This window comes from Cygnus atratus, chromosome 2 (genome assembly GCF_013377495.2).
Source record: "Cygnus atratus isolate AKBS03 ecotype Queensland, Australia chromosome 2, CAtr_DNAZoo_HiC_assembly, whole genome shotgun sequence".
In the NCBI taxonomy this organism is placed as follows: Eukaryota; Metazoa; Chordata; class Aves; order Anseriformes; family Anatidae; genus Cygnus; species Cygnus atratus.
The window spans coordinates 126,716,433-127,004,790 of record NC_066363.1 but is presented as its reverse complement, the minus strand read 5'-3'; the positions used below and the strand labels follow the sequence as shown (position 1 = coordinate 127,004,790).

The following is a 288,358-nucleotide window of genomic DNA, read 5'->3' as shown; positions in this document are numbered from 1 at the left end:
GTAGTATGCTTTTTCTCAACTTTTAGAAAAGTGTTAAACAGCTTTCCACAGAAGACAAATGTTTGGTACTTGGCAGAATTTCTAGATGCTTGAAAAGTTTGAAATTTCTGGTGAACGTGGCAGCCTTCCATGCGATCAAGGTTCTAATATCAATGTCACATGAAGAATATAATTCCTGTTTTATGTCCTGTGATAGTCCATCATCCGTTTAAATGCTAATAAGACATATGTGTCTGGGTTTACAACTTGTTCATGTTAATCTATTAACACACAGCAGCTAAAATTAAGATTTCAGTATCTGCTTATTACTGAAATCAGTGGGCAGAAACAGGACACTGATGATATAAACAAGGATTGGTACATGCATGAGAAAATCAAACACTAAGTTCTAGACATCACAAGAATTTTGCAGGCTGAAGCGTGTTGAAAATTTGACCACATGGCTACCCTGGTTATTCTGTTCCACTGTACATTTTCTTTTCTTTTCTTTTTTATTTCTTCCAAAGGCAAGTGTCACATTCAAGGCTCAACTGAGTCAGAGCCAATGCCAGAGTTTTCTTACAGTGGTATGGGTTTCCAGAACAACACTGGGAGCTGGCATGGTTGTGGGGAGTCAGTTATGGGTGGAAGCCATTCACACCTATGGACAATACAAGGTACTACCAAAGTCAGTGTAGTATAGGAAATATGTAAGGAAAGGGTGAAAACAGAGCAATGGAATAGGCCAGCCTCTCTTCTGCTCCTCATTGCTTTGTTGCCTAGAGAAGCTGTGGATGCCCCATCCCTGGAAGCGTTCAAGGCCAGGCTGGATGGGGCTTTGGGCAACCTGGTCTGGTGGGAGGTGTCCCTGCCCATGGCAGGGGGTTGGAACTGGGTTATCTTTAAGGTCCCTTCCAACACAAACCATTCTGTGATTCTGTGATTCTACATCTACCAAGAGGGAGGGCAACCACAGTGTCTCCACTGCTATTGCTTACAGAAGGAGATACTCACATGTTCCTTTTCAGTTTTCTTTTAGTTTTCAGTAGTTCAGTTAATGCAAATTATCAACTAAAGAGCCAGATATATGAAATGAAACAAGCTGACTGTGGAAGAAATTCAACTTCTTATGCTAACTAAGGATGTAGCCAACATTATTCAGTGTCAGGATATGTAGGTTGTAACACATTAGGTCAGATTTCTGGCACAATTTTTATGCATGGGTGGTTTCAGACATCAAAGGGAATTGCAGTAGATTTATTTCCACAGAAAGCAGGGCAGTTTCTCTTGCCAGTTCCACATTGGCCTGAGTTATTGACATGTGCTACCCAATTGTTAGTCACATATGCTGTAGACATGCCTGAGCTACGCAACACCTGAGGAAAAAGTTGCATATTCTTCAAAAAAAAAACAAACCTTAAAAACTAAAAACGTAGTGTCTTGAATAAATGGCAGCAAGATTTGACATAAGAATCTGTAGTGTACACAAAGTATTGAAGAATCACAGACTCATTTTCATGTTTGTCAGCAGTTACGCACTTTTCATTGACTGCAATGAAAATGCTTTGATATGTAGCAGCCTGCCAGTGGGAGTAAAGCGTTTGCAGTGTTATGTACGTTAATTATTAATTGCAAATAAAGACTGAGCTAGCACTTTTTTGTTAACTCCTCTATAGTTCTCTGTCATGATGATATATTCCCAGGCTTAATTTGTTTAGATCTACATAGATCTTGATAAACAGTAGATAGATGCTGTCACATGAAAAAGATAAGATGCCCATGAGCAGCAAGCACTTAATAAACTTCAGGTGTTTTACAAACAATGTCCACAGATCAGAGTTCAGGAATCAGAAGGAGCATAAATCCTGATGTACTTGAACTTCTCCTTGGAAGACTGCAGTGGAATTATCCACATGAACATTTAACTGAGAATGAAATAAGTGTAGCAGTCATGCTCCAGAGAGCATAAAGCATCAGTAATAACCCCACCAGTTTCAACACGCCAGTCTGTCAATCTAATGGTAGTTTTTAAACTCTGATATATCTTTCAAGGGAAGGACAAACCTCGAAGGAAACTAAAATGTGTCGCTTTGGAATGACATAGAGAAAAACTTGGTCTTAATTTTTGTTTTTGTTTACTATGGTACAAAAAACATATCTCAAGTTACTTAGTGATCTCTGATGAACACTGAAAAAAATGTTACAGATCTCAGTCCAAGCCCTAGTTGCTTTAATGATTCCTGTAACCACACTGAACACAAAAAAAATGAGAGATTCCTTGCTTAGTATTTACATTTGGTTTGGATCAACCCTCTAGAATTCTTCAGAAAACTTATCAGTCTGATAACGTGCCCATCATTCAACATGCTAGCAGAAAACAATGAGAAAAAAACAGTAATTCTGCTTCTCTCTTGGGGAATAGAGGCAAGGGAAAAAAAAAAAAAAAAGCTACTTATTCTCTCCCAACCAGCTCTTTTTTTTTTTTTTTTTTTTTTTTTTTTTTTTTTTTTTGTAAGGGCCAAGAAAGTATAAATAGAATGGTACAAAGATGCCAAATTTCCATTTAACAGTGCAGAAAGTGCATAGGTTGGTTGTTGGCTTCCCCATGATGAAGTCAATAGCCCCTGCTACTGCCATTATGTGGCCTGAAATTTCTTTAGGTATCCCACTTGCTCTGGTTCCTGCAGGAATTATCTTTGTGTCTTATTTATACTCTGAGCCTTTCTCACACTGGATAGGCATAGTCTCTATGTTCATGCTGTGAGGTCTATTTAACTCTCAGTTTATTCACTGCACAGATGATGTGATACTGCTGCGGCTCCCTCATGTTTTTGGCACTTGCCTGGACTGATGCAGTGAATTCAGCTGCATTTTAAGGGTGAAATCGCACTTCATCAATACCCATTTTAAGGTTTGCTCATTTTACACACCATATGTAAAACCAGTGTGGTCCAACTGCCAGTGCACAAGTCAGGTCTGGGTAGCTGGATCCTTCCCTTTGGTGCACTGCCTCTTCCTCAGAGCACCCAGAGAAGGGTTTTTGGTTCTCTGACACTAACAAGAAGATGCTTCTTGCCATGCTTGTGAGCAGCCTTGTGAGCAGCCCAGCCACTTTTGCTGCATGAGTGAAGAAGGGGATCGGCTCCAAAATGCTCCTCCTGCTGTATGTGTGCATGTGGAGACAGTTCTGGTTTCAGAGCCAGGAGCTACCAACATTGCACCAGAGGGGCTCACAAAAGTGCCCTTGTCCCAGGATGTTCCCTACTTTACAGCAACAGTGCTCTGAGTTCAGAGCTCTTAAGCCTAGAAACGCTCTGCCACTTCAGGCACTGATTCAGGAAATTTTCTTTTCTTTCTCCGAAACAAATACTCTCCAGTCACTGATACAGAGACAAACAAGCCCCTAAAATGTGACAAATCTGAGCTGATACTTGCTGTTATAATGGCAGTTCTCTGACAAAGGAGAATTTCATAACCTCTGGTCTCCATTTCAGTAAATCAATCAATCAGTTATTTTCTATCAATTGTACTGTTAACAGTTATGAATTGTATCTACCTCACAACAGAGATGGCTTAACTTCTACTGATCATGCCAAGTTTCTGCTGATCAATATCTAGATAATGCCTAAAGAGCCAGATATTTTAAACCTTATTTTATCAAAATACATCTTTTATCCAGTCATAGATTTTAAAGCTTTCATGTTTTTTTTTTCTTTTTTTTCCCCCACTTTTTTGTTTTTCTTTTCAATTCCATTTTTACTCGGCCTATTTCACAATTTGGAAGTTGATAGGTTCATAATTTCCCAAATTTAATATGTTATTTATGCTTTTAATTCCTCATATTTCCTAATAAATAAATAAACAGGGTACAAATTTGTGAATGTGATTTTACTTATTAAACACAATCCTAATCTTCTTTCCTCGGGGACAATTTCCTCTTTAGTCTATTTTACTAATTATTGTTTCTTTTCCCCTTCGTAATTTCCTTCCAGGAGATCCTTCCTGCCAGTCTCCTAATTTGACTAAATGCTACCTTTTGAAGTCCAAGGTCCTTAATGAATTTAACTGTTTGTGACCATTTTCAGCAGTTGACCTTCCATCTTTAATTCTGTCACTTACTCAATATCTGGTCCCCATCTAATATCTTCCACTTTACCAAAAAGGGTGTTCTCACCTGTCACGTGACCTACTCTATTTCCTTCCCCAAATGCATTTCCTTTCCTAGGTAGGACTAGATCCAGTGAACCTGATGTGAGGTTCCCACACTTCTCACTGGGTGAGCTGAACACCACTGCTGCCTGCTCTGTCTGTTCAAAGACAGAAAGCCAAAGGCTTTTTCCCATCTTGCTCACAACCCTTTATTAGTACCGCTGGGTTTTTTTGTTTTTTTTTTTGTTTTTCTTTCTCTTGCCCCTCAGCAAAGACAGTCGGTCAAATCTGCCTCTTCCTTCTCCTTGAACATAAGTATATGGAAAGTTCTGAAATTTAGTATGTGCATTCTGTCCATATAACAGATAACTTACTACCTTTTTTATCTTTTTCTTCTCCATCCTTCCATACTGGTATCCTAGCCTTGTGTCTGGTGCTGGTATTTGTCAGAGACAGCCAAGCAGACTAGATTAATCACGTCTGATCCCTGGCTGAAGCAATTCCACCTTCCTTTTGAACATTTTTTTTTTTAATTTATGGGAGCCTACTTTTTTTTTTTCTTTTTTTTTTTTTCTCCCCTAGTGGAGGTGCTCCTATATAGTGAATTTGGATTTACTGAAAATAGCTTTGCTATTCATAGCTGTAGACAGCTTAGAAGAAGCTCCAGAATTGAGAAAGTTTGCATGAAAGTTGAAAACAAAAAGCACAAAGAGTATATTTGTTTTTGGGCCCAATCTTAGAGAAAATTCCCATTAAACTCACCTGCACAAGGAATGGAAGATTATCCCCCATCAAGTTTTGTAGGAAATCTAACCCCACCCAGAAAAAGAAAGTGTTTCCAGTCTTTGTTTCATATAATGATTTCTATCTGTCCTCTAGAACATGTGTGTTTCTTATGACCACAGTATATTCAGTCTTAGTTTAAACAGTGATAAGTATATTTATAGATCTGTGTAAAACAAAATATTACTAGCATGTCAGCATTTGGTTGATCTTCACATTCTTGGCTTAAAAATAGTTTAAAATAAAACATACACACAAAGCAGGGTTGTTTTTTTGGCTCCGGTTTCCTCATTTTTGCCCACAACAGACCTGGCAGATGTGGGATAGTTGGAATGTGCATATCTAACAATTCTCTTCTGTGCCATCATTTGAAGCTGTAGGAGTGCAGCTATTTGGCTGTAGCACGGAACAGAGTGATGAATGTGATGAAATACAGATTTCATTTATGAACAGGGGATAAACGCTATTCAGGTCACGAAAACAGATTAGTGCATGGGGACAAAAAGTTCATGAAGAATTCAGTTTTGGAGGTAGAGGGAAGGGTACTAAAGAACTGCAGCGATTAAACTGAAATGACTTGGTAGTTACTGGGAATATATAAAAATAAATACGAACCAGGAACCATGAAAGGATGCAAGCTTCTTAATTGCTGTGGCCTTGGGATGGCCTTGCTGGAGAGCCACAGTCTGATTAATCATGATAACAGAGAAATTGGATTGCTTCATGGAAGATTTTACATTCATAGTTTTGTGGAAAAGTTTAAAATTGTTTCAGGGGCCTCATACCCAAGATAAACCCAAAACAAATGAAAAGAAATCAGATAGCTGTAAAAATGAGTTATGAACCAAGACCTTCTCAGACGACTATTAAGCCTTGATCAGTTTATAACAGATCAAAGAAAGTCCTTCCCAGCTTAGGCAAGACTGTTACAGCCGAAATTGTGCTCTTATCAGAGCCAAACCCTTATCCTGAATTCAGATGTAGATGCAAGCTTGATAAATGAATCTGTTTTTAAAGTTGTCCACTCACAAACCTAAATGTGAGCAAAGGTGTTTTAAAGATGGATTCATGGCATATAATGCCCTGCATCTGTGTGCTGGATCAACTTAAAAATAAGGCTAAAAAGACATGAGTCTTTATAAGGTTCAGAAAAAGAAAAGAAAAAAAAAATTGAACTTGAAAAACAGTTGTTGCTATTTTAGGAATAGTGGTCCATTCTGCATTTTTCATGAAAGTGAGTTCAGGGAGAGTTTTTCTTAGGTAAGAATTTCAGTACTAAGTAGAGAGATATTGGGTATATCAGATAAAAACACCGCTAAGATCTTAATTTAAAATCAAACCTGTTTTCCAGTGTATGTATCAACTTTTTCACCTGCTTAAATGTTTCTTCCAGCAGGCTGTTTTCCATACAGCATTTTCCATAGACCAGGGCTCAGTGGCTGGCAAGGCAAAGAAATTACAACTTTCCAAGTCAGAAGCAGAGAAAAGGGAAATACTTTCTGAAAAAAACTCTATTGTAACCCACATAGTTCCAAAAGGGTGTGTCGTACTGGAAAATCTTTCATGTGAGAGAGCAACCTGATTGTGTGAGGTCCTTCTCACAGATGTCCAGGTGGGGAAAAGGCTTGGCAGCTAATACTGGAATGATATGACCCAGCGAAAGCCAGGAGATAGAGATTTTCCTTCCACACTGGAAAGTTTAAATATTGTTTTGCCTCTTGTCAAAAATGTAATGGATCTGGGAGTGAATAAGGGCAAGCCTTGACTCACTGTGGGAAGGTGGATGTGGGTGTGCAGAAGAGGGCAGAGGACAATGAGAAATAGAAGACTTTCAGCCTGTTCTGAATGCTGAAAAAAAGCTCAACATGAGCCAGCAGTGCAAGTTTGCAGCCCAGAAGGCCAACTGCATCCCAGGCTGCATCAACAGAGGAATGACCAGCAGGGCGAGAGAAGTGATTGTCCCCCCTCTGCTCTGCCCTTGTGAGGCACCACCTGGAGTGCTGCATCGAGGTCTGGGGCCCCTTGCATAAGAAGGATGTGAAGCTCTTAGAGTGGGTCCAGAGGAGGGCCACGATCAGAGGGCTGGAGCAGCTCTCCTACAAAAAAAGGCTGAAAGAGCTGGGGATGTTCAACCTGAAGAAGAGAAGGCTCTGGGGTGACTCATTGCAGCTTTTAATCATTTATGAGAAAGAGGGAGAGCAGATAATGATAGGACAAGGGGGAATGATTTTAAACTAAAAGAGGAGATTTAGATGAGATGTTAGGAGGAAATTCTTCACTCAGAGGGTGGTGAGGCACTGGAACAGGTTGCCCACAGTAACTGTGGATGCCCCATGCCTGGGGGTGTTCAAGGTTGGATGAAGTCCTAGGCAACCTGATCTAGTGGGTGTCATTCCTGCACATGGCAGGGAGGTTGGAACTAGGTGATCTTTAAAGTCCCTTCCAACCCAAGCCACTCTATGATTCTATGATTCTATGATGATTCTGTGACACCAGTCATTGGCCACCCTTCTGAGAGCTCTGCCTTTTACATGGGGAATATTTTCTAGGGTCAGGTCCCACTAGGTTTGTGGCCCATTTCCACATCTCCAGAGACTATCAGGGAGTGCACAAATGACTCTATAGTCATAAAAAGAAAGTTTTCCAAAACATCAAGACATGGTATCTTGCTATGTCAATATAACATAAAGCACAGGAGGGACATGACTCTGGGCTGTAGGAACTCTGTTAGCTCCTAATTTCTCCGCTGGCTTTGGTGGAGTTAGTCCAGTTTTTTACTGAGCAACATTCAGCATCTGGCAGGGTTTGCAGAACTTGTCTAATTAGATCCATTTTGATTTGCTGTTTTCAGCAGCTGAGACATTAAACCATTTCACCGCAGTCACCAGCTCCAGGATTCATAAGCAGAGAGTGAAGACATGACTCGTTCTATAATGTCATGCATTCCCATGGGAAAATATGTCTTTTTGTGTGTGTATGTGTGTTCCCCCTCCCCCCCTTGCACAATATTTCTTAAGCTATTCCTTGACCTGTGCTCTACAGTCGGGTAGTTCAACATGCATTTGTTACACTACTTCTGAGCCTAAATTTTTTAATCATCTAATGATGATGGCTGTCCTCCTCCAAAAACACTTAAATACAATCAGATCCAATTGGTCAGCTTCATTAGAGTGCTGAGCCAGCACGTTGTTTGAGTGCCAAGAATCAATGAAGCCAAAAATCAGGGTCAAAAGTTGCTATTAGTTGGCACATGCCTCTGGCAGGCTTTATAGAATATCCTGATTAAAGCACTTGTTAAGCCTTGACTGAATTCTTTTTCCTCTTATAAATACAGTTTTGTCAGATTTCATTTTTTACTCTCCATATGCCTTTGTGAAGAGGCCGGTGATCGGGATGATGGAGTAGCAACCTGAAGCAAAAGGCAGGATTTCTGTCATACCAAAGGGATTTGTGTCACTCTAGATTATTAACTACTCTGGTGACAGGTGCTATCTTCTCCATTATCCCATGACCATTTCCATGGTGCGCCTCAACCACCATTCTGCAATTGCAACATCAAGAGAGGCAACTTTGGGAACTGCTGTTGCACTTTGTCCATAAAACCACCAGATGGTGCAAAGAAATAAATCACCATCAGATGAAAATTTCACATCCGAGCCTCTTCCAGCCTGAGCCATAGCTTAGTGAAGCTTCACCTGAATCCCAGCAGAGATAAAGTGAGCTCTGACTGAGAGAAACCAGATGTGATTTTGCGGGCTTTTATGGCAACCCAGGTAGATTGGTGGTTAAGTTTAGTTTTGCTTTTGAGTATTTAGATGCAAAATTCAAAGACAACCAGTCAGGGAGAAAGAAGAGCAACTGTCTCAATTTTTTGCAGATCATAACGGAGTTCAATGAATGTTGAAATGTGGAAGGTAGGAAAAGGCAAGTATTCAGTCACATTCAGTTGTATTTCAAAGTTCAAATTCATGCAAATCTGGGATTAATTGATGGATGAAATTTCTGCCCCCAAATGGTGAATATCCTGCTGGTTCTTCAGTTCTTGTGCAGTTTGCACAACTGGAGTTGGATCCTGAAAAAAGAAATGGCAAATTTAGCTTTTCTAGTCTGTGCTTGGCTCAGGCTCAACAGTTTGAAGTCCAGATCCTTAGGTGTGAACCAAACCTCTCATCCAGGCATTTGGCTTTTGGGTGCTATTTGGACCCGTAACTGATCTAAATATGACACAGTACAACGGAGCATGTGCTGTTCTGTCACCAAAGGAGGTAATCCAAAGGTATGTGTCTTCAGAGCTTTCCCACTGAACCAGAACACCATTAAAAGTATCATTGATAGAGCCTGTCTCTTCAAAATGAGTCTTATACATTGTAGTATTTGCCTGGTGTGTTTTACATTTGTGTTTTTCACCCATACGACAAACAAGGACTGCAGTTCATTATACCTCCTTTGCTTAACAGTGTTTTCTTTGATCAGAGGGACGCTGGAGTACAATATGCTTGTTACTGCAGGAGAGGGAAGTAAATGGAATCTACTCATTGCCTGCGATTAAATTTAAGCATTATAAGCTCATCACACATCATTTTTTTAATCAAAATTCTTAGAATTTGTAAGGTTCTACTGCATAAACCTTTGTATAAAGAAAGAGGAATTCCTGTACAGATTATGCTCATTATTTTATACAGTTTGTGTAGTGTTTGTCCTGCTGTGGGTGCTCTTTTATTCTGCATTATGGTATAGTTATAGCAGATGTAATAGCAGCAGCATTAGTAGTAATAATATTATGTTTCTGTATCACAGGATGCAGAAACCAGAGGTGTAGCCTGCCAAATCTGCCAAGGATCATATTTGTCCACCCCACTAAAACAAATATCTCAGGAATGGAACAGCAACACAACTAAACTGTAGTGAGGGTTAGACTAGCTATGGAAAGCTAGTGTTATCCTAAAACAGGCTTTCATGGGGCAAGGTCCAGCTCTGATAAATGACCATCACTCTTGAATAAATGAGCAGCCTAGGTAGCATGTGCCTACCAACCTTAGGCAGCAAATTACACTGCTTCTTCACCCAGCGAACAAAGACAAGGCTTACAGGGACTGAGGTTGCTTAAGCTAGACCCTTGTGCAGGATGGCTCCCCACAAGGTCTGTACCTCTTTGTGGCTCTATAGGAAGTTAAAGACACCTAAACACCTCCCATGATGCACATTTTCTACCAATTACTTGAACTTTTCAATTTTTAGTGGGATTTAGTGAAAGGGAAGACAAGCATTTTTTTTCTCTCTCTTTTTTTTTAAATTTATTTTTATTTTTTCCTTCTGGGTACAGCTTTCCTTAATAGCTACTTTAGAATGGAGAAATGTTGAATTATGTTTATTTGGGATCTTTTTTTTCTAAGAATTTTGAAGGCAAGCATTCAGGTAGTAACCATCTATCAATGCACAGCTCCCTCTTAAAGAGGAGTTCATTCTGGAAGCATTGGACAAGAGAAATTTTTGTTTTCCATCTTTTCTTTGATGATTTGTTCAAATACAAACTTACCTGCCTCCTTTGGAAGAACCACAGGGCAAGCAGAAGCCATTACAGAACAGCCTGGCCTTTCCAGCAGCAGTTGCATTTTCCTGCTGATTTATACCTCCCAAGAATTAACCTCGCTTTCCATGAACATTGACTGCAGAAGCAGTCTTAAAAACTACACTCACAAACTGATAAGTCTCAGCAGTACCTGGACATTTATCTGGCTAGTGACATTTAAAGGACACAATTCAAATGTCATCATTTCTATAGCAAATGATACCTATAAAAGTCCCTGCATAATTCACAGAATGAGAAAATTAGCTAGCTGCTTACACAAGCTTCACATTTAGAAAGAAGAGAATAAATCTGTGGAATAAATTATTTCCCTCAAAACAATCTCTTTAGCCCCAGTCTTCAGAAAGTTTGTCTCCATTTAGATCTCTGAGTAGAAAATTCAGCTATCCTGAATGTAAAACTTATCTTTGATTTATTTTCTGGAAAGAATTACTTCTTCAACAGTGTTGCTGAAGAGGAGAGAACTGGATTCTGAATGTCATGAAGAAATCACAAAATCTTTACTGAATAATGTTTCAGTTCTCTCTAAACACCTTTATCAAGTATGTTTTATTGTAGCAGGGAAAAGAATAAGTAAGCACTTTGAATCAAGAACATCTCTGAATGTTATTGAACCTGATTCTGAAATCCAGAGCAATAGTGATGCTTACAAATAAGAATATGAAATATGTATGATGATAGGTGATGTCATTTTTGACATAGTTGAATGATGTGAAATACAAATAGGTAGCATTCACTTAAATATGACTCAAGCATATGATGGAAGAGGAAGAGGGGATGATTAAATTGTGTATGATGCTACTGTAGAGCAGTTATTCTTGCAAATAACATTGACCTATTTCTGTCACTGATGTCAGGGTTGGGGAAGTTTATTCCTCAACAGAAGAGAACTTCAAAATAGTGCTTGGAGCTCAGGCTGAAAACTTGGAAACTTCTTGTGCATGTAAGTGTTAGGAAGCAATGAAAATATTTCAGGACATATTATTAGAAGCTTACTATTTTTCAAAGGAAAATGAAAGGAAAATATGTGATGGGGTCACTCAGATTTTCTTTCTAGGTTGAACAATTTTCCCAAAGGCTCTTTATTCCACCACACACCAGTCAGTTAAAGACTTGAAGTCCTAGTATTTGGCTTATATCCACATGACAAAAAAACTCAGAAAGAAAGACTTCAATTTTTGCACTAGAACTATATTCAAAAGGAGGAGATGAAAGGCTCTTGAAAAAATTTTTTAAAATTCTTTCTCTCTTTCTCTCATTCTTTCTCTCTTTCTTTCTTAAGTGCAGACAGCATGTCTGAACTGAGGGAGCGCTCCGATGGACTGCTGCATATCCTGCATGGATATTAAGCTCACTGCATAAAATGATGAGCAACAAAGGATTAACCACCCTAAAATGCCAATGCCATCATTTATTTTTCACTGTCAAAGAGCAAATGCTCCCCTGCAAAAGAAAGGCCAAAGGACCTGCATTATCATAAAGTAATCACTCTCTCAGAGACCAGAGCTTGTTGGCTGAAGTTCATGCCTCCCAGTGCTCAAGGGCTGTGATGATCTCATGATATCTGAACTTTTATGTTTACTGCTTCTTCTGCATTGGTTACTAAGTGGCAGAGATACATTAGGGTACAAGATTTTTTATATTCCGAATTTATGCACATGAACTACACTTGAAAACTGAAAGAAAGGTTCTCAGCTGGTATACTGCCTCACAGACTGCTGTGGCACCATGTTGATTTACATTTCCTGACAATAGAGACTGCTTACTGGAAATGCTTTGGAGGAAGAAGGCTTATTTTCCTAAGCTTTTCAGGAACTGGGGAACCACTGCCAGTATCTACCAAACCTGCAGATGACGTAATTGAAGAAAAAGAACTGGTGAAATTGTGAAGGGAATTGACTTCAAACCAACTGTCTGCAGAGAAATGTTCAAAACTGCAGATGCCCCTAGTACTGGCTTACAGCCAAGCCCAGATCCTTTGGTGAACGTAGCAAAACTCATACAAAGATATCAGGATTGGGTTCATATATTTTTGGCTTTTAAATAAGCCATTCCCTCTCTGCAGTGTATATAACATACATCTGAACACGCCATATAACATGATTTAATGAAGCTGTGACTACCCTTGTTTATTAAGGAAAAACTCCAGACAGATTCTTGTTGGAGAAATAGCATGCTATCAAAGGAACTTCCCTGACTGCTCAATCCTTATTTCTTGCCCATGTGATACTGCAAGTCTCTATAAATTGTTTGGCCTGTTAGGACCACTGTATGGCTAATAAGAATGTATGTGTGCTGTGCTTGCTGAAGGCGTGGGGGATATTTGTGTCTGGTATTAAAGAGCTACAATCTGTGGGATAGGGCTGAAGAACAATGGTCTTGTGAAGGTCCAGCTGGCCCAACTGTCAGCAAAAGATAAGAGGAAGAGCTTCAGGAGACAGCTGGGCTCACACAGGATTGATGTTGTTAATAGGATTAAGAAAAAGTGATGCCATTGATAAGACCAAGAAAGAGTAATGCCACTGAATTAAAAGATGGGTCAAGATGCTCTTCAAAGACCACAGACTGTAACCTGAAAGATAAAGGACACTTGTGGTTGTTCCTCAGATGAACATCTAAGGAACATCCAAGTGCTCTGGGCAGAAATCTGGCTCCACTCCCCAGTGACTCGGTTAGACATCAGATAGAAAGGTGTGCAACTGAGACCAGTGAACTGCAGAAACTAAGTGAGCATATGTTTGTTCCTGTAAGCAGTTTTATCTAATAAGAATGTAAGAGGCTCTTCTCCTTGTAATGGTATTGCTTATTTAAGATACGATGACTCTAATGTTAAGAACTGTTGGCACTCGTTATTGTATTCAAAGGTGACTGAGTAACTTAACATTCTGCATACATCTCTTTTCTTCTTGGCCAAACTCCTTTCATTACAGTTACTGTAAGACTTTTTGCCAATGGAACTGCAACATTTACAACCTGTTTTATGTTTGCTAAATGGTAACTACAGTTTTGTCAAAAGATAATGTGCAACATTTGGCACATTTTCCAGTGCCCAAAATAATAATAATAATAACAAAACCAATAATAATAATAATAACAATAATAATAATAATAAACAGATATGAGGCTATAATAATGGAAGTGTGGTCTGGGGAAAGCGTACCAAAACTGATGGTTTTGTGCCAATGCCTATAGAGTTGTTTTTTTTTTCTTTTCAAATACACATGAACTTTTTCTCCCTGGACTCTCACTGGGTGTGAATCTCATTGCTATGTTATGGTTCTGAACCCCAGCTAACAGATGGCATTTTAGCATTGGCCGAGGGATGTGTTTAGCATAGCCATGTAGTTCTCAGTCAGTAGGCAGTGTGAGCTCATTCTTGTCCTCATATGATTGTGCAGACATGCTGTCTGTTGCATTTCTGTAAGACTGAAAAAATTATCACTAATTACCACATAAACAATCTCTGAGATCTTAGGGGCTAATTTCATCCTTCCTGGTATCTTCAGCTTTCAGCCCAATCCTTTTTAAGCGCAACATTTGCTTACAAAGCATGCTAAACTTACAGGTTGCTCATCTTATGTGACTTAGTCAAGTCATATGTTTTCTTTTCATCCTTTTTATGTTCCAAATATATATATGTTTTAATGCATTCAAAAAGTTTATGTGAGCAATAACATAAGTAAAAATCCAAACACATTTCAATACCTTCTGTATCTAACAGTTGGTTGTTTTTGTTTGTTTGTTTATTTTCCAATTCAGTCCCCAATTCAAACCGCTTTGTCTCAACCACCTCTCAATAATTCTGTTTTTGGCCTATCAGTACTATTAGTTAGCTACTCTTTTTGAACACTAAATGTTGTATTTCAGGATAACTTTCAAGCAAAGCTATACTGGATTATAGCTAAACCTTGGTCTTTGCTGACCCATCCTCCACCTGAAAACAACTGTGTGGTCCTTTTCACATAAGCATTTTGGCACTTAATGATGGATTGTGGTATTTTACTAGCACTGAATGAATCCTTTAACACACTTCAACAAGAAAATTAAAAAGAAGACCTTAAACGCATCTGTGCAATTAAACACTCTAAAATATTGCAAGAAATAATTATTTCATGAATAGCTAAGCAAATGAAATCTAGTTTCCTATGTACTTGTGTGCTACATTCCTTCTTGCACGCAGTATAATCAGTTCCTTCGATATCTGCTTTATGTTTGAATGAACAAGAAGTAGAAGGGTGCACTGGTCAAATGGATGCTGCATCACAGAGCAGAAACACAGCTGTGTTAATACTACCTTTTCTTCATAGGGGAACTACTTCAGACTTTCTAGACACTTTCTAGTTTTCCTAAAGCTTACAGGAACTAAACGCATTCAAGGTTTCTCTTTCTGTGTCAAACATACTTAATTTCTCTCTTTTTTATTTTTCCCCCAAATAGATGTAAAATCTCCATGCCTTTGTCAAATGAATTAAAGAAATAAAAGAGAGAGACAGGCAAGCAGGGTGTGTGTCTTGCTTCCTTGCAAAACCTGGTTAAAACATCCACTCTCTCAGCAGACTTCATGAATAAATCTCCTAAGTTTGCATGCTACATTTTAAAACTGCCTTACCAAAATATAATTGGAGGTGTCAGAAATGTTGTCCTGTTACTTGTGCTAACTGTATAATGCTGGTCAAACACATTGCAACATTTAATACCCCTATTTGAAACATTTGGGAAATTTAAGCCCACTTCTTATTTCCAAACCAAAACTGGCATAAATGTTTGACTACTGTTCAATGTAAAAAAAAAATAAATAAAAAAAATCAGTGTCAATGAAAGATATTCAAGAATTTATGACAATAAAAATATTTGCTAACGTCTTTGGCCATACTCTTGTAATTATGCCAGCTCCACCTGGCCAAAGTCCTGTAGGGCTGCCCCTTGTCCAGAACTCCAGAGCTGCAGCTGGAAAACCCTCAGTGATTCCCTGTCGTTTTCAAACATTAAATTAAGAAGTTTCCTCTGACAGTTTTCTAGCAAACTTGGAAAACTGATTTTCCAGATATTAGGGCAAACCTTCTGCTTCTGGTAGCACAAAATAGAAATGGACATCTTTTGAGGAGAAAGAAGATATCTGCCCCCTATGTTGCTCTGGGAATCAGCAGACCTGTGGAAAACCTGACAGGCAACTGGTAAGAAAGTGGGCTAATGCTACATCCTCACAGAGCTGGACTGAGCACTTTCCAAAGGTCTGCTGTGCTGCTTGAATCAAATGCAATGGGGATATTTTGCCCATTTCTAATCCTTGCTGGAACCATTCACAGTTTCTAGAAGGTATTTGCCTCTGGGCTAAGAGCTTTCATGCGTATCAGCTGTGTCCAGGACACTTTGGCACAAAATACATGCCAGAATAATGTTGAAGAAAGGTTGTTAATTGCTATCCCACAGAGAAAAAATAACATTATTGGCATGGGAAAGCATACTCCAAGAGGTGGTCTGGCATTTCCTTTGCAGTCATTTGAATGCCATTTCTTTTTTTTTATGATCAGGTATCATGTTGGATGTTTTTCTTCTTATGGAGGGCATATGTTAAATACAACATGAACTCTCTGCTCCAAATTCCTATGTAGTAATGGAAGTCTAGAGTTAACTCCACAGTTTTCTGAATCTAGTTTATAGAGCTTAATCAAAAGAGCTGCATAGTTCTTCTCATGTATTTAAGAGGATTGTAATATAAATGAAGCAAAGGAAAAAGTGGGTCACAACTTTGGCAACCCTTTTTTCTTCCCTCTATTTTTGGTCTCAGAGTTAAAGCCTTCAACATTTCCTTGTACGGACAAAACAATTAACAAAAAAAAAAAAAACAACAAACCTTGCAGTGGAGGCAACCATACAACTAAAATTACTTTACTTTACCAGTGAGGAAAATACATAAAAATGGGCAACAGCCTGTAAAAGCCTCAATATCATACCACATATGGTGTGAACTGATAAAATTAGTGTAGGTGATCTGCAGATAATGTCTGGGAAATGTTAACAGTAAAACTGTATGTGCTGAAGGCCTCCAAAGTTTAAATAAATACTCCAAGTAAATGTTATGAAAACCTCTACTCCTTTCACGAGAACCTGTTCCAAGAAGGCTAAATGAGATATAGTTTATTTACATGAATCCCATTTCGACCTTCAATAAAAATAAAGTACAGGCTGTGTTGGACAGGATGGTATTGCACACTGAGCAGGAGAGGGGACAAATCCTGTTCATTTCAGAGATATGCCCAGCCTGGAAACTGAAGGTATTACCTTCCTAGGAAGGCAAGCAAAATTTTGTTTTATGTGTGCTCCAGTTTTGCAGCTTCCAGAGTGCTTAAAAATGCAGGTTCAATTGATCCTCCTGTAGGAGGGAATCCAATTTAACATATTCCCTTTATAAAAACTATAAAAAGCAAAAGGGAAGTGAACCTGTTCTGAAATGCTGTGTTCACACTGAAGGCTGAAAATACCCGCTGGTCAGCAGGGAGAGGGTTCCTCTGATCATGGCTCAGCAGGACACTGCTCTGTGCTCTGCAGACCTTATGTTTGCCATAGTCTGGCTTGGAAGTAAGAGTAGAGGAGCTTTAGTGAGCTCATGCAAAGGAGCTGGGACATGGAAGCGGGTCCGTGGTGTTTCTTGTGCTGGTGGACCTAGCAAATATTTAGGTTGGGATAGACAAGAAGAAGGTTCAGATGCAGCAAATTGAAATTTTTTTGAGTAACTACAGGAACAAGGTCTCCGATCTTCCCAAGAACTCTTTCCCTCACAGAAAATGCCCAGCCACCCTCCTGCATCTCCACATTTGTGCAGCATGTGTGGCCAACAGATGAGGAAGCAGGAAGGAAAAGGGCAGTGTCTACGGACGTTTTTCCGTGGTGGACTGCAGTGCAAAACCAGCTGGAAGAGGGAGAGGCAGGGGGGAGGCCTGTTGCCAGCCGGGGGTGGGTTGGCCAGGGGCCAGGGTGGCAGGGCCTCAGGGAACAGGGAGCCACCGCCAGCCTCGCCGCTTGAGGCCTCCCTGCAGGACTTCAGCTCCTGGCCACGAGAAGGCCCCAGTGGCATGAACACAAAGTCTGGCTCAAGCCAGCTTTCCTCTCCACCCCCTGCTTCTCCAGACCTCATTTACACTCGACTGAAAGTCCCATTGTGTTTTATTTACAAATGAACATGTTCCTCTCAGGTTCTGGGTCAAAGTTTCCATAACCCTTGAGTTTCAAGTGATCCATTTAACATGGTAGGTCACCAGTGTGCACCATAGGTTGTTCTCTGTGCTCTTGGGGAGTGGGATCAGGCCTTGATACTGTAATTGCAAGACATTTTGAGCTGGCATAGAGGTGGGGACAATGCAGAGAGAGAAGCAGATGCTGGGGCCAGAGGGAGGGCAGAGTTACCTCGTTCAGGACCAGTTGGTGCCATTTTCTGTCTGAGAGAATTAGGCCATTTGATTCACCCTACAATCATTTTTTTAAGGATTCAAGCTATGACATGACCAAGCAGTTAAAATCATACCCTAGTGATCCACATGTTCAATTCATGGTTTTTAAAAGCTAAAAATCTGAAATCTCAACAAAGTAACATTTGTCAGTCTCTAATTTAAATTAACATCTTCAGTTTCATAAACAAGTTTTCTTTTGGGCTGATGCAATGTGTGCCAGGTCTCATATTTATGACTGAGTTACAGACCCTGAATTAAATAATACTGAACCATGAACATGTTTCACTTTTGTAGTAGTTTTTACATAAATAAATATTTGCATTTGATTAGTTTTAGCTTGGTTACATGACTGCGCCATTAGCTTTTCTTGGTGTTCATTTAGTATGAAATAAACAACAGAGAAAAATTATGAAACATGACTGCCATATAAATTGTTCCAATAACGGAGCTGGATAACCAAATTGCTCTTTGGATTTTTATGCTATCTAACTTAGGCAGAATACCTAAAGACAGGAAATAAACTTTTGTTCTTTGCCAGGCAGTGTGTCTATCTATAAACAGGTCACACTGTGGGGGGAAATAACAGTGAAGAATGTTTGAAATACCAGTTTTTCCCTTCTGGCTTGTGTTCATACCTGTTTTTTTGCATGATCCAGTTTTTAAAATCTCGATGCTAAAGACAATGTGAACTGTACATTGTGTCTACTATCATCAGAGTTTGATAAAATCGCTTTTGAGAATTTTTTTCCTATATTAACAATTCTATTGCTATATTTTACATAAGTAAGGTAAGGTTTTATTTTTATATTTTTATATTTTATTTATTTATTTTTATCTACATTGGCACACTTGTTATTCCCAGATTATTCACCCAATATTGAAATTTTTCTATCAGGTTAAGTATCTTTGACAGATAAACTTCTGAAAAACTGACAGTTTCAAAAGAGTCCTTTGTCCTCACAGACTGCCAACCTTGATGACCTAGAGTTAAAAAAATATTACGTTGAAATAAACTAAAAATATCAACAACTTGAGTATTACTTAAACATCATGGTTCCATTGACACAAAATCAATTTCACTCACATGCAGCATTTCCTTTCATTTTTATTAGCTGTCCAAATCTTGGAGGCAGCTTTGCAAATCCCAGTCTTGCTTTTTTTTTTTTTTTTTTTTTTTTTTTTCAATTTGATAGGTCACACTGAAAACAGATAATAGATGCTAGGTTTTTCCTGCTACATTTGCAGTGTTGCCAACCACAAACACAGAGAAAACAGGAATATAATCCTCATAGCCTTGAAATGGTGAAAAAATCATGAAGAAGAAGAAGAAAAAGAAAAAGTGGGTTATTCATATATGACTTGGGACTTTTCAGCTCTGAGATTGTACTTGTCTCCCTCTTTTCCTTCTTTGTCCACAAGTAAAAAGACAAAGCTTTGCTTTTAATGCAAAGAGACATTCTTGTGAAATAGTTTTAGCTTCCAGACAGAATTGTGAGGCTTTAAAAAAAAACACATTAGAAGTAGTAAGGCCTGTGATGAAATTGTGAGAACTGGCAACACCTCAGGCAGGTTTGTTGTACATTTCTATTGAACCTAAAATGAAAAATGCCAAAACTATGCTTCTGGTGCAAAAAGTGATAAACCAGCAGAAAACAGTCTTACCCAGTCAGCTGTTTTCCAGAAATGAAAGACAAGTAGCTTGTAAAAGATCTGCTCACAGTTCCAATGAAGTTAAACTGCAAGATCAGCTCTCACTGACTCCGGCATTAAAATAGTGTGCTCACTTAAGGGGTTGTTCAGGGGAAGAGAGAGTACTCTAGTACCAGATTTAATTTTGGATATTCTTGGGCTTGAGAAGCCTCTATCTCTTTAGAAGCATGCTGACATAGATAAATATTTTTCTTACTGCTTCCTTATCAAGATGAACTTCTTCTATTGGCTTTGTTGTAGAATATTCAAAAGTTTCACTGAATATTGTGCTTCCATTTATGTTTAAGAGAAACTGATTTTAGCAAGTTAAATGATTAGCAATTGTTTAGCAAGACAAATTAAATGTTTCAGAGAAATTGAATTTAGCAAACTAAATTATTTTTTTGAAAATTGTTCAAGAAAGTGAGTTTGTTGGGCAAGGGGTCTTAAGCCAATGTAAGGTCATGCTGTCATCAAAAATGCCAGTGCTGTCATCTGCTCTAGCTTGTACATGCCCACCATGTCTTTCTCATTAGCACTGGCAATTATGCAGTCTCAGAGCTAATGGATCTTCTTGTACAGCTGCCTGACAATCAAATCAACCCTCAAAAAATAAATACATACATAAAATATTAGCATTTAGTTGACTAATTAAGCTGACCTCATTCTCTGTCTCAAACATTAGACACAGTTAGTAGCAGAAATGTGCATGCAGTGATTGTGGAAAGGAAGGGCTACCCTCTCAGTAGAAACTTAAACTAATCCTGAAATTTAAGCAAATCCTGAAACTGGACCCTGACACTATAAATTTATCCAGGATAGGAAGGCCTGAGTGGTTCAAACTGTGCTGCCTTTCCACTACTTTGACCTTTAGGAAACCCTTCCAACCTGTGCAAACTGGCCTTAAGAAACAGAGCAGATGACCTGACAGTTCTCATCTGGTGGTGTTTTACTTCCTGCAGGCACAAATTACTCTACCAGGTGCTGGAATCATCTTCCTTCCTTAAGTCTGCTTTGTACTACAGTAGTAAAAGTGAATGTGATCACAGTAAAGAACAGTTTAGAAGTCATGACAGCATCTAGCTCAGCATTAGCTTCTTCATTCTATCATAGTGAAAAACTTTAAATTTACATTTATGTTCACACATGTTTAGGGTGTTTGTTTGATCTTTACTGTATTTTATTTTCACCTGCCTAAAATAAAATTTAGTTTAATAGTAAAGACAGGGTTTCCACTAACATTCAAATGAGCAAGCTGAGATAGCTACCAATACAAGGTTTGTAACTTACAGTAGCAGAGAGTTTTGTGTACTTTAATGAAAATTCTAAGCCATTGATTTAAAAATTTCTGTATCACAAAGCAAATTCCTCACTACCTTCCTTGACAGGAAGTAAAAATTAGTGCTTGAAAAATTAAGAAAGAAGGTTTTCTATAATGTATCCTGAAACTCTTCTGTGGAACAGAAGATGGATCTATTTGTGTGGCACTGATCAATTAATTTTGGCAAATACCTGATGAATACTGCTGTGTCTTTTACTTTGCTGCTGTAAGTGGGGGCAGTGAAGTCAAAGTTAACTGTGTTTATTGCATGTAAGTGATATGTAAGTCCAAATACAACAACAGCCTTTTAATATGCACAGTTGAATACACAGCAGTTAGAACACTTTGACACGATGTTGCCAAGAAAACACCTATTTTTTTTTCTCATTGGCACTAGTTATATACTTGATAAATAATGAACAATTAAAATGCATTCTAAGACAAATCCTTTGGTAAGCTCAAACTTACAGTATTTCCTTCCCACGTGCACTAGACATCTGCAGTCTCTATCCTTTTTCATTGTATAGCAGGCTCCTGTCACACTTTTTTGCCTGTTTTTCTTCATACAGTACACAGTCCAAAGAAACGATATGGACAGAGTGATGTTCATCATCTCCATTTACTCACTGTAAATACGCTGTGCAGAGCGTAGTTCAAGTAACATATAAAGTCCAAGTAACATATAAACACGGATGCTTTCACAGAGTGCTGGTCGCTCTAAAACAGAGAATACCGTCAAGGTCACTAGATGTTTGACAGGCTGTGAAAGGAATACTTCTCACTTCCTATCACTGCAGACATATTGCATTAATTTGAATACAAGGAGAGCTGCATTTAAAATTGTAAAGTAATACTGGTCTAATGGGACCTCTGATCATCATCTAGCCCAAGGCACAGCCAAGTTTCAGTTTACATCCAGTTGCTTGAGGTCTTGTCCAGTCTAATTATGAGTATCTCAAAAGATGACAGTGGTCCTTCAGATGAGAGCATGAACAGTAGGGTAATGCAGTGCTTGTAGTTTTTGCTTCTGTCCTTTTGAAACTGAAGGTCTCTTTCTATTTCAGTTCACTTCATCTTGAGGTTAAGATGGTACTCAAACACTTCTGCAGCTCAGGCTGTAGTACAGTGATGAGGGCTGTGCAAAAGGCTTGCGTAGCCATGTGCAACCATTTAAAAACACCTTGTTAACCTGGACTGTCTGACAGAAAAAGGCCATTTGTATTGTTATCCCTACCCTGGGAGAGATTACTGGGAATTAGTGAACCTGCAGTACCACCCAAAGTGTTATGTGGCTTGCCAGATTGCTCTGGGGAGCTGTATTATTTGCTTATAGTCAGACTTCAAGTTCTCCAACACAGCACTAGTCAATACAGATGTCCATTTCTGAGACTGTGTTGCAGCAGTGTTACAGGGATGTGTCTGTTAGCTTGCGGGTGGTTTGGTTTTTACCACCAATAATTCAGTCTGTTTACAAACACGCCACCTTTTGTCTTAGGATGCTACCAGAAACTGGGAATGCCTTGTGCTGCGTTGTCTCTGTGTATGTCACGAATCCATATGCTACTTGTTCAGGGATCAGTTTTAGTCCCACTGCTTTAAATAAGCTCTGCTGGGAAGTACTTGTCTTCTATTTTAAATTTGGTGACTTATAAAGCAGTAGGACCCCATTTTTATCTTATTTATTTATTTATTTATTTATTTATTTATTTGATCCAATTCCTACCCAAGAGGGCCCGTTGTTTTTGCTGGAGTTGTACAAGTGATTGTTCTGCTTTTTGTGAGCAGCAAGTCCTGTTCTGCAGACAATGAAAACCTTTTAAAGTGAAGTGTCCATTTCCTTAACCATTTCCTTACCAAGACAATTCCAGAGGGAATGGGAGCTGATTCGTAAGGAGGTCAAGAAACCTAATAACACAGAAAGGAAACTATTTTTTTTTTCTTGTAAATGTTTGCAGTAAAGAAGATGGAGGCTCTTTTAAGCATGGCAGGCTGGAAACTTCCATTTCAGGAACCTGTTTTTTATTTTTTTTTTGGCATAAACTGTAGGAAAACCTGCTTAATTAATGTTTTGTAGCATGATCTGCTGCTGCCTGTGGTATCACTTCCAAACCTGTTTTCTTTTCCTCATAGATAATGAAGTTCACTTTGAATTATTTTACATCCTGTGCTATGGGCACTCGTTTCATGCACACATTTAAGCGTGTACACGTGGGAGCACTCTGGGAGAACTTTTTCTCCGAGGCCAAGACAAGGAAATGGTGGAAGCCAAGTCTGAAGTCTCCTGCTGTCAGTTATCAAGATTCAAATATTACTTGGGTAAGCTCTGAGCCTTTGTGTGAACATCGTATATCAACTGAGGATATGTCAAAGCCTATAATATTACATAGAAGCTTCAATATCTCTATGCATTAGGAAAATCATTCTCATGACTTTGCCTCTTGGGCAAATGTTGTCACCTCAAAATGGGATAACTTATGGGACATTGCAAGTCTAGAGGCTGTTGGCTATTTCTTTCTCACGGTGCAGTTTGGTCCCTGTGGGATATCAGATGATTATTTTGATTTCATTCCTAGATTCGCCCTCATCACCAGTCTTTTCAAAATAAGAAAATGTGATGAATCAGTTTTGTTATTCTTATCTGTCGATGCCCCTGTAATTCTAGAAGATAGAGGTATTCTTGGCAGAATAGATACTGTCTTCCAGCAATTGTACTCCAGAGCAGAAATAAATGAGGAAAAAAAAATCTGCCTTTTTTTTTTTCCTCACCCAGTAGTTTGGAGCATGGGAGAAACAGAAATGGGAATGGACAATCCTGACGTAATAATGACTGCAAACATATCCCAGCACTGAACTTCAGGTCAAGTAGGATTACAGAGATGAAGAAAAAACAAGTAGGCTAAGAAATAGAACAAAATACATCAACTAAAATTATACCAAAGTTGGAAAAATCTTTTGTGCATGAGCTTGTTTGTAAAACTGATACACTACCCATCTCAGGCAAACTACTGATTATTTTTTTCCAAATTCTATCATCACTTACCCTGGGAGAAAATGTTTGCTGGAACTTGCTGTATTTCTACCAGACTTTTAATTATCCTACTGGGATGCTATTTACAGCCAGCATTTTAAGGCGAGTCTTGGAGGTGCAGTTCCCATTAGCATTAATGATGTGTGCATACTGTGAAGATAACTATAATCCCTTTGCAGATTAAACACTTGGTGCTGTCAAAACTTTTCCTAATGTTGTAAATCTGAAGTCATTCCTTCAAAATGGGTGTATATATATTTTTCTTCTATATGAGTGATTGCAGTATTTTTGACTGCCTTGGGTGAACAGAAAGATCTCTCTAAGATTGATGTTGTCTGAAAGAAAACATAGTTATGAATGGGTGGCATGGTTAGTGTAGGTGTTCAGGATCTCTGAATGTCACAACAAAGAGTCTCTGCAATATGTTATTCTTGGAGATAATGCAGTTAAAGTGTATTAAAAAATTTTTAAAAATATTCTTCATACTGATAGAAAGCTAGATTGCTAGATTAAAAAAAAAAAAAAAAAGGAAAGAAAAGAAAAAGAATGCCCATTCTGTGTGTTTATACATTCAGTGCATCAGGAGGACAGTTTTGTGAGTTTCATGAATTGTGGATAAACACAGAATATGATCCCATGAGAAAAGTTCTTGCTGTCCTCTCTGAAATATAAACCTCTATTTGCACTAAGTGTGGTACATCTAGTTTTGCTTTCAGTGGATATCTTGTATCTCTAGCTGAACACAAAACCAATGTAAAGAATTTCAACATCAAACTTGAAGAAATGTTGTACTGGTGTAAACAAAATCACGTTCATGTGCAGATAATTGCATGTGGAATAAACATGATAAACATGTTTCAGACATAGAGACAAAACTGCGGGTATCCTCTACCCTGGAGACCTCTGCTTTGCTCCTAAACCAGAAGAGAAAGATATACAGCCAAAGTACTGACATCTTCAAGGTAGATAACAAAACAAGGCATTTAAGAGAAAGAGATAAACAAATCAAGACACAATGTAGGCCTAAAATATTTTTTCTCTTTAATATTATGCAGCTATATATATATATAATACATACATTTAAACACAGAGGTATTGAAATAAATTCATGCCCATGGATAAGTGGGTTTTCTGGGTGGGAAAAGCCTGCACTCGTATTGGCACTGACTGATGAGATGTCTGTGCTGCTTCATCTGCTGCAGGCAAAGCTGAACCGCCTCCTGTCCAGTGTGCGGCTGTGTCTGCCTTTGAGATCCACCCCCCCACACCCCAACAGGGTATAAATCCTAGCCACATTATTACCTGTGTAAAACACTGCATCTTTCTTCTTCCAACCATGCAGTGATAGTAAATTATAAAATAATTTTTAAGGGTCATACATACAAAGATTTAGCTTTTTCAAAGCATCTTAATAACCTCTGCTATTGCGTTATCACGTTTTTAAAGTGTAGTTTCTTCCTTTTTTCCAAAGTGTGTGGTTTCAACAGAAATTCAGTGTTTGCAGGATACTTACCTTCTTTCAAGTCCACCTTTTATCAGTTGGTTCCGACAAAGGTGGAAGGAGCAGTAAGTAAGTTTTAAGTTCAGCAGAACACATAAACATACACTGAATTTGAAGCATATGATTATTTGATTAAGGTCAATGGGGTAGTTCACATTTACACACAAGCTGAGCAAAGGCTTTGTTTAAAAACTGAAATTCTGTTTTGATGTGACCAATCTGACAACAGGTACACACAGAAGGTGGAAGATGGCACCTCCAACCCTCTTTCATAATATTTGAAAATAACTTTTGAAAAAGAGAGAGGAAATACTGGTATTACACACCAAGAAGGACACCAGGAAGAAACCTAAATTAATTCAGGGCCATTTTATGAAGCACAAAGCATCCAGAGAATTTCTTAGTATATGAACCAGTCAAAACATTGGGTGGCAGATCTCAGCGCAAAATAGCATATTTCCATGGAAGTCACATGGAGTCATGCCAACCGAAGCAGGGGATTGACCTCTTCTTTAAAGATCATATTATTTATCTTTAAACAATACTCAGGTTGTGTAAGTGGAACTGCAAAGCACTCAAAAATATTTATACTTCAGCAAGGGGGCCTTTTTGACTCCGTGATCGCCACTTCTGCCCGCCCTTTCAGTCAGTGCTTCAAATAAGGAAGTATCTGTTACAAGTAGCCCAAAAAAGGAAGCACAAAATAGTCCTGACGGTGGGGTGAGTGCTAGGAAAACATAAACTCTCTCTCAGGTCCCTCACGTGCACTCCTCTGCCAGTCTGTGAGGGGCCTCTTAACTCCCTAAGGAAAGCATTCAAAACTGGAGATCGAGGTAGCTTGCCAGGCAATAAGTCATTCAAGGTCTCTGCTGAAACCTTCCTCAAATCCAGCTGGCTGCCGTCCGCCCACGTACCACAAACCCGGTACAAGGAGCGCACGGGGCTGTCGGGCAGCGCCTGGCCACGCCAGGGGCACAGGGAGCTGAGGAGTCTCCTGAGAGAGGCCTTGAGGGTTATGGTGGGAACGGATGGGTCATCCTACTGTCATGGACAGTAAATCCATTGAACTGGATCTTTCACTGAAGTAAATCTGTAGCTATCAAACTGGTTTTCCTGCTTTATAAGACAAGTTTCTGCCACATGTATGTATTGTAGTTCTGTGGTGTCTTAGCGTATATTGCTATCAGGACAGCTTTGAACACAAGAAGAGAGTAGTAGTGACTGGGTTAACCCCATACTTATGAGCTTCCCTTGCCTACAGTACCCACACATCCCTTGTGGATCTCCAGGTCCTGACTCTGAGGCCACTCAGGCTCTGACTCCACTCAGATCCTGCGGTGTTGAAAGGCCATGAGTGGGCCATGGTGCAAAGATTGAAGCAGAACCTCTAATCAAGCCAAGCACCAGGGCTCATCCCCACTGCATTTCATTCTCTTTGCAACTCAGCCCCATCCCTTTCCAGCTGGTGGTCACTGGTGCATTGCATCGGGTTTGTAGTTGTGCTGCTGGCAGGATCCAGGGGTGAGAGGCTGAAGCTACGTGTACCACAACACGTCTATTTGGATTGCCATAGAATCAGGTGACTTCGCCATTATTTCAAGCCTCTAAGCCAATACTTGATTTCTACTTAAAAAGGCTTCTCTGCTTCAGTGGTTATCAGCTTGTGACCTCTGTTGTTTTTCTATGGACTACTTATAAGATGATTAAAGGTATGTTTTTGTATGCTAGATATAGTGGGATTTCTGCAGAGGCCTGTGCATCTGTGGGAATATTTTAGGGACCTATAACTTGAGAAAGGTTGAAAATGCTTGCTACTTTAAATGTAAGTCATCTGCCTCTGCATGGGAATTATTTTGTGAAGTGTTAAAAGCCTGCATTGCACAGATGACAGATGACTGGAAGTAACCTTTTTTTAAACCTCTTTCTGAAACACTTGGGTTCTTCTACTGAGAAGAGTATCAGGAGCCATTTTGTATATGCACCTAGAACTGATCCTGCACTTGACATGTCTTGCTTTTCTGAACAGCTGCTTCTGCTGTACTTGTCACCACAGTATTAGATGAACTTCCACAGCTGTGTTTAACAACATGGATAATATTTGTCTTTTTTTAACAGGGAAGCGTGCATATTGGAAGGATATTTTTTCATAAGTTTTTGGGGTCTCTTTTGGTAAACCTATATGCTTGTTTTTATTTAGGCAAGATCAAAGAATGAGGCAGTAGCTAGAGTATAGAAGGCACTCGGTTCTTTGGGAGAGCCCTTCATTTCTGGTGGATTCCTCCCATTTTCAATATAACTTCCACACAGAGAAGCTCTCCCCTTGTAACAGAGCTTTCATCACCTCAGAGGAGTTGAATGGTTGACTAGAGCAGAGGCGTAGTGTGGGACTGGCCTTTGGACAAACATGAAGAAAAGCATCAAGACTGTGAGCTTGTTTAAGCTCTGAGAGGTGCCTTATCAAACATCAAATTTGACCAAGACTCAAAAGCTTTGTTCATCATTCATCTCTTCAACAAGAGGTATTTGGATGGATTAAATAATTCAGAATATTCTAAATGCTGCACAGGGAAGGTGTGTGTGGGTCAGAATAATTCTCTGCAGCTTGAGAGCCAAAATTGTCCCTTCTACACCGACAACGGTTCCCCTGACTTAGGTGAAGTGACATAGCTGTAACTAATTGGGCTGAGCATGCAGACTTTCACTGCACATAGCCAAAGAATAACTCTGGCTCCAAATGTTTTTCCCTGAGTACATTTTCATGGTACCTGGCCCCATTTTATCTCGAACAATACATTTTTTGTCTAGAGACACTAAAAATAGTTCATGTACTAATTAAAAAAGAAGGAAAGAAAAGAAGAACTGTGACAGAAAACAATAAAGGCAAGGAAATGTGAAAGCATTTTAACATAGCCAGCAGCTTCCCTGGCACCACTTCTAGCTATGAAGAGGGTTATTAGCAAGCCCAGAATTACATAAACAACTTCCTCTGCCAGCCCCTGTACACCAGAATCATCATTTACTTTCAAATTATTCAAGTCAGCAAAATCCACCTTTGCATTAGACCAGTAGAAAGATTGGCAGAGCTTTCTAAAAGTAGGATTATGATCAGAAAAATGACTCTCTTTCTCAACAGTTCAGCGCCCTAATTTTATAAACTCATTGTTATTCTTGCTTTCCTTGTTGACAGAAAAGGGTGTTTATCCCTGCTAGCACAGCACACTCATCAGTAGCAGGACAGGCAGCTGCATTCTTCCCTGCAAAATGCACCATCATCAAAATCATCCACTGTCTCCAAGATGCTGAATCTTTGCTGCTGGAGGTGATAATGGAGAAAGAAATAAACAGATTGAGCTTTGGGCTATGCTAAGTGTGGTTAGAATTTAAACCTGTGAGCGGTGCAAATGTGATCTGGAGTTACTGAGAAATTTTGCATGATTTTAAATAATGAATTCCAGGAGAAGTTATGCATCTCTTCAGCTTTCTAACTGGAAAAGGAGCCAAAAGGGCTCCTACATCAAGGCTCCTATTTGCTGTAGGTGTGACAGAGCAGAGTGCACGGTCCCAGGCTGTGAGGGAAGGAGAGGCTGGGAGTGTGGGAAGCTGCAGTGCTGGGAGTCCTCAGGCAAAGCAGGAGGCCCAGGTTCAGTAAATTGCGCAACTTGGAAGGAGCGTACAGTCCTACAGAGGGGTATTATGTGCCTCGGGTTATGCAAGTGCTTAAGTGTTTTGCTGGATACAGGCCCTAATCTCTCACTATCGTCTCCTATCTTTAAAATGGTAATAATGATACCTCCATCAAGGCAGGAAGCAATTGATTTAGTCACAGTTACTGAAAAGAAGGGGTCTATGACTACCCAAAATAACAAAATAGCAGGAGAAACAGGGAAGTATGTGGAATAATATCCTGCAATACCAATTTTTCTAAGAAGCAGTTCTGTTTTGGAGAGTGATTAAGTTAAACTGCTACCTTCTTTTGCTGTAGCTGATGATGTGCATTTGAAAAAGAAAACTACCTACTGAAATCTGCAGTTAAGAAATGGGAGCAAAGTGTATCTGTTCCTTGCACGTCATGAATAGATGCCTTCACACCTGAGCAAAGCCTCTGAAAGCACAAGTGTCCTATTTGGCCTGAAGAACCAGGATAGGCTGTCTGAATAGCAGCCTGACTTTACAGGAGCAGGAGTTAGCAAAATCATCATTTTATGCATCGCTGCTTTTGCTGCAAACACTCTTTGTCAAACACAGCCAGGTACTTAGTGTGCTCTCTTTGAGAGTGGTCCCTGGGGAATATTGTTCTCAACATAACTGGGACAAACAAAACCTGGAATGACATCATGATGGCATTTCTAGATTACGGTTGCACCTAGAATTAAGATAAAATAAGAACTAACATGTGGAAGTGTGCTAAGCGTGAACTGCTGCTGGTGGAGGCAGTCCTTCTTCCTGCTGCCTCACTGCCCTGGGCTACCTCCCCTTCCTCGTGCTGGCTCAGGTACTTCAGTTCACTTCCGCTCCCCGAACCTGTAAAAAACAAACTCCAATAAAAGCCAGAAAACTGATGTTTTTCAGCCCTGATCTGCTTAGGCTGGGCATACAGAGTTGCCTGACATTTTCTGCTCAACAGCAGCTCTGTGTTCATCGCAATATTTAGACATTTCTTCAGTAACTTGCAAGGAGGGTGGAAGGCCTTTAGAAATCAGCTAAAAATATCCTGACAGATAGCTCTGCTCTGTTCCCACTATCCTCTAGAATTCAAGCAATTTCATGCATTGTTACCAACACCAACCAAAATCAATGGTTGTAATTGAGATGTAGCGAGCAAATGTAGCTCCCGTGGCAGGGCTCCATCTGTCAGGGCTTCCAGGACAAAGTGGATGCAAGGTAAAGGCTGTTTTTACAGCAAATTACTTTTCTCTGATACAGCCAAGTACTTAGCATGCTCTCCTATGAGCAATTCAGTGTGTAACAGTATGGCCTATAAAACTATAAAAAGCCCTCTTATGCATCATCTACAGTGTTCTTACAATGACTGATTATTAGTGAAGACAAATTGGTCCTCATTTTTCTCACATATGAAGTGTTGCTATTGCTTTAAGCCACACTAGCAAACACCATGGTTTGATTACTCACCTTAGTGGGGATTAATCCTTATCAGGAGAAAGTCTGCTTTTTGAGAACAATGGGAACAAAAGCTTCTGAAGACCAAAGCAGGTTGTGGCTGACTGTGGTATTCCTAGGAAGCACAAGCCTGTAGCAGAATGGAGACAGCCCGCAGCCTTTGTAGTCACATCATTTACTGCGTCGTTTCAATTTAAAATTTAAGCAAGTTGCTTTTGGAAGGGCATTTCTGTAAAATAAATAAAGAGCTGTGCGCAAACACAAGTCTAAAAGGAAAAGAAATGCCCTGCAGGATCTTTGAAGTCTTCTCATTTTGTTGCCATCAGATTAACCTCCCAGCAGCAAACAAAAATGAGCTCCATTTGTGCAAGTTAGGACCTTCTGGAGAGTTTGCTGCTGAAGAGGTGTGGGCATGTGGAATGCTATGGACTGACAGATAATATATCTGAAAAGGACTTTGAAGTTGAGCTGAATAGTCCTTATATCAGGCCTTCAAAGGCACTGCGGCTGTAAGTTAAACTTGAAAAATAAAAGAAAGGTATTTTACTATCAAACATATATTTTGTTCCCAGACTCAAACTTCTCCCAGTTGCAGGTGTTTTCAGTCTTCTGCCGGATGTCATGGGTAGAGGTGCTCCAAGGGAATGGACAGAGAGTGAGGGAGTTCGGCTCTGCTTTATGTTCTTTACAGAGAGCATAAATAACCATGGTAAATAAGAGAGCTGGTAAGCATGGTAAATAATGGAGACTAGTTGTCTTTCTAATTTACTGTTGGAACATATTTGGCTCAGTTTTGTCTTTGTGGTATGAAAACCAAGGCAAACTCCATTTAAGGTAATGAGGACACTTTGGTTGGAAATTAAAAAAAAACAATGGAAAGAGACTCACTGGAACCATCTACATGTTGGAGAAATTAGCTGAAAAACATATTTCACAGCCTTGGTTTCTTTTCCTTTCTTAACCATAAAATGCTGCTGTTATGCTTTAGTTTGGGAACTTTGCTTTTGAGCAGCAAATGCTAAAATAGGACAGAAGTCATAGAAAACTACAAAAATGGCTGGCAACTGGAGCTAGACTGTGGTTTTAAAAATCTCATAGTGAGCAGCAACACCTAGTTTTGAGAGAATTACAGTACAGTCCTGAGATTCCTCCTTACCTCTGGGATTAAAAAGAATTATTTTGGCACCAAGGGCATGTGTGGAACAGATGACTGACTGCCTCCGCTTCTTACAATGCTCCTTCGTGGTTTATGAGGAGGACAGAGCAATTTCATGCATCACTTAGCTTACATCCCTTTTTACACCAGCCTTGCCAGAAACTGCTTTTCCTCATAATTAAACATATCTCCAAGACAAACAGGTAAATAGCAGAGCATGGGCAACACCTACTTTTTGTGGACCATCTCATGTCAAACTAGAAAGAAATCTCTGCCAGTTTTGCCCAAATTGCCTGTAGGGGTTTCAGTGCTCCTTCAATGCCCAAGAAAGTATTGCTGAGTTTCTTTGTCCCTCATACTCACAAATGAGCCAGCACTACTCCTAATAGTGAGGAACTAAACTGGAAAAGGGAAAAAGCAAGGTATTTGCTGGAACAAAGAGTGAGCTTGTTCTCTCCTTTAATTAAGATTCTTCTTTCCGGTTACTTTGAAAAAATTGCTTTATTGCACCTAGTAGAAATTTTAACACTTTTCACTTATATTCTGTATTGTTCAGCTAGGCTATTGCAGATGTAGTTTCTTAGTGCTTTTTTTTTTTTTTCCTTCTGTAAACATATCCACTAAGAGAAAGTTGTTCTTTATTTTGTTCCAATCTCATCCAAATTTTAATGAATCATCCCTTTAGCATAAGTCATCTGCACGCAATTTATCTGCTCATAAAGTCAGTTTCCACATCAATTTGTTAATATTCTGCCTTTTAGGTGAGAATCCAGTAATAGAAGGGAAAAAAATAAAGAGGCCTTCCTGATCACACACTGCCTTTTATGAAGGCAGGCTGCAAGTCTTGTTCTCCTCTCACCCACCGCAGGAACTCCCCTTGACTTACTCTGTTCGTTGGGTCAACTTTGGGCTGGCAAGATTCCAGTGACTTCATTAGTGGCACACTGGCTAACAGCACAGACCCAGTCCTCTGGGCTTTAAATAACATTTTAACATCACTGTTGTGATGGGTAGAAGAAATTAAATTCTGGCTGTCCCGAGCTGTCTCAGGGTGTCCAAGTACCCACCACATGTAGCAGATAATACAATAGACTGTTACCTGCTGTCTTTATGCAGCTTTGGCAGACCAGATGCCTTTAGCTTTAGTAGCTGAGTATCTGCAAATGGAAGTGTGCAAAGCTAACGTAATTTTGCAGTCACCTCACCACTTGCTTTGGGGATTTGATTTTTAGCTAAAACTATCAGGTCCTGTTAATCCTGAAAAGCTCTTAGGGCTGGATATAACTGAAAGCCAGAATAAGAATCTTCATGTTTTAAGAGATTGTTTGGGACCCACCCTGCAGTCTTGTGTACCTGCCAGTACAGCTTCTTTTGTTTGTTCTAGAAACAGAGCTTAAAAAGAAAGAAAGAAGAGAGAGAAGAAGAAAGAGAAGAAACAAGAGAAGGAGAAGAAGGAGAAGAAGGAGGAGAAGGAGAAGGAGAAGGAGAAGGAGAAGGAGAAGGAGAAGGAGAAGGAGAAGGAGAAGGAGAAGAAGGAAGAAATAACAGAAGCAAATGCTTCTTGTTCTCCTGGCTGTGTGGGATGTCCCCTGACATGAGTAAGCACCTGTACCAATAAAGCATGTCCAGAGGACAGGACATCACTGTATGAGACATAGCTGTGCAGCTGTTGCACTGGACATGGTTCTGTGGCACACCACTGTGTGGGACACTGATGCACAGGACACAGCTTTATGGGACATCACTGTGTGGGACATCGCTATGTTGCTCTGAGAGGCATCTTGGTATGGGACATTGCAGTGGGAGTCAGCACCGCGTGGGACATTGCTATGAGGGACGTCACTGTGGGGGTCCCCGTTGTGTGTGTCACTGCAGTGCGGACATGGCTGTGAATGAGACAGCTGTGTAGGACATTGTTGCACGAGACATATCTGTGTGGGACATTGCAGTACATATCAGTCCTGTCAAGGTCATCACTGTGTAGGACATTGTCGTGTGTGTCATCACCATGCAGGACGTTGCTGTGAGGGACATCACTTGGCAGAGATGACATAATTTTGTTGGGTAACTTGCTCTAGGTCACCCTGCTTGAGCAGGGGGTTTGGAACAAATGACCTCCAGAGGTCCCTTCCAGCCTCAGCCGTTCTGTGATCTTGACATGCTGGAGGGAAGGCAGGGGGACCTTGACAAGATTGAGGTGGGTCCATGCAATCAATATGCAGTACAACAAGGGCAAGTGCAATGTCCTGCATCTGGGCCAGGGCAATCTCAAACATGAATAGAGGCTGGATGATAGAGAGTGACTCTGTGGAGAAGGACTTGGGGGTACTGGTGGATGAAAAGATCGACATCAGCTATCAGTGTGTGCTTGCAGCCCAGAAAGCCAACTGTATCCGGGGCTTCATTAAAATTTATGGAACTTGATGGAACTTATGGAACTTTTTGGAACTTGTACATCTTGAGTGTAGTCACACAACATGTGCAAGACAACCAGGATATCAGACCCAGTCAGCATGGGTTCATGAAAGGCAAATCCTGACTGACCAACCTCATTTCCTTCTATGATCAGGTAACCCGCCTGGTGGATGAGGGAAAGCCTGTTGACATAGTCTACCTAAACTTCAGCAAGGCCTTTGACACAGTCTCCCACAGTATTCTCCTGGAGAAGCTGGCAGCCCATGGCTTGGACAGGTACTCACTTTGCTGGGTTAAAAATTGGCTGGATGTCTGGGCCCTGAGAGTGGTGGTGAATGGAGTGAAATCCAGCTGGTGACTGGTCACCAGTGGTGTTCCCCAGGGGTTGGTGTTGGGGCTCATCCTCTTTAATATCTTTATTGATGATTTGGATAAGGGACTTGAGTGTACCCTCAGCAGGTTTGCAGATGACACTGAGTTGGGGGGGAAGGCCCTGCAGAGGGACCTGGACAGGATGGGTCGATAGGCAGAGGCCAGTGGGATGAGGTTCAACATGGCCAAGTGCTGGGTCCTGCACTTTGGTCACAACAATCCCATGTAGCAGTACAGGCTTGGGGGAGAGTGACTGGAAAGCTGTGCAGAGGAAAAGGATCTGAGGGTGTTGGTCAATGCTCGCCTGAACATGAGCCGGCAGTGTGCCCAGGTGGCCAAGAAGGCCAATGGCATCAGGACCACCTATCAGGAATGGTGTAGCCAGCAGGACCAGGGAAGTGATTGTTCCCCTATACTCAGCTTTGGTGAGGCGGCACCTCGAGTACTGTGTTCAGTTTTGGGCCCCTCACTACAAGAAGGACATCGAGGCCCTGGAGCGTGTCCAGAGAAGGGCTACAAAGCTGGTGAAGGGCCTGGAACACACGTCCTGTGAGGAGTGGCTGAGGGAACTGGGGTTGTTTAGTCTGGGGAAGAGGAGGCTCAGGGGAGACCTCATTGCTCTCTACAAATACCTGAAAGGAAGCTGTGGGGAGCTGGAAGTCGGCTTCTTCTCTCAGATAACCACTGATAGGACTAGAGGGAATGGCCTCAAGTTATGCCAGGGTAGGTTTAGGTTGGAAATTAGGAGACATTTCTTCTCAGAAAGAGTAGTCAGGCATTGGAACGAGTTGCCCAGGCAGGTGGTGGAGTCACTGTCCCTGGAAGGGAATTTAAGGAAAGGTTGGACATGACGCTTAGGGACATGGTTTAGTGGGTCATATTAGTGGTAGGGAGATGGTTGGACCAGATCGTCTTGAAGGTCTTTTCCAACTTTAATGATTATATGACTCTGTGATTCTATGAAAAGAAACATGACCAGCAGATCAAATGAGGTGATTCTCCCCCTCTCTCTGCTCTGCTCTTGTGAAACTCCACCTGGAGCACTGTGTTCAGCCCTGGGGGCCCCAGCACAAGAAGGCTATGGAACTGTTAGAGCGAGTCCAGAGGAGGGCCATGAGGATGATCAGAGGGCTGGAGCACCTCTCTTATGAAGACAGGCTGATGGAGTTGGGGTTGTTCAGCCTGGGGAAGGCTCCAGGGAGACCTTACAGCGGCCTTCCAGTACCTAAAGGGGGCCTACAGGAAAGCTGGGGAGGGACTCTTTGTCAGGGGGTGTATTAATAGGGCAAAGGGGGAATGGCTTTAAACTGAAAGAGGGGAGATTTAGATTAGATGTTAGGAGGAAATTCGTTATTGTGAGGATGGTGAGGCACTGGCACAGGCTGCCCAGAAACTGTGGATGCCCCATCTCTGGAGGTGTTCAAGGCCACGCTGGGTGGGGCTTTGGGCAACCTGGTCTGGTGGGAGGTGTCCCTGCCCATGGCAGGGCGTTGGAACCGGGTGGTCGTTCAGGTCCCTTCCAACCCAAGCCATTCTGCGATTCTGTGACTGTGTGAGGTTAGTGCTGTACAGGGTACCGCTGTCTGGGCTACCTCAGCACAGGACACCAGTGCGTGGATCACCACCGCACAGCTCCCGCGTGGGGACATCTCCGTGGGGGCCACCTCCGTGTGTGGCACCTGCGGGGACACCCCCAGCCCTCTGCGCGCCTTCCCCGTCGGGGCAGGCAGCGGGGGCGGGGGGCCAGGAGAGGAGGGCCGGGCAGGGCCAGGCCGGGCCGCGCCGGGTGGGGAAGCTCCAGGCATGGCAAGGCAGGGCAGGGCAGGGCCGGGCCGGGCCGGGCCGGGCAGGGCCGTACCACCGCCCCCCGCCCCCGCTGCCTGCCCGCCGAGCCCGCCCCGCGCCGCCGGGAGCCGGGAGCCGGGGCGGGGGTGCCGGTGGCGGCCGTCGGGGCGGCGCGGCGATGGGCGGCGCGGCGCTGAGCGGGGCGCTGTGGCTGGGCCTGCTCTGGGCCGGGGCCGGGGCCGGGACCGGGGCCGGGGGGGGCTGCTCGGAGCGGTGCTGCGAGGGCCGGGACGCCGCCTGTGTCAGCAGCGGTTGGAGGGAGGACGGCGGCTACGGCAGCTGCTACTGCGACGGAGGCTGCCGGCGCGCCGGGGACTGCTGCCACGACCACGGCCAGGCGTGCCCCGGTAGGTGCGGTCCCCAGGAGCAGGCTCGGGGCAGGACCGGGGTGGCTGGGGGGTGGCCGGGGGGAGCAGGCTCCGAGGGCTGGAGGGCTGCCGGCGGCGTGTGACGGCGGGCTGGGCTGTCAAGGGTCTCGTCATGAGGCATGGAGCTAAGGGCTGGCACCAGCAGCAGGCAGAGGGGCGAGGAGAGGGGCTTGTGGCGGGGTCTGACAGCTTTCGGGGTCTGCTGTGCCTGGGGTTTGCAGGTTGCAAGTTGTTTTCCCTCTAAAACTCAGCGCTCCTTACTTTTTGCTCATGCTCATCCCAAATATACATCTATTACAGTGAGTAGCAAGGTGGTCCGCTTCCAGCCCCGCACCGAGCAGCCCCGTAGGGTTTACACCCCCTCATCCCATGATGTCTCAGCCCTACACGGTTTGTCCACCCTCCCTGTGCTTTACCGGTGTAGGGTGAGGAATTGGGCAGCCCAGCAGCTCTTCCCTGCTGGCTGGGTGCACGCCAGCCCGCATCCCAAAAGTCATCAGCCTGGGCTGCGCAGTCCTGCTAATTAGGGTGTCTTAGCGGGCTCGGCGCCGTGCTGGCAGAGCTGTGGAGCGGTGGGACCCAAGTTCTGTGTCGCCCTGTGAGATGCACTAGGGCAGAGCTCTGAGCCTGGGTGCCCAGAGGGAGCACGGTCCCCTCGCCGACCCCTGTGCCATCCGTGTGCCAGAATAACAGGAGGGGAAGGAGAGCACCACGTCAGAGAGAAGGTGCCCGGTGGCATCTTGTAAAACTGGCAGTTTTTTACTTACTGATCTCTTGGTCAGGAAAAGCAATAGGGGGAGAACTGACCAGGTGCTTTCTCGTCCTAGTCATGGCATACTGTGTCTTTTCAGTAAACCAAATGATACTAATTGAAATTCAAATGTGACAGGAGAAAGCTAATAAAGATGCGCAGTGCTAGCATTAAGATGGAGCTGTAATCTGATTAAAAATTCCGTGCTCTTCGAAAAGAAGCTCAAACTTGTGGGTGAAAAGTGCTAGTTCAGACAGTTTTCTTTCCATGACTTCAAACAGGTGCTTTGTTGTTACTGAAGCTGCTGTATTTGTTGTCTTGGGCTCAATGGTGGTGGCCTTGAAACGTGCGATGTGTTTGCACTGTCCTTTTGCTGTGCCCTGTGGGGGCGACAGGTGCTCCGGGTCCAGGCAGGGAGCTGCAGTCACAGTGAGAGAGGCTGTCTGTCTGTCCCTCTGCCACCAGCGCTGGAATCGCCGGCTGGCCCCTCTGGGGAGCTAAACCAGCAGGAAGCTGTTGCTGTTTTCTGCTTTGTCCATGTCTGGCTGGTTTGAACCCCTCCCTGCCCAGCCCCGTGAGCACCTGCATTAGTGCAAGCAAGGACAGCAGGACGTTTTGTGTGAGGGTAGCACAGCAGGACAGGATTTTGGCAGCCCAGACGGGTGGTCCTCTAACTCATACATCTCTAAACCACAAAACTGACCACAGGAAGGCACATGATCAGGTACTTTTTATTGCAAACAGCCAGTAAGTTCTCTCTCATATAACCAAAAATTCTAAAGTGCAGTGGGATTCTTCATCAACGTAGACAAAGATGGTGTCCAGTTTTAAAGTAGTTTTTGTTCCTTTTGGGTTCTGAAGTTTCACCATGACATGTTCCTAAGTGTTACGTCCGTGTGTGGAATGAAAGCAAGGGTGTTCATGGCATAGTTTGCTCTGTTTCAAATGCAGAGGTTAAAAAAAAAATAAAACAGGAATGTGCAGAAAGGCAACTGATTGCTCTTGTGCTACAGCTTTTTTTGTCATCCTGTTCCCCACTCACGATTTCAGCACAAGCAGAAATGACATGAAATCCTCTTGCAAATACTTGTACAGAACAAAGTATTTGGGGAAAGTGTCTACATCTTCAAATACGTATATGATCAAGAAGTGTTCTTGGAATCATACAAAAACAATGCACCAAAATAATAGAAACCAACGTGAGTATTTAGGTATTCTAAACCTGCCAACACTATGGTTAAATTCTGTCATTCCTAAAAGTCATGGGATGCCTGGTACTTTATAAATAGATGGCTCGGCAGAAGTCTGTGGGCTGCCGAACCTGTGTCCAAGGGTTTTTAAGTAAATTTCCTTACAGTTCTTTAAAAATAACTTCCTTATAGCTCTAGCAATAAAGAATGGGTATTTTTGTGCATTGAGAGCATTTTAAACAGAAAGTACTGTACAATGAGAAAGCCTGGTAAAAGAATGACCTCGTCATTTGAGTGGAAATGGTTATTCCGAGAAAATCCGCAGACCTTTACACATTACAACATATGTTGTGCAGTGATTCAGTGAAGATACTGTAATCCTTTTTGTTCCGGAGATGGGAAAAAAATAAATATGGTGTAACTCAGAAAAAAATCTATGATTCGCACTGCTTTAAATAAAATAAAAAAAATCCTGACCACTCAAGGTGTATTTCATAGGGAAGCAATGCAATTTTTCTGTGTACCTTTGAAATTGCAAGCGTCTCATTAGCTTCTACATTTTGGTAGGTCCCTGAGCACAAATCCCATCCTTCAGCTTCTTTTGACTTGTATTCTTCTCTTCCAAATCAATGCTCATTATTTTAGTGGACGATCACCTACCAGCATTGCGTTAACTAAGCCGGACCGATGGAAACCTAGACAGAGACCATAGAGATGTGGGTATGAGGCCCTGACACTTTTTGTGTGTGTGTGTTTGAGACGGCACCATTACTTTTACGTCAGCTCTGGGACTCATTCTTTGTCACGCTGGAGAATTTGACATCTTTCCAATGAGGCACAAAACGATGTACTGTCCCTTAATAATTGCTGGGTACTGAGTTCATGAGCGACATCACTGTCCCTCTGGCTGAATTCCATTCTAGCAACCCAATATTCTTATTATTCCACATGACTAAGGCAATTCATACGTCTTCTTCTCAATCTTTATGATCATAAAATTGCCATATTTTGCTGCAGATGACCAGTAGTTCACTGTCAGCTTGGTTTAGTTCCAGTAAAACGTGAAGTCATCCCTATATCTGTTATGCAGCTGCTCAATCCCCTTGGGAGTTTCCTGTGTAGAAAATGTGATGTAGACCTGATGTTACCAACATATCAACCTGCTACCATGGGATTAAAATTACATGGAAGTTCTTGCTTCTGCAGAGCATTCATACAGCCAACGTGGAACAGAGTCAACAGATAAGGAAGCCAGCTAGATGACAGTCCTCTGGGTAGAATTAAGCTGTGTGGTGAGACATTGACATTAACGCTTGTAAAATTAAATAAAATGCGGCCACGGACTGTTTTCTAGCCCTATGGCCAGGTGGCAGCAGTCTGTTATGTCTGTAATATACATAGCACTTGTCCTGGATATCCCATGGGGAGGTCTAAGGCATTTTTACTATCACTGTTTTTTTTTTTTTTTTTTTTTTTTTAGTTCAAAGTGTCCTTGACTGCTTGTATGCCTGTTGCTGTTGAGCCACCCAGAAAGCGGGCAGTTTGGTCAGAACAGGTGCAAAGTGAGAGGGAAGGAGGGGAGTTGCAATAGTGTGGTATGGACATCTGCCAGGTAGCCTCTGCGGAGGTTTTATCTGCTTTATGATGTCTGTAGAGCTCTAGGAAATTAGAGATTTAGTGACAGGGCAAACCCGGGACTTACTGTCTCTTATGAAAACAGTCACGAACACCAACGTTCCTTCTTCCCCCCTTCTCATACTGGCAGAGTCCCAGAGGGCATGCAGTATTTTTCTGAATGACTAGCTTGGTCACATCAGTTTCCTGCCACACTGATAAAAGAACATAACTAGTGGTTAAGCTGTAAAGCTTCCTGAGGATTTAAATTGTAATCAGGAAATATAGAAAAAAAATACGATCCAAAACATGTGATATGTTCCAATTGCAAGCTGATGGGAAACAGCATGCATGGGAAAGGCAAAAGCTTCATTTAACTAGATAACGAGAGGTACAATTCAAAACAATTCAGAAACAATTGGATACCCCAACCATTGATTATAACAGACATTTCGTACCATTCCCTAAGTACCATGTTGAAAGCCTGCCTTTAAAGGAGTGGGAGAGCACAGTAAAATACGATTCATGCTGCACAGAGAATAATTTTAAGCCTATTTGCAATGTGCAATGAAAACAAATATTTCAAGAACTAGGGAATTCCCACATCAATAAGAAACTGTAGTATTAGCACAGGCACATTTAGGTTTTTTTTTTAAGACCGTCTGTGACAGTATTTAATTTACATGCCAATAATTAGAATTTTATTGAAAAGAAACCTACCAAAAAGGCAGCTAATATTAGGGAAAGTGGCATGGACTAGTACGCAGTGCTGCAGTGTTTAGAGGGCTTGTTTTATTCTATGGTTGGGGTAAGCAGGAGACACAACCTTACCTGCTCACCAAGTACCATAGTCTGCAGGCCCTGGACAGGTAGAGAGATGGCCCAGAGGAACACACCTGCTCAGCCTGGACCCCCACACCAGATGGCCTCCAGCAAAAGTGGCTACTGGGAATGGGCTGCTGCTCAGATTGAATGTCCCGGGAGGCCGCAGGTAAGTACTCGTCACGTAGAGAAACAACTGCTTGGCCTCGGAGGATTCTTGATGGATGCCCCTGCGCAAGCCATTTTTCTTACCTGTCCTTTCACTGCTCAGCCTGCCCAGGCTGCACAGACCTGAAGTTCCTTCTTGGAGGGATTGTATTTGTTCCTTTAGTAAGCACCCAGAGATTGTCCTCACCCAGGTTTTGAAGAGCTTCTTTTTGCCTACTAAAAATGAAATTGTTAGGCCACAGAGCTTTCAAAACCTGGGGCTTGGTGTTCTGTACTGCGAGGTTAATGGACAAATACAGTGAAGACTTGAGTGTTACATAGCTTCTTACTCAGGAATAACGTGTCCATTACTTTTTTGGGAATCCGGCTGCAAAACCTTTTCTTCAAGAGAAGATTATTTGTATCTGCCTGGAAGATAGCTGACATGCTGTCCATGCTTGCGTTGGCTAGGCTAAGACAGAGCTCCCATTTTGTCAGAATATAAATGGAAAATTCAAGGGAAGGGGTAAGTCTAGACTGGAGAAATACTTACCATGCTTAATGTAAATTAGAGCTACAGAGAGCATGCCATTATTAGTAGATGCACTACAGAGAATACAGTAAGGAAGGAGTTGGCTAGTGGGTAACAGATAGGGTAGATCTGAACATTTTTGAGATTCAAGACAGTATCAAAACTAGCAGATGCTTAGTCTGACATTTATACCTCTCCTGGAAAGGCAATGAAAAGTGACAAGCATGAAAAAGGGGCTCATTCTCTACATGGTGTGATGATTATTTTTTTTTCTTAAGAACTTGAATGTTCATTAATCAAAAAAGGTGCCAAAATCCATTAAGTGGGCTACAGGTTTCAACAGTTGCAGGAGAAATACTACAGAATACAACAGAAAGCATTTTTCTTTTTTTCATCTGAAAACTTCAGTGAGCTCACCTAATACATGCCAGTTTAACAGATAAAGAGTGAAGTTGTCCATACCTCTGATCATTAAGCAGGTTTAGGAGAGACCAAGGATACAAGCATACGTCACCTGTGTTCTTGATGCTCTGCACAAGGGAACTGCAGTTTCTTAAGATTCAAAGTTCACTTTCAAAATAATGGCAGTTTCCCCATAATGTTTTGGAATACATTTGGGTCAAGTTCAGAGGAAGTTTGAGATCCACGAGAACTAAAATTCGAATATCCACTGGACTATTCTGTATTTGGGAATGAGCAAAAAAGGCCTTGAGATTACACTTTTAAACGCTTTATTTAGTACATTTAAATATCTACAACTGTATCTGTACAAACACACAAATGCAACCCTACAAACAGCCCCGCATTGCTTTGAGACTAAACAAAATCAAAATTGCAAGTAAAAAAGAAAAAAAAAAGAAAACAGGCATGGTCTTATTACTTAAGCTTTTGAGAGCACTTAGGATAAAACAGAAGTCTTTTTACTCGTAATGTTTCAATACTGCTTTTCAGCTCTTCCATGCGTTGTCGGGGAGTGGAGTCACTGGAGTGGCTGTGCAGAGCAGTGCAAACCCAACCTACGACTACGTAGGCGCTACATACAACAGGAACCTAAAAACGGTGGGGAACCTTGTCCTACTCTGGAGGAGAAGGCTGGCTGCCTGGAATACCTGACTCACCAGGGACAGGACTGCGGACACGAACATGGTATTCTCTCTTTGTTTTTTTTTCTGTACATTCACTTCAGTGAATGCCATGAAGGCTCTGAGGGGGAGGTGTCCAGATAAAGCAATCTGCAGCTATTTGGTTAGAAATAAAATTTAAAACCGTATTTTCTACTGTCATTGGCTGCTCATTCTTGATTCATTTCTGTTAAGTAAACAACTAAGCTGTACACATTCCTTCAGTTTCTTAAGCCCCGCAGTAAGTATCAATTTATCTCTGTGTAAAGTTAGAACATAAATTTGGTACAAAACAGGAAACAGTCATTGTAGGGTTCCAGCCCATCCTATTTCCTCATGGACTAGATGGTAGTCATTACTAGATTTATTTCTTCTTAATATGGAGAGAATTTAGCAGTAGGGAAGGAGGTCGAAGCCTGATGTTGCCAACACTTTATCACTTTTTCAATAAAGCCAGACAGCATCACCATCCACAAGCTCTGATTCATTTACCCACTGTTACAGTAGTTGAAATATGACTCAGCTGTGTCTTGCTGCCTTACTGTTTTCTTCCTCAGTCCCTGCTTTCATAACTACCTCTGAATATGGTAAAGAAAGAAAACGACAAGCAGCATCTTCTGCCTGGTCCTCAGACAAAGAAGAAACTGGGTAATCTATTTATCATATATGCATGTGGGTCATCTTGTTCCATAGACAAAGAAAAATAGCTGGCTACAAAGAAAAATATAATTAAATTTGCCATAATTCAACAAGCTACAGCTTGTACTGTTTTTCTCTCCTGCAGTTCATTTGCATTTTCTGGATGTTTTTTGTTACTTGTTAATTGTCCTGAATTAGGTATTGGGGTCATGGCAAATTTGAGGATGGATGCTTTTGAAAGGAAATGGTAAATAAGGCTAAATCCAAACTCACTATATCCATAAGTGTAAGCCTGAGAAATTAGACTTAGATCTCTGAACAAACAAAACAGGCTGGATGCAATCGGTCTCAAGAGCTTGTTTTTAACATTGACATGAAAAGCAATAAAAATCTCTCTTGGTTACCAGTAGAGATGGTTATCACTGGTTCTGTAATGCTCATAATGCTTTGTCCCATGCTGCTCTCCCCAGAACAATAAAGCTTATAGGTATTCTTAAACCTTCTCTCCCATTTTCTCTTTTAGCATTCATAGGAGAAAAAAATACGGGTTATTAAGATCTGTTTTTCAACATAATTTAAGAATACAGAATACAACCAGAAAGTGAGATAATACATAAAGCACTGGACTGTGGCATGGAATGTGAGAAACAATTTGCTTAATGTTTTAAAGATTCCATTACTTAGGTTAGGGTCAGAAACAGACTTTTTTTTTTTTTTTTTTTTTTTTTACCAATGAGGATGTCTAACCTGCACTTCACAAATACCACCTGTATGATACATAAGTACATTTAAAGTTTCTATCTAGCTTGTGCTTTAGCTATCGCAGCTAATTTAATCCCTTTCTTTCTGAGCAGTTACTGTGTGGAATTTAAAACTGAATCACTTTCACACTACTGTGCTTTGGAGAATCGGCCGTATGCTCGATGGATGCAGTACCTGCGAGAAGGTCATACTGTATGCGTAGCTTGCCAGCCTCCAGCTATGAACACTGACACTCATCGTTGTTCTGGAGATGGCCATAATGCAGATGGGTAGAGACAACCTTTTATTTTTTTCCTGTCTCTTCTGTACCAAAACCCAGTACAGAACTTGAGATATCTTAAGATCTCATTAAAAGTTGTGTTTGTTATACCTAAAAAATTGAAACAGCTCATATCACTTGCAGAGCTCAGAAGATTCCAGTTTTCACAAAAATTGCTGTGTAAAACTTTACAAAATTTTTAAATACTAATGTTTTAACCACTAGTACTACATCCAGATAAAATTGGTAAATAACTGCAATATAAAGTTCAGCGTGAATGCTTTATTTACTATTGTAAAGGGACAATGAAACTTCTGTAGTGCAAGAAGTCTTTTTACAGCTATGGGCGCTGGTACTTAAAAAGTCTGCTTTCTGCCATAATCCAAATCTGATTTCAGGTTTGAACTATACATCTTGTTTCTAGAACGCTAGTATTGAAAGAAGACATTTAATATTTGTAACATTTTTACTTAGTCTATATATTTAATACATATCTCCATATATCTATACACTTATTAAGACGCATGCTATGTAATACCTATGCGACCGTTTACTCAACCCATTATCCTGTGTACTCTATGTAGGAACATAGCATTTGCTCTAGAATGCCTGCAAGTATAATAAACAAAAGCATTTTAAGACTAAGACGAGCTAATTAAAGTATTACATTGTTAAGCAAATCTAATCTTCTCTCCAATGACATTATAGAACACAACCTACTAACATGAAATATACATTTTTTTTGTGTTTGTAAACACATTAATTTTTAATTTCTCACTTATCACATTTCAGAGGTAAAATCTTACGCTGGGAAGCAGTTGGCAACTCTCGGTGCCAAGGAACCTGGAAGAAGATTCGGCAACTGGAACAGTGTTCATGTCCCCTTGTGCATAGCTTTATTTTTACGTAAAAGTTTAGAAGACCTTTAAAACAGCAACAACAAAAAATGAGAAAATTAACACCAATGCCAGGAAACCTGCATCTTTCTGCTGTATTTTGTGGAGCCTAAATGAACTTTAAAGGAGTCAAACTTTTGGAAGAAGTATTTTGGGCAAATCTCTTTGCCTGAATACAAAATGTTAAGACTGATCTTTGTACTAGAATGCTATAAGCAAATTCCTATGTTTCTGTTTGTAATTAAAGAGCTAATGTTTGTAACCATAGTAGCTTCTTTTTCTAAGGTTCTCATTCTTTACAGGCTATAGTTCTGTTCACGGGCACTGATCCTACTCAGTAGTGAGCCAGCCAAATGTTCTCAACTCTGGGAATGGTTACTATCATCATTAAATTGTAAGGGTGAATAAAAATGAAAGTTTGAGAGCTAAAACCAGACTTCAGTTTAGATCCTTTGTTCCTTCCCAATATCATCTAGACAGCTGTTTATACTACAAGTGGGTAAGTATTTTTTGTCTACATTGCAGTTTCCATGTTCAGCCACCCTCATAGAAATATCACTAATATACAAAGTGAATTTTACGGCAGACAAATGTAAACAAGACTTCTGCAAAGAAACAAACAGTCTTGAAAAGACCCATTTCCTTAATGAATGGTAATTTATTTAAGCTGCCTTGACTAGGATTTTGCTACAGTAATTAGCTTGCTGCAACTAAAAAAAAATTAATCTTGCATCTAGGAATAAGCAGTCATGACTAAAGCCTTGGCTAAAAGCCAAAAAATCACTTATTAGTAGTTAAACTTGCTCATGTACAGTGATCAACACAGAAACCTACAATATTAGAACATAGGCAAGGATGCTACGCACATAGCTCAAATCCTTGTTTTGATACCTATTATTTGTGTTGAATTATTGTTAGAGCCATTGAAGAGACTGCATACTGCAGGTCTCACTTGTCACACACCTGCTATGTTTGTTTTTGTTTTGAGTTGTTGGCTTACAGCTGCTCTAGCATTCCTTGCTGAAGTGCATAATCTTTATTTTATCAAGCTTCTGAAATTCACCATGTGTCCTAAAAAGAAACGATGCCTTAAGGTTCAGAAATTTACTGTTAAGGCACGCAGTATCTCTGTGGAACCTAAAGGCAATTGCGTGCCACAGCTGCAAAAAGAAACCTGAGCATCTGTTGGCAAGAATTAGGAAGGTGATCTGTCTGAGGTCCTGTCCACATTCAAGAGTAGGACACAAACCTTTCTAATGATACTTAACCATTTAATCTTAATGCAAACAGGCCTCCAAGACAGAAAGCGCAGAGATGATCTGAATACTTCATAAACATTTCTGCCCTGAAGAATATATTTCTTCTTTTGTAACCAGGAAGAATACCTCTGAGAATTTTATTTCATTATGACCAGTTTAGATGGATGCTTTTCCTTGAAAGGTTCTTGTAAAATAAAAATAAAAAACTTCTCCAAGGACAACATCCCAGAAAACACCTGAATTTAAGAGATTCCACTTTTAAAAGAATGCTGTGATATGTAAGTTATAGATTCACACTAGTATGACAGTGGAAAGTGTGTGTTTGTGTATTTTCTGAGGTCCTGGAATTCTTTTCCATACAATCTGAAGCAAGAGAGGCAGCGTAGCACCACCACCCATCTCTTACAGTCTCTTATGAGCAGGACAATTACAGTAACCAACTGACACCCTGATGCAGGCAGCTACCCATCAGAAGGTATCTGTGCCTGCTAGCACTGCAGAGTGTAGATGAAACCTGTTTCATGGGCTGTGCTCAGTACCAGAACAGAGTCCCGCTTTGGCTTTCCAGGAAAGGAGCTTCCCCTTTTCCGCTGGTCCAGAAGAATGCCGCTTCTCAAGACAGTGTAGGTAGCACAAGATAGTCAAGAGAAGTTAAGAGCTAGTATCGTGCTGTTACTTCCCTATCTTTTCCATTCTCTTCTGCAAGATAGTAACTGCTATTATGCCAACATAAATAATTTCAAAATAATCTTCCTCCTAGAACTTAAGCTTAATTCTTAAAAAAAAAATACCCTAGTGTGCCCTCTGATTCATACAGAGCACCTTTAATATTTATAAACATAAACTTACATGGGGTACTATATTTTTAACCAGAAAAATTAGCAATAACAATACATACGTATTTTTTGGTATGACTTACTGACAGAGATGACAAGTCTGACCAAAATTTCAAAGTGAGGTGAAATCAGATTGGAACGACTATAGTAGAAACTAAAATGATAAAGAGCTCCATCTGATTACAGATACAACCCTTTAAAAACTACAGAACACTTGACTCTTTATTAAAAGCCTCTATCAAGCTAATACGTTGCCAGTTACTTAAGACTCCTGTGTATGTAATTAACCTTTCATAATCACTGTAAGCATTTTCACATTGCAGAAATTAATCACCTCCCTCATGTAGATAGAAGACCAGGCTTTATATATATAAGTCATCATTACATCTGTTTCATGTTTTAGGGCAGCAACATTGCTGGAGACTCGGATTAGTCTCAAATAAGTTATTCTGAAAAGCTGAACTAGATCTTTATGTAGGGAAAGCTCAAGAAGAGTTGATTCCTGTTACCCAAATTAGTATTATTTGATCTTGGACAGTGTTCTCCACCGGTCTTTTAACATGACGCTAGTTCGGTTGTTGAAGTCACCGTGGACCAGAATTTTAGCCCAATTGCCCACTCCAAACTCCCTTACTCCTGATTTCAGTTTCTTGTCTTCTTCAAGAGTCCATGGCTAGGGGAAGAACAGAGAAAATATAGGATATTTGAACAGAGAAAGATATTCACGTAAGAACAAAGCTTCTAGCAAATATAAAAGCAAGTATTTATATAGCTGCCTAGTTACTACACAACACAGATGTTTTAGCTGTCAGTAGGGTCATTTTGATTTCTTTTGAGCTACATAACTTGACACTAAATAGAACAAGAAAGGTTATGACTCAAGTGTTAAAACGCAGTAGCAGGCATCACTTAGAACTAAAACTCATGCTTCAAATTTCACAAGTTACATGACAAAAAAAACCCGAAAACCAGAAAGGCAGCATGCAAAGTCTGGCTTCAACCCAAACGTGCTTTCCAAAATTTTACTTTATAAGCTAATTGAGCCAAGACAGACTTTGATTGATCCTAGCATGTGTCACAAAAGAGGAACCATTTTGTGACACGTTAACTTGGGAACTATGAATCTTGACACCATTCACCAACAACAATGGAATTGTAGTGTGCTGAGAAAAAACAAATCCCAACAGTTAAAATGCTGATAGAAGCAAAATCATACACACAGATTTGCAAGTGAGATCAGCCATACTCTCGGATAACAGGGTATCTATACCTATATACTTATTTTTGCTCATTTATTGAGCCTACTACTGAAGTCTCACTGTCACGACTCACGGGATTTTTGATCTCTAAGGGATGCCATTTCTCTCATAAAAGGAGAGAAAATTACCTGCAGTTATACATCTGCAAGCACTTCCTTACGTTTAGTTCTCCAGCGTACCAGTTCTTCCTTAGTTGTTTCTCAATACAAGCATCTCAATACAATTTTAAAAGTACACACAGAAAAAAAAAGAAAGCTGGAGTCTAATACTTGACTAAAAAAATACCTTTTTTTTTTTTTAATATTGCAGCTTTGTAGGAAAACGTACATAGGTAACAAAAGATTAAAGATCCTATACATGTTACATTATTTTTAACCAGTGCATTTTTAATATAGTCATATGTAGCCATTATTTCACTCTGGAATAGCAATTCACAACTTTAAAGAAACTATTTAAAAACAACTTATTGTGCCAGAATATGATCTTTTACGTCTTCAAATCCTTCTTTGTTTAATACACAAGCAATCATACCGATGCACTGTAAGTACACCTCCTCAGACAAACTGACTGCACATCTATACAAATAAAGAACAGAATCCCTATTTGGAGCAACTGTTTAGGAAAAATGTACCTAAAAAGTAAAGATCAATTTCTATTTCAAATTGGAGTTTGATAATGTGTTCTGTCCAGATTTATTCCCCAAAATCTGAAATGCAAAGACTCCACTTACAGAAAAAATGTTAGCTCAAAATTTTAATGAGCTTGAGCTGAGAAGTACAGAAAATTGTGCTCTGTAGGTGTTCCATTTAACTTATCTGTGTTCATTTCTGCATCTTGCGCTGGAGGAATCCTGCTGCTCCTGATGGTCTCACGGACCACAGTAAGTCATGACAAATATAAATGGTCAGTTTTCACTGGGCTCTTGCTGGCATTGAGTACAAGCACCTTCAACACTAAAAATCTAAATCTAATTCTAGTTGCTGGACTTCTACATACACAAATACGCATGCACATTGTGTATATGTCATGAGAACATGACTGCTAAAACTATAGCCAAGAAGCTCTCTTTTGCATTTCACCAGTGCCTGTGCTTTACTTATTTTGGAATTGGACTGCGATAACAAAAAAGTCAGTGTTTTTGTTCATAGCAGCAAATTTACACATGCAAGTGACCAAAAGCACTGCAATTATTTAGTCATGTTCAGTCATGTAGAAGCAAAATAGTTAATTTATCATAGGCCTTTGCAGGTCTCACTAGTTAAGAAGCATTTGCAACTAATTGTCTCACCAGTAAGCACAATTTAATTAGCAAAGGAGTGAATTATTTCTAAAAGCACGTCCTTTCTAGAGCCTCATTATTTGAAAAATTAAAATTGCTGTTCCTATTTAATGTATCTTGTTTTTCTGACAATTTTGGTGAAGAATGGGTTGTATAACTGTACTGATTTTGACTGGGATAGAGTTAATTTTCTTCACAGTTGCTGGTATGGTGCTATGTTTTGGATTTGTGACAAAAACAGTATTAATAACACACCAACGTTTTAGTAGTTGCTGAGTAGCGCTTACACTGTCAAGGTCTTTTCCACTTCTCATGCTGCCCTCCAGTGAGCAGACTGGGGGAATGCGCAAGAAGATGGGAGGGGACCCAGCCAGGAGAGGTGACTCAAAGTGACCAGAGGGATATTCCATACCTTATGACATCATGCTCAGGAATAAAGGCTGGGGGAAAGACAGAGGAAGAGGGATGGGGATGTTGTCTTCCTAAGTAACTGTTAGACATGATGGAGCTCTGCTTTCCTAGAAATAGCTAACATCTGCCTGCTGACAGGAAGGAGTGAATGAATTCCTGATTTTGCTTTGCTTGTGTGCAGTCCTGAGGACCTAAGGCACCCCGTTTTCAGTGGGATGTATTTTTGATCTTCTACTGTTTGAACCTTCAAATGGGAAAGCCGCAGTCATGTCCCTCAGCCACACGGTACAGACACTCCACAGCCCTAGGTGCACTGAGCTGGGCTCCTGTAGGTGGGCAGGAACTGCTGGAGGAAGCAGCTGCTCCTAACATCCTTTAACAAATTGGAAATAAGAAGGATCTGGCCAAGTTGTGAGTATTCCCAATACCACACACACATACTCCTTATATGATAGGGGACTGATCCTTTGCTAATGTGCTTACAGCAGTAAGTTTGTAACCAAACTTCTAAAGCACTACGTGAGGGAGGATGTGCTAGTAAAATCCCTGGGCTAATTGGAAAAAAATGAAGAAAAAAGATGTTTACACGACATAAGAACAATAAGAGGTGTAGATGGCTCAAGCTGAAGGTCTAGTGACTACAACGTGTCATTTGGGGTATGAAGAGAGAAGTATACTAAAATATGTACAAGACCTCCTCATAAATAATATATCACTTCTAGCTATCAAATGGATAAGTGGTACTGCCTATCAGGCAGGAAGACCCAAGATATTCAGGCTGAGCTCTCTGCAATTTGAGCTTTCCCATCTATGAAGAATCAGTAACAGAAATGCACAGCTGTAAATGAATAGCCTCAACTTACAGAGATTTGAGCTTGATAAAGCCAAATCTTAGAACTATTATAGAGGAAATCAGTGAATTATGAGGGAACAAATCACTTCACTCAGCAAATAATGTTACCTAGTGGAAATGTAAATCTCTTGTGACTCCTGTCATCTGAAAAATGCATCCCCGTCCTGTTTGTAAACAAGAGGTGGCTGGGCAGGGCTGCCCAGAGTAAGTCAGTATGATTGTCAGTGCCACAAGAGGTCCATGTGTCTAAGGATGCTCTGGTAAGTCCTTGATCCAAGGAGATACTTTTTTTTTTTTTTTTTTAATTTTAAATTGTCTCCTTCCCTAAGGACCAAGAACCCATCTACAAATCCTTAAAAGATTCTGCCCTAAGAACAACCACAATTCGTGCACAGGGGATGACCAGGTAACAGTTCCAGTGCTGTCCTGTATAGCTTTTTCTTTAGCTGCACCCCCACTCCCCTGAATTTGTCCTGATGAAGGTGGCAGCAGCCGTAGTGAAGGGGGTCACTGCAGGGGAAGGGGATGACATAACATTCAGCCTGATCAAAGTTGTATTCTGGTTCTTCTGCAACAAGTGAAAATTTGGAATCTACACAGAGTTCAAGCTGAGGTACATGAATACCAACAAGCTTCATGTCTCAAAGTTGTTCTAACTTAATGTAATTAACAGTGCCTTTTCAAGAAGCTATGATCACTGATATAGGCCTCACTGACTAGCCAGTGAAAGAATTGAGTAGCAGTAGTTCAGCTGTCTTTGTAAACAGAAACCTAGCACTTCCCTAAAATTGTCTACCCTTTATCAAAAATGCTTCCTTTACCCAACGCTTCCTGTTCCACAAATCTTTTGCAACATCAGCAGTGAACAGTGTTGTGTTAAACAAACAAACCAAAACTATTATTAAAAGGCCAGAGATCCCATTGGAATCATCTAGATCATCTCATTTCACAGCATGCCAGAAAACTTTCCTAAGTAAAATCTTTATAAAAGTACCACAGTTATGCTTGACCTACTGCACCAGTTAATTCAAACACTTCCAGCACAGAGACAATCACAACTGTTGTTACTTGTTGTAGTGATTAATTACATTTGCTGTTAACAGTCTTTTTTTGGTTTTCTGCTTTTAAAATTGGTTACAGCAGGCTTTCTTTACAGACAAGTTTCTTCACTTTAACACATAAATGAGCAGCCTGCTGTACAGGTAGATCAGAGACTGACCCGTTTTTCCCCTTCACAAGGAACTATATTGATTAGTAAGTTGTCTCCCCACACATGCCAACAAACTGCCTGTGCTCTGGGATGGCACTTGTGTGGACTCCAGCACTGCTCTGTTACAAGCTACCAAGACTGGTTGAGAGACCAGACATAAAGCAGCGCTGTGCTTGAGCTAACATAATCACAGTGCCTGGCCCAGAGCAATCTGACCTTTGGCTAGCTCAGAACACTGGCAGAGCAAACTTCAGTTCGCCAGACAGCCTGCGTAAATGCACCATCCCTTATCAAAAGATCTTGTTATGCCTTAGAGTCAGTTTTGTTCTAACAATCTGCTTTCCCTTGTGCATGCTGGGACTCTTTGCTCTGAAATTTTCTTCAAGGTCCAATATGTGGATTTTTTCTATACAAGTCTGACTAAATTCTGAAAACTCAGATTTTTTCAGACATTTAAGAAAATTGTCAGACTGATTTTAGACAACTCAAAGGACTGACCATACACATACAGAGAACAGGTTGAGTACAAACAGCTCCCTGATGTCTCTGTGACGCTTGCATCCCATAAGAGTTTAATTTAGGAACCAGAAAATCACGTACATTTCCTTTCAATAGCACTCCAGACTGCTGTACGCAGTTAACTGAAAAACACAGCAATGAAAGGCTGTAAACGGGCACTGAACCACTGCAGTGAAATGCCATTTACAAAACAAGAGCAAACAATGCCAACATTGAAAGAGGGACTGGATGGAAAAGGAAGTTCTAGAACTCAACAGCTCTGACATTCACAGCATTCCTTCATGAATGTGAACTATCTTATATAACCCAGATAATTAAGTAGAGGTGCGGATTTATTGTCTGAAAGGCCAATTATCATGGCTTTCTATGCAATATTTATGAGATCTTGCTAGTATGGCATAAATATCAGACAGAGCAAATGCATAGTTTTCTAAATGTTCAGATTAAGTTTTAATTTCTTTCAAGCTTTTATAATTTTTTCAGAGTTTTCACTACTATCAGATGCCCTTTTCTGTAGCTTTCTATACATCCCATAAATTTTCATTTCAAATAAGGCTGAATTTATAATAACAGAATTAAGCATAGAGCATTTCTTTTTCTAGTGAGATCTGTGCACAAGCCCTAGGTCTCAACTCAGTGTTTGTAGCTGTCTCCATCCATACTTCCTGAATAAATAGATAGGTGAATATAAAGCTGTCATTAATTCTGTGTCAATTGTGGTCCAATTAGTTTCAAACTTCACGTTGTAAGCAAGACTGACTGAAGTGTGCAAGCCTGTCAGCAACTGGCTGACAAGATATCTGTCCAAGTATGAAGTAGAAAAAAACATTTACTATGCTTGTGAATGCAACAGGCAAATCCTGTGAGCACTGATTTTTTTTTTTTTTTTAGGCCACTGACTGTATTTACAACTGCTAAAAGAGGCTCTCAGTGATGTAAATATTCCTAAGATTTGTGAGAAAGTAAAGAACTGTGTGTTTATATGTCGCCAGGGGCTCAACCTCCAATATATCACCATATCTTAACAACATTAGGACTCTCATTAGGACCTCAATCAATTTGAGGAAAGAATACAAATGAAGATTTAACCAATTCTTCAACTTCACTAAAAATTCTTAAAAAGATAGGAATAATTACAACTCTCCTCGAGGAGTGTCTGGAAAAAAAACACATAAGCCTTCTGTATTACATGAAAATTAAGTATCAAAATGAACACCAGAAGAATGAAACAGCCTGCACCAAAATGAACACATTTAGTTAATGGCAGAAACTGTCAACAGAAAGACTCTATATTACTTCTAAAGAGATTCTCTTAAGAGGAATAAATTTATTTAACATTAATTTTGTTCAGAAGTGCTTTATCATTTTCTCATAAATGAAGAAAATGAGGTATATTCAAGATCAGTTTGTAACAGTTAGTCCCTAACATCAGATCAGCTTCAAACTCACTTTTATTACGGAATACACTTCTGCACTTTCCACCTGTAGGAATTATACCATTGCTGAACATAATGGAGTAGGTTTAATCATGAAGAGAGTTCAAATGACTATTTGAAATGTAGTGTTATAAAAAGCTACTATTTTTTGTTTATAAAAATCAAAACGGTTTCTCGAGTAAATATGTTTTTACCTCAGATAAACAAAGTTTTGAATTATTAAGTTATTAAATCTCTATTCAGCTTCCAAGTTGGAGAAATCTTTGATGTCTCATGGGCAAATGACATACTGAATTCTTTAACCCACGGTTTTACTACTTTTATTTTTTATTTTTAAATAAAAACTTGCACATTTACAACTTCACAAAAACATCTAAAAAGACTCAGGCTAAGCTTTAGCAATAGTAATATTTGAACAAATTCAAATCTCATGAGCATTAGCAACAATACTTGAGATAGTATCAGAAATACTATTTTTTCCTGAGACAGAAATTAGAACTTAAACAGTCCCAAGAGCTATATAGCACAGCTTGAATAACATAAAGAATCTTAAACCCAAGAATTTTGAATGCTGAGTCTAATACAGCTGGAAAAAAAATCTACTGCAGGTCAGATTCATTTTATCTCTACTTAGAATAGAAATCAAATACAAACCTGTCTTCTTCGGCCACAAGTCCGAGTATCTCCAAGTTCTTCCACATTTTGCAAGCTGTTCAGACCTAGAAAACAATTAACATACATCCAGATCAATAAGGAGTCAAAATTAAAGCAGTACATTCTAGCCATTCTACAGTTCTATTTTACACGCTAACAATTATGTGAGACTACAATGTACTGTTTTGATATGCTTGGACAGAGTGGGAAAATTTCAGTGTTCATATATGAATACACTTTTATACATGTATACACATAATCTCACCTTAGACCAAGGACTAAGTACGCTATGCAAGAAAGCGACTATTTTGTATGAGACAGAGCTCACAGAAGAGTTATTTTAAGCAATTAAGTAAAAATTGCTATGTACCAATGAAAAACTTATTTTACACTTGAAAAAATATTCTTACTATATGCATCTCTCTCAGTTTAGGTAGAGAGAATGGAAATTAACCAGTGATCAGAAATATTATACTTTATATATAGGTTCTATCTTTTCCATAGAACATGTGTGAGGTTCTAACTGAGGCAAGTAACCATGCTATCCTAAGAGTTCACCCTTCCAAGCACAACAGAAGCAACAAATAACTGTGGGTAGATACGTAGGTATGTCAGACAGCAGCTAGCCACGTGTGGCTATAACATCATCTCTTTGTGGTAATAGGGTGCTAATGATTTTCAGAACCTACTTATAAGTGTGACAAAATCACACTTTTAAGAAAATAGTACCAGGATGATGCACGAACAGCCTAACCCCCTGCATTTTACACAACTTGTTTTTTTCAGTCAGACAGTCTCTTTCCTTCCTTCACCCCAACGTTATCTAGGTTGGATGCCCAAAAGAGCCAAGTCTTATTACTACTCTGTCAACTTTCTTCTGTACAGAATACCATAAAACTCTAGTAAAACAAACAAACAAAAAACACAGCATAACAGAAAACAGTGAGTGATTTTGCAACATTAATTGCCAGGAAACTTCAAAACATTTTGTAAATGCAGCAACACTCCACACATGCAGAAACAAATTAGGAGTTTTCTTCTCACCATAATCATGTTTATAGGAATCCAATCATATTGGAGAGCAGTTATCAAACCACCAACCCATTTGGAAAAACAATGTCTAACATGACTTTATTTTGAAAGTGTAAAAAATAAGCTAACACTCACTCTGAAGAACATTACTTGCTCTGCATTTCCTCTTTGAAGGAAGCCTGCAAAAATACAGAACTGAAGTAAAAATACAAAAAAAAAAATCATGAAGCATGTATGACCAAAAGCCACCCAAAAAATCATTTTTACCTTATAATGGATTTTGTTGCATCTTCAGGTAACTGATTTGTAGTACTCGGTTGCTCTTCTGTAAATCTTAAAAAAAAAAAAAAAAATTATTTCCTAGACAGCAACTTGCCACTGATGTGAATCAACAGTATTTACATTAAATAAAATCCCAAGATTTCTCTACAGAAACAGAGGCATACAAACACTAACTGCATCAATCCACTTACTCATAATGCTACCATTAACCAGTACTGAAAGCCTTGAAAAACGTGGAACTTGTTCATGTGAAGTAATTGCTTCCACAAATTTACAAAATTATGGAACTACAGAATTCCTTAAACTTTTCCACAACATTACACACATTTATTTGAAGACATGATGCATTTATTTTACTTAGCTTACTTTTTATTTATTTATTTGCACACTCTACGTCAGTCAGTTTTCTTAACTAAATCATGCTAAGCATTGTAGGTATAAAACTGCAGAAAAACAAACTCTATCCTGACCAAAGACCACAAAAACAAGTGGAAAAGCAAATGGCGATAAACCTAGAATATTAGCATTATTTAAAATACAGTCAAAGGGGTAAAAAGGGAACCATGTTTCAAGTTCCCCCAGCATTTCTTTTAAAAGTATGTATTTATTTTGAGGTTTCACATTGCCAGAGTCATACCCTATGTTCTGTCTATGAAGCTACATATTTATTTATCATAATAGCAGTATCACTAAGCAAGTAGATCCTGCGTCTAGCTGTAAGGAAAAAAGTAACACACTGATTCCCTTTCCTTGTTCTCTCTCTTCTTCAGATGACTTATAGCCTGAAATTAAAGACTAAAACGAGCTCAATCAAGTGTAAAGGAAAACTTCTAAGAAGCATTTCAATGTTTTTATTGTTATACAAGACTGACAGCTGTTTAAACTGAAAATCGTGCATCTTCAGCAAGTATTTAAACTTAATGCCAAGCTATTTGATGTAAATGCCAAGAATAACAACTACAGAAAGGCTAATACTTAAAAATAGAGAATAAATTAGTAGTTCACTTTCTGTTAGAGAGTGATTTGGAATACAATGTCCTTCCTTCTACCTACTCTTAATTCTACAGGTTTCAAGTTACTATCAAAACATGTTCCTGCCATGGTTTTGGCTGGGACAGAGTTAATTTTCTTTGCAGAGGCTCAGACAATGCTGTGCTTTGTATTTTTGATGAAAACAGTGGTGCTGACACACAGATGTTTTTAGTTGTTGCAGAGCAGCATTTAGAGACAAGGACTTTTTCTTGTTTCTTACGCTGTCCTGCCAGCTGGAGGTACACAAGATGCTGGGAGGGGACACAGCCAGGACAGTTGACCCAGACTGACCAAAGGGATGTCCCACACCATGTGGCATTGTGCTCAGCAACAAAAACTGGGGTAAAGAAGGGGGGAGGGGGAGCGTTGGGAGTGATGGCGTTTGTCTTCCCACAAAGCCGTTGTGTGTGTTGAGCCCAGCTTTCCCAGAAGTGGCTGAACACCTACCTGCCTGCCAATGGGAAGCAGCGAATGGATTCCTTGGTTTGCTTTGCTTGTGTGTGCAGCTTTATCTTTGCTTAGTGAACTGTCCTTATCTCAATCCACGAGTTCTTGCACTTTTACCTTTCCGATTCTCGGCCCCATCCCACCCAGGGAGAGTAAGCGAGCAGCTGAGTGGCAATGAGCTGCCTGACAGGGTTATATCTCAACAGTCCCTCAGTAATAAAATGTTAAATGCATACCTTTGTGTTGTTTCCAAATTATTTTCTTCCTCTTCATTGGCATTCACAGTTATGTTCTGCAGCACTACTGCTTTTAGTCCTTTAGACTCTACCTGCTCCATGGCTGCCTGTGAGAAATGAAACTGATGCTTCAAAATTATAGCATCCAGTACATTAATCTTAGTATAAGCTGCTATTTATGTAAGTGTACTCTGCCTCAGCTCTACTAATGGTACTTATTCCACAGACCCTTCAAAGGGTATTATCATTAAAATAATTTGTTTCAGAACAATTGTAATGAGGTAGGTTGAAATCCATCAAAATCTTTACCAGCCAGTAATTCAGAGAAATTTCAGTCAAAGCCACAAGTAATATTTATATGAACTGAACATACAGATGATGTGTGAAATACATTGCAGAGATCAAGACTGCAAATACTACTGAAGTACTCTAAAGTCTTTTTTAAGACTAGAGTACAAATTGAAAACGGACAGTCCTCACAAGTTCATCTAGCTACACTGACTTTAGAGCGCGGCAAGATCAAGAATACTTACAACACCTTCAAAGGTATGTCCAATCAAACTTTAAGGTTGCAAAACAACTTTTCCTGTATTCACAAAAAATAGTTTAACATCCTATCCTGCCTAAATTATTGTAGCCACAAACCAAGATGATTCCTCCTCCTTTCCCAAGAAGAGAAGGATAGTTCATTACTCTATAAAATTTCTAGAGTATTATGAGATTAGTACTTTTCCCCAAAGTTCCTCTTATCTACTTGATATAATAACACCTTAAAAAAAAAAAACAACTTAGCCTATATGATGTCATTCATGCCATTCTGCCACTAACGTTCTTCTCTACTATCTTAAGGCCCACTTACCACTCAAGTGATATAAAAACTAGCTGTGCACCATCATTATTACTAAGCAGAGCCAACCACTTTCCATCTAACACTGTCTATACAACCCAAAAGAACATCTGTTTAGCAATCTCAAAGATGACTAAAAATCATAGCAATTCAGAGTTGACAAGTTCACTGCAGGCCCAACATTAATTCTTTTTCTGCTTAGCCAGTTGCTCCCATTTTTCATCCATTTCTTCTTTCAGGGCTTGCTTTTGCCTCCTGTTAGTTTTTTGTCATCTGTCCAATTTTCAGTCTTCTTGAAATCTTAACTTGTTCTTCACAGTAACTTGCAGAATCTCTCAACATTTGAAAGAGCCAGATAACATAAAAGCAGTCTCTCTCTATTTCATTAATTCAAACATGAAAATACTGAAAGTTTTTTTCTGGTTACAGAATACTTCCACTCCCAGAAGAATATATTTCACTGTCAGAAATTCCATAACTACCCAACTTACCACATCTTTCAGCTGTTAATTTTCAAAATTCTGCCTTTACAGTCGTTGATGGTACCAAAAGATGAGTGGAAGTGGGAATGTTTCCATATAAATAATTAGTAGAAAGGATTTAATAAAAAAAGAATTGTCTAATAATGCATTTTAAAATGCAACAGCAACTTTCAAATTGTACTTCTCCCTAAAACTAACTGTTTTGAAAGAATACTAAGTTATTATACAGAAAAAGTATTCCCTGAGTGAATCTATTTGGCTGGTCTTTGTTTGGCATTGAAGTATCTGCAGATTGTTCTTAGGTTAGTTTACCTCGAAGTTTCTTGAAGTGCAAGAATTTCATTGACAGTAGGAGCTGCAACCTTGTAGATTCCAAACTTGATAGTAAGCTAGAAAAGGCAGCCTAGAGAACAGTCTAGCAATGCAGACCTTTTTATATTTCCACATACAGCACAAGCGGAAAGAGAGACAAACAGTTAAAGCTAAGGTGGTTTTCTGCAGAGAACACAGCGTACACTGCTGGGAAACAGTTATTTGCATTGTACAGTAAAGAGTGAAGTCTTTACACCATGCTATCCTCTACATCCAGGAGTAATTCAGGCTAAAATGAAAAGATTTCAGAAGTAATAATATTGCAACTTTGGTGCAGACAGTAGGAAGGATGTGCATACAGGCAGTAGAGATGGAACACAGGGCCCAAGAAAGCTAGTATGGAGTTTTGGGCCTTCTCTTGACATCTCCAAACCTCTCTCTCTTCTTAGACTCAAATTAATTTCTTTGAAAAATAAACTTGAGAACCGGCAGCTGAGTAAGACCATTAAAAAGTATTCCTCATATTATACTCTGAATCCGTTTGAGAGGTTCTCTAGTCTCTCTGGTAATAAAATGAAAACCCCAGAGGAACTTCAAGTTTGTTTATTTAGAATTTACCTCTTATTACCTTTAGATGTCTGTGTTTTTGTAATTGAGTGACTCAATATTCTTTTATAGTGAGTAAACATATGGGAAATTCTTCACAATCCTCCTGAAGATGAACTGCAGGAGGAATGTTGTTCTTGCCAATTTTAAACCACTTTTGAGCAAGATGGTTTGTAAGGAGCTTTTTTTATCTACAGGAAAAAGCAGTAAGAGTTTTCAATCTCTAACTCCTCTGACATTCCTAAAGCTTTTAAACAAATTAACAGGTCTTGATCTTTCACTTTTAATATGAGAAATGTTATAGACTTAAACAAGGCAAAATAAACATGAAATATAGTTACGTTATCTTTCAAGGAGTTCTAAGATCAGAACTGGTCCTCTTCCTCTGGAATCTTATTCCTACTAACTTTCTCCTAATCATATATTCAACCTTTTTTTTTTTTTTCCAATTAATAAGATCAGCCACAGAAAGACAAAGCTTCTGTTTCATCTAAGGCAGTGTAACCTAGTGTAACAGTTTCCTTGAAAGTATGTATCTCTTTTGAAATAGGTTTTCGAAAAAAGTTTGACATACCTGTAGTAAGAAGTTTTTTTCATTTTCTTTCATGAAACGTTCGATGTAAGACTTGACTTTACTTATCAGAAGATCGTAATTGAAGCTTTGGAGAAGGGGAATATATGGATCCTTGCTTTTGATTACGGTTGCCAGCTTCACCCTTAAAGGCTAAAAAAAGCACACTTTCATATGTCATATATATATGTACCTTGCAGTAATCTTAGCACCTATGATAAACAGGACACATACAAAGCTAAAAAAGATTGTTATGTAGTCTTCTGAATAAATTCACGCTACACTCTGAAAGGGTTCTACTGTGAGCTAGGCGCAACGCCAGGAGTTCGCTTTGTTTACATGCTCAAAAAGTAGTAGGTGTAACTTCCCAGAGATGCACACTTTCTTTCCATTTATGAATAACGTTGAAAGCAGTGTGGTCAATGGAGCAAAACGTACACCCAGAAAGGGCCACTCATTACTAGGTTTCTTTTCTCATTTACTGCCTCTGCAGACTGACACTGAAAGGGGTCTACAGTGTTCAGGAAAAGGACTACTGAGTACAGTAGCATTAAAGGCACAGAAATACTCATAATTAATCACAACATTATGTTTGTCTACCAACCACTCTGAATCACGCAGAGAGCAATACAGCCAGTATCTAACTTGTGTACAGGCTGCACTCTTGTTTACCAACTTGAATACTACTATTACCTCAGCCTACATTTTCTGAACAGCTGAATCTTCTGAAAAAATTATCTGAATAATATGTTATATACATGCTATTTATGTAGAACACATGCTCTAATATACCAGAGGAACAAACAGGCACATTTTTGTCTGTCTTCTTTTCGCCTGCAGTCCTTGCCTTCCTTTGTTCTTTTCTTCATCCTGTTTTCCTCAATGGTGTAACACACTACAAGGCATCACATTTTGCCTCCACAAAATGCAAAAGTTCCTCTAGTTTATCATACACAGCTATCATGGGGGTGGGGAAAATCAGGGGATAGTCAGTACTTCTATCTTTTAGCTGACAAATGAAGTACAAGTAAAGAAGGACCAACGCAAGCACTGCACACATTCAAAAGAGAGGTCAAAAGCCTATATACAATCTGCTTCTTTTTTCTCCCTATTTTTCAGCCTCCTATAAGCAGTCCCCATTATTGCAATGGTCTATAGGTTGCTAAAGTCATTACTATAAGCGGACTTACGGTTTTCAGCAAATTCAAGCATGTGCATTAGCTATTATTTTGAACAGACATGCACTTAGACTTGCATCTTCATGAAGCAACGACCATAAAACCAGGAAGGGCCCGACCCAGATGTTATCTGGTCCAGAGAACAACATCCACTCTATGTTATGGATGTTAATCACCCTTCCTTCCTTCTGATGTTTCAACCTGTAGAACGCTAACCAATGGAGAAGACAAATAGAGCACACTGCAAAGACTCAGAAAAAGTCAACGGCCCAATTAGAGCAGTGGACCCACCATTTCTTTACCAGTGTGTTTATACTGTGAAAACTGCAGCATCACCTTCCCAGAATCCCTCATCTCTCATTCAAAGTGGGAAAGGAGATTAAGTTTAGACCGCTGCTGCCCACAGTGAAGAACGAATGCCGCTAAAAGCAATCATTTTACTCCCCCAAATCATGCATTATTTCTATCATTTCCCTTTCTCCAAATATCCTTTTGCACTGAGAGCTACCACAAGTGTGAAAGTGATTTCACCTAGAGTAATTAGGATAAAGCTATGGAGGGAGAGTTTGGCACCTTTGGGAAACTGTTCCCTTCTCCTCTAAAACAAGAAAAAAAAAATGAGCACATTACTACCTTATCTGATTCTGAGTCTGCAAACAGCCTTTCAAGAACTTCAGCAGCCTCCTTAAAATATCCTTTTTCCATATGGACTGCTACAACCTGCAATCAATATAGTTACACTTAAAAGACATGCTGAAATACATTTCACCTGAAAAACAAAAACCCACCACCACCAAAAAAAAACAAAAAAAACAACAATGGAAGTCACACTTCTGTAATTTTGTGAGACTTTCAAAATCTTGAGGTCTATACATTTAGAAGTAGGACCAACAATTATTGAGTTATTACAATTAGTTCGGAAATAATATTAAACATCTTGTATGAAGACCAGGGATTTAAAGGCAAATCTGATGCACTGATGCAAATTTTCCCTTACTTACCTTTTTCCTCTCCCTTACCATTGCTTCCATCTTCCCCTGAAGGACATTTTCAGTCCCAACAGTTGTGAAATTTCCCTCATGTGCAACTAAATAGAGTGCTCTCCTTTGCAACAGTAATAAAAACGTCAAGTGATCACATTAAACACAGTTAAAAAGAGGACACATCCAATTCCGTATTGCACTGAAGCACATTTGTGATAATGCATGTAATATTTCAGACAATGATTCAAAAAAACAAACCCAAAACAACTGGTAATTATTTCTTGTTAAGCACAGACATTCTGTAGCTATCTCCAAATAAAAAAAACACTTAGAAGACTGAATACAAACTGTTCTGTCTTAACTCCAGTTCAACAGTACCTCTACACTTCCTTGTACCACACGTTAGGAAAGAACAGCAAAATGGAGTTATTAAAGTGTTTCTAATCATATAACAGTTTCATCATGGGAAAGTTTTAAGGAAAGTTAAAACAGGGGAGAGTTTTAAGGAAATTCAGAGCAGGTCAAGATTTTTTTTTCAAATACTTTTACTCTTAAAACACGTTTTTCAAAAAAAAAAAAAAAAAAAAAAAACAACCACCATCATTACCAGGAACAGGTTAGTTTTTATGTTTCTCACTGAAATCAAGTTTTCTAATACAGAGAATTAGCTGTAAGCCAAAAACACTCATCTGAAATTAAAGCTATTCAAGCTATATTTTAAAGCTCAAGATATAAATGTTTTGAAATTGGTATCTCAATTGATATATATTTTTTAAATTGTCCCAGTTTGAAATTCTTTCAAAACCTGCCAAACAGGAACCAATCTAGATAGGGAAAGGTCCCATGTACAGCTTTGTTTATACTGTAATTAAAAACAGAACAAACTCGGAAAATTCAGTTCAGATTGTTCATAGCCCAAGCTCTGTTTCAGCAGAATGAATAGCTAGCATCCTGAAGTGTTCTGAATAAATAACACAGACCTGAATTTGAATCAAGCGACGAATATCTTCATGAAGCTTATCAAGTTTACTTTCTTCCCTCTCAAGTAAAGTCCAAAAAGACAGAGCAGATTCCAAAGGTGAAATTCTTGGATCCTTTTCAAAATTGCATTCTTAGGGAAAAAAAGTAGAAATTGGTATTTAAAACAAAACTTAAAGGAGGAAGCTAAGTATATTTCATTATGTATACACAATGACGTCCTATGTACTATAAATCATTACAAATCCTTTCTCCTCAAATAATTTTTAGTCTCCCTTTTCAGGTGTGTTTAAGAGACTTGACGGAATCTTCTCCTTTTTAGAGCCTCTTTTTTCCTGATGTTTCTAATAACAATACTGTTGCATTTTTAAGAGAGATTATGCATCTTCTACTTATTGTTCAACTAAAATGCTACTTGCAATAGTGCTACGTTTAGCATTATGTATTGGGAATGGTATTAATAATGCTTTTACAATAAGCTTGGCATCAGTTATCAAAACATTTAGTATTGCTGCTTTGGATTTTGTAACACAACACAATCCTGATCTCTCTATATTACCATGTCTTAATTTTGTTATATTTGAACAGGTTAAAGTGAGGGTAATTCAAACAGCGTAACACAGGACTGTTCACTAAAAAAGCAGAAGCAGCCATGTCATTGTGCTAATATCAAGGTTTGGAAAAATTCCCAGCAAGCAGGTTCAGTGACCACTTCCAGCCAAAACACAGCCTAGCCAAATAACCACCCCCCTCAACACTCTACAGTTTCCCTATCTGATCAATACATGGCTTGGGTTGGAAGGGACGTTAAAGATCATACAGTTCCAATCACCCTGCCATGGTCAGGGACACTTCCCACCAGACCAGGTTGCTCCAAGCCAAACAGGTCTTAAACACTTCCAAGGATGCGGCATTAAATTAAAGCAGAGTAACTGCTTTTAATTTTATAAAAATAAGCCTTTGTGGCACTGCTAGGCTAGAATACGGTTTTGTCCTTCAATGCTTATGCTGGCAAGACTGCTTTTAAAGTTCTTAAATCTCATCAAGTTTTATCAAGCAGCACAGAAGTAAAGTCTTACAAAAAGTTGTGCATGGGCACAGAAGCAGCTCAGCCAAATCAGTGAGTTGTGACTAACTTACAATCAAACAGAAGACACAACAATGAATAAAAATCCCAAAGACCTGCTGCCAGCTGAAAGTCTTATGACCTCCTGTAAAAAGAAAGGCCATCAACCTTTCCATCCATATTCTTGCTCCTACTGTCTGTCCCACTTTAATTTCTAGATTTACATTTGTAGAAAGAAATGCCCCCTCTGCACTTTACACTTGTAGATATTGCTCACTAAGGGCCAGTCAATCTTCTCAAGTATATTTCTTTTGTCAATGCTGCTGTGACAGGAAGACCCACAATTTGAGCAGCATATAAGCATTCAAACTCTGTGCAATAAGATCATCACAGGGTAACGCTGGTCCTGCATATAGCTCAGGTGCATGTGGAACACTAGCAGTCCAAGTGTAGAGATTTCAGCCATTTTATATACACATTAGAAGCAATGCGAAAGCATATTTAATACACATCTATGCAAGTTCATTCAGATCTACTTAAACAGCAAGTGGCAAAAAAAAATAAATCAGAGTATTTACCAAGTCTTTTTCCATCTGCAATTCTTATCAAAAGCTGACAGAGGTACACCATTTTTTTCTGATGTGTAGCTATTTTGGAGAAGCCATTAATAACAGCTGGAAAAGAAGAGGAAAAGTTAAGTCAGTCTTGCTCCAGCAGTGCCACAGTGTGGCTAGAAATATACTAGACACTGCATTATCAGACTAAAAATGCTTCATAAGATCCCTAATGAATTAGAAATTTAGCAGATTATCAGTTAATGTTCTTCCCTGTTCTAAGAACGCAAGTCATATTTAAGCACTTGACCAGAAAAAGGTATTCCTCTTGCAGTTCACAACAGCAGCTTAGAAGTGGCAAGATGCATCACAGGCTTATGTTTTGTTTTGTTTTTAAACTTAAAAGAACACCACAGTATTTTACATAAACAAATAAAAGTTTGTTTTGCTCACCGGCTTACCAGGAAAGACCAACAACTATCTGCTCCAGAGAACATTTCTGTGGAGTGCCCACCCAGCAGAGCCCCAGGCAGACTGCTAACGCTTACAATGTTGCTGTGGCAACTGGCAGACCAAAGGCAGTAAAAGCTACCAGAGCTTAGGCAGAAACCTAAACCCACAAGGGAAATCTTCCTCACGGGGTTGGAAGGTCACAAGGATTACTGTATATTTTAGACAGGGAGCTGTGGCGAGATTATTTCCATCACACTGATTACTGTGAACTTCACATTTTAACGTGCTGTATGAATTCGTCTTCACAGCATTACATGGAAGCATTCAAAATGAAAAGCAAAGAACCTGTCAAGCTGCTCACCTAAGACAGCTGCACGCTGAGCACCCTGCTTCAGGACATTTCAGAGGCAGCCTAGAGAAAGCCAGAATTGTGCAGCAGGGGGCCCCCACACCACCCCCCAGTTTTGCACTGACACAACCAGGACACATCACGCATTGGTTTCCTCGCACATACTTGGCTTCCTTGCTTTGTAGTGTATGAGCATCCCCTAGGGAACAATGGATAAGTATCCAATTACAAACTAATTAAAAAAACCCTGAAAGATTACCTAATCTAATATCAAGCAGGATATTGTCATTTGGGCTTCGAAGAACACATTTTCAATTCTGTTTCTGTGAGGACAGGTGGTGCAAGAGCTCTAGCTAAAATAGGAAGTGGAAAAAAAAAAAAAGAACGTTGCTTAGAATAGTAGTGAAGTGCCACTAATTACAGTCACAAATTTATGCATCTCCCATAGCAGACAACGCAGTTCAGCTTCAGAAAGCTTGGATAATGAGTTCGTTGCTAGAGATAGTTACTATCCCCATGCCCTGAAGATGGAGCCAGAGCTTGGAAGTTTCTGAAGCAGGAAGAAGGCCGCAGCTGAGCAATGCAACAGAAAAAGGAGGTCAATTTGGCAAGTGGCTTGAGATCATTTAGCTTTCTCCGCTCCTCCGTGTGCTTTTAGGGTGCACATCCACTAGAGTGTTAATTCAGGGCTTTGGTTTGTATCACAAAGCAGTCTTGATTACACGCACTAAATTCCTTTAGAGCTATTCCACAGGAGAAGAAACCTTGGGAGTGGACAACAGGTCCTTAGCACCAACTATTCACAAGTAATGCAGACAAACCGAAATCGAAACAGACTTAGTAAACTTTCCTAGAATCTGTTTCTTTGTTAATTCATTTGTTAGAAGTGACCCTGAATATAAATTGAATATAAATTGCTCCCCTCACAATGGCCTCTCAAATATACTTCATTTCATTAGCTTTTCATTAGAAATTCTAGAAATCCCGTTCCTTGCCATGTAGATACCTAAACAAGCTAAGTAATAAGACACGTCAAAGCAGGATAAGGTAGGCAAGGCACATAACCTTGCCATGCTGTCTTTGAACCACAGACGACCTAGACGGGTAAGCTATTTTTACTTGGTAGTGTACTGAGCTGTACATAAAAAAATATTTCTCCTAACAAAATAGATCCTTTTATTGCTTTAGCCATCCTACATTTTTGCACTTGCTTCAGTTTGAACCAACCTCCCTGCTGACAGCCAACCAGTATTTCAGTAGGATCTCTTTCCGTTGTATGCGAGATTAATAGTTCTATATTCCCAACAACAAAAAGCCTTTTCTAATGCAGTCTTACGGGTGCACTTAGCTTTTTCCATCGATTATTTTACTCTTGACTTAATAACCTTACAGCACCAGCATGCTCAACTCTGTTAATGAACTCCCACATTCCAGATTTTCTATTACTTCCCAGTTCTACGTAACTTTGTATTCTGCACAAATACTAATTGCAAAAATTGTTTCTACTAATACAATCTCCTAAAGTCTTCCCATTCTCCCTGAGAGATATTCCAGTCTGCAATATTCCTTGTCTCTGCTTCCCATCTGTCTTCATGAAATTTCATAACCGTTCTCCTACTGAGCCGCAGTCCCAAGGCTGAGAAGCGCCATTAATAATGAAATCTAGCAGCCCCCCATTTGATGTATTTCCTTATCTTCAGATTTCTTACCCCTTGCTATTTTTCATATTAATCTCTTTACTATTCATTCTGCATACCATGGTATTCAGTTCTTTGCAAATTTTTAAATAAGTCATACTTATTGACTATTTTCGTGACCATTTACTTTGGTCAAGAAAAAAAAAATCCCCCGAAGATCTAACCTGGTATCTTCATTTTTTTTTTTCCCCCAACAGATAAAATCACTGTAAATCCATCGAATCTGAGATCAAGACAATTTGTTCTAACTGTTAACAATCCTCACTCTTAAATGTTCCTCACTTCAAATATGTCTTTCCATTCACAATCTAGCTATTAGGCTTTGTTCCACCTGCGCCTGACAGACTGTAAGTACTTCAAAACCTTCTAGCATTCTACCAGAAGCCAGGACATAAACTCAGGAACCCGGTGTATTTAAAGTTACACTAACTTTTGCATCTCCAAACTAAACCCTCTTCAACCTTTCAGTAGCCCTGAGCCACCAGCACCTGAGGCCTCAGGTTCTGTAACTGAGGATGGCACACAAACCACGCTACACCCGCACGCTTCACAGCACCAAGGTGATGGAGTCAGGCCGAGCAGAGCCCTCCCTCAGTACCCAGCAGCTCGGAGGCTCCCCAAGTCTCCTCAGAGCCGCCACCCGCCCCCACTGAGGGGACCGACAGCCCCGTCCTGACGGGGAAGGGACGGAAGGAGCCCCCTCACCCTGCGCCACGGCCCTCCACCGCCTGAACTCGGCGGCGCGGCCCTCCGCGAAGTGCTGGCACAGGCAGCAGCAGCTCAGTTCCAGCACCCAGCCCGCCGCCACCGACTCCGCCGCCACCAGCGCCGCTGGGTCCCCCGAGGCGCGGCCGCTCCCGGCCGCCGCGGCGCCTTCCGCCGCCATCTTGGAGCTCGCCCGCCAACGCGCCCCTCGCCCCGCCCCTCCGCGCCCGGCAGCCTATCAGCGCGCCCGCCTCCGCCGCTAGCCCCTCCCCGTTGCTGGGCGGTCGGCGGGCGACGGGGGGGTGACGTCACGCGGCGCGCGGCCGACCGTTAGGAACCGTTGGGGGCCGTTAGGAACTGTTGGGGACTGCTGGGACCGTTGGTCCCGGCGCCTCTCGGCCTGCTCCATGAGGTCTCAGCCCCAGCGTCCAGGAGCGAAGCCCAGCGCAGTGTCGCTGGGAGCAGCTCTGCCCGTCGCCTGTCAGACCTAGGGGGGTGCTGCTGGGCTGTGGGGTGCGTTGTGGGGTGCACGGGGCTTGGTGTGGGACTTGGTAGGGCAGGAACAAAAGGCACACAAAGCAACAACGACAAAAGGGGTTAGGTAATATGGAGGAAGGGAAAAATGTGAAAGAAGTGGATAAAGGGATAAAATGGTTATGTGAAAATACTTGACTGGCTGGTACACTGGTCTGTGACTGATCAGTGCAGCAAGTCCTGTCTTACTGTGTTTCTACCTGTCCTGCAGGGGGCTCAGTTCTGCGTGCATGTCTGTGAATGGGGCTGTGAGTGCTGCAGCTGCAGCCAGGCTGTGGGGCAGAGGGCGTGCATGTCCACAGCTGGCGTGAGTGCAGGTGTTGCCCAGGGAGGTGGTGGCATCACTGTCCCTGGGGGTGTTTAAGGAAAGGTTGGACATGGTGCTTAGGGACTATGGTTTAGTGGGTGACATTGGTGGTAGGGTGATGGTTGGACTAAATGACCTTGAAGGTCTTTTCCAACCTCAACGATTCTATGATTCTAAGTGAGGGTGTGATCACAGGCTAAAAGCAGCCCAGACATGCTGGTGAGCAGGTGAAGTGGCCTGGGAGAAAGGCAGGGAGTGGGGCTGTAAGGGGCAGATCTGGGGGTAAGAGTGCATTTGTGTCTTTAAGAGCTCTTTTCTTGTTTTAAGGCATTTTTGCCGTTATTTCCTGGATCTTATAAGGAAATAAATATGCACAAAGGATATAGGGCATAGATAGCCTGAACTTGACTTTTTTTTTTTTTTTTTAAAGTGGGCCTGACAGACTTCCCTGACAGAATGCAAATGTCACCAGTTGGTCCAAGTTTATAAAGTTTATTAGTTGCAACGTTAGATTAATTTTTTTTTTTGTGGCGGTGGTGTTTTTTTCCCTTTTCCCTTTTCCCTTTTTTCCCTTTTTTCCCTTTTTTTTCCTTTTTTCCCTTTTTTCCCTTTTTTCCCTTTTTTTCCTTTTTTTCCTTTTTTTCCTTTTTTTCCTTTTTTTTCCTTTTTTTCCTTTTTTTTCCTTTTTTTTCCTTTTTTTCCTTTTTTTCCTTTTTTTCCTTTTTTTCCTTTTTTTTCCTTTTTTTCCTTTTTTTTCCTTTTTTTCCTTTTTTTCCTTTTTTTTTTTCTTTTTTTCTTTTTCTTTTTTTCTTTTTTTCTTTTTTTTCTTTTTTTCTTTTTTTCTTTTTTTCTTTTTTTCTTTTTTCTTTTTTCTTTCTTTTTTCTTTTTTCTTTTTTCTTTTTTCTTTTTTCTTTTTTCTTTTTTCTTTTTTCTTTTTTCTTTTTTCTTTTTTCTTTTTTCTTTTTTCTTTTTTCTTTTTTTTTTTTCTTTTTTCTTTTTTCTTTTTTTCTTTTTCTTCTTTTTTTCTTTTTCTTCTTTTTTTTTCTTTTTTTTTTCTTTTCTTTTTTTCGTTTTTTTTCTTTTTTTCGTTTTTTCTTTTTTCGTTTTTTCTTTTTTCTTTTTTCTTTTTTTTCTTTTTTTTTTCTTTCCTTTTTTTTTTCTTTTGGTTTCTTGGAAAATACCTTGAGATCCAGTGACAAACTGTTGCTTGCATCACTAATCACTAATAGATTCTGACACGTCTGACGTTTTAGAGTCCCAGAAAAATATTCTTTGTTTCTCCCCTCCCCCCCCCCCCCAAAAAAAAAAGTAAAAAAAAAAGTAGTGGTTTCCATGTTCTGAAGGCCTTCCTTTTGTAGATCTCTGTGTAAGTTGGTCTTATGTATATTTTACCTTACCTCAAGCAGACTTGAGTCCTAATCAAAATTAGCAGGGAAGCTAGGGAAGTGAACAAAAAATAAGTTGCGCACTGAAAACTCCAAGGCCCGTTTTGCCTACAGAAGTCTTTGTAGTGTTAATCCAGTTTATCCCCTTAGCCGTCTTTTCTTCCTAAAAGGCGCACTTTCAAAGGGGCTGAGATTTTTCGGGGATGTTGTACTACAACGTTTGATGGTATGACAAAGCTGCTTCTTGGTTCACACAATGTAATTTCTCCTGAATGTTACCTCTCAGTTTCTTGTTTTATCTTACCAGTTGTGCTGAGCCGCGAGAAGAATTGAGCCAGTAGACTTTAGAATAACGCCTATATAAATCCTCACGACCATGTACCATACCTTTAGTTATAATAGTGGTTATATAGTATTATATGCTGTTATGTTGGAACAAAGGTGAAAGAGAAGGTTTTTATACTTGATACACATTTAATCAGCCCAAGTGCTGCTCTACTGTAATATACCTCATTGAATTAGTTCAATGGAAGTAGTTATTCAATATAGAACGATGGAAAAATAAAGTAATAGAGCCTCAAAAGTTAACTTAAAAGAATATTACTGAAGTTATTCACTATATATAGAAATAAAGGATCAGAACAGAATTCTGATGTAATGCTGTCAAAAATACCAGAGCCTGGAAAATCACCTCTGTCTAGAAATTACCAGCAGTAACTTTCCATTCAGTGAAGGACTTTATTTATGATTATGCTAAGGTTATGAAAGGATAAGGTCACAGAAATTTCACAGATGAATTGGAATTGTTTAGGCAATCGTACAGAAGGAAGGAGATGCAGTGAATTTCTCAGAGGAGAAAAATACGATGGGTGAGGTTTGCAGTAGAAAATAGTTATAGCTCTGCAAATGTATTGTGTCTTTCCTTGGTCCTCTGGATACGTGTCCACAGTGGCTGCAAATGCTTTGGGCTTTGCAGACAAAAGTGGCAAGGCTGAACCAATGACTGCCTTGTCTAGAGTCAGAGGCTAAGTACTGGGAAATTCCTGGGGTGGCATCTAAAAGCAAGATTTCTGTATGAGCTCCTGTTTGGAAGATCTGGAAATCACTACAAAGCAGCTTTGTGGCTCGATATTGTTGCTTCCAGGGGAACAGATTCCTTGTGGGACTCTAATCAGAGGGAAGGAAAGAGCTTTCTGGTTAATGAAACAGGAAGTGTGAGAGAAAATGAGTGGAATCTCCCGGGACCTAATCAGGACTAGGGTGTTATCCAGTATATAGGTTCACATTTTGCCTCTCCTAACTTAGATTACTTGATTCCAAATTACAGATTTCTCCTGCTTTATTTGTAAATAGATGCATTCTATGGATAGAATGAAAGGGGAAATAAAAGTAAATGAACGACTAGATTTCCTGTGTTGTGAGTACTACTAACACATGCTAACACATTTGATTTCTGAAGCTTAAACTATAGATCTCACTGTATGCTTTAAATACTAGACATCTTAATGGCTCGTTAAGCTAATGTATGTATGAAATAATAAAGGTTGCATTCTTCTCAGTTAATGTGTTCTCCTCAGTTAATATGATGCAATTTTAGAGACAAATGTATTAAACTATTCAATATAATGAACTCAGCAGGGTCTCCTCCCCTTTGCTGGGATTAATTCAAAAGCAGAGAAGCCTGTCTGAATTTAAGAAGCGATTGGACTGTGCACTTAGTCACATGGTCTAAACTTTTGGGTAGACCTGTGCGGTGCCAGGAGTTGGACTTGATGATCCTTATGGGTCCCTTCCAATTTGGGATATTCTATGATTCTAAGGCATCTGTAGGTGTTTATTCTGCCCCAGCTGAAGATCAATGTTAGATGGTCAAATGAGTTAAAGGCAAGGCAGCTGACTACACTGTCACCACCAACCGTGTCCACTAGCACATTTGCCTCACCGAGTATCAAAACAAAACAACAACAACAAGAAAACCCACAACCTTTTCATTCTGCAAGGCACTGACTAGTCTGTCTTGCTACCAGAAGGAAATACTTGCTACATTTTGGCTTTGCTAGCTGTCATTGTCTTGAGCAGGGGCGTGTTCTCACAGCCCATATGCCAAACTCCCGATAAAGTTGTATGGAATTCTCCTTGGCTGAGATTCAGGGCTAGGAATTTAAATCAATTAAACAAATTCATGGTGCTTAAATGCTTTAATGAATTTAAGTGATCTTTATAGATTACATTTTCTCTAAATGAAGACTGCCTGGTAAGGATATGCAGAACGAGGCCCTGTGTTACTGGTCAAGTACTGATCCCTGTGATGTACTGAGTACTGGCTGACATCTTGCACTGCTTACTCCACAGAAAACATTATCTCTGGGCTACACAATTTCAGCTTAGGAAACTACATTTCTATGGAATGATTGGTAGGAACCTTTAGGAAACTTTGCTTATTTAGAAGTAATAATTTATTTATGTGTTTATTTATTTTGCTTAGTGTGCCAGCCAGTAGGAACTAATAGCTTTGAAACTGTTCCCACTGTGAAAAAAGGTCTTGGAAATGTGATTCTCTGGCTCTGCTTATTAGCTGAACATTGTTAAGCTTTTAGTAGACTTGGAGAACAGAGAATGGGTTTACAACAACATGATACTGTGAAAATGTTAAAAAGAGACATACCTACGTATCTGTAAAACTGACAGAGATGAGTTGTAGATAATACCAGAAAACCAGAAAATCTGAGATTCAACTGAGTGAAACTGAATCTGGTGCTGTCATCAACCTAAGCTTCCAAATCAAAGGGAACATTTACATTTCCAAATCAAAGTAAACAACATTCACTGTTGTTTAAAACGTTAAAGTGGGAGGTTGGTAGAGTTGTTCTGATTTTTAACACTCTGTAGCTATTGTGATGGGCAATACTTCTGAACATGTACATGATAACAAAGTAGTTTGCCCTGATCTGGTTTATCCCAAGGAACAGCAAAATAATTTGTAACAATACACTCCTGAAATGACAATTTTATTCATTTAAGGGCTCTGGATACATTCCTGACAATTCCTGTGATTCAGTTCTGCAGAAGTCATGATTAGAAACTCTAAGGAGAACAAGACATGCTGATTATCCAAAGTTCAGTGTTAACTGTGGGTAATTACTGAAGTGAAATGAGGCAGAGGTAGATGCATGTGCATGTGATGGTGCCTCTTTTTCTTTTTTTTCTTTCCTTTTTTCCTCCTGTGTGAGAATGAAGGTTTAGAGAGATGAAAAAAGTCTGTATATAGCTACTCTCTTCTGGTATTTTTTAGCTCTATAGAATTCATTTTTTATATTTACTAAGTTCTTTATTTCTTTTGATAATTGGGTGTCTTATTTAGAACACTTTCGCCATTCCTTGCTAAGGTAAACATACTGGTGGACAATGTCTGAAGTGCTCACACAGGGCTTGCTCACGTGGTCCTGATGAGAAGAGGGTTCAGGCAAGCAAGAGCAGGGAAGAATTAAGGCAGTACCTCTACTGCTGCAAGAAGAAGAAACTTCTGACTTTGGAGGCGTAACATTTCATGCCCAAATGAAAAGATTCCCTGTGTGCTTTCATTTAGTGCCCTGTATATAAGCCTCGGAGCTCCTGTCACACAGCTTCTTTCGGTTCGTCTATGAATTAGAGCTGTGAGAAGTGTGAGATCCTCCTATCCGCTGTGCCTTGGGGCATGCAAAATGCCTGTAGCGGCCACAGTGTAGCACAGGAGAGAGGTACTGCACAGCTCTGGCTTGCAGACTGCTGTAGTGAGACTGTGCCAGGCTGTGGGCTGTGTATGTGCCCTGTGTGGGTATGGGGGTACGTACATGGATGGATATGGAGGCACTTGCTCCAGTTGTCATCAGACTTGCTGCTGGAAGATGAGTCACAAATGTAAGATATTTCTATTATGTAGCTTCCTGCTGAGGGACCGGAGAACTGAAGACAATGTTCCTTCCTAAGAATGGTACGATTATGCTTGCTTATCACTTTACTTTAATAAATCATTAAACTGACAACATGAAAACATTAAAAAGGAAAAGGTAGTAAATGCAAGTAGTTCCTTGAGTGGCTGAGCTAATGAATCCTACTTCTTTATGGGTCTGTGCTTTGTGCTTGGATTCCTTCGTGTTTGATAAGGTGCAAACTCTGAACCATTTCCTGCAGTTGGGGCACTCAGGATGGCTCAATTCATTGTGGATCTTCTGGAGTCTAATTGGAGTGAAGTTCACTTTGAGCCCTTTTCCTTAATGAATGCACTAAGTTGGAATAATCTCTTAAGAGGTTTTTTAACTTTAGTAGCGGGGACATAGATGCTGTACTGATACTTCACAGTCTACAGTTCACATCCTGCCACTGAGTAGAAACAAATGGACATGAGAAGAGAATATGAAGAATAACTGCAAATTTTATGCCATCTGAAAAACATAACGTAAGAGAGCAAATTATAAAAATAAGTAGATTTCTTTTGTGAATGAAACTGACAGTTTCATTGCTAGTTTAAATAACAGCAAATATTAACATTACCCAACCTGTTTTTTTTTCTTTTTTTTCCAGTAGGAATACTTAAATGGTAGTTTAATAATGATTAGCGATGAATTGTTGCTGTGCTGATTTCCAGCATGGGAAGGATGAAAATCTGTAGAAAACATGAGGATGAAGAGTGAGAAATAATAAAACAAATCAATTTTAAAAATTGTTCCTTTTGGCAGTGTTCATGTTTGGCTTATCTTTACTTTCTGCAAGTAAGATGCATTTTATAGTTGTAGTAGTTCTAAATGATTAAATACTTTTTAGGATACAGATTAATGCATTTGAAGGCACATTGGTGATTAACAAATATTTTTGTCTCTGACCCTGCTCCTGGTGGTCTTGTCTTCATTAAGGAGAAAAAATATATGTGTTTAACTACACCGTGGTTCACCAGTGGCAACTAATACCTGCTAAAATCCTCATTAAGTCAGTCAGTAGTTTTAAAAAACTATGTTAACGGCTCTCAGTAAACTCTTTTTCGCTCAGGGCCCTGTTATGTTGCCTTAACAAAACCACAGATGATTTTCCTCTTCATCTGCTTAATTTCACACTGTCAAGCATCAGTAACTTTGGGTGTCTAAACAGTGAAAGTCCTCTGATGAATTAGTCGCTATGAGTCAATAGTGCATTTATTTATTTACTTATGGTGGGGAGTATGTAATCTTGTTTGAGCAGTACTTTTTCAAACAAAGCTAAAAAGAAAGAATTTTGTAAATGATTCGACATTGAATCATTTAGGTACTCTTATAAAAATCTTCCATTGAAGCAGGTTCTCAGGCTTCATTGGCTCATAGCGTTCAGCAGGGCCCTTGTTCAGCGGTAGGATTTTGTTAACACAAAACGACAAAATATGAAGAATCCTAGTGTGGTGAGGCAGCGATAGTTTTCATAGACGTTGACTTGTTTTGGTTGGATTTCAGGTCAGTCCTGTACAATGTTGAGTATCTATAGATGATGGATTTGGGATAAGTGAGTAGAATTCAGTCTGGTTTTAAAACCAAACATTGGAAGCTGCACAAATGTCTGTGCTGTATATGATGGAGGTCAGGCTTTGCTTCCCTCTGGCTGAGGCTCCATTCTGCAGACATTTAGTTAATAGGACCCAGAGTCTCACGTCCCCTGTGTACTCCTTGCTGCTGAGGACACGGAATAAGCTCAGTCCCTTCCAACCCCAGCTGACCATCAGTTTAGCCCTGGAATGAGGGGCATTAATTGAGGAAAGCCTGTGATTCCTGGTCTATGGGCAGCTAAATTAATGCAATGTCTAAGTTCCCATTTTCATTCTAGTGGAGAACATAAATTTGAGTCAAAACCTCTGTGTTTCTTGCAAGATGCAATTACGATTCTAATTTGTGTTTTCATTATGAACTAATGAAAAAAAGTAACTTTATGTTTTGTAATCCTGGTATCATTACACTGTGTGACCGAGGAGAAAGTAGTGCTGAAATATTGAAAGCTAGCTGCTTACTTATGTTAAATTGATTTAGAAATTTAATAGCTGTATATGAATGTAATAACTTCAGTCATGGAATCTGTGGTGCCCATAGATGTCTGCTTGTATTTCAGTTCTTGGATGAAGATCTGTAAATAGTGAAAAATGCTATTTGAGAAGTAGTTTGAGTTATTTTACTGGGGGAGAATTTATTGCCTGACAGTCTAAAAATGAGTCAGCTCAGTTAACAACCAGTCTTGGATACATCCATTAGAAGTGGATTTTTCATTTGGAGAAAGCTACAGTTCAGCCAGTTAAGAATGCTAACTCTTTTCAGAAAAACATCTTTTTTTTGTGTGTGTGTTTGTGGCCTGGAAACTGGCTTGCTGTCACCGCAGACAGGTAATGAAGATTTTTGTAGACACTTTCCCCATTTGCTTATGGAGGCAATTGAGGCTTGTGATTCATGAGGTGCTGTGAAACCTTTAAAAATGTCCAGCCTACTACCTAATACAATATAGCCTTTTTTTGTTGTTTTGTTTTTTTATTTCTATCATTCATAAAGACAGAAAAATGGACGTGGGTTCGTAGACACTAAAAAAAGAAGGCTTGAACAGACATTACTCAGTTTTTGATTCTTTTTTTTTTTTCTACATTCAATGAAAATTTTCATTAATGGAGTCAGCAGAAACACGGTATAAGCCTCTACAGTAAATTAAGGTTTAATGTAATGATATCCTGACTAGGTTGATTTCTTTCCTAATATTTATATTAGAATAGCTTGAAATTTGTCTCCTGAATGCATCAGAGTAGTGTACTTTTACCCTAGCTTGCTGGCATCTCAGTACATTGCCAGTGAGATCTCTACCACCTGCTCAATTCCAAGTCTGCTAATACTTCTTCTTTTAGGACCTAAGTCCTACTGCATGCCTCCTTTGCATCTTAGCATAAAATGGTTTGCCTGCTTTCTCTCTGTGCTTGTGTTCAGCCACAGGTCAGACTACACCAGTAAAACGGTGCATTTTCTGTACTTGTCTTTTTCTTGCTATGAAGTTGGGATGAGATGTTAGGATGCTAGATATAAATATATATATTATATATATATTCACATGAGCTCCATAAACAAGAAATGAGAAAGAGGAGGAAACAGAAAAAGGTAAACAACCTAGAATGAGAAAGATCACCTAATCTCACAGCATGACCTAAGAGATTTTTAGCTGTGTCTAAACTACCATGGTGTATCCTGCTCCCTTGACTGCCCAGACTCGGTGACTATTGGAAAATGATCCCACTCCATTTCTCCTGTATGGCTTAGTTTCCTGTTGATGCAGTCAAAATTTGGCGAGGCAGAAGACTTGCACAAGCCTGAAGATGTGCTGTGGTGTGGAATTATAGCGGAGCTGGAATGTGAACTTCTATCAGTTTTTTTTGGTGATAACTTCAGGTACTATGGATAGATGTGTGGGCTGCAGACAGCTTGTATATTGAATAATATACAAAACTCAAAGTCCTCTCTTTAAAATGCAATTATTCAGATCAATGGTAAGAAGAAGAGACAGGGAGAAGCAATTAGAAGGATGTGGGTTTTGTTTTTAAAGGAAAGAGGAAGCTAGGAATTTGTTTAAGGTAGAACAGGAAGATGGAACAAATTTACATTTATGGGCAGTACTACGTATTCGGAGAAAGAATCAGAGAACTCAGAGAAAGAATATTTGTAAAAAAAAGTTATACTCCTTACTTTTTGAACAATACAGATACTCTATAAAAGTTGCATTTGCAGCAAAACTTTGCCTGTAAAAAAGATTAGTTATTTCCACAACTCATTTTGAAGGAAAAACAAAACAAAACAAAAACAAAGCAAAACAAAAAACAAAATACTTTATTCCCAATACAAATTATACTTTCTCACAGTTTTTGGGCTATAAAAAAGGTGGTTCACTTCAGGCAAGAAGTGTTGGGTCCAAGGTAGGTTGTTGGTTACTAGCAAGCTGAACAAGATAGTGGTTTATCCACCACTTCTGAATGTTAGGCTGAGGTACCTTGGTTTGAATATTCAAAACCAGCTACTAGATATTTCCACACTTCTGCAATAATGTTTACTCACCCTTGTAAAGCAATTTGAGGTGTTATATCTCTGACAGTGCAAGTAGTAATTAACAGTAACGCTGAAGAGAGAGGAAAAAAAGGCTTAGAAGCACTGTAATATTTTTTTTAATAAACAATGGATTCTGACTTTATTTGCATAGCCAAATGATTTATTTCTGTACACATTGTCTGCCAGAGATCCCTGTATAATAAAGTCAAGTAATGAAATCTAAGGACACTATGGATTATTGTTTTGGTATATATGCAATGCTCAATGTAAAGTGGTTTCATGCAGAGAACTGAAATGAGACACAGATGATTCATTTACACATTTATTTACTATCCTGCTTATTCTATCAGACTGAAATGGAGAACAATGCATTTATTTTACAGACATTTGACATAAATTAAACAGATATTTTGATGTTGAACAATTGTACAGACTACAACATGCATATTAATATGTAGATTGGTGCAGAAATATTTAGTTGATCAGCAAAACCTAGTATGACAAAAATAATAACCACATTTCCTTTTTTATGAAGTTAAAATGCAGCTGATATGAAGACATTGATACGAATACCACTAAATGTGAAAAGTTATTATTCTAATGGAATCAGATGGTTAGCTGGAAAAATAACACTATTGTCAAACAGTCTTAGCTACAAAAAGAAATTAAATCAAAATGTTTCTAACAAATACAACAATAATGAAAAAAGCATGTTTGATGCAATTACCATTGCAAAATGCCCTATTATTTCCCTGCCCCACCCCTAAATGCAAACAATGCATGAAGCAAAAGCAGCATATTCTCCCACAAAATGTCTGGGGCATTTTGTAAAGGCAGATGAATGAGATTAGACAAGACTTATCACATACGCTTTTATCTCCTAGTGACAGTTCTTTGAAAGAAAGATATGTTGTTAATAGAGCAGTTTATGATGAAATGTTGCTAATTCTGTAAAATTGACCAATAGTGAAGACACCGCTATCGCGCCAAGAGAACTTGAAAAATACTGTTGTGCTTTTTTGTTTGCAGCATTCAGAGCATTCACAGAGGAATACAAAGTAAAGTTCATTAAATCAATAGAACTAATAGTAGTCATGCTACTGTACCTATGAAACTAACACAGTAATAACTTATAAACATGAATCAGTACATATTCTTAGTTGATATTTACAGTGATCTTAAAGCAATAGGATATGTATTCAACTCTCAGGTTCTTTGTACTCTAGTCCCTTCGTGTTTCAGCTTATCAGCATGGCTCCTTTGAATTTTGAGAGTTACATAGGTAAAACTCTGCATAACTCTTTGAAAATTTAGAGGTATAAATCCAGAACTCTGCATCCTAGCAGAAGTACCCATGATTGTCCCCAACTGTGTTTTTTCTTTCTTTTTTTTTTTCTCTTCATTTTGCAATATGTGTTAGAAACTGTTCCTTTTGCCTAAAGCCATAATATATTGCTCCATCCTTCAGTTTTATATAGGCAGAATTCCCATCGGCTTTCTGCTTAAGGACTTCAAGAACAGGCATAAATGTTTTGTATTTGTATCTCCACTGAGAGATTCTATCTGAGCAAAACTTAGAGCCAAAACATCAATATAGAACATAAGTCCTTAACCTCGCAATCATTAAAAAAATAAAAAATAATAATAAAAAAAGAATAGGCTTTTTGTTTCTTGCATTCCCTTTTACAAGATATGCCCTTGAGATCAGAGCAACTAAGCAAACCATCAAACGCCCCTAACCGTGCAACTGAAATCAATTCCAACTGATGACCCACATTGAAAGATACCTAGGCATGGTAGTTGGGCACAAAATAGTTCTGATCTTCCGTCACTGCTTAGCCATTTGCAGACAGTCACTTTTATTCATACCAGTATAAAGAGTTACTGTTAAGTTAAATAGAGTTACTTGCAGTCAGTTTTATCATTCCGCTGATTTAACGATTTTGGAGTGAGAGTCAAACTAGGGCTGTCAGTACTGCTTTAGTCAAACATAACACCAGCTTTAGAGTAAATTGACTGTAGAAATATGCAATATTCAAGAGTGCGGCCCAAATTGCAAACCACAACTATTCCAATGTTCTGAAGAATATCAGACTGGTTGTTTGAATGATTCCACCCGGGATAAGTGGGAGAATAGACTGGGGACAATTTAATCTTTGGATGTATACAGCCATGTATACAGCCTCTTTTCATACATCACCGTGGATGACAAGAGCAAAATTTGCTTGAGTAAGAGATTTAGCCTGATTTCTGCAAAGATGCCAGTGTAAACATAACCACAGACTTCTAGATTTAGAAACATGCAGATACATATGCCTGAAGAATCCAGCCCCTTCATTAATGAATTACTTTTGCTGCATAAGTTATAGTCCCTTAATAGAAAATACTTAAAAACCAGTACCTCAACTTCATTTTGGTACAATAAATTTCAAAGATAATGTAATACAAGACACAGCCTTTAGGTCTTTCTTATGTACCAAAATTTTTCTTTTGATAACTGTACATTGCTCCTTCTGAAGTTAATGGATTTATATATTTATTTGAGGTAAAAAATTACTAATGAAAATAAGAAAATGAAATTAATTACCCAGACTGCTCTTAGATTCAGGATTTGCATTAAACACAGGACTACAATCAATGTCTAATATAATGACGTCACTATTCTGTTTGGTTCATGGGTATAATTAGGATAATCATATAGGATAATCGTATCTTTTGAATTAAATATTACCTAATAGAATGTTCTTTACCTACTCCTCATTAGAGGGACCAATAATATTTGTGTTCTACTTCCTTCTTCTACGATGGGATCCATATGGACTTGTGTTAGGTGTCATAAAACAAAATTAAGTGGCAATCAGTAATTATATAGGACTATGTTACCACTACTGTTTTGGAAGAAATCTTCATTACAGCTAAAAGGTAATACTTCTTAAATATTATAACACAATGGTTCCAAAATATTTAACCCTGCAATGGAAGAAATACAAGGACAAGTATGTTACTCCACCTGTAATGTCACATGGTGTATGATTACCGAACAAGAAACCATTGCATGATTCAAACAATTTTGCATATGCCTGCCAGTCATCTAACCTTTTTTCACTGATGGAACTGGTATGGTGGCTGCAAAGGATTTTCCTCCCAGAACACTTGATCTGCTTTACAATGTAAAAATATTTCAGACAGAGTTTAAACTGAGTACTGTTATTAATAAGAATGTGTTGGACAACAGACAAATATTCATACTGGTAGTGATGGCTATCTTATTAGCATGTAAAAGTCAGTTAGAAACTGCAAAGCTCTTGCAAAAGCACTGAACAAATGCACTGAAACATCTTGCAGGATGAGGAGGATACCAGAGTAGACAGAGCATTTTAAAGCTAGAAGACTTGTGAAGTTGTGAGATGATATATGGCTGCAACAATAACAGAAAGAAAGGACACTCAGTTCTTCTTGTTCCTCAGTTCAAATGCAATAGAGCCCCAGAGTTAATATCTATCTGGCCATTTGCACCTGACTATAAAAATATTTTTCTGATAAACAAGACACATCTTATTTGTTGGGTTGTTTTCTGACTGATCCCAAGTAGAGGAGAAGGTTGGTGTTTGGAGGGAAAGGGGAAGAGATCCAAAGATCAACAATGATAAGAACGCAGACTATCGTCTTTGTCAGGAAAGTCTTTTGGAAAACAGTTACAGATCAGATGTTCATGTTAGGTAAGTTGGCAACAACATCACTGAAAATCTCAGTAGAGACCTGTTGGTTCTAGGATAGAAATTAAGATGGGGTAGGACAGGAATTAATCTTTTGCTACTGGCATTTTTGCCTCATTAAGTGTGACCAAGGATTATGTAATATATGTTTTATTATATCTCTAGTTTGTATAGTATATTAAAACATGTCGTGTCTACTTACTTTTTTCTGCCTTTCTTCCCCCTTTGTTGTATTTGCATTTTGTGCTTGATCTGTGCTGACTACTTTCAAAAAACATATTCTTTGTTTTTTTCTTTTTTTTTCTTTTAATTTTGTTTTTACATGGACAAAATATAAATCTTTATTTTCTATCCAAATGACCCCAAAATTAAATGAATGAAAAGAAGACAGTTAGGAAGGCCCTGGACATTTTTAGCAGGCTGGCTGTATTTACAATGGGACTTGAAAAAGACAAGTGGTATTTGTACTGAACTGTGCCTCAGAGATGAGGTTGAAGGAGTTAATTAAACAATTTGAAGCTAAAACTTGTTTCAAACAGATCTAAGGAAACAGAAACAAGCTCAGGCTACATGTAGGGAAAGAGATCTAGTTTTAAATGAACAAGTTCTTTTTCACTTAGAGAAGTGTATAAAGAATATAAAAATGTTGCCAGGTGTTACCTGGTATGAAGAAACTCAAGAAGTCAATTGCCATTTTGATTTATGTATTTGTTATAGGCAAAAATACAGTTTTCTGCACTCACTTTTGGTTACATAATCTTGTGCTAAAAAGAAACAGCTCTTTAAGTCAGTTGCTCTAGTGTTGGATCAGATATCACCTCTTTTACATCACTGTTTGAATTTTGAGACCAATTTTGAAGTGCATTTGTGTGAGGACACAGTGCATTAGATTTCTGCATTAGCACAGAAGCTCCTATATCCTGTACAATGAAGCATTAAAAGGCCTTTTGTGTTTTTGTTTAAAAAAGTGTATTTTATAGAAATTCTCTAGTGCAATAACTTCCTACACCATGTTGCATTCTTATATGCTTCCCCTGTAAACAGCTTTCCTGCATGAACTTACTTTGCAGTTTGTGCGATATATTATTCCCCCCACCCTGGATTTGGATTAACATGACTATTTATTCAAAAATTGTTCTGATTACTCTGTGAGCATCCTTTAAATGTGTACATTTGGTTTCATCATTGAAAATTAACTAAAAATTTGAATAAGGATTTTGCAGTTAGTACAAAATGTAAAAAATAGATTGATTGCAAAGCTATCTCCCTGAACAATCTTCATTTTCCAGCGATACGAAGAATCAGACTCCTTTCAGGTGCACAGGGGAGGAACTTCATCTCAAGACTCCTTAAGATGTTTTGAAATTCCACATCTTTTGGAGACTGACTCCAGCACTCCCCTTACTGTGGTGAATGGGCAATAGGTCTGAAATGGCTTTGAAATTTTAGAACAGCAGAAAATATACTCAGGTAGTTTTGCATAATTTGCTACATAGCAATTCAAATTCATGATGAATGAAGAGATCCTGGACTGCATTTCTTATACATGCTGTGCTAAAATAAAAGTTAGGTCCAGTCCTGCAACTACTCAAGTACTTTGATCAGGATTTAGCCATGAGCTAGGTATTCAGGAGTGTATCACATGTATGCGGCCAAGACTGGAAATACCAAATGTCTAAACCTGTGATTCTGGAAATAATATCCAGTGTAGTCAAAAGCATATAATGAATCAATGAAATTTTAACAAAATCACTTCTAAAGCTTGACCCTTTTTCTTTCAAAATTTAAGAAAAACCCACAACATCTGTTAATAAAGAGAATTACATTTCTTTTGCTTGTACAATTTCAAAATAACTGTGCTTCTCTGAAAACATTTAAAATACGACAGTGAATAAAGGCCTGGTCTTCTCATCTGGCTTACACAGTTAAAGCTCCTGTTGATTTTACTCAAGAGTCTTGCTGTCCTCATTTACTTTCAGTCATTCCCTTTTTCTGGCAGACTTACATTGGTTTCAGGGGCAATTCATCTGCACAAGGATTGAGGTTTTAATTTTACCACTATTGAATTTTTAGTGATTTTCACAGGGCAGAATCAGGTTTGCGTAAAGTACTGGTTTAGCTCAGGAGAGCTTAGAGCTCAAATTTCTGCTCCTGCAAAAAAGTTCCCTGTGGCTGGACTCCTCCCTTTCCAAAAAGTGGCACAGATCTGAGGGGGCTTTCTGAAAGTGTAAGGGTCAGCTGAGGGAAAAAGCACACAGTAGGAACAGGACACAGACCTCAGTCTTGCTAGAACAACACCATTATTTTGAATGGGATTTTTCTGTGGATCCAGAGCATGGGATCAAGTCCCGTTTGGACTTCATTTGGTCTTCATTAGTCCACTAGGATGTAAAGGCAGACAGAACAGGCCCATGTGATTTCATTAAAACTGCACATAGAAAATACAAACCAACGCTTTAGGCATATAAAAATTGACTGGCATTTAGTTTTTGTCACTGAAAATATCTAGCAAGAAAAAAAAATAAGATTAATGACTATAAAGTATTTGAGAGCTAAGTTTTGGAACAGTGAGACACAATATGATTGAAATGTTAAGCAGGATGCCATATAAATAGGTAAAATAGAATGCAGCAACAAGTTGCAATGAACTGCAACTAAGGACAAAAAACAATTCTTTTTTTTTTTTTTTTTTAATTTTGAGAATTAATGACCAGACATTGTTCTGAAGAAATAACATTATATTCCCAGTGTTTCGAATGACTGAATATATACCTTGATGTTACCGTGTTGTGGAAATCTAACCTTACAAATATATATAGATATATATTTAAACAAAGGGACTGTTCTGTGCTTATTATTTGGTCCAGCCACCAGAGTCTGTGTTTCAAAGCTTTTCAAACTTGCCTCTTTTCCATGTGGCAGGCTTGAGTGAGGTCTGTGGCATCAGCCCAGCTGTCTCAAGCAGAGGGCAATAAAATGTTTGTTCTTTTACATTAAATGCACTAGGTGCTGATTTTTACTCATTTAAACGACAGAAAATGACACATGAGTAAAAAGTAGCCAAGTTCCACTATGGGAAGTAGAAGCCTGTAGTTTTCAACCACATCTTGGTTAGTCTAAAGTGCTTTTAAGGCTCCCATTCTTGTCTCAGTCTTTGCATGTTTATTGTTAGACTCCTGACCCGGAAGAAGCGTTATCTCCCTTTTGTGCGTAGGGAAGTGAGAGGCTCAATCTCAGGCAACAGGCCGATGGAGGGAATTGATGCTCATCAGACTTAACTGCTGGACCCTCTGGCTGTGAGGCTGGACTTACTGCTCTTGCAAAACTTACAGCTTTGTAAGAAATTGGTTGAGGGAGCATCCAAATTCAGCAGAAATCAATTTCATAGGGCATGTATGTGTAGCTGCATACTTTTGCTTATGATTAGGATTTTAGGATTTAGGAAATTCAAGCAATGTATAGTTATTTTATTATTATTATTATAGCACAGGAAGCTATTGGTGCTGGATAAAAATTAATAGCTTTTTTCAGACAGTGATTAAGTTTGTACTTTGTCATGAAGGCTTTGGTTCAACATATTTTACAGAAAGGATACATAGCTGGAGAATGTCAGGGAAACCAAAGATGCTTTGGCAAGTGTCACTGGAACTACTGACATTTCCCTTTATAAGGAAAAGCCTATGCTCAGCTTTTGGAACAGTCATTGGAATATGGGTTGAGGCAAAGCTGGTGACTCAGGTGATACCTCCTGTCAGTTTAAGCTTGTCTTTTATGACCTGACCCCGTAATGGCTTTAATAGCACTGCCATTACTGAAGTGCGGGCACTGATTTGGAGCTAGAAGGGAAGGAGGGCTGTCAAGAGTTCTCAAAGATCACATAGAAGCAAATATTTTTAAATCAAAGGAAAAAAGAACGTGGGTTATATTTCTGTTAAGACCAAATATACTAAGATTGAGAACTTTTGAATATGTCTATATAGCCTTTGGCACAATTTATTGCCACAGAAATAATTCTATGTTGTTTGTTTTTTATTTTTTATTTTTAATTTAAAATGGAACTTTTTTTTTTCTTAGTTATGAAATGTTGGCAGTATTCTATAAAAGTATCAAATGCTTCAAGTTCTGGTCATTAAATCTTTGCTTTTCCTCATTGGATCATTAACTAAACTGACAAATGCAATAACAAAAATTATGCAAATTAAAAAAAAAAAAAAAACACCAAAAAAAAACCACTACAATTTACAGCACAGATAAACTAAAATACTGTAGTCCCTTAATTAACAGATATATCATGAGCTTTTTAACAGAAAGCAAGATATGTGAGATGCTTTAAATAGAAGTTGCAATTTTGCAACATAAGTCTGTACAAAACCTCCAGGCAGCATGCTGTGAAGGAAGTACCTGTGTCCCAGGAAATTCTTTTTCCATAAATCCTTGTTAACAGTAGCTTTCCCCCCAACCCCAAACTATTTACATATATATGTATTTTGCAAGCTCGAAGCACCTTGTTTCACATCATTTTGAATGCATGCATTGACATTTCATCCTTTCATGTGCAAATTCTAAAATTCGTTGTAACCAAGAAAACAAAAAAGTTAAAAGAGTTCAAAACCTGTCTACAATCATAAGTGAAAGGATCAAAAATGTCAGATGTTGCAGAACACTGGCTCCTAACAGAGCTCTCTTTATTTTATTCACTGTTCTTGAATCAATTTTTTTCCTTTTTTTTTTTTTTTCAATTTGTTACAAAAAGCAGTCTTATTTTTTAATTAAACAGTATTTAAACTAAACAATTCTTCATGCCATGCAAAAATAACATTTTATGCACTTTTTGAGGCTTTCCATGTTTTAGTTCATAGGCATTACTAACTGTGGCTTAAGAAAAAGTATTTTTATTGCTCTTGTAACTAGTCACATACTAGTTTCACGTGTGGGACAGTAACCAGTTTCTCCTGGACTTGAATGAATTTCTGGGGCAAATAAATGGTTTTCTATTTTGTGACCTTCTTGGTTACTGTCTTTTTTTACCTCACCCACAGCATGGTAAATGTCTTGAGTACAGTTGTGACTCATGCTTTTGGGTGAAGAGCTGACATGTGGCTCCTCTGTTAAATGGTTGCCATCACTGTGTTTATCCCCACAGCAATTTGTCTTGATATCCTGTTGTTTCTCATGTTTTATACCGTGTAACTCCATAAACTCTTCTTCTTCTCCAGTGTCTATTTCGGTGAAGCTTCTCCTTTCTTTTGAAGGGAAAGTGAAAATTTTTTGTTTGGGAAACAGAGGGGATGATTTTTTGGAAGGTCCTTGACAAAGTCCTGATGCGTCAGCACCAAGTAAAGGTCGTTCACCTTGGGGTGAATTTTCTTCCAGGAGAATGGTGCTGATGTGCTGAGGGGTAGCCTGGGTAAAGTCTGCTCCTGCCATCACTGGCAGTGGCCTTGCAGTGCTAGGTGGCGTTTGTGGAGCACCACCTCTATTGTCTTTAAAATTAACCTTAAGGGATCTGGATTTTAATGGATTGCTACCTTTCAGAGAACTTTTTGGGCTTTCCATGGCAGTGTCAATATGTAAATGACCATGCAAAACAGCTTGGGATCCACTGCCATCACTGATAACAGCTCTGTCGATTGGATTATAGTCAAAGGTGATATCTGTTGGAGAAAACATTCTGTCTTTTGTGAATGGTATAAACTGAGAACTCCTTACTCTTTGGTTGTCTTCTGGGTTAACAGAATCAGTTGGGAATCTCATTTGCAAGTGAGAGCTAGGAAACAAAGAAAGGGGAGACCTCTCTGTTTCCGTGAAGTCAGTGGCACAGCTGGCAAAGCTGTCAATACTGGATGTGCTTCTCATATCTGTTATGATGTCTGTAGGTCCAGGTGGCAACGGATCTCTTTGGCCTGTAACTTCTTCCATCTCTATTTCTTCTTCATACATGGGTGGCTTTGCTGACTGGTCTTGGTAACCAGCGTTCAGATTAGGCTGAGACTGAGTTTTGGTAATTTCATTATATAACATTTCCAATTTCTGGGCACTGAGGTGCTGTGGGCTGGAGGATGTTGCAGCATTGTTTAATTGCTCGTGGGAGTCTTGTTGACTAACTTCTTGGTATCTGTTCTCATACGACTTGTTTGAGCTTGTTTCAGACATTGTTCTTCTGGCCCATTTCCACCGGCTTGGGGAGAGGTGGTTGTCATCGACTGTCTCCTTTGGGTTAGCTGCTTCTCCAGGCTTACTTGGATCTACTGCTACATCTATCATTTCCATACTGCGAGCAAAGGCATCTTTCAGGTTCATGGAGACAATGCTGCCATTTCTTTTAGCTCTCTCAAGTGCTTCTCTCCTCTTAATTGCCTTCTCCTGTCTTTTCTGCTCCTTGTAAAACTCTGAGAAATTGTTCACAATAATTGGTATGGGCAGGGCTATGACCTAGCACTCCGGCAATACAGCAAAGTCCTCCAACTATTTTACCTAACAAAGTCTTAGGATAAATGTCGCCGTATCCTACAGTAGTCATAGTAATTGTTGCCCACCAGAATGATGCAGGAATACTGGTAAATTTTGTAGCATCCTCATCCTTTTCAGCAAAGAATACGAGACTTGAAAATATCATTATTCCCATGGCTAAAAATAATATCAACAAGCCCAATTCATTGTAACTCCGCCTGAGAGTAAAACCTAAAGACTGAAGGCCTGTTGAATGTCTGGCAAGTTTAAGAATCCTTAAGATCCTCATAATACGAAATATCTGAACCACACGTCTGACGTTTTGGAACTGCAGTACACTTTTATTGGACTCTGTGAGGAAAATGGTGACATAGTATGGCAAGATAGCCAGTAAGTCAATGACATTTAATGGGCCTTTGAAGAATTTCCACTTATTTGGTGAGGACAGAAAACGTAAAAGGTACTCCATGGTAAACCAAGCAATACACACAGCTTCAACGTGTGCTAGCTGAGGGTTGTCATTTGGCTGCCCAAATTCATCTATTTCTTGAAGCTCTGGCAGTGTGTTAAGAGACAAAGCAATAGTGGACAGTACGATGAACAGAATGGACACAATGGCCAAAATCTGTAAAACAAAATAAACAATGTTTTGGTTAGACTGATGCAAGTGTATTTGTCAGGATCTGTTTGTGTCAAATAAACTCAGAATGATGGAAGCTGTTTTGACTCCTGCATTCATTATTTGGATTTAATGTTTTGATTTTTGCACAGAGAGGAAACATTAGAATCATCTAGACATGGTCAAAATCTGATTGTTTTACTGTCTTTGGTAAGCCAATTCATTTCAGAAAGGCAAGCCACATCTCATCTTACTATTTTTTAAATTACAAATGGAGGTAATACGTAGTGTTGCAAGTTATCAAGTGAAGAATATAAAGTTCCTATCAATGTGCAGAACATTAATCTATTAGTTTTCTGCATGAAGTGAAATTATGTAAAACTGTATCCAGCTCAGAGAAACGATTGGGTAATACAATGTGTAAGCTGTCAGTTTAGTACGTGCATACCTTCCTAGTCACGCCTTAATTTATGAGTCAAAAGCCAAAGCTAAGAAAACAAGAGGTATTGTTCAGGGGACTATGCCTGTCTAATTGCAATGTCTGGGCAAATTTTAGGTGCTACAAGAATTGAAGATGTTGACTCCGAATTAGGTAGAGAGGTTTAATACATTAAAAAGTACACAGTAGGATGAAAGTGAACCCAGTTTCTCATAATCATTAAAATATGGAAGTAGATGAAAACTTTCTATTAATAATGCTTTGATTTCTGTTTCAGGAGATGGGTTCTATGAAATATGTTATCATTCATTTTGATGAGGTTCAGGCACCTCATGCCTGATGCCCTGTCATGTTGCTCAGAATTGCTGGTCATTCTCATTTACAGAACCAATACTATGAAAACAGAAATAGATTTATCAGAGAACATAATGTTTCTATTACAAAGTTTGCTTATTCATATTCAAGGTAATACAGACAACTTTGAGATGGTGTGCAAAGTGTTAAAGTGATGAGAAAGCTATTATAACAGTTTACTTGGGTAAAAATACATTATTGCTTTGGTTAGGAGTCTTAAGTAAATCCAGGTTTTCATTAAAAATACTGACATTATTTTATGTTTTAAGGCTCAGTTTAAGCTCATTCTTAAAAGCATTTGCTTTCATTTCTCAGAAATGATGCTGTTAAATCCATTTGGTGATGTTTGGTGTACTTCCAAGGACACACTAGGTGTGATAAAATTGCTGTGATACCCAACCAGAGTGAGATGCAGCTGGGCAGAATACATATATAGATTAGTATAAGGGAAGCGATTGGCTGCAGCAGTGATAACAGTTCTAGAGATGGAAATGCCACCTCATTGTATCTGTGAGAAAAACAGCAGTAAGCCTGTTTCAGATGTAGGTTAATAAACATGAAGTCAGCTCTCTAAGCACAAACCAAAATTACTCATGAGGGTTCATATTTGGCATCATGTACTTATGTGCTATATTTGTCCCTTTTCGGCTAAAAATAGTACAGAACAGGTAGCACCTTTCATATTTTGAAGTGTTTCAGAAAGATTTGCATTCCTCCCTTCTAGTGCTGCTTCTGCCATTTTTCTTTTGAGTTGTATTTATTAGGCGAATAAGATTCAATTATTCCTCCTGTCAGGTGAGTTGTGAATCAACTGTCTTCATTCTTCAAACAGCCCATCCAGAAGACATACTCTGGTTCATCTGTGCTGTTTAAGGGGTCATACATCCCTTTAAAGCTTCTGCTACCCACAACAGAAAAAAGAGGCCAATCTTAGTGAAGAATTTGTTAACATGATAAATAAAATGAAGGCAATAACACTGCACACTTAGGCAGGGCTGAATAATGGAATTTGTGATGGCCTGTAGCCAGGGCAGAGGCAGACAAAAAGAAACACTATTGTGGAGCAACAACTGCCATCCAGACTGTGAAAGTTGGCTGTATCAGATTTCACTGTGAAAAGGTTTGAAGCTTAAATAAAGTATAGTAGGTTCCCCACTTCACTGAAATTACTGTGAAATAAATAGTGCATGCTTGAGTTCTGTAACCTACTCAGTAATATAATTATGCTTTCAAAATTCAAAGAACAAATAAACACATACTAAACATGGCACAGATCTGAATTGTTGAGCTTGCAGTTTCTGTCAGTCAAACTGATGGCTTCCTCATTTTGGCCTTCATCAGCATGTTAATAATAGCATGCAAAAAAAATGTTGTAGAATACAAGGACACAATTATTTGACATGCATTTTTCTTAGAAAATAAAATCATGAGAACATGGCTGTCCGATTGTCATCACATCAATTTTAATTAGGAAATACTGGTCTTCTGAAGTCTCTTATATGGAATTTATTTTATGCCTAAATATTCACCAGCATACAAAAGATCCTAGGAAAGAGGTGAGTCACTTTATAGAACCCCTTCTTTCACTGTGTGACAGTGTTAAAATTGCATACAAGACAGGTCATTTCATAGGTCTTGAATATATAATCTGCATGTCCAGAGTTGCCACCCAGAGTATTTCATGGACAATAACTAGCTGTTTGTTCAAGCCACACATTCAGATGGCGGCACCATGCGAATCTGTACTCTGTCAGCTCTTTTAATAAAATATACACAATAACAAGACTGAGATTTTTAGTGTTTTATATATACAGAATCCCAGAATGGTTTGGGTTGAAAGGGACCTTAAAGATCATATAGTTCCAAACCCCCTGCCAGTGGTCAGGGACACCTCCCACCAGACCAGGTTGCTCCAAACCCCATCCAACCTGGTCTTGAACACCTCCAGGGATGGGGCATCCACAGCTTCTCTGGGCAACCTGTGCCAGGGCCTCACAGTAAAGAATTTCCTTCTTATATCTAACCTAAACCTACCCTCTTTCAGTTTAAAGCCTTTCCCCCTTGTCCTATCTCTACACTCCTTGACAAAGAGTCCCCCTTCAGCTTTCCTGTAGGCCCCCTTTAGGTACTGAAGGTCGCTGTAAGGTCTCCCCAGAGCCTTCTCTTCTCCAGGCTGGACAACCCCAACTCCCTCGGCCTGTCTTCATAGGAGAGGTGCTCCAGCTCTCTGATCATCCTTGTGGCCCTCCTCTGGACTTGCTCAAAAGAGGTTGAAGTCCTTCTTATACTTGGAGCCCCAAATCTGAATGCAATACTCCAGTGTGAGGTCTTACAAGACTGGAGTAGAGGGGGAGAATCATTCCCTTGATATCATATGATAGTATGAGTGTACTATTGGGGAGAAAATACAGCAAAGAAAAGTGTTTTGGTTTATTCTATTTCTAGAATCTCAAACTTTCATTTGTTTGAGACTTTGTTCTGTAATTAAAGTTCTGCATGATTCACACACAGCATGTTTTAATTATTGCAATTGATTACATTTTCCAAGTCATTAGACAAAGAGTGACAGAGGATCAGTAGAAAGAATAATAGCAACTATGAGAAGAAGAGGAAGTGATTCTCTTTTCTGAGTCTACATAAAGATCTACACTGCAGATCACATTTTGCTGGGAAATCCCCATTGAACAGATGTAGTTTATACCAACAGAAGCACTGAGTTTATAAGAAAGGTCTGTAGCAATCTGCTAGGCTAGCTATGCTGATACAGAAGAGTAAAAAAAAGCAATCCTCTGACTGGATCTTTACTAGCAAAACTTCCTGTCTGCTGGGACATGTTTCTGGAATTGTGTTCTGGACTGAAATGCCTTGAAAATTCTTTGCACTTAGGTAATCAATCCATGATCACAGCTTAGCAATATAATTCTTGACATGTTATTTTTAATTTGCACTTCAGAAAATAAACAGTATTCTGCTTAAGTAAGTTGTTCTGGTGGCTTATGTCATTTAGCTATAGCTCTACAAAAGCACATCAAAAATTCAACTCTTGTTAAACTTTAAAAATATTTCCTTATAAATTGCAAAAATTTCCAGAAAAAAGGACATATTGAAAGTCCTTCATTATGAGCCGAATACAAAGCATTTGAATCTACTGCTGATGAAATGAGTAAAACATCACTTAACAGGCTGCTACAGATCATGTTGTTTCTCATTTTTGGGTGTCATGCAGCGGTAGCAGTCTCCTGAAAATTTAGTGATTTTCCAGTATTAAATTGCGACTAAAACTCAGCTTTTTTTGTGTGCATCCATGCAATATACTTTCTCGCCTCATCACTCAGTATTGCAAACACTGTGAGGATTTCTGCATAGAATGAGCATACAAACTGAGGCAGAAGATAAAGATAATAATGGAACAGGCTTCAAATTGCTCCTTATGGTTCCGCAACAACTAACACTCTGAAAAGGCTTCTGACATAATCAAGACACCAGTGCATTTGTTATATAAAGCAGAGAAAAAGTATACATTAAGTTCACACTTGGGGAAAATTCACTTCAGCCATATCTAACAGCCAATGCAGTATATTTGATGAATATAGATTTCTAACTGTAATTAAGTTAAAACAGTATTAGTAATGTTTCCTAAATTTTTGTTCCCAGGTAGGATCTAGTCCATTTAAGTAACAGATGACAATAAAGTTTCATTACTTTTCAGAATTCAGTTTGCATAGGCACTGAAGTTTATCAGGCCATTACATATTCTTCTCCTTCTGCCTCTGAATTTATGACATTATCTTCTTACAAAGTGTTCTGGCAGTATCTTTAGCTCTGGCTTTAGAAAAGCAAAACACAAATAGTCATTGGTCAGCTCCTTAAAGACTTCTGATAAGCAAACAGTTATTTCTGGAGAACTAATCAAGTTTCCTGGGCACTTAGCTATAATTGCCTATATATTCTCAGAAGTATTTGCTCTTGGGATAAGTGTGTTTAGATCTCAATTTGGGCAGATAGATATATGAAGCTGGTTTAGGTTCTTCAGAGAAATCTGTAGCCAGTAAACCATGCTGCATCTTGTACAAAAGTGTCCTTAGCCAGTCACAGAGCTTCCAGCTTGCCTTCAGCTTGACTCTACTCTCCACAAAACTTAAGGACATATCTAATTCTAGAAAGTGAAGTTCACTCTCTCACACACTCTCACACTCCTTCCATCTTTCCCCCTCTCTCTTTTAAAATTGTCTCAAGACTGTGGTGTTAAGTTTGCAGCTGAATGAAAAGTTTTGCTCAATAGAAACACTACCACTTATCTTGTACATCTGCCCACATCTGAGTGTGTCCTGTTCTTGGCACCTGGGATTATCCAACCAAGATGCTGACTGGAGCAGCAAAGACAGCGCTACACAATGAGCTGCCTTCCAGATATAAGCGTTATCATATGAGAAATTTCAAGGTGTGCGGACATCGGTCTGTAGATATTTAGGGGAAGGAGTTTTTATACTTTCCTCCAGCAGTGCAAAGCACAAGCACATTTATATGTTTGTCTAAAATGGGTTAGTACAAGGATCTTTTACCACCTAACAGCAGCACTTGTCAGTACAGCACCATGGAGCTGTCTTCAGCAGCTGTCCCCGCTCTTTCTGGCTAGATACTGCAAAACAATGTCACGAGACAGCATCTTTGTCCCTGGTCTCATCACTGCCTCCCTTCACTGTGCCCCTGGGACTTCCCCGTTAAAAGCATCTTGCTTCTGGCCCGTGATTCTACATTATGCTGTTCTGCAGAGGGGATAGGGTTAGCTTATACCTGCTTGCTAGTACTTGTGAATTTTGCGCTCAAAATACAGACAGGTGTGACCCAACTCACATTGTGACCAATCTGGCAGACTTAGTCTGTTAATTTGAATCTGAGGTTTCAACAGGACCCACTGAAAACATTCAACAAAAAGGCAAGACATTTTGCTAACAATAACAGGATATGGCTGCTACTGGCTACTGCTCTTAATTGACAAAGGATCCTTGGCCAGGAGACATTAAAAAAAAAACAGATAACAGCAGGGAAAAGGCCTGTTTGCATCTGGTCTAAATTGGAATGCTATGGAGATAAGGCAACCTTTAAGCATGCAAATTCCAACCAATCTTAATAGATCTGCAGCGCTGAAAATTATGTAAGAATAGATGTCTATGTTTGCAAATACTCCTTTTCTTAAGTAATGGAAAAAATCATTGCTAATTACTAAAATTAGACCTATATACAAATTTAAGCTTATCTTAAAAGTAAATAAATAAGACATTAACTTTCATTTAGGTCAAGTACCATGACCTCAGCCCCTGCTTTATCATTATCAGAGCTGAGTTAGTACTTGCAATAGTGCAGACAGAATTTCATGGTACATGAATATACTATTCAAGAAAGTAGTTTATATCATTCTGTTATAAAGTCTCAAAACAGGTATCTTTTGTAGTTGTGTTACAGTTATATTACAGTTATGTCTGTAGTTATGCAAAACATTACTACAAATGAAAATTTCCACTATTTATGCATATCTACCCTTTCAGAGTACCCCTTTCATCTCTTTCTACCTCTCTAGCATAACTTTCTACCTCTCTAGCATAAGTTGCAGATGCCAGGAACAGGTCTAACAGTCCACATAGACTACAGTGTTTAATTTTTGAAAAATAAGATGGAGGAGATGAGTATAATTTAACAGAACAACATGAATTTAATTCAGCTTACAGTTCTATTACAATTGCCCTTTCAAGAACATATCGGATAATGGCTCTGACAACATGTGTAATCACTGAACAGCTTCTCTCTACTACCCATGATCTCTTTCCTTGATGACATTATTTAGAATTCTGACCTTTCATCTCCACTTTTCCCTGGATCATTATTATTAATATTTTTTAAGAACTCAATCTGAATGTTCTACATTGATCTTTCAGGGATATTCATTAAGCCTGACATTAGCCTCTATGTGTGAAGACTAAGCTTTTCGTGTTGTACTTATCTGGGGACTAAGTGATGCACAGTCTTTTCTTTTGTCTCTTTGCATTGGGATGAATGTCACCTTAAAAGCTTTGGGTAGAAATGCTCATCTGGGAGGTTTTCACTGAAGATTTCTTGACTAGCTCCATATATACTCCCTATCATACCTTCAGGTATGAGAAGTGGCTACTATTTCACCAGTAGATGAGTAGCCACTCATCTGTCTTTAGCTCAGCCCGACAGAAACAAGTTCCCAATAAGCCAGTGAATTCAAGTACTTCTAGATGCTTATTCATGGTTCCATGAAGTTCAGTGGTGGCTCCACTTAAGTAGTCACTTCTTAAGTAGCGTGTGTTCAGGGATGTACTGTCCTACAAAGACTGCCCAGACTAGAAACCGACACGTGTTGTAATGAAGCTGAGGGCAGGTAGTCAGAGGGACAGCCACTTCTGCAAAGTGGGGTCCTTCAGGTCCCTCAGGTCTCAGGAGTAGCTGTTTGCTGCATACCAATTTCAGTACGTATGGGAGACTAATGGTGATAGCACCATCATGATCACAATGATGATAATAAGTCTAGCAGAAGGAAGAGTAACCAGTAGTTTTAGATGAGATTTTACCATTAGGTCATTGAAACCTCTTAGCACAGCTATATTTGAGGTAGGTATTTTAAAACTAGCTTATACTACTAGCTCAGGTCTACCTGAGCTGAAAGAATACTACTGCCTTGGCGTAACTTTTCCTTCAGAATTTTAGTCATGAAGCCTTTCTGTGTAACTGATATCCTTTCCTGCTTGAAAGCCCTGCATGAACTCATTTTTCTTTCCACAGTCTTACCATGTCCACTGGTCTTCCACTTTGTGCTGAACTTTCCATTCCATAGACTAGCATTTGCCTTAGAAGACCTAGATCCTCAGAGAGGATAAATCTGCTTAGGAAATGTTCCCATGTTAGGCAGCCTGGTGTACTTCTGGTTTAAATTAACAGTAACAAAAATACATTTCTCCTGCATTCTGTCACATGTAAATTACTGGTTTTTGTATTAATGCTATTAAGATAACAGTAGCAGAATATGTCTCTCCTGCACTCTGTGGTGGCCAAACTGCATTTACTTAAAGACTTAATTATTCTTTTAAGGAAGAAAGACTTTAGGGTTTGCACCACCTAGAATTTCAGCATCAAGATTTAGTAAAATGTGGCTTTGTCCACCTGATTGTGGCTGAATACAGAGGTCGTTTGGTATAAGGCAATCTTCCCATGGATAACATGGGAAAATGAGGGCCCAGGGAGTATAGACTGATTCTGTATGCATCTGAACATGGGGACCATTAAAGTTCACTAGAACACTAGTGGCATATTAGGTACATAGTAGAAAATCAAGTACAATATCCCTAAAATTTACAGGATATATTTATGTGGTGGTTTTACTCAGCTGGACAGTCGAGCTCCACCACAACCACTCTCTCACTCCCCTTCCTCAAAGGGGAGAAAATACAATGAAAAGGGCTCAAGGGTTGAGATAAGGACAGGGAGATCACTCAGCAATTGTTATCATGACCAAAACAGACTCAGCATAGGGAGATTAATGAAATTTATTGCATATTACTAGCAAGCTAGAGCAGTGAGAAAACAAACAAACAAACAAACAAAATCAAACTAAAACTACGTCCCCCTATCTACCCTTTTCCACCTCCTCCCCTTGAGCGGCACAGGGGAACGGAGAATGGGGTCTGGAGCACCTCCTGCCCTCCTTCTGCACTGACCTTGGGGTCTCACTCCTCACTCTCCCAGCTGCTGTTGTGCAGCAGTTTATTTATTTATTTTTATTATTTTTTCCCCTTTTAAATATTCTCTAACAGAGGTGTAAACAGCATCTCTTATTATCTCGGCTCTGGCCAGCAGTGGGTCCCTTTGTATCTGACTGAAACTGGCCCTTATCTAACATGGGGCAGCTGCTGGACCCTTCTCACAGAGGCCACCCCTGCAGTCCCCTGCTACCAAAACCTTGCCAGGTAAACCCAATACAAGTTACTAAATATTGTGACAAAAGAGTGGTGACAGAGATCTTGGAGATCAGAGATTTTACTAGACAAAGGTACAAGCCAATGAACTGTGAGCATGACTGTTAGCTGGATCTTCAGTGGCAACACAGGCCCGAAGGAACCTTCTGTAAATAATTATGAGCATGACATGAGGATGATACTTGGGGAACCTGTTTGGCAAATATCATAGACCTTAAGTAGTCACAGATGAAGGCTCTCTACACAGCCTGGGAAGATGCATATTTATTCAGTTATGAATGGAGACAACCCTAAATACTAGTTTATTTAGTACAGTGCCACTCAGCATTTCATGGACTTGCTAACCTAGATTAAAAGCCATATTGAGTCAGTTCTAATATTGTTTTTGTAGAATAGCAAAAGGCCATCTGAGCTGGATGCTTGCAATCAATTATATCATGATAAATAGCAAATTGCCCACCACTTTTTAATACAAAAGAAATAGCAGACCCAGAGTCAGTGGAAGTTAATGGGAATTGCTGCTGCTGCTTCTTTATTTATCTATTTATTTATTTCAGTAGGATTTGCATAAATCCATGAATTTGTCGGTCATTATTGACAGCAGTGGATCTTGTATTAGCTCATAATTATGATGCAACTATTTTAATCAATTCAATCTTTTAATATAGGTGAAAATGGAAAGAATATCTAACTAAAGTTTTATTTACTGTGGAATAGTGGAAGGGATTTACTCTGCATTACAGATAAACACACAAAAATAACTTCAGGAGTCATATTAAAGGCTTTATAAAATAATTTCATGTCTGCAGAGCTTTTTGCTGGTTTCATTTGACCTTCCTAAATTTCCTTTAGGGTTTCATTTTCAAAAGCAAAGTAAAGCAAAGCAAAGCAAAGCAAACCAACCCCCCACACTAACAAACCAAAGAGGCAGGATGCTGTGTGACTCTGCTCTCCATCCAGCACGGCGAGGTTGGCAGAGGAGCCGTGCGACGCGGGTAGGGCCGGGAGCTGTCCCCCGCTGTGGTGCTGAACGCGGGCAGCCGGCAAGAAAGGTTTGGGTTTAGAGGGACCTTAAAGACCACCCAGTTCCAACCCCCTGCCATGGGCAGGGACCCCAACCACTAGATCATGTTGCCCAAAGCCCCATCCAACCTGGCCTTGAACACCCCCAGGGATGGGGTATCCACAACCTCTCTGGGCAACCTGTTCCAGTGCCCCACCACCCTCTGAGTGAAGAATTTCAAGGGTGAGCAAGGGTGAGCTATCGTGATGCACCCACATGCACTGCAGAACCATTTTATGCTATCACCTCAAATAGAGGAAAGTATGGAAAATAAAACATTTACAAAGATGATACTGGAAAAAAAATACAAATAATGCTGGCACAATATTTCTCAGACAAAATACCATTGAAGTAGGCTGTGAAATGTCTCCAGACATCAGATTATTAACCTTAAGTGTACACTCAAGTCTAATTTGCTAACAACCATGTTATGATTATTGCTAAACTATTCTCCTTCTATCATCTTTCTACCATTGTCTGAAACTGTCTTTTAGCAATTTAATACAGTGAGCAAGGATGACCTCCCACCTGAAGACTACTGTTATCTATCAAAGAGATTTGCTAGTCAGCCTTATTTGAAATTATGACAGGCACAGAAGCCAGACATAATCTTTACTCACACTTTTAAAATAGTTTTTCTATCTTGGCTTCATGTCAACTTCTATATATAATGTCAGAACTGCAGCTCTATACAAAATGTCTACATCAATCTATAGTTTTATATACAGAGTATGCCAATATTTCCCCACATGTGGAATCAGAGAAATTGTTAGGGAAATGAATCCAGTCTGTTGCTTCCTTTTTTGCTATATAGTCATGTGTAGTTAAAGGCCTGCAAATCTTATCTATCTTCTACTTTTTTTTTTTTCCTAACTGTAAGGTGCTTCTCCTTTCTTTCTCTCTTTTCTACATAAACATTTTAGACTTCTACAGGAAATATACCCTATATGATACATCTTCTCATTAGAATAGAATAGAATAGAATAGAATAGAACAGAACAGAACAGAACAGAACAGTATAGAAGAGTTCAGTTGGAAGGGACCTGCAAAGATCATCTAGTCCAACTGCCTGACCTCTTCAGGGCTAAGTTCATGTTTATGACATTAAAAATATTATCTATAGCTTCAACAGAAATATAGAAATCTTTCATATCATCATATCATATCATATCATATCATATCAATCTTTGAGGATGCTATCACATTCTAGCACATGTTGTTTTATTAGTTACATACATTTCATGCCTCTAAGACTTTGCCCATAACAATGGGGACTATGGACTTATATTAATTAAACAAACAAACAAATAAAGTGGAAGACAATAGACAGACCTGTTTATCAGCCTTTCATATTTGCATTTCCTGGACAGAATAAATTCTATTTTACTGGGAGAAATCACCATATATATGTTTTCCATTCACAACCCAAAGGACTTAATTCACTGTGGGGTTTTCAGCTCTCTGAATTAATACAGTTTGCTATAAATATATTTAAAAAGAACAGTGATTTAACTTAAGAGTCAGGTCCTGATATATAATATTTTTATTTTATCTTTTTATAAATCTTCAAAGAATATTCTACTGCAGATAATTGATATCCTTTCAGTATGTTTTATTAAGATATATTTAATATGCTTTAATTTGTTTTAGTGTTTCTAAGTATACAACAATCTTACCAAAGCATACTGATATCACAGTCATCAAATAATGTGATTACTTGATAATTCGTTCCTAACTTCCCTATGAAAGAAGGAACTTCTTAACTGTTCAATTTCATACTGACATTTTAAAGTTTTTTTTTTTTTTCTCCTGTCTCTGGTTCACTGCATTATGATCTTCATTAAGTTTTAAAGTCTAGAATCTCTTTTCTTAAATAAAACCCTAAAAGTTAAATACACTATAAATACACTAATAAGGAAAATTAATTCTAAGAGATGAGAAACTATGCATCAGCTTAAGTAAGATTCTAGTCTTAATCCAACCATTAAAGAAAAAAAATTGATTTGGTCAGACGTAGAAGTACTGTAAAAATTTCCCACCGCATTCAGCACCAGAAAAACACATTACTGGGAAGCAAAACTGACCACTTGGGAAACTGGAGAATAAACCAAGCAGTTAGTAAAGCCAAAGTATTATGTAAACTTAAAGTAAAAGGTAGCATTCAGAGCATTGTACACTTCAGACTGAGGTGGAACATAGTCCTGTTTAGACTAGTTCTAAACGAACCGTCAAGAACAGCAAAAACAATGAAGTTGTCACAGAACAGAATTCATGTTTCTTGCATAAAATATTAAGCAGCTTAAGTATCAGCATCATCAGAAATCAGATGGCAAACTTGAGTGAGTGCTGTTGGAGTAACATTACAACACAAAGCAGTCTGCTGAATACATTCATGGAACTCAATCTCTGATTTTCCCTACCACAAATCATTTAAGGAACCTGGATGGTGGATCTTTTGTAACTTTTTTGCATTATTCTTGTTGCTGTTTGAAAGGATGTAACTCAGGAAGCATGAGTTTTACCACTGTTAAGTAAAATGGCACTCTGAAGCTTTAAGCACCTTGGTGGAAATAGGATACTTAAATAAGGCCTAAGCCAGCCACAGATTCAGAGAGCCTCTGAAGGTGCAGTAAATATTTGATGACCCTATCAAATAATGTAAATGAAGTATAATCAGATCTAATTGCTGATAATTGGTAGTGAATTTAGTGTTTGTTGTCTTCTACTCATTCAACTTCAGCAGCTACTGGAATTCCGAACATTTAGGAAAAGATGCAGTCAGAATCTTTACAAGTTCATGCAGAGTTTAGCCAACGTTTATTCCAAATGAGGAGCTTGACATTGCTGTGCTGCTTTGGTCTTCTTTTTAACCATGGAGACACAGTCCTGGTAGAGCTATCATGAGAAGACTGTTGGGATGAATCTGGGAACAGAGCTAGGTATTTTGAGTAGAATTCCTTGCCCTCTTTTTCAAGTTTGTCATTGATGTGGTTAAGAACATTTAAAGCTGCGCTGCCAAGAGTTTCATCTCCCACTGTGGCTACACAGACAAGATGTGCAAAGATAGGCATAGGTTAAGAACAGTTCTTTGGCTGAGTTAGACATTAAGCAAAGGGCTAAGTATTCCACCCTCAGGAAAGATTTACAAAGCCATGCCAAGATAGCCATTACAGCAAACAGGACGACAGATAGGGATGGTAGAGCCTGACACCCCAGGTGACATGTGATAGCACAAGAGGGACTGAATTATGCCCAAAACTGTTCAGATTCTTCCTCTATATAGTCTGAATTTAACTGAAGCTGCAGAAAGTTAGTATGAAGTCATAACTATGCATTTGTGATTCTTTTGTAGGGTATGTACAGTCTTTATTGGATAATCATGCTCTATTCCTACATGAGCCAACATTCTGATTTTGCTCATTGTATGATTATGTTTTAAATTAGAAAATTTATTTAAGCCATTTGGAACATGGTATTTTGCAAATGTATAATAAACATTCCCCAGGTAAAATGACCTAGAGGAGGGATAAAATGCAAAGGTTGGTTCTAGGACTAACTATTTTCAAGTCTTTATTAAGATGTATCCTGATGTGTCCTGTAACACATTCGCAGAGTACCAATGCTCTTTAAACAAATATATAGAAGTCCTCACATCATGTTTTGAAAGGTGAAGTGGTAATGTTATGAAGATCTGATTCACAGAATATATTATCTATTATTAAAGTACTATTATAAGGTACTGCTCATGCTGCTGTGAGCTCAGACTAACTACATACTAGATAGAAAAATGCCTGCAAGTTACATGAACAAGTTTAGGGCCATAATTTAGACTCAGATTTTAGTAGGCATAATCTGGGCAGGTGCTGAATAGGGTGTTCTAGGAATGTCCATTTTCTCCTAAGAAGCAGGCCAGAAGCTGGCTGAATATTCACTGTTCTGCAGAGAAGGCAAGTTTTGTCTGGTTTCTTATAAATCTCCATTAGGCTTCAAACACTCATATTCTACCTGTGCCATGGAGCCTGGTTTTGTTCTCAGGAAATCAATGGAAATTTTGCCATTGCCTTCAACCAGAATTTTTACACAAGTGGAATTTGAATACCTTGGTAAGAGTTATTTGGAATGTGCTGATCCCCAAGGGAAGAAGGCTGCCTATTTAAAGGAAAACATATTTTGGACATCAGTAGTGGAGTGAGGAAGCAAAGGAAGTCTGAAAAGCCTTAACCTAGCATTTCACAAAAGGTATTTTGGTGTTCTTTCTATTTTGTGTTTTAGCCAGTAGATGTCTCTGTTTTATCATGCAGCTATTGACAAGGACACAGTATTCCTGTTGTCACAACACATATTTAGTAAAAACCATTTTTTCCCTATGGAATGAATATAAAAATACTTATTTAATGTTTTTGGCATAGCTTGCTGATTTTCTGACCAACCAAAGCCGCTGGAAGCTTAGGCAAGAGCTCTGTCTGCTAAGCAACTTTCAAAATCATCCTTATGGAAATGTCCCATAGGATTTTAAACAGACAAAAGAGGAATTGATGGGATTATATGGACATTCATCTAAAAAATTAATAACTTTATTACAGCATTCTTTATCAAATGGGAAGGCTCTCTGAAGCAGCTTACAGAACAGTATGGAGTATTCCATTTCTACTCAATGCCTCAGGAAAATTCCAAGATGAATTATCTCCTCTGCTTCATGAATGTGTAAGATAATATTATTTCAGTATCTGTAACTATCAAGAATAATAATGTAGATGATTTGAAACATTCACACACAAACTGAATATCAGGGATGCAATTCTATTCAGGTATTTGTGCTTTCCTCATCATCTGAGTAACATTTAAGATATACATATATAGTTATTTTAAAGTCTTTACAGAATAGATCACCAGATTTAAAAATATATTTAATTTATTTAATTTTAATAGATATAGATATTTTAATTAGATATAATTTCAGAAAGTATTGCTTCTTGAATTTCAGCAATTTTCTGAGAATGTGATAGGTTTCTTTTAATTTTAATTTTATTTTTTTATTTTTTTATTTTTATTTTTATTTTTATCTTTAACCTTATTGTCTTATGGCAATAGTTCATAAATTCAATATCAGTTTCTTGGCTTTGTTTTCCAGGGTATCTTTACATTTGATGTCCTGGATTAACTCAGCAGAGAGACAAAATCTCAAGACGGGGTCTGCACTGAGCTCTGAACTGCATCAGAGGTTTTTGTTTGCAGGTTGCTCCATCCTGGTCAGGTGTTCCCTTGACTGAAATTCCCCTAGAAGCTGTTGGGATTTGTGATTATGCCTCATACTAATTATCTTGCATAAGTATATTACCCTGGAGGAGAAAAAAATGTTGCTTAGTTTAGGTGGTAGATGTTCCCACACAAACCAAGACCTTCTCTGCAGCTGGAGGGAGTGCTGCATCAAGGAAATACAATGCGTTACAGAGTTCTCCTGCATGTTCACACTTTCACACACTGTGGCTGTTTCTTCACCTGTTAAGTGGAGCCACGGGTGAGATAGTTTTCAGTCCACATTTATACTCTGAATGCACTGTGATGAGAGCTGTGGAAGGCCAGCCTCTAAATGTCATTAGTCCTGTGCCACTGGTTCCGCCTCCTCACAGTGTGGCCATTTCAGGGAGCCAAGCAGAACATGAAGTGGTAGAAAGAAATATAAGGTCTTAACCTGAAATGAGTTACTGTTAGAAACCAGTGTTCCCCAAATGTAGGGACAATAAGGAGCTGATTGCAGAAGGGGAAATAAGTGTTGAATAGCAGGAAAAGAAGGACCCAAATGTCTGCTGAATCTTCCTGATTGTCAAACTGACTGTCAGGCCACAGAAACCCCCGAGGTTTCCATGGCTGCATGTATACAGCAGAGTTTCTACAGTTTACTCAAATTTAAGAAATAAACCTGAAAATAAATTTGTCAGGTATTAACTGTTACAATACAGCTATTTGCAGCATGGCTATGGACAATAAAAGTCATCGTCAAAGAACCCTTGAGCAGGGCACAAATACATAATACTCTAGCTGTTCCGGAGGAAATAACTTTCCTAGGTGACAATTTCATAATACATATATATTTTTTTTCTTTTTACTGCCAGCACCTGGCAATTTATGATAAAGACTTGGAATGGAGGCTTTGGGGTATTTACAACTGCTTGTATCTACACAGAAATTATGCAGAGGCCTATTCCGCTTCCTGAAAGCCATGTAACAAAGACTACCACCAACAAAAAACCAAGAATTTACTGTAAGGGCAATAATACTCTACATTTTGCACTGTCTTTATGATAAGGGGTAGCATTGCATGAGGAAGTTATAAGGACAAAAAAATTGTTCTATTATTTCATCAGAAGTTCTAATTAAAACAAAGTAAATATTTTCTTATTTATTTATTTACTTATTTATTTTTACTGTGGAATATATAAAAAAAAAACCTTGTGACTTCTAGTAGTTTATAGAGAATCATGTCAGTACTTGAAAAGGACAGTATAATTCAGGTAGCAGTAAATTACACCTGGAATAAACAGGATCCACTGTGTATAAAAAATATATGTAACATATTGTACGTGATGTTATGTATGATATCTCTTAGATGCAAACATACACCTACGTTCTTTCAAAAGGATTATTTACTATTGATCTTGCAGATTGAAATTGCTTGTGCTTTACTGGGGGTCCTTCATGTCCAACTATTTTTTTTATAAAAAATGTAGTGAGAAACATATTTTTTAACAGGAAAATACCTTTTTTACTATACCTGTAAGCAAACAGACATTGATATATTTCACTGCTATTAATAGAAACGTGGCAACGGCACCATGGCTGTGGTTTGCTTTTTGCAAAATGATTTATCTTGTAGTCATGGAAGTACATACACCTATAATTGTCCCATGCTCCGCTGAAGGTTTAGAATTGAGAAGGAGGTGATTTGTTGCCTTCAGTACAATGTTTGACATTATGATGGAAAAGTTGATGTTAGTCTGAAAGCAAATAAGTGCCAATACTGCCTTTGCTGTCATATAAGATGCAGAAATTCATGTGATGGGGTGATTACAAAGTCAAAGCATAGGAATAATGAGGTGCTCTTCAAAATTTGGGATCTTGAGTTGTGAAATGAATTTTTCAGCATCTAAGAAAACATTCCTCATCTTTGAGCTCTTGCTTATCTCACCTCTAACAGATCCCACAATATCTCAACTTCTATCTTAGTGGTAATATTTCAAACGCAATCTCTTTTCAAAAGCAATATGGGAATATGGGTTTTTATTAATTTACAGTGACTTGGGGAAATATACCATCCTCCATTAGCCCTAACATCACAGCCTGAGGATGCTATATGTTCAAATAACTACCTCCCTGTTTTGTTTCGAGGTCTTAGTTCACTTCCAGGCTCTTTCTGGAGGCAGGTAATCACTTCCCTCTGAAATGAAGCCAATTTTCTTGATAATATACCCAAAAAGAGCAGTATGAACAAAGCATTGAAGTCTAAAAGCAGGAACAAGGACCTTTAGACTAAATTTGCTCATGACATCCATCCCTGCACAGAGCTCTTTTGCTGTAGATGCCCCTACTGGCACCTCTAAAATGGAGGTACTCTTTGAGGGGATGAGGTTGTCTATATGCTCACACTAAGCCAGGACAGACATTTTCATCACTGTCAAAAACACGTTTTTAAATGTACATGTTATAGCTAGAATCTGGCACTGTATCTGATTTATAAGAGAAAGTACTCATATAGTAACTGTGTGATGTTACCGTGCATATTTAATGCATCTGTTGGGGGAAGCATACTATATGTAACTCAACAAGATAAAAAGCAATTTCTATGGATTTTTATCAGCAGGAGGCTTGTTTCAGAGCAACATGATTTGGGTAAGAAATTCCCCTAAAGGCATGAGAAATCGTAAAACAGGAATGCAGTTTCCAAATCTCTCTCCATGGAAATCAGAGATCCAAACAGTAAAATGGTGCCAAGCAGAGAAAGCGAGTAACAGATGCACTTCCATTTCCTCATCCTTCCACTTACAGTTAGTCTTGCAATATGGTGAACATCAATGTTGACATGAAAACACGCAAACTAAATCACATTAAAAGTGTTAAGCATAAACAACATCAGTAGGGTCACTAGCTGCACACTGAATCTGAAAGCTGGGTTGAAAGGGATTAGGTATTTTCCTTCACATCAAAGGAAAGCATGGCTCCTCTAAAATATCCTATCAGCCAGAAAAAGACACAGTTCCCTCCCCAACAGAAAGCACTGTTCTTTTATTAAAATTAATATAGTTTCTAACTCTGAGGCTGAAAAGAAAAGCAATATTTATTTTGGAGTTTCCAATTGCTTTTGAACTTGACAAATGAGTTAAATTATTTGCTTATCAGATTTAGTTTAAGAATGAATTGTATATTTTTTTCCAGACAGTGTTACTTTTAATAAAGAGTTTCATCAATTTTCCATTAATGTGTAAGTCAGTCTTGGTAATAATTACTAAAGTAGCATCATCATATTAACCTCCTTGTACCAGAAGCTGGGATTAACATATTATTACTTAAGCAACATGGTCCATTGGTGACAAGAGATTAACCTGTAGAATGCTGTTCCAGCTGTGAATGAATCTACTGCACCTGGTCCTGTATATTTTAAGTAGTGCACAAATCCTTATCCACATCCACAGAACAGAGCTGGAATATGCTTGCTAAGATCATGAGCCAAAGGCCCGTGTAAACTACGTGTCAGGGATCCAAAATGCTACTTCAGTTTTCTGTATCTTAAACCAGCTCAAAAGACTGAACCTTCAGCTGTTTCTTAAGTTTTCTCTTTGTGCACTCTCTACAATATTTACTATTTTTTTTTTGTATGAGGTGGTAAATTTCAAGTTCTTTTGATTCGTTGAAGCATAGAAATTAGAGATAGATAAGACCTATAAAGGCACAGAGACTAATGCTCTGATAACATCACAGAAATTAATTTGCCTTTTGCTGTCTGACAATGCTGGAATTGACAATATATCTAAAACAACAATATATTTTTGTAGCTGTAACATTAACACTTTAATATGTTTATTTTTTGATCAATAATTTATTCACCAAGATATGCTTTGAAATCTGATCACCACAGTAACCCCAGCTGTAACAGTCTCATTGCTTTAAGCTAAAATCTTCTAAAAAAGGTTTAAAAAATGGCTTAGTAGAGTTATGGTGGCCAGTAGTCCAATTTTAAATTCAGTGACTGAAACAGCTTCTGTCTGGTTTAAATAGCTATATTTTTATTTATTTATTTTTAATTGAAGTAGTATCTAGACAATATATCTAAAAAAAGTATCTAGAAAAGAAGCAGCAAATACATAGGCATAGACAGCTTATAGAAAATATTGACTTTATTTTATTTATTTGATTTTATTTTATTATTTTATTTTATTTTATTTTATGTAACATGTCAGGAGTATCATGGGAATAAATTTATGAAAATAATTTGTTGTTCTGCATAATTATTACCTTAAGCTTTGATGGCCCATGGGTTACCAGAACTTACAGTTAGGTCCTGAAATTGAAAACTAGATGTCAAGAGGTAGCCTTTCTAGGTACAAGCTGTTTAATTTTTGAGAGAATCAAATGCAAAGTGCTCCTGGTGGAGGGCCATGGAATATCATGTCTACTGTCTTGGATGTGCGCAAGTCGATGGGGCCGGATGGGATGCACCCAAGGGTACTGAAAGAACTGGCGGAGGAGCTGGCCGAGCCGCTTTCCATCATTTATTCGGCAGTCCTGGCTATCGGGGGAGGTCCCAGTTGACTGGCGGCTAGCCAATGTGACGCCCATCTATAAGAAGGGCCGGAGGGCAGACCCGGGGAACTATAGGCCTGTCAGTTTGACCTCAGTGCCAGGAAAGCTCATGGAGCAGATTATCTTGAGGGTCATCACGCGGCACTTGAAGGGCAAGCAGGCGATCAGGCCCAGTCAGCATGGGTTTATGAAAGGCAGGTCCTGCTTGACGAACCTGATCTCCTTCTATGACAAAGTGACGCGCTTGGTGGATGAGGGAAGGGCTGTGGATGTGGTTTACCTTGACCTCAGTAAGGCTTTTGACACCGTTCCCCACAACATTCTCCTCAAGAAACTGGCTGCTCATGGCTTGGACTGGCGTACGCTTTGCTGGGTTAGAAACTGGCTGGATAGCCGGGCCCAGAGAGTTGTGGTGAATGGAGTCAAATCTGGTTGGAGGCTGGTCACAAGTGGTGTCCCCCAGGGCTCGGTACTGGGGCCGGTCCTCTTTAATATCTTTATCGATGATCTGGATGAGGGTGTCCAGTGCACCCTCAGTAAGTTTGCAGATGACACCAAGCTAAGTGTGTGTGTCGATCTGCTCGAGGGCAGGAAGGCTCTGCAGGAGGATCTGGATAGGCTGGAGCGATGGGCTGAGGTCAACTGTATGAAGTTCAACAAGGCCAAGTGCCGGGTCCTGCACCTGGGGCGTAACAACCCCAAGCAGAGCTACAGGCTGGGAGATGAGTGGCTGGAAAGCTGCCTGGCCGAGAAGGACCTGGGAGTATTGGTTGATAGTCGGCTGAATATGAGCCAGCAGTGTGCTCAGGTGGCCAAGAAGGCCAACAGCATCCTGGCCTGTATAAGAAGCAGTGTGGCCAGCAGGTCTAGGGAAGTGATTGTGCCCCTGTACTCGGCTCTGGTGAGGCCGCACCTCGAGTACTGTGTTCAGTTTTGGGCCCCTCGCTACAGGAAGGACATGGACGTGCTCGAGCGAGTCCAGAGAAGGGCGACCAAGCTGGTGAGGGGTCTGGAGAACAAGTCTTACGAGGAGCGGCTGAGGGAGCTGGGCTTGTTCAGCCTGGAGAAGAGGAGGCTCAGGGGCGACCTTATCGCTCTCTACAGGTACCTTAAAGGAGGCTGTAGTGAGGTGGGGGTTGGTCTGTTCTCCCACGTGCCTGGTGACAGGACGAGGGGTAATGGGCTCAAGTTGTGCCAGGGGAGTTTTAGGTTGGATGTTAGGAAGTACTTCTTTACCGAAAGGGTTATTAAGCATTGGAACGGGCTGCCCAGGGAGGTGGTGGAGTCACCATCCCTGGAGGTCTTTAAAAGACGTTTAGATGTAGAGCTTAGCGATATGGTTTAGTGGAGTACTTAGTGTTAGGTCGGAGGTTGGACTCGATGATCTTGAGGTCTCTTCCAACCTAGAAATCTGTGTCTGTGTCTGTGTCTGTCTTGTTTTTCCTAGCTATAAATTTCCAAATATAAAACTTCTACTTAAAATGTCCTGTGTAATAGCTCCCAACTTTGCACTGGTCTTATGAGGATTGATTAATTCTGTTTGGCATTCAGTAAACTTTCAGAGATCAATTCCCATTTAAACCAGAGAACCTACACACCTTCCAGAACCTTATCCACTCTCCTTCTTACACAAGAATAAAAGATGGGGTGTTACTATTAATGTCCTGCCATGCAAGCACTCAAGGGTGTGTTGGCCACAGTCTAAGTCTCTGCATTGTTGCTATCAGTTTTTGAATGGTTTGGGGAATGATACCACACTGGACCAACTATTAGCATTAGCCACAACTCCACCATCTCTCTAAAGTAGTGGTTCACATGACATGATTTTGTAGCATTGGATAATCTCTTTTCTTTATAACTTATTATTTACTACTATTCACATTGCATTGCAGGGAGAATGTAATTCACTTTAAATTGGACTCTTTACAGACAATTGGCAGACTCTTGTCTGGGTCTAAATTAAGCCTGATACAGAATGAACACAATTAAAAAAAAAAAAAAAAAGAAAGAAAGAAAGATAGAAAGATGGGAACACTACCCTTACTGGTCAAAGCTTAATAACACATATTATATACTTTGTATGGTTTTCATATGAGTGCCTTTAGATGGAATGAGTTCCTTTATGAGTTCTGAGCACTATGTAACGTTAAGTGCTCATGGTTAAAAAATACAATTATTTTCTGTGATCATTATATTTACATATGATTTATATATGCAAGGCCTCTTTGTAATCATAAGAAAGGTAAAAGTGCTCTTAGATTAAATGAGGTTATTACATTAATAAGAATTTTCACTTCATCACAGTGAATTAGAGTCCTCAAATACAAGGAAAAGGCTTTAGATGGGTAAACACTGGTCCAGAGTTTCCTAAGATCAGCTAGTGAGGGTGTATTATGTTAATTCTGTTCACTTTCTCCCACACCTCTGACAAACAGCAGATAACATTTCCAACAACTGTTTGACTGTTCATTCCTTCCCTTGTGAAAGGCACTTGTTTGCAGAAGTTCTGCTGAAAACATGAAAACATTAATAATGTATTTATTTTAGGCATCTTCCATGGGAGAAAGAAGCTGTAAGTATGCCATGTACTGGAGAACTTTGCATTCAGAAAAAAAGCCTATTAACAAGCTGGAAATCATCATTTTCCTCTGCTCCCCAGTAGCCTGCCAAGCTGGAAGACTGACAGTAACAGTTATTCTCACTGGACCATTTTTCACTACATTGTTTTAGATCTTTAAAATTCCAATTTACAAATGTATAAGTTTCCCCTTCAGAAATCTGTATGAAAAGATAATTTTTATAGCATACATTTGTGTGGGGGTATCTATCTTAACTACAGCATCTACAAAAGCAGAAACCTTAATGACCTTAATGGAATCAGGAAAGGAACATCTGAATCCTTTCAATACAAATGCCTTATTAATGACTTCTGCAGTTGATTTGCAGAAATCTGAATTGAAACGTGAGAATAGCTGATCTTATGCTGATAGACAAGAAGTCAAATATCTATAGGGGCACATATGTTACTGCTGAAAGCTTAAGCAATTGCTTGCATGCATGATTATTTATAGTGTTGAACAGTGAACTGAGGGTATTGGTTTCTGATCCATATCTCAGATACATAAAGCAAACTGAATGCCAAACAGATGTTCATGAAGCTTGTCTGGTTGACAGATGCCATTTGAATAAACTTTATTAAATATTAATGGCCACTTAAGAGGATTTCCTCTGCTATTTTTTCTGTGGAACATTTATCAAATCCCAAGTGATCTGGGTTGCACTGTGGTTCATGAAATATGCCTATACTACCTCAAGGTCATGGCTCAGGCCCTTACACGAAGAACCTTCTTCTTTCTAAATCTCCACAGCTGTGGAAGTGAACCTATCACTTGGAGCCGGAAGACTCCCAGATAGCTGTGGAACAGGGAGTACTGGTTGTAAGAATCAAGACTTCATGTTCAACATAAAACCTGCTCCAGACCATTAGAGGTACCAGCTAGATCAACAGTTTGAGTTCATGCATTATTGGGACTGGTTTCTCTTTACATATTTTTAGGGATGATTATCCTACTTTAACAATGGTTTATTGGATGCAAGGACATGCTGCAAGGTTATGAATAAAACAACAATAAAAATGTTATGCGTAGTTTATGATTAGAAGTATGTAAAATAACTTTTGCTTAAAATGGTCTAGGGCTTCTTAAAACTTAGAATGCTTGATTGCCATGAATGTTATGATGAATTCTGAGTGCCTGGGAAGCCCACAACTTTCTTTTGAACAGATATATGAGTAGGAACTGCTACTGTTGCTCCTAGCATCACCACAGAAATGATACATGAAAAAAAATAAAGTTGGGGACTTCTAAAAACCTTTGTATTTTGTAACACACAAAACAATGCAGTTCAGAACAAAGGGCAGCATCTTTTCAGGATACATGAAAAAGGCTAAGCACTGTAAAAGCAGGAACTTTACATATAATGAGCCACTTCTCATGCCATATTTTGTGGTAGCCTCTAGTAACAGTCAAATACATTCCCTCAGAGTGAGCTTAAATTTAAGACATCTTCTTACAAGTGTGTTAATATTTTGCAGTGGTAGGGAGCATTTGAATCACAAGCAAGAGGTTGAGACTATCTGAATTACAATTTCAACTCTCTCTTACGAAGATTACATTCCAGATCTCCACAGCTGTTCATATATTCATGTATTGTACAGATGAGGGGGACAAAGATATCCACTCAGACTACTTACCTCTTGCTGTCTTTTAGATACTTAGAGTAATCTAAAATTTACAAAATGTACATCTAAAACATCAGAACATTGCCTCAAGATTACAGATTCTGCAGCAGTCACCAAATCTCAGATTTACTCTTACACAAAACTGCCATTTACAAATCCCTAGATTTCATGAGAGCAGCAGATGGTGAAAATACATTTCTCTTCTACGCAGTGGAATGAATTCTTTTTGCTCTCCTCATAAGTATCCCTCCAGTATAATTCTAACTTATCTTCAAAAGCCAAAACTCGTTATAAGTTTTTTTTTTCTTCTTTTTTTTTTTTTTCCTCCATTTCATTTTGTTTTGTTTTTGAAGCAGAGAACAAGTAAGGCTTATCTTCACCTATATTTCAAGTGCAGCACCTGTCAGCATTCTTGTACATATTATAAATATACATATAAACACACATACACATGCACACACATATATACGTGTGTATGTACACTTCTACAGAGAGAAAGCCTTGTTAAAGATTTTCAAATCTAAAAGACAAAGGCTTAATTTAGGAACATTTAGAGTTTTGGGCTACATTGCTGGCATGGTGCTAAATGCAATTTACTAAGCCCTTTATGCAATGCTTTATTATACAAAAAATTGCAGATGTGCCAAAAGTAACAAAGTGGATTGGTTTGGAAGATTTAATGAATTTATGTCAGCTCTAAAAGCCTGATTCAAACATATTCCTGGAGTTTAATTCAGTTTGTTAGTGCTTTTTAAAGTAATTAAAAGCAGAAAGTTAGCAGACATTCAAACTAGGCTGGAAATACAGTTGGAAAATACAGTTTTGCTACATTTTTTTTCTTCATTGTGTTATGTTGGTTTCCTTTCTTTTTTACTGTATACTGCTTTGCCAAAGTACATCTGCTAGTACTGCTCAGACTTGCACTTCCAGTTGCGTCAATGTTCTCAGCCCCCCCTGATTTCTGCAAGAATCTCACCTATGGGAGAACGGCAAGAAAGAATAGCTCAAAAATAACAATGAAAATGCATATGTTCTATGTCAAACATCCACGGACTCTAAAGATTTCAGATAGACACTTACATAATAAATACATACAATGTGATTTTTTGTTCATTCAGTATGATAAAATACCTAGAATACCTCTTCCTGGAGTTCTGTTGTGTTTTTCCAAAAAAAAAACCAAACTCACAATATTTCCTGATTTGGTTCACCAACCTGATCTCATTTCAGCAGTTCTCTTTGTGAGGAAGATGGAACAGAAATCTTCTGACAGTCAGTTCAACTCTAAATTCAGTTATATAGAAATGTTTTTAATGTAATATCATACTTCGATTTATGCCCATTTAGCAAGGACAAGGAGTAATCAAATCAAGAGAGGAAAAAAAAAAGAATGAAAATTATTACTAGGTCTCATCACATTCTTTTACAGGAAAAGCAAAATAAAGGGGTCTCAGGACTGGCTGCTGCCCACTACAATAGTTATCCAGGTAATATTGATATGTCAAAACTAGGAGCATCTACAGAATATTGAATGAAGCCTGGAGGTACTTCATTAGTGCTTTGCTATTCATATGTATCATAAATATTGATCACTAGAACACATGGGTAAGCATTTATTGAGGAAAACTTTGGATGAAATGAAAGAAATATTTTCTCCATACATTTTCTTCTGCTTTAATGGTAAAAGAAAAATATTTTTAGAAACCGTCTCAGCCATCGCAAATGTTAAGATTTTTATTTAGAGAGAAAAGCTTTTTAAAACAAATTTCAAACAGTAAATTTCTAACTCTCTCAACTGGAAACTGAGAATTGAGCTCTGAGTACATGCACAAAACAATAATACACTCTTGGGGTTGCTGCATTACTTCATTGATTCTGGCAATCTGCATCACCAGTTGGAATGGTCAAATTCTATTTTCCCAATTTAACTACCACTTTGCCTATATTCAGGTGGATGAATCTCAGCACAAATGTTTAACAAATCCATCGATGTGTTTCAATGCACAGCAAAGTAATGCCCAAATCCTTGAAAGCAAAGCTAGCTCAGTATGTCCAGCAGATCATGTTCCTGTCACTTGTACATGTGTAGCTGTGGAGGTACCACCACAGGCACAAAGGAAGAGTATCCGTCTTCCCTCTATACTGAATTTAGGAGGATGCCATTGTGACAACTCTTTTAAGTGAGTCCATAAAAATTAAGGGTGTTAAGTTTAAGTGGAATGAATCTGAATTCTGATATCCATGACATTTCCCGATACTTCATATAATCATTACTTTGCATATAATCTCTCTCTCTCTAAAGGTATGATTAAATAATTACAGTATATTAAACTTCTCTTAGCTTGTAGACGATCTATATGGGAAGAGTAAAATTCATCTTCCTAATTGCAAGGGGTTTTGATATTATTTAGTGGGGTATCCTCATGATAGGTATGTTCAATCACTTCCATCATATCCTCCACAAAACAAAGTAGAAAACAAAGTTCACCAAGCAATGTCATAAACAGGATTTTACAGAATCACTAAGGCTAGAAGGGACCTCTGGATATCACCTAGTCCAACTGTTCACTCAAAGCTGGCCATTGTCAACTAGAGCAAATTCCTCTGGGCTGTGTACAGTCAGATTTTTAGTCAGATTTTGCCTATCTTCAGGGACAGGGACTCCACAATATCTCTACTGCTTGATCATTCTCATAGTAAAAAAAATTTTTTTTCTTTTATCTAAATGGATATTTAGATAAAATGGAAATTCTTGTTGATTTATTTATTTTTATTAACTTAAATAATCAACCAGTTCTCCTGGACCACTTTTGTCTTCAGGACTGTCTCCTATGGTATTTATCCTAGCAGATATATGAACAGGGCTGTATTTGTCCCAGCAGATATATGAACGGGGCCAGATCTGTTTATATATTTGTAAAATGCCTATCATAACATCCATTTTTGTGGTCCCGCTATTTACATTGTTCCTTCTTCTCAGGAGCCTGAACTCTACTATCTCAACGTCACCGTGCCAAGGCTGCACCTGATCTTCACATTCCTGACCACTTATTCCTTGTTTGTGAGTTTGAGGTCCATGAGAGCACATGCCCTTGTCAACAGCTTAATCACCTATGTCAGGAAGTTGTCATCAACATGCTCCAGAAATTTCCCGGATTGTTTATTTGGGACTTCTTCCCTTGTCTCTAGGGTCAGAGATTCCTGAGGGTTTCTCTTAGCAGTGAAGAATGAAGCAAAGAAAACACTCACTAATTCTGCCTTCTCTGTATCCTTTGTCACCAGGGCACCCACCTCATTAAGTAGTGGGCTCACATTTTCCTTAGTTTTCCTTCTGCTATTGATATATTTGAAAAAGCCCTTCTTGTTGTCCTTGACATCCTTTGCCAGATTTAACTCCAAATATCTTCTACTTTTCAAAGCTCCCCCAATAAGCAGATAAAAGCAGAAGAGTAGGTCGTAAATAAGTAATGTAACACAAGGAAAGCAGTTACCATAATTTTTGTTTATATTATAGTTCTGAAAAATTTCCACTCTGAAGAGCAGTTTTATGTTCTATGTAGAAGAACATTTTGTTACTATGAAGTACTGAAAGTCACATCTTATGACTTGTTAGATACGGCAGAAATTGATTTTAGCACAGAAAGTACAAAGCCACAGCAAAATGATCATAACTATAAATTATAGCTGAAGACCACCGTTTTTTATTTATTTATTTTTTTTGTCAGGTGATTATATATAACACAGATTATAAATTCAAATGCACTTTTGAATGAAAGAATTTAACAGATAAGATGAATAACTATGGAAAGGATTTCCTGGAACTGAGAAAGGCCAAAGTGAAAATAAGAATGAAACATAATTATAATAAAGATGACTGCTCATGAAATATCTATTGTTTGGAATTTCCTGAGACTCTCTTCCAGCTTCTCTTATGCTGTAATAGGCTGATTTCTAACAAGTTTTTTCTTTGTCTTATTGATACCTTGCTCTTACCTCTGAAAAGTGATAAGAAGGATATATTATACCAGGTAATAAAAAGTATCTTTACCAAAGAAATATTTTCCAAAAATTTCTGATTCTTTTTAAGTTCAAACAAGAGAAAAAAAAAAGGCCTATGATAATAAAATAAACTTTTGCATGCTCATTTTCTCATTAGTTTTATTGATATGGTGGAAATAAGTCAGTAATAGGCAAACTTCAAAAAGATTTAGAGGCCATAGTCAAAAGGACACTTAGAAGGTCATCAGCTACAAGGAGATCAACTGAATGCAAAGTTCTCCGGTACATGGAGATGAGACATGTGGCAGGGATCTTGGGGACAGTGCTCAAAGTGCCTGTGCAGTGGGTTGTCTGAGTGGGTAGGCATGAAGGGAAGGAATTGGGTTCACAGTCACACTTTTAGTCCTGCTGTCCAGCAACAGTGGTTAATGCCAGCAGACAACAGCCTTTAGCATAGCCTGGGATGCACAGGAGGATTAACTGTATCTGCTGAAGGGTGTAGATGAGTATGAGATGCTGGGGTAGAGGCATGGGGTATCTCAAAAAATATGCCATTTTTCTTTGAGATTCAGGCATAGATAACCTGTTAGAGTAATTTGGGGCTCAATTAAAGTACCCTGGGTTTGAAGCGGAACTAAATGCTACTTGCTTACCACTGTAGTCACAAAACAGCTACTTTTTGCAACTTCTGGCTTGAAAAATAATTAAATGACATTTCTGAACTGTCATTGGTGGATTATTGTATTTCCCCGTGGACATATACATGAGCTTTCTTGCCACTGGCTGGAGCATGCTCTTCATTTTCTGAACCTTGGAATATATTTAATATATTTACATTGTAGGACTGTCATTCTACAGCACATACCTAAAGCCCCAAGATCATTAATCATCTAATATGAAAGATATAAAGTTGCTTGAATAGAACATTGTCACCAGACAAATTGCAGTATATTTCTGACCTTGTATCTTAAATATTTATCATTGCCGTAAGTAGATTTGTGGGACTGCTATTTTTGCGAATATGAAGAAAGTTGCAGTGAAGGGAAGCCTGCCACTTTTTCCGTAGATAAATAGAGCACTTCAAGATCCATCAGTCTGATGCCTTCCCAAAACAATAAATTCATTTTAAAAAGGAAAACCTTACACCTTCAATTTCAGATTTATTCTGTCATCATTGTACACATATGTTTGAGTTGATGATTTAAGAGCAAATTTTTAGCGATACAATTTGGTAGTTAAAAACATTAAAAAAAAATCTTTACAAAATATTATGTTGTACTTCACTTTGAATTCTGTCATTATGCTCAAATCCACTTCCAGACTTCTTTAGGGAGTGTGGTAGAGAAAACTCATTGAATCGATCGGAACTTCTGAAGATAGGTTTGTTACAGCTGTCATTCATCCTGCCTGGTTCTTACATACCCCAGAGAAAACACCCTCACCCTTCCGCTTTTGGTTGTGTCTTTCACAAACAGGAGATATCTCATACCTTCATTCTCTATAGTAAATAAATCTTAGACATGAAAGGCAGATATGCCATGAGATAATACACTGCAGAGTTCAGTTCCCATGGGAAGGGAGTAACAAAAAAAAGTAGAAATGATATATATATAAACTTTACATATATATATATAAATATATATATATATAATACTGTTATATATATATAAAGTTTTATTTTTTTTTTTAATTTTTATTTTTTTCCCAAGGGATTGTCCTCAAGAAAGACAAGTCTAAGCTGAGGAAAGGATCTCATGAATCCTATGAGATTTTTCGTCTCCCCCTAAGGTGAACAGCAAACACTAATGAATCAGAAAGCTTCCTCATAGGCTTCATGGCCATTTGGACTGCTACTTGAACCACACTGTTAACATTTGGAAAAAGAGATGTTTAGAAAAGCCTTCTTGCTAGCATTAAAAATTTGAATACAGCTGCACAAGGCTGTTACGACAGACACGCAGACAAAGGTTCTGCTCTCAGTTACACTGGAGGCTGCAGCACAGAATTTGTTGGTATTACCAGAAGCAAAACTTGGTCTCTCATAATAATATGTACAATAATTTGGAGCTTTGGTTAAATGAGAACTGTACACAGCTCAATACCTCTGAAAACATATGTCCATAACAAGTCCATCAGGCTGTCACAAACGAATGCAGATACGAGAAGGCTTGGGGGGGGGGGGGGTGGCGGGCAGGGTATGGGAAAGAAGAAAGTACCCAAAAGTGATGGGCAGTCTATTATGAACAGGGTGCAAGTGACAAATCGTGTATGTGTGTGTGTGTGTGTGTGTGTTTCTGTTTGGGTGACTTGGTAAGACTAGTGAGCAAAAGCTGGAGGCCACAAATACTTGACATTTTATTTATGTTGGAAGGTTAACAAACTAAAGTTAATTGCTTTTTAAAACTATTTTTTTTTTAATTCTGTTTCCAGTTGTGATTACAAGCCAAAATGAACAGTCCAGATTGAGAATTTATCCTTAAGCTTTTGCCTGATGATTGAGTCTCTGTGCATCAGCACTGTGCACGCATAGCTTCCATCCCTGCAATGGCAGCTAGCTGTTCTGCAAGGAGACGTGCAGAGCTGCAGGTGGCACATAATGCCACCCCACATTCCTGTGAAAGTCTGGAACTAAAGCTTAACTGGTCACAAACATATAACAACACATGACAGAGAAACTGGAATGGCGTATTGCTACAGACACCAACAGATGCATTTTGTGTGATTTGCATGTAACCGATAGAAGCATATTCTATTATGACAGCCCAGGCAAACCAAGTGTATCTTCTTATGTCATATAGTTTGTGATTCAAAAGCACATGTGAATAATGAAATGTTAACAATACCGAAGCAGTGTTACAGAAAGGATAGATATGTACAGTCAATATAAGACTCTTAGTTTCACAGAATATTTTGCCCCTAAATGGAACGTACATTTGTGGAGATCAGACTTCGTTTCCTCCAGGCTTGCATCAAGCACAACGGCAGCAAGAAATTAGTCAATGAATTGATAAACTATGTTTTTAACTTACAAAATAAGTCATGGTCAATTCCCTTGGGAGTCAGTGGATGAAACACAGGTCACTGACAAAATTCTCATTGATTTTTGGCCACAATCTCTTCAACTGGGAATCTCATTTCAGCAGGATCTGGGCCAGTTTCTTAGATGCCAAAGGAATAACTGTCTAAAATAGAGAGAGGACTCCACGTGTACTGTGGACTGTATTCTGCAAATACTGGGATAACACATTGGGTGTTAGTGATTTAGTAGACAGTAATTCAAGGAAGGTGTTTCAGTTGTTCTGGAAACATCATCCTGTATAATACAATATAATGACAAAATCCCACCCCTAACGTTTTTTGAATGCAATTTTTGATGGTTCCCTCCAATTCTGAGTATTATTTGCAAGCATGTTAGTTGATTCAATTTCGCATTTGTTTGTGTAAAAAAAGCAGCCAGTAAGTAAACCAAATATCCTGTGCACTGACATCAGTGAAACTCTTGTCCTCTTCTTTACTCTCATGTGCTTGATGGCTTTCAGGTACTACATTTCATTACAATTTTAGCCTTTTCAGATCAGCAGTTGACCTTTTCATTTGTTGTGTAAAACTCCATGCATATTTCTGGAGCTACATAAATGTTAAATTAAAAACACCTCGTCCCTAGCTTTTGCACAGCAGAAACCCTCCATGCTAAATTTTCCAAAATCACAATCTGCCCCTAGGTGTTCATTATTGTTAACAGCCAATGATTAGGCCATAGCCTAGAAAAGCTTTTTAGAATGATGTATTTTAAGCAGTTGAGAGGAAATACATAAATAACTCAGTTTCCAAGTTTGGTTAATAGAAAAAATAATACATACAGAAATCTTGCTTTACAGCTCTAGCTCTAGCTCTAGCTCTAGCTCTAGTTCTGCCTCTATTCTTTTAGACTTCATTTCTTGAACTTCTTTAATTTATCCTCCTATCTGTGGTCCGTGTTTGTTTTAATGACCTAGTATCTCATGCATGGCATCCAATTAAGTAATAATCTAATAATGCCTAAAAATGGTTCTCTTCTGAAATGCTCTTGAAGAAATATCAGATAGTTTGTCACCCTGTATTAAGAAAGAATGAGTAAGTACTAAAAGTGGCTTCACATCCTTACTATATATAGAAATCCTATTACAATTACCCTTAACTGTCCTTTGCCTTCCTGTAGTAGTTTCCTCTCTGTGTCCTCTGTAGCTGCATAGGTAAATACTGTAAGATGACAAGGTTCACCTGTGTGTATAGAAAGCAGAGGAAATCCCAACCCATTTTTAGTGTATAGATAATTTCCAAGCAAACATGAACTATACTCATTGTTATCCTCACCTTTTTTTTCACAGTAACTGTTCTTTATGCCATATCTAGTTCTACGTTTTGTCAACTGAAGTATTCCTCAGAGTAATTTCCATTGACAGATCTCTTATTTGGAGTACAAAGGATTCAGAAAAGAGTCAGGTACCATTAATACCATCAGAAAGCAAATCTGTGAAGAATTCACGGTCTGTATAAGAAAGGAAAGTGGATTTTAGTGAGGGAATATTAGCACATGCTACAGATGGATAACAGTTGTAATGATCATCAGTGTATCTAATCACATTTTTAGCAGTCCTTTACAAGCCTTTTTTGCTGCCAAAATTTTTTCTTCCCCTCGTAGTAAGTGCATAGCCTGTCCCTTTCTTTCCAAAGATTAATGGTCAGTAAACTGTTCATGGCTGAGCAATGCTCATTAAAGAAATATTCTCTAATCATCCACAACATTGCCAGTCTCTCCTTATTCTAAGCATATAATTTTGTGGAAACAGGATCAGAGATTAATTCAGTCAATTAGCAGCTAGATTTACAGACAGTTTGGGAGAACTGAGATTTCCCACTTATTGTATTGATTTGTGTGCAAAATGGCATCTAATTTTCTACACTTCTAGGACTGGCAGGCATCCAGTCTGTTCTCATTCTATTCTAATGGCTAAGAAAACGTCACATGATCTTTGCTAATAAATTGCTTTTTTTTTTTGTTTGTTTTTTAAATCTTCATTCTGAATCCAGTTATTCTATTTAGGTATTTGGGGGTGTTTAATAAATTTTTCAAAAATCAAGATATGTTGCTGAAATACATGCCTGGCCAAGCTTACTTCTAAGACATTATCTGTAAATCAGCAAATTACATTGGTTTTCCAACTGACAGTGGGCCAAGTTCTGTACTAAGTGATAACCTCTGAACTTCAAGTGAATCATTACTTTTTTCAGAAGAGGATTAGCCGACAGCAAATTCCCCAGAATGCATATATATTTTAAAAGTTTTGGCTTAAATACATCAACCCTTGAATAAAATATCCCCTCTTATCTCTCTTCCCAGATCTGGTCTCTGTTATTCTTTATCTCAAGACAGAGCTGACAAAATTGACAGACATCTTTCGGCCATTAACAGGGATCAGGACCTGGGACTGGGTTTTGAGTCCAGAAAAAGAACTGCTACCATTTCCTAGTGTGCTAGACATATGTCAGAACAATTTCATGAAACTAAACACTGCTGCTCAAAGGGCGAAAACTGCATCAGAGAAAGTCCTTTCTATTTAGCCTTTTGTCTTCCATCCTAGTAGTGCTCAAGTACCTCCCAATCATTAGCAGTAGAAAGCTCTTATTATGACTTTACAGGATGTGACGGTAATCAACCATTTAATCTGTAGGCATGTTTGTGAAAATAAATGAGATTTCATGTGGCAGAGTACAGTTTTGTGGCTAGCTCTGAAAGCTGTAAGGCTCAGGGTTCTTTTACAGGGTTGATCCTCCTGGGTGCTGTGGGGCCTACACCCTCCCACATCTCTTTGTCCTGGCCAGTACTTCCACGGCTGAGTGCGGGCAGTCACTGCAGGTGAAGGTCAGGGGTTCAGAAGCACAACTTGTCCTTGGTTCACACTAGAAACCAGCCCCTGAAAGTGTTGGCGAGCTGGCACAGCACACTGTTAAACTGCTCCTGCTGAACTGTGTGGTTTCCCTTGTTGCCTCCTCCCTTTTCCAGCCATCTGAGATGCTCTGCTCTTCCCATCATGCCAGGCAAGCCCTGTTATTTGCTCTCTCTCTGGTGGGAATCTATTGCTCTTTTTTCCTCTTCTGGGATCCTGCTGTCTTTTCCTGCTGGAACTTGGGGAATTCTATTCCTGTTACCACCTGACACATAACAAAGAGTTTCTATCTCCTTCCTTCTTAATTCTTGCCTTCGGTCTCCTCACTGCCCTCTTTTCTCTACTCTCCCATGTGCTTCATGAATGCTCACATTGCCTGTCACCTAATCAGCCACTGCAGGATGGCTGAAGGGCCCTCCTCCAGCTCTCTGTAATCAAACCCCATGCTGTCTCAGGGACTCTGTTAATGCTCTTTTGCATAACCTACCAAGAGGCAAGATGAGAAGACCCAGTCACTGCTGAGGAAGACCATGCTAGCAGAACCATATTCTCCTCCCGTATAAGTAGATATATACTTACTGATGAATCTCTGTAGACTTGTTTGACCTGAAGCCTCAAAAAAGGTTTTGAACACAACTTTTCCTGTCAGAAGTAGAATACTGTGAAGAATGTGTGTGGAATACATACAGCTTGTTATGTTAATGGGTAAAGGAGTGGGCATTCATATGTTTCTGTAAAGGACTGTCACACTAATCATTTTATTTCTCTCTTAAAATAGAAGCTAGTGAGGCAAAAACAAAGGAAGGAGGAGAACAACTTCAAAGCCTGATCCAGACAGCATTTAAGTCATTGAGAAGAGTCTGAATTATCTGAGTGGGCTTTCACAAGGATGAAGGAACCTCCATTACATTATTAAAACATCTTTAAGTTATGGATTGTGATCACCTGCTACTCAAATGGGGCTATGCTTCGTGAGACAATCAGGCTGCACTGCACCAGGTCACATTCTTTGCCCCCACTGCTCCTACTGGGAGGATATTCCTAGTCATCACAGCTCTGATAGAAACATTCTTCTATTTTTCAGTTTACATTCATTGATAACTAATGCGTACTGATTTGTTCTTGTGACAATAAAGTTAAGGTAGCTGTCTTCCTCCCTGGTATTTACTTCCCTTATTTACCTACAGAAAGTCTTCAATTTGGAAGGCTAAGCAAGCCTTTTTGAAGCTAGGTAAGTCCTTAAGTCTCTTGCAATAGAACAGGCTCTCTACTGCTCTGATTATAATAGTGACCCTTCCCTGCCCTTGCTTCAATTATCCTTGCTTGAGCAAGGAGTCAGAACTTCAGTGTCCAACATTTTCATCTAGAAGCTTTTTGCCGTTCGTGTATCTGGAGCCTAAAAAGAAATTCAGTTTTAATCTGCTTGTTTAATAAGGTCCTTAACAGCCTTATTATCCACCTCCACGGTTTTCTATTGGCAGGTACTACTACGCAACAGAGTGAAAAAAGAACAGACCTAACTGCCTGAAAGAAAGAAAAGACAAATGATGCAAGATTATGTGAGCTGGTTCATTAGTGAGTTTCCTCTTCAAATCCAAAGGGAAATTCAATGCTCTGGGTTGGTTTTGCACACGTTTTTATTCCTGAATATTATTCAGTGAAGGTGGTGAGAAATGTGTTATTATAAGGAAGCACAGCTTTCATTTGCTTAGTGGGTATAACAGATTCTCAGCTACTTTGTGTAATCAGATTTGCTTCTTTAGCTAAATCATGGTACCATCTTAGCCTTAAAAAGTATGTGAAACCTTGCTTTTAACCCCAGCAGTTTTCTGCCTTTTCCTCATCTGCTAGAAAATGTTACATGCTTGCCATTTTCTTTTCAGGGTAGGGAAACAACTATGTGCCATTTTCTTTGAAAGAAGCATTTGTAACTTTTTTTTTTTTTTTTTCCCCCCTTCTACTTTTGACCGTCATTATCAAGTGCCCTTTTGCTCCATGGCAGGCAGGTATTCTTCAGGGTGACAAAGCACTGTGTGAGGAGCACTGGAGAAATGAGAAACTTGCAGTTGGGTGACAGACCCAGAGTCACATACAGCAGAAGTTCTGGTGAAAGTTGCCCCCAGAGTTGCCATAGGACAGGTAGCTGAGCAGGCAGTTATTAAAAATAGTGTGATTAGCCTCTGACTTCCCAAGAGAGAATTAACAATTGTGTGAAGAAGGTATCTGAAGTCTTTACACTGTATGGAAGAACAGCACAAAGCAAACCTCTCCAGAATTATGTATCTTGTAATGGAAATGAGTTTCCTACTCACTGTATGCTGCCATGTCCCTACTATATTTTTCAGTACACAGCAAAGTTAAAACTTTTCTGTTCTGTGAAAGAGACTATTTTGCACAAGTTTAAGGGTTCTAAGGATCAGGAATACTAATTTCTATTTTGTATAACACTGATGTCACAGTAGACAATCAATATTACAAGCAAAGAAGGGAGGATCCTTTAGGTAAATAGACCTCAATGTATGAATAAAAGTTCCAGACATAGTGCAAATTCCCCTCTCAGCCTTTTTAAGCTACTCAAACCCTACAAAGTTGTAGCAAAGACCATAAGCCTCAGGTTTGTAGCTATCTCTTGAAGCTATTCCTGATGTCTCTGATAGCTATGCTAACCTTTGCTATTGTGCTTCACTGCTAATGAGGTACCAACGCAGTAATACATTTGAGCATGGAGGTACATAAGCTTCTCTGGAATCGATGGGTTAAAAGCATATTTCTGAAGTGAAATGCATTCAAGAATTTTACTCAGTTGTACTGTGTGTGACAGTGGATATTAATGGTGCTTTAGAGCACATGACCAGAGCCAAAAGAAATGATCAGCAACTGGATTTAGACAGACATTAGTCACAAAAGTCTAAAATAATTTTAAAAATACACTGCTTAAAGAACTACTTAGAGGTCTATAAACTCTCTTGGTGTCTTTCCACTTGAAAGTCTCCTTGGAGAGGTTGCACGTGGGCAGAATGACCCCATGTGAACTGCAACACTAAGCTGTCTCTAAAGAAACTAGGCAGACCAAAGCTTATGAACAGCAAAGCCAGGTTTGAACTTCGGGACAAGAGTGTTGCAATGTGCCCTGCAGTCCTGTGTCTTTGCCAGTAAAGACTGAGACACCAACTGTAATTTTTCTTCTGGTGGAAGCCAAGGCACAGGGGACCTGTGACACGGGGTGGGAAGGCTGTGGGCACCTCAGTCCCATCTTGATAAGTAGTCAGGATGTAGCTGGGACACACAGCTAAGCCTGAGAGCAGGACAGTACTTTTGAACCCCACAGCTGAGTTGTGGTCTGAGGACCAGAACTGCCAGGCAGCTTTTCCTTTGTCTAACAAGAGGCATCTCCTCTGATACACAAGCCATATAAAGCAGCAAATGTGTGTCTCCTGTTGAGATCTCTCTTTTAATAGTCTCCCATTTACAAGCTGGTGAAATGTGCTGGGGTAGCTTTTCATAGCTCTGATTTTCTAAACTCAACCAACTTCTTAGTAACCCAAGGAAAGCAAAATTCAGCTGCATTTATTTGCCCATCTGAAAAAGAATGCTATTCAACACACTGCAATGCAAAGAGAGGATAAATTAGCACATCTGACCACAAATAGTCATTCTTCTAAGAGTGGTGTGTTTAGAGAGAAATGATTACTCAGTAATGAAATAGCAGCAGCAGTGATGAACCTATTTCCTCAGTTCTAATTACATAGGCTCCAAAAAGGTGTAAGCTATGTTCTCTGAAAAGCTAATTATTGCAGCAAGAGCACTTTCTGCATTACAAATAACTTAATTCCTGCAGCAATAACTGAGCTGAAGTAAATCTGACAGTGATTTTCCCACAGGGAAAAACATAGGGAAAACATTTCCCATAGGGAAAAACATTTGCTCCAGAATTGTTAACCTTTCAAATACTGGAAAAGTTCATTCCACCCCAGCTCCCCAACCTATACCCTCCTCCCCCCAAGGTTCTGATTTTTTTAAGGTTCTTGTCCTCTTTCTATTTAGTTATTCATTACAATGACCATTTTAATCCCTTTCAGATTTTTCAGAAGACATTGCCTCTGATTTCCTGTCTAAAGTTAGTTACTCATTATCTTTAAAGCACCTTAATAAATGCTTTAATATGACTTATAAAAGGGATTAAAAAAGATAAAGTCAAATGTGCTAAAACCACAACAGGTGCTGGACTGAAGAGAAGTTCTTCATATAACCTTAATGCACTAATACAAATTAATAAAATAAAAATGATGCAAAGTACATTGCTGCATTATAGCCTATTGCCTAGCAGTAAAGGAGATGCTTACTGAGAGCTCAAAGGATCCCAGAAGTCAACACATATAAATGGGACTCTGGCACTTCAAAGTCCTTGTTTAGAGACATACCACACAAGACTGGGCAAAGCTGTAAGACTGCTGTTTTCCTAATGTTGCTACAATGCAGGATGCTGCAGAAGAAGAGACTTGTCTGGGGTCATATAGAAGACACGGACAAACCAAAGTCTAGAGAAACTGAAGATGAAGGTTTTTCATCCCAGCTTGCTTCACTGTTCAATGCTAAAATAAGATATAATTGATTTTATTTTTAAAGATATCCTCCCTCTTTCAGCTCATATGCTTTAGCCCAGGCACTCAGGTGACTGGACAACATACTATTATGTAAAGAGCCTGAGTACCCTTGGGCTGCATGCTGAGAAACAGCTCAGCAGCCTCTTCTGAACCCTGAGATCAGTTATACACCCCTCATCACCACGACCATATTTGTAGAAGAGATGCCTGTCAAACTACGGAGTGAAGCTACCCATTACCACAGAAAGAAAGAAAAATGTTTTCTTGTGGTGTGGCCTCAGCATGAGAGATAAAGTATGATCATCTTTTACAGGCGCTGTCACCAAGCAAAGTGCTTAAGTGTTCTTCTGATCCCCCCTGGCATTAGCTCTCGTGGATTTTGGTAAGCCACATAGCCTCTCTGTTTCCCACTCTGCAAAGCACAAAAATACATTCCTTTACCTATACTACAGAGATGATGAAAAGGCTAGTTAATAAAACTGTTTAACAATCAAATATTTTTAAGATGAAGAGAACAAGGGACCCTTATTCACCCTCAAAACTAGACGTGTTTTTGTTGTCTGATCAGCTTATGTTGTAAAATATGAGTAGACAGCATTTAAAAATAAGCAAAATAACTCTTGTCTGCAGCTTTGAAATCTGGGGTGCTTGTGACACATTCTTCCTCCTCCTCACCACTTCCTGAGACTAGCAGCAACACAGGTGGAAACTGAGGGAAAGAGCAAAGTCCATATGGCATGCAGCACCCCTAATTCCTCCCTCCTCTTGTCCTACTGCTGGGAAGATAAATGCAGTTCATCCCCATGTACCTAAATGGATTGGCCAATACACCCTAGCGGGGACAAAGAGAATTGTCACACTCAGTTCTAGCACCATTTGGGAACCTTTCCACTTTCTAATTCCCATTTCTTTTGTTTCTCTGTTTTATGTTTTGAAGAAAACCACCAATTTGGAATAAAGTTTGACAGTCACAGATATATATATATATATATATAGTATATTAAAACACTAGCTTATCTTAAGCTAAGCTTAAGAAATTTCTTGAGAAAAACACCCACTAACCCACCCTGCAGATAAGAAGAAGGGAGTGAGCAAGATGCATTTTTAGCTTGTTAAAGAACACATTCCCATGGAAAAGGAGAGCCATATAAAGTAACACTGTACTGTATCCAATACCCATGAAAAGAGCCATAATATATTTTAACTGGGTAAGTTATAGTATGATCAGAATAGTAACTGGCTTCAAATATTTAAGTTTCAACCAACAGATTGAGGAGGATGGTTTGTATTCACTGGAAGTGAATATTTTATAGTACCTAATTTAAGTACTTAACATTATAAAGAGGATTGATAGAACTAATCCAAAATCTTCATATACAATTAAAGAACACGAAAATGAGAGGACATACAGTTAATAAGCTATGAATAGGGCTATGCCTTATGCCTAGGGTAATAAGAACAAAAAATACTTAATTTTGAACAAATATAACCAAAGGGTATGATGGACACAATAAAATAACGAAAATACTGGGGAAATTACTTTAGTGCTCCTTTGTTCCTCCAACAAATTGTCCTTATGGATCTATATGGGTAATTTGACATAACCACCCGTGATAAAGAAAAGAAACAGCAGTTTTTTGAGAGGCTATAGCCTTTTCATAACATTGGAATGCTGCATTATGTTTTTAGTATGGCAATTATATTGAACTGAGATGGATGAGACTTTCATTTAGTTTTCTCTTTTATGATCTGATCCCCTTTATTTAACTGAAAAACAGTAAAAATAAAAACAGAACAAAGTAATTGCTTTGCAATCCATTAGATGAGGAAACATGTATGTCTTTGGCTAGGTAATAGTTTTCTGGGAACTAATGAATACTTGAGATTCAGTCTGGTAATGATGCAGCATAGGAATATGGCAAGGAAAGGAAATACTAAATGTGATGTGGAAATCAAAGGCTTGAGGCAAAAGCAGAGGCAATTTGAAAAACAATGAATATGTTAGGAGAACGACAGATGCAGACCCATGTAGAAACAAACTTTCACTGTTTAAATGTAAGAGTGTTTTTTTATAATTGGTTTACTTAAACAGTGAAAGTGTGTGAGCAAAATCATACTTTGATGTGTTTCAGACTCAATCCAGCAAGCAGTTAAGTTGAATCAATGCAAGTATTTGAACAGAACAAGCCTAACACCTGATACCTCCACAACAAGCTTTAGTACTGAAGGATGCCAGCCTGAGCAGAGAGAGGAGACGTTTTCCTCAGCACTGCAAACTTGTCAAGCCTGGCCACTGTGCTTTACACTGTTCTCTGTACAACGTAGACCCAAGTGAAGGTCACAGTCTTCATTTTCAAGGCATCTCATGGCTGAAATGGAGTATTTGCAATATTGACTGAAACACAAGGATGTAGACAAATGACAACTCTTCTCATCTGGTGGAAAGGGATGATGAGGCTAAAGCTTATCTCTACAGAGAATGGGGCGGGCACATTCGAACGTTGAGACAAAAGAGCATCAGAAACCTTCAGGCGCAAGCAGAAAGCACATTTCTTTCAACTTGTCTTCTTACATGGGTATTAACAATGTATCTTGGTTAATGTGTATGTGAGTTTTCAAAACAAAACTCTGAAGTACTCATTTCTATCTCTGGTAAAAGGATAGGAGAACAAACACTGCTTGTCAGGTATTTCATACAGTGTTTAATGCAAGATAGTAAGGTATTTCGATACAATTTCAAAGGTATTTCACACAATCTGAAAACCTACAGAGAGCCAACAGAGAGGAGGTTAAGATGTAAAACTCTTGGAAGAAAATAATATACAAAGTTATACAAAGGGCAGGGAGGGAGGAAAAGAGTGAAGGAAGGGATTAAGACAAGCACTTTTAAATAGCTTCCCTGTCCTGCTCTGATTTTATGCTTTCTCCATTCATTAGCCTTTCTTTTAATTGATGCAAGAAGCATTTGACTTTTGGAATGGGAGTAATAAAGGGAAGTGCCCTTGAAACATAGCTGCAGAAATCACATTTGTCTTCTGCTTTTCCGTATCAATTTCCAAGAACAAGCAGGTATTTTTTATTTTTTTATTTTTATAATTTCTCCTGTTAAAAAGGTCTTATTCCTTTCCTAATGTACAGTCCACTTTCTATAAGAAAGAACCAGATGGCTCTGAACAGTGAGCAATTCCATCTTGTTCTTGTCAGTATTTTGTTACTAGAGAGAGGCAGATTGCTAGTCTAGCATTACAGGTAAACACATCTTTGTTTGACAAAAGAAGTCACAATGATTGTACAACCTCTTTTCCATGGTACTTGCAAGGGAATCAGCGCTGATAATTAAAGAGATGGCAACTATTCCCCCATAGGGCTACTGGCAGAATTTTGACAGGGACAGACAAATTCCTTCCTAAACCCATTTTCTGCATAGCCATCCAACAGCAGGCCCTGGGGGTTGAGACCTTTTGTGGAACGGAGCTTTTAGCAGATCATAATCTCGTGCTTTGGCACCTTTTGCAATGAGGGCATGTGAGGTGATCTCAGGCTTTAGCCACTGCAGACTTAGAAACTGATTCTATTATTATCAATAGAGAAATGATAGCAAATGCATGTAAGATTTATTATGTCACTAATTCGCTTATATATGACTATGTAGAAAGGTACTCAATGTTTTCTAGGAAAAGACCAGTATCTCACCAGCTGAGGAGATCTATGGCATTAGACTGCATCTCTGAAGACTGGGCAGATGAAATCTAAAGTGATGAATATTCCCCAACAAGAATTTATCATGTTAGAGCAATAGTTACTGAAGTATGAATGAGGAAAGAGAGGACATTCTACTGAATCATGAAGCAACTTATTTGGAGGAACTTGTGGTTCTTCAAAGGTTTAAATCAGTCAAATGACAGATCCTGTAATATCTATATTCCAAGTGCTTATTCTCACCAAATTGTGATAAAAATATGATAGGTAAAAGCTTTCCAGAATGGCTTTAATAAAAAAGCCTCTCATCTGATGATCTCACATTTTAAATTCAAGTTCAACATTATACATGACAGAAAAATGCTTTTTTCCCAGACTTTGATAAGCTTATATTATACTTTCACATTGCACGAGATGAGGGTCTAGTTGTGTCAGCTATTGCTGTGGCAGATTTAAATCCATGCTCGCTAACTTTAGTCAGGTTTCCCAAACATTTCCATCCAAAGCTTTCCAGAAAGTAGCAGCACAACTGAGGGTAAACAGGCAGGAGAAATACCTCACTAGCATCGCTTTTGAATATTATTTTTTTTCTTGCATGAGATGCTGGAGATACATGGAAGCTATTTCTGGCATGTGAAAGAATGAACTGTAGTGTTTCTGGAAAATCATTCTTTCTGACAACCAAATGTCTTATATTGGCCCCTGCAATTTTAGCACATACGTGCCTTCTACTAGATTAGCCAGTTCTTTGCTTTGATTAATGTCAGCAAAACCAAGCAGCCAAGGACTTGTCCTCAGATAGCTGAACTTATCATTTCAGAGTGGTATTCATCTGGGCATGTTCTGCTCTTTGGCTTTTTTTTTTTAATTTATTTTTATTTTTATTTTATTTTATTTATTTATTTATTTATTTTTTGCAAAGGACCGGAAGGGCCAAAAAGCCACAGGAACACCAGGGAGCAGCTGCAGTACAGATGCCCTCAGCTACATTGCCTGGGCACATTTCTGCTCTGCAGGTTGTGCTGGTTCCATCTCTGCTCACTCCGAGCCTCCTCACCAACACTGGAGTCTCCCCAAGAAATTCCCCAAGTGTTCTCTCCAGCACCAGCAGCTGGGGAACTGAACATGTTCAGGCAATCTGCTTTATTACCAGAGATATGATTCATTTAAAAGCACAAGGGTGAAAGGCAATTAGTACTCATGGTGAGACATTAAAGTAAAATTCTTCTGGAGAGGGAACACTAGGAGAAAGAAACATTTTTGTCTGATGTTTTTCAGCTACCAAGACTATTTCTAGAGAAAAACTAATAAGTGATTCACTCTAAGCATTTTTGTCACTTTTTATTTAAAGGGAATTATCATGGCTTGGCATTAGTTCTGAGGTATAATTCACAATGTTTATTATAATAAATCTGTAAGTTCCTTTTGGAAAACAGATCAATAGAAAGGGCAGGCAGATGGAGGTCTGCATACTGTTATATGTCCAGCATTTCTTACATTTGGTAACTACTGAAACCCTTAAGCTTTAAATCTGCTTTCTCTTATAAAATACTGTGAGATTAAGAGGACTGCACTAATCATATGCCAACGTTAAAAAAAAAAAAAAAAAACACAAAACAAAACACACACCACACACAAAAAACACCCAGTGTGACTCATCTCATGAAGGCCAAGAGAAAGATGAAAGACTTGCCCCGAGTTCTCAAAGATAGATCTCAAGTACATTTTTCTGTGCTAATACTATTTGCTAAAATTTCAAGGTAAATGTTTATTTCTGTATCTCAGTAATTACTCCACAAGAGAATAATGCACTAGTCAACATAATAATAAAAAATAAATAAATAAATAAATAAATAAAAGAAAGACCTGGTTCATTTGATCTCTTCAGAGCCTGTGGGATTCACACTCAGATTTTCTCCAATGCATAGTGAAAAGAAATATATATATATTTAAGCTTCTTAATCTTATGGTTGGGGTAGATGAAGTGGTCCTAGTATAGATGTAGAAAGAAGTAGAAAATAGCAGAAGAATCACAAAGGAAAATTTCAAAAGCATCTATTACAGGTGCAATTGTGATTTGGAAATGTAATTTATTCACACATTTTTGTAAATGCCACAAGGCACTTATTCACACCCTTCTGTGCCCTAAATACCTTTGTCTGTTTTCTTATTTGCCAGAAAATGCAGCAACATGATTCTTTAAATATTCAGATAAGTAGTACTGATTTTGTTAAAATTTTTGTAAAAAAAGTTATTGAAAACTTTCCTTTCTGACATTTTTAAAGGAAATGCTTTAATTTTGAAGTTACATTTTAAAATAATAACAAATACACAAAGAAGAGAATCTTTTTAGGCCAAACAAAATATCACTTTAATTCAAGATTTTTTTTTTTTCACTTTGCTGTGATATTTTCAAACATGAAACTGAAAAACCTACAGCTACTAAATTTATATCTATCTATCTATCTATCTACCTATCTATCTGTCTATCTATATTTACATAGTTCCAGAGACTGTATTGATATTTTGGTTTCTATGTTGCTTGGCTTCGTGGAAAATCTATATCCTCTTTCTAAGTTCTCCAGAGATAAAAGAGAATATTAGAGAAGTGCTAATACTAGTTCATTAAAGTCTTGTGATTGAGGGCTGTAAGCTGAATACATGGCATATTTTACTCTTGAAAAGATTCCCCCCATATTAATAGAATTTTCTAAACATCCTTTAAGGAATATTCCTTCTGTCACTATTATCTTATCTCTTTATTGAAATCAAAGTCCATGAGTGTTTAAAATGAGGCCAATTTTGCCACATGAAGAATAACGATTATCAGCTATATTGAGGACAGGACTATGCTGCCTTATATTAGCTACTTGAGAAGGAGTAATAGAATTAACTAAGCTTCCTCTTCTTCCTTCTAATTATGTCAATATAATTTGATTTAAAATTCCAGTTTTTTTAATCTTATGAGCCAGGGGCTGGCTGAGTGACTGGAATTTGGAAGAAAAATTTTTAGCGCGATGTATGTGTCATAAACCACCACACACTGAAGCCAACAGGAACTGTGTAACAGACTCAACCAAAAGGTGCACTTCAGCTGTGAAGTTTAAGGTTGTTCGGTGGCCTCTTACCTAGTAAGCATGACCTGAATTTTGTTGTGTAGCAGGGCTTAATATCAAGAATATTGCAGAAGTCAGCAAGGAAAAGACGTAGAGCACCAAATCACTAACAAAGTGTTCATTTCAGTTTTGGTTTAAGCATGAGAATGATTATAATATAACTGTCAGAATAAACAAACAGAAATGGAAAAAAAAAAAAAAAAAAGAGAGATCTCAACCCCCCCTTAACCACCTCCTGCATTCCCCAAAATGTTCTGGAACTGGGGGTCAGCCATAAGTAAAAGTCACAAAACAAGAACTCTATTTTTTTTTTTCCCATGTGAATGATCATCAAAATGTAATGGAAAAATCTCCACCCCTGGAATACTCATTTCATCAGAATGCCGGAGGGTAATGGAACATGGAAGTGAATGAGTTGGTAAACCCACTGCAGATTTTCTTCTGTCTTTTATAAAGGTTGAAATTGGACCAGATGATCTTGGAGATCTTTTCCAACCTTAATGATTCTATAATCTGAAAGGCTGACATTTTGAAGGCAGGTGTATCTATACATTATAGTATTTTAGAACCTGAAAGTATAAAAGCATGTTCACAGTCCTCCATATAAACTTCTGATTTTCAGAGGTACAAAACACTTCCATCTTGCCTTTGATCTTAAGAGACCCAAGCAGCTCTGAAACACAGAAGAGGGGATTCTGTCCTGGACATTCAGAGGTTGAAACATACAAGAAATGAACATTTAAAATGCAGGTTCAGAAAAAGATCTTAGCAGGTCTGGATTTGAAATCCGCCCATTTTAAAACCTAATTCAGAAACACATCTGTAAAACTGTTCTCTCATTAAAAACAAGGATTTAGAAGCAACTGTATGATGTGTATATCATGGGAATAAATACAGAAAGCTTTTCAGAGAGGTCAGCTTTTGGTCATAGCAGTCTTAAAACTGTTACTTTGAACAGCAGGGACTATCAAACATCTCAAAACATTTGATGTAAAGCTCCAGCTCAGCTTTCACTGGCTTTTAACCTTCACAACTGTGAAGAACAGCTTGGAAATGTGACAGTCAGAGTATGATTCAGTGACCTAAACATAGACATCTGGTGTCATTTTGGACGCCCTACAGGACCCTGACTAGCCTCCAGCTACTGCTCCAGAAGGGCACAGGTCTTCTGCTGTTCCAGTGTCACATCTGTGAGAGTCATGCAGATGCCCAGTATAAGGCCCAGGGCATCTCAAATGATAATAGATGTCTATATTTAGGCAATTGAATGTAGTCCTCTGTGTGAAAAGAATGCAAGCAGTAGGATCCAAAAGAGATTCCTCAGATACATAATTATTTTAAAATTATTATAATTATGGGAAGCTCACCAGTGATTTCAGAATGTTTCAGCTGGCAATACTGGAGTATGCAAAGTAATTTTTTCAGATGTCTGCAATTAATTAGGCACTGGAAGTATTCAGCAAAGTCTTCCCTCTGATGAGCATTTACAGAGAGGATAGTATTTTGGTGCAATTCTTCCACTAACAGGCTGCTTGTGAAACTGCAGTGTTTTGTGAAAAATTTGGACTGACTGCTTCAAAACCTTGACAATATGTTTAGTCTGCATAAATGAGGGAAAACATATTTTGTTTTGTTCAGCATGCTCTGAACTTTCACAGTTACATAATTATCTGCTCAGATGGTCCCACAGTCTTATTTTGACTGAAAGGGAAATTGGAAATGTTGATAAAATAAACCCAGGCTGGAAGCTTGGCAGCTCTACTATTTGATAGAGACAAAGAGACCCAGGTTCAGGACTTTTTTTAGCATGAGATATTTATCACTGCAAGCCTTTCACTGACACAGTGAGAGTTAACAACTATAAGGAGACAAGAAATGGCTGGATTATGCTTTTCTGGCCTTCTCTTGAAGACAGATATTGTGAGAGGGTTGATTTGCATCCTTTTTTTTTTTTTTTTTTTTTTTTTTTTAAGATGCTGGCACTTCATATTGCCGAGAATCTGAATCAAAGTGACTGATCTGACTTTTGAAATGAAACATTCAAGGGTTTTGTTTCAAAACTTTAAACTCAGAAAGCCATGTTTTCCCTTTCTGAGTACCTCATACGTAAAATGACGATGACAGTGGTTTCCTCTGCAAAGCACTTAGATGTTACTAACACTATGGGTTGCTTAAGAGACAGGTATGATAAATGAAAAGAAGCAGGTGTGATTTGAATAATAATAATAGTAAAAAAGATAAAAATAAAACTGAACCAAAACACTGAGATACATTCCCATCAAATATTTTGACAAGCCCAGTCTATTCCTATGAAATGGATTTCAACAGTTGCCCTCTGTGGAATTTTCTGCTGGGAATTCTCCGAAAACTGTTATCACTTGTTTCTTCTCAACAAGCCCATGCATTAAGGTGCACTTGTATAGGAAAAGAAAGCTCTTGCTCTCCAGCTCTTTGCTTTAAGACTGGGTTACAGCAGAGGTGTCTAATTTCATATTAGCCAAAACAGATATGGCCTGAAAGTACAACTGCCCCGTATCTCTAGTCTACCTTGGCAGAGAGTACAATTTGTCTCTGAAACTCTAGTTGTAAAAACACTAGCTTACATCCTTTATCCTCAGGTATAAATGCCATCACAGTGTTCAAGCCAGCTGAGGCTCACGTCATCATTTTCAGTGTGTTCCCCAAATGTCTATTCTTGCTTCTTGTAATTTCATTGGGCATCTTATTTACGGAAAAATCCAAACCGCTTGCTACTGAACCAGCAGTACATAGTTAGGCTGTAGGCAAATCAGGAAGGTATATCTGCTCAAGATTAATGGCTGCAGGAAGCATATTTTGATAAAAAAACAAAAGCTATCTAGGATTGCTAAAGAAATGCATTGCTTTTGGCTACTCCAGAAGTTTCACAGCAAAACTTTTCTGCTTACTTCAGATTCTGCTGTTTTTATTCTTTCTTTTCGTAGAAGTTGAATAAGTCTGTCGGGGACCCAAGGGCACCCCAAACCTGCCCATCCCTGCCCATCCGTGGGCTCCCCCACCCTGCCCAGGGCCCTGCCAGCAAGGCCCCAGCAAGGCTGGTCTCCAGCTCCGCACAGCCCGTCCCTGTCCTGCCATGGGCCCCACCAAGCTGGGCCTGTCTGTGGGCCATGTCCTGGACTAGCCTCAAGCCAGCCCCAAGCTGGGGCTGCCCTGGTGCCCCCCAGCTGCCTGGTTCCTGGTTTGGGGCAGTGGGACGAGATGGGCTGCCCAGCCCTGTTGCCTGGGGGGACTCTAGGAGCCCCTGTCCCTCACTGTGTCTTGATAGAAACCTCTCAATAGTTATCAATAACTCAACTATTATTAATAAACATGGCTATTATATGGGCAGATAGTGATAGGACAAGGGGGAATGGTTTTAGACTAAAAGAGGGGAGATTTAGATGAGATGTTAGGAGGAAATCCTTCACTCAGAGGGTGGTGAGGCACTGGCACAGGTTGCCCTGAGAAGCTGTGGATGTCTCATCCCTGGAGGTGTTCAAGGCCAGGTTGGATGAGGCCCTGGGCAGCCTGATCTAGTGGGTGGCATCCACTAGATGGGTGGGGGTTGGAACAATAATCTTTAAGGTCCCTTCCAACCCAGCCCATTCTATTATACTATGGTTCTATGATTTTATGATTTTATGATTCTATAAAACCATACCAGAGTGGATCAACGCCTTTGGTAGTTATTTGGGAAGTCCTTACCCAGGAAGTGGTTTAACACTTAATGGACCCAGTAGATAACCACTGCAGTCATATTACTGGAAAACCAAGCTCTTGTGCCATGGCTCCATGCCAGTTAACAGAGATCAGGAAATAAAGTTCGCCTTCTCAAAAAATCGCCTGTATGTGTCAGGACGACATGAAAACTTTGGCGAAAACTATGAAACATGACCTCTCCTCAGAGCAGGATAAAGTTAACTGCAAAAATACAATCTGTTTTCATACTGCATAATGTTCTTGATTAAACATGAATTGCTCAAAGTTTTTTTGAGCCTAGGGCAGTCACCAAGCACCAGCTGATAACTGTTGCTTAAATGAAAAGACATTTTTGTTGTGCTCCTGGCTATTAAATCATGATGTGGACAAATCTCTGCCAGACCCTGCAGATTTTCAATTTTTTTTTTTTTTTTCAAACGGCAAGATAACAATAGAACAAATCACTAATTTTGGCCCAGAATCATATCCCACAAGGATAAAGCTAATTTCCTCATAACTCCTCCACGACCCTGAAAAAAATTCTGTTTGATTTTGAAAAAGGTACCAGATACACACATGAATCCATGAGCTGAAATACAAAATATATATATGTAAACCCTGATAAATGGCACGACATATGAGACATTTTGTTTTTTGATAATGCCTGAGGGCCTCTCAAGGAACCGTGTCCTATGGTGCTAGGTGCAATGAGCATGTAGTAGTATCATTGCAGAAGCTTGAAGATTTCGCAGTCAGAAAAGGAGTTTGCAGCACAAAGCACAATATAATTGCTCTTCCACATCTTGAAGTTAGGCCTATAAAATGCCTCAGGTAAAGTGAGAGGGGAATAACTTACCTCACTTTGGTGGAGGCTCTAGTATTATAATTATATTATAAATGCCATGCCATGACACAGGATGTTATGTAGGCAAGCTCTCTCAGTTGCTGAAACTGGGAAAACTCTTCTTGATGAGTAAGTTAAATTCTTCAGCAGTTTAACTTTGAGTATTAATCATAATGTTAATGATAATAAAGTTCATGCTAATAGCAGCATTCTATAATTTAGGGATCTAAATATAGCAATTTCCTGAGGCTCTGACAGTGTGAGGTATTAGTCTTTCTTGACTGGTGTACTGAATGGGACTCTCTGCTGGGAGCAGTATGAATCACGGATTTAATGTATGTAAACTCTTTAGTGTAAAATCTTTCCATGGTTTACAACCTGGCTGCTTAGACTCATAGTCCACATTTGATGCCACTATAAGAAGGAGTTATGCAATATTTTTTTATGGTGGCATACCATAAAGGAAAAGAGTAGTTACATTTTACAGCGGAAAGGTAGAAGTTACATATTCCTCCTTGTAGTACAATATTAATGAGAATGAAAAACAAATGCAATCTCTACAGCACTAGTATTTTAAATTTCTGAGTCATTAGCTTTCTAGTACAATAAGCGATAAACATCTTTTAATAGGCAAAGCATAACAAAGAAATCTTGCTGATGCATTTTAAGTGATTAGACAGCAGTGATCAGCAGGTCTTAAAATTAGAAATCATTTAAAATAATAATTTAAATAAACAGAATTACTTCACTTATTTGCTTAAAAATTCCATTCTCAAGAAACTCTCACTTTGCAAAGAAGACATTTAGAGAAGACATACATGCTGTTTCTGCCACAGTGAGAACTGGGAAAAAGAAGATGTCCAATGCTCTGCCTTATGTAAAGCCTATTGCCTATCCAAAGAAAGTACAGACTGTTTTTGTTACAGCTACAATATTCTCTTCCCAAAGAGGTGATGGGAACAGGTTTGCAGAACATATAGCATGTCTGTGGAAAACAATAATCCCTCTTACTACTTAGTCTTAGGGAAAAAGTCTAGAGCTAAGAAGGCAGACGTAAATTTAACTTGACTAGGGAATTTAATGAATTTTGGACAAGTTTAGGTCTCCTTCCACGCAATCCAGCAGCTGGGTGGTGAGGCAGCAGTTTTATGAAAGAACATGGACCGTTCAAGCAATGAGTTTGTGACCACTGTCTGACCTCAAATGCCTTCTACACAGGCAACATTCACACTTGGCTGCTGGCTTCTATAACATGGAAATGAATCCAACAATCTCATCTCCTGGTGAAACCGCTGTTCTGAGGTAGCAGACTAACTAACTGAGGGTAGCAGGGGGCTTCTCACCCTGTGGTCTTGGGGACAGGTGTAGGTGCCATCGGGGTGCAGTCTCTGCACCGCTACCACCGAAACCACTCAGAGGCACCTCTGAGATCCATAGTGTGCAGTGACCATTGACTCGTTTCAGGGTCCCACTGAAAACAAATTTATGGCCATCAGCTCTTGAACTTCGTGGTCTTTTTCTCCTTTCTTCCAAGTAGAGGAGAAATTTTCCATCCTTCCATATCGTTTTTTTCAATAATCTGACCCATCTTCACAGAGTATTTATGGTAGTAGTAGTAACAAAAGGCCCTAGCAACTTTGCCTGGATTCTCTCTGAATAAGAAACAAAGTATGGGACTCCTGCTGGCAGGCTTTTTCATCTTACCCAAGGGAATTTTGTTTGCAGTAGTCTAGAGAGAGCAAAGGCACAACTCCCCTGCTAGCAGTGCAAATGCTAGCTGAGATTCTTTCAAATTGCAGCCCCCACAGCCTGGTCAACTAGTGGTATATTGGTACCCCCTGCATGAGGCATTAGGACAGAAGAGAGGGGAGCATGTGTTGTTCCAGTGAACATATGGATAAAATCTAGACAATGGTCCCTTATTTACTGGGAAAGGATGGGCAATTGATACCAAGAATATCTTTATTACTATATGTGTATACGTGACTGCATCCCAGAGTACCAGCTACTCTCCAAGACTCCCAGGGTCGGTGGGGGATTACAACACCCACAGCAGAGTGACCTTAACTACAGGTCCTGTAAATTATTCTGTTGCATAGGTAGATTAATATTTCTTTGTGTTATATATACTATATGTGAAATTATACAAAATATTTTTATCTTATACCACCAATTTACAGGTACAAAGAGTAGGATAAAAAATCAATATCAAGAACTTTGTTTGCTACTATTACTTTTTTCCATATTTACCTACTACACTACTTAATCTACTAGTTTTCAGTATTTTAACTCATTTAGTACTTCAAATCATATATTAGGGTATTTTTATTGTCAGGAAATCTTTAACTATTTTTTTAACCATCTGATATAGTTCTCTCTCATCCATATTTTAGCTTTCCTGGATAAGTGTGTACACTGCACATGTGTACCTGTTCCTTTAGTTGTCTGAAAGTAAGATGACCTTAGCAATGAAATTCAAAATCATTTTTAATTCTGAATAGGGGTGGGCCAACTAAAAAGTTGAAACATTATTTTAGTGTGATCAAAAACTAAATCTAGAGCTGTATTTTTGAAAATGATCAAACCAGAAGTATGAACTATCAAAAATCCTTGTCTAGAACTGAGTTTTTAGTTATGAGCCAATTTCTATAATTTTCTATTTCTTACCACCATAAGTAAATTACAAATTTCCCCTTCTTTTAAAAGGTTATTTTATTGAGAGAGGCAGAGAAAGGAGAATTGTCATGAAGTACTTTTATTCTTTGTTTCCCACATATTTACCAGAAGTTACAGAAACATTTTAGGTGGAACTATATTAGCATACGAAACCTTTTGTATCACAATCATTATCCTCCCCATAAAATATAGTGCTTTGTATCCTTCTAAGTAATGTTATGGGATGTTTGCAGGATGTAATAGTGCTACATCAGTCACAATCTCAACACAAATATAGGAACTCAGTTTGGTCTAAATTTTCTGCTCTAGTAGCATAGCCAGTGGCATGTGAGCTACACCAGGAATATATGTTTTTTTTTTATTCAATAACAAACCCTTTTATTCTCTTCTTTTGTCATTGATGGGCTGGAGTACTTGATAAATGGAATAGAAAGCAGTCTCTGAAGTACTTCTGTGATGGGTTTTGATGGATATAGCTGTGGAATAAAGTCAAGATCTAGTGAAGAGTCTATAAATCCAGCAGATTTCCAGCTTTGTATTAAAATCTGCCCATAGATGAGGAAGAAGTAGCACACTTTCAGAAACAGAGAGTCTTTCTGTAGGCACAAAACGTGTGGGAAGCAAGTGCCCGAGAATGTATTCTGGAGAAATAAAGCAAGGTGCAGAAGGTAGGAGGTTTGGGACAACAAAACAGGTGACTACCTAATTCAGGAATGAACCTCAAAGTACAAATGTTCAGCTTGAAGTCAGTGTCCAAATGCCGCTTTCTGAATGGATTAAACTTTATTATATTCATTGCTCTGGTTTATGAGAATCCCTAACAAAATCTTCCGAGCAGCAATTGATCAATTGGAGCCCAACTGTGTGAAAAAAGAACTCTGTATTGCATTAAGAGTACACATGTGATATAACACATTTTTGAATATGTCACCCTTGACTTTTCCAATGCTGGTGTTAAGTTATAACTTAATTCAGTGAGAAGAGTAAACAATGAGTAAACACTGATTAAACAGTGAAAAGAGTAAACAATCCTTACTACAAAGTATCTATGCATCTATGCTATTTCAATCACAGTAATCACTTGTTTTGAGCATATAGGCTTTTATTTCTTGCACAGTGAAAAAATAATAGTTCTTACAGTGTGTTTTCTTATTGTAACTGATTTTTCACGTCTCTATATCACAGCCATCTGACTGCTCAGTGGGTGCCATTAGCCAATGCCAGTATGGAACACTGATCAGTCTCCTCTATTTCAAGTCATATGTGTGATTAAGAATGGGCTCTGACCATCTTAGGTCCAATGAAAAATCAGAAAATTGCAGGTACTTTTTTTTGGTTTGCCTCATAAAGACCCGTAGGAGTACAAGCGAAGTTCAGTCCACATAGTTGCTATGAAAGCTACATTCTCTGAAAATATTTTGGGGAGCATCTAATATGGGAATGCAATTCATACATTTGTTAATACACCTGCTCAAAAAATAAATTCTTTTCTTTTTTTTTTTTTTTTTTTTTGGAAGAAAGCACTCTGGTACCAATCCATGAGCTGAAATGCAAAGGAATCTTGGCTAAATGAGTTTTGGCTAGGTCAAAATGTCTGTGATGTTTTCAGAAAAGACAGATTATTCCTACAGAATCTCCTTGAGTGCTGCCACCACAAAAAATGAGCTAACAAATCACAGCCCTGCAAAGCAAAAGGCAAGCTTGGAAAGACAGGGCATCTTTGGGCAGGGTGGCAGTGCATTTTGCATGCATCCCAGCACTCACAGCTTTTGAAAGGGGGTTTTAGGCTTCTATCAGAAACTTAACACCTGCTTCCTCCAAAGATCAAAAGCCAAAACACCCCAACCCACCGACCCCTTTGGTTCTAACAACAGTAACTTTCTCACATTTTATTTTAGGCAAACAAAATGGAAGTTTCAGCTAATGAGCTGTGGAAGGAGCAGTGCTGCCTGCTGAGCAGAGCAAATTCAGGGAGCAGTAAGTCCCTCCATCCATTAAACCCAGGTGGTCCTCTACCCAGTAAATGATTTGTGACTTGAATATCATTGCTATTAGATTCCTGGCAAAAAAAGGACCTCCTGTCTCCAGTTCCACACTGCTAAATCACTTGGTCTTGGGACAGTTTATCCTGGGGTATTAAAAGTATGAAATCATTAATGTATTACATGATGGAGCAGTGGTACTACTTTAGCTGTGATGGTTTAAAGACACATGGCATAAGGTTTGTGGGGAGATATGATATATTTTACTAGATTAACCAGCACAGTGTGAAAAAAAGGATAAGCTACTGAGTGCAAAAATCCTTTCTTCTTCTCTTCAGCATCTAAGAGCTGCTATAATTGGCAAGTATTTGACTAAAGATGATCACCATCTCTTGATATTTGATTATCCTGTCCTGTGGTCATATGATAGTTATTTCTACAGTTCATTTAGCAATACATCATGTTATAGTGATAATGATAAGAACAACCTTTTGATGAAACATTAAATATCAAAGGGAATTTTGCCATTTATCCTGGTATTTCCAAAGCCTGATCCAGTTTTCTACTTTTCTTACTACTTCCAAAGGATTTTTTCAATGTTTCATTATTTTATCTCAGACTGTGGCTTATGATTGAAGGATCGTGAAGAGAATAAAAGAACAAAAGTGGGAAGATTATCTTTTTCTTTTTTCTTTTTTGGAAAGGAGTCAATTATTTGGGTCAGCTGTCGCAACAAATGATGTCGTGTATCTTACATAGCAACATAATACAAATAATAAATATTGTTCCAGTGAGTTCAAAATACTGTAGATTGTGTAGATAACGAGTTTTTAATGGCCATGTTCACTTGGTGCAGTCTTAGAAATGTTCCAGTAAATGTTGTTTACATCATGAAAAGAGCACATTAAGTACAGTACAGTTTACCACTCTGTACTCACTGCACTTATTGGAGCACCATTAGAAAAGAAATGTGAAGAGATTCAAATCCTGCTGCAATTACTTCACATGAAAGAGAAGATTTATATCAACAGCCAGTGAAATGGGATATTTTAGTAACAATATAAAGTTAAAGTACCACAAAGGGGCCTAGAATTTCTTAAGTATTTTGTCCTACACTTGAATATAATAGTCTACAATTTAATTCCAGGTTAAATCTAGAATTGTAGCTATACAAAAAACAAAATCTTCCATTTCACTTGACCTTCGATTTGCTATTATAGAGTTATTCATGAACACTGTAGCTTTTCATTAGGGAGAAAGGAACATATATACAGACATATGCATTTTGTTAAGAGAGAAAAATGGTGAATAAAAGTCAAATTTTGAGTCTCCTCACTATTACAGTACCTTTTAGCTAGTAATGGTTCAGTTAATTATACAAGTTATGACACCCTGGCTGCACAGAGTCCAAACCTGCTTCCTTTGGAAATCAGGAGAATTTTAATATGACTTCAAGTGTATTCATGATATCTTCCACCCTGAAAATGCTATGCGCATCCTGAATATGCTGTGCTTTGTATAACTTGAATATGTTGTTTCCAGAGTAGCTGCTGAGGAATTAATTTGAATGTAAAAATCTAGTAATTTCAGCAACAGCAGGGTCAAAGTTCTAATTATACCCTTGACTACTGTACAGTGGCTTTATAATTGCATGTTAATAAATATAGCAGTATCATTGGAAATGTTTGATTTGGATAGAATTAAACCATCTTGTTTTCATTTCTACTTAGCTTTACAATTTATTGTGTAAAATTTAAAAATTGAACACATTCACTATGAATAGAAAATGTTCCAAAAGGTTCAAAACAGTTAATTTGGGTTCTGTTGTTTTTGTTAAATCTATATTTTTCAATGGAAAAATATTCTGTCTCAAATTTCCTAATTAGCTTCAGTGGTAGATGCAGGACATAAAAACTGCATGGCAATTAGTACTCTTTATCTCAGGAAATTCTGCATGGCATGGCTACTTTGCCGTTCCTAGTATGTAGAAATAAAGCAGATCAAACACTTACTCATATTTCCACTTCTCCCAGTAAATTACCCGAGAATTTACAAATTTCTTTGTTTTGGTTCATTATCACAACCTCCATCTTGTATAAATAGTTAAAATTGTTTCCAATGTCTTGGCTTTTCTGATCCTGGTTTCCAAAATTTGCTGTTAGCTTATTTTCACATAACCTTGTTATCCAGTGATCACAGGTTGCCTTTGCTGTGATTTTTCTCCATTTCCTTGTCAAACATGCTTACTCTTTGACAACACTTCACCAGTGTTCATTGTCACTTTGTCAGAAATCTGCAAATGCCCATTCAAGCACTAAAAAGAAAACCAGAGATTCTAAAATTTTGAATGAATTTTTCTCAGGTAGCTTAAAATGATTACTACGGTGCCTACTCTGGCTACATAAAAGAAACTGAGAATTAACTCTTTATTGATCTCTAATTTGTTGATTAAATGTTTGCTAGCTGTCCTTTCACCTCCTCTCCATCCGCTTGGCCACAGCTGATTGCTTACTCATTAACCCTTTGAACCCAATCAGCCACCACAGTAATTATCAGCAGTGTTCATAAACCCCACTAGTCTTTGTAAAAATACGCTACTGCCATTTATTATGGACTTCGCAATGATGAGAAATATAGACAGCAGTTTTACCCTACAATTGAGATGCTGTTATTTGGCTGCAGACAATCTGAGCCATAAAAGCAATTTTGCACACAAAATGTCTGTATCACCTCACTTGTGTGGAGAAACACAGCTGTGGCATGAATGTCATCTCTGCACCTCTGGCTGACTTGGAAATCACCACATTCCCGTAACAGCAGACTGAAATGTTGATCTATTTTATACTGGATGCTATAAAGCCTAGTAGGTTGAGAAATAATAACTTTGTATTGATTTGCTATTCCTTTTAAAAGACTGTGCCAAAAGTATTAGGATTATACCATCTTTAAGTTAATGACATACTAGTTTTTATAGCTTGTTTCCATCACCACCATAGAGAACAAGACCATAGAAACAGCAAGACCATTTGTTCTACATTACAGAAGAGACTGTAGTCAATATTTTGACTGAGCCTGTGAAGAATAGCACAAATAAGGTTATACTAAAAACAAAGATGTCACTTATTAAAAAGGTGGTTTTGTAAAACAATACACAATGGGTCAAACCTGTTAGGAAGAAAAAGAAGTATCAAGAATTGGCTGGGGTGAATGCTTAGCAGCATTCATAAATTAGCTGATGCTTAAAATATTACTTATTATGCTCTATTTATCAGCTTGCAAAGGCTCTCATTTTAATTTATAATAACACTCCTCCTCAGTCATCACCCTTCTGCCTCTTTTCATTAGATTAGAAAATTCAGTATTGCATACCCTCTTCTTCCACAGAGGAGCAGAAATTTGCTTTCCTGCTCAACTTTTGACTACAACATGCATTCTTGCCAAGATCCTCCTGACTTTTACTGGTATAATAATTTACTGGACAACTCCACAGGTCTCTTGGTGGGTCATCCAAGAATGTACTCATGCGTAGCACACTGCATCTTGATTTTTCTTCCCGACAGAGTAGAATATTGAAATCAATTCCAAAGATAAAAATGCCATCCAGTTTGATTCATCAAGTGGAATAAAGACCTCTTGCTGAGAAAGCCATTTGAGCATGGGTTAACTGTGACCTGTGCTCCTCTTCAGTCCTTGGAACATCTGGCCATATGGGCTGTAAGCAGATTAATCCAGTGCTTTGCACTCTCCTCCTTTAAACAGCTTAAAGGTTGCTGTTTAAATAGCACGGCATGCAATTTTTTTTAAAAAAGATCAGCAAATATCTAAAATAACCGAGACCAGATGAATAACCCCTCTCCACAGGGTTTTCTTCAGCGGACCTGAAGAAGCAAAATGTTTGAAAATTACTTGATTTTATTGTCTTTTTTGTTCTTCTATTTTAACTTGATATATCTAAATTTAATCTTTCCCAAAGTTGTCAAATCCTATCTAGCTTACGTGATTGAACGAGACATACAACTTCCACTATCCCTGCTTCTGACAATTGTAATAGACAGTTTTAAGGTCTGGCTAACCAGGGAGCTGTAGGTAAGAAGGACCTGTAGGAGCACCGGCTTCTCTGAATGAAGGCTGTGTGCCCAGAATGCTGGTAGCAATGTACTTGTAACTTCAGCTGTAGCTCCGAAAAGCTGTGAAGTACACCTTCACAGCACTGACCACCCAGCTGGTATGTGTTCGTGCCCAGAGCTATGTCAGCATCTCACTTCACATGTCCTCTGTGGAGCAGGGAGCCCAGGCTCTGGCTATTCCTCATGCTTGCTTCTGGCTGCAGGAGCAATCACAACTGGATCATACTGATGTGCCAGAGGTCATATGGAAGACACTGACACAGAGATTTTTTTTACTACTTTTTTTCCAACAGCACTTGAAATACTATAGCTGCTCAAATAACTTGTATTTTTTTCAACTTTCTAAAAAGTTTTGTTTTCTTCTTTTTCAACTGAAAATGGCAAGCTCCCCACAGATGGGAATTTGATTTTTTTGAAAACAGGAAAAGAAAAACAACTACATTTTATTTAATTTAAAATCTACGGTTTTCTAGAGAAATAATTATTTTAAACATGAGTCAGGGTGAGGGCAAGTTCTTAAAAACATGAAGTCAATACCAGAACCCTCTAATCCCCACCACTGCTTCTGGGATTTTATCTAGTAAAAGCAAAAGTTAAACCTCCCGGCACCAAAACCTTTGACTTTTTTGACATTGTACTTTCAGGCTGTGAATTGCATCTGAATTCATGTTTTGCTGTTGATTTCTTCCAAGCATTTCTTCTCTCAGCTGTTATACCCCATAGTCACTACACTACCAATTTAGCCTCAGATGACTATGCTTTATGTGTGTAGCAGGATGGATCCTGGCCAGAAAAGTGCTTTTTCTATATTGTTTGAAGAAGTTGTCGCCTTCACAGGTGCTGGTGATTGTTTCTGCTCCAAAGACAATCTGAAATTTTATTAATTTTGCATAACTACTAATTTTAATGTTGTCTATCAAGTTTACTTCTGGGAGTAGATCCTGCCAGTTCCCAACCAGGGTGTGTTCAAGGGTGTCTCTCAAAACTTTTAAGAGGGGAACAACCTTGTATAATGGTAGGTACTGCAAGAAAACTTGGCTGCTACACTTTGAAGCAGTAGTGGAAAACAGCTTGTAAAGTTGGAAATCTTATTAACATGCGGAGCAGCACATTGCCTATTACTCTGCATTCCTAGTTAATGGGAAAATAATTAGGAGACAGCACTAAATTAAGAAAAGGAATGATATTTTGATTCAGTTATTGAACTGGCTCTATTAAAGAAGACTCCATCATTGAGCTGACAATCCCTGGGCCTCATTCTGTTGTGCATCTTCTAGGAGGGGACCTGAATGAGAGCAGAGTGCCAAAGTCTCCACGTAAAGCAGATTACGGGAGCATTACTGTTTTCAAACCAGCCGGTTTGAAACAGAAAACTGGCAGAAATTCACAAACTTTTGGCCTGATCCTGCCACTGGCAATACTCCATCAGCCAAGTTAGGTCAAAAGAGTGTGTGATACATAATCTTTGTTAACAACTAACAAAGGACTTTGTGAAACAAAGCAAGAGAGTTTGCAAAGAGTTTGCAAAAAAGAGAGTTTGCAAAAAAAAAAGAGTTTGCAAAAAAAGAGTTTGCAAAAAAGAGAGTTTGCAAAGAGTTTGCAAAGAGCAAAGAAAGAGCAGTGAGCAATTATCTCTTTCGAACAAACACACGCAGCATTGACATATGAATTCTCTCTTTCCTTGTAATTTCATTACGATTATTCCAAAAGCATGGTGGAAAATAATTTTTCAGTCCTTCAAATGGTTCTGATTTTACATTTTCCCCATCCCATCTGGGTTGAAAATAAGACCTCTCCAGCGAAAGTCCAGATCTCAGGATAACATAAGAAGTCAGGATTCTCCTCTACAGTGGAAGATAATCCCAGCTGAATTTCCTTCAGCTCCCAATTTCTGCCAGACATTTCTATTTTAGCAGCTCAGTTGGGATTCCTGACTACTAGGTTACAGACTCGATATCTCTTGCTGTGCCCTGGTAACTACTCAATAATTTAAACACGGAATAGCTCCAACAGATGCTATTGCAAGAAACATACTTCATAACAGAGCCGTCAGAGCATTCATCTGGGACACTGGAAATCAAGGGTCAAGTCCTTATACCACAGAATTTTAAAATCTTCATACAAAGAATTAAATTTATGCTAGGAGAACAGCAATATCACTGGGTCAGGATATATTGGGGAACATAAGTTCAAATGCTTGTTCGGGGCTATATCCTCTCCTAGCATGGAATGAACTCTGTCTTGTGTTATTGGGAAAATAATTCATCTGTTGAATTTTGGCAAAGTGAGCTGTTGCATCTTGTGTGACTGCATCCTTAGAAGCAACAGAAAACCTCTCAATTCCATAGTGCAAAGGTCTAATTGGCAGTGTTACAGACACTCTGGTAACTATGGGGTATTTAAAAATGCTATTTTGTGGAAGTACAGAAGTTTTCTTGAAATGATATGGTATTAAAGCAAAGGGCAAAGGGTCCTATGCAGCATTCAGGAGCTGCCATCCATTGGTGCAGCCCCTGCCTGCCCTGGCACAACCAGGCTTCACCATGTCTGGGGTCTCTGAAATCCGCATGGGGGGTGGAAAGCATTGGATTAGCCTGTAAGAAAAGCAATGATTCTTAACAAACGGTCTTGATGTCTTGTTTCTGTAACTCAATGATTTTATGCTATGAATAATTCTCTGACTCCTATTACAATAATGTCTTTGTTCAAAGTGATATCCTGCAATAATTTATATAAAGACTGTAAATTACATATTTGCACTGTATATCAATTTTACGTCTGTGCCCACTGGCGCCTCTCATAAAACAGACAAAATTTAACACACTTTTCAGATGCGTCCCTGGCAGCCTCCCTGATTTCTTAAAAGCAAACAAAAACAGCGTAGGTGACAGTCAAGAAAGACTGGCCAACTCAGGCACTCCCAAAACATATTTACCTTTCATCACTGCCTTTTCTTTTCTGATTCATCTATAATGAATATCCTCCTCTTTTCAGTAGATTCAGTTACTGTATCTTTGTATACAGCAACATAATCCACATGGTTTAAAAACACAATTCACCTCCATATGCCTATTCCTTTCCTCTTACCATTAACATAATTGCGATGAAACTTTGTGCATGAGACCTACAGATGGAGTTCCCAGTAGTAAGAAAGAGGAGGTTAGAAGTGAGACCTTTAAGGAAAAAAGAAACATACCACAATATCAATTTAGTGAACAAGCCTGGGTTTCGTGATGCTCTCAGCACCTGCTGCCACAGAGTTACATACGAAGAACTAAATGCGATGCTCAAAGGCAGCATAAGTGTGTCTGACAAGGTGGGATGCTTTCTCCTTGCCAGTTGCTTCCAGGCAGAGCAGGAGTGCAACCAGCTCCTAAAGGCCACCTTGCAGCAGCTTCTCAGTCACTGCTGCTGCTGCCAACGATGTTCAGGAAAGCACTTGGCGGTCTCCTTACGGCTCTCCAAAATATCACTGTGTTGGGGTGTCACAAGAAAAATGGAAAAAGGTTTTGACAAGAGGCAAATTATATGACTTCTATACTTTGGAAAATAAATCCCTCCCTCCCTTTCCCCACTAATTTATCTTTCCTGGGATTATTTTTGCAGCCATGGATTTCCCTCACTTCTTCCCTAAGCAAATCTCCAAAGTAAGACTTCAGTTCTAAGACATACGGAAATCAAACAAATCAAGATGCATATAAGCTGGTGTCCTCTGGATAACCTGTCATGTGTGGAAACCAACTTAATCCCCAGATTTTGGAGCACATCCAGTCTACAGAAGCACGTGGACTCAGAGGAGTGGGCTGGGAGGCAGGCAGAGCCACAGGAGGCAGCAGGTGCTGCAGCTGCTCAGCTATACCCTCAAAAAGGCCCCATCAGAGCATACCCCACCTCCTCCCCCTCCCCAAAATCTGCAGGGGGGTGCTGCTTCTGTTTGTTTCTGCTTGTAATGGAGAATGCTCTGTGAGGTTAGGAGCTGCCACAGCCTATCGAACTGGCTTTAATTAGTGCTAAAGTGCAACCTTCAGGTCTCATCTCTTGACACTGAGGGTTAGAGTAACACTGCAGCACATGTGCTGGTATTTGTTTCTGCCAGAAGCACTCTATATCAGATTGAAGGGGAAAAGAGCAAGCTTCTAACTGGCGTTTATTGCAGTTCTCTTGCATTTTTACAACAAAATCCAGCATGAACAGTGAGTATCATTTGAAAAGTATGCACTAGGAACATATAGTAAAGAACTGAAGTCGTCCCTTGGTGTAATGTTGCCAGTTCTCTTTTGGTGTTTTATAAGTTAGCGGCTGCCCCTGTTCTGCTGCTGCACGTGTGCCTGTAATCTACCCTGCTTGCTGTGGATGGAGGGGATGGCCTCACTGCCTCACTGTTTCAACCACTGACTCCGTCAGAATGAACCAAAGTGCTTCAGTGAGCATCAGAGGAACAGGCCAGATATTTGCCAGAGAAATACGTTGTAAAATGGCAGTCCTCTGAATCCATCCTGTGCTGTGTGCTGGCGGGGAGGCAGGGTGAGGATTAGTGTTCCCAACCCCAGGGGTGCAGCAGCACCAGCCAAGTCCTGCCTGCCAGCGGAGCCCACCGGCACCACGAGTGAGGTTTGCTCGTTGAGCCATGCCACTGGCCAGTGGGTCTCTCCTAGCCCATGGGCCACCTGGCACAGAAATGGGAAGCAGGTGGCAAACTCAGTGTGAGCCAGAGACATGAACCTAAGGTGCTGAGGGATGCACTGGTCCGGAGCCCAGAGAGGTGGGAAGAAGGAGGCAAGGCTCAGTGCTCCTGTCCCCAGGAGGAGCCAGGGCAAGGATCAAGGAGCAGAAATGGGTGTGCTAGTGGGAGGATGAGGAACAAGGGCTCAGTAACAAGAGGGGTGCACAACTACAGCTGAGAGAGATGGCAAACAGGCAGTTCCAGTCAAGGGGTTCTCATCTACCAAATGAGCAGGGCACACATTTTAGCTCATTTTAGCAGATCGTTTTACCTGAAGAGATGGGCTGCCAGGCTACTAGCTTGAGCAGAGCCTGAAAAAGCCCAACCCGGAGCACATGCTGCATTAGCAGAGGGCTGATGAGGTGCTGATGGAGGAGGAAGATAGTTTGAATAACTTATTTCTCCTTGCTAAACCTACCTGTGCTTGTGGATAGCTAGAACAAGCAAAGTTTTTGCAGAAAATGGATTAGATTTATTTATTTATTTATTTATTTATGAATGTTAAAGCATGTTTTCACAAAGAGTAATTGCCTTGGGATTTTAGGAACACGATGAAAAACCTGGAAGAAGGCTGAAGGAGAAGCACAAATGGCCGCAGTGTTCTGTAAACAGGCGTGGCTGGCTGGAGGTGGCCAGAGCAAGACAGCCCACGCCACCACGGCCTCCTGCTCTGGCCCTCCTTGCTCCGCAGTGTGGTTAGCTCCACCAGTACTAAACATGGCTACAGGGTCTTAAAGGAGGCCATACTGCAACAAGCTTTCAGAAAAATGTACTGGTGTGCAGAGCAGACTCACCCACATTTTTTGCCTCTTGATATTTAACAAAGTTTCCAGACTCCTTTAAGCCCTTGCTCATGGTCTCATAAATAATATTCTCTCGCAGGAGAAGCACAGGAAATAAAAGGTTCTTTCTAAAGTTCATTACAGAAATCCTGCATAAAACAGTACGCTTGAAATGGTCGTTAGGTAAGATATTAATGTAGCTGAAAATGGCTGAATTATATAAGCTCTACTATAAGATTTTTCACATTTCATGGAAACACAAGTACAAAACAGCACATTTGTTATTCATGACATGAATCTCCATAAAACCCCAGTCTTGTAAAATGTAATGTCAGGAAAAATCTGATTAAATGGTGCTGTCCTCCCTCAGGGAAAACCTACTTCAATTAGAAGAAATTGTGTTAAAGTCTGCATTTCCTGCTCCATTTCATCTTATTTATCATTTCAATAACTTTCTTTATGCTAGGCTAAAAAAATGCAAAAATCAGTGAGTGGCAGGTGAACATTAAAAAATACATGCATTTATTATACTTACTCCTTTAGACTTAATGCTATTCAGTTTTCTAGTTCCAAAGCTTAAGCACTATCTTTGGGCTTAGTTTTGTCAGTTTGACATTTTTAATGATCTAAATACATAGCTATGTCATTCTCTGGCTCAACTGGAGCTAACTGCTCTAACTGGGAGAAATAAACTTGGTCAAGAACAGCCCCTGAACTGGGACAGTCAAGGCTTTTCAAAGCTACATTTAAGTTTTCTCAGGTATTAAGTGAGGGATCTAGCTTTTGATCAATTAAGATATTTAGTGATTCTTTACCTTAATTGCATCTAACTTTGATTTAGGAAGCCAGTTGCTGTATTGTGAATGATTAGATGATTACTGAGAATATATATCTGAAGATTATCAACTATAATAGATATTTTGTCTTTTCCTGCTTCTGATTTGAGTTTCTCTATTATACAGCTGTGAATTTCAGTGATTATGTTCTTATTATTCAAGTGAATATGTTTGCTTCTCTGTTTTGTTAACACACAACCAACTTAAGAAACACTAGCTAAGTTTGTACCTTTGACCACCGATACATACGGCAGAGGTAATGAAAATGAAGCATGATACATGGCTCCTGAAAAATACTGATGTTCTTTGCATATTTTCTATTGCATATGCTAGACTGCAAGAGAATATGTTGTCCTTGCATGAAGCGCATGACATCTGCTTTGGCTAACAGATATTAATGACCTTACACATCTGTTCTCATTCGATTCATTGAGCTTGCTGTAAAACTGTGAAGGCTAATGCAAAGGCAGCTTTCATTGACCACTTTCTACATGTTGAAGGCAGCTAGAGATAGCTACTAGAGAAGCTCAGGGAAAACTTGGGTGAATTGTCTTGTGATGCGATAGAGGACACTACTCATCCAGCTACCAGTAATCACATCAGTGCAGCAGTCTCTGCCAGCCTGTCCTTGCCAATTGCATGCTTTCCTCTACTTCAAAGTTCATGCATGTTTTATTGGTGATAATTTTGGTTGCCTTCTACGCTGCCTGATGAATCAGATGTACAGGGACAAGGCCAAGTACTACTTGTGTCTGTGCAAGTAGGACCAGTTTTGCAGCATTAAGTGGTATTGAGAATATTCATTTCAGGACAGTGACTTTCTTTAGTAGAAGAAAATTTTGATTCGATGAGCTTTTGGTAGATTTTCATTTTTTTTCACTACCTTTTCCAACAATAGGCAGGAATCATCTGAAAATGGATATTTTTATAAAAGGCCAAGATGTGGTTTATTCAAACACCTTCTTTTCAACTGATTTTTCAACAGAGAAAAAAAAAAACCCTACAAACAGAGAAAAGAGATTTACATGACACATCCAGTTTTTCTATCTGCTGATTGGTAAACACAGGAGTTCAATAAGAAATCAAAAGAAATGTATCACTCCTCAGTTCTGATTTTTCAGAAATTAACTTTCATCAAGTACAGACAGCATGGTGTTTAGCAGGATATCACAATGTAAAGTGCACAATATTAATCCTTATGCTTTCAGTAAAATACTTTGCTGATGCACTTGAGGGTAATAAGAACTTTGTCATTCTAATGTTGAGCACTAGGATGTGGCTTAACTGAAACCTTAAGGTTTAGAAAAGGATAATTTTGGCTGAAAGGACGCACAAATTCAGTGTCAAACTGCAGGTAACACTTGGAATAGAACTTTTAAAAACAATAAACAGGGCAGAAAGGAAAACAAAAACAATCAGTACACCACAAATAGCAGGGACTTGATGGAAGAGTTTGTTATAATATATAAAAATAAATATATATCTAAGTGATAAAAAATAATAAAAAAAGGAACAGAATAAATTTAGGACTGGAATAGACTCAGTTGGACATAGATAATATATAATGATGTGGCAAAGACAGAAGTTTTCACAAAACAGCAGAATGAAGTATTGTAAGAGAAAGATTAAGTACTTCCGATCACTTTTACAAAGGATGTATCGCACTTTCAAACCGCATGTAAAGGGAATAAATAATTTTCAAGATGCAGCTCTGAAATACTTGCATCCAGTAGTCCTTGTAGAAATGTCTGAGAGATATAAGCCTAACTGTTGCAATTTTAAAGGTAGCCGAAGACTGGAAAACACTAAATGTTATGCTGGTATTCATTCTAAAATGGCAGTGGATCTTCTGAACAACAATACAGGTTGTTGGAAAAAATAATATGGACATCAACTGTCGTGGAATTAAAAGATAGGGTATAATTCCAGTTAGTCATTACAGCTGTGTACCAGACAAATCGAGCACATGACTGGATGAACACTGAAGCACATTGTTATAGTAAGTAGCAACTAGTAGATGAAATAGTGTAAGAAATAGTTCTTTTTCAGTGCAGAAAGAGTTAATTCACTTCAAATATAGGAGACAGAAAATACATCGTTCAGCTGCAGGAAAGCAGAACAATCACAAGGATAATGAAATTATTTGAATCTTTGTATTAGGCATCACTGAACAGTGCAACCAAGTTATGAAACACTTTCCTGAGGACAGGTTTGCAATAGATCTTTATTTCTCTGGAACTCACTAAGGCTTTTGAGCAGCAGAGAGCTCATGTACCTTTGATTAAAACCTGCATTCAGTTAATACTTAGTGACCTATAGTTTGCTTAAAATGCTAATTCTACAGCTTGTCAATACCTCAACTCCAAACAAACACAGTGTTTATAACTCATTAGCAAATAATTTGACATGACAGGATATGACCAGTAGATCAAAAGACTCAGTGCTGAGGCTTCTACATCCTTTCAGATATAGTTAAAGGATTTTACTTTGAAGTAGGGTTTGCCTGGTTCCTGAGACTGAAGATCCCCACCTTGCTTCAGCTCAAAGCTGCTCAAAGGCCAGTTGTTTTGGACTCCGCTCTCAGAGCTGTCATGCATTAATGAGCACCTGGTAGGGATCGTCCAACTTAGCTTCTTCCAAAATAAATTTAAAATTCAAAATTGTTTTGCTAACTAAACCAGAACATACTATACAGAGATGATAAGGGAATTTGCTGCATACCAACAAAGCCCTGCTAAGCATTCATCTAAAGTAACATAATAAGGGCAAAGATTTCCTTACTGTGCTACCCTCCATATCTCATCCGACTGATTCTGCCTAAAATCTTCCCTGTGTTTAAGAGGGATAATTCATAATACAACCAAAGTGTTGCATGAAAAAAATCAAATTACATCACCGTGTGTCTCCTATAAAGTTCTCCAGAGGATTAACTCTTATTTTGGCAGTTAGACTGTTCTAGTTAGCACCTTGTCAGCTGGTAGGCTGAATAAGCAGTTGTGTGGGTGTCGTGTGGCATGTTGTCTTCCTCAGGTAAGCTAGGTGAAGGGGAGAGCAAAAGCCATGAATCAGTTTGTAAGGCAAAGACCTACAGCACCAGAATTATGACCACTGCTGGAAAGTTTTACTGCCTGAGGGGAAAAAACAAATAAACAAAAAAACAAACAGCAGGGCATGAAAGAACGAAAAGCAGAAACTTACACAACTTCTTCAGGGCTAAAATGGTATCTCATATTTAGGAGCACTTGGCATCAAGTATCCTTAGGTACCCATGGAAACTAGCCCTTGTGTGAGTCAAAAGCACACAGCTGAATGAAAATAAACACAACTGAAAATTTTCATTTGAGTTGATGCAGACAATCATTTTTCAATGTGTTTTCTTCAGTAAATAGAAAAGAATATTTGAAAACTGTAATAATTTGAGACCATTTACAATGAAACTAAGGAAAGTAAGGAAATTGTGATCTCCTTGCATAACAAGATTCAATTACCTTTCAAACACCAAGGAAGATGTAGCTATGCAACACGTGCAGGTACTATTATATTCTGTAACTCAAGTTCGCCAACAGTGAGCAAGGCACTTCCCTGGCACGAGAACCTCCTGCTCAAATAGGCTGACTGATTCAGTGCAGTAACTGGAACTTTGCGGTGGTTTAACATCAGTGTGAGAGCTAAGCATCACCATGTTGCTCTTTATCTCCCCCTCCTCAGAAGAACAGGGGGTGAAAATATGATGGAAAAAAGCTCGTGTGTTGGGATAAGGACAGGAGAATCACTCACTAACTACCATTATGGGCAAAATAGACTCAGCATAAGGGAGATGAAAATAATTTATTGCCTATCACTAGCAGACTAGAAGAGTAAGAAACAAAAAGCAAACACCTTCCCCCCATCCACCCTCTTCTACCTCCTCCATGAAAGAGGCACAGGGGAAAGGGGAATGGGGGCTGCAGTCAGTCCCTGACGCTTCATCTCCGCAGCCCCTTCACAGTCCCTCTCTGCCCCTGCTCCACGTGGGGTCCCTCCCACAGGATGCCGTCCTTCCCGAACTGAGCCTGCGGGGGCTGCCCACAGGCAGCAGCTCTTCAACAACTGCTCCCACACGGCTCTGTACCACGGGGTCCATCCCCCAGGAGCAAACTGCTCCAGCACGGGTCCCCCATGGGTGTCAGCTCCCCCCAGACCCCCTGCTCCTGCGTGGGCTCCTCTCCACGGGCTGCAGCTCCGGCCCGGGGCCTGCTCCTGCGGGGGCTCTCCATGGGCCGCAGCCTCCTCCAGGCCACATCCACCTGCTCCACCGGGGGCTCCTCCTCGGGCTGCAGCGTGGAGATCTGCTCCGTGTGGGACCCATGGGCTGCAGGGGGACAGCCTGCTCCACCAGGGGCCTCTCCACAGGCCGCAGGGGAACTGCTGCTGCGTGCCTGGAGCACCTCCTGCCCTCCTGCTGCACTGACCTTGGGGGCTGCAGGGCTGGTTCTCTCACATTCCTCACTCCTCTTTCTCCCAGCTGCTGTGGTGCAGCAGTTTTTTTTTTTTTTTTTTTCCTTGCTTCAATCTGCTCTCTCAGAGGCCCAACTAGCATTGCTCCCTGGCTCGGCTCTGGCCACCAGCAGGTCCCTTTTGGAGCCGGCTGGAGCTGGCTGTGATCTGACATGGGGCAGCTGCTGGGCTCTGCTCACAGAGGCCACGCCTGCAGCCCCCCACTACCAAAACCTTGCTACATAAACCCAATACAAACTTATCTCTCTACTTTGAGCACAGGACTCTAGCCATCAGACTGTATGTATGGTGTAGACAATGAGGAGTCTCCTTCAGTTCCTCATTTTGGCTGAACTACTGCAAATGAAGTTAGAGTCTCAGTTATGGAGAGAGAGAGAATGATACTGAGCCTGTAGCTAGTATGCTAATAAGGAGGGGTCACTACTTTTCAGATTAAAACTAGAAAGTTTTAATTCATTTTCCTGTCAGCTTTTAAAGAAAATATGCTTCCAGTGACTAGAAAGAAATATTTTTTTTCTAGAAAAAGTTCGTACTTTCTGCAACATCTTCAGTCTAGTCCATGGTGACATGGATGCTGACTTCTTCATTTGCAGCAGTAAAAAAAAGTCAGGATCAATACCATTCTGTGAGTACAGTCATCAGATAGATGTGTGCAAAGTAGAATAGGTTACAAATTGAATATTTGGTAACGATGGTTAGGCTTTTTATTATTATTATTATTATTATATATATATATATATATTTAAATACAAGACTTTTGTTTAGCTATTCCGAGCTGCAGTAATTTATATAGAAATGGGCTTTTGAGTGTCAATGTATGTGTGCACATATAAATAGACATACACACACATCACAGTCTTAGTTCAAACAATGTGAATATGCCAATCTTGTCTCATTACTCAGAGTTATGTTAATAAAACCAGAATAAAGAAGCATATGTAATTCTCTGTCTTGCCTACATCCAAGCATAGTGTTTCTCTGAATCCTGGTTTGGAAGGAATACTCGTCCTCCTAAACTTCTACCTGACTTACCTCTTTTCAGGTGAATAACAAGATATATGGATTCCCAGAAATGATAAGCCTAGCACACGTTCAAAAATAGTTCAGGATTCAAAACCTCAGAGATGTGAGCAGGAAACCAAAGAAAAACTATCTTTCATATATTTTTGAAACTTATCGATTCTAAACCTAGCCTTCTGCATATCTTAACTAGTCCCAAAATTCAAATGACATTTCACAGCTACATTATTTGCTCCCCAGTGGGAGACACCCTTATGCCCTTCCACCTCAGTAGCTCTCATTTCTCCTTTGCACATGACAATCACAGTATAAGGGACAACTTGCCAGTCTGTGGGCAAAATATTCATCTACAAAGAAGTCTTCCAAAGGTCTGTTCTGTAGTGTGAAGGAAATTCTTTGGATCAGCAATGAAGATTTCTCGACTTCTTTTGAATGTCACATTAATGGCTTGATTTGCTAACACCTTCCATTTTAGAGACTGAGAATTTGTTCTTTTTAAGTAGCAAGTCCTAAGTGGTTTTTTTTTTTTTAATTTTAGATATTTGACCTTGTGTATACTATATGTGAAAGAACAACCACCTCAGGTGCAACCTAGCCTTCATATTTCACACTTAGTTTCATATTCTTTTTATACAGAATGGTCTGGCATATTTTTATTCAACTATATGAAACTTCATGTTATGACTCTTGCCAAGTTATTTTAAAGAGATTTATAAAGACAGCTCATAACATCTTCAGAGGCTGAAAACCCGTTATGTCAGTAGGAGGGAAGGAAAGAAAATCTGAAAACCGTTTTCTGGAAGGGACTAATGGCTGAGAGCATGAGGAGAACCTGAGAACAATTTCAATGATATTTACAAGAATGCATTTTTCATTTAGCTCTTGGAAAAGGCTCTTACACAGGTCAAATGTGTCTTGGCAATTTGTCAGGAAAATGCAATTTGAGTTTGAAGCACTTTGAATTAAGGTTTCCAGAGTCTCATTTTTGGCTTGAAGAGGAAGGTTTCATTTCAGTAACTGGAAACCTGTTTTTCTACGCCTTTTCTGAAACCGCTAATGTCACTGACTCAGTGACTACATTCCCAAAGTGATATAAAAATCAGCTCCTGAATGTCAACACTAGGGCAGCTACCACCAGGACAGCATGCTATAGAACACTGGGTTATAAAGGTGGCTGGATTTCTGTCATGTAGATAAGGGAAAGGTCAAAGGCAAAAGTGGAGATAAGAGAATCAGACCTTAGCCACAAACTTTCTTACTCTGTGACCCCTCATTGTGGCCTAGGCCTTTTTGCTCAGTTTCAGATTAGTCTCTGAAGCCAGATGAATTCTGATGCTGAATAATCTATGCCAGTTTGTCAGAAGAGTTCCCCACTGAACAGGCTGTATGAAATAATGATGAGAAACAACAACAAATTAAGCTGGTAGGCACCCTGGATTGGATTAAATCCAGAAGCATTTAAATGCTGACAGAAAGGAAAACCTTAAAAAAAATCATACTCACAGAGATGATAAATTTCTTTACAAACTGCATGGCAATTGAGGGTACATCCACTACCCCTGTACACACATTCCTTGTGAAACAGCTGCTTTACAGTCATAAAGAAATTGTGGTCCATACCCTTCCATGCCTCACTTTCCACAGAATCCGTGTGGAAATTTTTATGTCTAAGTCATGTTTCTGGTCAAATATAACTTCTGTTGAGTTCTAATGCTCAGATACAAAGGAAAGAATTCATAGGAATTTGGGGGAACTCTCCTGAACAACATACCCCATTGATGTACTTTTATGACAGTAGTAGTTTCTATTTAAACTAATGCCTGTATTTTACACACATCCAACCAAACTAAAGTGTCTTTTTTTTTTTTTTTTTCCCTAAGTAAAAAGAAATAAAATTTAATCCTGGTTTGAAGAAAGAGCACCTAATAAAAATAATTTATCCTTAGAGAGAACAGCATTTAATTTTTATTTTATTTTATTTTTGGTTCCAATCATGAGAAAGAACAATGACAAAGACTTCATGAAAGATATTGTATATTTCAATTTCCACATAACAATCCTTATCAAACTGCAAATGATTTTGCATTATCACTGGAAATGATAGCAGGATGCCTACACCTCAGATAATTGAGTCCTTTGAAAAAAAACAAACAAAACCAAAAACATAACAATGCAGTGAGGAGGACACAGAGGTAGAATATTCTTAAGGATAACACATTCATCTAAAGTAACAATATCGTTTAGGATAAAAACAATCATTGTCAAAAAAAAAAGGGATGAAAAAATGCCTCTGTTTTTTACTATGCTGCTACATAGACACTTGAAGAAACATGCTATTACTCTAAGTCTCAGTCAAGCACCACTAGTAAATACATCATTACATGGAACACTGCAATCACACAGAACAGTGACTTCCACAAAACTCATTTTAGACTGGTCAATTCTAGTAATTTATGCCTAACATCACTATAAGCAAATGAGATGAAGAACTCATTTTTTTTATTGCTAGCTGAAAGAAGATACAAGAGTATAAGAAGTAATGGCCTGGATCAATATTTTATTTTATTTTATTTTATTTTATTTTATTTTATTTTATTAATTTAATTTATTTTAATTTCCTCGTTTATAAAATGGGTCTGCTTGTCATCTGTAAAAACATAAAAAGGGCACAACGCTGTGCATTGACTACCCAACATTGGCAAATGCTGCATTATAAAAAGAATCTATAAGTGTATATGTATCTCCAGGTGGTTAACTAATGACGACAGAAAACAGTAAGAATAAAAGTGGATTTTTTGGATTTTGTAAACTCAATAAAACTCTTGATTGCATACTGCAAATGGGTTCTTCTTTGTAGTCCTCAGTCTGGAACTTATCTCATGCTCTGTATAGAAATGAACGGCTTGTCCAACTCACCCACGATCACTTAGAAAATAAATGCCTTCTACAGCGTCTTAAAAAGTTATTAGCTCAATTTCTAATTGATTCATGACTTAAAGCCAGGAAATCTTTACAGCTTGTTGAGCAATTGAGATGCAGGGAGTTTCACCAATAGGAAAGAATTAATGTGTAAATATTATTTTTAAGGTTGCTTATAGAATAAAGGAGGATGAAGGCAAGAGTCATAAATATATATATATATATATATATATATATATATATATATAATTTGATAAGACTCCCATATGAGCATCACTTTCCCTGGAACTGAAATATTTCCAGGTCTAATGTAGATAAGCACACCTAGTTTGAACAAAATGACCAATATTGCAGAACTGCTTAGAGAGGAGGAAAGCAAAATATTTTATCTTTCAGATAAAACTCCAGAGGGAATTTCTTAGATAGAATGCATGAAAGCCAGTTAATTAATATCAGATAATGTTTTTGACAAATTCTACAATATTTTTGAAAAAAAAATACTGTTATATACCCAGTTTAGAGACCTAGCTGAATCACTCACAAATACATTTTTGAATACGTTCTTTGATGTGTTCCATGACATTTAAAGAAAAATGTACAATGAATACATTTGCCCATTTCTCATATAATTCAAACAATTAACCAAAATTGGGATTTGTCCAGGACAAGGGGACTAACAAACCTAGTCTTATAAAAAATGTCATGGGATTTTTTAATGACTCAAGAATTATAATACAGCTTCCATTGTTTTTTCTGGACTCGTTGGAGAAGGTTAATTAGGTGCAGGCGGGGAGAACATGGTCTAGTGAATGAGCAGAAATACTGTCTGTGGTTAATTACTGGTAACCTCTATCCAAGCTGCAGTACAACTACCTTAAAGTGAGAGAACTAGTAGGATCTCAGTATGAAGCAACAGCAAGGAATATGGGGCATGATAGAAAATATGAAATGTGGAAGCTGGGGATGTCCGCACATTCAAAGACCCTGTTTCATTGAAAGAATTTAATAAATGTAAAGATATCAAACACAGGGAGCTTAGGAAGTATGAGAATTAATGTTTTCTACTCAACATTTGTCCTTAATTTACCCTTCCCCCTCAAGTATTACAATAGTTTTTAATGTGTTGAGCACATATGATTTTTTCCATATGTCTCCTATCTCATTCAGTGCCTGCATTAAATAGTGCATCATGTTCTGTTTTCTCCTTGCTCAACACATTGTGTACACTTCAGTAGAGAAGTTATCTCCTGAATATAATAGATATCCTCCTGGGCTGTTCTGTGGTGTGCACAGAACTACCATGTATTTTGTAAATTAAATTTATTTATTTTCTTGACCCGTAAAGTGAGGGGATAGGTTTCAGCACTAGTTTACAGACATAGAACTGAGGCAAACAGAGATTAAAATTAAAAGTACCTACTAGATTTAAGTTCTCATTTCGAGATGCCCTAGGATGGACTTTTTGGCACAGCTTGTACAGTGGTTAACATATCTGAGAAGAGCTTGCAAGTTAAACTGTGGCTGGCATTGCCCATGCCTCACCAAATTAGAAACATATTGCTCTCTGGCTAGGCACAAATATACCAAGAAACAAGGCACTAATATACCAAGAAATATACTGAGTGACTGTGCAAAGTCTGGTTTATGTGATTTGCCCACTAAGGCAAAGGAAGCAGCAGGAACTAAGGAAAAAGTCTTATTTCTGTAGACCAGAATAGCCTTAAATATGCAAGTATACAATCTCCTCTGGTAGTCCCCTGTCTCATGCACTGCACACCTCAGCTTTCGCAGTGACAGAACAGCACTCTTCTTAATGATACTTAATACTCCAACTGAGTAACTGGCAACATAAAGTAGAACTCCCCTATGAGAATGTAAGAGGATCTCCTTCCAAAGATAATGAAATTATCAGGAATAGCTTGACAAAAATTACAGAAACGTTTTTCATTAAAAATGTAAAATAAAAATAATTTGAACAAAGTATTCTAATTCTTGTAATAAATACAATTAATACAGGATCTTATTGTATTATTTAGTTCACAGTCCATAGAGAAGGGGAATAAAGTGGCAGTCATCAGGAATAAGCAAGGGATGTGTTGTTTATTTATCTATTTTGACATGTATCTGTGACTTCCCAATATGATCTCCAATATATGCAGAAGCAAGCCTCATCCAGGTGGATTGGCTGGATTCATTAGTTCAGAGAATCTGAACTGCCATGTCCACCCCCACATTTATGATGACAGGAACCAGTTGCATTTTGCCACTTACTCCCAGAAATTTCATTATTTCAAAAGGAAAATATTTTTAACTTTCTAATATAAACTCATTATAACAATAGTTATTTCTTTCCTTTTTAAATAACTTAGAGCAGTTGGGGACTGCTGCCAACCTGGTTCTCTGAGTCTCAGAAAGCATTGATAGAATTATTACCTGAGCCTCACCCTTCCCTAGTCTTAACAGCATAAATCAAATTATAAACTCAGGAATCACAATTCCAGTCTTGGTACTGCAGCCTCGCTACTTTTCTGCGATATCTTTCTGAGAACATTGTGTTTTCCTAAATACACTGGTAGCTTATTAGACCTATAAGGTAAATGAGGTTTTATTACCCTATGACATCAATATTGCTGTGGAGGTAAATCAATACAGAGCCTTGTATAGTCAACAGCAAAGACATTAGATGATCGCTCCTTTTCTGCTGCAGAAAAAGCAGAGAAAGAGCATTTTATTCTGAAATCAGTGCAACAGCTTTCCTAGCTAATGTGCTGTGCTGGTGAGCACTGCTCTATTGCTGCAAAGATCTGTGCGTAAGTCACTCCAGAGAGGGCTGATGAAAGGACCTCTCATCAGGTGAGGCTTGTTGAAGGTAACTCATGTTTCAGCTGATATTGTATTCTGGTGCTGACAGCTGAAGGCTAAAGTTCTGATTAATCCATTTTCCTTTCGCCATAAACACTTTATTTTTTCCCCTGAAGATTCATCAAATGTAGAAAACCAACGGTCCTTGGCAGTACTGGCTATTTTTCTGTACTAACTAAATATGCAAGAGGGCTTTGAGTTGTAACTTCTCCCCAGATTTTCAGATCTCTCCGGACTCTCCTGAATGAGTGAGCAAAAGAACATAGTTTCAGCAAAGCAATAGCTGACGTATTTACAGCAATGGACAGTTCTGCTCTCCGATGTGTTTTTTAGTCTTTGCACAGGCAAATAAAGAACTTAAGTGGGAGTTTCGCCTGTGTAATGAATTTAGAAAGGCTTCCAAAATAGGAATAGGATGTGTGGGTAGCAAGAGTGCAATAAATAGCCAACTTTTTTTTTCCCCCCAATTATCTGCAGAGCAGGAATCGAGATAGGACTGAAGAACAGAATTTGGATCCATATTCATGTTTTAAACTACCAGTAAAATGATGGCATTCTGATATAAAATTTATTTCTGACCTGTGTACCCCAAAAAGACAGACATACAAATTACATGTAGATACTAAGAGAAAGCTACCACTATTTCCTCTGAGTTTTAGAAGCATTTTAAAAAGTATTTGATATGAATTTTAATTATTCACAGCAAGACACATGAAGATAGATTCCTATTCTGCAAAGGACAGGCCTGTGTGGAGTTTGTAAAAGAAAATTCCAGATGTGCAGCTAAGTCTTCTCTGAGTTATAATCACATTATGTTAATATTTATCATTTACCAGATTGCTTTCCTGGGTTTTGTTCACTTTGTTTTGCTGCAGAAAAAAAAAAATGTGTGCAGTGAAACTGTTTATTAATCCTGAAGACATGTTCTTGAGGAGAATAAATTAGGGTAAATGCTGCTTATTAGATGGACAATCAAAAGTGACATAAATTGGGGCTTGAGGCAGAGCAGGGGACAGAACTGTAGTCTCCTACATCCTTTGCAAAGAACATAATTACTGAGCTCTTGGGTAAAATCAGTACTTTTGTCTCTAGACTCCTGTGACTCCAGCTTGTTTCCCATAGGCTTTTATGACAAGCACAAGAAAGCGCATACTCTGTTTTCTGTTGAAATAATTACCTTCTTCAGCTGGGAGTGAATGGAATTAAGAATTCCATCTGAGTAAGAAAATCTGAAATGTCTATCTGCCATATTGATCTGACTAGTATTTGGTTTTGAAGTGGACTCTGAACAACAACAAGAAAAAAAAATCTGTTGTTACATTGCTTTAGTGAAAAAGAATTAGACCTAACAGGAATTTTTTAGGTCGTTTAATGTAACAGTATCCATGGTGGTGGTGATGAATTAGGGTAAGAAACCTGATAAACGCTAACCCTGACCAGTCAGTATTTTCATTCAAATTAACAATGTTAAGAGGCAGGGGAAAAGAGCCATGTTAGTACAGATGCCTGATCCCAGGCCCTGAGTGAAGCTCTTTGTGCTGTCTCCGCACAGACAAGCTCTGCAAGCTGGATTCTGACACTCGTGTGCACATACCCTTCAGGTGGGCTTTCTTAGCTACCTTGATTTCTCTATAAGAAACTTCAGAAGTTACTCCCCAATGTGTGCCAAGCCTGTGCATGCCAGCCTTTCATGAAATGGCTGCTTAAAGCAAGAATTTGTTGTTTGGAACAAAGACTTTTGGCACAATATATATGACTGTCCATTTACATAATAAAATGCTATGTTCAGTCTATTATCTTACCCATTGACCAGTATTCTGTGAAGTATATCATGAGCTAGTTGGTAATATATTTGAAATAATGATGCTGAAAATAAAGTAGGCTTTAATTTTACACAGGCTGAGGGACAGCTGAAATCTCTCCAAAGTCAATGCGCTACACAAACAAATAATGATTTCAATGTGAATTACAGAAACATAACCTCATATGACCCCTTCTAATGGGCTGGAATATTTGGGATCTGAACAGTTGAGGTATATCTGCCAAAATACAAGTGACAGTGAGAAGAATGGCAAGTGCTAACAAGGAGTTTAGGAAGCCAGAATACTTTTATCTTTCTCATTTATACATCCTTGGGCTGGCTGGGCATAGTACTAATGTGCTGTCTAGACATTTATATAGAAGCTGATTTGGTTTGTACAATGATGAATTATATAAATGACTAATTACCCTGTACCTTACATGAGTTGTCTTTGACTGCCATATATTTTATTGAGATGAGCATATTAAGAGGCATAAACTCTATATGGCAAATCTTGAAAAGTCCCATGTAACTTAATTTTCATAGATAAGAAATGCAAAAGAGTCTTTCCAGTGTATAGTGATTTTCTTCAGGAAGTAAATCCATTAGAAAAATAAAGCTTCCTAATGCAATGACAGGGAGCACAGTCTTGTCCTCTGCATATAGGTCTGGGACTCACAAATTATTGTACCAGCTGCCACCAGGCAGCTCTCTTTACCAGATCTAATTTACCCATCTTTTATCAAGCTATGTAAGAGACATCTTAGCCAAGAAGGGAGGGATTCATCCCACCAAATGTCAGCTGCCTGAAGTTAGGCAGATGGTACCAGCTAGTCCTCAAGGCTATGCTTACAGTCAGAGGAGAAGGATATCTCTTTTAGACATGTTTGGCTGGGGTCAGTGACCCTCTGGAGCCTCCCATCTCTTGCTGCCGACCATCAAGAGACTGTAGACATCTGGCTTAGACATTATTTTTACCTTGCTGAAGTGAGGTGGGCTGAATCCCATATTTCTTTCACACAATATTATCAGAGGTGAACCAAGGGCTTAAAATTCAGATCTGAAGCCTACGTTTTTCCCCATGATGCCTTTGATTTTGTTCAGTCCATTACAGAAAGAAGATCTCACAGGTGTTTAGACTGATACTGACCTCAGTCAGGATAAACTAAAGGAAATGTCCCCATGAGATATAAAACACCCAGCTGATATGACTGACTGGTCCTCAAGGCAGCTGAAGACACAGGAGAACAACACAATGTTGGTGACATTACTGTTGTAATAGTTAGTATATACAAAATATGACATGAGAACAATGCAAATAACAGATTTTCCTTATTTTCATCATGAGTATGAATGATAAATATGAGGCATTATGAATATGAATACTTCATCTGATGCTTTGTAGCACAATTCTGAATTTGAATAGACTGAAATAATAATAATATGAAGGTGTTGAGATGGTTGCCTAGATCATGCTGGATATCTCAGCAGAGATAATGAAGAAATGCTTAGATAAGAACATGAAAAAGATGTTTAATTTGAACATTAGATATGATTTTCCACAAGAACTTGTTGAAAGCGCATTCTCATCTGCACTTCCTTAAACAGTCTCACACTTGAACTTTGCTGTGCCCTTGAAACAAGCAAGTTGAAAGCTTCTTTAAAACACAAAAAATCAATAGCACTCATAGGTGCTGTGTTTAAGATGGAAAGCAGTGCAGGGTCCATAATGTTACATCACTAACCTGAACTGTTAAATCTTCATTAATACCTTAACAAAAACATAAGGTTATGTCCTGTAACACTGGTTAAGATAAATATACTGAGATCAGGTTTTATTGTTCCCAAATAGAAAACCTTATGTATTAAAAGAAGAGTACATGCATACTTTTCACTAAAAAAAAATAAAAAATTAAAAAAATAGGAAATATACTGACCAGCTTCAGTAAAATTACAGATATAGACCTCGATGGACCTCAAGCAATTTCCACAAATATATATCTTATATTTTCCCTTTTCCTTTCCTGCAAATGAAGTTAATCTATGTATAAGCAGTGTAAAATATAATGAATAACTGCTGTGAGGTCAGAAGTGGTCCAAAGATGGATAAAGAAGAACTAATTTGAAGACCAAAGACCATTGTATTTCATATACACAGGTTTAAAGGTGGAATAACTCTAGAAATCATGAATGCAATTTGGCAGTTTGAGGCTGGTGTGACTGACATCATATTCTGGCCATCGCATTCAGTTTGGTGCTATGGGAGTCCACCTGTGTGCAAAACACCACTGAACTGAAAACATGACAAGCTATATGGGAATTGATTTACTGTCATCATCCACAAGAAACACATTAACTCATCCAATTTAATGAATTAGTTTGAATCAGATTCATTGATCTTCCTTAGTTTTCTGGGCTAGGTAGTAGTCTCACTTCGTTATAATATGCCAGAAAATTAAATCCAAATATCACATAGCTATACAAAGACTAGTGTAATCTAATGTTGTTATCCTACTACAAATGAAACACTTACTTTTAATACAGTGAGCATACATACAACTGCTTTTACACATATCAATATCAGGAATTTAATATCATTTAATTACAAAAATTCCTAGATACCTGCTGATGAAATACAGTAAAGATAAATTTCATTAGACATAGTCAGAAGTTAGAGTTCTTTTTGACAAAGTTATTGGAGCCCTGTCTAAATGGGATAGATCTTCCTCTCAGATTGTTTTAATTTTCTTCCTATTCAGATATCCAGTCTCAGGCCAGCAATTGCAAATACAATGGAACTAAAATACTGCTGGAACACTGCTTACGGGGGCTGTGCAGGGGACAAGCCACAGCAGGGTATTTTACTCTAAGCCAATTGCTGCAGATTGATCCTAAAAAAGAACATAAAGGGAAAACTTTAAAAGGCTAAAAATCCAATCTGACGCTCCAGTACACGTCCAAATATCTGTACTTTAATGACTTCAATTATGGAGGAAATGAGTGCATTAGAGATAATGCTGCCCTGGCTAATACAGCCCCTTCTTCCTCAAAAAGGCATTCAATTGACTTTCAGGGCTGTGAGATTTTTTACACTAGTTGATGTCCTGTGCTTTACCTCACAAATCATTGTATTGGATGAGATCTTCTACTTCCTCTAATAAGCAGCCGCCTTAAGTTTCATGACTATCACAGTAGAATTTCACAAATTTGTCTAGTTTTCAATCTTCCTTTGGCATGTAGCAGCCTGAACTGCAGTCATATTTAAGGCCATATCTGGAGCAAGCTATTCCTTCTGCTTGATTTTAAACCCCTGGATTTTAAAGCCTTAGCCATCTAACTAGAGTTATTGGTAATGGATGATGATAACTGGCTCTGAAAATTAGGCCTCAGATGAATGGCTTTCAGTACATGTGTAGTGTAACTTTATGTGACAGAAGGACTGAAGAAGGCTTCAGAGCCGTGTCCTGACTTTATTCCTCAGCTGGCACAGTGCTTTCACACACCTCCAGAATCAGCTATCAGTCAAGAACACTCTTCCTTTTTGCAGCTGAGAAGACCCTGTCCATCTGGAAGGTCCTTCTAGCACTGAAGGCGAGTAGCCAAGAGTAAAATATTAGGTGCCGTTGTTTGTCCAGAAGGTGAAGACTCAGCATTTTTGTGGTAGAATATGTCCGACAGGGGAGATGCCAGTCAGACCCTTCCCAGGGAAGTTTATTAGCTTCCCAGCAAAGTACTTTCAGGCACAACATTGTTCTAAACTGACTTCAGGCCTACTGCTGACCTCTTTCTAGATGGCATGGAGGATGACCTGCAATGTTTTGGTCCATCTGCTCCAATGTGAGTAGCCAGCTCAGTCTCGGCAGGAACAAAGATCATAGAATCATAGAATATTCTGAGTTGGAAGGGACCTACACAGATCATCAAGTCCAACTCCTAGATCCTCTGTCCAAGCTGTGAGAAGAAGGAACCAGGATTTTATCAGTATTGTGACATGTTTCAGATTACTGAACTCGATCCCCAGCTGGCAAAAATCAACATTAGCCCGCTGATATTTTTTGTACAAATTATACTAGCCAATCCATTGTATTTTGCATCGTTGGAATGTCTGAAGTAAAATAATTACAGTGTTTAATATCTTGCTGTTTCAGTAATTTGCTGCAGAGTTTTGACAAAGTTATAGAGAAACTTTTCTATGATCATTAAGCGATAGAGATAAGAGCAAATATTTTAAAAGATGAAAATACAAACTATGTAAGCAGTTCTGAGAATTTATATAGTGCCATGGAACATTTCTCCTGAATTCTTATTTAGGATTTATGTTTTGCCACCAGTGAGCAAGCCCAGGTGCACTGGCTGACATCCATTTGAGTAATTACATTTAGCTCATATGAAGTTCTCTTTTCAGAGGGGCAATGTATTCCCTCTTCATCCTGACACATTGTACAGTGGTGGTGCTTATTTCAAAGCTGTGCCTAGCCTCAGAGACAGCTGCACTTCAGTGATAGCTGAAACAATCCTTGTACTCATAGTTTGTATTCTCTTTCAGACTCTGCCCTGTTTCACAGAACAGACTTCGATATTGCATGTCTTGTGTAAAGGTGCTTACCCTCTTTTGCAAAGAGCTTTGAGAGGCACAGAAGTGAGTCACGTGGATGATAGCTAGTCCTGCCAGGACTGTGTAAGGAGTGAGAAAACATAAGTGGGGAGGAAAGGAGCTCAAGATCATAATGGCAACTTCTGTGTTCACAGACACAGAATATATCCCTTTGTAAGCTCGCCTTAGAAAGTAGAGGATAGCTCACATCTGCACAGAACATTCAAATATATTTTTTTTCCCAAAGGAAGCAAATTTCGTTCTGTCTTTTTTCATGTCCAGTATCCCACCTCAAGTAAGTGCTAGGGAGCATCCTTATGACTCAGCCTACCCCTGCATTAGGCAAACTATGTCAGGACAAAGTACTAACTAATGTGTGAGTACATGTACCTAAGGAAAGTCAAAGGACAAGACAAGTGTATGCTAAACAAAGGACCTTACCATTCATCACTATTCTCTTTTTTTTTTTCAATCTTCCTCTTTGATTTGCCAGTCGTCCTCTCCTTTTTCTTTCCTCAGCTAGGGCTTTCTGTCTCAGTGCTATCATTTCTTAATTAGGTTTCACTACCAAGGGAGGTTTGCTTCTAAATCCATTTCATGTCTTAAAATGTTTATCTATAAGGCATGGAAAAGGACTCTTTGTTTCCCTATGGAAGTAGCAGCATGGAAATCTGGCATCCAATGCAGTGCCATCTAAGACAATCCTGCCTCTTTCCTTCCTCTTCTTTAAATCAGTGTCTCCCAATTTTCAGTTTCCTTTCTTTCTTTTTTCTTTTTTTTTTTTTCTATCATCTTAATTCATATCCGAATGTGGTTCAACATCTTTGAAATGATACCAACACAGAGCCAAATGCTATTCCAGTATGTAACTGGCTGCTAGTAAATCATGACATACTCAATTTTTGTTTCATTAGGAGTTTATTAGGCGAGCTATCATTAACCATGACAGCATCATGGAGCAGCAAAGGCTTTTTATGAAGATAGTATACGGGAGAAGTTTTTCCTACACAAAAAGCATTAACAGATATATTTATTTTATTACCAGTCAACATATGGGAGGGAAAAATAAACCCAATGGTGTACTTGCCAAACGGAAATGAACCAAGTTGGTTAGCAGGGAAAAAATTATTTTCAAACTTCTGAGAAGCTTTTTCATTTAACAGAGAAATGTGAAGTTAAATTAAACAAAATAACAAAAAAAATACATAACTGTGTTCTTTATACCACCATTGTTTATTCCTCCTAATAGTCCTGTTTACTCCTTTCCTGCCTCTTTTGATCAGACTCAATTGAGTTGCCACCCCTGTCTCTGGTATTCATTGTAATCTCACACTTGGCCAAAGAACAGAGGAACTGAACAAAGCTGTTGATATGTAAATAACAGCTTTGAAGATAGTACCAGATTGTTCCTAAAAAGAAAAAAAGATAAAGTCACTTTTTTTTTTTTTGACCAGATTAAAAAAATATATATAACCTGCTGTGTAATTCATATGGTGCCTGAAACCAAAGTTTCCATTATCTCTGAAGAATAATCATTTCAGTCAAGCAAGGCATTTCCAGAGAGGTATGGGAATTGTATTAAGAATGCAAAAAGTTACATTCTAAATATTGTTGACCAAATTGCTTATTTCAACCCTATTTCAGTTTCCATGTATTTCATTACAAGTACCTTTTGATAGGACATTTTAAAAGATGCGGTGATCTTCCTCTACATAAAAATGACTGAAGCAGGAGGTCAGATTCTGATGTCTGGGCTCCCAGTAGGGGGTATTAGAATCCATGCATAGTCATTGTGATCCCAAGGCTCCCCCCAGAGCACAGAATTTATGATGGATAGTCTCCAAAGCTCACCAAAGTCAATAGCTAGTAACTTCTAACTTCTGGCTTTTGAATGGAACCCTGTATAACTGGAAAGATGAAATTATGTCCGACCTCCTGTGGCTGCAGCATAGTCTAGTGTGCATTATTAAGGGCATAATTCTGTATGAAATCTGTCCATGGAGTCATTTTACAGGGATGACAGCTTTCACTACTTCTCAAAGAGATGCCTTAATACTTTAGACCAAGCATACAGTTGGTGGCCTGCAGATGATATGCAGTTTGAGTTGCACTTCCACAAATGCCACAGAATGAGCCTTAGTAATGAAAGGGGGCTTAATCCTAAACAGCTTCAAATGGCATTAATTGCTGCTGATGTATGCTGGCTCCAGATCTAGCCCCAGCAATTCCCAGCTTGCCTGTGAATGCTGTCACTTCTGATGGAGGAATATGTTTAAAGGTAAGAAGGGACCATTTGCAATTATCTCATCTACAATGAACAAAGAGAACACTTGTGTCATTTCAACATCAAGACCACTTCAGTTTAATGGTGATGCCTTGATACTGTGTATTGGGGAATATTCATGATGCCTAGCAACAGGAACCTGAATCTGGTCCAACATCATGGCTGCCAATCCTTCCTCTACGAAGGGGAGGTCACTGCTTTTGGTGATACTGGCTGTTGGACATGGCAGACAGATTGCTGATGCAGATGTATGAATCAACTGCAATAAGACTAGAGTGTCTTGGATGTATCAAAGTGGGTTAAAATACACAGCATGTAGCACTTAACCACTTTCAGACCGGCTTGTGTTGATTATTCATCTTGCATAGACAAGGGACAAAGGCAGGACTGTCAAGAGGGCCTCGAAGACTGGGACTGTACTTCTTCCCACTGATGAACAATGACCTTTGGGTATCAAATCTAGCTGGGAATCTATCTACGTTAGGTTCCTTTTTTTCCTGGCATTGTGAGTATTCCCATACTCCTATGTCTGGGGCTCCAAGGGTAAAAGTAAGCTCCTACTTTCTAATCTTGACTTGTCAGGTACAACCTGCCAGCCAGATATTCCCACAATAACCTGTGACCCTACTTTACCCTAACCACCTATGTTTGCTTTCTTGCTCATCTCTCATTCAGTGTTTCTTGCTTATGAGTCTTTCTATATTCACCACATATTCTTGTGAAAAACTGCATGCATTTTCTTTCTGACCCTATATCTTCTTCATCTATTTGTGCTGGAAGTCTTCAGAAATATCTTAATTATTTTCCTCCTAGGCACAACACTGTGGAAAAAAACTTATTTTTGCTTTCCATGACAAGACTATAGTCTAATGTTACTAAGATAGTCACAAAGAGCAAACAAAAAAAGTTAAACTTTAAACAAAGTAGAACTTGTTGTCTTTTCTACATCTGCATCTTAGTAAACAAATCTAGTTAAAAAGCCTACTTGCCAAGAAAATGTAATCTTATGTCCCTATTAATTCTGAATTGGTGCCAACTTCATCACATTATGAACTTTTTTTTTTTCTTTTTCTTTTTTTTTTTTTTCTTTAGCTTTTAGCTGCTTATCACCAGTGATATTCACCCATCATTTATCATCATGCAGAACTATAACCCTTTGGACAGCAGAAGTCACCATCACTTCAATAGTTTTCAGAATATGGACAGAATCAATAACAAACCCAAATGTCTCCATGAAAGTGCCAGAAGAGGGAAAATGCTGTTTAAAAGAGACCAGAACATAATTTGTAAAATATCTGAACTTTGTTTGAGATCCTCCTAAGCTGCCCCATGTTTTTTCTACAAAATGTAAAAATTTAATGTGAAAATTTAATATTGCTCTACCAGAAGACACCAAGACTTTTTTTCCTCCCTCTTCTACAGGAGTTCAATGTTTTCTGTCTGGCATACCCTCTAGAGCAGGTATTCTACTAGTAACTGACATCCATGACAGGTGTGCCTCCTTCAGGCAGTGTGAGATTTGTAGACCACCGTGGACTTTTCTGTCCCTCTGTGCTCACCCACTGAAGCAGCTCAGAAGGACACTCCATCCCAGTGCAGGGGACAAAAGCAAGGTGGAAACTACCATGTGAATATTCTGCAGGAGACTGTTTGGACCAGAGCGTCAGATTACACTTCTGTCTGAAGCTGCTGCAAAACTACGTGCTCAAGTGCCAGGCTGTATCAGTGCCTGAAATAAATTCTCCATAAGAAGCAATTCAGCAGCTCTCTAGGGGTGTTGGGTTTTCTCATCTTGTCCTTGCACTACAGGAATACCCTTGGTTATCACCAAGCAGTTTAGAAAGGAGCAAATGACTTCTCACAGCGTTCATTTGACTGAAATCAGAATTAAATGCTATTCTTCTCATCTCTAAAACCCCCAGTGGTGTCCAAGTCCAGGCAAAGAATAAAGAGCTTGGAGTCCATGTTTTTGAGGATAGCTCACAGTGAAAAAAAAAATAAATGACAGGTTTGAAAAATTTTATCTTACTTTATTGAAGCTTAAGCTGAGTTAGAATAGGCTTAAATCTCTGGGCTTTAAACTCATACAGTCCTACTATATATATATATATATTTAATGGCATATAATAGTAATAATTCCATTTACCTCTAAGCAAACTGGAAGACTAAAGCTTCTGCCAATCTACTGAGCAAACAGGCTTTAGCATCATATGTGCCCTCTGTATATTCCAAAGCAAATAGAGCACACTTTTAATTAAAGCACAATTTGGACAAATATCTGACTGAGCCAGTTATTTGTCAAGTGTTAGGCTGCCCCCAGAAACCCCAGAAACTACACAAAGTAACCCAAAAAACAGTGCATTAATTAAACAGAAGCTATAGAACCTCATGCACAGAACATTTTTTTTCTATGGCTGTGGATACATAACGCAAAAGAATCTCAGTCCTGTTGTGGCCTTTCATGCTGCTAAGAGATAAACATTTACTACTACTATTAATATCATTTTATACTTATTTACTTTGACTCATCTCAAAGATATTTTTGTTATGTAGGCTGGAGTTTGGATAATGAACTATTAGCACCATTGTGATGTTATCATGTACAGAGTAGATGGTAGTTTGCATCAAAGGATCTCAAAATACTTAAAATATATTCATCATAAAACTTTAAATGTTTTAAACTGTTTTTCTGCAACTGCACATCTGTAAGATCTTTATCCTTGATTTGATGGATTTTCTAGTGTATCTATCAGTCTTAAATGAAAAAAAAAAGATTCTGGACATTATCCTTGTGCTTTGAACTTAATCTTTCACAAGGAATTCTTACAAGGATCAAAAATGTGGTCTTTTCTCATTTATTTAATCCGATTCTAGCAAAATCGGTGAAAGCCCACTAACGCTACTTAACATTTGAAGAGAGCCTTTCGTGAACATTGCTATTAAAATAGCCATGATAGTAAGAAGCAACTATAATTTGGCTGTGAATCACAGAGCTATTCACAGGAAGGCTCTCACCAAAGACAAAGGACCTGCTGTCCATTATAAACCCTTGAATTGCCTTCAGATAAATGCAGCTTGTCCTTTGACATAAAGCTCCTCATCACAGTCCACCCAGCAGCCTCCATTGTTCACCCTAATGAAAATGCACTCTGTAACAGAGAAGCTGTCTAATTCATTACAGCAGAGACTATTTTTTTCACCCAACTGCTTTGTACTGAAAACCATAAAAATCTCCAAAGCAAGTGGCAACATATTTTTCTCTAAACAAAATTTAATTTTCATTTGCAAATGGCACAAACTCCTTTTTCTTTAATAATAATTAAATAATAATGGTGTTCATTTTGTGCTTATTTAGCAGAAAGATAAATCTTTAAGAGCTTTCCTCTACACCATCTTTAAAAGGAATCTCTTCTTTTGGGCTTTTATGTATCTACAGAGACTTTGAACAGGAGTTCAAAGACTGCAATTTCTTTCGCCACATTAATCTTCCTTCTGGCTCTTTTCAGTTAATATTTGTCGAATATTTGTTAATTGCTGCTAAAGATGCTGTATCAGGTAATGCATTTAATTTACCTACTGAGCCTGAAACCACAGGACAGAAATTGTATCTGTGGATATGCCACTGTAGAGTAGCAACAGTAGCTTTGGACTACAGATGATAAAAATAACTTACTCTGTGCTGCAAATCAGGTATGAGAGATTCAGACCATTCGTAAGAACTGCAATTAAAAACATCAGATGGGACAAAAATATCCTCTTCCATCACTCTAGCAATTCACTTTTGATGAGTCTGTGCAGTTTTTCTCATTTTACTTGTTTCAGTTTTCATGAAAGGCACAATATCTCTTTCGATTTCTTCACAGTGAACCACTATTATTAAACAGAAGTAGGCATAATTTTAATTCCAGACAGACAGCAAAGAAAAAGAAAAGATAATTTTTCTAGGCCAAACAATGCTAGACTGTTGGCATTTTATAACAAGGCAATCAAAACAGTACCCTCATAATAAATACATTCCCTTCAACATTTACATAAAATGTGGCCTCCTGGATATCTTCAATTAGCATATTTTTCTTTGCGTAGTCTCTAGGGGCAAGGTCGATCTGCTCGTACTCTTAGGAAAGTGTACGTGCTGGATAAGTGGTTCCACTGGAGCTGAAGAGATTGATCACACAAGTAAACCTCTTGTCAACTTGGCCTCTTAATAAATGCCACACAGTGACAGTCAGGTGAACAGCTCAAGTCCTGCCTGTCGATCTTTCTGGTAAACCAGCCTTTAGGAAGCCATGCGGAGTCAAAAGCCATAATTCGTGTCACACAGTGCAGTGCTGGAGCCAGGGAAAGTGTCTGTGAGCAGCATGGGCACGGCATCCCACGCAGAGGCACAGGGTCCCAGCCCTGCTTCGCATGGGAACAAGTGGCTTCAGTCAGCCTCGTCCTCGCACGAGCTGTTCCTCCACATGCTCAGTCTGCTCTTTACCTCTTATATGCATGGTTTGGCCTTTCTCTGACTCCTGTGCTGGAGACAGCACCAGCTTGGTGGTGGTGGCAGTCTTTCTACTGTTTTCCTTCTCAGGATATTCAGTGTCTGAAAGAAGGGATACTCTCTGCTCCACGCTAAGCAGCAGCAGCACAGAGGCAGGCTCACTGGTCCTATTAAAAGCAATGATGTGAGTGCTGAGAAAAAGTATGTTTTTGTTTTCTTCCAGTTAGAACAAACTGAACGACATTTTTTTTTTCTTTTTCTTTTTTTCCCCACTTTATTCTGCCAAAGTAAAACAAAAAGATTTGCTTATCAGACTATTTTTGTGTCAGAACATCTCTTTAATCTGCCACAAAACATTTTGCTTTGTGTCAGGCTTACAAGAAACAAGAGGGAATGAAGAAATAGCTGCACCTCTATCTCTGCATCCTTTTTCCAGAACAGCCAGTGACCAGGACACTCCTGGGAGCCGAACTCCAAGCTCAGGTCCCAGCTCTGCCTGAAGGGCTTTGAATTTACATCTCCTGCAAAATGAGCTAGCCACTGCACAATGCCATTCTCTCACTTGACAGCTGGTGTTTCAGTTTTTTTAAAAACCAGTTTCAGAGCTGTAAATATTGAGGGAAGCACACACTGGGATTTTTATTTTACCCTGATGGTTAAGGCACTCCGCTGAGGTGAGAGAATTATAGTCTAAATCAGCACAGGCAGCAAAAGAATCTGAATGCAGCTTTCCCACATCTTCCTTGACTACATTAATCACGGGACTCTTAAACAGCAGAAGGGACATTATCTGTCCCTCTGTCAAGATATGTTTGCTCCTCGGCAGCCTAAACATGCTTGCAGCTGAAACTACTTGGCAAATTTGATTCAAGTCCATGTATATTTTGAGCTGCATTGAAACTATGTTTTGGCAAATTTCCTATCTGTACTACTTGTAAATTTAAATCCTCTTCTGCTCTACTGTTGTGCAATAACTAACATGGAGTCATTCAAAAATAAGCAGTATATTTATTCATACTTTTGAATGTGAAAACTGAGCACATTTTGCATGTGAAATATTTCCTGTGTTAAACATTCTCGCAGTGTTTTCTACCCAAGTTTCTCCATACTAATCAGTACCCACTATATTCAGCATATTCAGGCTGACACATACAGGATGATAGTGATTTAGTACAACTACTAAATTATTCATGCAAAAACATATGTTGCACTAACACTGCCAAAGTGTTTATAAGCAATATGTCTGGAAAGAAAAATAACAAGAGATGAGAGAAGGATGATACCCAAATTAAAAAAAAAAAAAAAAAAAAAAAAGACAGCTTGTAAAATTATCATTAATAAATTCTGCACAAGACATAGTAGCGTTCTAATGAAAGCTGATGATTGCACCAAAATAGGAGGCGATGTCCACCGGGTAAGGACCAAAACATCACACAGGAAGAAAGAAACGAATATTGTTAAAAAAACAAAGACCGAACAAAATGGTAAAGATGAGGGTTATGTATACTGGCTGTGCTGCCAAATAAAAAAAGGGGCAGGTACACGAATCTGGTCTTAAAGCCAAATGACAGCTACTTACTCAATCCTCAATGCTTAATTCCTCTCTGGATTTGTCTCAGAAGGAGCTTGTGGGTATGGGCTGTACTGGAGGCAGTGAGCCAGGCACCCACGAAGCAATCTCTGTAGGGAGTGACTTCCTCCCACCCCTCAGCAAAACACAAAGTTTCCATGGTTTTGTGTGTGATAAGCAACACAACCTAAATTATCCGTTGGTTGTAACACCTCGGTCTGAAATACCCTGGCTTTTTGTTTGTGTTGTAAATGGAGCCCAGTGCTTCTGGGCATGATCTAGACGAATGCACAGAGACAGACCCTGTTCAGAAGAGCCTTTTCTGGTGCTCACATTGCTATTACAGAGCAAACAGACTCTTGTAGATGGCACGATATAGTCAGGAGCTTCCTGCTCAGGAACTGCTCTCAGACGTGCATTTTCATTAACTTCAAGAGCGAAAGCATTGCTGGGGTCACCTGTTCTTCATACCTATCACGCAGGCAGGGGCCACCACTGAGAATATTTTGTGTAATTTCTAAATTCCTCTCTAATCCATCTTTTTCCAGAACTTTTAAGGTCACCAGAGAGCAACACGTGCAGCATGCAGATTTAGTGGGCAGATTAGCTAAGTGACCTCAGAAAGGGAACAAAGTGTGCTGCTCTTTCAATCAGCATCTTATTAAATCTCTGTTAACTAACATGGAGATATTTGCTTTGACACAAGAGTTTGCTGCAAGAGTTTCCATGGTAATTCTTGGCCTCTCCAAAAGGGGGGCAATTTCAGTTAGCTCCAGCAGGCATAGATGAGTTTAAAGATATCTTCCCCCTGACTCCTGTGGCACTGTGTCAAAGACGAACATTTAACACAGAAATTCTCTCCTCGTGTTTAAGTGTCACTACATGGGGAAAGAATCTAGCCCCGTGGCTTATGTTTTTTTCCATCTCCACAGACAATTTGCTGCACAGCCCTTGGGATGAGCTGCAGCACAGAGGAACACGGAAGAGGATGCTCAGCAGAGCTGCAGGGTGTAGCTGCACAGTGCCCTGCAGTGTTAAATGCAGGGGGTGCGAATGTTCCCTCCAGCTGATAAATCTGCCTCCAAATTAGATCAAAGATGGGAGATGCAGGACCCTGGTGGTGGTCAGCTCCTGCTGCAGCCGAAGTACAGCTCTCAGCTTAGCAGCTGGTGGCCAGCGCCAGCTGTGGGCTTGCAGCCTGGCATCCACAGGGACCCAGCAAAACCACTGCTCTTGGTCAGCTTCATGCCTCAGACAGCACGAGGGTGCCTGGCCCTGCGAGTATAAAGCTTTCTTCTCACCGCTGACTGCCAGTTGCTCTTATAACGACAGTTCTTGTTCACCCTTCTGAACCGCATTTGCTACTATTGTTCCTCGAAATGGCTCTGCTGTACAAATAACACCTGGTCACTGGGCTGTGCAACCAACCTGATTATATTTTATAAATATTTTTAGCATTGCAGTGTTTTACTTTGATGTAATTGGGAAGAATTGCTAATATATAAACAACATGCCTATAAATGTATATAACAGTATTAGAATGTAAATATTTCATCTACTTTGCAAAGTATTACCTATGTTATATAAGATATTATATATCAGTAGGCATACATCTATCTACACTTACAAAGATGTATACATAAAAAGATTACGCAACAGGCTATGAATCCAAAACTTGTTGTTTGCTTTAATTATGAAGCAAGCTAACATCTCCTATACCAACGTCTATGATGCAGAGTGGCACAGGAATAAGGATCTTCTTTAATAAATCTGCAAATGTTAATGGTATGAACCATCTCCCTGCACCAAAGAGTGGTTTTATAGCGATGTGTCATTGTGATATATAACACTTCCAAATTTTTATCAGCATATTTCATACTGAACTTGCTTATATGTGCATTAGCTTCTGGTGTACAGCACTTGCTCTTTCACTTTCATTCTATTGTTTTGAATTCCATGAAAGAAACCCAGAACAAAAGGCCAGGGTCAATTTTGCACAAATATTGAATGTGTTCTGTGGAGAGCATTTCCATTTTGCTGTTGTCAAGGCTGCTGCCAGTTAGCACAAAAGCGTGCTGCAGGATGCATATAACACCCAGCCCAGGCAGGCTTCCCACACACGGCCTTACATCTCTGGTGGGCTCAAATGGCAGCGTTGTGCCATGGGATGGTTCCTCTGCTGGGTGACTTGAACTCCCCACCTTTGGGTGGGATGCTGAGGAGTGCCACACAGTGGGGCAAGAGGTAGAAATTCTCACCTGACACCTCCCCACCCCAAGGAAAATCTGCCCTGAACAATTAAAAACGTGAGCAGGTCTGCAGTGTCATCAAGCAGGAGATGCTAACCACTGCAAGGTTAACGAAGCAAGCCACATGGCTCCAACAACAAGAGGAGCAAGCATCCCAGCTTGGCTCCTCTGTTGTCCCATAGGGCTGCCTGGTGCCAGTCCCCAGGGACACATGGCTCATCCCAGGGGCGGGCACCTGGGGTCTCCATAGGCCCCCATGGGCCCCAGAGATGTCAGGAGCTATTAGGGAAAGGTGTCCAGGCACCTTCAAGCATTTGAAACAAAGGTTATCTTTTCAGTTACTCATCTCCAGACATGAGCTACCATATATTCAACAAATATTCAATCTTAGTCTTTTCTGAGACAAATCTTCTGTAGGCTTCAGTACGAGCTTTGTATAACTCCTACAGAATCATTAATATACTTGGAGACTGAGTTTTATCCCTTTTTCTCCCCCCCCCCCCCCCCATTTAATGTAATTACTTATATGAAATGAAAACAAAACTTGCAAAGATCTTCACCTGAAAGTTTGAAATCTTACCATCATGCCAAGATAGGTCTGTAATATAAAGCTGAAGCAAAAGGAGGAAAAGGGAAAATAAACAAGTCCAACATGCTGTTGGAGGATGATTATACCTAGAGAAAGGATGTGAGGAAGAGCAACATAGTTTTTCAGGAATTTATGCACTAAGGAGAGCTATTACAGACAAAATGAGTTATTCTGGTTGTTTATATTTCTGCTCAGAAGAAGACAAGAATATTTCTAGTTTTGAGATATAACATAATTTCCTACCAGGACTGTTTTGGCTAATAGCATTTAAATGCAAATAATTCTTGTTTCTTGTTTGAGAAATATTTTATTTTAGTTTTGCTTTGCTCTCTTTTGTGGTTCTAAGACTATAAACAAATAGGACAATTAGCTTAGTTAACTTATCATGTATGGTTTTCTCCATCAATAAATGACAGGTACCAGAAATAGGCACACCAAATGCCATTAATCTCATTGCTTTTAATCCTTTTATTTTACCACTTATTTACCACCTTTTTAGATTTTGCAAATGTTTAGGACAGAAATATGTTTCTCCTTCTATGTGTTAGCTTCAGACTGACAGGCTGTCTGCAGCTGCTATACCAACAGTTGTGTTTAATTAGAACATTAGTATCAAATGGGGAGGATGGGACAGAAATTATTGGGTGGATTTTTCATATAACATGTTCCTGGTGGAGGTAAGAGAGAATAACAAGGAGAGCCTCAGCTCCCTGCTCTAATCCCCTCTTCCTTTGTTTACCTCTGAGAAGGTTCTCAATAACCAAGAAAACCTGTGTCTGGGAGAACACCAGAGTAGCATCGCTCTAAGGACGTGCTGAAAGAAGAAGAGGATTTAGACTCTAGTCTACCAGCTGCTCCAGGCTGCTGCTGTGGCTGGCATGTCCTGAGGAGGGGCAGCTGTGTTGCAGTGTAGTCTGGGGTACAGAAAGCTGGGTATTCCTGAAGGTGCTAACCTTGTGTCCTCTGAGGGGCACACATCGAAACCAGGCCAAGTCTCTTTATACTGCATTCGATGACATGAACGTTTTTGTTGCTGTGTTGTACTGCATTCCAAAACTACACGTTAACACTGGTAATATTGTTTGCTTGAACATATCTGGCACTGTATTGGAAAATCATTCTGCTAGTACTATTTACAGCCTTATGAAGATTGAAATTAATTTTGCATATATATATTTGTAGCTCTGTGTATGCATGTAGGTTTATATATAGAAGTGATCTCTAATCATTCTATATAAAGAGATAAAAAGTTATATGTGCAACTATGCATACAATTGAACATATTTATATTTGTATATTATACAGTATATAATGTGTTCACAAATAGAAATGAAAGATAGAACTATTTCAAAAAGCCAGTACTTGCACCAAATCTTGCCTTTCACCGATCATTTCCATTGTGTTTTATAACAGCTTATTGAGCAGTGAAGAATGATCATGGCACTGGGTGGAAAAATTGCATTTACTTTACAGTTACTTTAATCTAAAAAAGTATCTAATACTGCTGTGAAGGCATGGGAGGACTGAGAGAAGAACCATATGGATAGAACAGTTAGAATATGAAACAGGGAAGACTGAGGGGAAGATAACATAAACAGAAAAAAATCTCTCTCAGGATCTTTTGTATTTCTCTGTAAGAGGAAGAGCTCACTGAAATCAGAGATAGCTCCCGGAGAACAGAGAGAAAAGAAAATAAGATGAAAAAGGCCTTGGCAGAAAAAAAAAGCTGTCCCTCCAAAATAGCCCCTCTAAACAGTTCCATGTGTAAATATCATATGTGTACTATTTGTCCAAGATTATTTGAGTTTTCACGAGGGATTTCATCCCTAGGCTTGGTACACTTTTCTGTTCGGATTCCTGAAAGCTCAGTCAACATGGTTTATTAGATGGATCTTGTTTTTGATTCAGGCACATCTTCCTGGAGATATAAATACTGTATGTAAACTTTTCAAATATGTGTGATAAAAGCAAGCCTTATTTTGATGAAAGTAGGCCTTGTTTAGTTGTGGACTATTTCTCATACATGGTACCATAAAATACCAGGATACACTTTTTTTTTCCCAAATCTGTAATTTTGGGGTTCTGTTTTGTCTTGAACACAACACATGATTAATCTCTATGTAGGATTTACAAAATCCGCTTTTAGCCATAAGATATACTCAAAAAAAGAGGAAGTAAGATGTGACTTGTGCTAAACTTAGCAGTTCTGGCAATTAATCAACTTCATTCACTGTTCTAGTCAAGTGAAATAGTTTGCCAGATAAATACAGGAATTGTTACTGCAATTTTGAATACTAATACGTAGCCAGCCAAACCGGCTTTAGAGTAAAGAGGCCAGTGTGATTTATTTGTAATCCCTTTAGTTGCTTTTTTATTTGTTCTTTCAGATTGCAGAGACTAAAAGAATATGATACTCAAACCCTTGGATTATTTCCGTGCAGAAGATTTGACTTTAATGTTCTGTCTGCATATATAATAAAATCAGATGGACTCTAGTGGTCCTGGTACAGTCATGCATTCTTATGCCCACTCTTCTCTGCCTGAGCACGGTTGGGCCCATGTTAGCCTCTAATAAAGGAGGACATTATGGCAAACTGTTTATCCTGGGAGCATGATCAGGTGGAGAGTAAGCTGGTCAGGCTTTACTGACTAGGTCCCTTCACTGCTTTCCGGGTGTCTTAGCTAAGCTGTTATTTCAGCATCTGCCTCTAGATATATTTCAATTAAAATTAAATGAGGAAGGGACTTTAGAATCCCACATTGTATATTCTTCAGCAAGGAGGAACCCAAATTTCGAAATGCTATTGGAAACAGTCTCTAGCCCAATTCATCCCTAAATGAGCCTTTGTCTGTTCAGATCCCAACTTCACAGGCCTTTCCTTTCTCCTGCCATCATTCTGACATTTTAGAGCTCTGAGCTATAAACTTAAGAAAGAGATTTCTGATGAGACCACACTGAGGAAATGAACTCTCCCAGTTGTTACCAACACTGCTCTCATCTGTTTAGTGTGTGTGGAAGGGACTAAATGAGTATCTGGGGCTCTAAAATGAATTCCATGAAAAACAGAATCTGAGTCTTGAAAGGAAGACAGGGAACAGAAAATAGATGGTTGGAACTAACATGGAAGGAACGATGTTTTATTTTTATATAACATTAAGGATGAGGATTTGAATGAAAGTACTTTATGAATGTGAATATGCACTGATGAGAGACCCTAACAAGATACTTGATTTTAAAACCTGGTTTTAGCAGAAGCAAGCAAAGACCCCACCTTCAATCACAGGAAAGACAGGTGTAACCTCCCTGTCTTCTGCATTCGAGAAGCAGCTATATACTGTAGAAATGCTTCAGTTGTAGAAATACTATTCTACAATTTAGAGAACACTTGCCAGTGGATTTTCAACTGTTTTACAAAGCATGTCAGCAACATGGCTCATGTTTCAAGGAGCATATGTGGGACCAGAAAATGAAAAGATTTGCTGAAAGTCACTTCAGGTGGGCCATGACAAAATCAGAACTTCAATGGACTGAGACCTCAGTCTCAGTCCAAAATGCAATTATTAAGATAGAAATAAGAGTCAAATTTCAGCCACAGTTTTGTTGTGGGATGAACCTCTACCATCAGGTAAGTCCCAGTGTATCATTTTTGTCTCAGTTCACCATGGGCTTTTACTATGCAGCAAAGTTCAATACCAAATTACATCTTGAGACATCAGGTATGATTGTATCATCAGAAAACAGGGCTGTTGAATAGAAGTCTTTCACAATCTAAGTTACTGCTGAATACGCCTGTAATATCCCTGGTTTTTCTTTTAGCTTCATAGTCAGCCTACATCCATACACCAGCTATTCATAAGGACAACAAGGAACAGTAGCACTGCTTTGTTTTTGTAGCACTAATTGAAAAATATTGAGATGATAAAGATATAGAATGGCATACTGAAAAGCCTGATCCAATCCACGTGGGAGTCTGGACCTCATGCCAAGGCTTTACTGTGTCTCCTCCACTTGTGACATTATGTTAATAGTGACTGCCATTACATCCTGCTGCATGCTGCTGTTCTTGTCATCCTATAATTTAATGTGCAGGGATATATGTGCTGCAAAATAAATGAAATGCTTGGGATCACCTGGACACAGGGTTGAGTAGCAGGTACTTCTGTGTAAGAATGAAACGAATGTCTGTCACAGACTGTTCTAGCAGATTACCAGTTGCTCACGTTTATTTCTGAATAGGGATATATCAGAATACCCAGAACAGCTATGGATGCAGGAGCTAATCAAGGGTATCACTGATATCAGCTGCAAGATGAAGACTGTCAGCATTTTCTCAAACATTGGAACAGAAATTAGGGAACAAAAATATCTGGAAGAAAACCAAGAAATAATAGGTAATTTTGGGCGAAGTCTTAAAGTCTCAATATACCTGAACAATTCCACCCTAAGTTACCCAGATCTTTGCAGAAACATATGTATCACAGGTCTTTTGTTCAAACTTGAATCCTAAATCCTTTTGTTTTCCACTTTGAAATTAAAAAGGAGCCTTCAAGAGTAGTAATTAGCCAGAACTAAGAAACACGGCACTTTGAACTGCACTTCTGAAAAATTCCAAGTCAAATCTGAACATGAGTTATACAATTTTATTCTTACTCTTATTCATATTATATGTGCTTTTGTGTCTGTGCTTTTTTGAATTATACAATTAAACAATTATACATAGCAATCCTGCACATAGCACTTTTTTTTTTTCCCCACCTCTTGGGTTCACATTTATATTTGCTTGTAAAGTACTACTAATTAGGGACCTGGATCCTGGCTATGTATGCTAATGATGCTAGGGGCATACAGTTTTGTTCCAGATTCTATGCCTCAGATTAGTACTGTCTTTGTTATAGATAACCCATAAACTCTTTCCAACATTATCGGCTAAAAAGAAATCAGTGTGATCAGTAAGCAATACTTGCTTAGGCAGATAGAAGGAAAGATGCAGATGGACTTTGTAAGAATACAGAAATACCTGAAATTAAGCAGTGTATTCAATATTTTTCCACAGTCTGAAAGCTACCATTATTCTTTCATGTAATTAAACATGAAACAGCTGCAGTCTAGATGACTATAAACCTAAGCAAATTGGCAGAGGTCATTTAAGATTAATGGTATAAATATTATGAAGACTTGATATATCAGCAGTACATGGTACTTGCTATTGCTTTAAAGGAGTACCCTGTTATATTGTATTATCTTGGGCTTAATGTTTTTCCAGTCAAGATCTGGGCATCTCCTACAGTTGCTCATTTCTCATGTAGTGCAGTAGTAAATACACCATTTTAAATAATTCAGCAGTGACCATTTCACTTTCTCAATTGCAGAGGGCTTTTGTTTGCCTTTTTTTGTTTGTTTGTTTGCTTTGTTGTTGTTTTATTTTAATATTATATAATGTTACGGGCCACAGTGATCAAAGCTAGTCTCAGCAATTTCCCTTAGAAATTGCCCTGGTGTGTCCCAAAGGACTATCAGACAAATAAATCCAGTTTCCTTTCATACAAGTAGATACCCTGAGGTAATGTCACCCTGCTCTCTTCTGAGTGAGAGCAACATATACTGGTCTGCTTAATCATTGCATGGAGGTGGATTAAACTGGGGGGACAGTCACTTTCTCAGACTCTTTTGGAGGTAGAATTGCCAGCTGAGACTTTTTTGAAGCATCACAAGTAAGTGCATAGATTTTTGGGTTTGGTGCACTTACTGCTAAAATGAGTAAAAAAGTTCATTTTTCATGAAAATTTTCCCAAAATGCGTTATACGCTCTTGGAAGGTGATGGCCGCATGAGTACCCTAACTGCCTTTTGCTGTGCTGTTGTTATTTTTGGGATGGTGCCTTGCTGACACATGAGACCATGCAACGTTTGCTGTGTTGCTTTTGGCACATCTTTTGGATAAAACTCTGTCACACGCAAAACTACATAGGCCACATTAGGAGGACTGGGAAACTCAAGGAAAAGGCTATTCATACTCAGCGTGGTTAGTCCCCTCCAGCCAATGCTTGTGATGGTCTGCTGTATGAGGTGGTGCTTCACTACACAAATCTAATCTACATACTTGATTAAAGTTTTTAGGTCATATAATTTTATGAGTTATTAATTATTATCAGGCCTGGGAAAAGGAGGCAACTGTTTCTTCTGAGTTGAGCAGAGAAAACATTTTACTATCTGAAGACAGATCAACAGGTCTCGTATAACAAAACAAAACAAACAAAAAAGAAAAACAAACAACAACAAAAACAACAAAAAAGCAAACAACAACAACAAAAACCACCACCAACAATAAAAGTTACTGGATATGTGGAAACAACTCATCAAAACAAGTAAGAGTACTGTTGGGAGTTTTAAAAACCCACCCAAACTGTTTAATAATAAATGAGTACATTTATAAAATCTTTAAATCAGTGTTGCATTTAACATATGTGATCTGTGAAAACAACAGAGACATACAAAATCTGTTTTACTAAAGGCTATTTTAAAAGCCTAGAGATAGTGACACCTGGAGAAGTACAGCTATTCATTACATGTTACTAATGTTATTTTTAACAATTTTTATTTTTTAGTCAGTATTCACAGAAATAAAGTAAACCTAGAAATTCCAGTATGTTAGTATTCAAATATTCTAAATAAAATTAGTCTGTTCTGTAACTTCACTAACCTCTTGGTGCTGCATCAGAGAATGAAATGGTCCACTGTAACCAATGAAATCTTTTATAATTCAATGGTTACCATCCTTCTTAAAAATTTCCCTAAAGCACCTACAACAAATTAAAGAGGTGAAATTGACCTAGAACAGAACTTCAGGCTATAAAAATAAATCCACAGTATAATTATTTGGGGGAACAACTAGCAATTAGGAAAAATTACATTCAAGGACACAGTAAGGCATTTTATGACTTTGCTAAAAGTCAGAGGTATGATTTACTTTTTCTCTTTGATTAGATCATCAGAAAAATAGCATAATTAAGAATAATAATAAAAGCCTTGAATTTCAGAAGAGACACCAGCCAGCTTCCTCTCCACAAAGAGTAAACATATGTGCCTTTGAGCAACCTGTAATATAAAATATATTTCAGGTGCCATTGTTATCTTTCTTCTTTGAATCCCATTGTAGAACCCATATCCTCTCAAAGCTTTTTTGCACCCATGACTGCTTTGCATCAGTCATAATCACACATTTCTAGTTGTAAATTTGCATTTTGGACATCATTTCTTGTGAGACATGACAGGGTCATAAAATCAATTCCAATGAGCCGTACGAAATTAACAGATGAAATGGTCCGTTAGGTTTGTTTTCACCACCATCATCATTAAGTACAAAGCTGGCTCATTATGGGGAGACAATGTTTAATCATCCTCCAAATTTTGCAGATGGATTTACGTCTGTGCATATCCTCTTCTGTGATGCTCAATAGCCAGGCACAGTCTGTTCCAACAGCCTGTAAACAGGACTCAGTTCAGCAGGCTGTTCTGATTTAGCAAAGCATTTCAGCATGTGTTTGTGTCTTGTTGGTTTCAGAGGAGTTTAAACCCATGCTTAAAGATAATAAATCCACAATAAGGCCACATGCTAACAGAGACTGGGCTTGTGCATGTGCATTGATGCTTTTGGGAGCTGGAGTTCACCACGAGCTAGAGAGGTGAGACAGGGAGACTACATGTAGATGTAACAGTCCTGGCAACTGCACCTTGATTAGCCAGTGCTACTACTGCAAATGAAAGGGTGCTATGATTAAAGAATAATCCCTGAGTATCAGAAAGCAGGAACAAACAGTGAATAGTCATTTTCTTCACGAGATTAGAAGAAATCCTAAGCAGAATTAAAAGTATGTACCATTTCCTTGTCACATTTCTGGCAAAAACTTGAGGTTAAATTATACTTAAAGGAATCTTATTTTTGTCTAATTTCTCAGCATAATTATTTTCCTCTCAAAGGGATGACACATGTGGGTGGCAGTGCAGAGCTCTGAGGTTCCTCTCCTCAAATGAGATAAACGAACAATGGTACCCAGGATTTTGCCGGTGGGACTCTACTCAGCCTTGCCCTTAACCTTCTTGACTGAGGAGATCATGAAAAGCATAACCTGGCTCCTCCCAAAGAAGAGCATCTTTGGCATTAAGTCCAGCACTGAAGATAGCTTTCTAGGTTGTCACTTGCTGGTAGCAGATTTAAATGATGACTTTAGGAAAACATACATGACTCATTGCAATAAATTTTTGGCTAGTATAAGTCTACTAATTCCATTGGGTGAATATCCAGAATGAGGCTAGTTTTTTACATTTGACCATGTTATTTTTTCAAAAACATGTTTTTATTTTAATAATCCAGAAAAGTAGAGCATCAAGGTTAAGAAACCTGTTCTCTTGCTGTCATTGTGTACTTGGTATTGATGGGATCTACTGCACAGGTATGAAGAAGATCACATCAGCTGCTTAATGTCATGGCAGAAGGAGGACATCTGGTACATGGCTGCCAGAAAGAAGCAACCAGAAATACCGAGCTGTCCAGAGAATGGAAGATAAACAATATCGAAGAGACAAAAACTCATGTTCAGTCTCAGTCTTCACTGGGACAGTTACTTTTCAGGTCAGTGAGGTCTAGGCAAAGTTCATATGAGATTTGTGTAACACATCATGCAGCTGATTGCTCAAATGCTTTAATTTGAGAAAGCTATTTACTGAAAGTTAATGCTTTCTTAAAAATATTAAGATAAGAGATTCTGCATGTTCAGAAAAAAGAGCTAATAAAAGTTGGGCTAATAACAGTGCATGATGATGGAAAAAAATCAAACAGGGAAATACAGCAACTAAAGGTTTCATCTTCTTTCTGAAGACTCATGAATAGCTATTGCAAGACGCACTGTGAAAAGTAGTGAATCAGGTGAAATTTTAAAAGGCCTCCTTTACTGGGGTGTCAACCAAGAGAGAGATTGAAGTTCAATTTTTATCTGCAAACAAAGGTTCAGAAAGAGGGCTACAATCTTTTTGGAGCTCGCTTGAAACCAAGGGTTTAGACCAGGCTGTCATTGATGGCAGTAAACAGGAAAAATATGAAGAAGTGTGGATCAAAGAATGCAACTTTCTCTAAATGAAAAATGTATGAAAAACATTCAACAGAGGAGACCAAATAAATTATACACTATCATGATTATTTATATCCTCTGAGGATGGCAGATATGGAACATCCCAATGTAAAACACAGAAATCCTAGACAAATGTCAGTAAGATGATCCAGGTGACCCTAAACCTGGTACTGTTAATTAGCCTTCTTGCCCTCTAACCTTGCGTAAATTACTGACAGAGGTATAAGACAAAGCAACCTTTTCCTCAAATTAATATTATAACAAAACCAAGTTGTTATTCTTTTATTCCCCTCTCTCTCTCTCTCTCTTTTTTTTTTTTTTTTTTTTAATGTCTACCATGTATGAAATAAAGGAAAAACTTTTAATTGGATTATTTTTTAACACTTCTCCAAATTAGCATGCTTTAGGGACTTTCATTACTAAGATAAAATTGAATTCTATATTCTTTTGGAAGGAACGAGACACGTTTAACTCACATTACAAAACTTAGCAGAATCCACACCTTTTCTTGCTCTAAATACAAATCTGCCAATACATAAATAATTATGCATTATTATTTTATTATCATTAATTAATTATAGCAACAACAAGAAATTTTGCCTGAGTCAGAACTCCTTGGTTTGACTCCAAGACCAGAGTTTGTTTTTTGAGTGAGAAGAGAAAATATGGGATCATGGTGGGATGATATGGGCCATCATCCCAATGAAAAGTATGAGAGGCACCTATTTCATGTTGAAAAGCCCATTTTCCCCAGTGATGCAGTACATGTAGTGACCTGATTCAGAAAAAAACATAGGCTTATGTGAGTATAGCTGTACTGTAGGTTCACTTTTGTCAGCACGCAGAAAAGCATGACTACAAGTTATATGGAATTAAACACACTTCTCTCTCTCCAGAAGAAACAGACGTTCTTTTAAACAGACTTGAAAGCGAGGCTTTTTCATGCTAAGGCAGATTCACAGCAGTCAGAGACTAGTTAATAATGTGGGCAGCTGCAAGAAAGGCCTTGTTATTCAGCTACAAATAAAGTAGGGGATGGGCAACTTCCGTCTGGCTGTGAGTAAATAACAAAAAAGATTACTGGCCACAGCACAAGCTAGGAGCTGAAAAGAGGATTAATGTGACGTTTTCCAGCAAGACAGCTTTTTTTCCCAAGCTCTAGAAAAGATACATTAAGAGTAATCTAAGCTTTTATTTCTAACAATGCCAGGAGAAGGTTTCACAGCCAAGAATTCATTTCTTATACCCTAGAGTGTGCCTAAGGAGTTCACGTTGCTTCTCTATACAGCACTGCCTGCTGCTTTGCAAAGCAAGTATCAGGTTATCAGCTAGGGACAATAACTGGAGTTATTTCTGAATAACCACCATATTTAATCATGGGATTTGGAGGTGTACCTACTGTTGTATCAGGGCAGGGAAGCCCTGCCAAGTCTATGACTACTCCAGCTGGCAGTGGTGCTGTTCAGGGGCGGCACAGGCAAAACTTGCTGTGCATCAAGCACTGAGGTGCTGTTGAGTTTTGCATACAAACCCCAAATGTGAGGTGCTGCTTTGGACTTGGTGATGGTCAGAAGTCAGATGCAGCTGCATGAGTGTTTGCCAAGGCAAATGCCAAGTGTTTCGAGACAAAACCCTCTCATTCAATTTTGTTTTGTAAAAAGCTATCCTGCATGCTTTGTGTGGGGAGCTTAGATTTCACTCAGGGTGCTGCTTTATCACTAACATTAACAGCTGAATGGCACATATGGGACAGTCAGCAGGACTGCCAACAAAAGTCAGGCTTCCACCTCAGACCTTTCTCAGCACTGCACGGCTCACCTGGAGAACATCCAATATAAGATGAGCATCAAGAAAGAGGAACCTGTTTCTCCCTGGATGGGTGTTTCCTTCCCCAAATCCACCCCAATTCAGCCAGCTTCCATAGACAAAATGACCTCTGAAGACTACTGTTTCTTACCCCCAAACCACACTGCTTGGTGTTGAGGCTATTACTAGGGCTGATAGCCCTGATGAAAATATGCCATGCATACAGGACTCCACAGTGTAAGACTATCAGGCACCTTCCCATGCAAGTGCACAGTAAAATGCTTAGAAAAGAACAAAAAGAAAAAGGACTTAAAATAACACAATTGGGGAAGTCTGAGCTCTGGGAGTTTTGAGCTGAATTACAAATTGTCTGAGTTGGGATATGTTGGTGCAGGGCCATTGTTTGCTGACAAGTAGAGACAATGTATTTGCACAGAACAAATTTGTTCCCTGCATACAGAGAGCTTTTTCAACAAAAAGAAAGAAAATGGAACACAGTGGGGAGCTTAGGGGGAGCTTAGAGAGGTTTCAGACATCATGTTTACATTATTTGTGTAAGTTTATACTAAAGAAATCAAAATGGGTACATCCCATCAGAGCAGTAGAGAAAATCAATGTAGGAAGGAAAGGGAGAGGTAAAGGAGTACCTATAAAGTTGCATAGTTTCTAAAACTGTACACTAGTTTTGGAGATTACCCACATAATAAGCGTGGGTTTCAGGTAATGACATATACTGCAGTAATTTCATGTTGTGCATAAAGATCAAAATTTAAGACGTAGATCCAACAGAATGACCAGACTGCTAGTGACACAAAACATAAGTAATAACTTTGTCAACATTAGAGGACATGACTTAGCAAAATCAGGTACAAAAGTTTAATGCAGACCAGTCCTGAAATTTTGATGTGCAACTGAAAAACAGAGTGCGGAATCACTTAATTGTACATTTTGTAAGGTTAAATTTCAGTGAACTGTCAATACTTTAAAAACCAACTGCATGGTCTGACCAGAGTAAAACCCAAGTGATCACTGCTGGGCTGCTGTCCTGTAACAGGTTATACAAGCTGATATGCCACCTGTATCCCAAAGGTGCAGATGGGCTTTATTTCACAGTGACAAACAACAACTCTCTTCAGACAGCTTTTTCAATGCTTCCTTAGAGGAAATAGCAGGTCAAGCTTTAAAACTGTTCTAAATATAACAGTACAGAAAAAGACAAAAAAGTGAGGGGGAATAAAAATGTATGTTGGGATGGTCTGCTTTCTATGACATTTTTTGCAGGGTTAGTACCAGCATTAGATCGCCAAGTGGTTCCCAGTGATCTACCTCGGAAGAAACGCTCCCGCACTCTGTGGCTCTGGTACTGTCATGACAACCTGTCACCAAAATGCTAAGGGATGTGTAAGGGAAGGTTTCCTTTCAACCAGCCTTCATGGCTGAACCTTCCTACACTGTTCTGAATTGTCACCAGAGACACTCAGATCTGCATCCTTGCACTCATCCAATTTGAAACAGACATTGATAATTAATTTCCACCAAGGGATATAAAGCCTTTCAAACCTATTTTTAGCCACTTCATCATAATGTTTTGATAGCCCACATGATCTTTAGGCAGCTGAAATAGCCACGACTCTTCCAACTCAGCTGAACAGTACTCATTTGCCCTGATGAGCAATGCAGCAGGGCAGCTTCCTCCGCGTGCCTTTTACTGCCTTGTGTGTGACTGATGCTGTCAGGCACAGGAATGTTCCTCATGCACTTCAAGTAAAATTAAAGGGCTTTTACAGAGGGTTTCAGTTAACCTCCCACACGAAGCTGAGAATTCTGAAATAAGCTCAACTTCCACAAATCAAGAGAAATCCAGATGGGGAGCTTGTTAAATAAGCAGAATCTGAATCTGAGGTGGGTTTGCAGTTTGGAGGTAGTTTTTTTTTATTTTTTTTTTGGATAAACAACTTCTATTGGCTATGCAAATAAATTATCACAATAACAGATTAAGTTCTTCTATGAGGAGCTAGCTAGATGTTTGAGGGATAGACCGATTATTTGTGCATGCTGCATTCTGCAACATTCCTTCTGTTTATGAGTTATTAACCTAGTACTTTGAGAGATTTGTCATCCTCTCCTAGAAAAAACATTAAAAGATGTTACAAGTAATAACACATTATGCTAACAATTCCAGGGTGGCTGCTTTTCGAGAACAATTTCCTTCTCTAAACATCAACTGAATTTTATAAATGCAGACATTTTCTTTTTTAAAATGCAAAGATCCTGCTGTTTTCAAAGAATATATATTCTAAGTCTCTCAGAGCTTAATGCCACAATTATTCCACCAGGGTTGTATAGTGACTTAACATTACTTAATAATTTCCTGGCGGTTCTGACTTGTCCTTATCCCAGTTAAAAAATAAATAAATATAAAATCAGGAAATCTCTGAAGTCTCTCTCTCTCTCTCTCTCTCTCTTTTTTCTTTTTAAATGTAATTTATTTAAAAATTATTGAAGATGGGGGATTAGAAGTACAGGCACAAAATATGCAGGGCCAGATTCTGATCTTTTTACTGTTTAGGAGGGATTCCATTGACATGAATGTAACTAACATGGCAAAGTGAATGTTAGATCAGGACCTGGACTGCAGTGCTCAGAAAATCTGTGACAGCATCCAGCACTCCCTGTGTCCATTGGACCTTCTCATATTTTGCCTTCCAACATATCTATGAGGTGGTTTTGGCCTACTGAGGCTGTAGGTCTGTACATTTGAAACATAAAATAATTAATTTGTTATTTTCAAAGTGCTAATTTACAACAAGGCTCCAACTACTGATTCTTTGATGCTGTGGATTTCTGTTTCTCCTTTTGACCCCTAACAGTGTCTAATGGGGCTTCAAACTTTCCTTAGACCTTCATCCCTAGAAAGTTCTGTATCATGAGGTCTGTGTGAAAGACTTGCCCTAGATCCTTTAGCTCAGATATACTCCAGCTTGCATGCCTTGGAGCTTGTGTTAGTTCCAAAAGTGGTCCAACACATTGTCATTTGATGGATGTCAATACAGGCAAAACATTAATAAGTAGTCAGGAAATGGGAAGCAGGCCCTTATAAATACAGAGCAGAGTTCAAGAATTGGCTTGCATCCAGTCTAACCTTTACTTCTTTCACACTCGTCTTCCAAATCCTAGTATGAAGCCTTTCTGCTCAGAGCTCCCAAGAGTTTAATTAAAGAATGAAAAGATCCTTTTTCTGAAATCAGAAATGCCATTCTAAGTCCAAGAGTCAGAAATGGTCACCCTGCTTGGACTTCCTTCATATAAAATATATACTTGTGTACATACTGAGTACACGGTCTCCTTAGAGAAGCAGGAGATCATTTTGAGGCTTCTTTTAAAAGAGGACTGCCAACACCTTCCCATGTTTACTGAAATGCTTGGAGGCTTTCCAGTGTGGGTGGCAGCTCAATTGTGCTAACTAGCAAGTCTTACAGAACTTGGCAGCACTGCTACTGACATGCAGTGGTATGGAAGAAATATCAGTTAAATGTAATTCAGAGGCACTGTAAATACTGTGCCAAGTTGTTTGTAAACAAGCCTCAGCAGGTAGAAAGTTTGGACTGGGTGTGTGCCGCTGGACTGACTGCTCCAGTAAGCCTGAGGAGATTGCTCTGGGAAATTGGTAACCAGTGAGAAGGCCTGTGGAGATAAAATCCCAACTTTCTGAGGGCTTGTACTCTGTGAATGGGCTTTCCCTTTCAACCTGCAACTCCTCTTGATCTCGCACCAACCCTCCGATGATTTCCAGTTTGCCAGAACTAACAGGTTTTCTTCCAGCTGTCCTCCATTCTCTCTTCACTTTCTCTCCCTGTTTTTATTCCCTCCTTTCCTGCAGTTCCAGCCTTTTTGATCCCTTTTTCCACCACAAGGCTACCTGTCTGCCTTACCACCGTCTGCTCCCCCTGCTCCTGCTCTGCTCTCTCATCTTTGTGGGAGCCCCAGCTGCTTCACCTCACCTGGCCTCTGCTGAGAGATAGGTGTCTGACCCAAACAAGTCCTTCACACATTCTCTGCAAGCAATGTGGGAAACAGGCATTTCCAGAGCATGGGACAGTCCATCCTAAAAGATGGATCTGTTCAAACTCTCACATTGAAGGCAAATCCCACCCGCAGCAGTTACGGTTCTACCACCTTCCTGTTCCACAGCAACCCAGCTGCTATAAACAACAAAGTCTGATACTGAGGGACATCCCCCTGTGGCCACTATCTTGGTCCCCTTTATCTAGACATTGATACTCATGAAGTTCTATGAACTCCCATTTCCCTGGCACATTTGTTCAGAATTTCTTTACAGTGAGAGGGAGGATAATTGGACTGACAGAGAGAAAGGTGTAGAGAAAGACAAATAGGCTACATGAGCCTTTTTTAGACAACACATACAAAAAGTATATGACTAAAATTTTCCAGGCTACTCTTTCCTTTAGCTCTGCATTCATTGATACATCTTCATCCATTCACACAAATCTCTCTTTTAGGTTTTCATCATCTCACATTATCTGTAGTGCATATATATATGTTTTTGGCTTTTTTGACCTTGCAAATCTTTCCTTTTCTGGTAGACATCACAAACTCTACTGGAAAAAAAAAAAACGGTTTTCTTAACACTTGGAGTATGACTAATCTGATTTTAACAACCATTTCCTCACTCTGCATTCTCCAATGCATGAAACATAACCTGCTCAGTTTTGTGGCCCTTCCCCATCCACTATTGATCTTTTCCTATATATGATACAAAAGTTAATGCATGAAGAGCCAATGACACCTAACACATTTAGTCTGTTTTCAAAGAGGCACCTTCATGCTGCATCTTTGTTGTGAACTCTTCAAAATCTTTCCATTACACTCAGTTCTGCAGAGGCTACTATTTCCTGCACCCTTGGTCAGTGCTCTTACGGCATCCAGTTCTGGATTCCACCACAAACAAATTGAGAGAACCCAGGAGGGAGCAAAGCAAATGATCCAAAAACATGATCTATGAGGAAATAAGTATTAGTTGCTTGGTTTGAGATAAAGCTGACATGATACAATTTATGTCAGATAAATGAAAAAGGACTGCTGCCATCAGCTCTCCACATCTACTGTTGAGACGACAAGATTTAGCAGCCTTCAATTTCAGCAAGAAGCTCAGAGGAAAATCAGAACAGATTGTCCAGGAGGTCTGTGAAGGTGCCATCACTGAAGGTGTTTAAGAAAAGACCAGAAGTTTGTCAGAAGCAAAGCAGGTGTATTTGATTCTGTGCCCAGGGGATGTGCTAAGCACTCTCTTCATGTCTTTTCTGCTTTATATTGTAATATGGCTTTTTCTGCTTCATATTGTAATATGGCTCAAAGATAAACACCTGCTAAGTAACTTCATTGTGCTTCTTGAAATCTCTCTATACAAACCTCATTCATCATAATCCAGGAAAAAAAAAAGTCCTAGTGCTTATTACTGTCCTGGTTTCAGGTAGGACAGAGTTAATTTTCCTCCTAGTAGCTGGCAGGGTGCTATGTTTTGGATTAGGATGAGAAGAGCGCTGATAACATGCTGATGTTTTAATTGTTGTAGAGCAATGCTTACACCAAGCCAAGGACTTTTCAGCTTCTCGCTCTGTCCTGCTAGCGAGCAGGCTGGGGGTGCAGCAGGAGCTGGGAGGGGACAGACCCAGGACAGCTGACCCAAACTGGCCAAAGGGGTATTCCATACCATCTGACGTCATGCTGAACAATATATAGGGGTGGCTAGCCGGGGTGGGGGGGCCGGCTGCTCGGGGATAGGCTGGGCATCGGTCAGCGGGTGGTGAGCAATTGCATTGTGCATCACTTTGTACACATTATTACTATTATTATTATTATTATTATTATTATTGTTATTATTTTCCCTGTCTTAATAAACTGTCCTTATCTCAACTCACAGGCTTCACTTTCCCGTTTCTCTCCCCCATCCCGGAGAGGGAGGGGGGAGGGTGAGCGAACGGCTGTGTGGTGTTTGGCTGCCAGCCGGGCTAAACCACAACAGTCAATTTGGCGCCCAACGTGGGGCTCGAAGGGTTGAGATATCGACAGATTTGACCTGAGTGTGTTAAACTAAAATTGGTATAAGTATTCGACCTGCTTAATAGTTGCTAGTCACAATGTTGATTGCTTTCATCTCAAGTCTGCTATACCTGTTTCCCAAATTGAGTATTATAGCAAGTTACTTTCTGTATGTGCTCCCTGTCATGCTGTTTATTCTTTCCGGGCCCTGGTTCAAAATTGTTATGGTACTGTGTGGTGTAACGATGGCTTATGAAATGATGAAATATCTGGTCGTGACTCTAACCTGGTATTTGTACTCAGCACTGTCGTCGACTCTATACTTCGGAAACCATATCTCAGAAACTATCAGCAATTACACCTATTGCCTTTTTTCATCAGGGAGTCAATCTCTGGAGGGGACAGGGGAAGATATTTTCTCCTACCTGTTCACTCTCCCTTCCTCCTTCACCACCCTCTTATCCCCCGAGCTAGTTACGGTAGCTCTCCAAGATGTTGAATATCCTTGGGATACTCAGACCAGCATGTTCTTGTTGTTATGTCTCCTGAATGCGCTTCAGGTTTTGTTTAAGGTTAAACAACTACTTAGGAATCTCATCCGGAGATCTGTCTTGAGGCGGGATATTTGCGAGTGGCAGGGAGTGTGGGAGGATATGGGCAGGTTTCTAGGGCAGTGGGCACCTCCAGTGTTTTGGACGTTCACCCCTGAACAACTGCAAAATCCTAAAAAACCGGTAGAATGCTTGAAAAAAAGGTGTCATGACTCCGGCAGTTCCGAAGTGACACAAATCACTGTGGCGTGCTGGGGTCTGGCCTGTGCCTATCGAGCTGCAATTGATGCTACTATCAACCTAGTGACAGCTCCCGCAGCCGTTCCAGCTCCAGCTCCCGCAGCCGTCCCGGTTTCGGCTCCTGCAGCCGTTCCAGCTCCCGCAGCCGTTCCAGCTCCAGCTCCCGCAGCCGTTCCAGCTCCCACAGCCGTTCCAGCTCCCGTAGCCGTTCCAGCTCCAGCTCCCGCAGCCGTCCCGGCACCCACAGCCGTTCCAGCTCCCGCAGCCGTTCCCACTCCTGTGGCTGGGTCAGAGAAACGAACTGTAGCAGTGCAAGTTGCCCCTGCAGAGGGTACTCCAACCCCTGTGGCAGACCCTGTGGCTGGGTCGGAGAAACGAACTGTAGCAGTGCAAGTTGCCCCTGCAGAGGGTATTCCAACCCCTGTGGCAGACCCTGTGGCTGGGTCGGAGAGGCGAGCTGTAGCAGTGCAAGTTGCCCCTGTAGAAAAGGTGAAAAAATGGTATAGAGACTCAGGTCGTTTAGAACGCAGAAAGTCTTCTGCTAAGTCTGGGCGTGGAGAAGACGAGGCTGGGCCATCAAGTGTGCAGGAGGATGAAGATGAGGATGAGGATGGTGAAAAATCAACAGTAACTACCCGAACCCTATACCAGCGTGAGCTACGAGATGTGCGAAAAGATTTTGGTCGCTGTATAGGTGAACAGCTTGTCACCTGGCTGCTCCGGTGCTGGGACACTGGAGCCAATGGTGTGGAATTAGAGGGCAGGGAAGCCAAACGGTTGGGATCCCTTGCTAGAGATGCAAGCATTGACAAAGCAATTGGAGATGGAGCACGATCTCACAGCCTCTGGAGGCGTCTCCTGTTAGCTGTGAAGGGAAGGTATCCCTACAAGGAAGAACTTGTATGTCTACCAGTCAAGTGGACCACCATGGAGAAGGGAATCCAGTACCTGAGGGAATTAGCCGTACGGGAAGTAATTTATAAGGACCTAGACGACGCACAAACATCCACAGATCCAGATGACGTCCAGTGTACTCGACCCATATGGCGGAAGTTTGTACATAATGCACCATCAACATGGGCCAGCACATTGGCAATAATATCCTGGAAAGACGGTGAAGATCCCACAGTGGGTGACATGGCTAAACAACTCCGGCAGTACGAAGGAAATCTCTCCTCTTCCCTACAGGCCTGCGTCTCGGCTGTGGAGAAACTCTCTGAAGAGTTCCACCAACTTAAAGAGAATTTATCTTCCCCCCCACCTGAACAAACCAGTGGCCACCAACTAAAAGAGAATACTTTGGAGAAACTTTTTGAAGAGGTCCACCAACTTAAAGAGAATTTATATTCCCCCCCCCCTGAACGAACCAGTGGCCACCAACTAAAAGAGAATACTTTGGAGAAACCTTTTGAAGAGGTCCACCAACTTAAAGAGAGTGTATTTTCTTCCCCACCTGTACGAACCAGCGTCTCGGCTATTAGGGGTAAACGCGCATCCGTGCAAAGAAGACAATATGGTGGGTACACACCTCGCGCCACCCTGTGGTTCTACCTACGTGACCATGGAGAGGACATGAGAAAATGGGATGGAAAATCTACTGAGACCCTAGAGGCACGGGTACGTGAGTTACAAAAGAAAACAATCGGGAGAAAGGGGTTCTCTGAAAAGTTTGCTGCTCCAACTTCTAGCAGGCAGTCTTTTAAACACAGAAACGAAGATTCTGACCAGGACTAGAGGGGCCCTGCCTCCAGCCAGGGGGAGGAAAGGGACAACCGAGTTTATTGGACTGTGTGGATTCGATGGCCTGGCACGTCTGACGCACAGAAGTATAAGGCTTTAGTAGACACCGGTGCACAATGTACTCTAATGCCATCAAGCTGTAAAGGGCCAGAGCCCATCTGTATTTATGGCGTGACAGGGGGATCCCAGCAGTTAACTGTATTGGAAGCTGAAGTGAGTCTAACTGGAAATGAGTGGCAAAAGCACCGTATTGTGACTGGCCCGGATGCTCCGTGCATCCTTGGCATAGACTATCTTAGAAGAGGATATTTCAAGGACCCAAAAGGGTTCCGCTGGGCTTTTGGCATAGCTGCCTTAGAGACAGAGGACATTAAACAGTTGTCTACCTTGCCCGGTCTCTCAGAGGACCCTTCTGTTGTGGGGCTGCTGAGGGTTGAAGAACAGCAAGTGCCAATCGCTACCACAACTGTGCACCGGCGGCAATATCGCACCAACCGAGACTCCCTGATTCCCATCCACGAGCTAATTCGTCAACTGGAGAGCCAAGGAGTGATCAGCAAGACCCATTCACCTTTTAATAGTCCCATATGGCCAGTGCGAAAGTCTAATGGTGAGTGGAGACTAACAGTGGACTATCGTGGCCTGAACGAAGTCACGCCACCACTGAGTGCTGCAGTGCCGGACATGCTAGAACTCCAGTACGAACTGGAATCAAAGGCAGCCAAGTGGTATGCCACAATTGATATTGCTAATGCATTTTTCTCCATCCCTCTAGCAGCAGAGTGCAGGCCACAGTTTGCTTTCACTTGGAGGGGAGTCCAATATACGTGGAATCGGCTGCCCCAGGGGTGGAAACATAGCCCTACCATTTGCCATGGACTGATCCAGTCTGCGCTGGAGCAGGGGGAGGCTCCTGAACACCTGCAGTACATCGATGACATCATTGTGTGGGGTGACACGGCAGAGGAAGTTTTCGAGAAAGGGAAGAAAATAGTCCAAATCCTTCTGAAGGCCGGTTTTGCCATAAAACAAAATAAAGTCAAAGGACCTGCACGAGAGATCCAGTTTTTAGGAATAAAATGGCAAGATGGACGTCGTCAAATCCCAATGGATGTGATCAACAAAATAACAGCTATGTCTCCACCAACTAGCAAAAAGGAAACACAAACTTTCCTAGGTGTCGTGGGGTTTTGGAGAATGCATATTCCAAATTACAGTCTGATTGTAAACCCGCTCTACCAAGTAACTCGTAAGAAGAATGCTTTTGAATGGGGCCCTGAGCAACGACAAGCCTTTGAACAAATTAAGCAGGAAATAGTTCATGCAGTAGCCCTTGGGCCAGTCCGAACAGGACCAGACGTAAAGAATGTGCTCTACACCGCAGCCGGGGAGAATGGTCCCACCTGGAGCCTCTGGCAGAAAGAACCTGGGGAAACTCGAGGTCGACCCCTGGGGTTTTGGAGTCGGGGATACAGAGGATCTGAGGCCCGCTATACTCCAACCGAAAAGGAGATATTGGCAGCATATGAGGGAGTTCGATCTGCTTCGGAAGTGATCGGTACTGAAGCGCAGCTCCTTCTGGCACCCCGACTGCCGGTACTGGGTTGGATGTTCAAAGGAAGGGTCCCCTCTACACATCATGCAACTGATGCTACATGGAGCAAGTGGGTTGCACTGATTACTCAGCGGGCTCGAATAGGAAACCCCAGTCGCCCAGGAATCCTGGAAGTGATTATGGACTGGCCAGAAGGCAAGTACTTTGGGATATCGGCAGAGGAGGAGGTGGTCCGTGCTGAAGAAGCCCCACTGTACAACAAGCTACCAGAAAATGAGAAGAAATACGCCCTGTTCACTGATGGGTCCTGTCGTATGGTGGGAAAGCATCGGAGATGGAAAGCTGCCGTATGGAGTCCTACACGACGAGTTGCAGAAGCTGCTGAGGGAGAAGGTGAATCGAGTCAGTTTGCAGAAGTGAAAGCCGTTCAGCTGGCCTTAGATATTGCTGAACGAGAAAAGTGGCCAGTTCTCTATCTCTACACTGATTCATGGATGGTAGCAAATGCCCTGTGGGGGTGGCTACAGCAATGGAAGCAGAACAACTGGGAACGCCGGGGCAAACCCATCTGGGCTGCTGCATTGTGGCAAGATATTGCTGCCCGGGTAGAGAACCTGGTTGTAAAGGTACGCCATGTAGATGCTCATGTGCCCAAGAATCGGGCTACTGAAGAACATCAAAACAACCAGCAGGTGGATCAGGCTGCTAAGATTGAAGTGGCTCAGGTGGACCTGGACTGGCAACATAAAGGTGAATTATTTATAGCCCGATGGGCCCATGACACCTCAGGCCATCAAGGTAGAGATGCAACATACAGATGGGCTCGTGACCGAGGGGTGGACCTGACCATGGACACTATAGCACAGGTTATTCATGATTGTGAAACATGTGCTGCAATTAAACAAGCCAAACGGTTAAAGCCTCTCTGGTATGGAGGACGATGGCTGAAATACAAATATGGAGAGGCCTGGCAGATTGATTACATCACACTCCCCCAAACCCGCAACGGCAAGCGCCACGTACTTACAATGGTGGAAGCAACCACCGGATGGCTGGAAACATATCCTGTGCCCCATGCCACCGCCCGGAACACTATCCTGGGCCTTGAAAAGCAAGTCCTATGGCGACATGGCACCCCAGAAAGAATTGAGTCAGACAATGGGACTCATTTCCGAAACAACCTTATAGACACTTGGGCCAAAGAACATGGTATTGAGTGGGTGTATCACATCCCTTATCATGCACCAGCCTCCGGGAAAGTTGAACGATACAATGGACTGTTAAAGACTACACTGAAAGCGATGGGTGCTGGGACATTCAAAAATTGGGAAACACATTTGGCAAAGGCCACCTGGTTAGTCAATACTAGAGGATCTGCCAACCGAGCTGGACCTGCCCAATCAAACCTGTTACGCACTGTAGAAGGGGATAAAGTTCCTGTAGTGCACGTAAGAAACATGCTGGGTAAGACAGTCTGGGCTACTCCTGCCTCAGGAAAAGGCAAGCCCATTCGTGGGATTGCTTTTGCCCAGGGACCTGGATGCACTTGGTGGGTAATGCAAAAGAATGGGGAGGTTCGGTGTGTACCTCAAGGGGACCTAATACTGGGTGAGAATAGCCCATGAGTTGAATTGTAGTATGTTAATTATCATATAACACTGTATGTCATCACTACCATGGTTGCTATATATCATAGATGAAAATGGTGACTAATTAGAAGGTATTGGAAAGAGTGTAACCTGAGCATGACATAAATGGTATGGAATAAGGGGTGGATATCTGTCCTGGTTTCAGGTAGGACAGAGTTAATTTTCTTCCTAGTAGCTGGCAGGGTGCTATGTTTTGGATTAGGATGAGAAGAGCGCTGATAACATGCTGATGTTTTAATTGTTGTAGAGCAATGCTTACACCAAGCCAAGGACTTTTCAGCTTCTCGCTCTGTCCTGCTAGCGAGCAGGCTGGGGGTGCAGCAGGAGCTGGGAGGGGACAGACCCAGGACAGCTGACCCAAACTGGCCAAAGGGGTATTCCATACCATCTGACGTCATGCTGAACAATATATAGGGGTGGCTAGCCGGGGTGGGGGGGCCGGCTGCTCGGGGATAGGCTGGGCATCGGTCAGCGGGTGGTGAGCAATTGCATTGTGCATCACTTTGTACACATTATTACTATTATTATTATTATTATTATTATTATTATTGTTATTATTTTCCCTGTCTTAATAAACTGTCCTTATCTCAACTCACAGGCTTCACTTTCCCGTTTCTCTCCCCCATCCCGGAGAGGGAGGGGAGAGGGTGAGCGAACGGCTGTGTGGTGTTTGGCTGCCAGCCGGGCTAAACCACAACAATTACATTGAATAAAATTATCCCAGATAAGTTATGCTCACTTCTATCTATTCAGGCATATTAACCCATAGCATTAGGATTCTCTTTCTCTTATCAGTTCACTGACTGTACTGACCACATTAATAAGCATATATTCCCAGGCCTACACCCTACAAAGAGTGTTCAAGAAAGAACTCCATGAATGGGATGGTAATTCACCTTGAAGCCAAAGTTAGAATTTACAGTGTGTGTGGAAGCAGCAAATCAGTTCCAAACCACTCCTCAAATGCTCTCAGAATGCTTGCTGTCCTGCAGGCAGGCATGGATCATGGCAGGAAAGACATTTTTTGTAGTCTCGTAACGATGCATTAGAGAAAAAAAAAATACAGTCTTAACATGAGGTCTGTGTTCAAATTCTGTTGCTGGGCTATTTTTTTTCTATGAGCCATTTGGGGGAAGTTCAGGAAAGAGTAATTATTATTATTATTATTATTATTTCTTCCCCTTGAAAACACAGTAGTAATAGTGCTGGAGCAGTGAAGGACTTCTGTACCCTCAAGCATGTCCAGTTTTTCCAACTACCATCATCTGGTCTGATGCAAGATGTTATGTCTCCCTAGAATTTTTGCCTGTTTCTAAAAAAAAAAATGTATTTTATTTTTCAAGCATGTGACCAAAATACTGCACCAAAAATGGAGTCAAGGGGAAAAAATATTGTAATTCACTGAAAGCGTTTTACCACTGAGAATATGCTGGACACAGGCATTTTAGGACATTTTTCATATTGATATAGACAAAACAAACTGAACCACTGACAAGTAATGATCTTTAATGACATTTCTGAAAACACTAAAAGCTCCAAGACTCCTACATTGGGTTTCAGGAACAACCAAGGCTTTTTTTGCTTGACAAAGCTCCAGTGAAGGCTGCCAGGTGGGATACAGGGAAATAAATCATCCCTCAGTTGCCTTTTCTGTGTGCATGCCAGAGGATGCCACATTCCTTTAGCAATGCAGTAGGCTCCTGCAGTCACTGAGATGCTCACTAGTGGCAGGGAGGTGGCCAGGACCCTCTGGCATTGCCCCTCTCACCAGAAGCTCTCTGATCGCAGGCCTGGTATGGAGCGTGTCTTGCTCTTCCTCCTCCTGTGGCTGAGCCACGTCTCCCTGTCTCATCTAATCTTCTTCTACAGATAATAGCCAGCCTTCTGGTGTCATTATTATTTCTTCTGCCCCAGCCCTCTTTTGTAATTATAAGAAAAGATGGAGAAGAAGGGTGGCTCAGTCTGCCAACCACCAGTGCAAACTGGGATGAAAAGTGATTTATCTCATCTCCATAATAGCCAATACATATTTATGGGGGAGAGCTTTCCTTCTGATATCCTTGGTTTCTTTTTCTGTCTGTCCATCATCTGACACAGCACCTTGGATGAGTGAAAACTGGAAGTGTTAAAGTGACAATTTTACAGAATAGATAAAATAAGCAGTTCAGATTTATCTTTGTGAAAACTAGACAGAACAAGAAGACAGCTGGTTTGGCACTAATGCATCTGATACAGTTGGGTTACATGAAATAAATTTCTGCAAACACTGTTAATACCATCTTGATGTTAATTCATTTGTTATGGCTTATGAACATATTTTGCATACTTGTGCTTAAGTGAAGCTTTTTCACCACTCATTTTACTTAAAAGCTGGTGTTTAAGTATGTTGTTACAGTGGGTTACTTTGGCATGAAAAAAGGGAGCTGGTCACTTGAAAGAAAGCCACAATAAAGAGGATAATTTTGGTCCTGAAATGCAGCACATCTGGGCACAATTACGCACTTGGCTTCCATGCCTGAGCTCCAGCTGGCCAGAAGGGACCCAACCAGGCTGGCTGCAGGGCACTGATCTGCTCCCTGTGGTTAACTCTTCCCCACATCAGCAGACCCACATGAGTTCCTGTGGAAGATGAAGATGTCATTGCAAAACAACAACATCAGAAGACCTAGCTGCATGGAATAACCTCATCTATTGACTACTTCATTAAAATGTTGAATATTTAGATCTGAGGCAGGGGTACAAACTGGAAGATAATGGCTTTGAGCTTGCTGTCATTATGTCCAGCCTAGAAAATACACAGATTGGATTAACGTTATCCATAGAAAAACTGTTAAAAAGTGTTTCAGATCAAGTGCTGAAAAGGTGAAAATCAAAAAACAGAGAGCAGAATAGGAATGAAGAGTGGAGGGCATTGGTAAGGTTGATGAGTTGTGCTACTTTGGATGCATGACCACAGGGAACAAAGGAGCTAATAAGCAAATCAAGATGTACAAAATCAACAGCTGAAACATTAAAAAAGCTTCATAATTAGAAACAACTGAACACCAAACTTAAGGGAAGGCTGAGAAAAGTTGTAGCTTACTTTTTCCAGCTTACAGTAGGTGTGAGATATTAAGATATGTTATATTTTATATGTTTTATTTATTTATTTATTTATTCCAAACAAATGCTTGTGTAGTGTCAGAATCAGTTAAGTTTAACTGGACTTTGAATTCCAGGTTCAATTTTGTATCAATATTATTGATACATATATATTTGATACAAATATATTTGATTGATACAAATATATTTGTATTCAATATTCCACACTGTTTATTTTATACAGCCAATGCTAGCAAGAGCAGCACAAAGGTAAACATAAATCAGGCTACAGTGACATGCCCAGAAACTACCAGATACCAGAGTTAACTAAGTCTTGCTAGAAATGAAGTATGGTCTAGTTTTCTTACAAAATTAGGGAAATTCAAATATATCATTGTGTCTCCTAAGAAGTAATACTTTTAAGCAGAAAGGATTGAATATACTAGGTGGAGAAGACAAATCCAGGTCTTCTTGACTAATCCTTACATGATTCTCATTTTAAGCCCCCTCACTTTTTTCTTACAATTAATATACTCTTATGAGTTTCAAAAACACTGCCAATCTGCAAAGAGGTTTCTAGAATTAGACTGCAGCCTTTTATGTTTGACTTAGAAATATATCCAAAGTTTAGATGGGTTGAACACATATTTTATTTCTTTTCACAGAATCACAAAACCACTGAGGTTGGAAGGGACTTCCTGAGATTTTTTTGTCCTGCTCAAAGCACGGTCAGCTACAGCAGGTAGCTTGGATCATGTCTACTTGGGTTTTGAATATCTCTGGTCTATAACAACTCTTTTGCAACTGTTATTTTTAGCCTTCCTACCTATAGTTCTTTAGCTTTCTGGTGACTTGTTGTTGTTTGTTTTGTTTGATTTTTTTTTTAAATTTCCTTATTTTATATCTAGCTACAGCCATGTATCAGCTCCCTGAGAGCCAGATTTTGTCAGGGGAAGTCCAGAGAAGACTGGGTGGCTGAGATTCTGATCCTGAGCTCTCTGAGTGTTTCAGCAAGGGAGCTAGTGGCATGACAAACAGATGCATTCTCATGATTTTGAAATATGGGCTTGGTAGACTGAGTTGTTATATAAGCAGTATTATTGTTGCATGCTTAACTTGCAGAGCTCTACAATCCATCCCCCAAACTACCCTAAGGAGTTGTCGTCTTCTTAAATTCCTTTTATTTAATCATAGACTTGAGTATATCACCATATACTTTACAGTTTAGACATAACATTTCTACATTAAAGAGAAGATTTCAAATGGATATTTGGATCAAATTTCTCAATGAATCAAAATATTCAAGGGTGAAGTTAACTTTTGCTGTCTCTATTTAGGTGCCAGGTAGTCTTATTCATCTGTTATTTAGGAAGAAATATTTCAGCTGGGTACAGAATGCCCACAAAAAGCTTCATTTCATATATATATATATATAAAAGAGAGAGAGAAAGAGAGAGAGAGAAATCACATCTAGTGACTGCACTGACATTAAAACACATGTATTGATCTGACCAAAAAGTCCCTGAAGTCCTTGGACATCTTTTATTTGGATTCTATCGATTTGGGAACTAGTGAATCTAAAGAGTTCTTCACATATTGTTACACTGGTTTCTATCTCTGAACAAGTATTTTCTGCACCACTTTACCACAAATATTACTCGAACAACTCCTTTGATTCTTGTTAAATTAGAGAATAAATCTAACCACAGCTATAAAGCAAAACCATCTCTCAATATAGTCCCCTCTGAAGGCCTTCACAAAATTATTGTGAATTTAAATTACAAAACAATTCAAAGAACTGTAGGTATTGTTTATAAAGAGAAATTTTAAAAGAGTAAATAGGACTCACTTGGCCTTATACAGACTCAGTTATTTCCACTTGCAACCACTTTCATAGGAGAAAAATATTTAATGGATCTGCTTTCATGATTCTTTGATGTATGTGCTCATATGCTTGCAAGTTTGGATGTCAGGATCTGATCCTTCAAATTTTTAAACAAGTATTCACAATATAATCAGTAGGACTACTTCCTGGTACGTGAGTCATGAGTCCTCACACATGTATTCCTTAGGGGGAAAAATGATAACAGCAAACAAATACTGATGGCTTTGTGAACAACAGTGTGGAAGAGGATTTTAAGAGCTCATGACTACAGACTGTGAATCATATTTGCTGTGCAATAGAACAAACAAACGTAAGTTGGGATGAAGTTTCACCAAAATTAAGGGGAGCAGTGCGCTCATTTCCCTTACATGATTCTAAATTATATAGCACATCAATTGTACCAACAGCCCTGAGATTTTCTTCTGCTGTTTGTGCCTTTAAAAGCAATGTAACAACTCAGTGCTATGTCAGTAAGTAAGACTGGAATTTTAATGGCAATATAAGAATACAGATGACAGTTTTTACAAATTGCATGAAGTTCAAACAAGCACAACTTTATGAAAATGAATGAGAATTTATTTTAGATTGTAGAATCTGAGGGTTAATACTAAGGAACTGCTTAAAATATTTATGTTGAAAAAAAATATGAGCATCTATGACATTTGACTGATGCTATGTGAACCTCTATGTTTAGAGATTGAAATACCAGAATTCTGCCATGAACAAACTCTTTTTGAAAAGAAGGCAGTTTTTAGGCAATAAGCTTTTGTTACTCTTCTTCTAATGTCTGCTTAATAATAAATGGTAATACTTTTGCCTAAAGTGGAAAAACAGAAAGAACAAAAGCTAAATTCTGTTCATGCCAGAACAATATATATGGAAGTTTTGAAGCCTACATAATGCCTTTTGTTTGACCTCCTATTTTTGACTGCAGAAAATTATGATCCCAACAGAGGCAGAATATACCGACCGAGCAGGCTAAACTGAGAGTTTCTAATGCATATACAGAAATAGTCTGTATGTATGTAAATAGCACCTACATACATACATAAAGCTTTCTTCATAAAGCCTATTCCTGCATCAGCGTTGACTTCATTAAGTCCTAAAAATAGCCTTGCAAAAGCTTTCTTCTTACAAGAACATAAACAATAATACTATGACTGTTCTATTATGGACAGTGGTAGGCTGGTGCCCTTGTACTGTCTGAGAGAAACTGATGTGGCCTTTGAAATTTTTGATTCTGAAGAGCTTAAAAACAATTATTAATTTATGAAATGGTTATCACAAGGAAAATAAAAACTAATTAAAAGGTTATTTAACCCTTTGAGCACAGGAACTCTCAGGCTGCCAGCAAAATCACTGCTTTGGAAAATACATGTTGACATCTATGCTATGTACTTACTCTCCAAAGGGTTACTGTGAGCATTATTAAGGAAAACTGTCAGCTTGAATTATTGCAGCATTAACAATCAGGTTCTCCTTGGTAGCTTGGAAGCCGTATATTTTACACCAAGATGACATCTGCCATTTATAATTGCCTGAAAGAGACAAAGAATCTCCACTACAATCTCAACTGTAAACTTGTGTCTTTTATCTTTCCCTCTGCACTTTGAGCTTCAGAGCTATTTATTTCTAACATATACAGAAAGAACCAAGTCTAGAAATGACAAAGATAGACCTCAGCAAGGTGATGACAGTGACATTTGGTTCTTGCTCTTTTGCTACCCCTTGCTACATTTTTAGGCATGAAAAAACTTTAAAGATTAAACTGTACACAGGTCTATGGACTTCTGACCAACAAAACGGCGCAGCAGACACTGTCTTAATATATTGGCAATATAGCCATGATCTATCAAGCTCTGGCAGTACATGCAATAGTGTCTTGTTTTCTATTTAATTGCTGTTGATCAGAAATAGTTCACAAAAATAAATAATCTGGCCTCAAGCCATTTAAGCAAGAAAATCAAATTAAAAAGAGAAAGATATTTGGAGTCGTCCGTTAAAAGTAAGTGCTGCTCTGGATTGCATCTACAGGAAATGGAATAAAAGGAAAATTCTATTTTAAAATACCTCAGGTATTGATGTCTGTGCTTACGCTAGCTTTGGACATTTCTGCTGTATAGGTCAGTCTGCCGTATTTGCTCACTCAAGTAGAAATTAGAGAAGTCTCGTTTGTCTTCTTTCACACTCACATCTGCCATTTAGGTATGATCAAAGCTGACGTATACAGCCACATGAGTTCTGCCTTGGCATCACCTCCCTGTTCTCAGTGTGTAGCTTTATTGGGTGGAGGAAGACTCAAAAGAATAATTCTGCCAATTTTCTCCCATAGACGGACCTTCTTCAAGCTGCTATATTGCACAGAGCACATTTATTCTAAAGGTCACAGTAGAGCACTTATCCTGGTTCTCTATATGCTATAGAGATATAAGATAAACTCATGCTATTTGTCCTAAGAAGTATCAGTACCAGACTGGAACAAATAAATATATGTTAGAAATTCATACACGATACATACTTATGTGCAACTTTGCTCTACAACTGTGCACTGAATGTATCATTTAATTCTGGATTTCTCAGTAGTTGCTTGGCTGAAGTTCTCTACACATCTTGCTGTTGTAAGTTTTTTTTTTTTTTTCCCCTCTCCCTCTCAGTTAGAAACCCTTCCAGAGTTGTTTGTGCAGGAGCTTGGTATGAGTGTGACAGTGTCTGAGAGTCTGCTCCTTTATGCAACAGGTATGGCAGTTTGGCAATGGCATGAAGTCCTGTATGATAAAAGCCCTGCTTTTTGGACCCTAACACTTGGAGGGGCTTTTATAGAAATGTTTTTCTCTACTATTTTGCATTTGTTTTTAATAGGGTTTACTCTGCACCAAGAAAATTAGAATTTCAAATTAATGATTTCAGTATCTACTGTCACTGTGTGTTATTACGTACCTGTCTGTCTGAAACAGATGGGTTGCAGGAAGAAGTGATGATGAACTTAGATTCTGGATCCTCTCAGATTAGGGGATTGCTTCCAACAGAGGTTTAGGTTTGGGGCTGTCTGTCTGAGAGGTGAAGAGCCACCACAAAGGAGGCTGCAACTGTTCTGTGTTTACTCAGTTCAGTGGTTGCTTTTAACAGAAAGTATATGAGCTAATTTACAAAAAATGGGATAATCCCACTTCCCGTGACTGCAATTTTGTTTTGGAATTAGCATAAAAAGCAGTCCCAGGCTGATTTTTTGTCCAGGATTTTTAATTTAATTATAAGATCTAAGACCTGATGAACTTATCTGTAGCTTCCACAAATGATAATTCATTTATATTCTTACTTTTTCTCCTAACAACACTGGGTGTGTGAGTGTGAGGGAGAGATCTACAGTTGCTGGAAGCTTGTACACAGACTGAGTTCTCATAAAATAATAACAACAAAAGAAAAATGCAATAGAAGACATGACATGGCTTTTACCAGCTAAATCTAATTTATAATCCAAAAGCTTCCTTTAATATAAAATGTCATCACAGTAAAGACATGGTTATAAAGCTAATAGCAAATGTAATGAAAGGGAAGAAAATCCAGAGACATATTGTTTGCATCTTGCCAGTCACTTATTCTTCCCACAGAAATATAGCACAGAATAAAATTAATATTCATATTATTTTTTCCAATGTTACATGGAAAATTAAAATAAAGGAAAATTTAAAAGGTGGATCATTGGCCCATTTTTTGTGGAAGTTCATATTGGCATTAGTCAGAGGAGGGATTCAATTTAGTGCCAACTTACATCCTGTATAGCTGTCATAGCCATAGAAACTCAGGAGCCAGGTCTTGAGAAGAATGCAAGTGCCTTAAATAGGATTTGGACAGGTTTCAGTTATCAAAATCCAAAACTGCAATGCAAAAACTTCCATTTCATGGATGTTACAAGTAATGGCACTTGCTGGGCACCTTTCCTTCTCGCACATGCCCAGTACTGCCTCACTCTGAGCAACGGCTGCAGTGGTGCAGACACAAGGTGACACAGAAACAACAGACCAGCACCCCTTGGCTCCCCTGAAGGAAGCAGATCACCCATCACTGATAGCACCTGGCTTTTCTCAGCCGAGGTGTGGCTGGCTTGTGCTGAAGTACAGGCAGAAGGGTAGGTTGCTCTCCCCCCTGTACTGGTGAATCACAAGTAGAGCACTTGCCCAGGAAGGGGAAGAACTGAGACACCTTTATCACGTGAAAAGTGCTCAGATCTGTGTGTCACACACCACAGAGCAACCCACCTCCAGGACAGACATCCTGCTGAAGGGCTGATGTGGATGTATTGCTCTTTGCTCTTTCAAAAGAGAACATGAGACATAAGTCTCTGGCTACATGACTGTTGACTAGGCTGGGCTACAGTTCAAAGATCCATCTCTTAAGGTGTTTTTTATTTTTAATTTTTTTAAAGGAAACAATTTTTTTTTTTTTTTTTTTTGAAGAGCAGGCACAGATGCCTCTCCTCAGGCGATAACCTTGGAGCCCAGCCTATCTGTAGAGAAGCATCCCTGTCTCTGACACTGAAGCTCTGGAGACGACCACAATGATGCCAGTGTCCAAGATTTCCTAATGCTGTGCTCCAGATTTTGGGTTCAGATGTCTCACTCCCTCCACTAGCTTTGTATGGACATTGGGGATCTAATTCTTTTGGAATTTAGGAGTTTTAGGATGAAACAAAGATCTGGAGTCTACTTATTGGACTAAGATAAAGATTGGACCTCCTAAAAATGTGGAGTCACAGTATTTGCTACGGAGGTCATCTCCTTGGAGGATTCAAGAGGCTTTGGAGTTTGTGGGTCACTGTCAGAAATTGTGCAATTGTTCTCTGTCTCATTTCCTCACCTTTGGAAAGAGGTCGGAATTATTTTTCTCCTTCTTGTTGTCTGTTTCATCAATTTTGTGCCACACTGTGAGACTTTTCTCCAGAGGAGTGAATTGTGGTACTTTAATTACCACTGACTGTACAGAAACTCCCTATCAAACTCCTCATCAATGTGATACAGGCTTGCTTACAGTCTACCAGCAATCTGAACTGAGTGAGAGTCTGTTCTTATGTGTTTCAATGGTATTTAACAAAATAAACACCTGATTTTGACAAGTTCAATTCCTCTGGTCAAAACACTAACAAACCCTTTGTGTTTGTTACCCCAGACACTCTGTTTATGCCCTATGTATGTGACTAGCCCTTGATAGTCTAGCGGGAGCAGATGATACTCAAAATCACTTTTCTATAGGGTCATTTTATTAATTTAGTACATTGGATTAGATTAACAGATCAGTTATGCAGAGATACAGATCTTTGGTTGACTGGATGCACTCTAACAGGCATTTCAAGCTGAAGATGAGAGTATCCCATCAAATTTATATGTTTATAAGATTTGGGCCTTCTACCAAATCACTATACAGTTACAGTTTTAATACAGCTGCCAAATCACTAGGCAGCAGCAGTTTTTATACCACTGGCTTGTGTGGCTCAGAGCTGTCTTCGTCAAATTCAGCAGGCACAAAGGTGCTATGGATTGTAATGTTAAGTAATCTGTAACAGTGGGGGATTAATGAAAAATGTTAGCATCAGATGGCAAATACCTCAATCCATAATTCCCCATCACATTACAGATTTAGTGTTTTGACTTCCCAGGAAGTTAAATGTAAATTTTAGAGGACTTCCCAAAAGGAAAATACTTTCCCCTTCTTTCATTACGTTGCACCTAAGTAGGAATGTTTCCTAGTTATTACAGTTACGATCCTCTCAATCAGAGACTGAATGAGAATTAAACAAAAGATCTAGTCCTAAACTATTTCAGACATGAATTATAGGAGAATGAAAAGAAACATTTTAAAGCAGAGAGAGAAATATCTTGACTCTGAGGTAAACACTGGTCTATAATTTTTGCTTTGAACTTCAGAATGACCACTGCGAACCATGACATCCTGCTCCCCGACTGCTTCTGTTAGTTTCATGTCATAAATGTTCCAAGCTGACAGAAGCAGATGTTCCTGCTTGCACAGACAGCATTAGAGGTCATGTATAGTTTCCCATATAGTTCCTGACTGCAAGACAAAAAAATCCGATTTTTATATAAACAGAATTGCATTTTCTGCAGTGTTTTCCTGTCACATAAGAGCTCAGGTACATATGAAGTTGAATGTTCTCTGTCCAAGACATATTTGGGAGTGGGATCAGACTATTAATATAACTATATGACACCAGCTCACCTTTTGTAGGCCTCCATAGAATGGGGAAGTTGCAATGAATTTCAGGAAATGCAAAGTGTGCTTGCATGAAGATAACATAACCAAGAGAGAATGCTGTATTTTAAAACCATCGACTGTCTCTTTTTCTTGGTAAGTTAGCTGCAATAAACTCCAACAAAAAGTGTCCTGAATAATAAATGTGAAGAATTGGATGGTACATGGAGTATATGTAATAGGGAGGGGGTGGAGATGCAATTACTGATAACTACTCCGAGACTGTACAGAATGCAGAGCGTAGGCTATTTGGGTGCTTTGCCATGATTCTGAGTTAGCACTAAAGTTTTGCTAGTAAACCATGACAACTGCTGTTTTTATTAAGTTCAGGAATGGAAATGTATCAGTTTGCCACACAGCATTAGGATGCAGAGCACTTGAAAATTTGGGATGCTGTTGCAGCCTGAGGGTAGGATGAAATGAAATTGGTACTCCAGGAAAGGAGGCTGTATGTAATACCCACAGGAGGACTTTTAACACACTGGTCAAGTTGCATGAGTGAGAAACACTCATTTGGTCCCAGCTTAAGCAACACTGCAACATCTGCAACTCCTATGTTTGCAGCGGAGCATCAACATCTCCCTTCTCCTGGAGACATCTTCAGGCAAGCAGAGCTGACTGGCCCGACCGAAATACTGGTCTGGGGGAGGAGATGCTTGCACCACCACCAGGACACCTGCCCATTGTACAGGGGCTCCACGTTCAGCAGCACCAGCTCCTCTGACTTCTTCCCTGCTGCGTGACACTGGGACATTGGGAAGTCCTACCTCCTAAAAATGGAGTCACAGCATCTGTTACAGTTACCCCCCTCTGATAGGTATCTGAAAGCACATGTAGAGTATCCAGCCTGCTTGAAATATTCATTTCACCATTTTCACTTTTTACATGCTACGCATATATGGATTCTTCCTACAGATAAAGCCAAATTTTCAGAAGAAAATCCATTGACAGTAAGTTGCAGAGCTAAATATTTCTCACTGAACTGTGCATGAATTAGAAAGTACAGTAACCAGTCTCATGAAATACTTAGTAAACCATATCATTACGGGAGTTTAATTAACACAAATCCAGCTGACTACTGTACAGGAACAGACCCATTTCAATCAGTGTGTGTTGATGAGGACAAAATCCCACCAATTAAGTGACTGTTCCAATTAGAAGCTGAAGAAAATTAGCCACCACAAGCAAGCTTATAACCAGGCAATATGCCATTTTGGGGGAGAGTGACCAAAGACAACCCAGTTGTTTCCGAAAGTGATACTTAATTCACAAGTTTCTGCAAAGCAGGAGTAAACAGTTCACCAGGGACAAAAGATGAAATATTGTTTCTACTCACTCTTTTCCAAAACAACCGATTATTCTTGCAAGCATTATATTCAACCTATCCTTGCAGCAGGGGATAGCAAAATATTCTCCAGCTTCATTTCTGAGTATACCACTAACCAAGACAAGGAGGTAGATAGTGTCAATCTGTATATATATATATATATATTTGTAATTTTGTATTTTTTCTCCAGGCTGAGATGTGCCAGATAAGCTGATCTAACAGCTTGCTGTCACCAAAGTGGAGTCCCAGTGCACTCTTTTCCCACCTCTTCTGCTCCTGATTGCAAGCTCTTACTACTGTTCTTATACCAGACCTCACTGCAGGCTGATTTCATTCATTATTTTAAGAGGAAACTACAGTAACAGGGCAAAAGCAAATGAATAGTTTTCCTCCAGGCTGGGTATTTGAAACAGCTCTCTGTAAGAACTGATGAGGGCTAGAATGGAAAGAGCAGGACAGTGTGGCTGAGAGTAAGGATAGGAAAAGCAGGGGACGATGGTCAGAGAAATGAGATTGCCCCTTTCAGCAGCAGTGAGCCAGCAGATCAGGCACAAACAGGCATCTAGCTACACACTCAGCTTCTCTGCAGCCAACAGCTCTGTTCCTGCAGTGCAGCAGCATTAAAAACCTGCAGCAATTACTGGCTTCAAGTATTCACACTGGACAGGGGACTGCTAACTACCTCTAATTGCTGGCAGTAGTTCAAGTGCCAGTAGTTCCAGGACATGGGACTGCACACAAATATTTGAGACAGTAGTTGCAGGTGGCTTTCACTGCCCCATTCTGGTGGGGTTTGAAACATTGCTGTCTCAGGTGGTTACACATAGAATCATAGATTGGTTTGGGTTGGAAGGGACCTGAAAGACCATATATTTCCAACCCCCCTGCCATGGGCAGGGACAACTCCCACCAGACCAGGCTTTCCAAAGCCCCATCCAACCTGGCCTTGAACAACTCCCAGGGATGGGGCATGGCTTGGCAGTGAATTGCTTATTTCAAACAAGTAGTTCCAGTCAGTGGGAACTTCACTGGACTGCCACAACTTCTCAGATATAAGGGACAGTGACTTAGAAGCTTTATCTATGAATTCCCTCAGGACCTGTGGATGCATTACATCAGGTCCCATGGACTTATGCACCTTCAGGTTCCTTTGATGGTCTTGAACCTGACCTTCTCCTACAGTGTGCAGTTCTTCATTCTTCCAGTCCCCACCTTTGCCTTCTGGGGCCCGGGCTATGTGTCTGGAGCTCTTACAAGTGAAGACTGATGCAAAAAAGTCACTGAATACTTCAGCCTTCTTCATACCCTAGGTAACCACGTCTCCTGTTTCCTTCCAGGGAGGGCCCACAATTTCTCTGGTCTTCCTTTCATCACTAATGTACTTATAGAACCTTTTCTGGTTGCCCTTGACGTCCCTGGCCAAATTCAGTTCTATCAGGGCTTTGCCTTTCCTAACCTGATCTCTGGCTGCTCTGACAATTTCTCTTTATTGCTCCCAGGCTACCTGTCCTTGCTTCCACCCTCTGTAGACCTTCTTTTCCTGTTTGTGTTTAGCTAGGAGCTCCTTGTTCATCCATGCTGTCATCCTGGCATTTTTCCTGACTTCCTCTTTGCTGGGATACATCATTCCTGAGCTTGGAGGAGGTGATCCTTGAATATCAACCAGCACATATGCACCAAAAGAGGTTCAAGTTTGGGAAATGTGCTGTATATTGCTCACTCAAACACATATGTCTCTGAGGCAAAGAGGCAAAGTAAGCTCTGGCACTCAGCTCTGTCAGTACAGCCGCTTTTTATTTCATGACTTGTTTGAAATAAGCAATTCACAGCCAAGCCATGCACATGGTGATAAAGCATTGTAAAAATGACTTGAAGCACAACTGATTCATTCATTTGCTTTATGGGGCCAGGGAAACTGTATGAGCCATGTCAGAGGTTTATGCCAGAGATGGATGAAAAAACAGAGCTTTGGAAGAACCTGCCATTTAGAGGAATAACCTGTGTCATCTACCTGCCTTCAGGTAGTGAACAAATGCCATTGACTTTCATTATTTCTCAGGACCCTTGCACTTTTTATCAGGATGCCAGATACATCCATTTGTGTGCACTGTGAGGTGTTCAGGATGGAGTGCTCATAACTGACATTTTGTCAAATAAAATCTGCACTGAGATTAATTGACTATAATCCTTAGATTACAAAGGGATCCATTTTATCATCTCATATTAGGAAAAGAACAGATACCCAACTTGAAAAGATAACTCCACTGCTTTTCATTTCACAGTTTAATTTGGAAGGTGCAATCAAGAAGTAACTACTTTGCTACATATCGCAAACACTATTAGGCATAAATACGGACACATATTTTGGACTGGAAAGATCTAACAGAAGCACGATACAACATCCATTGAACAGGGTAATTCCTATTGGTTTGTCCATTAACAATGAAGCGATTAATCACTGCAATCAGCTACAACCAAGTAACAATATTTAGATCAAAATTAATTGGTTAAGGATGTGGGTGACATTTTAAAGCATGATTTCCACCAAGAGGATAATTCCAGTAGTACAGCTGGGGTCCAAACTCAAAAAGAAGCAAACTATGTATTTTTTAGGGAAAGATAAATCCAGCAACAAGTTCACATAATGAAACACAAAAAAAGGGCTGCCACACAGCAAAGTTTCACCAGATCTACGAATGCCTCAAATGTAGCATTAAGTATAAACATACTCTGAAATGTAAGGTCCTTTCCTCCCAGGAGAGACAAATAAGTGTAATAGAACATGCTTCTCTTAATCAGGATGTGTGTAATCAGGATGGTGCCTTACTAGGATACATCCCCAAGAACCTGTTTAGCTTAATGATAGTGCAAGGTAATGACAACTGCTTTACCAGGATAGTATTAGCAAAAATTTCACTTAATGGGATACATGCAAATTGTGTCAGAGGGGTTAACTGGTGTTTAACTAAGTGTAAAATTCCAAGACCATGTCCCTTAATAAAGTAATTGATGCACAATAATTAAAAGAAAAAAAAATGAACTGTAATGAATAAAATTTGTAGCATTCTGTTTACAGACAGCACTAGAGTGCTATGTCCACAAAAAATGCACTTCAGAAAAACAACGTTTTTTCTTCCTGAACAGACTGCTATTTTCCAGCTGCTGTTATTATTTGAAGCAACTGATAAAAAATTTTTCAAAATAACATTTTAGCTGAGGTTAACCTGAGGCAGTTTGTTGCAGGGTTATCTCTTCCCCATGTGAACTGTTTTACCTAGATAAAGAGACCATGTGATAAGTTGCTGGTCTTAAGATGGATGGACATAATGTAGGCTGCGGTTCACAATGAGAAAAGCCAAGATCTGAATTTAGAATTCATTGTCTGATGATGCTCTCCAAGATTGGCTTAAAATGTAAAGTTCAGTGAATGTTCTTCAGCAAGTCCATTTGCCAAAAATTTTCACGACAAGAAATAAGCAAAGCTGCAGTGGCAGGCAAGAGGCATTGTGTTTTACAGTTCAGTGGCATTTCACACAAAACTGCTTCTGATAGCTGAGGGGTCATTGCTAGCTCATGACCAAGGTAATGGTTAGACTCCATAGCAAGGAGAGCAGATCTAGTGGATGCCTTCCGCCCTCCCTGCATGCCCTGCAGAACAAGGACTTGTGGCTCCTTCAATTCTCATCATGCCTGGGTGCCGGGTATCACTGCCCTGATATAAGGCCAGTTCCTGAGCATGCCTTGAAGCCAGGCCATCCACAGAATGGGGAGAAAGTTGGAAAAAAACAGTGAGTGCTGTGGTATGGGGTACTGATCCAACGCCCTGCCTCATAAACCGGGATCTCAAGGAAACCATAATGGAGCTTTTCACGCTAGCTAACATAATATTTATATGACTTAGCATCCTTCAGACTTCTTCTTTTATGGCTGCTTCAAATCAGGACAGCTTAATGAGGGACAACAAATGGCTGACGGATGCCCTTATTAATGAGAATTTAGTGTACCATTCCTACTGTGATATGCCTCCCTTTGGTATTTTGGAAGAAGCTGGCATTTGAAAATGGCTGCTAAGCTAAAGACTCTTGAGATTCCCCCAGAAAACTGCTCAGATTAATATTATGGAGCTGGATGAGGGATAGCTTGCAAAGTATGTGGTACAAATATTTTGTAGCTGAAGTTAGCTGTTCAGCCAGCATGACTGCTCCTATCCACAGAAGTGCTTTAGTATCATAACATTAGTTGCATTTATAATATAGAGTCAATTTTCACTGGTGGAAGTATGCTTTTGGAGACTTTAGCTCCTTATCTGCTAGCTGTTTTTTTAGTAGCTTGTCCATTATCTGCTAGGTGTTTTCTACTTGTGTGTCCACAATGTTCAAGGACAAACACCCTTGAACATCATAGGGACTCTTGGCAGGGGCTAAGATGTAGTCAGTCATCTGTCATAAGACAGATATATTCAATTTTTTAAAAAAATTATTATTCCACGAGCATTCTTTGACAAATAAACATTTCTATTAAGAAAGTAAATAAAGAGACTGTTAATTCTACTGAAGAAAACAGAAGGTGGTTGTCTGCTTTTATTTTTTCTGAATGAATTTTGAAAGTGTGTTTTCCAGTATTCTACATGCTTAGTCATCATAATTTGCAAAATAAATGGTAACATTATTTATTGACTGATAGGGAATACAAGGACATATCCAAATAGACACAGTTCTTATAATAAAATTCACCTTTACTAATAAATTTGCATGTTTACCTCACTGCAAATAAAATGTTGGTCATTGTGCCTCATTCCTATTTTTTATCCTTAAGAGGATTCAAAAAATATGGATGTGGTAAAATTATTTCATTCCAAATACAGGAAATTCCAATTATTTTATGAGGACTTTCTGATTCTACCAAAATATAAACAAACGATGTATGAATGATAAATGATGGATAAATTATAACATATAAAATTATAGAAATTTAGTACTGAATACATTTTGGTAATGAAAAATCATCAGTTTTATTCTGCTTTGGGACTATCATAAAGTCATTTTATATTGCTGTTTTCATACATTTCCTTGTTTTAAATTTTTGTTCAGAAAGAAAATATTTTTGTTGTGCCTTTCATTCTGGTTCAGAACTTGAGAAATTACACTTGGTTTGTCTGATTGTCTCATCTGGCTGCATGGGCAGTGGAATTATTTCCGATTTACCAAGTGGAGAACCAAGCTTGGACTTTTAAAAGAGACTTGATGAAAAATGTCTGGCTGCAGAACATGCAGCCAGATGCAGCAGGAGTTCTAGATGTGGCACATTCATCACCGGCCATCACCAGGAGCACACAATCCTTCTGTGCTCTGACACACTGTGGATTTGAGTTTGCTGTAGCCCTGGAAATGCACATATTGAGCCTCAGACACAAAGACTGTCTCTTTTGTGGGCAGCTGTAAAGACTAAGACTAATAGCTCTGGAGTCTTGAGCCCCACTGTTAGCAAGGATAGCAGACGTCAGGAAAGTGGGAGTTCATCCAGGAATGAAATGCATTCACTGTGCAAAAATATGAATTATGTATGTGAAAGGTAATGCAGATAATAGAACATTATTGCATAAAATAATAATTCACTGCAAATAAACATGTGAATCCATGTGAATCCAATTGCTCCTTCTCCTGTACTTACTATGTTTTATTGGCCTGACCGAGATAAGAGCACCACCAATTTTCTTGGTTTTATTATATGCAGAGCATCTTCAAATCCATGTGAATACTTTCCAACACACCACTGCAGAAATCCATGTGTCCACCTAACTGAATAAAACATCACACCACCAGATCCTACAACTTTACATTGCCACGTTGCATTTTGAAGTGTAAAATCTCAGTAAACAGACTCAGTCTGTCTGATTCTCAACTGTATTTTACGAGAACAAGACTCCTTAAGGCTCTGGTGGGATCAATACAAAAGGTCACAATCAAACTATGGTTAACCTTGAGGATTATTCAAGCACCCAGTCCATTTACCTGCTGTAATAAGTTTCCCCAATGTAGTAAACAAGAAACACATTTCTTTCTGCATAGACATTTCGGAGGAGTATCTTGGAGCATTTCTGGATTGCATAGGAAAAAAAAAAAAAAGAACACTAAGAGGAGACAGGAATGACAGGAAGACATACACATCACAGCTGTGCAAACCCCAAAGCCTCATAATCTAGATGGGTTCTCCTCCCTGTCAGTAATCTTTGTTATGTGCTGGCTGAGTTGCTCAATCCTTGGATCAGCCAGCCCCAAGAGCGAGCCCAGGGCTGCCGCCTGCAGAGGCACTGCTGGGACTGCAGAGGAAGAAGGGATTGGTTCGACAGCCGACTCATAAAGTCTGATTAAGTGATCCGCTGTTGGTGAAGTCCTTTGGTGACCTGCCTGCTATTTCTGTGCCTAAGTCATTTGTGAAACAGCCCCAGCATGTGATGCCCTTGCTGACGCAGGCACACCCTACTGGGCAAGGTGGCCACTGGCTCTGGTCTTACAGCTAGGAAAAAGCCTACATACATTCTAATCCAGGTATTGAAAACTTCATGTTGGATTGGAATGGGGGGTTTGTTAACAAACAAAAAACCAACCACAAACACACCCAACCAAACAAAACAAAAGAAAACAAAACTAACAACAAAACAAACAAACAACAAAACAACAAGTACAAGGAAGAGAAAGAAAATGAAAAACAAGGAGACTTCATGATAGTTTTTGTATTCTTTGATTAATTTGAAATCATTTCCTTCCCACAGCAGAACTGTTTAAAAGAATCAGATTAACTTTAAACATTGCATTTGATCTCTCTGATTTTTCACTGCTTCCTTGTGCACATATAATGGAAACAGTCAAAAAATAACCTACAAGAGCATGTACAATGCCCATAAATCCTTGAGGAAGATGTTATGGGAATTAGAATGTTTTCAAAATTCAATTTTTGTCAGTGCCACAACAAAAAACCTGCCCTTGTATACTCAGAAATGTGATCTCTTGCACTCCAGATGATTCAGTAACTTGTACCATTTCATCTTCCCTCTGTGAAGTACTTATCTGTTTCAGTATCTGAGTTAGAATTCTATTGGATGCAATTAAACTAAGATGTGCACATGCAGAGTAACTTTTTAATAAAGATTCTCACAGTTGAAAGTACTGACACTTTTTTTTTTCCTTCAGAGAAAGGGAAAATGAATGCATTTCTTGAGTGTATTTAATTATGTAATGAGGTTAACAAGATTCACAAAAAAAAAAAAAAGTGTTTTTGCTTGTCTGAGTAAGTCATTAGCACAATCAGAAAGCCTTCCCAACAAAGATGAGCAGGCTTATGTTCACTATTCAGTTCATTCTTGTGCCTGGTACCCACCTCCGTAGCCTGCACAATCCATCAATAACTATGCTTCCCATTGGTACCTAGGTTGGGGTATCCTTCTGACAATGATGCCAGAAGCACGTGCTGACTACACTTGAGCCCACCAGAACCACTGCCTGTGATCTGCAGTGATAACAGCAGTGACAACAGCTGGATGTAATGGTCCCTGGCCCGTGCATCCACTGTTACATACTGAAAATATTTTCTCATGGGATTATCTGGTGGGTAAATAAACACCCTTGTGAAACAGCATGCAGAAAACCTGGATCTCTCATGCTGCTTTGTTTTGGATTTCTTGGTGTGCGTGTGTGTGTGTGTGTGTGTATGTATTCCAATATAAATCTTGTTTGCTACCAGTTTTTGGGAAGCCTCTTGTAACCTCTGGAAAGGGTGAGGAGAATCCTTCTGCTAATAACCTGTGTAAACCACAGTGTATACAATGAGGTGGGTATAAGATCTGGTGAATTTCTAGGAATTGCAAAAATGGGAAAACCCTTTATTTCTTCGTCAGTGCTGATGTCAAGGTAGGTCTTACACTGAATCCCCTTTGCTGTGATTTCCAGGCACCATAAGATAGCTGGGGATGCATGTCTAAATCAGAGGTGGTGGAATATTTGACTCTAAAATTTTAACTTCACACACAAACCAGACAAAAGGATCTATGTGTTGCTATTCTTTTGGGGGCAATAAAAGGCTGATCTTTGTTACCACTCTGCCCCTCAGGCAACTAGAGACAGGTAGAAACTTTCTCTGTATTAGAGAGTATTAAGAAGACTACTCTTGGAGGAATCATGTGGCCAACTTGAAATAAAGGAAATACACTATCAATATTAAACACATATCAGGATGAAAGCATCAGTTTAAATCTGACAGAACATCTCTCAAATCTGCTCGTACATAGATCAGATGTAGTCATGCAGCCAGGGCTATGAGGAACCCATCTACAAAACAGACCTGAGCTGCTTCCAGAACTCCTGAGAGCTGGCCCCACTCTGACTAATATGGGAATAGTATGAGTATAAAGTAAGGACTTTTGGAAAAACAAAACAAAACTAACAAAAAAAACAACAAAAACACACACACACAAAAAAACACAGAAACAAACGAACAAACAAACAAACAAAAGAATATTATGGAGCATGTAGTCATTACCTGTGGCCTGGAAATGGATGTCAGGAGATGCTCTCTGGGAGGGACACTTTGGCAACTGCTACCCAGCACAAATAAAAGGCACCCAATGACATAACTGGCCATGGATCAGTGCCTTCTGAACTGAAGAGAGTGGTCATCACTAGCAGGAGGGCAGTAAGATATCCCATACACAAGAGTGTGTGGAAGCTACTTCTTGTCCTGGAGAGTGTTAATGACATTTGCCATGAGACTTTTCTTATTATGCATCTATCAATAATTTCATACTGTAGTAAACTACTGGCATTTTGGAAAGTGAAATGAGAGCTGGGAGACAAGTTTAATAAGAAAATAACCTATTCATACTCTGCTGCTCTGTTTTCATTAACAGAGTGATGTTCAGCAGCTTATATCAAGCACTCAACGTAAAAATGAGAGGAGATACAACATTAACTACAATACAATGAATTGCTTCTTTCTGTCCTCCCAGACAAACAATGTCCTCACTCCTGCAGGGTACGATGGAGTCAGCAGGCACCTGGAGCCAGACTTCTTGATTGTGGATGCTCTGTTTTATAGTGCCTGTGGCTGCAAAATGCCTCTTTCCAAGTAGCATCCTCTGCAAAGGTGATTATTGCCCCTGTAAATTTCTGTTCAGTCACCAGCTCTGATGACAGACTGATACGTTAAAAAATAGCATTACCCACAGTGTCAAACACCTGACCGACATGGCAATCCATGACACAATTTAGTCAATTTTGCATAGCGTGCACACCGAAGAATTAATTAGATACACAAATTCCATTAACAATCTCTCTTAAATGACTTGCATTCCTAATTTTCCTCACACAGATAGGAACTGTATTCAATTCATACTCACAGCATTCATTCCCCTTAATGGGGGCATGCAACTGAGAGTCTATAGGAAACATGATGGTAAAGGCAGCCCTGCTTGAAGGAGGTGTGGATTTAAGACACTCCTTTCCATCTTAAACACTAAAAGCACCTGCATCTGAGACTGAAATGGAATTTAGACTCTTTATGCTTCAGCAGATTCCTTTAAGGCATGTTGGCTGTCATCTGGGATTATACTGGATTACGCTGGTTGAAGCAAGCGTTACCTGAGAAATGACTCCTTATGCTACTTAAGTCTAGATCAACTGATTGTACATTAGGAGAAGAAGAAGAAGAAGAAAAAAAAGTCTTTATTTAGAGGCTGATGGAACCTGAAGAAAGATGTAGTCTGTGATTATGAAGAAAAAGTCTTTTACAGACTTTATTACTTCGTCAGATAGATTAATAAAAGTAATGAATAAGGCATGGCAGATGCCATTTCAATTTTAGTGATGCATTCTGGAGTCTCTCAAAACAAGTTTTACTTTCCTAATTGATACAATTTACCCTGGAAATAAACATTATCAGGAGGACTGAAAACTGGCTGAAAACATAAACAAAAGGTGATGATGAATGACAACGCTCCAAGCCGTGAGAATGTGCCTACTGAGGATCACAGAAGTCAGAGCAAGACATGGTTATTGCCAAGTAACTCCATTAGAGGAAGGAAATAGTTATAGAAATGAAATTTGTACATAATGCAGAATAGTGAGGAATATCCAAGTGTTGATGATAAAGTAAAAAAAGGGGGTCTTCAAATTAGAAACACTAACAAAGTAATGGTGAAGAATGATTTACTCTGGTAAAATGCAGAGCCATACATGAAAAGGAATGTATTTTAAGGCTTGTCTACATGCAAAAAGTTGCCCATGCAGCTGTACAGAATAATCACATTAGTAAGACTACCAGGATATATCCCTTGTGCAGCCGTTCTACTTTTATTCCAAAAAAGCATGTTCCCAAGGGAAATTATGCCAGAGTAACTGGACGCAGATCTGATGTGCGCTGGAGCTGGTGAGCAGTTGAAACAGCAGCTCTGCCATGGCAGAGCTCCTCTGTTTGGAAAGCCCCTAAGACCCAGCCAGAAAGAAAGCCAGGAATGCTGAGGGGTCTGCAAACTCCCTCAGTGGTAGCTCAGACATGATTTTCCAATGCAAAATTGTGTTGGGGGTACAGGAGAATCAGGATAGGTGCAAGGGAGGTGGCCTGGTGCTCCCCACAGTGGCCCTTTTATGCAGCCTTATTATGTGGCTGTCCCAGGAAGGAGGCACTGAGCTTTGTTTGCTGTCAGAAACACTCAGTGCACCAGAGGGACACATGAAAAGAAGCAGTAGAAATAGCTGACTCACGAGGAGAGGCCTGAAGAGTTAAACATGGAGCTGGCTAAAAGCAGGCTGAGTGGGGAACCCTGTAGTACTTTATAAATACATGACTCTGGAGATGAATTTTCTTGGAGTGACACTAGAAATCATAGCACACAGCTAAGAAAGGAAACATTTAGAGTAAGAGCCGGATAAAACTTCCTGACAAGGAACAACATTAGCCTTGGCAACCCCAAAGGGAAGAGGAAGGGATGAAAACTCACTTAATATGTGGGAGACCATGTAATCTGATTTTCCTGACTTGAAGGAAAGGTGAATTCACAGCAGGAGTCACACCAAGTGGAAAGCAGAAGCACATAATATTTTACTCTTACTGTGAAGAGGTCATGAAGGTGAGCCAGAAAATGGCTCTCAACAGAAAATGGAGCAGAAAAAGACAACAAAAGAGAGGGATCAAAAAACGGCAAAACTAGGAAGTGCCCAAATTAGAGGAAAGTATTTACATAACTGGTTATGTAGCCACAGAAAGCAAAAAGGAAAGCTAAGGTTTTAATCCTTTCCCTCAGAGGGAAATTCAGCCTCAGAGGGCAATTCAGACACAGCCTGTAGAATTGCTTTCCCAGAAGGGCCATACTTATCTGGCAGTCACCTAGCACAGGGAGCCCTGAGGGCACGCACCATCCTGGGAGAAGGCACCATCACACAAGCATCATATGAATGCCTTACATTATTTAATGTTTATGCTTCAATTGAAAAGTATCAAAGTTTTGGCACTAGCTGCTATTTCTTAACTGAAAAGCCCTGCTGACCCTTGAGACAGCATTACCGCTGCCACGAGATAAACCGTGAGCACAAAATCCTTCTGCTGCTCCTCAGCCTTAACATATGACAGACACACGTGGGTTGGGGAGGGCAGCCCTTGGCTATGACAGACGCAAAACTAGGGGATTACACCCACCTGGCTGATAAAGTGGCACTTCGCTCAATTTGTCTGGCTAATATTCCACACTGCAGCACGGAAACTGTTCTCAAAATAGGTTTCTAATTTCTGGAGAGATTAAATGCAACCAAGCTACTTTACTTGCTGATAATTTATCTAATACCTCTTAGCTGTGCCGTCACATTCACTACAATGAGTTGGATGAGGAGATACCAGCTGTCCTGTAGAAATTCAGGGAATTACCAATAAAGGAGCAGCCTGCTTGGATTAGACACACATTAGTACTGCTCTTCCAGGCTGGCACCTCCAAATCCTTATTCTCTAGCTCTCACAGCCACATCCTGCCCTGCCTGTCAGCATTCATCTCGTGTTTGTTAAGTTCCTGTGCCACATCATAGCTGAGCTCAGTTCCCCCCCAAGAAAAAGGAGGAAAATACTGTGAAAGATCAGGATTTGTGTCACTGTGAAGAAAGGGAAAGCCTAGACCAACCTTCCAAAGGAACTAGATGAAGTGTTACCAGAAGTTAAGCAATGGGAACCACCAGGAAAATTCCCAGAAGAAAAAAAAAAAAAAAAAAGAAAGGAAAGGAAAAAGCAGAGAACTAAAGCTTTATATGACCCTTTCAGTAGATCTGTATTCTTGCATGACTGAAGTCCCTACTTTTGGCGCAGAGATCAGAAAGGTGCATCTTTTAAATTCTCACAGAATATCTTTACAGGCACTTCTACAAGGAAGAATCATCTTGCCTTTAGGTTTAAACCCTGCAAAACTGAAATATTTCCTTACTAGTTTATAATCTCACAATATACCCATGTAAATGTGAAGTAGTAATATTCTTACTTCAAAACTGTTATTCTGAATCTACACAGCTGAAACTGGGCTCAGAACCAAGTAGTAAACAGTTTTAAGGGGAATGAAAGGTGTATGAGACAGAGAGACTCAGTAAGCATTAAACTGCATTTTGTATTTCAGAAAATAGGACCCCCAAAACAGAAGTATTATCTCAATAGTTCAAGTATGTGTTTCAAACCCCTACCACTGAGAAATATAAACAAGAAAAGAAAACCCAAACAAGAAGATAATTCTGGTTTGTTTTGCAAAACGAATGCATCTTGTATGCTTTTAAATGATCAGTTGGCAAATTCTAGAAATCAAGTATCTATACAGAAAAATGCATTAATATGCAAGTTACATTGGTTAGAATTCAATGTCCAGAAATCAACTATAAAGGTTCTTCCCTGAAAACAAAACAAAACAAAAGAAAACGAAACCACCATGAAAAAAGAAAAACAAAACCCCACAGCTAATGATACTTTTGAGAGACCAGCAAAGCAGCATGGTTAGGCTTATCCTGCCCCAGCTCCACAGCTCCTCCACAGCAGGAAAAACTAAAAGCTAAAAGACTAAAAACTAAAAGAGAATTCTGCAAAACCTTAAGGAGAGGTGACAAAACTGGCAGGAAAGCAAGTTTTTTTTTTTTTTTTCCTTTTCTTTTTGTTAAAAGCACTACATGAACCTTTTTACTTATTTTTCCTCTGAATCCCTCTTGTTCCCCTACTTCATTTGATGGAAATTTTCTGTGTAGTCAGAATGCTACTTTCTGTCAGAAGTGATCTTATTAAACTTGTTTTAGTGTGAGATAAGTAGCTAGGGATGTTTCTACATCTTTTCTGTGTAGGGAAAGGCAGATATAGGTAAAGAGGAGATGTGAGGTATGAAGACTGTGAGAATTCCATACTGTTCATAATTATCTACCACGTATAAATGGCTGAGCATATTTTTCTATTTATTATCTGCTTTATCCTATTTATTATTGTCGTGTTTATTATTCCAGGCATTTCACAAAATGAGCAAAGGCATTCTCACAGGAAGCATTCCTTGTTTATTAGGAAACAGTAATTATTACAAGTAAAAATGGTGCTATTAGTGATTTAAAGAAACATGAGTATCATTGGCCAAAGCCTGTTTCTGCAGTAATGCCAAGAAGATGTGATGGTCTGGTGATAAATGCTGCTTGCTGTAGACCTGTTTGTTTTAGGAATAATAAAAGAAATATTAGAGGGTCCAACATGTGGCTGGAAGCTAACACATGCTATGAACAGATGCTTGCTAGTAAAGACTGGTAGTTCATTCATGTTGAATTAAACTGTAAATCAAGGAACTATGGAAGTGTGGGAGGAGTGGATTAAAAATTTAACAAAAAAGCTTTGGGTTTCTTAATTCCATGCTCTGTCACATCCCTCCATCTGTGCAAAACGCGTGGGTGTTGTAGAAAAAGCCCTGAAAGGGTGGGGTGTTAAAATGGTTTACACTGAGACTCCTGTGAAGTGTGGCTGATTTCTATGCTTCCCAAGCAGCACCATTGCAGAACACCTCTGCCTTTCTACAGAATCAAGCCAGACATATTTATCACCAGTCAGACAAAAAGTGATTTAAATAGCTGGACTGAAAATGGAAATAAAGGCCCTATCATGCTTCAGAAATGCCATTTACTTTAAAGTGAGGTTTTCTACTTTGTGAACACTGATTTGAATAATAATAGAAAATAGTATTTCATGTAAGATTCTGCCAGTTTGTATTTAGAGAATCTTAGGCAAAACAGAATTCACTCTTTAAGAAACAACGAGACAGACAGATTACATGAGATATGTCTGAAAGAAAATGATAAATAACTCCAAGGTTTTATTTTTAGTTTTACTGCAAGAATGGAACTTGCTTTTGCTGAGCTCCAGCTACGGATTGCTACACGTTTCAAAAAGCAATCGAGGGAGGCTGGTCCCAAGAAGTAGTCCCTGACAAATGCAAGTACAGCACCCAGAATCTGACAAAATTAACCAAAAAGGGAATATGTTTAACAATCAAATGAATGATTTTAAGTGCAAACTCCTGAAATAATAGCATATAATTCACATATCTTCCCAAGTTGCTGGAGCTGTTACTTATTTTAACTGTCTGCATACTCAAGCATGGAGAAACATCAAAAAATGCTAAGTTGATCATCCCTAACTATAGTGCCAGTCTTTATGCAAGGAAAACCATTGAAAAACCACTTGGCTTTGAACACAGCAGGTTTTGGTGCAAAATGACTGGCAGCAACACAGCTGGCTAGAGCAACAAATGTAGTACCAGCAGACTTTGTACTGCAACAGGTTCCTACATGCAGCTCTACTTCTGTCATGTATGATTATGTCCTGAACAACTGCCCGTCTGGACAAAATGAGGTGAGTAAAAATCATTTGGCACAGGTATGGAGCCAAACCGAATTGATCCACAAATTCTCCCTGTTGTACAGGGATCAAAATCTGAAAGATGTCAAAGTGTCCTTTCTTCCTTCAGAGCATGTGTAACTCATCATTAACAACAACAACAAAAAAATGTATTATTAATCATTATATTCCACTAAATCCTAGGTCAGATAATTCAGAATTCCCATCTGTCTCGTGTTTGGGAACTTTCATTACAGGCCTTTCATATATCTGGTGCCTCATTATCTCTGGAGGAGTTTCTCTTACACTATTGGTAACCATTCCAGCTTGTCTCTGACTGTGAGACTACTCACAGCATTACAGAGAGAGAAAAATAAAATAAAAACCCACTCAGCAAAAGTGAATGATGATAACTGCAAGAAGCCTCAGAATCTTTCTTTTCTCTGAACCTATGATAAAAATGAGAAAAGAAAGAGTCCTTTGAAATGTGGGCTGTGTGGGGGAAAGCCTGGTCGGAAGGCTCTAACAGGTTGGCTGGTGGGTGGGGAACTGCAAAAGGATACCTATAAAAGAAATACAGGAAGAAAGAAATGGAGAGAGATTGTTCATTAAAAGGGAAAAACAACAGTAAAAGAAGATGATAATTCCATCTCTTCTGCCCCCTTCTCCACCCTGAGTGTTGAAAACGCTTTCTCAACCTCAGAGATGCATTTGCCTTTCCTGCTCTATGAGCTGGATCCATAGCCATTTCAAAAACATTCAACAGTCTCTAGACCCTGATGATCCTTTTTTTCTTCTTTTCAGGAAAAATCCTTTCTGATTTCATAAACTACCAGGAAAGAAGGACCAAAGCTGAAGAGCCCACCAACATCTTTCCTTCTTCTATGTGACAGTGAGCAAACACGTAGTCCACTTTAGTCCTTCAAATCACAGGATCACAGAGTGGCTGAAGCTGTAAGGGACCTCTGGAGGCCATCTGGTCTGGTCTGGATCAGGCAGAACCACCTAAAGCCAGTTGCCCAGAACCATGTCCAGGCAGCTTTTGAAGATCTCCAAGGAGGGAGACTCCATGACCTCTCCGGGCAACCTGTGCCAATGTTCCATCACCCGCACAGTGAAGAAGTGTTTCCTGATATTCAGAGGGAGCTTCCTCTGTTCCAGGTTGTGCCCATTGCCTCTTCCCCTGGCACTGGGCACAAAATGGACAAAACCTATTCAAGAATGTGGATAAAACTTGGGTACAAGGAATACGACCACTGACTTACTTCATCTTCACTCCTTGCAGTTCCTGAACTAGTTAATTCAAAGTTAGTCAAGGCTTGCATTTAACACATTTTAACACTACGCTGGTTTAAGCTCCATAAGGTAATCTACCTTTATGGAATCTACCTTTTACCCTTATGCAGCTAGCAAGATCAAAAAAAATCTTTTTCTGATATTTATGGTACTTCAGTGCAGTATTGTAGATAACAGTCTCCCCCAAAGTTACCTTTCAGCTGGAGATGTTTTGCTATTAGCCAGGCACAGGCAAAAAGTCTTAGATAATATTATATGTGAGAAGAATCATATATATTCATATTGCATATCTGTGAAGCAGTGGTTCTTTCAACTATATGTATATCCTTGATCATAAGACTAATAATTTTAAAAAGTAAAATGTTAGTATTATACTGAATCCATGATTTTGTTTCCCATTATGTATGTTAGCAGTTTTATGCTTGTTGTATCTTATATCCAAAATACCCTTAATAGGAGCAGCGAAAGAATATTTACATTTTAATTAATAAATATGCCAATAAGCTGGAGCTTATTATTGGAGATAAACAGGGAAGGAAGAGGAGGTTACTGCTATTTAATTTAAGGGCACCAATCAGCTTTTTTCACTGTGGATTTTCTACAAACAAGTTATTCAGTAAAAGTATTTTTTGCCATTAAAATCACTCGGAACAAATATACAAATATATTCATGAAAGACTGCAAGTACTTTTCAAAACAATAATAAGCTTTACGTGGTTTATATCAGAAATGGATTTTCCAAGCTTGGTAACCACTGAAAGGAGAAACAATGCTCAGAAAAAGTTCAGTTCAACAAGATCACAATCTGCACAAAATGGGTCTAATTCTCATCACTTTTTGCCACTATGCTAGCGTTATGAATTCCTTAGCATTACTACAAACTGCATTCCCAGGCACTGTGAGGCAGCCTTTCCACACAGATGCCAGGTAAAACAGCCTGGATGTAAATGCAAATCTCTTCCTCATGTTTGCAAATTCTTGGTAAGATCCACTTAGTGACAAGGAAAGAAGAAAATGGATGTCCCAGTATGGTGTTTATGAAAATTTCTGTTCCAAAGGAGAAAATGGAGGTAAAATTGGTAGAGACAGCATATGTCAGGCTTGGATGGTAGGAGGAGGGAATGCTGCTTGAGAAAAGTCAGTTTACAGTATCAATTGGTAAAAATATCTCACAGGACTCGCATTTGATGCCTAGCACTGATAAAGGTTTATATGAACACAAAAGATAAAGGTTTATATGAACACAAAATACGTAACCCAAATCAAGTGTCTGAAACCTAAGATAGTACATAAAGAAAAGATGAGAAACTCAGAAGGAGTTTCAAACTACACCAAGGAGTGTCCCTCAGCCAAACAGCTGAAGGAGGCAGTAGCTCTCCAGTCCAGAATGGTAGGCAACACAGCAAGAGCCAAGAGCAGGGAAGGACACCTGCTTTTCTCTGAAACTTTTCTCTTCCTCAAGCTTGTATCAGTCTTGCTGTATGCCACTAAACATAAGCCAATGTGCTACCACTGGATCATAGGCTGAAAGGTTTACAATGAATAAATGAGCTAGGACCTTCAAACCCAAGTATTGTCATCACTCCTCAAATAGGAAACAAGAAGCAAAGCAATTATCTTAGCTCACCAAACGCAGCTTCAACCTGGAGAAAGTGAAAAGTGAGGCTAATATTGGAGAGGAAACCAACTGCTAGACAAACCCCTCAAGCTTCTTCTAAAATGACTAACTGGAGAAGAATGACTCAAAGAAATTAAGTGGATTTTAAATCACATTTGGTTTATTTATTTCTATGTTCACTTCACATTATTCCGACAAGAAACTTTAACTGATATCCCTCAGGTCCTGTTTGGGAAGCTGTAAACAGCTCCACCTCTTTTCCCTGAGACTTTCCATTTGTTGAGTGTAGCTCAGAAGAAACCTGGAAACCACTGTACAGTAAGAACTGTACAGACTAGTGGTTATAAGTTCAGGTCCAAGCTTATTTTGGTAGAAAAGGAAACCTACTTAAAGGGACAGATATCCTCCGCTCATAATACAGGGATGCAGGACACACACCATGACTTAAACACATCTCGCATCATCAGTATCGCATTTTCCTGCTCAGATCTGGGATTAGAAGAGACACTCTCTTCGCCAGATAATTAAATCAACATGGAAGTCAGCTTCAAACCCTCTCAGAAAATGTAAGATGGGTTTAAAATGTAAATAACATTGTTTAAATAAAATGGATTAGCCTTCTGACTTCTGAGCATTTGAACCAATGCATTTAAGTTTCTTCCCACAAACATGACAGGCAGAAAAAAACTTAAAAATTACAGCAGAAATTCTAACGATGACTTGTTTCTGAGCTTTTCACATTGAGTATCAAAGGGTCTGCAACAAACTGTGAAGATGTGGCACCTCTGTATGCAGCACAACTTCTGGACTTCCTTGAGCTGGCCTTGAGGACTCTATAGATGCTTTGGTTAATTCCTTGAGCATACCATATGCAGGAGCTTCTGGCTGTGTGTGTGAGTCCTTTTACAACACCTGATGCTGCTGTTTACACTAAGACAAGGCAAAATGACTTGAAATATTCTTGCCTGCCACAATGAATTGCAAGAAAAAACCTGAAAGTGTACATTTAGAAGATAATTAAGCTCTTTGTGTATACTTGAAGGAGTGCCTTTAACATATATTTGGGGAAACATAGTAGTTACCAAGAATAGAACTTCAATGCAGATTGAGTCATATTACTGCTAGGTTATTAGAGACTGAAATATAATGTTAGCATAAGCTCATAGGAGGCCACAGATTTGATTCAACTTTCACCAGAGTTGAGGGAAACATTGCATCAGGGCTTGAGGAAGCTTTGGATTAGATATTACTGCATGCATGCACCACTCTTTAGTGTCCTGGTCTGAGTGGGAGCAGGCGTTCAACGCTCACCGCCACAAACCTTTGCTTTGGCACTGCAGCAAGGTCAGCACGTGGTGGCATGGGTGCATGTAGTGCTGCTCTTCTCCTTGTGCTGGGAAGCCTACCTGGGATGGGGCCCACCTGTCCTTCTGGCTGATGTCAGCTATATCACACCACTTCAAGGCACTGGGAAACACGTGGTGGATCATCACTCGAATCTTTGGGGCAAGACTGTATCTCATATCCCCATTATGGGCTGCAGTAGGGGAAGAAATGCTCTCTGCTCCTCTGATCCAGGCTGTCTATTATCAGCCTCAATACAACCACCTGCTTGCTGGCTGGTTAAAATACTGGTTCCTGATAGCTCACTTCTTTTGCAACTCTAATAGCTTCCATGCCTGCCTTAAAATATGCCTAAATAGAGCCCAAATAAATTTAAATTTGATGTCCTAATGTCTCAGTGCCTCTGGATTCTGATGTCACAAACCTAGAATAATGACAAAATGACAAATAATAGCTGCATGTTGTAATTCAGACTTTTATTGCAAATAAATTTTGAAACAGTGGTGTGGTACAGTCCATTTCTTTATATCTTCTGTTTTAGCTTGGCTTCTAAATTTTTTTTTGAATCTGCAGCAAAACCAGTTTTACATGGTGTTTTAAAGAGGTCACATATACTTTGAGCGGAAGTTGGAAAATTACAAATGCATTTGTATATTTGGTTTAATGAGGTTTTAAAAAACCTGCTCAGGTTGCAAACCTTTTAAAATGTATATTTGATTATTTTTCCCTAATAGAAAATATCCTTCCAAATTGGATTCCAGTACTCTGTTGCATATAAAGAGAAAATGAGCACATATTTAAAGCAGGTTGGAGGAAGACTAAGGGAGATAGAGAAGACTGATGATGATTCGATATAGCTTTAGTTTAGCAAGAGAGTTTAGTTGATAGTTACTGAAGAGACATTTTAGTTATGACTGGAGAAGTATGTGGCACTTAGAAATGCTGTAAATCGCTATTTTTATATGGGCATTATGTAATTACTGTCCTAAAACACATCTTTCACTTTTACTGCATTGTTTACTAGGCTGGTTGTAAATTCTGAAACATCTTTTCATGTCGATTGTATTTAAAACTTACAAACTTAATTTGTAAGTCGCTTTACTAGTGATGCAGATGGAGCTACATCCCCATTTGGAAGGTCTCTCTTAATGCCCTTTGGAGCTGGAAGGCTTTGGTGTGCACTGAAGTGCCTCCAGCTGGGTACTGAAGTGCCTGAAATCCAGTTTTCTTGCCCCAGGAGGGGGACTGACAGTGTGGAGGTTCAGGTCCCTGTCCTGGTGAGATGGGCACCCCCCAAAAGGCAGGTGGAGGAGAAGGCACCCACAGACGGCCAACAGCATTCATGTTTATCTGCACTGGTGCTGCAGGCAGTGGGCAATTAATTATTCTGTTAGGTTTATAGCACAATGTAGGTCATCTTATGAAGGGAACTGCCGAACTAAGCAAAACTCCCAGGAGCAGTACTGGTATCCATCTTTCTGACAAAAATGGGTTTCAGCTCCCTACCAAGCTCAAGGAGATGCAAACCCTCAACTCTGCTCCCTGAAGAGCATGCCCTACATACAGCGAAGAAATAAGGATATCCTGGACTGAGGTCCTCTCCCTCCCAGCCCTGAAACAGTCTGGAAAGATGAAAAACCCATGCCATGAGCCACGTGCAACCTGCCTCTGGCTCCGAGGGCAAATGAACCAATAGCCAGGCTAGCAAGGAGAGCGCCGTGTCTGCCCTGAGGGATTGCTTCATGAGTCCCAAAGCAGAAATGATGAGCATTTCTGTATGTCTGCATGTGGGATATGTAGTTTCCTGAGTAAAGCCAAAAATATATTTTTATATTAAATATTTAAATTTATACATTTAAAATTTATAAATATTTTAAAATGTGTAATATACAGATTTATAAATTAAATACATACATCTATATATACACATTTGTATGGATATATAGATATTTTTTTCATACTGATTTCCTCTCAAGAGAAAAGGTATTGAATATTTTGCCAGGATTTTTCTAATCTCTAATAAATTCCTGGCAGAACTACTGTATTCTAACTGAACTACAACCTTTGAAGACTCTGAAGTGCTTTAGGCATCACACAAATGCAAGGATTATGAGGTTGGGTAAGAGCTGGCTGCATGCAAGGAATGATGCTATTCTTTTTCTTATTTTGACTAAGATTTCTCCACAGCATTTTTTTTTCCTGAAAGCTTCTAATTTACAATATTTTCAAGTCTAATTACTTCAGATTGTGACCTGTCATATCAAGCATTTATTTTCTTATAAAACAGACAGTAACGCATCTGCTTAAGAGCAAGAACCCATCACGTTTCCTTAAATGCCAAAAAGCAACATAGATTTCTTCCTGAATTCTGTGCATGGGTCACAGCTCAAAAGCTGTCATGTTCAGAACATGCTTTTACATAATTTTGATCATGCTATGGAACTTAAACAGACTGAACTGCTTTGAAACAGGGCAAAAATCTTTTGTAAAGCACAGAGACAACTGAGTACCCTATGACTGCTGAAACCAAAGCAGAAACTCAACTGCCTTCACCAATGGACACAAATTAAGCATGTTTGGGAATGCGAGGTGCTTGGAAACCCAGGGCAGAGCAGGTCAGGTAAGAGCTCATCAGCAGGAAATCTCCCCCCTCCATCCCAGAAGTGGCTGGGAAACATTAGAAAGCAGTGAGGGTCAGATTGCTCACAGCTGATGCTGGCAAGCATCTACCCGTATAAATAGTGCGGTGACTTCAGTAGAATTACTGGTGTGAGCAAGGGCTCATGTGTGGCAACAGGGTTACACTGTCTGGCCCTGAAACAAGCAAAATGATATTCTGCACCTTTTCAGCATCTTTTATCTCACGTTCTCAGACTCAGGCACTTACAGCACTCCTATTATTATCAACCACTTGGCACCTGGGAATAAAACCACAGCTGATACCTCTTCTTTGCATTTACTGTGAGCAGCCTGCTACTAAATTGTGAGTGCGAGCCTGGGAGGAAATTTCAGATACCAAGCATCTGGAACTGAAATGGGCCGTTTTGCAGCAAACACTTACAAACCAGAAAACTGAGTCACGGGAGAGTGAACGATTTGCTAAGGCCAAACAATGAGTCAAAGAAAGGGTCAGGAAAAGTTTGAGGTGTCATGAGTATATAATCCTTGAACTAGTAACAGACAGTACGTTGTTGTGATAATGATTGTGACTATTACAGAGGCAGAAGTTGGCATTTCGGTTTGCAGGCTTGAATTTAGATAAGTATCTTTCGTGGTTGTGACCAGAATCCCAAACACACCACTTTTTGTTGGTTCCACAGACACATATATGGTTTAACAGAACTAGGCCTCAGTGTCTTGTTGCTTCATTTTTCAAAAGCAGGGCTCTTTCTGGGGAGTTTGTGGGACTACTGCATGTTCACAGCTCCTGGGTAGCCTGGTACTAAGAGGTGGGGTCAGAGTCATGCTTAAAATGGATGTGTCAACCCTCCATCTCCACCCCGCCCAATTAGAAACATTTCACTGAAAAAAAATCACAGGTTTCAACAAGAATACACTTTTAGCCTGTGAGACAAGGGGAAGCCAGAGAGGGGAAATCCCACGACAGAGGGACACGTGTGCATGCTGCTCTTTCAGAGGGATGGCACAGTCATCAGAAGCACTTTTAGGCTGTCAGGTTGGAGGATCTAATGCGTTGTGCCACAACTGGGTTGGTGTTGTCATTATTCTTTTATGTGGCATCTTCCTTCCTCCCTGAGCACTCTTGTCAGCTGTGTGCCTGTACAGGGGCACTGCAAAAACTGCTCACTCATATGGGACAACAGCACTGGGGTCAGGGGGAGGTGGTCAGAGCACTGAGGTTGAACCTATAGCACAGGCAAAGCCTTCACTTGGAGGATGCAATGATGAGACATGATGCAGAGACCACCCATTGTGCACTTCCATGCTGTACAAGTCCATTTATAACATCAGACTTGGGCCAGGTTTGGGAAAGACTTGAAATAAAATAGACTGAAAAAAAAAATACATGCTAATGAGTGAGGACAACTGCATTTAAAAAAATGGGTTTGGGATGGTATTTGAATCTTTAATCTGTCGAAAGAAAATCTGATATTTATATCTAATAATATATAATATTATCTAATAATAATAAGCCCATTTATAAAGTCTTTTTCTGTCTCTTTCTGATTCTGAAAGCTCTTTCTGAAGACAATTAAACACTATGAGAAATGCACAGCACTCCCTTTTTTGGTGTCAAATGAAGTGGCTTCGACTTTGACATCTCTTTGATATTTTTACGGTTCCTTCAAACCCAGATGTTGGAGGGCTGACACACTCTCAAAGATCAAAACCACATGCAGATCTTCCACAGGTCCTTGTGAGGAGGTACTGCAGGCTTCACTGCAGTGCTGCTGTTCCTAATTTTAATACACCTCTCCTCCATGTATTCTTTCTAGGCAAGTATTTTTCAAATTCCTGCTGGAGTGCTGTCAACTGATTAGAAATGTCATGGAGTTGTTTCAGAATTGTATGATGTTGCCAGAGGAATGGCTGCATGATTAGGCAGTAACTACCTTCATATAAAAGTAAAAATTATCCAGAATCACTGGATAATTTCGGTACTCCCTGAAATTTGAGAGATCATGCCCTGCATATAAAGACAGCCAGCAAAGTCAGGCTGCTCATGTATCTGCATGGTGGGAACAGGTCACAGAGGGATCCTGCTAAAGACTCCTGTCATCCTCAAACATCCAACACAATTACTTCCCCTTCACCAGGGCAATCCAAAGACAGAAACACTGGATAGTCTCTGACTTTACCTACTGATGCAATGGAGATGCTGTGCAGACAGGAGGAAAGGAAACTAGACAGAGACAGGGTACAAGATATAAACACCAAGGAAACCATGGAAAGAATAAACCCAGCTGAGCAAATGGTTAGGAAAAAAAAAAACATGGAAACTCTTGGAGACAGGAAAATAGAAGAGGATTTGCAATGCTGGAGAAAAGACAAGAGACTAGGCTGGTGAAGGACACCACAAGCTGAAGAAAGAGAAGGAAGGAAGCATCAGGACAAAGGCTAAGATGGGAAATAAGAGAAAGGGGGAAGACAAATCCCTGCTACTCAGAGTATACCTCCATGACTCCTCAGTGAATGCAACTGCTTTTTTAGTGCATGATAGACTTAATTTGCCATGAATGATAGATTGGAGAAGAACTTCAGTTTTCAGTACGTACTGTGAAATGTTCCCTGCTCAGTCGTTCTACAGAGAGTGGGGAAAATGGCAGGAAATCATTGTGAACAACAGCAAGTGTTATTTTGAGGGAGACATAATGGCTTGTTTGGTTTGACATCCAAAACAGATATAACTGCGACAAAAGCATTTAAATGCTTATCTGTCATTTACAGCAGGTAAACAAAAACTAACACGCATAAAATCTGTGGTACTTGTAAGCGAGTGCTCTAAAAGCTTGAAATAGTGCTTAATTTAAAGAAGACAGATATCTCTTTGCAGGCAGAATTTATACCTGAAATGTATTAATGTCAAGAATAAAATTTAGGTACTCAGACTTCTATTTCCTGATGGCAAATTTGGATCATACAGTTAGGAACACAGAAGGCAGCTGTTTTTCATTTGCAGTTTCCATATTTCTTAGAGATGAAAATATGCAGGCAAATATTTTCCTGGAGCAGTTTACACCTGCTAGAGAAAAGCAGTGCCTCAGTCCTATCAAAATGTACTCGATATGTGAACAAATTTAATAGATCACATACAGATCCTAAATTCATCACACGTTCAGCTTTTGTACATCTTCTTGTCCACAAAACAATGCTAACTCTGATTGAAAGCCAAGGAAGTAAAACACAACAATTCAGTTGTCTTCTTCTCCTTGTAACATGGTGTGATTTATCTACTTATTATCTACTGACATGGCTTCTATCACCCGACTCTGAGTTCCTTATAAATGCTGAGTAGCTTTTACAGAAAAGTTTTTATAGAATAGGAAAATATTTCAATTTCCACTTGATGAGTGGCTGTGAAAATAAATAAAAATGAAACCTTTTGCTGTTCATGGGACAGTTTGTAACCATCCATCTGGATCTGACCTTGACAGGGAGAGACAGTCTATGGCAGAACTGATTTTAGTCCTGGACCTTCATGTCATAACACTCCTTTGTCTTTCCATTATTTACACTGTTCTGTATCACAAGAAAGAGTTAAGAACTGCATTTTCTTGTGATCTCAGCATGTCCGGTTTTATAAATAAGCATGTCCTGTTTTACAAATATATAATATAAAACCTTGCAGTATTAATGTGAAACTTCTCTTGAGCTGGCAACTTTCTGAAGCCCCTCAGGTGGATGGTCATTTGCCCTGTGCCACAGGCAGATGCTGGCTCATGAGAAGTCTCTTCCTAAGCATCCCTCATCCAATGTGAAGGAAGGCTATGCTTTTTGTACATACAGCATGCTTCAAAATGCATGTCAAAGACACCTGCCTAGAAATCTTAGGCAAATTCAGAATGCAATCATCTACCGTTTCTCTTGAGATACTTATCCACAGGAGAAAATGTAATCAACATCACCAAAATTTGATGTTCTTTGTGATACTCTATTTGTGTTTGTGTCCTGCATTTGAAAGCATAGATAGGATAAAGATCTGCAGGAACACCAAGAAAGTTGCCAGATTGATTTCAAGTACCCAGTTTCAAGGTATTCTGGAACAGTTTTAAAACTACTCTGTAGAATAAGAAGCAAACCCAGTATTCAATCTTACTTTTTGAAAGTCTGTGAAATCACTATATTGCTTCAAAAATGTTTACTTATGCTTTTGAGGGCTTTGACATTGCTCTTTCAACTGACAAACATAATCTCATAGTGTGTCTAAGCCTCTCCACATAGATCTTTATGACAACCAAGCTTTACTTGGTTGTCAATATCCTCCCTTGGGTTTCATGACCTAGGTACAGTGAATACTTCAGGACATCCAGCACATGGCATCAGACATCCTGATGACACCAAACCTTGCACACTGCTGTTTAATGACCTCTTGTATTATTTTTGGCTGTTGACTTTCTAAACCCATCAAAGCAGATTACAGCCACTTATAGTGTGCATGTCTTCTGAGTCCTCTGCTCTGCTTAATTCAGCAAGGAAATCACCTTATCTGTCAGATATTCACTGTGCCCCAAAATCTCTCTAAAATACATCATAATCCTTCAGTTGGTCTAAGAAAGGATCCACTTTCAAAGAAAATTACACAAGCTTTTTTAAACATTTTTTTGTTTGTTTTCGTTTTTACATAATGGGACACATTTTACTTTTTCATTCTATTCTGTCATTCACCAATGTCAATACAGTCAAATATGAACACAGGTGGCAGAATAGCACTTTTAGCTATATATTTCAAGGCCACACATTTGTAAAGTTACTCCAAAGCAGTATGACATTATTAATGTACAGAAAACAAGCCCAGGCAATACTGGTATTCATATTTCTCTGATAGACATAATTCTTCATGGTTTTGCATGTTTATATGCATGACATTTGCTGTGATTAATACAGTTGTGTTTGTCTTGCTTTAGACAGTCACTTTTTTTTTTTTCTTCTCCATTGAGAGGGTGATTACAGATTTGCTGAGAGCTGCTGCATCCCCATCCTCTGTTTTTGCCCCTCTTCTCAGGTGAAGAAAAAATAATAGGAATAAATATATACATTACTGTTGTAGCAAAGTCAATGCTCTACCATTGCCCAAGTATTGTTTCAGAATATGTGACTAGTGCTGAACAGCACAGGCAGAAAAATACAGTAAATAATTTTGTTCGACCCTTTTGCTTTGACATATCTTTGCTCTTGATGTATTGTCTGTAACCACCAATATCAAACCTCATGAAAAAAGGCTGAGCTAAAGAGAAAGGAAACTTTTTTTTTTTTTTAAGCAGCAGTTAGTGTTTTGCATTAGCAAAGAGGTTAACGTAAGTAATATATTTAGTTGTTTTGTTTTCTCCTCAAAGAAAGATGACATGCTGCATTTTTGCAGGAAAATTTACTGCCACCTGACTAAAATTAGGCCACATTTCTGCTTTATGTCATTATCTTGGGAAGGGTGTGGGAGTTTAAACCTATAATCTCTGCATACATAGAGAAAGGATGAAGACTATTCGTAATAAATGTGACAGCCTCAGAAATTCAGGTCTTAGCATTTGACTCATTTTTTTAGTGAACTCAAAACATAGGTGCTGGAAAGTAAAAGCCTTGGGGGTAGAGGAAGGAAAAGTAACCAAGTGTATGTACCATATGGATATTTAATGTATCTGCCAACCTGCTGTTTAACCACTCTGGAGTCTTGTAATACTATTAGCTGAAACAGACATGTGCACATGGTTATCAGACGTCACTGATGGGCTAAGAGACACACTGTGCTGGTAAGCCCCAGCACTCCAGTTTTCATCGCACACCGCTGCTGAGTGAGAGCTGATTTAGCTCTTGCTAGTCATATTTTCAGATGGCCAGCTATTTAATAGATAACGAAACACTGCTAGGTGTTTTGATAGATTTTCTGATTTTCCTGAACTTCTGAATGCTTCACTGTGTTCCTTCAATATTCTTTAAAGTGAGCTCAGAGCCCAGGGCCTTTGTAGTTTGCCACTGGCAAACTTAATTGGGGGAGGAAACAGCAGCTCTCAGTAAATAACACCACTTCTCAGTAGGTTTGTGTGGATTTGTAAGTGACAATTTCAGTTTCTAGCCCTCAGACCAGTATTTCCATGGTAGATTTACATGTTGCAGAATATTGCATGCTGTCTCTCCTTCCTATGATAGACAGTAAACTCAGAGAGGCAGGAAGTAAGTACCTAATCCAAACCAGTGTCAGTGTCATTTTGTTTGGATCTCACCTCACTGCAGCCAGCTGCCCTGTGTCTTTCCAGAAGCGAGCTCTTACCATGAGCGCATGTTATAAAAATGGGTGCAAGGCAATATTAAAATGTGATGAAAAATATCTCCATTTCCTTCAGATGCCTGTTTCCCATCAACCTGAAAAATTAAGGTACTTCCTCACCTACCTGACATGTCTGTCTGTCCGTAAACTTGATATTCTATGTTCCAGGTCTATCATAGGCTTGCAGGTTTTAATGATGACACAAATCCATGATGGTGATATCCCTTGAATGGCTGTAAGAGTCATAATGACTCTTACGAGCCTACTGAAAGTTATCTGCTCTTTTGATTTGCTCCAAATTCTGTACTAAACTCATAAGAGAGTATTTATCATAGAACAGAATCATAGAATCATTAAGGTTGAAAAAGACCTTCAGGATCTTCTAGTCCAACTGCCAACCTACCACCAATATCACTCACTAAACCATGTCCCTAAGTACCACAACAACCCTTTCCTTAAACACCTCCAGGGATGGTGATTTCCATGGGCAACCTGTTCCAACACCTAACCATTCTTTCTGAGAAGAAATTTTTTCCTAATATCCAACCTGAACCTCCCTTGGTGCAACTTGAGGACATTCCCTCTTGTCCTATCACTAGTTATCTGCGAGAAGAAGCTGACCCCCACCTCCCCACAACTTCCTTTCAGGTAGTTGCAGAGAGTAATGAGGTCTCCCCCAAGCATCCTCTTCTCCAGACTAAACAACCCCAGTTCCCTCAGCCGCTCCTCACAGGACTTGTGTTCCAGGCCCTTCACCAGCTTTGTAGCCCGTCTCTGGACATGCTTCAGGGCCTCGAAGTCTTTTCTGTTGTGAGGATCTTAAAGTCAAGAGCAGGTATATATAGAACAGGTACAGATGTTCCTCTGTTTCTCCATGAAATTATTAACTAAATAGTTAAGACAATAATTGTGCATCTCTCTGTACATATCTACAATCTTGTGTGAAACATGTTTGTGCATGGGTGAGTATGTGTGTGTATGCTCATGACAATGGCTTTTCAGTAAAATTAACAAGTCAAGCCCTGCAGGCCTAATTAATTTTTACTGCACAAAGCCTTGGCAAAAAGTTCTAATTTCCTCCCATTTAACAGCTTGGACTCAAATGTGCTCCATTTCTGCACAAGTCAAAATCTAGCTTAATTGTTTTCAGCCATAATAGGAATGTTAGTCCACAATGAAGAGTGTTTTTCTTATTCAGACCCATCTTTGACTGTGGACTTGGTGCAAGATTAGAACAAAGGACTTGAGTTCAATGGCCTTTATCTTGTCAGAACAGCTGTGAAGAAGAGAACTTGTAATATGCAGTGATTTCTATGTTTTATCCAGTAGAAAAGTAGAAAAAATAGACGTAGAAAAATATATTTTATTACTAGATTAACAAATATATTAATTAAATAATCTATTAATATATTCTACTTATTAATAAGTAAGTAGAAAAATACATAATTTCTGGGCTTTTTCTGATGTTAAACCATTTTCCATTCTTTCCTTATGTCAGATGCCCTTTGATCTTGCTCATTGTTTTGCTGTTTCCTTTAAAATAATACTTCTGCTCAGGTTAGGTCTCAACATGAGAAGCAGACCAAGGCTTTCTAGTTGGAATAGAACTGTTTCTTCCATACGCCTTATGCTGCTAGTTCAATATATGGCATGTTTTAAGTGCTGAGAATATATCTGATCTGAACTATCCCATGGCTAATAAAATAAAGTTACTGCAATGTGATTCATTTGTGAAAAATATAGAACACTGTCTGTTCCTATGTTGCTCAACAGAAACAGTAATAGAAAAGTTTATGCAGAATAGCAAATTATTCTCACAGCAGAAGACACATTTAGAGACTCTGAATTAAAAATGAGCACATATGCTTTTATTCCTGGAAGCGTGACATCCACAGTATTGGCAGTTTGGGACCCAGTGTAACAGATTCTTAAGCAGTTTCCACCCTTCTGGAGTACCAGATTAATTCTCCACAGATGAATATGATGTAAATATGAAACACTTGGCTCGAGCTCGAAGCAGTCAAAGTGATTTGCTGACTATCCCACCAGCATTTCAACAGGCTCTGAGCTACCTTATTATTCCTGTCAGCAAACTCTCAGACGGTCAATGCCAAAAGCTTCTGCTCCTTTCTCAACGCTGTGGCAACAGCTAGTGAGATACTCAAGCAACACAAAACTGACCAGAAAAAAAAAATAAAAATAGAGAAGTTTAATTTCAGATTCTGCATCACTTAATCAAAGCCAAACATTTGAGGGGATGGAGGACCTGGCTGTAGTCTTGGAGTATTTAAAGTGCTGCATCAACTGTGACAAGTAGCTTTGAGAACGGTCATAATCAAAAATAACACTGTGCAGGTGTGATGCTTGCATGCTGTATGTGAGAAGTAACTTTTGAGTAATAAAAGAGGCAAAGAAAATAGTATTTTGTTACTTCCATTGCCAGGCCATGCTTTGATCTATATAAATATCCTACTAGTTACTTCTGGGTACGACTGATTCATTTCTTAACGACATATCCCACAACATAAAGCTTGGATATTATACTCCTGATGGAAATCAAGAACCTGGAAAATGACCAGAGGATAATGTAACCAGTCTTACAGAGGATCCAGATCATTCATATAAATGAGGATGCATCACAGTGTTTTGTTTTCTTTTGTTTTGTTTTTTCCTTGCATTATCACATTGTCACAATGTCTTTGAATTCATTCTAATTTTCCCAAAAGTGTGGTAAAACTTTTTGATGTATTTTGCATTTCTGTACCTGTGACTATATGGAATTCCATTTAACAGTGAATAGTTTAAAATAATTCAGCATGTTTTGAAAGTAGTTGACTGAATTTGAAACTGGATGCCAGATGAATTACAAAATCAATCACTTCTCCATGAAACTGTCAACTGAACTGAGTCTTACCTGAGTGATGTTTCAAGGATTTAGAAAAAAAAAAGGTTTTGATGAGCACTGTTTGCTCATTTCACTGGTGGATCATGAGACCAAAAATGTGCTGTATCTCAGCACTTTTATCTCAGCACATCTCTGTCTCACTAAACCAATCACTTGTACTTAGATGATGAATTTTAATAGAGGAATTGCAGTTAGGTACATGCTAAACTTCACACCAAATAATATGTACAAAAATACATACAAAAATCCACAAGGAACATGACGAAAAGAATAAGATATTCCCTCTTCCTTCTGTAGACAATATCCTAACATTTTTTTTATGTTAACTCTCACAGTTTCAGAGACCAGCTGTGACAATTTCTAAGAAGTGGTATGTTGTATGCATGTCACCAAACATACTGTTTTGTTGATATACTGCAGTGGAGCATCTCTTGGGAAGGAGCATCTCTTGGGAAGGAGCATGCCTTTGTGTGACTAGTTGTAACCATGTTCTTCAGAAGCTAAGGACAGTTTAAAAAGAAAAGAAAACAAACCAAAACAAAAAGGCATAAGTATTATTTTTGCTGTCTCCCAATATCTGGCTAAGTTTCTTTGGAATGCACTTTGTTTACTGCTGTGCACTTAAGCAAGACATTGTAGCCCATTAGATGATGGATATTCACTGAGACAAATGTAACTCTCATTTATTTCAGCACAAATCGAAGATGCTCTTTCCAAAGGATCCTCAAAGCTTTGTGCCAAATCCAGTTCTTTCCTATCGGTATTTCGGAAAAGCTGCAGCTTTCATCCAGACAGAAGAGGATGGGAGAAGCTATGCAGACGACTGACCCTGTTGCTTAAGGACAAGAAAACTGAGTGGTCTCCTGAACACAGTTAATGTGGAGCAGGACACCAAAACCTGCTTTGCTCCATTTCTCGTATGTCTGTTAAAGCCAGACCTGATGCTGTTAAGCTTTTGGGAGCTGCATTTGGTGATGCGGCACTGGAACTTAGCAAATCCCTAAATCCTTACCTGTGCCAGGCAAGTGCTCTGCTCGAGGTCCATGCTGCTGAACCAAGACACGTACCTTGAGCTCCTTCTGTGGTCTGTGGAGAGGGGCATGTTACCCAAGGCTGTGCTCCTTTTTGCCTGGCTGTGGAATAGCCTCGGAAAAAACTTGTCTCCTGAGTCAGGCATCTTGGCCTGACTGAAGATGAGATGAATCCTTAGCTCTCCTGCCGCAGTTCCCTTTGCAGGGCTGGAACTGGACAGCCAGTTCAGCTCCCAGCAACAGGACTCCTGCTGACATAAAGGAGGGCTGAGTTCTGTCTGCTGCAGATTTTTTCATCAGCAATGTTGCAAAATAATCCAGCTGAGCCACTGTTTTCAGAAATAAATGGAACATCTCAAAATTAAAGCTGAGAACAAGATTCAGACACCTAAGTAAAATTCAATTAACGTAAAACAGTTTGGGGCCAGTTTAAATGGTTCACCTTTACCCCTTCCACTCTACAATTTTTTACAAGTCTGAAAACAAACCTTGGAGGAAACACTCCTTCCACAGGCTGTTATTTCAGCAACAACAGAAGAAGCTGCAGTAACAGTAGTTCAGTTTAGAATAACTTCTAGCTACCGAGCACTTAAGGAAAAATATTACAAAACTGGACACCCTGGAATTTATGTCAAAAACATATCTTAAGGAACTGCTTATGTTTTCTTCTCTTCTCCATAAGTGCTAGAAACTGCTGACAAGGATTGTAGCTGAATATATACATATTTATGCACACAAGAACAAACTTATACACATATGTATAAAAATACAGTATTCCAAATCTTTCCAAAAAGAATAGAGATACTATAACTATAATTGAAGAAGCTTATAAGGTCTTACTAAGACACAATTTTCTAGAATATTTTCCTAGCAATGGGATATAGGATAAGGCTCTTAAAACATTAAAAAAAAAAAAAAAGGAGAGGGAATCAATTATAAAATGCAAAAAGCCCTAACTCTGTGATCTGAGCGCTCAGGATTCATTTAGAAGTTCACAGGAAAAAAAAAAAAAAGTCATCTAAAGGCCCTGCTGTCTTTGGTGCTCAGACCTCTCTAGGGCAGTCCAGTGCTGTAAAAGTTGATGTGAATGTAGGGTGGCATGATGCATAGACGCCTCCTGTGCCTGTGCTTTCTGGGTAGATGTGTTCAGAGCCAGACATGAGGGGAACACACAGCTCGTGCTGGTGCAGGGCTGGGGCCCTGGGTGCTGCCTGTGAGATGCTGCTGAGGCTGCTGGTCAAGTCACCTACCCCAGCAGCACCACTGCAGAGCAGAGGCTGTGCTGCCACCCTGCTTCTGGGCTCTGTGTAGGGAACCTTTCATGCCTTCTACAGCTCTTTTGTCAACCAAAATTATATATCAGACCTTTTGGCTTTGTACAATGTCTCTAGGCATTGTGACATTATAAAATGTTGGTGAATGGGATTACTTCCTATCACATGACCTGCTAACACTTGAAATGTTCTTTTGATTCCCCTTTTATTTGCACAAGTTGTTAGCCTAAAGAGCCAGACACCATGTCATTTTCCCTCACAGAGATCACCTTATTTCCTATTGTTAGAGAAACCAAACCACTGCGTATTATGTCAAGTGACATTTCTTAAATGCCATAAGATATACAAAAAAGCCTGTTCTTTTCTGTTTTAGATTGATACCTCAATTTCTGTTGGATTTCATTGCACTGAAATACTTAAGTCTACTGGGTAATAAATATTCCTTACTAACCCTTCGAAAAATCTCTACATGTAGACTAAAATTTGTTCCAAAGACATTTGATTGTGAAGGACAAACAATTGAGAGATTATTTTTCTTCAGCAGATTTTCCAATCACATACAGCCTGTGCTTCACTACCTGAGTATATAATGAAGTCCTACAAAACCTGTCATATTTCAGTAGCTCTTCACTGCTGGAATGGAATTTTTTATGAAATCAGTGGCAAGAAAGAAAATTTTAAATGCAAGAGTCAATATACAGAAACCACAAGCTACACTCATGGTATTTCAAGCATTGCCATATTTGCACTTACAGAATTTAACCTATTCTAAATCCAATACAAACAATAAAAGTTTCATTGATAAGAGAATTTTGAAAAGTGTGGACTTTGACTCTTGGAACACAGAGGGAGGGAGGAAATCACTGGACTGTAACATGTTCTGTAGTCTGAACTTATTCTTTGTGGCCGTCAACTTTTATCCAGTCACACATCTGTCTGAGGAACTGCAGGGAAGGAGTAATTGCCTTCCAAATGAATCTTGGTTTTTAGCTAACCTCTAATGAAATCAGCATCCGTAGGACAGAAGGAGCACTGCTGCACGATATGAGGGGGAAGACTTCCACATCAGCTTCTCCTGAAAGCAGATCCGACGTAAGACACTCCCTAACATGCGCCTGCTCAATATTTGCTTTCCACAAGGACTGTTATGATTAATGAGGGCTCATTTCTTTGCTATTTGTCAATGATTCACACTAGCATTCAAAAGAAAAACATTCTCCTCTATTTCTCTGCAAATATTTTATTATCCTGAGAAAGCCTAGTAGCTAAATGCTTTCAAGGCACAAAAAAATCAAAACCACAACAGTCTCATAAGATCAAAACCTGGCTTTAGCAAAGAAAAACAATGGTATCTTGTGTAGATCCGATGATGTAGCAAAGATGCTAACCAGCTGTCAGGGAGGAAAGCAGCATTGTCTTCTGCATTGTTAGAAATGGGCCCCAGCTGTGCCTTATCACCGGTCTCCTAACAAACCCAGCTACTGTGATTTGGGGGGGTGGCACATTTTTCTTGACATTTCCCTTGGGTGTCTTTTTATAACTACGTTTCTGTTAATTAACTTCATCTCTGAGCTGTGGAGAGTAACTGCTTCCCCTTCTGACCAGGGATTGAAAAAAAGCCCCTACAGTTGCACTTTGATCAACTGTTTGGGTATGAACAGCACAAGGACATGGATTCAATAAATAAACTTGAGCAGATGAAATAGCACTGTTAACAGGAAACAAGCAAACACACACAAAACTCATCTCAGAAGCCATTTGACCTTGAAATGTCTCAAACATGCTCAGCAATGCCCTCTCAGTCAGAAAATTCCTAGCAGACCAAGACGGCAGGACACAAAAAAGGTGAATGAGCATTCCCATAATAACATGCATGAAAATGTCCCTGCTGGGGTAGAGGAAACACTCACACAGCTTCTTATCACACGTCAGAAAGCACTTCTTCATCGTGCAGGTGACAGAACACAGGCTGCCCAGAGAGGTTGTGGAGTCTCCCTCCTTGGAGATCTTTGAAAGCTGCCTGGACGTGGTTCTCCTTGGCAAGCAGCTCTAGGTGGCCTTGCTTGAGCAGGGGGGTTGGACCAGATGGCCTTCTGAGGTCCCTTCCAACTTCAGCCATTCTGTGGTTCTGTGATTCTGTGGTTCTGTGATTTCCCCCAGCACTTACTCCCAATCCCAGAAACCCGGGACTAGGGATTTACAGAACTGAAGATTAAATTCATCTCACTGCACATAACAGCATTAAAGGGATCCATCCTTTTGTTTATGTTCGTCTCTATTTTCTTTGCTTGGACATGAGTTTCACTTTCTGAAGGCTTACTTATTTTCAATAAAAAAAGAACTCTTAATTAGCTGTTTTACCATTCTAGCTTGTAATATTATTTTTTATAAGTGTTATTAAAAAGGGAAAGGGGGGGAAATACAATGGAAATGGCTCAAGGGTTGAGATAAGGATGGAGAGATCACTCAACAATTATCCTCACAGACAAAACAGACTCAGCATAGGGAGATTAATATAATTTATTTCCTTTGACTAGGGGACTAGAGCAGTCAGAAACTAAAAGCAAACTAACCCCCCCCCCCCACCACCACACACACCTTCTCCCCCCAAGTGGCGCAGGGGAAAGGGGAATGCAGGCTGCGGTCAGTCCCTGAGGCTTTGTCTCCTCCGCTCCTTCACGGTCACTCTCTGCCCCTGCTCCACGTGGGGTCCTTCCCACGGGATGCCGTCCTTCCCGAACTGAGCCTCTGGGGGCTGCCCAAAGGCAGCAGCTCTTCAAGAACTGCTCCCACATGGCTCTGTACCATGGGGTCCATCCCCCAGGAGCAAACTGCTCCAGCATGGGTCCCCCACGGGCGGCAACTCCCCCCAGACCCCCTGCTCCTGCTCCTCTCCACGCGCTGCAGCTCCGGCCCGGGGCCTGCCCCTGCGGGGGCTTTCCATGGGCCGCAGCCTCCTCCAGGCCACATCCACCTGCTCCAGCGGGGGCTCCTCCACGGGCTGCAGCGTGGAGATCTGCTCCATGTGGGACCCATGGGCTGCAGGGGGACAGCCTTCTCCACCAGGGGCCTCTCCACAGGCTGCAGGGGAACTGCTGCTGCGTGCCTGGAGCACCTCCTGCCCTCCTTGTGCACTGACCTTGGGGTCTGCAGAGCTGGTTCTCTCACATTTCTCACTCCTCTTTCTCCCAGCTGCTGTTGCGCAGCAGTTTTTGTTTTGTTTTGTTTTGTTTTGTTTTGTTTTGTTTTGTTTTTCCCCCTTCCTTCAATCTGCTCTCCCAGAGGCCCAACCAGCCTCACTCCCTGGCTTGGCTCTGGCCAGCAGCAAGTCCCTTTTGGAGCCGGCTGGAGCTGGCTCTGATCTGACATGGCGTAGCTGCTGGGCTCTGCTCAGAGGCCACCCCTAGTCCCTCTGCTACCAAAACTTTGTCACATAAACCCAATGGAGCAGCTTCCTTGGTTTCCTTCAGTTTTCACAACCAGATGAAGCAATGCATTGTACAGTGGTAGTTTTTCATTCTGTTTGTATCTGGGATTCTGGGTTAGTCCTCATATAGTGAGCTCTTCACTCCTAGTGTACGCAAGCTTCCCTCCAATGCTGGGACTTAATCTGCCATTCATATATACTTTGTAGCCTGATATTACAGGTTGATGAGTTTCCTTTAGCTAAGTATCTGAAACTAATTTGGGTAACATACTTGAATATAGTTAGGCATTTCACTTTACACACTTCATATATATATAGATAATAAGTTTGCATATTACCCTAACATATGTTGGTTTATCTGTATTTACATATCTGGCTTAATAACAACTTTGTCAATTCTGTCTTTTTGCTTTTCCTTAAATTTACTTGACCTTTGTCCTATATTGAATTAAGGAGAGAGCTTTTTTTTGCTTTCCGTCTACTGGATGGTCATCCATTAGCTTAGTAATTTTTACCCATTCCACTTCAAAATTTCAAATTTTGAAAAAAAAAAAAAAAAACAACAGCAAGAACCCCTCACAAGTTCACTGCTTGACAAATTTTTTATTTATATTTTACCGCCCCACATCTTGACCTGACATTACATAGGACTCACTTTCTGTGTGTAGTGAAGCTACATCATCCTCTACAGTGAATGTTAAATTGCTTCAACATTTTCTCAATTCACAGCTGTCTTTCGGTTACTAAAAACATTCACAGCAATGCAGCAAATGCATCATGGATCTTGTCTAAACCCCGGAAGCTTCCTCTCTTAACAGCAGGTCATATTATCTCTTGCAAAACCAGTAGGCAAGAGACCATCCTGTATGGCTTATGTTTTATTATCACTATCTGTCTCTCTGAGAAAGGAAAATCTGGCAGCTCTGGGCCTTTCTGATGTGTCGTTGTGACAATAACTATACCTTAATTTTCCACTTGAAACCACAATAGAGGGGAAGCATTGCTGGAAACATCTGGTAAGCAAGGGAAGAAAGAAAAGTCTGATATAATCTCACTATTTTCTCTCCATCCTCACAATTAGAGTTCCACAGCTTCAGCTTTGCTACACAAATATGCCTTTACACTTAAAAAACAGGCAGTGTCAGGCAGTCAAACCTTAATACTATGGCTACATTACGGGTCCATTAGGGTTACATTATGGCTCAGAGGCTAGAAAGCAATAGGAGACCTTCCTGCTAGATATTCTTACATCTCCGTCCAGTTTCACACTTAAAATACACAGTTCATGACACGCTGGAAAAACATTATGATGGTCTCTAACTCCCCTTCAGGAAAGGAGCATCCAAATTCCCCACACACACTCACAACCCAGACTGGGCCCATTAAAATCACTGTCTCTGCATGGAAGCAGCTCAAATTGTCATGAATGGAGGTCAGACCAACACCAGACACTCCTAAAGGCTGATGTCCTTTTGCAAAGAAGGAGGGAGGAGCTCACGAGGGGAGCGGAGGGGCAGGCGCTGAGCTCTGCTCTCTGGGGACAGCAACAGGACCCGAGGGAACAGCATGGAGCTGGGACAGGGGAGGGTCAGGCTGGGTGTTAGGGAAAGGTTCTTCATCAAGAGGGTGGTTGGGCACTGGGACAGGCTCCTCATGGCAGTGGTCACGGCACCGACCCTGCTGGAGTTCATGAAGCGTTTGGACAATGCTCTCAGACACCCAGTTTTTGGGTGGTCCTGTGTGGATCCAGGAGTTGGACTTGATGGTCCCTGTGGGTCTCTTCCAACCTGGGATATTCTATGATATATGAAAGAGTACTTTAGCTAAAAACAAAGTACTGACTTTAATGCAAAAGATAACTAAGGGTGTGCAAATTTCAAGTAAACTCATGTTCTCCTAGTGGTTCTTTCTGACTGTAAAATGAATCTCTCAGTTTAACAAACATCTGATCCCATCTGATGAGCTGCAAGAGCTTAGTAATATAACTGGCCTGAGACTGTTTGAAGGATGGGACTTGCTGCTCTTCTGAATCCAAAAGAACCTGACAGCACTCATTATAAGTTCAGCTCATTCAAAGTACACTGGAAGAGTATGTAGGTTGCAGCCTTTCAAAGAAGGTGCTTCACTTCTGCTTGCTGGACATAAAGAATTTTCAAGTTAACAGACCAGAACAGAATTATGGTAGTTATTGATAAGGATCTAAAGCAAAATCTGGATGCATCTTTCTTGCCCTTTTATCTTTTCTCTTAACATTCCTTTTTCTTTTCCCACTTACAAAGTCTTTTTATTGACTTTTTATATTGACTTTAAATTAAATATTAATCCACTTTTCATGCTACACTGTAGAAATCTGATCAAAGGCAAATGCTATGATAAGCGGCAGTTAAATTCCATAAGTATAATGTAATATATACATTTTCTTTTAAACAATAGCAGTGGGCTAAGCATGTCAAAAGACTCTAGGATCAATCAGCATGTATGTCATTACACAGACAGACTCCTAACATAATGGCTAAATTATCTTATTTCCCATTAAAATAAATAGAAACAACACATCTGCGTCCCTTAGGCCTGTATGCCTGAAAATCTCTGCCAACATTATCAAACAAGGACGTTATTTAATTAGTAATGGTGCAGGAGGATGAACTCTGCCTGTCTCAAGGCTAATATATGTACAACCAGATTTCCATTTCCACAGGAAAAAAAAATAAAATAAAAAAAGACTGTCCAGGTGTTGGGGGCTGTGTAGGACATTAAAGATTTGAGTCCAGCTCCCTGCTTTGTCCTGGGCTTGCTGTATGACCTTAAAGTAGTGCTACTGTACGTCACTTCCACATTTGTACATTTTGTACTTCTCTGCTCTGCCAAACTACTGTAAATCTTTATTCACTCAATATTCAAGGCACTTTGTACTAAAACAATGACATCAGGGACAGATGAGAGCATACATCCACATGTCCATGTTAAATTTTTAAGCAAGGCTCATTAATTTTACACCCAAATACTCTAAAATGTTGATGCTTTCTTTAATAGATGCCTTTTGCCATAGAGGTGAGCTTGTGACACTAAATCTTTACAAGGAGTGATTTACACCACAAAAGAGCTCACAAGATCATATTAAATTTTCCTCAAGCACAGTGTATGTGCCTCACTGGGGTACCTTTGGGCTGGAGCAGTGACATGCTTAGGTAATCTCACACAGCTGCAAAGCACCTGACTTTGAACAGTATTTTTTATAAGCCCATACCTAACACAAATACATGAGCTGTCAGTAAACATAAGGGAACACTTGTCCTTGCTTAGTTTAAAATTCTGTGCTACACAGTTGGAGAAAACTGCTTTGCTTTCACAGAATGAATAAGCTTACTCACAAGCAGGTTAATTGTCAAACCATCTCTCATTATATAGGTTTAACTACACTCTCAATAACTCTAGATAGCTGTCACTATGCTCTGTGGTCTTAAGGCAGCCTACAGGAAAGCTGAAGGGGGACACTTTATCAAGGAGTGTAGAGATAGGACAAGGGGGAATGCCTTTAAACTGAAAGAGGGTAGGTTTAGGTTAGATATAAGAAGGAAATTCTTCACTGTGAGGGTGATGAGGCACTGGCACAGGCTGCCCAGAGAAGCTGTGGGTGCCCCATCCCTGGAGGTGTTCAAGACCAGGTTGGATGGGGCTTTGGGCAACCTGGTCTGGTGGGAGGTGTCCCTGCCCAGGACAGGGGGGTTGTAACTGGGTGATCTTTAAGGTACCTTCCAACCCAAACCATTCTGTGATTCTGTGCTGGAATTTTGTGCTAGGAATTAAGACATGGCAAACTGAAGAAACTTTGCGTTAAATCATACGGACATTAGCTTTGTTTTCTGACCAAAAGGCCTGACAACAGAACCAAAAAGTTATGTAAGATATCTAGCTAGGGATTTTGGTAATAAATAATATCGCCAGTGTTTTTAGGCAATAAATAAATAAATAAATAATAGGATGTATTAGTACTTCAGCATACTTAGATATTAGTCACTATTTTCATTTACTCCCTACCTTATACTTGGTCTTCTTTTCTGCTGATCTCTTCTAGCCTTGTGGAAATTATCCAATGACTTTGACTACTTATTGCATTTTTCTTGAACTCTTACCATATGAAATAATGTCAGCCCTATAACTCAAAAATAAAGCTACCAAAAAGGACGCAAACATAGCTATCCAAATTACATGAGTTATTCTAACTAATATGCATCTTGCTGCAGATACAGGTCTCCTCTCTGACACAGGACAATCCGGCCACTGCACTGATCCCTTGCTCCATCCCCAGGGCAGCTCATCTCTGAAATGGGCTGCAGTTAGGCTGCCTCCAAAGGAAGACCTGATGCTCAGCCCTTAGCTTGTGCAGTGCCTTTCTCCTGCACAGCGGCTGAGCTGAGGCTCTCAGCATCACTCAGGGCACTAGCCTGGGGATTTTTTTTATGGTCATAAGACTAGAGTGGAGATTATATACTGTTGTACAAACAAAACAGTATTCACTGGCACAACTGCTACCACAGATTTTATGTGGAAAGGGAAGAAAAGACTGTCTTTGCTGTTCAGACACAACCTGGCTCTGTGCTTTACTTCTTTTTTGATCTGTTATCTCACTCCATTTTTTCAGAGTACTGTAAATCTCCTATAACAACAACTGTGTTTCAAAATAACACCCTTAAGCCTAGGAAATCTACCTTATCAGTGACAACTCACCAAACAATGAAGTATTTAACATCACTGTATAAATTTATCAGGCTTCTTCAGCCACTTAAAAATGTATTTTTTTTTCTTAAGTACTGTATCCTGTTACAGCAGTTCCTACCAGAGCCAGTATAAGCACTTCAGCAGACTTAGGTGAACATCCCTCTGGAGGGGAGGTTTCACCTTAGGTAAGTTTTGAAACAGCAGTTAAAGTAATATTAAAAATGTATATTTTAGCAAATGGTAAAAGTATTTTGAGAGTCTTCTACTTAGACCTTAATAAAACAGAAATACAACACTGTAGGGTTTTGCTTGACTCCTTTCTAATTGGCATGTATAATAGGGAAAAAAATGTACTTACTCAGGCATGGGGAATAAAAAGGGGAAATTCAGATAAAAAACATCATTCTTCCTTTGAGTTTTATTTAGGCACCTCCATGCAGGTTCAGTGTCATTTCTGTGACCATAAGTGTTATTTGCCTGTGACAGGGCAGTGGAGGAGACAACCGCTGCTTTCATCAGCAGTGCCTCAGCTAGACCAAGCAGTGGTTCCTGTGTGATGGTGTGTATGCACTGACCTGCACAGGGATTCCCCCATTACTGTAAGCCTTTGAAGGGTTTCTCTTCCCAAAAAGAATGCTCTTCAGCTCAGCCCATCTCTCGACAGACAATGTCCCTCTTTGCATAACTGGAATATGAGCAAAGATTCAGAGATTTTGTAGGTTTTCTTCCCATCTTCCCCTTTAAAAAGAGAAGGGAGAAGGAATGAAAGAGAATTACAGTTCTGCCTCCTGCTTGCGCTGAGGGAGGTGGGCTCTCCTGCAGCTTGCACATGTGCTTTCAGCTTGACTTCACAGGCAGAAGGCATCTGTGCCCGTACAGTGCCCAGGGCAGCTGCATGGTCCCTCTCTGGAGCAGCCCAGAGGGACAACACCTCCATGAAAGACAGGCAGCAAAACCACTCCGTGAGCAACTGTGCTCTGTCAACTACTCCTCTGTCACACACAGCCTCCTCTTCTGGAAGCCGGCCTTAGGTAAGGCTAGTTTTTTGTTTCTAAATCAAAGCAGGAAGGAAAGAGATGATGCTGGAGTTATAAACACTGAAGTTATAAACGCTGAAGTTAAATTAATGTGAATGAGGTATTTTTGGAAAGTAAGTATCAGACGCGTTAGTAGGGATTCAGTGCAATAATGGATGCTTCCAGCATTAGGCTTATGTTTTCAATTTCATACCCCATAAACTAAAATTTTTATTTTCAAATACTGACAGAAATCAGCCCAAGAGGAAAGGAGACCTGTGAGTCAGACATGCCAACTCTCTTCAAAGGAGGCTCATTTGCTTTCAGAAATAACAGAGAAGCATTTCAGAGAGCTTATCCTCCGCACAGATGTTACTAACATCAGTGACATAATATTGTAGTAAAAGTTGTCACACTATTCTGTCCCTGCTGGTGTTAACAAATACTGAGAAGGCTTCCTAAAGAGTACATCTACGCCTCATCTATTTTCTGTATAGCACAGTCATCACACAGAAAATCCTTATCTGTCCAAGACTTCTCATCTCCAATTAGCTACACTACTTAAACTTTTAACATACTTATTTCATCCAAAAGTACACATGCAAGTACGTAAAAAACTACATTGTTTCTTCCTGAATCAAAAGACTGAAAAAGGTTCTGAAAAATTAAGCGGAATTATTCACCCCTAACTATCATTGTAGCAACTACAGAATGTCGGGTTAATTTCCTATGTGTAGCTTAGAATGAAATCCATGCACACCAACTTCATCGTTGGGCAGCAGAATATAACTGCCTAAAATTCTGATTACAATAAACTGGCATCAGGCTCACTGAAGCATGTGTAAGTATTGACCTGAGGGTTAAACACTGGCTAAAACACTGATAAAATATAATATTTACCATCATAAATGACATGCAACTAGCAATTATGAAATTAATCCTATCTGTATGTCTGTGGTATGAAGCTGAATTTTCCCACTTAAAAATGGCCATCTGAACCATAACAAATGTAAGTGACTTGACCAAGACCACACCGGAGCAGACTTTGGTCTGGTTGAAATTTGCTACTCTATTTTTTTTAGCTAAAGAAGTCATGTTCCATGCAAAGTATCTTCATCCCTCTACACCCCCCACAAGTTCCCATTTACTGCTTTATCAAAACTTCATGTCTTTGTTTTTTCTGTCTGGGTGAGATTCCTCTGTTCACTTTTCAAGGTGCACCCACTCCCTCTTACGAAAACACAATCATGAATAGAACTAGTCAACTTGGTGCAAAAGGCTATTTGGAAGTAGGACACACATCCATTACCAGATTGGGTGGAATGGAAATATTTCTGGTGGAAGTATTCAATTCTGAATACTCACTAAGATGTCCGAACATTCAGTTAAAGAGGAGAGAGGACTTTTTACCAATAACTGCATCTAATCCATCCCCTAACCACTACACCTATTAACTAACACATAAAGAGAAATTGAAAGCGATTACACTGATCTCTGCAATTTTCTACCAGATCACTATGGTGGCCTTATAAATCAATTTAGATCTTTTTCCTTTGTTTTACTATTTTGAGAAATCCACTTTTTTTCTTTTAAGTCAACTTAAAAAAAAATGAAAGAAAGAAAACATCTCAAAGACCCAAAGAAAATCTACTACTTAGCATTCAGCTCACAGATTTAGCTTGCATACCTTCTAAAATGATTGGTCAACTCTGTTCAGATTTGTTTCCCATACCATTTATTGACCTTTGAAAGAATAAACAGTAGAAAAGTAGGGATTTCTCATTCTATTTCTTGTCAAAAACAACTGGGATTTTTCTCACATTATAATGTTTCATACCAAACTTTGCTCTAGCATAAAAACATACATCATACTTTCTTCTGTCTTTAAGCCTTCATGTATCATTTATTAAAATAAAATATCGCCAATCTAGATTTCTATTCCTATCTGGAGAAACATTTGAATTCTTCCCAATACCCAAGGTACTTGTTGAGTTCATCCACAAGACCTTCAACCTTACAGTTTATCTTCAGAAGAACCATCTCTCTCTTGGACTTGGTGTCACTTTCCTGACCTCAGCTCAGTCAGACATAGCAAACTGCGTTGCAAAGAACTGCAGTTATATAACAGGCTGTAAAACTACACAGAAAATCTTGAATTATAACATAAAAAAAAAAAAAGAAAAAAAAAAGAAAAAAAAGCCTTTTAGTTGGAGATCCAGAAGTGGATAGTTATAATTCTAGCCGTAGTATTGCAAGTACTTGCCATTCTTGAAGTTACCGTATATGTTGCCAGTAGAGAGACCGTGGTGGCCCAAAGGCTCCTAAGTACAGGATATATTTCTGCATACCCACATCCCAAACTACTAAATAACCTCAGTATTAAATTATGTCTAAATCATTTGTTCCTCCTGCTTGAATTCTGAGAAAGGCTGTAGGCCAGTCATACAGGATTGGCCATATACCTTGGCACTCTTCATTTTGCCAGCTAAATGCAGGTAGGAATGATTTAAAGGTCTTTGAAGTCAATGTCAGTGTTCTGACAGAGTTCAGAAGCATTGGCCAAGTTTTCATGAGCTATAATGTGACAAAATGTATTGGCATACATACATAGACCAAGGTACTTCTGAAACAGTGTTTTCAAATGGCATTAAGTTCACAGGAGAATTTATACAAAAAATTTTGAAAGATAGCATATGACAATATAAAGGCTTCGTGAAAATAATAGAAATGGAAATGAGTTCACAGTTCTCAGAACAAATCTGTAACACTTTTTAGATGACCTCTTGCAGTCTGCAAAAGAACTACCTTAAGCACTTTAATTTAGCAATATACACTGCTCTCCAGAAAAACTTCCCAAAAGCCAAACACATGCTTCAGTAAAGCAGAACAGACATCTCACTGGAGGACCCTTCAGTAAGCAATTCAAAAGTAGATTACAGTGCTCGGGAAATAAGCTACGTGAATGTGAGCTGGAGAACAAAAACTTGATGCCATTGCTGTCTGTCACAGAAATGTGACTGACTGAAGAAATACTTTAAGTAGGACCATCTCAGGAGTTCACTGAACATACTTTTAGCAGTACCATAATTCAAGGCAAGCTGGGCTGACTGTCACAAAGTATGCCAGCAGCTAACACTTCCTATGGGGCATTCTGAAAGTGGCCGGTGACACCCGAAACTGTCACTGCAATTTGGCTGCCCTTGGGACAGCTCTGGTGTTGTGCCATACCTGAGCTATTTAAAGCAGTATCTAGCCCTTAAGGTTGCATCAGGAGGGACCCAGTGAAAGATGAGTGAAAACAGTGACCCCTGGGTAACATGTGTGCTCCAGTGTTCTGCAGTGGAACTCATTACTCCTTGAAGAAAAAAAAAAAAAAAAAAGTCTTCCTTCAGAAGCTGTTTTGTGAAGAACTTCAGTCCTGTTGGGCTTTTATTTAACTTGCCTTTTAGAGGCTAGAACAGAAAAGCTGAGATAATCCTAGAAGGGTTTTTTTATTAGTCCGGCGAAGTGCCAGTTTTTAGGTAGGAGCTTAGTGAAATACAATACCATTTCCCACAAGCACCAGACATAAAATATTCTCAGTGAGGAATGAATCTGAGCCTCAAAGATCAGGCAAGACTTGTCCAACTTCAAGAGTTCACCTTTTCAAATTTCCTCAGGTTTCAGGTTTGCATCTCATGTTCTGGCTCCTGCCTTTCTCTATGTTTTAAAAGAAATCTTGTATAACTTTTTATAGCAAGTAGCTACAAGATGACTCGAAAATTCAGCAAGTATGATTCAGACAGTTTGTAGCTAGAAAACCAGTGCCCTGTTTGCCTCCACCATCTCACACATTTTCTCACTGTGCAATATTGTGAGGTAACAAAAAATAAATGTCATTGTTGTATAGTTACACATAAGAATTGCATGACTAAAGGCTCCAGCAACACCCAACACACTTTTTGGAAATAAGGGCTAGTATGTTAATATGTAGACTAACATTTCAGTGTCTAAATGTGTTTTTCAAAGACAACTTTCTCTTCCACTGCTGCTCAAAAACAGTAGAAGACCTGTCTCAGTAAATGGAGTACGTGCATTCACGCGCTCATACTGTCATAACATTCACGTGGAGAATGTTACTGTACACTTAACAGAACAACTTCAAATGTAGGGCTGTTGTCTGGGTTCCAATCAGTGCAAATCAAATAAACTTAAATAGAAATACACTTTCTTATTCCACCTGAAAACCTGCCCTTATTGTATGCCTCCCCAAAGAGAGAGTTACCCATGCATATAAAGAGCAGACTGTGATGTCTTCCTAAAAAGACTCTACTGGGATACTTTTTTGATCTCAAAGTCACTTTGAAACAGCTGTGCCAGTGATACATGCTTGTTTTCAATATTCCCTCAAAGGACTTGGAGTTCAGCGCTATGCGTCAAAGACTCACGTATCTTCATCAAACAGAAGACTTCTGATTTTGCCGTATGTCATGATAGACACCATGTGAGTTTTTTTCTTTTCAGAAATAAGTAACATGCAGTAATCTCCGGCTTTCTGGTCACCTGGGAGCTGTTTTTTGCTCTTCTACCTCATGGAACAAATCAGAGATTCACACAGACGGCAGTTTGCAGGATAGCTTATATATTGGTTATGCGCTCAGCTTTACAAAAGGAAGACAGAGCCTGTTCATCCAGTCAGTAGGTGCAGCCCTTTGCTTCCAACAGATTTGGTCTGGATAATCCTCCAAATAACATCACCTTTGTGTCATTTAATTTATGAGTACGTATCTCCCTGTTGTCTGTTTGTTTCCAAATATCTTACATGACAGAAGACAATGCACTGCCAGAGGCTTATGAAAACACGGAACGGAAATACAACATTTTTAGGACATATGATCTGCCTCTCGGTGAAGTGAAAGACACAACACTCTGGTCTGTCCACTCAGGCATGACACAGCTTAAGTGGCATGTCACAGCTGAAAAGCCAGCTCATGAGATGCTTCCGACTTTACAGAGGAGCATAGCATAATGCACGAAATATGACCATCCTAACCAGAAATATTGCAATACATCTAAAAGATATTAATGCTGGACTAGACTCAATGTAGGGTAACAACTAACAGAAATAGTATATGAGGAGTGGTTAAAATAAACAATTATTGTAGAATTAAACTGCTTTATTAACTTGAGAAGCACACATAGGGCTGGGGTAAATTGGAATAATGCTTTCTACCCATTACAGGAAAGGGCATACTTTACAGAATAGGCAGTTCTCATGAAGACTGTACCTCCCAGTAATTCACTGCAACCTTGTATACTTGAAATCCTGGCACGTTTCTGTGCAAGAGCCAGTGTGCAATTCTGTGAATGGTGACAAATCCAGACACGTTCTAGTCGTTACTTTAAAACATCATTTTGCAAAACATTACTAATTAGATCTTAATATAGAGAATAGATTTTCCAAAGTTTTAATATAACTATTCTTGACTTTTTCTCCCTTTAACAAGACTTATCATGAACCTTCTTTAATTTTCCTTGATGTAACCATCAAACCAGAGTCACTGAAGCCCTTTCTCATAGATCCAGGTAAGAAAGGTGCTCTTCTGCTCATGCAATGAACAAGGACACTCCTTGGTGCCAGTGTTTGAAGTCAGTGGTAGACTGTCTGAATATGACTCACTGCATCTTTGCCCCAGGCACTGCTTCCATAATTTAAGCAGCTGATTTACTGAGAATTAAGTGTCAATAATAAACAGGTCAGTTCAAAAGACATTTTACTCATTTTACTCTAATAGCAGTTTTTAATAAGTTCTACTTTGCAGCAAGACCTTTCAGCACAGCAGAGATAAGATCATGCAGCCAGAGGGAACCCTGATATAACTGAGGCATTAAACACCTCTGCAGCAAGATGGATCAGATGGTAGCTCAATTTCCATGACACTTAGGTTGACCAAAAATGCTGAATCATGGGTTACGTGATACTGCACAAAAGAAGTAAAGAAAGTAAATAATCTTTTAATGACGAATTCAGCAGTGAGCATACACAAGGTCTTAAAACAAAATCAATTAACTACTGCCAGTCTACTGTGTTCCTTGATATGATATCTATTGAAAAAACAGTATATTCACTTATCTTTCAAGATATTAAAACACTTTAGTTATTAAATATGAATGACTAGGATCAAATATAATCTTTGCCTCACAGTCACATTGACTGACTTTATTGTTTGGCACAAAAAAATTACTTCACTTAAAAGCAAAGAGAGGTAAGAAGTATCCTGGCCAGAAATGATGGTGAGATGGAGATACATGTTTATTATCAGTGACCATCCTCTGTGCTTTAGCACACCTTAGTTTCAGCAACTGTTTGTCTTTAAAGTATTGGAGTGACAAAGCAAACTATAACATTCCTGGTAGTACATTCAGATAAAGGCTCATAACAGGCTCCCCGTAAAATAAATTGAAACCAGAGGTCAAATAGAAGTTCAATCTACATATCAGCTAGAAAATACCACTCATCTTAAACAAAAGCTATCATGCCCTGAAGTATACTAAGTAGAATACAAATACTTGTGGGAATTAAAGTAATACAAAAGTCATACCTCATGCTTTAAAAAAGAGACAAACTTAATTCTCTGTCATCTTCAAACTCGGTCTACAATTAGATTAGAAAGCACACAAAATATAAGCTTTTGTTGGGAGAAATGTAACAAAATCAGGATGACACAAAACATGTAAACCTAAAGCAAAAAAAAAAAAAAAAAAAAAGGACATATGCAGGAAAAGTGTTTTGTTCATATAACGTGACAAAGGATGCAAACAGAAGAAAATCTATTTCTTTCACTTGAACACGTTATCTTATATACTTAGTGCAAACATTCAGCTGTTGACAGACTCCTTTCTTATCTGTGGTAAGTCTTTGCAATGCATCCAACCAAATGAAATTTTTCCTGAGGTTCTCTAAGCATTTATGATGCGTTTTCTCAACCCAAAAGGACTACCAGCATACCATCAGTTATGGTTTGCTCCTGAATGAACTCTGCATTACAATCTAGGATTTAATTTATGAGAAGTTGCAAAGGAATGCAGAAATGTTTTATATGACACTCAGCTCTCTTCTGAAGTTGCACATAATAACTCTGCTAATTCGCATTTATCCCATGATCACTCTTAAGCTGCTCTAGAAAGTCTGAACAGGAGTAAGAGTCAGTGTGCATTATAGGTAAAACACATTCATGGAAAATAAGAATCAAGTCCCAAACATGTAATAGGAGTGCCCTTTCTCACCAAGTCAGTGTGACAAGCTGAGCCATAATGCACACAGTAGCTAAATAAATGTCAGTGGCCTGAATCCCCCCATCATGCTTCCTTTTATTTTTAATAATAATTAAAATTATTATTATTTTTTCTTTTCATAGGGGGTTAGTTACTGAATGCAAGACACAAACTCCTCATGATTTCCAGTCAGGCTTCGGATAATTATGCTTTCTGCAATCCACAATCTGCTAGTTAGCTGATAAATTATTGAGCTTTTCACAAAGGAAGAATACTTGTTACAGCCAGTAATGTAAAGTAAAAAATAATAAAAATAAAAATAAAATTAAATAAAAAAACAAACAACAAAATAAAGTAAGGACAAATGAGCCATGCAGTGAGGCAAACAGAATTAACTTTCAATCCCATCAGGTTTCACATAACTTTAAAGAAGGTAAACCACATGCTGCAGAGACACAAAAGCCAATATTTTACCCTTCTGTGTATGTACATCAACAGGGGTTATGCGAAAATCAAGGATAGAGTGTGAGTGACTAGTAATTTTTTTTAATGACTTAACTTATTTATATTACCTTTCATATTTGATCAGTTAATATTCACACTGAGCTTTAAGAAAATATTCATGTGAGAAAGAATTACTTGTACAAGAAAAACGTGTAGAGTCAATCCCAAGCAATTACTCTCTAGTTACATTCAAAGGGCCAGCCTGTGATACAAGATACTGAAATATGGAAAAAGGAAAATTATATTGACATTTATTGACAACATTACTGTAAGGTACTTAAAATAATATTGTATATACCACTGATAGTGAAAGATGATTGAGGCAGTTTCAGATATCTCTAAGCAGAAATAGGCTCTGTATTCCACTAATTTCTGGCCTCATTAACTATATTTATAGTAGCTCATCAGCACTCAAAACATTCCATATTTGTTTAGGATTTAGTTCAAGTGAGTCTCATTGATGTAAAACAAGTGTGAGAAAAGAATCAGGCTCTTTGAATTCTGTAAACAAGAATGGCACAAAGAGCTCATGCACTAATACTCTGAAAAAAAACATTAAATATAGGGATTTACTTGATTCACAGTTGTTCCAAAGTAAAGCTCCTCTGATTTTAAGTGTGCTACACAGAACAGTACAACATATATGTCATTATAAAGGCCTCAGCTCAGCTAGGTTCATCCTTAATATCCCTATGCAATCCACCTGAAGTCTATTCACGTCCACGGAAATCAATACTCATTCTGGTGTCTCTTGAGGACTTTCAGACTTCTGATAGCTTGTTCAGAGTTACTGCTTCTCTAAGGAAGCTGTTTTAGGTCTAGAAACTGTAACTAAAAGGCCAAATTATGGTATATTTTATTTCCCAAACAAAATCTCTAAGGTGAACAGGACATTTCTGGAGAAAAATGGATGTACTGTGACCCTACTCTGCAGAAGGTTGATTCCACTTCAAATTTATGTGCCATAATGACTCAAAATACATTTTTGTTTTAGTTTTTCTTCACTATAAATTGGTAAAATAACTTCTTCAAGCAGTTTTCACAAAATACTGGTTACACATAAAATATAATCAAATGGCTGGTCTAAAAACTCAGGTGCTACTCTGGAATTAGAGAATGACAGAATGTCACAAAACTCTCTGGTTTGAGGGCCAGGGTTAGAAATTCCCTGGGATGTAGATTACACAAAATTCCTGCTCTTCCTAATTCCCAGCACTGCTTCTCATTTCATATTACTCTGCATGTCTGAAATAGCCAAACCTCTGGAAATTTTTTGTCTTAACCCTACTTGAAAAGTTTATGAATGAGAATGCAGGCAAATGGAACCAAATCCTGCATTCCTTAGTCAAAACCTCAACTGAAATCATGGAGAGCTTTGCAGGAGTGAGAGCTAAGCAAGAATTAACATACCTCGGAGAAACTGGTGACTAAGATGAGGTGCATGCCTACGTTTGCCAAAATAAAAAACCCACATAGTAAAGAGTATCTGTGTCGCACAACAGAATTTGATCTATAATACTACTTTCTTACTATCTAACCATATCTTCCATTCCTTGCCGTGCATACCTATCATCCTTTCCTATTTATTGTCACAGATACTGTAAAATACCAGCTGTTCATGTGCTCTGACCTTGCTGTGTCTCACCTTGCTCTAAGTGAAGTCAATGCAAGCCTTCACTGACCTCCAGAGAAGCAGGATTTGTGCTGTGATACGTAATCCAAAGTGGGACTCCCCCTTAATTCAATAAGCTTTGGATCAGACCTAGAAGGGATCTTAGCAGAATCAAGAAGCTGCAAGGCACACCCACATATCAAAACCACACCTGAGTGTTTACCTCACTTTCCTAATCTTTTACGTGAAAGAGATCAAAAAGCAATCTGTTCCTTTCAACTGCTTAGGTGCTACACAGTACTTGAATGACTACTTGAACAGTATCTGTAGGATAGCTATGTACGTTGACATGTTTTCATTTGTTTCTTCAGAAGTTAGAAAAGGATGGAGTATTTGAATTCAAGGCTTCATGGTAATATTTTCTAGTTTGGTTCCCAACTTTCCTTCACTTCCCTTCCAAGGAATCATCTCCAGATGAGCTGCTCCATGCCAAGCAGATCTCACAGCTGTTCAGCTCAGCTGCCAGGAGTGGTGGAGATAAGCCCCTCATCCCTGGGAACAAGGCTGGCACCTGAGCAACATGCCCAGCTTCCTCCTGCCTGGGGCTGTGGTCCTGGGCTCACAGCCTGACACGCAATTCCCAGGACAGTGGCTGGTTGGCTTTACTCCCGCAGAGGAAAGAAGATGGTTCTGCCTCCTGTTTTGGGACAAATTAGCAATTTACCACATAATGAAACAAAAGATGAGAAATCTGAAAACGATGTTATCCAAACACTTCAGATAAGAATCTTGCCACGGAGCCTCACACAGCCTGTGATGGCTCCAGACTGAGAGTACATCTGACTGACTCCAGCATATCTTGTTTTACATGCAGCTCTGCTTGTTTGCTTATGTTCCAGAAGTCTGAATGTGCTGCGACAGTTTTTGCTCTCCTTTATGCTACGCAACCGTGTCATTCAGCCAAGTTTCTACAGCCTTCCTTAGGATGCCATGGGTGTAACTGACTATAATTTTGGCTCATATATATATTTACAGACTGAGTATCGCTAAAAAGAGAAACTGAATGCATAAAATATGGTGACTTCCAGCTGCTAGAATCACAGGAATCACATGAAATGGCATTAACTAAGACAGAAGGCGATTGAAATAATGCAAACCAGCTATCTATTGCTACATGTACACAAGTGCAATGTGAAACTCCTGGTAGCAAGGAAACGTAGAATGTTAACATTCAATCAAACCAGGAGATGAGGGAAAAGGGAAAAGACAAAGTAAACAATACACATTTAAACATCTTGGGAAATGAAAGAAACAACCACCTTCATTTGCAAAACCTGCAGAGAAATCTAGCAGTTTAACTGTCCTATGTTTCTTCATTTATCTACCAAGCCAAAGAGTGATTAAATGCTAATCAGCCATAGACAAAGAACCGTAGAATCAGGATTTTAGTTTTGCCCCATTCATCTGTTCCGTCTTGCTGTGCTGACTCCTAACTTAAAGTATTCTTAGGAAAACACTAACTAAACAAGCATCTCAAGCCCTGTAAGCAATAGCCTTCTTCTCTACGTTAAACAGAAAACAAGAAAAGGTTCTACAAGCACACAATCCATTTCCACTTCCCCTGAGCCTGCCTGTTAGGCATGGTGTGAGATGTAGCTGAGGCAGTGCCCACGGCAGGCCACGTCCCAGTTCGGGCATGATGTGTCCTGCCCTTGTAGCTCCACCAGGAGCCTGTCTCCTGCTCACCATCGTGTGCCAGGAAGTCAGATCCAGTTGCTGCTGCCTCATTTTTCATGCTTGCAGACATCCGGGAGGAGATAAGGTCTGTTACAGGTCGCATCGGGAGTGTTTTAAACAGTGAGGGACTGAGAAGCTGGTCCCTGACTCCTGCAAGCCGTGTAGCAGCTGTGTCACAAAAATGCTGGGGAGGGAAGCTGATGGAGGCTAACTTGTACCAGGGGATCACAGAGTGCAACATGGCCTCCCTGAACCCTTTCTGGCACACCTTATGCCCATCTGCTTCCCCTCTGCTCCGTCTCCTGGAGAGGAACATATGGCCCAGAATATGAATCTCCAAAGCAAAAATGTATTCTATCATTTTGTAAAATATTCTAATACTTTTTTTTTTTTTTAAGTAGAAAGAAATTGCTATTACAAGGGAAAGTCCTTGACAGGATGTGGGTTTTTGTCCATTCCACCATCATATTTTAATATTTACCTTAGTACAATGGGGTTGCATCGAATAACAAATTAATGACACAAAAAAATAAAACCACAGTTAAGCTTAACATGGACATATACATACTGAACATTTTCACTCCGAGTGATCCAAACTGGAGACAGTTTTCCTCATATTAAATAGTACCTAATGTCACAAAAATAACAATGAAGTTCCTCAAGAAGCAAGACAATTTTTCTCTTAAACTGTAGCACCAAAATCTGACCCTAAGTGTGTGCACTCATGTAAAGGGAAATTTTCCACGATATCACTGAGACTTTCATCAGTTCACCTGTTTAAAGACAGCAGAACAGGATTTCTTTCATGTGAATGCTTCCTTACCTCTATCTGAATATCTATATTATATATAACGTGCATATGATATACATATACATATATTTGTATATACACACAGATGTTCATACATACATATATATGTGTATATACATGCTTCAATGCTTTAATGCTTTCATACAGAACACTAATTCTTGACCACAAAGCACAGTATAAGAGAGAACATCGACAACCCTTGCCCAATATAAAACCATGACAGACAGCGGCTGTTAACACTATTCTTTGACTATCACTTATCACTCTTCATGAGCCAGTGATATCACATCTGTGCAATGCCTGTAATAGAACAGGTATCAACACTGTAACAAATAAATGAGGGCTTAATAGACCATGTTTCTCATAACCAAAGGCATTTCTAACAAAAAAGTAAGTAGTGTTCTCTAGATGCATTTTTATCAAAGAGTTTAAGGTGAAGTCCATTAACAATCACACATGTTTCTGTTTATATACAACAAATGTAAAGCGTAGCACATATCTAAAATCAACTGAAATCAATGGGATTCCTTTCTTCTGATTTCAGTGGTTTTAGAACAGATTATGTATATTCGTTTCATGATATGTAAATGTTTAGATTCTTCTTTTCTCTAAATATTTTAGTGAAAAATATTGATTCATGCATGTCAGGTACATGGGTCAGGACATTTTCTCCTGCTTGTGAATTAAACACAGTGTTTATCCTACCTTTGCTGCCACAGATGAGTTGGGTTTCTCCAGCAAGTCCCAGAGTTTCTTCCTCTTCTCTGGGCAGCATGTATTATCAAACTCTTCCCCTTCTCTCTCTCGCATTGTCTCTGCCTCTCTCCTCAGCTCTTCATTCATCTGCTCTTTCTTTTGGTGGTATCTTGCCTGGCAGCAAGATTCTAAATATATCTCATCAATCCCCCAATAATCAAGCTCCTGTCCAAAAGAAAGAGCACACATTTCTTCCATCATATGTAGTTTCCCTGTCCTGTAGAAATTCAAAATGGAAGTGAAAGCCCCTGGGTGTCGATCAAAAAAGTATTCATTTTCATTTAAGTTATAGTCATCACATACTTCGAGCAGAGATTCATGAGTATTACAGTCTCTGAGCTTTCCTAATCGTGTCCTTGGAAGTCTGTCCAAAGTCCTCCACAGCACTTCATGGTTGAGCCCACCAACATTTATTTTAACTCTCCGCGAGCAGGCTTTGCTCCTAATGATCTCCACTGGTTCTGGCGGGAGAGAAAGTGTAGACCTTGAAGACTTTTTGTTGATCCCTGGTGGAGCCTTCTCAGCCATTTTAAAAAAGGTGCAGTTGTAATGCCAGAGTCTTTAGGAGGATGAGCTTGAAGACTACAAATATTTGGATAGAGTACTTTTCAGATAGACCGACCCATTCCTGAAGCTGAAAAAGACAAAAAATTAGAATATTGCAATGCAGAATATAATCCCCAAATGCTCACTCTCTCTTATTCCACACTTTCTTATGCAGATGAAAATATAATGATGGTAATTTGCTCTTTCTGCAGTGAGACTCTTTTGTGGTAGTATAAGGACCACTGGAACAACTGGTATGGGTAAGAGAAACTATGTTTAAGCAAAAGCAAAAAAAAAAACACACTAGAATTTCTACATTCATGAAAATCAAATGTGAAAGTTTATAAGGAGAACTTGTTTTGTTTTGTTTTATCAGTTTCTGATACAGCCATGTCACCTAAATCTGATTATTTAACTATTAATTTGTGAAGCAAGCTAATAGAAAGATTGTAGGAATATGCATAAGGAAAAAGTGAAATCGGGGCTACCTTCCCTTTTACTGAAAATGTCAAATTTGGCAGATACATTCTGCAACTGAATGAAACAATTAGCACATATAAAAATCTCCTGTGAAACCAAAAACTGCAACCCTCACCCTACCATTCCAAATATCAACTTATTGTATTATTTCATGACAAAATATTACACATCAAACCACACAATTGTCATCCTAACAAGTCAAATTTTCTACTATCAGACACTGCTGATTTCTAGACCAATTTAGTCAAGAGAATCCTAACTCTTCTGAACCCACTGAACAGTAATAGAGGTTATACAGGCAAGGAAGTTCAACTGTATCCTGGGCTGCATCACAAAAATTGTGGCCAGCAGACCGAGGGAGGTGATTCTCCCCCTTTGCACTGCTCTCATGAGACCCCACCTGGAGTGCTGCGTTCAGCTCTGGGGCCCCCACCACAAGAAGGACATGCACCTATTAGAGAAAGTCCAGAGAAGGGCCATGAGGATGATCAGAGGGCTGGAGCACCTCTCCTATGAAAACAGGCTGAGGGAGTTGGTGTTGTTCAGCCTGGAGAAGAGAAGTCTCTGGGGAGACCTTACAGCAGCCTTCCAGTATCTAAAGGTGGCCTACAGGAAAGCTGGGGAGGGACTCTGTGTCAGGGGCTGTAGTGATAGGACAAGGGGGAAACAAGCACTGGAACAGGTTACCCAGAGAATCTGTGGATGCCCCATCCCTGGAGGTGTTCAAGGCCAGGCTGGATGGGGCTTTGAGCAACCTGCTCTAGTGGGAGGTGTCCCTGCCCATGGCAGGGGGGTTGGAAGTAGATGGTCTTTCAGGTCCCTCCCAACCCAAGCCATTCTGTGACTCTATGATTCTATGACTGTATGCCATTCCCCAACTCATCAGAAAGACTCTTTGTCCCACCTATTAAGCCACTGCAGGGACATGACTTCATGACAGCAATCAGCAATCTCAGTTTTAGTAAAGTTTAAGTTCATCCCTATTCACTGTGCACAATGTTGCAATGAACTCAAGCGCATCTGTTCACCACCAAGCTTTGAATATCTGTATGAAACAGGAAGAAAACCCACCCACCACCTCTACTATGGTTTGTTATCTTACACAGTGCTTAAATAATAACCTATCAATAGTATCATGCCCCCAAAAGAATATTAAGAATGCTTTGATAGGCTTCTTTTACAAAGTAGGAAAGTCCTCAGTAATTTCCATGAGTTGATGTCTCCTCCTCCCCTTCTCAGCAAATCAACAATTCAACAGTCTGCTCCTTCTTTTGAAGAGAAATAACTGCAGCGTTAAAAAAGCATTTGATGTGAACAAGAATTTGATCCTCCTTGCAGAGTAAGCAAGAAGGTTGTGATGAGAGGGATTGTTACCTATAAATATACCAGGGGTAAACACCAGAGAGGGAGAAGACTATTTTTACTAAAGGACCATGATGGCACAAGAACAAATGGATAAAAACTTACCATGAAAGGAAGATGGAAATCTGAAAGGGAATTAGAAGGTCACAAAGATCGGATCCTCACTAGAGAAATGAGAATCTAGAATAATCCTCTACCGAAAGTACTGAGCAAAAATCAAAGAATTATTTCAATATCGTATCTGACATTGTCAGATATGTCGTATACTTATGATGAGGTTGACTATGTTCCTAGTATAAAATTGAAAACACTAGACTTTATTATATCTAAACTTTAAAAGGTTTTCTCCACCAGCAGATAAACTAATAGTAAGGCTCAGCCCCATATGATATAGGTATTAACAGACTTCCATGTCCAAAACCATCAGGGAAAAGGAAAGTTCCCTATAAAATTACCCATCAGATGTAATATTTACATTCATAGATTTTCTATTTCTTTTGAGTACATAACACACTGCCTTGTTAACCCCCATACTGGGGACAGCCCAAGACACCTCCCTGTTCTCAGTTTCAATGTCAAGGTGAACCTATTTCAGACAAGGGCCAAAAGATTCTGCCTCTTCACATTCTGCCTGTATCCATGCACTGTAAATCTCTCTCCAGATCACCCAATGCACCTCTCTGCCTATTTACATAAGGGTTTAAGCCTGTAACATTTACCTTCATTCATTAAAAAGATAATCTGATAACTTCACTTGCAAAGATAAATGTCATATCAAAACCAAAGCGCTGACATTGGTAGGTTTACATAACATGTATTCCTTTCTTTTGTGTGGTGTTTTGTATGTTGTTCTGTTTTGTTTTGTTTTTATTGTCTTCCCCTGAGGCTCATTTTTCCTCTGATATTACCCTTCTCCGCATTGCCTTAGATGAAAGGGGAAGATGCAGGAGGTGGGGGATACTTCTGAGCTGCAGCAAAGGTAGCTCCAAGAACCGAGTACCATGGGGCCTGCTGTCACTGCACCAAAAGAGTACAGCATGAATTAGCATCATAACCCAAGCCCACTCAGAATCAAAACACAACAAGTGCTCTTCTGCACCCCAGTAGATGGGGAGACTCAGGTCTTTGCAAGGTCTCTTCACTTGAGCATCTCCTAGTGGTCTGTGATGCATTTATATGTCTTCTGACATACAGACTGTCACATAAACACTAAGCAATTGTAAGAGGATATTTCTCCACAAAGGAAATACTTACATTTTTTTTATGAAAAATCTTTCCAGACTTTAATGCACGATGATGTTTCTCCTTTAAAAGATGTCTTACATAACAAAACAAAAGAATTTAAGAAATTCATAGAGAAGTTCTGTCACTCTCCATGAAATCAGTCAAGTCTTCAGGCAATTTCTGCACAGCTTCACTCATTTATTCACTATTGAATCTCAGGGATTTATTCTCTTTTCTTATTAATATATGTTCTTCAGTATTAACAATACAGAGTAAAACAGTAGAAATCAAGCGGTTGATCTGATTAGTCTTATGTTAACCATACCCTCATTTGCTTTTCTGGTTGCAAAAACTAAAGATATGCAAGACTAAGCATTGTTTTAGCTTTTATGCAGTATAGTTACCACACAGATTTGTTAAACAATGCAAAATTATAGTGTCACCGATACTGGTCTACAGCTGATAAAACATTTTCTGATTTGACAATATAATTATTGGCTGCATCTCCCTACTTGAGGAACTGTGGCTTTTCTAAAAAGCTTTAACAGTCCTGGTTAACTGTGGTCATACCGAAGTCAGCTGTGAAACACCATTCAGTTACTGGTTAGAAGACTGGATCCGAGGTTCTATGTATGTACCAAGGTATATACCAGCAATCACAACATGCAGCACTTTGAAAAAAATCAATAATAATAATAATAATAAATTCTCAAATTAAAAATCTTGAAAAGTAAAAGCTGTTTTTGCCTTTCTACAGAGCTCCTTTCGTTGAAATATATACAAGCCTTGGACTACCTGGCTTTTAAGAAAATCATTTTAGTCTGCTTCCTAAGTCTCTTTCTTCACATATTTTATTTACTGCAGATAATTTTTTAAAATGTCTTCCTGTGCAGCTCTTTTCCCCAAACCTGGACTACAGAGTGTCTCTAACTGTGTCTTTAACAAAAATATAATCAAAAGCCTCTACTTCAACTGCATGACACATTTAACTTTATAATCTACTTTATGAATTTCATATAAAAACACCAGATCTTTCATTATAACAAAATTATGCAATCAAGGTTATCTTTACAATTCATTAAATAGCTATTCTGGCTTTTAGCTACTGTTACTAACTTATCAGACACTGCAATTTTTCTCCTGAGAAGGTTTAAAATATTTTGGGGTTAAGTTTATTGCCTCAACCTTCTGGTTGTGTGCAGATCCACCACACACTTTTTCCACCCTAGGAAAGTGAAAAACACTACTAGTCCTCCGAAGATGATGACAGCCTACTGCTTACCAGTGCTGCACAGCCATCAGTAGAGGACATGAATTATAACCACAAATATATACTAAGAACAAAGCACAATAAAAAGGAGTTTCCTTTCTTGCCAGAATGAAACGACTTTGCAGGAAAATACCAATAACACTGAATAAAACTCTTCCAATTCAAAGTCAATTATTTGCATTAAATAAAAGTGAAAAGTGCAAGGACTACTACTCAAAAACCTATAGAAAGCCAGAATGAAGGTTAAGTTTCTTCCTCCACACCATATGCATGCAGATTTTAATGGTGTGATTTCCCGACCATCAATTCGTTCTGCATTATATGAATGGGTAATTATTTACCATTTCTTTTTATCTTTCTCATTCAGAATTTGGCCTTTGATGTTATTTAGCATGCAAACCCAACACTATATGCAAAGTGATGAATTTCCCCTAGGGAGTTCTCACTCTCCTACCTGAGTGCTTCCAGGGTACTTGAGAGTTTACCATCTTAATATCACTATCAGGCTATTATTACCCTTACTTTATGAGGGAGAAATGCAGGATGCATGAAGTATCCAATAATTTTGGCTGCTCAAATGAGCCAGTTGCTTTTTTTCAGAGTCTTTAGTATTTTTATCACATTTGATGGGTGCATCCACATGAGCAGATAAAACCCTCTGGCAGAGGAACTCAGTTGCCTGTGCTGTTACATTGCTAGGACACTGCCTGGCACAACACAGTCAGGACTCTCCCAAATAATTTGCAAGGATGGCTGGAGAGTCAGCGTGCTTCAAGGTCTGCTCCTAGTAAGTGATTTGCATGCAGCCATCTGCTTTGGAGCCTACATGAGTTTAACCACACGGACACAGGCCACCATGCCAACTGGCCTGAGCAGCACTGGGACCCATCTACCAACTAGCCAAGCTGCACCCCACATGAGCAAGAACTTGCTCCAAAGAGATTCACATCCAGGCAGCAGAGTGCAGTGTTTCTGGACACATAGCCTGGCCCCCAGCACAAGGAAATTAAAAAATTGTTAATACTTCTGAAAAGTTTTGTATAATTGAGATGTCAGGTAAAGCTGGTGTCCAGTTCCTTAACCATAAGCTTCCCACATCACAGCTATCACATTTCTGTTCTTTGTTTCAAAATATGAAGAGCTGCAATTTCTCAATGGTGAGCTGAAGGATCTTTATTAATAGTTTTATCTTAACTTCAGTCTTCAAAAAAATGGGTGAGATCATAGCTAAAACTCTGAAAAAAAAAAAACACTCAGATGAGGTGCTCATTATTTTAATTTCCCACCCTGATAGGAGTCACATCTCAAACAGTTAAGAATTGGTAAGCTGAAAGCATAGAAGTGTCCACCTGGTCTAGTGGGAGGTGTCCCTGCCCATGGCAAGGGGGTTGAAAGTAAATGATCTTTAAGGTCGCTTCCAACCCAAACCATTCTGTGATTCTATGAAACATGTCAAAAAGTCAGTAATCCTAAGCATCGTATGTATTTCTCAGAAGACACACATCCACATGCATGAATGGATGCATGCATGCACAGCAGGGAAGTTGAGCTTTGATTGTTCAAACTACCACTGACAGCTGTGTCTACACTTAGATTCAAGTCCTCAGAGACAAGGAAATGAAGGGGGAAAGACAGCCTCAGCCCGTCTCCCTCATGACTGAGCTTCTCTGCAAGCAAGGTCTGGCTCGTGCCAGACCATGACCATGGCCAGGGCCATGGCAGAGGCTGTAAAAGAGCAGGGCTGTTTCCTGAGTTAAGTCAAAATTGGAGCTGTAACCTTATGGGCTTTGTTATGGACAGATTGGACTGTGGAAGGTAAGATTTTACTTTGAGAATAAATCCTGCAAAACCAGCTCTGTGTTGTTACTATGGCTAACTGGTCTAAGATGATGATTATTTCTATTTCATAACAGACCTCACAGATGATCTACTTTTGGTATCTAAAAAATTAAATATTGGCTGTATGAAGTCTGAGAGATCTACAGGAAACATTCAAAAAAGATGAGGCCTTTTATAGATGAACTTTTCAAACCAATGAAATCAGCCTGTCTGCTAGCTCCCTGTTCTCACCATCTTGAGCACAGAAGTGTCTTTTAGATGGATGAGCTGAACTTAACCAAGGAGCATAATGCTCAGGGGCTTTATATATTCCTTAAGAACCTTGTATAAGAAAAGCCAGACAGAAATAGGTAAGGAGACAGAAGACAGGAAAAGGAGAAAAGGAGGTAGAGAATGTTTATAAAATCTTGCAGTCATAGAAGCCTGGTAGTTTTAGTTTTTCTGATTTTTTAAATACCATAATATCACTATTAATTACTTACTGTAATTGTCCTCCAGTAAAGCATTGTCCTCCAGTAAAGCATTGCAGGTGGGCCCTAGCCTCCGCTAAGGGTGATGTGGACAAGTTTAAACCAAAAGGCTGAACACCCTCGACAGCAGTCAGTGTAAATTTACCTCAAGATTCTTACAGGATTTGGGCCTCGAGTGTCCCTTTTTGAGTAGTACCTCATAGAAGAGCTGAAGCTGAGAGCTGGATTTGGAGCACCATTCTCAAGAGCGTGGTGAATGACTTGGCAACCTATCATCCCACTTCAGATGCCTGTACAGTCAACACAGACAAGAAGTTATGATGAGCAAAGCAGGCAATCTCAGTATGTCCCTAACCCCTTAGGCTGCTATTCAAATCCCCTGAGCTTTTAGACACCCTATCAGTGATGAAAGGATGTTATCTCAACTACAATATACCACATGGACCAAATGCGTATACATGCATTCAGCACTTACAGACCTCATCTTTTCATTGATTTTTGGCTTTGGGCTTATATTTCTACTGCATTAAAAATGCTCATGAAGGTAGCGCACAGGAATTCCAGTGCCCTCCTTGTGTTTTGGGGCACCTGATATACTCTATAATGTCTTCTCAGTCTGTCCAAGTGCTGAATTAAGATCATCACCAGCCTTTATTCCAGGCTAACTCTGCTTCTTTGTCTTTCTGTATCAGTAACACTCTGCCGTTTGTGCTCCTGACAAGTGTGGCTATATGATCCTCGAAAACAATGCTGGCGCGTTCCTGCTCAGTTTACAAAAACGGCTGCATTTTCATCGCAGCCCAGGTTGAAGCATCTTGTTTAGGATGTGGTTGTCTGTGGTGCCTGCACTTCACTATTGGTGTTTACAGCTGGTTGCTAAGTACTGAGTTGCTGCTTTTGCCAAAGGTACTGTCTTTCACTACATATTTAGCCTTCCCTGGAAATTTTAGAGCAGATGAGCTGTCACAGCGAAGTACAAGGCCGAATGGCAGATCATTTTCTTTAATTTTAAACAACCAGATATTACAGAAATGTGATTATGTAAGATCCTCATTTCAGGGCTAAATCAGACTGTATATTTATATCCTGGCTAGCACTCTGGATCCGTAGTTTTGATCACTGCTTCCATACAGTTCTTTAAGGATGTACAAATACTTTATGCAGGATATAGTAACAATAGTAAATACATTAATATTAATAAACCAGAACTTTGAATTGCAACTTATCTAATAGTTGATTTTTTTTTTCAAATTATATTGCAGTGCACTACAATGATGGAGATTTTTAACATGTCCATTGTTCTTTCGGGAGGCACTGTTGCAACCAGTTGACCTGAAACAACTGGTTTTAGGGCTACTCTAAGCAAGTTATCTTATACCACCCTTCAGTCTTCCATTGCTCCCTACCAACAATAGCGCTGAAAGCACTGAAGAACTTCACAGATGTCTTTTTGTTCTCCTGACCAAAAGCTTTCACAATGTGGTACTGAACTATGATTCTGGGTTTCTAGGCAGGATAATATTATACAGTAGACAATATTGCACTATATATACAGAGAATGATGTTTGAGATAAATGAGGTAAACTGAGAAGCATCAGATTTTAACACTTTTTGAATGAAACAGCTTCCAAAACTATAGCCATGGCACTTTATTCAGAATTCTACTACAATGTTTACATTTTCTAATAAACATGCAACCCCACCATCCCATCTACAATTAAGGAAAGCATGGTCATATGTGGCTTCTTTGGAAGTGAAAACATTTGGGTTCAATTTCTGCCTCTGGAAAAATTTCATGTTGAGCCATTTATAAGTGGACAGTTCCCTAACTCAATCAAGCAAAATGGTAGGCCTAGACTTACTTAGACAACAGATAGGGAGAGATACATCCAAATTTTCACTTAGAGGTGGGCATATTTACTCAAGAGATGCTTGTCTCAATCCAGACCCAACAGGAGTACAGCCTACATTCTTACTTCTGGTGCTTCACAGAAGCACCGAAGCTGGAAAAAAATGATTCAAGGCTTGGATTTTTGGGTGACTCAATTCTGACAAGTGCCTTTGTACACAGCTGGAAATGTCCCCAAGGTCATAGCATCAGCAAGTCTTCACAAAAGCTTTTATCATTAAAAATTAAGATATATGTCAGCATAGGCTTGATTTGGGAGAGTCCAACCCTCCAACATTTTGATGTCTTAACTTATGGAATGCCTCAAAACAAACCCAAGCTAGTCAACCAAAGTTGTCACAAGAGGCCTGTGACAACCTGTCATCTTATTTTGCCATGTGCTCATCTGGAAAGCAGAAAACTTTTGATTCCTGACCTTATCTAAGGGGGTTTGGTTCTGCTTACTGCACAAAGGTAGAGTTGCATTGGAGATCAGGTAAGGGAGTGCCATTCTTAGGAACTTCTGTTTAACACTGTAGAGACATTACACTGCATTTTCATAATGATTTTTAGTCTTATCATGAGTGGAAACAACACAAGTTTTGTAAAGCATAATGTCAAGCTTAAGGGCAGCAGATACCAGAAGTATGGATATTTTGACCCCCAAATTGACCTACGAATGGAAAAAAGTGAGCACTCACTATCATTCATGACCCCATGCAACAATGCTAATTACTGTAATCATGAAATTAAGAGACAAGAAGAAATTTTTTTATAAAATTGCCACAGAAATATTTTATTTACCTTTTTCAATCCAAAATGTATTTTTTTAAAAAAGCCACAGCATCCTCCTAAAGAATATGCTTGATCAGAGCCATTAGTTCAGGTTTCTAATATTAGACATGCAGGACCCAAATTCAAAGAGCGTGGGAACCTCTAGGGAAAGATTAACACAGACAGAAGGAAAAACTCTTAACGCCCATCCACCCTCAGTGCACAGTCAGGATCAAAAGGGAGACAACTCTCCCTGATGTTCTGTGCCTGGAAGCCTCCTCTTACAAACCCAGCTCTTCAGAAGACCAGAACAAGGTCCAGTCTATAAAACGCTCCTGGAGATGGTTGCAACAACCCATTCATGTAATTGCCTGGTTGTTAAATATTTACCCAGGGACTATGTTAGTCCCCGGGGAGTCAGCCCTGTGGTTCATACTTTATAGCCTACTGCTGCTACCACTAAGACCCAAAATGGCTGCATGGATGGAGACCACCCCCCTGTTCCTACTGTGTAAGAATGAAACAGAGCAGGTTAGAAGGGGATCAGGCATCGATCTGTAGCTGCGGACTATGTGCAATTCTCTGGCTCAAGGAAATCTCAGATTACCAGAGGTGAGACATTTGTTTGCATCATGTTAACCTAAGAAAGGCCTAAAAGCTCATCTTCCCACTTCTGAGTGAGTAACCTACTCACTGACCATCTTTGCTTCTGCTAGGTGATCAGAGCAGCCAAACATTCCCACCCCTTCTTTTCTTCAAGGGGAGCAGAAGATTCTGAGTTCTGCTAGAGCTACTTTAATGAAATGAAAAAATAGGGACTGAAGTGACTAACTGTATGTAGCTAGACTTGTCCTAAATAAAAATTCAAGCAGAAGGCCTACCCACAATGAAGGTGCTTGCTCTCTGTCAGCAATAATGAGAGTGGAAAAAGCATGAGATGGAAACATTCTAGAAGGCAAGTAGTAGATGGCACTACTGCCAAGGCAGATCAACTTTGTATGCTATTAATCTCAGTAACCACTGTATGAGCACGTACAACAGTGTCATTCATAGCTTTGTTATTTCAAGGCTAATTAGTCCAGTTCACTGTTTTGAGTCTGCTTAAATACATTAGTGGGATTTTTCCAGCTGCTGCGGCCTGCCAACACTTTCTGCTCAAACTGTCCCAGGATCTTTCTGATATATTCAAATTCACACTGAATGTATGGCTGTGAATTTTGGTAGGATTATTCAGTCACCTGAGAATACATCCAGTTGAAATGAGATCATCAGCCTTGCAGGTAAACCAAAAGATTGCACTTTAATAGAGCAGAAGACACAACTGAAACCTCTGTGAAAAGCAGCATTGTGGCCTCATTTTGAGCTGTTGAGTTTGGTTATTATTTTTATCTTCATTTACTTAAAATACAGCTACTTTTCTAAAAGTTAACAAATGATGAGATACTGTGAAAAACTGTTTTATGAGCTGCCTCAAGATGTCTTATTAATGTTCTGAGGTAAATGTATTCTGTATTTGGACTGTACCGCCATAATTGATTTCTCTTTCTTAACTTGTTAGGCAATCAGGGAGAGAAGCTCATCTCCAGTGTCAAAGAAGATTATGTTTGAGAGCTTTGTTCAGTTAATTATCAGCACAGCTTTGCCTTCACTTCCTCGTTACATTGTTATACCTAAAGAGCTGATGTTCATTTCCTAACTAGGTAAAACCCGAATATGATGGCAGCACGAAGAATATCCTGCAATAGCAAGCATGACCTCCCAGGCCGGCGGAGAGGATTCTCCTGCATCACACGCCAGTGCTGTGATAACAAGGATGTTTGGCCCCTCTGTCTGGACTCAGACCACATCTGCCCTTGTGAAATTTCTCAATATACCGTGGTTCTACTGTTGAGGTACTATGAGAGGTAAATTGGTAGATTGCCATTGTTCCTTGTAAAGATGGCAGTTGCTGCTTATCACAGACTACTCCTAGATACTTGGAGCATTATGCATTATGCCAGCATTACATATATTATTTATTATCTAATAGATTGTTGGTTCTGACTCTCTTGCTGCTGCCAGCAGCGATGCTACTAACTACTCTTTATAGTCATCCGGAGGAGGAATAGGGCCGTATAGAAGCTAGATATTTAAGTCAGAGCTGATCTGCCATTATACCTAAATATAGATTTCCTGCATTAGAAACAAATAAATTAAAAACCTCACAGATTTTAGTGGCCTGAGACTTTTCCATTACTGCTTTCTTACTGCTCATGTGGTCACCATAATTCATGAACAAGAGCATTCAAAACAGTATTCATTATTTACTGATCGTGCAGCTAACGTCCTCATAATTTCAGTGCTAGTGAAAAAGTAGCAATGCAATTGCTCAGCTTACTGCAGCCCTCAAGCCTGGGAAGAAATGATGTATTGTACAATAAACAAGTGAACTCTAACTTCATGAAAATGTCGGTGTGTGAGTTGCACTGAAGTTTTTGTATGTACTGTAACATGCATCACGAAGACTTAAAAACAGAACAGCCTTTGCTGTCCTTCCACCTTTAATGGAGAATACAGACAGCTTTAAGCTTAATATATTTTAAATATCTTGACTGATACATATTATAGTTAAATCTTTAATTTACTGACTTGTAAAGCTAACTGGGATGGTCTTTATACCTACAGCTACCAAACATAGGAACCTTCCAAAATAAAAAAAAAAAAATAGTTCCTCAGCTTCTCTGTTCACTTTTTTATATTTAATCATATGATTTAATACATTTACATTTTACTTAGGTTGAATTTGAGCATCACTAAGCAGTCTATTTATTAGAGCTTTTGATAATATCCAAAAATGTATTCCCCGGAAGAAAACTAAAAATAATGAAATTCTTTCCAAATCCCTTCTATGTAGACAGAGAATTAATAGGTAAAGAAACATAGAATGCTATGGGGCTGCACAAAAATCTACATTTATGATAGGAAAAAATCCAGCCTATAATGTCCCACGGAATTTATTTTCACAGTATCCCACAGAGCACTGTTGTATGTCTTAGAGATCTCTGTAATTAAAAATTATAAAATTTATTTTCATTAACAGTTAAAATTATGGTTAGGAAGTAGACACTCATTTCTACCTGCTAAAATTGAGTTAAAACCATATGTCCCAAAGATTTATTATAAAATCAAAGAAATTAAATACTCAGTGTTACTACCTCAACAATAATCACAAGAGGAAGATGTTAGTTACTTCTGAGAAATCAAAAATATTTTCTCATAAGTTGCTCATATCCCGATAAGAATAGAAACAGCACAATCCCCCCAAAGTGAAAAACAGACTATTTTTATTGTGCATCCAACTTCATCTTACCCAGACAGCTATTAGGTTAAAAACCTTATTCCCAAAAATGAAAAAAATCCCCCTTCGTAATAATATAGAAAAAGGAAAAGTCCTTGTAGAGGAGGTCATTATTTAACTCCAAGGGCTGCAAGCATACTGTTGCTGGGTCAGAAGGTATTACGCAATAACATGATGAGTTAATAGAAATGACCCCAGAAAATGCATTAAAACAAAACATCATTTTTAGAATGTGTGTGTGTCTACCCAGCTGAAGCCAAATTGGAGTGGCTCACAACTTTAAGCATTTCCCTTTCTGGCTCCCAGCTTTCCCTCCTGGGTTCTGCCTGTGAAGAGCAGCAGGTCCACGCTCTGAGCAGCAAACACCTCCAGCGGGGTCTGCAGAGGGGTCCCAGCCACTGTCCGCTTTACCAGACCCTTCATGTCTCATTCACCAAGACCCCTTTCCCCTAAACCATGCAGACTGTCGACCAGACAGCCCCTCCCCAGTGTGCTGTTTATGTAAGAACAACACGCGGAATAAAACACCGACTGAAATGTCCTCCAGCAGGTAGCTTTAAATATAGCGGTGCCTTGGAAAGTACCTGCACATGTACTGACGTGAAGCTCAGGGAAGTCACATAAGATCAAGATTTTCCTCTAAAAGTCACAGTAGCAAGCTGTTTGGCAAAATCCCAAATGCTGGCAAGAAAGCTATTGCGAATCTCGACTCCTCGCCTTGCCTTGAATGGCAAGCCAGAATTTGCCAATTAACTTGCACTTAGAAAAAAAGGCTGAGCATGAATAAATAAATACATATGATGTGGCATTGTTACGGCAACAGTACATTTCAAAATCCTGAAGCCAGTGGAAATGCTAAGAATGAAGCATGCTACTCCAAACATCACT

The 288,358-nt window shown here is 39.3% G+C and overlaps 3 protein-coding genes across 4 annotated transcripts; 1 reads left to right on the top strand and 2 right to left on the bottom strand.

Annotated features, from left to right (window-relative positions):
• Positions 1 to 36,377: 36,377 nt before the first annotated feature.
• SBSPON (somatomedin B and thrombospondin type 1 domain containing) lies at positions 36,378 to 45,762 on the top strand (the record flags this gene model as incomplete). Its single annotated transcript, XM_035563032.2, has 5 exons — positions 36,378 to 36,738; positions 42,767 to 42,961; positions 43,494 to 43,584; positions 44,430 to 44,606; positions 45,389 to 45,762. Coding segments are annotated over 5 exons (942 nt in total), but the record flags the coding sequence as incomplete, so codon positions are not given.
• On the bottom strand, positions 43,915 to 69,238 carry TERF1 (telomeric repeat binding factor 1). 2 transcript variants are annotated; one of them, XM_035563031.2, is made up of 11 exons: positions 69,019 to 69,238; positions 65,839 to 65,934; positions 64,197 to 64,327; positions 62,867 to 62,953; positions 61,059 to 61,208; positions 58,238 to 58,344; positions 56,508 to 56,573; positions 56,376 to 56,419; positions 55,209 to 55,273; positions 48,097 to 48,260; positions 43,915 to 45,519 (listed from the first exon to the last, which is right to left on the bottom strand). In XM_035563031.2, the coding sequence occupies exons 1-10, from the start codon at positions 69,197 to 69,199 to the stop codon at positions 48,108 to 48,110; spliced, it is 1,080 nt and encodes a 359-aa protein (XP_035418924.1). In that variant the 5' UTR covers positions 69,200 to 69,238; the 3' UTR covers positions 43,915 to 45,519; positions 48,097 to 48,107. The 2 variants fall into 2 exon arrangements, with proteins under 2 accessions (XP_035418924.1, XP_035418923.1); XM_035563030.2 differs by having other exon boundaries at positions 43,915 to 48,260.
• Positions 69,239 to 87,935: 18,697 nt separating this feature from the next.
• KCNB2 (potassium voltage-gated channel subfamily B member 2) lies at positions 87,936 to 274,808 on the bottom strand. The gene is given in 3 exon segments (XM_035563080.1): positions 87,936 to 89,456; positions 89,458 to 90,099; positions 274,230 to 274,808. Coding segments are annotated over 3 exon segments (2,742 nt in total).
• Between the last annotated feature and the right edge of the window lie 13,550 nt (positions 274,809 to 288,358).

Coding starts and splice junctions, on each gene's coding strand:
- TERF1 (XM_035563030.2), bottom strand. CDS start 69,199: ATGGCGGCGGAAGGCGCCGCGGCGGCCGGGAGCGGCCGCGCCTCGGGG. Junction 55,274..56,375: donor AGCAAGTAATGTTCTTCAGA/GTGAGTGTTAGC, acceptor ATTGTTTTCTAG/GTCTGAACAGCTTGCAAAAT. Junction 48,261..55,208: donor CTTGTGGCCGAAGAAGACAG/GTTTGTATTTGA, acceptor TTCTTCCCCTAG/CCATGGACTCTTGAAGAAGA.